Below are 233,029 nucleotides of genomic sequence, written 5' to 3'. Positions count from 1 at the left end.
AAATGTTTGAGCCTTTTCAGATACTTAGGCAGCATGAACAACAACAACCTATCTCGTTCTATTCTAATTATATTTTTAAAGAAGAAGAAATGTGCTGATATATGCCAGGCATGTTGCATACAAAGGCAGTTGTTGTTGTGCCAAGTTGCAGCATAATTGTTCATCCTGAAACTTTAATGAAGACAAAAGTTTGCTTCGGCAATGTGATCCTGTAATTCTAGTAATGATGGTGAGCAGTCCCTCTGCACGTTGTCTTTAAGGATAGATGAAGTTAATCCAAACCAGCAAACTGTTTTACATTTCCAAGAGTCTCCCCGGGATCAGATAGTGCAGGAAGAGGCTTTCATGGATTGCAGAGGATGCTTCTCTCTCGAGGCTGCTGGAGTTCAATTTTGGATAATACCAAATAATACCAGGCAGCGGTGAGATGATCGCTGCAGAAGACTGCTGCCGCAGTTTAAGATGATGTCCTCCCGAGGCCGGCTGCCATGCCTGTCCTCCCCAGGGCAGAGCATGTGGAAGGGTGTTCCTCAGCCCCCGCTGGTGAGTCGGACAGCTCAGTCGAAGTAACCGACTATTTTTTTGGCTTAAGCTAAGCCAGGTGAGAGCATGCTGAAGCCCACGAGGAGCCTTCCCAAGGCCTGTCCCACTCTGCGCAGCGGAGGTGGGATGCAGGAATGTTCAGCCAAAAGTTAGCAACTTCGTTACGTGTCACAGCCATTCCTGCAGTGATTATATGACCGTGGCCTTAGTGATTTAGCAAATTCATTTGGCAGGCAGATTAATGGCAATGCAAGTCATTGTGGTTTAATCTTCCTATCCAGAGAAACAGTAGGGTCTTAGAGGAAGCAGCCCAGTCTGATTTGGACTATTTGGTATAATTTATAATGATGATGTAGCTGGGAGAAATGAAGGGGGGTGGGGGTCAAAATTGGCTGCTCATTTTATGTGAAAAATCCCTGTAATTAAATGGAAAGAGGATTCAAAATCTGTAGTAACTGGGTTTGTGTTAAAAGTAGTGCATTCGGTATGTTTTAGCTTGAGTGGGTATTCCCCCGTTTTACATAAAAGAATAGGTACTGAAGCAAGATTAGCTACACTGAAACAAGCAAGCTGTGACTAGCTCTCGTTGAAATGGTTTTCCTTATTTCATTGAAAAGTTTTCTTTAACTTTAGGTAATCACAAAGTGCATTTAGCCTGCTGGAACCGTTAGTGGGTATTCTGTTAATAGTGCCTGGAAGAGATTTCACGTTTTCAATGGATTCCCACTGTACTATTTAATTTGCCAAGTAAAGTGTTAGTGGAACCTTGATTGTAGACACACAGAAATACGTCCAGATGTAGCAAATTGGAGAATTTTTAACAAACTGCCTTTGGCTGCAAAAGTATCCAAGGTATGCAGAAGTTAAAGACAGGTAGGTGAAAAGTGAAGAGGTACCCTCAGAAATATTGTATGGAATTTATGAACAAAATGTAATGATTCCTCTGTCTGATTATGTTTTTATAACCGTTGCATTCCTACTTTAAGATGTTGCCACACTTAATCTATGAAGTTTTACATGGCTATTTATTAGCCTATTATGCACATACTGTTCGTATACATAAAGAATAGAATTTATGGGCTGAGATATTTTGCACTTCTCTTTGCTCAGAATGAGAGAGAACATTTTCTGCTTCTTGTAATTTGCACTTTGTGTGTTGAATATATTACTGCCAAAAATTATATTGCAACTAATTGATAAACCAGTGACCATGCGGAGAAGCGTGTGCTGTATGTACAGGACCAAGTTAGATAATTAAATTTGCATTACGCTTGTCTGGGTTGAGGTGTTCTGGTTTGTTTAAAACTTTATTTCTGTGCAAGGGAAAAAGCAATTAAACCTCCTGATTGTATGTTTACGTATATCAGTAAAATGAGACATTTTATGACTTCAAAGATTCTAAATAAAGCTCAGTTACATAAGTAGTTGTGCTTTTTTTTTTTTTTTAAGTCACTGTTAAAATCTATTGCCTGAGATGTCTGTTTGCTATTCCAAATAGGGCTTATGGTTGCCCTTCTCAAGGAGCAGGAGCGGTGGTTGCTGTAGGAGTGATGGAAGACTGTGGTGACAGCAGGCTGTGGTGACAGCCAGCCAAGGCTCTGTGCCCAGGTAGCGGGATTGCTCCTGAGTGAGACGGTCACAGGGAGCCATCCCTTGCACATCTGCCCTCCATCAGAAAGCAATAGCTGCCCATCTAGGTGGCTCTAGCCTGGTAAGCAGATTGGAATCAGGGGAACACCAACAAAAATGGCTCAGTTGAGAAACCAAGGATCTGGTGCACAGGCAGCAAAATCAGGGGAGAGAAAAAAGGGAATGACTACAAAGGCACTGAGCGACCAGTATTGTCCCGGGAGTAAAGTCAGCACAAAGCGTGCTTGCAGGAGGAACATCTATGCTGTAAACATCTCGCAACCCTTTGGAGGTGCCACTCACCACCGTTTCAACTCTCATGTACTGGTGGGATGGGCTCTCCTGCCTTGGTTTGAGGACTCAGCTGTCAGAGTCTTTTCTTTTTGAAGGGCCATATGCTGTTCACAGTCCCTCCATCAGCTTCCTCACCTGGAGAGACCTGGAATAACCTGCAGTTTGCAGTGACACCGTCAAGGACATCCTTGACATCACCTGGAGCCATCTTTGGGCTGTTTGCATTTCTTGGCTAACTCTGCAAAGAAAAGGGCCAGTTACACCAATGTTTACACTTCTTCCAAAGGCTGGGATTGAGGTGCTGTAAGTTGTTGTGTCGTTCCCGCCATGTGAGCTCGCCAGGGAACAAAATCTGTCCAGGCATGATCCCCACTGCCAAGCACTGAGCTTCAGAAAGCGCCCGCCAGGTGCAGCCTGAGATGGTGCTCAGGCAGCGACGTGAACTGTGGCGGTGGAGGGTGGGCTGGCGCGGACGGCAGGTCAGCCTGGAGGGATGCGGGGACTCTGTCACATTGCACTGCTGCATCAGGAATCACTGTAATGCCTCTAAATTCCCTGTAATTAATCGAATGGCGATTACCACCCTGGAAATATGACATATATAGAGCCTGTTGAGGTAATATGATTATGCCGAGATGGAGCAGTTAATGTACCTTTGCCTGAAAGAACTGGAATGAATTAATTTAACGTTACATATGTATAAAACATTAGTTTTTACAGTTGTGCTGAGCATTGATATATAATTCCATTATCATCTTTCTCCACGGTTTCACAACTTCTACATCCATAATTTAGCTGTATTTACATTCTGGTTAAACACTGTCACGGTCGTTGTTTTTCCTCTTAGCAGCAACGGACATTTTGTTCTCTAACACACACAATCCTGTGATAGCTGGACCTTTTAGGATGGCAACAAATCAGAGATCCATGTTCTGCAGCATCCCAAATGGAAAAGGAACAGGGATTACCTTGACTTTGCCTCCGGCCTTGTCCAGGCAGGCTCTGAGGTGTCTACTGCTTTCGCAAGTCTGGTGGGATTGAAGCAGAGTTTATTCCCAACTCCTGCACAGAAAGGAAAATATGCAGTGGCAGCATAAAAACTTCTCATTCCTGATAGTGCAGCCCCTGCTGTAGGTGCTGTGCCTCTAACTGCTCGGTTATAATTTAAAATCACATCCTAATCAAAGTAATTGTCCCAATTAAAATTGCATTGGCATGGGGTTATTCTGCTGTGCTTCCCATCTGGGATGCCCCGGGCAGGATGCAGACCTGCTGAGCTCGGCTTTTCCTTTCCATCATGTCCTAGGAAACAGGTTTTCTCTCCAGAAATGACAGGACTCTGCAGTCGCTTTTACAAACACCAGCAAGCTGCCACAAGGAGGAGGTAAACCAAAAAAGAAGATGTCCTCGAAGGCCTCATTCTTCCTGAAGAAAATGTACTTTTTGGGAGGGTTACTTTGCATTTTGAATGGGAACAGTCTCTTCTGTCGCATAAAACCCTTTCTTGGCTTTTTTTTTTTTTTTTCTTTTTTAACGTTTTGATGTGCAGGTATGACAGGACATCTGTTGAAAATAAACATAAGTGTAGAAGATTGGTTTCTCTTGGCATTCCTGGAGCTTGTTTGCTGCAGGTTCTGGTTTATTTGTGTGCAGCAAAAAAGGAGCTGCAAATAAATTCGCCTAAAAAGCAATACACTGTCCTTCTCTCCTTTCCCCTCTCAGCCAGATGGGCTTTTTTTACAGACTTGTTTCCATTCAAGGTAAAAGAAGACTCTGGATACTTGTGTGCAATGGTGCTCCTAAAATGCAAACTCAGCACAGATCTCACTGCGTTTGGGAGACAGCGAGAGCGCAACGCTACACCTGGGAACTCCTAGGAGACAACTGTGAGAACCGACAGCCTGGTGAAGCTGTGTGCAAACCCCCCAGGGCCGAGCTGGGCCCCAGCCGTGCCTCCCTGTCCTCCCATCGCAGCTGGTGGGGCTAAACCCTGCGCAAGAGCCCGATGCCTCCTTGCACAGCCTGTCATGGGGTTTGGGGGGCTCATCCATCCCCCAGCAGTGATGCTGCTCAGCAAAGGCCTACATTAGTGCTCACCTTATGAGACGGGGAGGATTTGTGCACTGGAGATGGTGTTTTGCAGCACGGTCGTGCCAAAAGTCCCTTCTCAACAGGGACATTGTTTGCTCTAAGCTGTGTTTGGGCTTGAAGAAGCCCCCGTTACAGGTGAACCCCTTGCTGGCATTGCCAGCAGTTCCTGTCCCGGTTTCTCTGCAGGATTTCTGCTTGAGGATATACGGGCCTGGGGTCTGCAGCTGCTCACTGGAAAGCAACTTTAGCCAGTGAAAAGTGCATGTGGGATCACGCCCGTCAGAGGCAGGTTTACTTCTTAGTTGGATGTTTTACCGCGCCTGCCAGAGAAGCAGGAATCAGTGTGCAACTCCTGATGTTCACAAAAACCTGTTAACTTGCTGCACTGGGGGGGAGCAGATAAAACTGGACAAATTATTATTATGTGGACAAACATTTAAAAAAATTGCTGGTTTTTTAAATCGGGAAGTGGGGTACCAAACAGTGATGGTTGCTGTCTATGTTGGTGTTACCCTGTGCAGGGTAAAGCATGAGCTGTTGCTGGCTGCATGTTGTTTAATCCCCTCCGTGCCAGATTTTCCCCTTGCAGATCGCACGTGCTGGGGGTACACGGTCCCTGGTCTTTGGGTGACGCCTGGGTCTCGGTGACATGTTGGCAGCTAGTCCTCATCTCCTCGATGGCTTGAGCCCACCCTACTGGAGTTTTGAAATCTGCTTTTACCTTGCAGACCCAGGGCTGAGACCCTTTGCTTCATTTATCATATTTCTCTCATTTTTCTCAAAATGGGACTATAAACTCTTACAGCGAAATATCTGCCCTTGAGAACGTAATATTCCCTATGAGCATTTTCAAATATTAAGAAATCACTTAGTACTTTTGTTACCCTTCTTTTCACCCCACCTAGCAGCATACGCAGGAGGCAGTGTGTTCCTGAGCCCCCTGCGCACAGCTGGCGTTGACTGATGGATGGCACCGGCGCTGATGGATGGCACCGGCGCCGATGGATGGCACCGGCGCTGGACCAGGGCGGGGACCTGGCGCATCCTCACCCAACGCGACAGCCACCAGCCAGGGAAAGCTGCGCAGGCCCCGGCCGCCGCTGCCGCACCGGCTCCTGGTGCTGCGCTCCCGCGGCTTTTTCTGCTGAAATGGCACTAGATGGAGCAATTGACAAAATATTGTATTTCTGCCGCCTTCAGCCCCGGCCTGGTGGCCCTGCTGGAGGGGCTGCCCCGAGGATGCTCCGGGAAAGACAAACTACCAAACCTCCTAGCTGGATTTTTCCTCTGCAAATAGGTACGTGCCGCAAAAAGGAGGAGACACCTGGGTATCACGATGAGAAATTTCTAGGAAATGAAATCGTGGCCCACCTCACCCCTGCCGATAACTGCCCTCCTCCCTGGCGAAAGCAGGGCTGAGTGGCCCCTCCACACCAAGCTGTGGGGATGGGATGGGGTGCAGGGGGGCAGCTTGGCCCCACAGACCCCAAAGTGGAGGTGCTGTCGATGTGCCCGACATGCTGCCCCTGTGGCAGCTAATTCACCTGCAGCGAATATATCTGCCTTTGCTGCCGAGACATTCATCTATTCTAAGAATATTAAATTCTGCTGATAGTCATTGAGCTGACACCATCCAAGCCGCTGATGGGGCAGTTTCTGGGTGATAAACTGAGAGGTGCTGATTTACTCTGCCTCCTGCATGGGCAAGACTGGGGGAGGAAAGAGAAAGCAGACTTCATTGTGTTTCGTACCCTTTGGGACAGACCCGAGAAAGCTGCCAGTCGTCGGTTTTGCCTCTCCCCCAGCGTTAAGCCTCATGAGGTTTGTCCCAGCACCCAGTCGTCACCCCACATGGGGAGGCAGCAGGCAGAAGCTGCAATCCCCACAGATGTCTAAGAAGCTGAGCCAAGGCACGTCCCCACCGCCAGGGAATGGCCTGCTAATTTAATTAACCGCGGAGGTTGCGTTCGCCAGTTGCCTGGGGCTCTGTGTGCACATCGGGCTCGAGGTGGTCTTCTCTCTCCTTGCGCTTTGAATGCAGCCATGGCCCTGTTTCAGAGGCTGATGGAGATTTCTTGCCCTGCTCTCCGTGTACCCACATCGCCCCAGGGCTCCCGGCCCCGTTCCTGTCCTGCTGGAGGTAGCAGGGTCCTGACATTAACAGCACAAGAAATGAGTTAACCTTTAACAAAAGCTAACTGCAACATTTAAAGCAGCCTGGACAACATTAGCAAATTACTGCAATTATTTCATCCCCTTTTCTGCATTATATGGTCTAAAGCCAATGCTGAGGAACCATCTGCATCCCTGCAGCAGGGATGGAGCCCACTTTGCCGATCCTTTCCCCAGCTGGAGGCCCACCACCCCTCACACAAGACCCGTGATGTTTTTACCACCCCACAGATGCAGGCGCTGAGCACAAGGCAGCCTTTTGTCCAGGCCTGCTGGATCATAGGGACCGCACATTTTGCCACAGACCCAGCGTTTTCATTCCTTGCATATCTTTCAGCTGACATCAGGGTGGCACGGGGGTGGCTGCAGGGGCCCTCCTGCTGGGGGGGGCACAGCATGGCCCTGTCTCCATGTGTCCCGCCCCCCTCAAATTTCTGCGTATTGCCTTCCAACCCTGGTGCCCCCAGGGAGGCATCGCTCCTGCGCCTTGGCAGCTTGCAAGCGGTGGGAGGAACAATTTAAGATCATCTGGTTTTCGGCAAGGAGTAGGGAAGCAGCCGGCTGTTTCTTTTGTGTGTTGTCTCTGGCGTGGGTATCGACACCAAACCACGCACAGAAGGTGGCTGGCTGGGGTGAGAGGGTCTCACATGGCTTTGACCAGGTCCGGTGCCAGCGGGGTCAGCCAGGGCACAGAGGAGAGCTGGGAGCGAAGCAGGGACAGACACAGCCGCAGGGGGGCCGGGGACTCGGCTCCCCCAGGGCTCCATGCCCCAGCGCAGCCCCTGCATGATCACACGCCTTGTGGTTGTACAGTTGCTTCAAAACCAGCGTTTGCTGCAGAGCTGGAGCCTGCCGGCCGTGGATGAGGCCTCCAGGCATGGGGCATAGAATCATAGAATGGTTTGGGATGGAAGGGACCTTTAAAGGTCATCTAGTCCAACACCCCTACAATGGGCAGGGACATCTTCAACTAGATCAGGTTGCTCAGAGCTGCATCTAACCTGATCTTGAATGTTTTCAGGCACTCAGGGTCCCTTTCTCCCCAGGATGGACCTTGGGTGGAGCTGGCTGTTGTTCCTCTGGCACCTCCGCTTTGGCACCACCATTCCACCTTCCCATCCTTGTTCTGCCACCAAAGTACTCGGTGTCCAGCATCACGCCTAGGCAATCCCGGCATGTGCAATCCTGGCATCCCCAGGGACACCCGATGGGCTCATGTTCACGTGGGTCAGGGGATGACGTCTGGGTGGCAGAGAGGTTTCTCTAAAGGTTATCAGTAAATTAGAGGGAAAAACAGAGAATCACTGGAAGTCATCCCATTTTCAGTCCCAGTATGGATGCTAAGGGCTACGCAAAGTGACATGGTTCTCCATGACCATGGAGGTGCTTCAGATGAGACTGTCGAGTCCCTGCTCCCCTCCTTGCAGCAAAAGAAAGGGACACACTAGAAATGGCCATAAGGAGAGTGGAAAAATCATGTTCAGCTGAGTTTCTCGTCATTCTTTCCCTTCATAGCTAATCAGTGCCTAGATGGTGAGCCTGTAACAATCATTAGATTAATTTATTTCCTTGCTGTGACTTAATTGCCTCCATTTGTATTGTACAGCACTCGCATTGGGGGAGGCATTTTTGCTTGCCTATATTTAGTTTGATCTCTACCATGATATCGAAATATATAAATTAAGGCTGGCTTTTGGGCACTTCGTGGCACTGAGATCCTGCAGATGATTTTCTGTTGGTTTTGTGCCATCCGGTGCTTCGACAGCGTGATGCTGGGCACTGGGAGATGCCAAGGGCAGCGTCGAACCATCCACAGTCCCTCGGGGTCCGCATGAGCGGAGGAGCTGCTCCAGGGGGTCACACCGTGGGAGCCGCTCCTCCTGGGGAGACGGTTTGAGGGGAAAAGAGGAAATATGAGGCAAAGGAAAGAAAAATAAACATTCTGGGGTTGTACACGTTAACCAGCCTGGGCTGCAGGGACGGGAATGTAAGGGAAAGGAGGACGCAGAGGGAGGCAAGGGGAAGGCAGCGAAGTCCATGCTTTCTTGCTGCAGAGCTGCAACACACCCCCAAAAATCACGTGCCCTGTCCCTGAATCGCTCTATGGTGAGCTTGATATCCCAAGGGATCCCACAGGCAGAAGGAGGCAGGCACTTCCCAAAGCCACCCTGATCCTTAGCAGAAAATCTCCCACATTTATTATGTTGAAGTCAGAAAGTTCCCCTCCCTCTGGGAAGCAGCGAGAGTCAGAGTGAAATTCCTCTCCACAAGCGCAGCTTCAGAGCTGGTGGGAAAAAAAAAAAAACCTCAGTGAAAATCGTCACAAAATGGTATTATGGCTCTTCTTGTTTGCAGCTGGGGCCTGGCGGCGATGCAATGGGTGCTCACGCTGGCACTGAGTGCTCGCTGCTCAGCACCCAGGAACGCAAATCGGGGCAATTTCTGCAAAAAAAAACCCCACCCTGCCATGTCTGTGTTGCAAGCTGGGGCCTGGAACCTCCCAGGGGGTCACTGATCTGAAGAAACACCTCAAATATGACTGATTTAATGATGTGCACGTATGTGCAGTCACCACGGGCTGAGGGCTTTCCTTCCCCGCCCCTTTGTTTTCAGGGGGTCTGTCTGTCTGTCTGTCAGAGCATCCCTGCTGCCTCACGCCAGGAGAGCACCGCGGCGATGGGGACGGGCACAGGAGCAAACACAGGTAAAGGTTTAACTCGAGTTTATTTATACATAAAGGAGGTAACTGAATTTTGAGTTAAAAAAAAAAAAGGCAAATAGACATTTGAGATGATTGATGAATACTTCTGACTGAAAACACGAAGAAAGAAAAGAAACAGAGGAGATGATGGCAAATTTCAGTGGAAAACGGAGGGCAGAGTCTGTCCTCCCCTCCGTGCAAGGCAGTGGGAGCGTTACCGGCATGAGGACAGGGACTCAGCAATGGCTTTGCCACATATTGCAAATACGTGGGAAAAAGCAGCTCAAGAGAGACTTCACCATGATGTGAATTGACTTACAAGCAACCAAAGTAGTCCAAGACTAACTTCTGCTTAGTGACAAAAAAAAGAGAAGTAATTAGCTAACTATGGAGATTTGGTTTTAGTGATGGCAAGTAGATCTGGGTTTACGGTGGTGTACTATGCACCAGCTCAACTGGTGATGGCATCCAGGTCCACCAAAGCCTACATGCAGCACAGCCTCATGAAATGGCATTTCCCGGCACGTAGTGACTTAATGACAGTGTAAAGGTGTTTGGAAAAGTAGGGCCTGCGCCCTCCCCTCTCTCTTTGTCAGCGGCAGAGGGATTTAAGAAAAAAACCCTGCCCTATGTATGATTTGAGGTGATGCTGGACCAACGCTGTGGGTGCTCCGTGGCAGGGGAGCCCCTGGCACTGGCTGACACCGGCAGCTAAATCACGGACAGCATGGCTTTACATGGGAGTAGTTTGGGCATCTGAATGTTGAGCACGAGGGAAAGCAGAGAGCAGACTTTTGCCCAAAAGGCATCTGTCAACAAAGTCCCTCCACGAAACTCCTGGACAACATTAACGCATCCTGGGACGGGAATCTGTTGTGATCTTCTCGTGCTGTGCTCAGGATAACCTGATCCGCCCCGCAGTGCCTGAGCATCGCATGTGCTGATGCACGGTGCATGTCAATGGGCTACGCTTCCCCGTTAGCTCAAACATAATTAGAAAAAATAAGAGCCATATGGTAATTTTGAATACAGGCAAAACAATGTCTGTGTGTTTGGGTCTGGTATACTCAAATATTTTGCTAGAGCATTAATTTTTAATTCTTACATCAGACCCACATAGGCAAACATAAATAGGATTTCATACTTTACATAATCCATCCAGCTTGTGTTTGTTGTTACATATACTGAATAATCACTGCCTGCCACTACATACAGAAGAGCTAATAATAAATATTAGGACACAAACTTACAAGTTAAATGAGATACAGTTAAGTAGTCGATTAAAAGGACAACCATAATGTAAGGTTACAAAAGGCTAAGTATTGCTTTTCTAATGTGCTTTTCTCCTTCGTTTCGGTTGCTCACCTGCCAAATCTATACCAGGAGGAGCATATAGGAGAGCCTGGAGTCCTTTGTGGCAATGTGCATAGATTAGGGGGGTGTAAGCAGGCTTAATGAGGAGAATTAGACACGGCGAACGTATGCAGATAACTGACAGGGTTCATCCCCCTGTACGTCTGGAAACCCACGATATTGGCCCTGTCTGCCAAGGCGAGCAGCGAGGCTGTCACAAGAAGGAGCTGTTTGTTCCCTGCTCCTTGTCCTGGTTCCTTCTTCCCACTCAGTCACGCAGAGAGGGACGGGCTCTGCTCGGCGTGGGCTCGCAGGAGCGCTGCAATGTCCCCGTGGGCAGCGCTCTGGGCCAGCGATAGGGCTGAGTTACCGCCCTGCGGGGAGGGAGGATGCGAAGACATTACCACCCGAATCCCTGCATCTTGTCCCCGCCACCCCCGTAAACCACCCAGCTCCATCCTCAACCGCGTCCACTTGGCCCCATCACTGCTAAGAGAGGCTGTTTGCAATCTGCCCACTGACGAGTTTTTCTCAGCTTTCCAGCAAGCAGCTGGCCAGGGCAGCTTCGCACCCAGCTATTTACCCCCAAAACCTCCTTCCCTGCAGTTCCCCCCTTGTTTTAAATGAGTCAACGTCCCGCAAACCTCCCGATGGTGTTTTGGGGCTTAACCTCAACCACAAGAAATGCATCCTGGCCATGCCTTCTCCTGTTCCCGGTGCCGTTCCACATGTCTCAGACAAAACTGTAGTTTAATTAGAAAATAGTTGCATAACTATAAATGCAGCCCATCGCTGTGAGCCCGCGTAGGAGGAAGATTTCCACCAGCCAGCTGTGCTGCTCCCAGCCCAGCCCCGTCCCACATGTCCCCGCGGAGAGGCGTCCATTCTCAGGGGAGAGTTAATTGCTGCTAATTTCTTGGAGCTGAAGCTCTGATGATTCCACATGTTGAGGATTTCTCCTTTTTTTTTGTGTTTACACCAGATTGGGCTCTTCCCTGCAGTGCTCCTGCCCAGGCTATGGTGGATGCTGCCACAGCCACCCCACTCACTGCACAACAAGCATCAAAACCAGGGGCACTCTCCTAAATGTGGTCCCCTGATTAGAAAGTGGACTGAAATTGTACTTCTTCACTTAAAAACCACCACTCAGGGATTGCTGCCCATAAAGCATGATCCCGTGTGAGCTTTCCCTGCCTGGTGGATGTGAGGTTGTGTACGGAAAAGAGCACAGTGCCGGAGCCTCACCTTGTCCGTCAGTGCGACCTGACAGTCGGGCTGGGCCAAGAGGAGCCTGACGATGTCGGCATTGCCCTGCCGGCAGGCCACCATCAGGGCCGTCGTCCCGTCCTCATCCTGCAGGTTGATGTCGGCCTGGCAGGAGAGGAGGGCTCGCACCATGTCGTCCCGCTCGTGGCTGACACCCAGCATCAGGGCGGTCTGGCCTCCCTGCAACCGCACAGGGAAAGGCTGAACACCCCTTACCCACTGGCCTCCTATAGTCCTACTCATTCAGATTGTTATATATAATAATAATAATTAATGTTATTATTGCATATATATAATAAGATTGCATATTATTAGTGCATAGTACATATGTCATAATAATTCATATTATTATTGCATATTGCATATTATTGCATATTACTGCATATTATTATTAAAGAACACTGGGGCTCTTCAGCAAGTACTGCAAGAGATACCTGCTCATTTGCACCATGGCCATGTGGAGGGTCTTTGCAGCAGCATGGCCAAACTGCCCGGCTCCCAGCTGCCCCCAAAGGCAGCTGTCCCCCTAACCCTCCTAGGCAGTTTAACTTAGGTCTAGACTAACTTTGACAGATGTTTGGAAGAAAAGCTGAGTGAGGGCACTGCCATCTCTGAGACTGAAATGTGTGACTGATGAAACGACTGCTTGCCAGCAAACCTGGGATCCTGTACCCCAGGGTCCACCCTGCACCGCTCCTCCCTGGTATCACTTCTAATTTTTTAGCTCAGAAAAATTGTTTTGCAAAATTTTCAGCCTTCCTTTTGCCTCTTCATTTTACTCAGCTCTCACGTCCCTTCACAGGGAGCTGTTGGGTGGCCAGGCTGCAATTTAGCTGAGGTTGTTTTTGTAACTTTTGGGAAACAGCAACTCCAATCCGACGTCTACCACTGATTCCCAGCCTGGCACTGCACATGCAGTGTAAGGAACTTGAATTATATCTTCCCCCCAACCCGAGACCTCTATGGGGACATGATGATGCCACAGCCTGAATTGGCATCACACAGCGATGGCCGTAAATAGGAGGCTACGAGCTCAGCAGGAGTCACTTTGCAGATGCCTTTGCCAAATAAATGGGCTGGCCGCCCTCCACCCGTGGCCATGGCACAATCCCACGCGGGGTCACACTCAGTTTTCAAAGAAACAGCAGAACTACAGGGACGCACCTGGGCAGCTTGCAGGTTGACGTCCCCCTCCTTCAGCAGCTTCATCACCACGTCCATGTCCTCACCTGTCTCGGCAGCCGCCAGTGGAGTGAGCATCACTGCCGTGTAGCCGGCGCGGTTCTGCAGGTCCAGGCAGCACACGCCTGGTGGGCGATGCACCGTGCAGGGGAAGGATCCAGCCCCACAGTGAATCAGACAGAGAGAGACAAGCAAACGGGACGTGAAGAGGGAATTATAAAACATGCAGTATCTTCTATTCCCAGAAACAGGGGTTTCCATAACTATACAGGATTGAGATTTATCTGTGTTAAATATCTAGTCTTGTGAGCACAGCATTAAAGGATATTTGGTGCTACATATTGCTACAGTTAATTACAATTGCTGAGATCAACTCAATTAACTTTGAAGACCATAACAAAAAAAAAAAAAAGGTGGGGATAATTAATGCCTTGGTCACACACTAGTTGTGGAGCTGTGGCCTGTTTGCTTCGACTCCTGCAGCAAGGGAGCAGCAGAAAGATGACCATCACCCAACAGGCAGTGTAAATCCGTCCTGGCCCCGTTTCACTCACTTTTCACCTCAAACAGCCTATTTCCAACTCCACCACAAGGAATGAGCTGGGGCTCATTTTGATGGGCTGGGGCTCCAGTCCAGCCTTGCCCCGGGGACCTGGCCACCTCGGGCACTCAGTGGCAGGAGGGGACAAACCGCCGTGGCTCCCTGCACATCTGCGGCAACAATTGGGTTATAGATGTGTATGATAATCTGCCATTTCCCTAACATTTAACAGATTGTCTGGCCCATGAGAAAAGGCCAAAGTGCCTTTATTCTTGCTGAACGCGCATGCATTTTTCCCCCGTACAAGCTCAGCTGAGATTTTTCTTTCTTTGCAACATGAGCTGAAAGTTCAATAGTTTAAAATGGAGTTTTTCTGCAGCACCGTGGGGTTTGTTACACTCTCAGGGGTCTGATCCTCTGCTCCAGGCCACAACATGGCGTTTGCTGCTACAAGAAGCAGGGGGAGCCACCCCATCCCACCTGGACTGGGGCCATGAGAGACATCCCTTGGCCATGGGGACCCTGAGCCTTCTCCAAAGTCAGACTGCAAAGCACTCAAGATGTGTCAGGGCCCTGAGGGCGCTACTGAGCCTTAATGTCCCTGAGAAGCCTCAGCTGGGACCCCTGCCCACATGCATGGGACCAGGGCCAAGCGATGGAGGAGGATGCTGGTCTTCAGATCAACCATGTCTCCTGCGTGGATCTTGGCCCCATGCTTGTATCTTGGATGGACCTTGGCCCTACACTTGTCCCTTGGATGGACCTTGGCTCCACATTTGTTTCCTGGATGGACCTTGGCCCCACGCTTGTCTACTGGATGGCTCCCTCGCATGTAGGTTGTAGTTGGTCCCCAGCCCTACCTCTGTCCCTTCTCCTTTTGCTCCTGACTGAACGCCCTGGGAGGACCCTGGACCTCATTCACTGTTTGCCATGTCTGGGACTGTTGATGGATCCCCATTACCTGGCTCTGCTGGCCATGGTCATCCCCTACGGGACTATGCCCCATCAGCAAAAGCAACAATTAACTTCCTCACCCATACCCAACAAAAGCCATGGCTGAGCAGAGTGGCTGTTCCTACCTGTGTCTAGCAGGAGCTTTGCAATTGGGAAGTTGGAGTGGGAAACACTGTAGTGAAGAGCCGTGTTGCCATTCCTGTCGGCCAGGTTCACCACCATCGCCAGGAGCTGGGGCTGGATGGCCCCCAGTGCCTTAAGATACGCTGCAACCACCTCTGGGCTGGAAGACTTGCGGCTTGACACCCGGAACCACTCCTGGCAGACGGTGCTCAGGACGTGCCGCTAAAAACACCAAGGTCTCACTGTTACTCCTGGGGTAGTCGTCCTGCAAACGGGTCGCTGCCCCGGCTCTTCGCCCCCACGCCACTTTGTCCTGTGCTCTGGCATCGCCCAGCCAGTATTTAGCTTGTGGTTTTGGGATTACTGCTATAACTTAAGGGGGAAAGGAATTTCCTGTGGTAACTTGAATGAGTAAGCAGAGAAAGCCTTCGTTTCCCCCCCCCCCCCCCCCCTTTTCCTTTCTTTTTGGCTATTCTAAAACTGACTCAGAGGTCGTCTCATCCCCCTCTCCTCACAAAGCTGTCCATGGCATGGCAGGGCACAGCCTGCAACACGCCGTCAGGATAATATTATCCATTAAATGTAACAGAGAGCAGGAACTGCGTCTGAAATGGGATTGAATATTATCTGTACCAAATGCGTGTCACTTGTGGTCCTGATTTCTGAGAGGTGCTTGCTGAGTAGCTGGCAGTCGGCAAGGAAATCTTCAGACGGTTTGCATCTAAACGGAAAACACTTTTGTAAATCCATCATGAGACAGAACTTGCAGGAGGTATTGAAGCAGGAAGGAAAACATGCAGTTTATGTCAGAATACGTTCAACACTTATTCAAGTGCTTAACTTCATGGACCCACATTGTCCCATTGACTTAACAGATTTTAGGTTCAAAGTTAAGCACTTAAATAGGTGTTTAAGTCCAGAGTCCCAGATCTGTATGGTCAACTTCATCTGTTAGAAGAAGCCTTAAAGTGGGCATGAGGTGGGAGGGAATCTTATTCCTGAATCTGCAAAGAACTTTTACTTAGAAACTTTACTTGAGAGGGGAGAAATGAGCTAATTCTAACCAAATATGACTCACTCCGCCTTTTCCACAGTCAAGTGTAGGGCCTGAATCAATCCCCATTAGATTCTGTAGTAACTCAAAAAATATTTAGCTCTTTAAAGCCTTCTCCCATGGCTAGAGAGGTCAATGGCTGCATTTCCATGGAGCAGATGATGAAGCATCGACCCCCAGCCCTGTAGGAGTGACTGAATGCAGTGCCATGCATCCTATGGCTGCAGAAACATGATGGAAAGCATGACCACTGTCTGGTTTTCTGGTTACCTGTCAGCCTTGTGCTGAGTGCAAGGCACTGCTTCCACCAATGGCTCCTGCAGGTCATCGTCCTCACGTCTCTCCTGCGAGGAAGTCTCTGACCAAGCCCCCTCGCTTTCACCTCTAGCTTTCTCCTGCACGGGCTGCAAATCATCGGCTCTTCTCCCCGTCTCACTCTCCGCGTCCCCATCCGATGGGCTGTCTTCGCAACTTGTGTCTTCGCTTGAAGTCGTTTCGTAGCTATTTGAGGACACCACATGTTATTCACTCCTTCCCCATCTGCAACCGCAGGCCCTGACCAAGACTCATTGAAGACACCCACTGACTCCAATGGGCCTTGGATGATGCCAGGAGTGATATGCAAGTTAAAAGGTTACAGCCACAGCCAAATTTGGGGTTAGTCTTTTTTTTTTGGCTTCTTAAGCCAGCAGGAGCGTGACAGAAGCAGTTAATTAGCAGCAGGCAAGGTTACTTCAGGGACTACTAAGTTGGTCTGGAGGGATGTCCATTCACAAGCCCCAGTGCAGCCAGGCAAGGGCCGCGTGCTGCTGGGAGCTGCCGGCATGCTGATGGGGAGCCATAAGAAAGCCCTGTGGCAAGGTGGGACAGGCTGTATGTCAGCAACCTTGAGAACCACTAGATAAAAACTGTGTTTTCAGCTCCAGCATGGACCAGAGTCCACCATTTGAGCAGCCCTGCTAGATAGACCTCTCTTCTGGTTGTTCAAATAACAATAACATCTTCCATGAGACAGAACATTTCACTCTAAGGGATCCTAAAACTTTTCTCAAACTAGTCGAGATTCCTCTACTTGCCACAAGTTGTACCCATTTCAGCAACTGTTGGTAGAAGAAGCTCTACACAACAAGAATAACACCAGAACCCAACAGCAGTAGCCATCGAGCTGGGAAGTCAGAGAAGCATATGTCAGCAGAAACCTGCATCCAAACTTGCACACACAGCTCTTTGCACAGCAAAGGGACAGTGAAATGCATCCTGCCCTCTTCATGCCAGCACAGGTACGCCTCGGTAGAAGACGTGCCAGTGCTGGTCTGAGAGATGCTTCTCCAGCACACGTTGCTGTATCTAGTTAGCTCGAAGGCCAAAGAGTGTTAGGTATTGGATACACAAGGAACTGGGTGTTGGAGCACAACCTAAAATACGGGTCTCCTTCACCCCAAGGTAATTCCTTATTTACTGAAATAGTCTTTTCTCAGTCCCTGAACCAACTTTTGTTGGCTGTCGCTGGAGCATGGAGGCAGGTTAGTGGCAGCATGCCCACCCAGGCAATGCTGACCTCCTTCAAAACCCACCAAAGTTAGTGGGAATCTTTCCATGGACCCAGCTGGGTTTTGGATGAAGCCCCAGAAGATGGGTATGCAGGGAGTGTCAGTCCCCAGGGTGTCCCTCGCTGTGCTGAAAACACCAACATCATCTTTTCTACAGGGTTACTTACAGGTTATCAGTGCTGGATTAAACAAGGGAGAAAAGAGGGTCCATTTCAAATGGCCTTTTAATCAAGAGGTTTGGAGGGGAAAAGAGGGAAAAACAAGAATGACTTCTTCAGCGATGCAGAGGACATCACATGTTAAAAGGCAGTTTTATCTTCTGAATGGATGCTTACCCACCATTTACCCCAACAAACTGAAGATTCTTTTTGGTCCCATTGCCTCCTGCATGGAAACCATAACCTTTCTTTTTCATGATAGATTTAAGACTTGTGGTTGGAGAGACTTCTAGCAAAATACAAAATAACAGATTAATTAAGTAGATGTGCCACAATTATCAATGATTATTCCCAACCTCTAGCAACAAACTACAAATCATAACTGTAAGCATCTTAGTTCATCTTAGGAGATGCTTTTTATGTCTTGCAAAACTACTGCTGCACCTGGCCACAATCTGGCCCTGCCCTGCCACCTTCAAAATACGGGTCTCAAACATCTCCAAGTGACTGGGAATATAAAGGAAGTGACTGGGCATTATATACATGTCCTACGAATATAAGTAGGTTTTACTTTTGTAATAATGTTTTCTTTTTTATTTTTTTCAATACTAATGTATTGGAAATCTCCCATATAAATCTCCTATACTACTACATGGATGAATCTTTCCATCGGAGTTTGACTAGTCTCACATGTATTGCTTACAAGTAATAGGTCACCTATCTATTTGCAAGCCCACCCTGACAGTGAACAGGCAGCCTTTGGTTTTGGATTCTTATCTTCATACAAGCTAAAATTATCTTAGATGAACGGCTGTGAGTAGGGACAGGTCTTTTCCCAGCCTAGTTGCTCAGTTAGCTTGAATTGGTTTTGGTTCTGGTGAACTTCATGCTGATTTACCTCAGATGAGCATGAGTCCCATATCCTTGCAAATTGAGACATCCAATCCAATTAAGAAAAATGGTTATTTGATGGAATAGCCACAAGTACGGCCACTTTTGGAAGCTGATCCTGCATATAACTGAGGCACAGCTTTATCAGCTCCTACATGGTTTTCTTTGCTTTTTTTATTTAAGATCACATAGCTTATGATATGCAGAGATTTGCCTTTCTCATACATGTTTAGGAGGGGCTATTTCTGATCTGACTGATAGTAATTATACCACCGAGCTCTACTGCATCACCCCTGCTCAACACTTGAATAAACGAGAAGAGATTTGGCCCGGACATGTTGAAACCTATGCCAATATTATTTACCCAACTGTTGATAGTGTGTGTTTGAATTCTCCTTATCCCCGGGCCCTTGCGTAGAGTAGGCAGACAGCAACGAGTTTAAGGAATTAACTAATTGGTTCTGAATGGAGCTGAGCTTGGAGGCTGGCTGTTTAATAGCACTTGCTAACTCAGGGTAGCCATGCTCCAAACACAGCCACTGCTCCTGCAAAAGCTCCTGGATTTTTTTTACATATTGGCCGATAGGGTCAACAGCAGGGAGATCCTCATGGTCACAGGGACCTTCCTCTTCCAGCCCATCTCGAGGTTTATCTTCGCCGAAGCCTGCCTTGTTTTCTCCTGTGTTTGAGCCAATTCTTGTTCCTCGATAGCTTTCTGCAGTCACCGCATGAGCAGTAAGACTCTGGGTATCGTAGTTATTCCTGTGATTTTGATTGTCATCGCCAAGGTGCTCATCAATCTTTAGTTGGGTGAAGCATGGTGCATGAATGCCAGCCTTGATGTCAGCTTCACCAAAATGTCTGGGTCTCTCTCCACTGACACCAGTGCAAGCATCTGCCAGTCCCTGATCTCTCTGAGCGCCTTGCTCCATTGCCTGCGCATTCATGTTGTCTGCTCTGCAGATGTTGCATCCTATGGATTTGGTGGAGACTGGGATATTGACGTTGATGCCTTTATCATGGGCTTGCTTGGCCCTGGCTACCTGTGAGAGGTCGGTGTTCACCGCAGCATCGTAGCACTGCAAAGCCCTGCTGCTCTGCCTGGATGGTGGCTTGGCCTCTTTGGTGTTTTCCTGGCACAGCTTCTCTTCCAGCTGAGCTTTGGAGCTGGCCAGTAACTTAATGCGTTTCTCCTTCTCCTTGATCTCATTATTCTGCTGCTCCAGCACTGCCCTGATCTGCTTGAGCTCTTCTTTCTTCTTGCTCAGCTGCTCCTCCAGAGCAGCAATCTGCTGCTTCAGTGCAGCAACTCCACCAAGCTCTCCTGTATCACAAGGCTGAAGACCACAGCTCTCCTTGTTCTCTCCAGCCCGGACACTCTCCTCAGCTTTCTTCAGCACATTTGGAGCGATTGCACTTACACTTAACTCCCTCTCCCTAGGGTTCGTGTTTTCCTCTGCGAGCTGGAGGGCACCTGGTGAGGTTGGTTCACTCCCGGCCAAGGCGGAGCAACTGCTGGTGTCGAGGGCATCGCCCTCCTCGCCTCCGCTCTCCATCACCACCTGCAGCTGCGGTGCTGCGGGATGCTGGCTCTGCCACGGGGCCTGCATCTGCACCAGCCCTGGGCTGCCTCCACCCAGATGCTCCTTCTGCCCCAAGGAGACACCTTGCTCCAAGCTCATCTCCCGGGGGAGATTTAACACAATGCCGTCAGAGCCAGGTGAACATGGCACAGGGCGAAATGTGCTTTCGGAGCCGCTCTGGTCGTGGCAGGGCTGGGGAGGTGGCCAGAGGGGTGAGGGAACCCTCCCGTCCGCGGGTGGGGGCTGGCTGGGCAGCAGCGCGGCAGGCATGCTGGAGGCTCGCAGTAGCTGTGGCCGCCCATGGAGCTTGCCCTCCTGCCACCCCAGCTCCGCCTGCCGCCATGTCTCCGCCAAAAGGGCTTTTCTCCGATAACTTGGCTCATCAGCCACAGGAAGGGTCAGCTCGCTGGGCAGGAGGGGACGGGGGGTCTCCTCTGCCCCCAGGGATGCCTTTCGCTGGGGAAAGGAGCAGGTCGCCGTCCAGCTCTTGCTGGGAGCAGACGTGCATCCACGGGAGCCGTTCTCAGGCAGGCTGAAGTTTCGGGGCAGGGTGCTGAATTTTGGCTGCTTGGCTTTCCGGTGGATGTGAACCCTTCTGATGGTGTTCCCTTTCTCGATGTCGTCCACGTACTTCAGGAAGTCCAGGTCCAAGTGAAAGCCGTACGGCGTCTCCACGGAGTAGGGGAGGCTGCGAGGCTGCTCCCTCTCCCCGTCAGGTTTGGGTGGCTGGCCATTTGCTGAAACAACCCAAAAAAAAGAGATGATTGAATTTAGAAGACTACAAAAATATTAACAGAAAATATGTTTAGAGCAGGGGAAAAATGTTACTGCTCTTTTTCATCTCAGTTTCAGGCAGGTGGGGCTGCAGTTCGTCATCGTGGAGGCTCGTGGTGAAGCTGCACAGAGACACAGCAACACGTGCAAAGGTCCAATCCTGTTTTCCAGAAGTGAATCAGGTAACTGTTGGACTGAGGAAGCTGAAAATTTGCTGAAATCATGGCTCTAATTGGCAATTAAACAAACAGCAGGTTTTGCAGGCAGAGCTACATGTCTGTGTCAGTATAAAAAGCTGCCTCATGTATAATAAATCCAGCTCAAAAAACAAAGGTGGAACCAATCCGTGACAATTACATTTTTCAAAGCTTTTGGTTTGGTTTTAACTTTTCAGTGGCATAAGCAGTGCAGTGCACACCAAGCAGGAAAATCGTTGCATCGTTTCATCAGCAAACACCAGCTCACAAATTATTCCTTGAAAATGATGAATACAGCACCAGGCAGAGGCCAGACCCAGACAGCGCCAGCCGGGGCTGCTCTACACAGCCACATCCATGCGAAACACGTGCTTCCCAAGGTGACCAGCTGCACGGCACCGAGTATGGCTTTTAATTGAGGAAAATCACCACAAAATGCGTGACAATGTTTGCCCACCCAGCCGTCACAGGCAAATGGCATGGCTCCAGCAGGGCAGCCCAAGGCTCCTGGTTTAATACAACTTAATACAGTCAGATCCAGCCTGCAAAAATTCACAGCCCCCAGATTTTGGCCTTGAAGGTCTGAATAGTTAAACCCCTGCACCATTGCTCTTTCTTCTTTATGTGGCAAGTCCCTGAAATCACCGTGGTTTGAGCTGCTTTGCACCTCTGAGCAAATAAGCCGTGCTCTATGTGGACGAGGAGGAGCAGCTCAACCAGGAGAAACCAGGTTTCACGGCTGCTCCCTCTGTCTCCGTCCCGGTGCAGCAGCTGTGTGGGGGACCAGCAGAATTTGGCACGGCTTTCGGTGCTGCTCATCACAGAGCATCACTGAGATGCAGCCGCCTTTCTGAGGGGAAGCAGCACGTGAAAGTCAGAGGAACGAGAGGGAAAACATCACGCGGGGTAATATGGCACAAGAGCAAAGCCCGGCTGGTGGGAGCAGAGGAGATCTGTCTTGCCTGCAAGGGACAGGAGGACAAATACATGCTGAACTGAGAGCTGTGACCATGTTTTTGCTGTGGTTTAGGAAGTCTGTATAATACATGAACGATGCATTTTTCAACTCCTGGCCCTAGCGCATATCTATAGAAAACAGGTTATTTACAGTATTTCTGGCAAGGAAATTACTTCAGGGCTTGGTTGGGTTTTTTTTTCAAGAAACAAATGAGCAAACAAACATCCTGTAGCCTCCATACCATCTGTCTTCTCCATGGTGTGGTCTAATCGGGCTGTCAGTTAAACATCCTCTGACAAGCTAGGGCAGATGAGTCTCTTCACCCTTGAAAAAAAGAAACAGATACTTTTAATTTAAAAAAAAAGCTCAATCATCTGAACTTAATCTCTCCTTAAAGCCTTACACCTCTTCACAGGCCACCCCTCCTTTTAGTTCCCATATTCTGCAGCCCGACTGTGTCTGCTAAGCACTTTAAAGCTGCTTAAATCAATACTCGTTTTCCAATGGCCTCAACTCGTGCTTCATAGACACATCCCAGGTAGTTGGTTCTCATAAAACATCCCCTGCATTACAGATGGTTTTGACTGCAAAGGAGGAAAGACAGACATTTAGGGCTTGAGATAGATGGCACAAGGACTCCTCATTGACTCCTGTAAGCTGGATATATCCAACATAATAAAACATCTCTGAAAACAGCAAGGGATATAAACTATACACAGAAATGACTAGTTTGACTTTTTTTTTTAATGCATAACAACCAAAGATTCAAAATTTATGTTAAATCTTGTTCAAGTGAAACCCATTATTTCAGAACACATCCATACTGTTATAAAAAACCTTCACCAAATTGCACTAAAATACAGACAAATCCCTTTCATATCAGGGAAGATCTTCAGGGGGAGATCTACCACAGCCTACATCGTGAACTTCACATCCAGCCTGGCCTGTATTGCCCTCCAGCTCTTTCCCATCATGTGGACATGGGTGAGACCCTCCTGGAGCGTGAGAGGAGATTAAGGTTGGGAACAACCAAGAAAAGTCTTGGGCGAAGCTTCTCTCCTCCATGCCCTTTAGAAAGACACAGGGAGGAGGCTTGCAAGGGCGAAGGAGGTTGAGGCAGTTGGACATCACTATAGGAGGCTTCCTGACTTGCGTGAGAAGGGCAACATTGGTCAGAGTGAGAAGGTCTGTCATTTAATTCCTGCTATGGAGGAAAAAGGGGGCATTTCTTGCAGAGTAGGTTGCTTGTTCAGGATTTTCCTTCAAGTATCTAATTTGGTTCCTGGCCAGAGATGGTCCCACAGCAGCTTATCTGGCAAGATAACTGGGTATGCAGTACCGATTAGGATATATAGAGGTGCTACTGTTATTCTCTTCCAGAAACACTGACATGACATGGTTTAACTACAACAAAGACCAGCCGGAAAACAAAGCCAAATCCTGCTGTATTGTTATCATAGAATAGATACTTTGAAAGATCCAAACCGTTTAAAGAAACAATTAGTTCTGTCATTCAAGTAGACACACTTATTGCCAATGTGTAGCCCTGATAGAAAGTTGGGAGGGTCCCAACTCCCAAAAGCTGCTCCAGGGTTGGTACCTCTCGATGCTCATGTGGCCAGACAGCAACATTGATGCCCGCCCAAAGCCATGTGAGTTTCTGAAACACCTTGACCAGCGGCCTCCTGACGTGCTCTCCAATTAACTGCATTTCTATAAAGGGCAACTTCTTCTGTCTCCTCCTGCCAATAAACAGCATATGCCAAAACAAATGCTAACCTCTTTCTCACATTTTTTTTTTTTAATTTTCCGATTACAGTCAATTACAGAGCAGTTACAGATCCCAGCTACAGTCCAACCAGCTACATTGCACTCTTCTAGGTCATTTATCTGGGGGAGGGACGGGAAGCCAGCAAATAGGATGCTTTTTAATATCTAGATAATTACATCTAATCAGTTCATTTATGAGCTGACTGGGTCCCAACTCTGCAACCCAAATTGATACTATGACTTTTATCTTTTGACCAATGTACTTCAAAATCACCTTGTAAAAGGATGTTTAATGTTCTCCCGTCCCCCCTAGGGCAGCTCAGGTGTGGGGTGGGTGCCTTTGAGCCAAAACCATGGCTCCTTGGACCCCACAGGTGCTCTCCGATGCCCATCCCTAATAAAAATGAGATTAAAAAAATGACATGATCTGCTGGAAGAAGCGTACCCATACGCCAAGGGCCTGTCCCACAGTTTGGGGCAGGGCAGTGCTTTTAGGTGGGTCTCCATCCTGCTAATACCTGTTACGCTGACCCTCTGTCGGGTTTTGTATTTGTTAAGTTTTTCCCTATTGCATAAAATTGAAGACTACTTATTTTCCTCTCCAGGCAGGCGACATCACCACGTGCACAGCATTGCTGATTTTCACCTTGAATGAAATTACATTGCTTTTCTCAAGGCAGGAATAAATATGTACAGAAATGGAAATCGATAAGGCAAATGTATGAGAAGGCAACAGCACAGAGTGAAGTGGCTTCATTCCCTGGAGCAGCCCATTTGCAGGGACAATGTACTGTCTTTTTAAATAGCCCCATCTCAAACACTGGCTCTTTACAGTCACATTTAACCCCTCTTTTACTCTGTCCCACTTGCCAGGCAATGTAAGTGCCTCCCCGCTCCCCCATCCACCCCAGCCAGCAGAAACGAGAGCAGCAATACACCCCAGAAGATTTAAAGAACAAATTAACGGAACCACAAAGACAAATATATATGAATTTCATTCTCTGAGAGCATCTTGCCAGTAATTTTCAATTGGAAACATTTAACCCTGTGCCTATAAATAAGAAGATAATTCATCCCTGCTGAGCAGCACATTAGCACAGTCTCATTAGCTATAACACATTTTTTTGAGCTCTCCCTGTTGTGTTCTCCTGCACTGCAGCAACAGCTTTAGCACTTCATGGTGAAAGGAAAAAATATCATCAGAAAAGCATCTTGTCGTGTTACCTTCTCATGCTCCCACCTACAAACGCATCAGGGAGCAGAAGCTCTCGCCTCCCTCTGAGGCATCTTTTCCCGTGCCAAGAGCCAGCAGTGAAGGGTTCGGAGAAGCGAACATGCTTTTTCCAGTTGTTAAAAAGTTGGTCAGCTGAGCAGTGACCTTGCTCAGAAAGCAAATACAAGTTTAAAACAAGAAGCACAAAAGAGGGATTAATTTTTTAATAAAGCAGCCCATCACTCTTGAATGACCTTTCCGAGGACAGTTCAAGCCTGCTGTATAAAATGAGTTACTTTCCATAGCATAGATAACTTTTCCATAAAACACAAAATGCTAAGTGCTGCTTGGGCTGTCACCGGGCTGCCTCCCTTATCACAAAAGATTATTGAAAAGACAGTCAATTATTAATGATACAGTTCTTATTATACCTGATGCTGCAGGCTGCAGCCGGAGCTCGCCCTCCGCATGCTGCACCCTCCCAGGCTGAACGCATTAGTTATTCTGCTGAGCGCCTCTCCCTAGGAAACGCAAGTGGCTGCTGTGATTAAAAGGCGGCATCTTTAGTAGAAGGCGCAGAAGGTCTCAACGTCCGTAATTAATCCTGCCAAAGCCCTGTTCCCACATGCGGAGCAGAAACAGCCCCTCGGCCCTTTACCCTTCTCCCTGCAGCTCCAGCCCCTCACGTCGTTCCCATCCATCCGCCGTCCCCAGGAGATGCTGAACAGGACAGGGTGATGGCGGGAACGCGGCCGCGCGTAACCACAGCAAAGGCGGAGGATGCCTGACCCGCCGTGCAGTGCTGTGTCCCCAGGCTCCTGTGGGTGCCGGTGGGACTCTCCAAATAAAACGTTCCAGCCTTTTGCAGCGGGGTCATCAATGCAAACTTCAACTTGCAGGCAGGCAAGGCAGGGGGCAGCTTGCAGAGCAGACACGGTGTGATTTTTGGGCAGGGTATTCGTGGCATGCAACTCGGCAATGGGCAGAGTGCTTGTCCCGAGCCCCTGCGCTGCCGTTCCTGTCAGGCATCCTGGATTGCCGCACCCCCAGGCTGGTAACTGGGGAAAAAACCCTCAGTCTCGGCACTGAACTTACAACAACTTCATGCTTGCAAAGGCAGAGAGATTCAGACACTGCCCAGCTCCCCACAGCCGGGCTGTGAAGCTCTTCCAGGGCCGGGAAAGAAAATCCTGAAAAGCAGAGGCATCCCACTGGGACTCGGGGGCTCTGTCGGGGGCTTTCACTGGACTCGCATCACGGAGCAGCGCCAGCATCTTTCCATCACTTAACAAGCAGTGCAACCAAAGTGCTCATGTTAGCAGGAAAAAACACATTTCATTACTCTCTGCCTGCAGAACAGAGCTGCTGGCACTCCTGCAGGCTCACTGCGCTTGTGCAACTACTAAATGTAACTTTATCAGATTAAGTTTGAAGAAAAGCAGAAAAGTTTTGCCTTTGAAGGAAGCGAAACAGCCTGGACATGTACAGAAACGGCAGCAGTTTGTCCTTGCTAGTGCTCCCCAAGGCACGAATGGGTTAATTTCTTACCCAAGGAATGAAAAATATCCCTCCCGTTTCAGCAGCTGGTTAAATGTCGCCTTTCCCAAATGCTGCCTTTCCCACGCGGCTCCAGCATCCCACACCACGCCGGGCCCTGACTCCATGTGGACAGCTTTCTGCTTTCACAGGCAATTACTGTGCTCGGGGTTCAAAACTAACTTAAGAGCATGTTGGCTTATTTTCTGTCAAATTCTTCTGGTTTAGTTACACTTGTGCATCTTTTCTGAGCGTATTCTGTTGCTTATGTTCTCTAGACAAAGCAGCACGATGGAAAAATATACATATTTCTATATGGCACTGCTTTTAAAGTAAGCCTGAAAGAATTGTTTTGTTTTCCCACTGGGAAGACCTAGCAGGAAGCTTTTATATGGAGCATTTCCTTATTGCAATTATACACAAGACCTACAGTTTTTCCCAGATGTAATCCCCATGGGACTGAAGAAGGTCTTCAAGTCTGTGGCCCCCTAAATAAGCTTTTAATCAGGAACTATGTATGGATGGAGTCAAAACATGTAAATTAATTAAATATGGGCTGGTGCTTGACGGAGCTACCACTGGCTTCTGATAGCTTCGCCCAACGGAGCTGGCACAGGGTAGGAAATGGGGAAGGGTTTCACCTGGGCACAGCCCGAGATCGTCCCGCAAGCATGAGGACTGAGATCATGGCCTAAAATTGCTGCTGCTTTACGTTACGCACTACAGCTGTCAGGGGGGATCGTGCTTTGCAGGCTGCTCCCATGAATGATAGGAAACAGGCGGCCACAAAACAGCTCAAAAGCCATCCCGTCGGTCCCTGCCCATCCCCACCACGGCCACCGCTGCCTTCTTGGATGCTCGCAGGGCCGATGGGCAAAGCGGCTGTCTTCCTTCCTCTCCCCAAGCAGAAATGCTGCAGGAGGGCAGGTTTAGGCTTCACCTGCCGCCCCCCACTCCCCTCCACCCCACGGACCCGCACAAACCCACAGACGGAGCTCACCCTCGGTACCCAAAGGGTTACACCCAAACCCGCTCCATCCAGGCGGTCTGCTGGATTGCACAACAAGTCGTCAAGCTATTACTGCGAGTGGACATACCAGGAATAAATATAGCCTCTCGGGGAATATTTGTTGTACAGATTTTTCAATTCTGTTTTCACTGCAAAAGAAGAAAAATAACCCCTTTCCAGTCTGCTGGGGACATCCACATGGGTGGGATCTCCGTTGTGCGGCTGTGGGCTGTGATCGGCTGCCGGCTGGCACAGGCACGGGAAGGAGTTTCCTTCCAGGAGGAAAAAAGAAGTTTGAAAACTTTGTGGGATTAAATAAATAAATAAGTAAATAAAAGCTGTTTAAAGTCCTGGTTTGCATTGCAAGAAGTTGTCACGAGTTTTTCCAAAGTGAGAGCAAACAGGGTTTCCGCCGTAAGAGATCTGCATCCTGGGAGCCCATGAGCCGCCTTCCTGGGTGCATTCGGCATCGTGCAACCATCGCTGCCAGCAGCCCCGTGCCCCACGGCATCCCTCGGAAACAGCAGCTGGGACCAGAGCGGGTGTCGGCACACACTGGGCTGGTCTGGGCTGCCTGTCGAGGGGCAGAAGACAGCTGAGCAGACCCAAAATTAAAGTGGGGAGACCAGATGATGCCTGAGCCCCAGGAAGTCAGCTGCTATAAACCCATCAGCATCCAGAAAGGAGAGCTGGCAAGCTGGATCTGTCCCCGCCCGGCGTGCACCCTGCAGCCATGCACAGCTTGGTGCTGTGCTTGCTGGGCAGGCTTCCCTCTGCACTGGTGTTACCCGACTGCACGTGCCAAAGTGGAGCAGGACTAGACTTGGGATGCAAAACCAGTCGCTGTATGCAAAGAGTAGAGGTGGCAGAGGCGGCAGGTAAAAAGGTATGACAAGAAAAGGGACGTAAATCTTTAAACCCCTCTGAAAGTGAAACACTGCATAGTGCAGATGCCTGCTTAAAATTCACGCTCCGTCCTGGGGCCAGCGGATAGCTTCGGCACATGGCTTATGACAACGGGTACCCTGCAGCACCAGCCCCAGCATTTTATCGCACCCCAGACTGAAGCTCCCTCGGCTACTGCCTGCCCGGGGCTTCTCGAGAGGAGAGCAAGGAGCTGGATACAATTTGTGAGTGCTCCAGAGGGACGTGCAACCCATCAACTCGTGGTTGCACCAACAGGAGAGGTTCAGGCTGGCCTCCCACCCTCCACCAGCCATCACCCTCTCTGCAAAATTATGTACACGAAGCAGAGGAGGGGGCTGGATAGGGCTGGAGCCGGGGGCTGCTCGCATGGAAAACATCCTGGAGGTCTGTGGAGCCTCACTGGTGTTTGAGAGAGCAGCAGGCTCACGAGAAATCTGAATAATTAACCCAGCGCCACTTAATAAAGAGGACTATCACTTTCAGCGTAAGTGTGCAACCCTCAGCGGCCAGCGGTACTTAAACAGCCATTTCAGGCATCTTTTCAAATAGCAGTAATAAAGTCGTGTGGATACTGATTTTATTAAAGCTGCTTATTGCTGTTCAATAAATGTCGTGAGCTTCCTGCCAGCATTTCCATTAGAGACGGGTCAGGACAAGACCTGGAGGTATCAGATATCCAAACTCTCACCCTTTTTTATGGCTCACCGGGAGGGGAAAACGATTACATTCATCCCCTCCTCTGATAACCTCTTTTCCAACTGACCTTCAGCTCATTCCAGCCACGGTCTTATAAAAGCTTTGGTCGACTCTCATGATTTTATCCCGTGCCTTGAAAACTGTGGCATTTTCCCTAAAGTCTCCTTTCCCAGAGCCAAGCAATCAGAAAAAAACAGCTGAAGCCATGAATTGAAAGCGCTTCATAGTCAAAAGGCAGACAAAAATCTGAAGTGCCTCATTTCTAATGTTTACTCTTTTTGCCTCAATCCCACAAGTTTGGGGGGTGGAAAACAATGAAGTCCTCCTTTGGCTTTTGGTCTCTTCCAAGCTGCTGTTTTCCATCTCCTTGACCTTGGGACATGTCAAGCTTTGCTGCCATGATACTGAATAACTTCCATGTGGTCGAAGAAGCCGGTAGCAACTTAAAGACAACAGGGTTGTCCTTGGCTTGGCCAGGGCTTGGTGCATCCTTGGCACTCCTGCGCTCGTCCCACTCAAGAGCCTGAGCTTTGGCCCAAGCTGGGCTGGAAATATCTCTGTTTCCTAAGGAAAAACAGAATCCTTTGGGTGTTTTTGGAAGCTGGGTGTGAAGGGGAACCATCAAACCAAGGTGCTCCTGATTCCTGGGAAAGGCTCTTCCACCTTGCTCTTGCTCAGCTGCTTGCTGAGACACGAGATGGATGACGCAGGGAAGGAAGGGTGTTGTGCCGTGTCCGATCCCCTTGTGCTTACTGAGAGATGAAACAGAGTTTGTGGAACTGGAGAAACCCACCCCGACACACAAACAGGGCTTCCTAAACCCACCAGCCTGAGAAATGTACAAAAAATGCATTTGTGGTTGTGAAAGCCGACTGGAGATCCAGTGTCTGTCCTGTCTCACCCCAGTAAAGGTCCTGTCATCAACACAGGTCGTCTCCCACTGAAAGCAGGACTTTCAGGTGTTTTTAGGAAAGCCCTATTCTCTGCATGCCTATTTTTCTCCTCTTCCCTGTGTGTGGTGGTGCACTCACCCATGACACTGTGCAGCCACTGCAGTCCCCCATGGAGACACAGGGCCATTTTAGATCAATTTCTGGCCTGAGCCAACAAGACTCAAACTGATCACACTCATGACAGGATTAAAAACCTCTTCAAACAGGAATATTTATTTTTCAGGCCACCTGAAACCACTCTCCACATTGATCGGGACCACAGAGGGTATGGACATGCCGCCTTCCTCCCCTGCCAGTGATTTCCACGTGGATGCCGGGAGCACTGCAGCCAGCAGCCACATTTCCCACCCGTGCACCCGGGTTATGGGGAGGGTTTAGGAAATGGGGGCTTTCCTCCAGTTTTTTTGCCCAAGATCAGGCTGCATGTTCCTGGTGTGTTTTCAGCTTTCTCGCTTGCACCAAGACTCGCATTCATCCCTGATGGACAGGGGAACTGGCTGCAATGATGAATTGAAGATAACCACATTTGGAAGATGGGAGCTACTGCCCGCAGGTGGGTTTTTCACCATATTTCATGTTTCTCACTCTACCAAATTGTCCACTTTGGCAGTATATTATCATAATAATGACAATAACTGCTTTTTCATGTGCTATTTAAACCCTGGGATGTGCAGGACTCGAGGCTTCCCGAGGCACAGCGCCGGAAATGTGAATTCCACTGAGGTCTAAAATAAATACAGCTGAAGAAGGAGCTCTCTGCAGCCGGTTCCTCCCCACCGGCTCTCCCCTAGCACCAGCAACATGCAAATGTGCACGGTCGGGGATTTCTGCCCTCACCCACGGGCTCCTTCGCACCCCAGAGCTGGGGTCAGGGCTTTACTGACCGAAATCTGCATGTCGCTGCTCTTGAGCAAGGCAGAGTCGCATAACCCCATCGTACGGGGCACCGAATGGAAAATACAATAACATCCCCGTATTTATTTTTTTCTCTAACAACTGGGGCCACATTCAACCCTGGTGCTACTTCCAAAGCTTCCTTGAAAAGACCCAAGATTTGATGCATAACGGTGATAAAAACGCAACTTTCAGAATATTTGGTGGATGTAAAACCGCAGGGGGAGGGACCCGAATCGGCAATGAGCTTGTGAATGAGCTTGTATTCCTCTAACACCAGCCATCTTGCAGAATCTCAAAACCGCTCCTGATGTGAAGGATGTTTTGAGACCAAACCTCTCCCTCCCGAAACACGCCCACGCCGAAGGACACTGAGGCTGTTTGACGGGAAGTAACGTTGCACTCCTGCTCGGCAGCAAATAAACATGCAGGGGGTTATTTCGCTTAGCTGAGGATGAAGGGAGACTGTGACACCGAATTCGATGGCTCCTGTGGGAACAGGACAGCCCCAGCGCTGCACGGGGGGGATGACTTCTGCACCTGGGAGACCAACCTTCTCCATAACCGGACTTTCCGGAAAGGAGCCAAACGTGGCCCTGGTTTTCCTATTCACAAGTGCTTTGGAAACTGCACCGAGAGACTGACAGCACCCACAGCACCAACAGGCTCCCCCCATCTTATCTTTCAGTTTCAGGATTATTTTAACAAATCCATTAACTGATCCCTCCTCAACCACAGATCTGCTGGCCAGGTTGCTGTTCATCAGGCTGGCTGTCATTTCAGCAGAAATATTTATTTTTGAAATATTACAGTCGAAGCGACAAATAATCAATCATAAACCCGAGGTTATGGGCTCCCTCCTCTCATTTGCTGTATCAAGAATCATTTAAGAGATCAGCTTTTTCCATTAAGTCCATCCCAAATCAAACACAAAACACTGGGAAGATTGCAGAACAGGTATGAAGGCAAATGCTGATTATTTTTTACCCTTCTCTCTGCCCTTTGCTGTGGTTGCTATCCTTACCCTGCATGTGCAATGTTTTCAGGTGCTCACCGCCTTCGAGTGGGCCATGCAGCTGAGATATTTAATTTCTGGTTTAGCTTCTGGACAAAGGAAACCCTTCCCAGTGGTGTCACATCCCACAGCTATGATGAAAATGAGATAACCCTGTACAGTACAGTCCCGCTTCTATCTCTGGAAGGTGAACATCATACACGGAGCATCCAGACCATGACTTCCTCCATCCTGAATTGACTTGGACTTGCAGTTGAGATTATTCAACCCACTTTCTGCCATCGCCTAATGCATCCTCCAGGCACATCAAGGATCTTCTCATGGACTATCCAGCCTCTTCTACACAGATCTCTGGCAATGGTCTACCCTGGTATGGCAGCTCCCTGTTCACACTCACTCTGATTTCTCCCAGAGTCAGAGCCTGGCATGTCTTTGCCTTAGGCTTGCGAGAAATCAGAAGCCAAACACCCAAAGTGCTTGCATGGGGCACACCTGGTCCCGGCAGAGTTGGGCTGCTGAGAAATGCCCTGGCAGCGGCCGCTGCCGAGGAAAGGCGACGCTGCCTGCGAGGGAGAGGCACTGCCCGTCCCTCCGTTTGCTGCCAAGCGCGCTGCTGGAGCGGCCCCTCTCTTGGCCCCTCCGAGGATGCAGAAACCCGGAGCTCAGCCTGGCCCCGCTCTGCTGCCAGACCAGACCTGACCTGCGGCCGAGCCCCACGGGACACGCGGCTCAGGGAACCGGAGCATGAACCTCGCTAGAGACAGAAATGAGTTACGGTGCCAAGAGTTTCTCTGTCCGGATGGCTGGAAAGCCGGCAAGGAAACAGGGAGAGGCTGGAGGCAGGCGCTGGAGGCAGGCGCCGGCGACCGCGCTCGGCCGTGGAGGCTGGGCTGGGGCTTGTCTGAACCACATCTTCACAGCTGGGGAGGGTTTTACTGTCGGGCTTTGAGGCTAAATGCAACTCTGGCTGCCCTGGGATCCTGGTGACTTCCGCCACATTGCCCGGGGCCGGGGGCCTTCCCAGCCCCCCCGGGGGTCCCGTCAGGGCTCGGAGCCTCCCTGCCCTCTCCCCGCTGCCCAGCCACGCTCCGTGCCTCCGTCCCACAGCCAGCGGTGCGCTGGAACCGCTCCCGTCCCGGGCGGCCCAGGGCTGCTGCTGCCCCAGGCAGCCTCTCGAGGGGCCAGGCACCCCCCAGCCCGCTCTGCGGCATCCCTCAGCACTTTTAAAGCATCCCCCTGAGCATCCGCCAGCAAAACCCCGCAGCACCCTTTGAGGCACCCCCAGAGCATCCTCCAGCGCACCCCCGGAGCACCCGCAAGCACCTCCGAGCACTTCTGAAGCACCCCCAAGCACCCACCGGCGCCCCCCCCCCCCAAGTACCCCCGCAGCATCCCCCGAGCACCTCCCGGGAGCGCCCCTCCGGAGCAACCCCCGAGGCGGGGGACGGCGGTGCCCCGCCCCCCCCAGTTGCTGGGATCCGCTGCCCGCTGCCCCCGGCCCCCTCCCGGCCCCGGCCCCGGCCCCGGCCCCGGCGCCCCCCTGCGCGGCGCGGCCGTACCTGGGAGCGGCGGAGCGCGGCGGGCGCTGCCGGCGGCCCCGCTGCCTCCTGCGGGCGGTGCCCGGGGCCGGGGCGGGGCGGGGGCGGGGCACGGCGCCCTCCCGGGCAGCGGGGACGGGCTGCGGGAGGGCCCGCGGGAGCCAAAAGGCGCGGCTGCCGTGGGAGGCCAGAAATCCACTTTTTTGGGGTGGTTTTTTTTTCCTTATGACTGCGGTATTGTGCTCGGGTCCTTCTTTTTAATGCTTTATTTATACTTTTCTAGCTCATCCTGTTTGCACAGATGCAGATCAAGAGCGGCGGGAAGGGGAAATCTGCGGGGACGGGCCGTGGCTGCAGAACTCGTACTGTATTTGCGCCAGCGGTTCTCCGGCTCAGCCTTTCAGCGCGTTCGGTTTACATCGGCCCCTCGTACCTTAATGCGATCGTGTGGAAAACGTAAAGAAAATGCAATCTGAGTTTTAGGTTTTGAGCCGCCTCGTGTGCCTTACCCCATGTGATTTACGTGCTCGTCACCTACCCAGCTGCAGCAAGTCGCTGTAATGACAGTTCCTTTTCTAGACTCTGGGGACAGGCAGAAATCAGCAGTTGAGTGACTTGCAATAATACCGTCAACTTTAGGTGAAGCTTTTGATTTCGCTTGTCCGGAGACACAGAGGCAAGCCCCAGCCCTGCTCCCTGCTGTTCTGGAGCGTGGGAGAGCAGCGGCTCCAGCAATGCTGGGGGCAGCTGTGTGGCCTCCATCTGGGCTATGAACTCAGCATCCACCGGGGACGAACGAGGCCCACTGTGATTCCCCCTCCCTTCGAGAGGAGCCCAAATACCTTCCAACTCCGAGTGGGAAATGCTGTAAATCAGAGCAGAGTCTTCAGGCTCCCATGGTCCCACTGACACTGCAATTTGCACCTCTTGCGTTTTCATCTCCCAAGGTGAAAAATGGGGGGGAGGCTGTGAGCGGAGCAGCCAGAGCCCGTCTCGGATGGGTCTGTGGGTGGCCGGGGCGAGGGGGCTCCGACCGCGGGAGTGTGCGGGTCTGGAGTGGGTGCCCCGAGGCACAGCTCGGTGCGGGGTCACGCCTGGGCTCAGCCCCGGGGGATCCCACATCATCGGCAGGTATCTGAGGGTTGGGGTCTGGCTGCTGCCCGAACACCAGGGGAGACCAGAGCCCTCCTTACAGTGCCCAGGCTCCTGGTAAAACAGGGAGGGATAAAATCTCCCGTTACCCAGCTCGGGAGGGACTGGGGCTCTGCACAGACAAGGTCGGTGCCCAGCTCGGCCTGCCCTCGCTCCCACGTGAGGGGCTCAGGTGCTGAATAAGAGGAAGACGTTTCGTGACGATTCTAAAAATGGATCAAAGAATCAAGGGAAAAGTGTGTCTTAGGGGAGCCTTCGGGCTTCACGCCATTGAGGACAACCCCTGCCCCTGCTGCTCAGGTTATTTTGGCAGGGCCCGAAAGAGAGGGACCATGATATCAGAAAGCTTTTTGTTTTCTGGCATCGCTGGCTGGTGGAGGCGGGAGATGACTCCTACATTACTTTCTTCTCCTGTTCCTGAACAACAAACCTACTTTGATGTGCAGCCATGGCCTTGGAGGCACAGCACGTCTCCTGCTGCTCCGGGTATGGTGCAACTTATCCCTTCCCTGTCCCTTAGGCTTGTTCCCAAAGCCATGACGATCCCTGAGCCCTAATGACAACGACCAGGCTTTTGCAACAGAAACTTTGGGCACCTACAGGAAGCTCTTGCGGTTGCAGACATTCAGCTGAACTTGTGTTTTGTTCTGTTTTCCCTGGGGTGAGATTAAAACGCTAAGAAGTGTGCGTGGGGGGCAAGAAGTAAAGCGGTGGCAGGTCACAGCACACACTTCTGCAAGCGTGCCCCAGAAAAGCAAGCAACAACTACCAAAAAACCCACTTTTGAGCAAACAGAATCAAAATCAGTTCCCCTTTTCAGTCAGTGAGGTTTTATTTGCTCGATAACTTGAAGACAAAGAATCTCTCTCCTATGAAATGTTAGGCACTCAGAAGTGTAACGTGTATATGCATAAAACTTCTGTGACCCTTCTTTAATCCAAGAGAATAATGGGCCTTTCAAACAAACAGGATAAACGAGGAGTACTTTGCTGTGTGTATAAATGAAATGTGATAAATTGTTCAAAAGTGGATTAGGTGAATTTGTGGAGGAGAGCTCCGAGGTGGCCATTGCACACGATGGCTGAAGAAGCCTCCGAGATGCGGCTTGCCAGGAGCCGGGAGGGAACGGCAGGAATGCAGCCATGGTGCAGCCACAGCCTCTCCCTCCCCTTCTCCCACCGCGTCCTTCAGCTCCACGCTCGGGCAGTGTCGGAGGCCGTATTCTCCGCTATGTATCTCGGTCTTGCAAAGTTCAGCTATTCTTAGGCGAGGTTGTGAGTCATTAAGCGCTTTCAGAATGTTTATTTGTCAAGCCACAGGCACTTAAATTTACTTCTGAAGCCAGACAACCCGCTCAGAGGATTTCTTTCTGCCGCAGAAATTACTAGGTGAAATTCCACGGCAAGAGGTCAGCCCTGCTGCCTGGAACACTGCAAGTCATATCCCACCCAAGGACTGCCACCAGTTCAGGTTTAAAGTGGTCTCATTTTCAAAGGTGAATACAAGAGGGGAAAAGAGCAAGAAGAAGAAGAATGTGATTTCCTACAGTCTTTCACCACCTGATGTAGCTTTTCCTAGTTGGCTGTAATCCGTCTGAGGGTGGATGGCAGTTTGGATGGTGAAGGGACTCCCCAGGGAAGCAGGTTTCCTTCCGGTGGTGGGATTAATTCCTCCTCTCGGAGACACTGCCCTCGCCTGCTCTGCAGTGGGGCTTCTCCCTGCAGCTCCCCAGAGCAGACAGACAGGAGTGGGGTGGGGCTCCTGCCCCGTGCTGGGAGAAAGACAAAGTTGATGTAGTGTTCAGAGCCTGCAGTGACGGGGCCAGGGACTGATGTGAACGAGTCCTTTTGGAAACGCAGTACAAAATCACTATTGTTCTATATGATGTTACACTTGTGCCAACATCCATTTTTGTAGGCTCTCTGCAAACTGCTCCCCCTTTGCTGTGCTCACAGGAGCTGCCTTGTATGGTCTACCAATGCTAAAATCCTGCCCCATCCACCCACGCCTGGCTGGCATGGCTATGGCCTGCCACAGTCACTTTTTGGTCAGTAGCGTGAATGGGGCAAAACAATTCTGCAAGTATCTGGGTGCTACAGGAATACAAATATCAACCTAATGAAGCAGCTCAATTTGGGAAGATTTTATGGACTATAAAAACACCTGAGATGTTTCCCTAACTATGCACCCCCTTTCACATGCCAAACCAATCATTTGTGCCCGGATGCACAGCAGAAAAAAACGTGGAGGGTAGATGTGACCTCTGTGTCCGGGAGGAGAAGATGTAGCCTCCAGGAACCAACCTCGTGCTCATTCAGAAGCCACCAGCCCCGTGCTGTTCTGGGCTGCGCACATCCAGTGATCCCCAAATAGGTATGGAAAATGTTTCATTTGCTTATGACACATGGATCGTTCTTGCAATGTTCACATCAAACCATGTGCGCTTGCCTGTCAAATCAATTTGCTACAGTTGTATTGCCTAAAAGAAATTGCTATGTCTTTGTGAGCATAAACAAGAAATGCTGTTGCTTATAGTGCCGCTAGCAGTGGTGCAGCCATACCTGGAATTCAGACATCTGTTTATAGACCCCAAGTCTACTTAAAGAAAGGGAAATTCTTATTTCAGTTAAACATGTATCTTGTAAAGTACAATTATAATTTTTCCATAAATCTACTTTCATTGCTGTATTTTCTGTTCCTATTTTCTATCAGTCATCCCAGTCTCCGACTACTGCTGATCTACTAGGGTGTGACTGCATTTCATATGTTTCTGTACTAAAAAGAGGGTAGAAGAAATATGCTACACAGAACATGGATTTAGCTAGCACGGGGCTTGTGCAGGAGCTGTGTCACAACAAAGGGTAAGTCTGCAGGGCAGCTTGGTGAGAGACAGAGTAAACTGGCCTGCACGGAGCTCCATGCCTATGTACCAACAGGTCGCCCAAACAAGAGGGTTACTCAGAGAGGATGAAGGCTCTGTTTGGCACTGCTCTGCAACACACACGGGGCCTATATCCCTACGTGCTGTACGTATTGCCAACTGGCTGCTCTTTATGTATCTCTTAGAGAGCAGCTGTTTTCTTGCCATACCTACTGAAAGCAACCCAAGGTCACAATAAAGACAAGCGCCTTCGTTCAGCACCTGTGTCTAGGTGTGTTCAGCACCTCTGTGTCTAGGGTGCTGGCTTTTACTGCATGCCAGGAACACAGAATATTTTGATTTTAGAGGAAAGCAATAAAGGACTGAAGAGTGATAGGCTGCAGCTCTGATTTCTGGGCAAAGGAGGTGGGGGGCACTCCGGCACCATGGTGCAGGCCAGGCCCGCTCTGCCTGCACATCCTCACCCAGCTTGGCAGGCTGGTGTGCCCATGTCGGTGACGGCAGCTGAGCGTGACAGCTACCCAGGGAGCGGGTGCGTGTGTGTTCATGACCCTGGGCTTACTGTAGTGAAGCTCTTCATAGGAGAGAGAACACATATACAAGTAACAGAGAGATGCTCAGCTGTTCTCTGCCTTAGCTCTGGTTTTCCGGATTTTTAGTCATATGGGATTTGTCACTGTGGTCCAGCTGATGGTCTGACTAATTCACACTGACCCACCATGCTGGGAATTTCTGTGCTTTAATAGCGGTTTAGTGCCTGATGGCTCAGGGAACAACTTATCTACAGTACTCCCAATGAGCCCCACCTAGAGAAGACCGTTTCCCCAGACTCCTGCGGTTCCCTCCTCCAGGCTGAAGGGTGAAATGTGACCCCTGGGCTTTGCAGGCTCCCATGGACAAAGATGTTACTTGTTATAAAACTGCTAACCCTCTTTAAAAGCCAAGCAAGGGCATTTAATGTTGTCTCTTCTTGGAGCTGTGAACTCAGCAGACTGACTGCAGCCTGCATGGGGGGGCATTCGTTTTCTTTGACACCACCCTCCTGTGACCCACTTATAGCCCCTTCTTGTACTAAGGGATGGGGCAGAAGGGAGGAAGCGATCTATTCCTACACACCTTAACATCATAAAAGCTTTAATAAAGTTTCGCTTTTACTGGAGTGATTCATTCACTTCACTCGTATTACGATGTCTTTGACAGTAGCAAAAAGCTGTGTTTAATATATATTAAGTCTCTGGGATGGGCAAAGAACCTGATAGACATCACTGGATCCCATTCTTCAGCTGAGAGTTTCCAGCAGGGAGTTCAGCAGTTTCGGAGGGAATGGCTCTGTGACGAGAACAAGACCTGGCACAGCGCTGCTACGGGGCCGGCACAGCCCGATCCGCACCAATGGCTTTGCCCGGAGGGCGATGAGATGCTTGACCACAACCAGCAGCAGTCAGCAAGCTATGGGGCCGGAGAGGCTAGACATCTTCTTTGGGTGCTCTGGCTCCTGCTGACTGCAACAGCAGCTGGTGGAAGCTGGTCTGTCCTGCCCTGCAGGGACACAAAAGGTTCTGCAGTTCCCTTTTTGATGTGGCTATGCTGGGGGTCATGGAGGCCTTGCTATGTAATGCCTGAAAAACCTTGCAGAAATGGCTCTGCTACAGAGAACCGACTGTGGTTTGATTTTTTTTTTTTTTTAAACAAATCCTCACCTGAATCTTGAATCTTTATAACAGTGGTCTCATGTCTCTAAATGTGTACGTATCCATCCAGGTTTGAGAGGAGTTATAAAATCTGTTCTAGGTGTGTCTGTCGACGGAGATGCTACCAGCAGATGGTGCAAGAACGTGCAGGTTGTGTTTCCTCCCGTTTCTGCTTCCAGAAGTGAGTTATAGCTCTGTGAGATGTTATTCCAACCTAAGAACAGAGATAGGGAGAGATTTTATTTTTATTTTATTTTAATTATGGCTTGCAATATAGCACCTGGCTTGTCATTTGAATTCCAGCCCATAACGCAGAACTGCACTGCCTCTGCTACCAGAGAAGCTGGGGATCCATATGTTATATTAAACTGAGCAGCAGGCTCAGCTGTGAAAGAAAATATGCACAGACAGACAAAATATGGGGAAAACACCCCTAACGATGCAATGAGACCACTTAGACAACATCACTTTTTTCTGCACTACAGACCTTAGCTTTCAAAGAGATTTGAGGAGAAATGTTCTGTTTTGGGCCTGGTCACAGAACCATCTTGCCTTTGGCAGAATTTGAGTGTACAGAACCGCATGTTTATATTGTTATGAACTAATCTCCTTTATCTCTACATTATGGGTGTAATTTGCTATTTTCTTAGGTATAATAGATGCATGTGTTGCTCTAGAAGTTCATAGATCACAGCCAACTGTGTTTTCTCCTAAGTTAAGAGAGAGATAAATGAGAGCTAAGGCTGCATACTGCCTGCAGTATTAGGAGCTATACATCTCGATCTCCAAACCGATAAACTCTCCAGCACGGAAGAGCACATCGTGGTTTGTGCATTGACAAGCTTATGGTTTGTGGCTCAGACCTCCGAGCTGACGTTTGCCTTTTGGAAGCTGAAACGAAAAGGAGCTCGTTGCAGGCTTTACCATGGAGTTTACAGAACCGTAGCAATTTCTAATTTATTATTTCCTGCCTTTCCTGAAGTCTGCATCTTTAAGGATGCCTAATCTAAAGCTTTTTAGACAAAAACCGGCCACACAGGTCAAGCTTTTGGGCTAGGTTTTTCATGGGAGAGACTGGAGGTGGAGTAACTCCCTGACTCCCTCCTGGATGCCCTTCTCCTCTGGGTCGTTCCATGAAGATGCTCTGCAATCCGTGTTAGCATGATCCGATGAAGAAAATCCCATCCCCGATATGAGACAGTAGCTCTGCTGCTGCCTCACCCCCTCGGTCTGATGTCAAATTGCACAAACTCGTCCTCTTAAGTTGCTAGAAACCAGGCAAAGCCCTGGAGAGGTAACTCCCTCAAAGGGACCATGTTGCTACAGTGGTCAAACTGTTCCCATGTGCACCGACATAACAGTATCAAAGTTGAATAATGGGTTATGAAATGATTTGAGATCCTCTGAAAGCAGATGTAGCTCGTCAAGTAGGAATCATTTCGGGTTTGTGAAGGTCCCAGGCTGTTTGCTGTGGGAAGAGTCAAATTCCTTTTCCAGTGTAGTAAAGTGAGTCAGACAATTTGTTCCTGTGTTTCTGGTTGTGAAAGGGGGCAGAGCTTGCACAAACTGTGGAACACCAAAAAATAACAGCCCTAAATATTCATTTCTATTCCTTCTACCTGAAGCCAGTCCTCTTTTGACATTTTATAGTCAGTATTCTCATTTTCGTGAATGATTTCTTACCTTTCCTGCCGCAGGGCGTTTGACAGAGAATTGTATTCCTCAAGGACGAAAGAGGTTTTGCTAATGTGAACCGTGGAGAGCCCAGCGTAGGGTACAGACCTTTCCCAGGTGATCCCTGCGACTGGAGTGGGAAGGCTGCTGAAAGAGCACGTTGTGTGCATAGAGTTTGCACAATGTTCACAAAATTCACAGAATAATTCTGACAATATGGGAACCCTGACAGATTTATAGGCCTATCGCTGATATGGCTACAGGGTTTTGAAGTTGCTATAATTTATGTAATTCAGCAACAGCTAGAGGTTGTGGAGGTTTTTTCCTGCAGGGGATAGTGCTCTGTACTGGAGACTTCCTCCAAGAGTCCAGAAATCCCACCTCTAGGGAATCTGCTCTTTCCAGGCATTTCATATGGTTATTTTTGGCTATGTCTGTGGAGATTTCTAGTTTCCCAGTGCAGCTATTTTCATAACATATGGCTGTGAAGTCTATAGTATTAGACATAATTTAATCTTGCATGTTTGAGTGTCTCAGGACTGTATGTATGCAATTACTGCCTCTTGCACCTGCTCCCTCTTTGGCCTGTATTTGAAACACTTCTTCACTGTAAGAAGCCGAAGCTTCGGAGGTTTCTAGACAACAGTTCCTTTATTGAGCATGCTAAGCTGCCATAAATATTTAATTAGGTGTTGCTCTATTTTTGGAGAGATACAGAAAAAAAAAAATCCCCATTTCCTTACATTTAAACAGAACATTTTCCTGCTGGAAAAATTTCCCTGCATTAACTAGTGACAGGGAGCTGTATTTTAAGAGGGTGCATAAAAATTTGAGAGGGTGAAAGGCTGGTAAAGAGGAGATTTCACTAAGCTGAGGGTTCTCTCCTGTAGTTCTGTAGGTGGGAAGGGAGGCTGTCGGATGGCTGGTTTTGAGATGGAGCTGTGCGGGTGCCTTTCAGACAGCATGGCACCATGTCGGGCTGCTGGGTGCAGCCAGTTCCCAATGAGGGGAGCTTCTGCTTCTCCTATATTTGCTGTCTAAAAATAAATCATGACTTCACTGGTATTTTTTAATCCTGAGTCATGAATCGACTAACCAAGCTGTCCTGGGTATGCCGAGTGGTGATATTGCCTGGAGAGCTTCGTGTGCCATAAACCTTCAGATACAATGATCACCTGGACTGTAATTACAGTTGATGTATGCCTGTATATCTGCGTAAGAAAGCAAAGGCAGGGGTGTGATTGTACTGCCAAATTTAAAAAAAAACAATCAGTTGATGGACTTGCAGCCAAGATTTCACCCCACCCATTAACAAAAAAGGTCTCCTAGGAAGATTTGTTAAAATTAGCTAATTATAATGCCTCATTTCATGCTCCAAACATTACCTCGTGTCATTTGACTTGAAATCGCCTCCAGGAATGCACAATAAATACTGAGAATTAATCCCGACTTCTACTGTAGTTCTTACACTTCAAAGGCAGTTCGAGTCTTGCTGCCACCTGTATTAGAAAATCAGTCTGATTATTTGGTATGGGCAGCCTGTCTCTGCCATGTCCTCTATTTCTTGTCCTGTGACTTCCCACCCAAACAACCTCATCTCCTTGACCTCACCTGTCTTCATCTTGCTGATTTCTACTCAAGAACCATCTGAAAATTCCCCTGTCCTTTTCAATGGTTAAAAAAAAAAATAGGACAAGATTAAAGGACCAAATTCTAAAATGCTGTAACTGCACTGACCTCAAAATCACCATTTGATGGCACAGAATTAAGTACACTAAAATCAACAGCAACTAATACTTTAACGAATATACAATTTAGTTTGAAAAATATCATGCTCTGTATATTGTGAACAGTCTTCCATACAGATGACAGAGGGCAAACCTAAAACCCACTCAACCAGAATCTCTCTTATAATTATATTGACTTTGTCTTTAGAAGCCAGAGAGAACTAATTTAAACAAGTAAAGATAAAAAATGAAGTATGTATGGTTTGGTCAAAATAATGATGATGGGGAATTAAGAAGCAATTTGTGAGTATGTTAAGGGAGAGAAATTATTTAGAGCAGGATAAGAGTTATACGTAATCAGATGAAATTACCAGTAGAAAAAGTAAAACACATCCAGGAAGAAGACCTGACACTGAGATCTACTGGGCTGCACGACAGACTCATCACAGGATGACACAGAAGCCTCTTTGAACGGGAGCATTTGGAAACAGACCCCCACACTGTGGAAAAAAGGGCAGGTAAAGTTTGTTCCAAACATGTGCTGACTAAGTATTCTGAGAGGTACTTTACTGTCATGTACTTACTTGATGTATTGGTTGTGTGGCAGATGCATTTGTTGATTAAAATAATCATCATACCTATTAAAACTGAGTTGACTACTTCATTAGCCAAATAAAATGTAATACACAGAACAAAGCCCCGTAACTACCATGTGAAAAGCTGTGTACGCTTCCAGTGTCTGCAAAAATACTCTCTGCTGATGTCTCCCTTCCCTCTTTCACTCAGTTACTGCACCTGAAAGTCAAACCATGAGCCTGTAAATGTTCACAAGCCTAACTTTAAACCCAAAGCTAGGCCTTCCAAAGTCACTGATGGTGTTCCTAGGCACAGGTTTACCTGAAGCTTATTTAACACTTGTACATGTGGAATTAGATTCTCAGATTGTAAAATCCTTGGACATAAATAGTCTTTTATCATGTTTGTTAAAGCAGATTGCAAATCACATGCTTGACAGGGTCGACTTTTCTTAAAATGCAATACCAATAAGTAATAAACGGCCTTCATCATGCCATTTGACTTGAGATCTGTCAGGATGTGCTGCCATATCGAACACAAGCCTACCTGGAGCAACTGGACTCCTGTCCTTGGAGTTTATTCCAGTCCGTTATTAATTCAAAGTCCAAACACTTAGAGATTTCATCCTTCTCGTTACACCACTCTGTTGCTACCATGGTCTTGATCGCCCAGCACCTTCCAGCTCTCGGTGAAGCGACTCCTCAGCTGGCCACTCAAACTAGCAGCATAAAGCAGATTTAATGAAACACGTATGATTAAGCAACCAAGCAGTTACATGACTTCTAAGCACCACCCACCTGGATAAGACTTCCTTACACACGCCTGTTGTCTCAGACAAAAGAACCTCTGTAGTCCTGAGTGTCTATTAACTCCAGCAAACATAAGGCAACGTTTGCAAAGTGGAACTAAATGTCATACTGCAGAACTCAGGTCAGGAAATCCAGCGACTTTCAAGGGGAGCTCAGTATCTAGCCAACTTCAGAGATTTGTAAGTTCCGCTAGCCAAGTAAATAAATCTTTAGGTCAATATATAACCTCGGCTCCCTGGGTCATGGGCGTGTCTGTGTGCAGGCATACAAGGACATTTTACCCTGTTAGAGAAAGCAAAATATGTGTAGTAAGCATGTATGTGACTGCTGGAGTATATATAATTTCTGCCATAATTCAAATTTATATTTAGGGATATTGATCTACAGTAATAATTCATGTAGCAATGTAAATAGCATCCAAAAAGATTGCAAAGACCTTTTCAAACGAAAATTGCTTTAAAAACGCTATTTAGACTAAGCGCTAGGCTTCTGATTTTGTACTAGCAGTAACATATTTTACTCAGCAAATTGCAAAGTTATACATCGCTGTACAGGAAATATGAAAAAAAAAGCGCACATGAGTCATGAGGGAACTGCCTGAAGGCAGGGGAGTAAACCACCCGCGAATGTGGATAGGACGCTATCAGTGCCAATACCTTTTGAAAAATGGTGTGGATCTGTGGCAACCGTGTGTGATTTGGTGGCCATCTAGTTTGCTTTAGTGTTTAGCAGACAGCACAGTGCCATGCTCAGGGAAGGCAGCAGGACTTTGTCCTCGGGCTCTTCAGCTCTGTACTAAGAGTGCTCAGATTTGGGGTAACTCCACCCAAGGCAAAGGGATGCTAAGGCCTAGGTCTGGGCATGGCTTAAAGTCAGTTATGAAACTAATCCTATAAAATACCTCACTGAATAACTCAGAAAACTTTTACAAAAGTTTTCCAGTGGAGTCACGGATGTAATTGCAATGAACAACTGTGTTTTGGCTTAACAGGTTTTTCTTTTAATATAACTGTTAACGTCAGTGCCTAAAAATTGTGATTGCCACATAGAGTTCCTTAGTTCTCAAGATAAAAGATGAATCTTTAAAAGATTTCTGACATTTTGGGGCAATATTAAATTACATAGCATCACAGTATATAGACTTTATGTAGCTGATCCATGTTTCATAAAAAATGTTTACTACAGCAACGCCTCCATTATGTTTCTCCCATCTCACACCATCCAAGTCCTTCCAGAGGAGAGCTGTGAAAAATATAAGACCTTATATGGAGTAAATAAAGAGCGATTTTCAGAGCCAGATGAATTTGTGAAATATGGAAGCCATTGTATATGTAAAGGCAAGACCTCGTAATTCACAGCAAGTGAAGACACAAATGAATTATTGAGGCCTTTCATCATCAACAAAACGAGTCTGTGTTCCGCAGATGTTTGCTTTGTTGCAAGACTGACATTAGATTTAAAATATTTCATTCTTTTTATTAAAAAAATGAAAGTGCACTTCTCTTTAGGTTAAGCGGAACTGTTTCTGTTCATAGAGAGCATCTACTGATGGAGTCACAGGGGGCTAAAATTTATTTTGCTACATTTCCAGAGGTAACAAGATGTATTTCACAATCTCTCATTACTTTGATTGTCAAAGATTTTTCTTTAGGACAAAAACGTACCGTTAGCGGGGGGGGGGGAAGTCTTTTCTGTAGAAAGGGGTCTTTGTAAACAGTGTGATGAATTTATAGCTCCCACATACATGCCACATATTTACTCTCAACCATCATCAGACGTAGCCACTCCGACATTGTTCATACATAAAGGTTTCCACAGACCTTCTGGTGCAGCTATGTCAGGAGGCCTTCTCTGTAGGGGCCAGTTTAAAGAACAGAATGGAGTAACCTACAGCATTTTCCCAAATACCATCTTTTGTGAGTATACCGATCACTGTACCAGGGTTTTTTGCAGCCTTGACAACCTCAACGAAAACTTAGGATTTATTGCATTCTTCCTGGCTGTGCTGGTAAAGCTTTTTAGCACAGACCTCGTATGAGTTACGGAGTGTGGAAAAAAGGGCAGAAAGCTTGTGGTACAGCTGTGTTGTGTACTTAGAGAACGGGGCCGAACCCTGGAACGTATCATCCCCGGTGCATCTTGAGGCAACGCCGTGTCGGCCGGGCACGCTCAGGACGGGCCCGCAGCCGCCTGCCCCTGGCGCCGCGCACAGCCGGCGGCGGGGGGACGCCCCGGCGGCCGGAACGGCAGAGCTCCCCGCTTTCCCCTCCGAGCCAGGGCCAGCGACGTCCCTTCCGCAGCGGCACACGCCGCCAGGCGGGCTCAGGAGCGCCAAAACCAAGCGGCCTTTGGAGGGACGGCCAGAAAGGCGGCCGCACCCCCCGCCCACGGGCCCCGGTCGCGAACGGGCGGCGCCGAGGCCGGCGAGGGCCGCGGGGCGGGAGAAGGGGCTGCGGCCTGAGGGAGGGCGCGGCTCCGCCTCCGGCCCCGCAGCGCGCACCAGCCTTGTTGCCGCTCGCTTTTCGCCGTCAGGCGCCCGGCTCCGGGCGGCTGTGTCGGCCCGCCGGTGCGGGAGCGGCGGGACCGGGCGCCGGCGCCGGCGGGAGGGGGCGGGGGGGCGAGCCCCCGCCCCGGCCGTTACCCCAGGCCCGCTCGAACGGCGCCGCCGTGGGCCGCGCGCCTCTCGCTGTGATTGGTGGAGGCGGGAGGGGCGGGGCTAGGGCGGGACCAATCCAGCGCCGCTGGAGGGGGGTGTCTCGACGGAATGGTTCAGCCCAGCCGCTTCCCCTCCCCCCCGCGAGCCCGAGCCCTTTGGCCAGGCCGTTACCAGCGCCCGCGCGCGCCCAGGCAGGACCCCGCGGGCTGCCCGCCGCATTGCCTGACGGCGGGCAGCGGGGGCGCGGCGCCGGCGCTGCCGCCGGGCCCGTGCGGAGGTGTCGCTCGGTCGCCACAAGCCGGTGGGAGACGGGCCGCCGGCCTTCACCATGGCCCTTCGGTCCTGGCGGGCGCCGGCGGCGGCTTCCGCTCCGGCGTTTGAGCGGGGCGGCCGCGAGCGCCTGGGCGCGAGGAGGGGTGAGGGCGCGGGTCCTGGCGGCGCGGAAAACGCGCCAAGTTTCCCGTGGTGGGGCGAGCGGCGCCGGGGCGCCCCGCGGTCTCCATGGCAACCGGCGGGCGGCGGCGGCGGCCCGCGCCGTGCCAACATGTAGCGGTGAGGAGGGGCGGCCCCGCCGCGGCCGAGATCCGCTCCCGCGGGCCCCGGGCCCGCTCCCGCTCCCGGGGGCCGGGCCGGGCCCGCCGCGCCGTCTCTGCCGGCGGGCGAGCGGCCTCCCAGGCGGGCGGGACCGTGAGGGCGGGCGGCGCGGGGCAGCGTCCCGCGGGCCGGGCGGGAGGCGGGAGGCGCGGGCGGTGCCGCCGGGGCGGTGGGCGGCCGCTGGGGGGGGGGGAGGCGGCTGTCAGAGCCCGGGGCGGGGGGCTCCGGGGCCGCGCTCCGCTCCAGCGCCCGTTGCCGCTGCCCGCGGTGCGAGTAACCGGCGACGCGTGTGTGTGTGTGTGTGTGCGGCAGGTGTGAGCGGCGAGCGCAGCTTCCCGGCCGGGCTGGCCGCCTGCCCCGCTCACCTGCCCGCCAGGAAAGATGCCCGGGGTCTTGCCGAGTGACAGCACCGGGCCTGCGAGAGGGAGCCCCTCCAAGAAGAACCGGCTTTCGCTGAAGCTCTTCCAGAAAAAGGAGGCGAAAAGAGCACTGGATTTTACAGAGTCCCAGGAAAATGAACAAAAGAGTTCAGAATTCAGAGGCTCTGAGATGTATGTAAGAGTTTTGGTCCGCATAAGCGTTTCTGGTTGCATTGTGAAAGGAGTCCAGTAGCTAAACAAGAGTTATGTTTGATGTAATGGATAAACAACGCTGCTCCATCCACTCATTTAAGTTGTATATTCTTGCATAAGTATGCACTCCAACGTGTACTAAATAAAGCCTTAAGCCAAGTTAATCAAACTGAACTAACTGTTCACTATAATGAATTGCTAGAACTATTTACTTTTAAGAAAACGAGTTTGCCATACTATGGATGTTTAGCTGGCTGGCATAAACTTTTTAATAACTTGAAGTTAGCTTATTTGAAGTTAATCTAAGGTAGTTATACTGATGCTGAATTATTTAAGGCATATTAAAATGTAGGGTTTTGCAAAATGAGTTCTAATAAAAAAAATATTGGCTTTTAAAGGTTATTTCTGCTGCAAGTAAAAGAATCGATTGCGCTGGTTGTTTGCTCATTAGGGTGTTTCAAGCCCTGAGCAAATCTGTCAGCTTGTTTCATTGCAGCTAGTGAGGAAATTTAAATGGGAAAAATTGCTTAATCATGGTCAATTACAAATCTGGTGGAGACTTTAATATTTGGTTCTGTTGTGCCAGTATGGTGCATTATCACTGTATATAATGTGCCAGGTTCATTGGTTCCTTCCCCCCCCCCCCCCCCCCCGTTTTTATCCTTTTGGTTTGTGTCCAGAAATGAAGTGATGTGAGTCTGGAACAGGGGATAGTAATGGAAAATATCTGCTAGATGTGTTTTTCTTAGCGCTGCCTTAGGAATGAAGATACAAAAGTATTTTAAAGAAAACTTTTTTGCTTCCTTAAATTGGTCTCCTGATATTTTTTGAAAAAAATGTATTGGAACTAACAGCAGGCTTGCCTGCTTCTTCTAAACCTGCCTGGTTTTGTGTAGGTTGCTGAAAAGCAGTGTTACAGTTGAGCAGCCTGTGTTTGAGTGCCCAGAGTAGCTATATGGACACTCAGAAACACTTTGACATGAGTTTGATCTGTATATATTATTCATAATTTTATAAGCTAGTTCTGAGATGGTGGATGGCCAGGAGAGAGATGTGCATGCATACCAGAAGGAGTGATTTTCAAAAATTGTCTCTTACACACCATTTTCTCTATTTAATAGTGATCAGGTTGTTCCTGCAGCACAGCCTCCCTCGCTTGTTAGCTGTGAGAAAAAAGACAGCATGTTGCCTTTTGTGGGCTTGAACAATCTGGGTAACACCTGTTACCTTAACAGCGTACTTCAGGTAAGACCGTGGTCGGGGGCCTCAGAAAGATTATTTTCTTCTGGTTAAGCACAAGTGGATGAGATTCGCAGTTTGATATTACATAGAAGGTGTCTGCACGTAGTATGAAGGGAATCTAATTACAGTGGGGGAAAAAAGATGATACTGCGGGAAATGTGTGCGCTGTGGCTTGCCTTGATTGGGTAATTTTTCTGTTTACATACTCTGGGCACCTCCCTGCTATGAATAATCCTGCACCTTTGCGTGCCGTGCAGCAGCCTTGGGAGATGCAAAGCTAGTTTCATCGTAAATGTGATTAGGTACATTGAGTAACTTCTTACTTTACCAATTATTCTCTTGTTTTAAACTGTTGCTTTCAGGTATTATATTTTTGTCCTGGTTTTAAAACTGGAGTAAAACATTTATATAATATCATTTCAAAGAAGAAAGAATCTTTGAGGGATGAAGGAGAGCAAAAAGCAGAAAAGGTAATGTATCTCACTACGCATTCCTTTACTTGTAATTTTGCAAGTGAGGCTGCATGCCAGGAGTATAATGAAAATTTAACTGTGATTTTTTTCTGTTTGTAAGAAGTTTTGCAGTATTGTTTTCTACAGTGCTATTTCAGGTGGAGATACATTTGAGTTGTTTTGAATTTGTGTTCAAACTTGAGGGTTCAGAGTGTCTGTAAACTTGTAAGCACAAGTCTTAGGTTTAACAGAAGAAATTTGAGAAGATATCTCACCATGTTTCTGACATTAAGATAATTATGGTAGAGTACTTTGAGTGGATGGAAATTGGAGTTTGGGCAAAGATGGTTTGGGTTTTTAAAATAATGTATAGTCTGGCTTCATATTTATTTTCTACTGGCAAAAGAGCAATATATTATCTGAAACTCACCTGTTTCCCATAACAGGCAAAAAAAAAAAAAAATCTGTCAAATGTCTGTTAGAATACTAAGTGAGGGCAGGAGAAAAAAGTTTAACTTGTTGTTACAGACAAAATTGCAAGTATTTTTATTCTTTTTATATTGTTATTGCAGGGAAATTGTAAAGAAGATCCACTGGCAAGTTATGAACTAATCTGCAGTTTGCACTCATTGATTCTTTCAGTTGAGCAGCTTCAAGCCAGCTTTCTCTTAAATCCAGAAAAATACACAGATGAACTTGCTACTCAGCCACGAAGGCTACTAAATACCCTTAGGTACAAATTGTCTTAAACACATTGTCAGAATTTTCACCTGAAGTTTTGAGGTCATTGTACAGTACAGCATTAGAGACTTGCGGGAGGCAGATGGTCTTAAATTTGGGGCATCATCATAGGAAGTTTTTCGTGTTTATTGTTACCCCTATGATTTCATACATTTGAAAGTAAACTTTCATTTTGTAAGAATATAATTTAAATCCAGTAGCAGATTTAAAACAGTACTTAGCCTTAAGTATGTTAAGTATTCTCATTAACCCGAGAAGGACCACTACTGGGTTGCAGCTGAATGCGTGTTTAAATGCATAAGGCTGTGGCTACCTTCTCATGGCTATCTGTGACAGAGAGGACTTCTCTCTAGGCCTGGAGAGGATCCTCCCCTGCTTTTACATCTAAGCTCCCTAATCAACATCTCAAATCATGTTAGCTAGTCAGTAAAGAATAACTAGTCTTCATTGCCTTGCTCATTTACTTTTACTTTTAATAGAGAGCTCAACCCTATGTATGAAGGCTACTTGCAGCACGATGCCCAGGAAGTTCTGCAGTGTATCCTGGGTAACATTCAAGAAACATGTCAGCTACTGAAGAAGGAAGAATTGAACAAACTGCCCGTGGAAGAGCCTACAGCTAAATTGGAGGAAAAACTTAATCAAAATCCTGAGAGCAATGGAACTGGCAACCCTGGGGAGGAGGAGGATAATGTACCAAGTAACCACGTTGGAGAGATAGCTGAAGACAAGCTACTCAAAGGAAATGGGAAAAGAAAAAGTGATGCTGAGGGTGGCAATGCGAAGAAAAAATCCAAAGTATCAAAAGAGCAAATTGCAGCAGAAGAAAATCAAAGACAAACCAGGTCAAAGAGGAAAGCAACAGGAGAAAAGCTAGAAAATCAAACTGATGCGATTGCCAAGTGTTCCAGTGAAAATGAGAGTGCGAAGCCAACACAGAAGAAGTCACGGCTTAGATTAAACTGGTTAAAATCTTCATGCAAACAGCCTAGTATTCTGTCTAAATTTTATAGTCTAGGAAAGTTAACTACAAACTTGGGATCCAAAGAGGCAGGGAAAGAATACGATGACTGTGAGCTCGAAGACTCATCTGTAAAGTGCGAAAATGGTAACAATATTAAAGAAGAATATCGTGAACCAGCATCTCCTGTGGAAAGCCATAATGAAAAAGGAACTGAAAAAGAACCAAAAAAGGAAGGTTGGTGAACAAGTGTATGGGCTTAAAATTAGTATGATTAAGAAATTATTATGCGTGGGATGTCAGCCTTCAGACTGCATAGCCAGCAGAGCTCTCGAAATACAAAATTTTATTTTCAGGAGTTGAAAAGGATTTTTATGAAAGAGAACTTATTTTTATACATGTTTGTGATTTTTTTTTTTTTTTTTTAAATTAACTTGACCTGTTTAGCTTAGATCTTAAGAGGTATTTCTCTAACATTATGTAATCGTCGTACAATATAAAAAAAAGTCAGAATATTACCAGGTTTATATTATCACTAATTTTTGTCATCTATAAAAATAGCAAGTGGATTTGAGATGTAAAGGAGGATAACTGTCAGGAACAAACAGAATCAAACCCCATTGGCTATGAATTTGTGTCCCAAGTCTTTACAAATAATATCCTCTCCTTTCCTCCCTGTTCTTCAGTCCTTCCATATTTTCAGCCTTCTCAGGAACTAGGAAAGACACTGGCTGTATTATATATGCTAATTGTCTGGCAGGTATGGATTTTGTTTGTGTCAATGAAACGAGATACGTCTGAGGGAAGGGCCTTGATGTGAATTCAGTAGTTACTAATTTGTAACTTACTTTCTGATCCAACCACCAATTTTAATAAAAATTTGAAGGAATGCTGAATCTTTTGAGATCTCGATTTCTTCAGCAGATTTGACTAAAATTGGCCAACAAGTTCAGAAAATATTGGAGGAGAGGACTGAGAATAAATAGAGGCCAGGCAAAAATACAAGTGAGATGTTCCCAGAGAAGACTAAAAGTCCATAGTAAGAAGGCAGTGCATTGATGACAAACACAAATTTTCCAGAATGTGACACCGTCACACTTCACGTGTAAAACAAGAACCTAGTCTTAAAACACAAATTAAGGTTTGAGGGCCAAGAGAAAGGGACTCCCTGTTCAGTAATAAGTAGATGATATTGTAAAAATTGTATGTGATAAGTAGCTCTTTTTTTTTTTTTTTTTTTTTTTTTTTTTTGTTATTTCCTATCTGGAAACCCTAAAAGGCCATGTCTGTAACACAGTGATTTTCCAAGAAGGATAGCCAGGTTCTGAATTGTCTTTTGAATAAAATGCATCTTGGTAAGTGATCTGGCCTATACTTCCTCTAGGTACAGAGCTGGCTGTTTTTGAACTGGTGGAGAAACTGTTCCAGGGCCAGTTAGTACTGAGAACAAGATGCCTGGAGTGCGAGTGCTTTACTGAAAGAAGAGAAGATTTTCAGGACATCAGTGTTCCAGTGCAAGAAGATGAACTTTCCAAAACTGAAGAGAGTTCTGAAAGTAAGTAATTATCTACAAGGGTTGTGATACATGTTTCTGCTTCAGCAAGCCATTGAGGACGGACAGTGCCATATTTATTGAGGAACACTGCTCCTGTTTGTGCTGTTCTGTTATCTCTTGTCCTGATTAACTTTAGACTTTGGAAACACAGCGCTGATAATGTAGACAGGTCCAGACAGTATTGAAATTGTTTCAGGTCTTAACACATAACACAGACTGCTTACAGTGTTTCGCTTATGTACATGTTTTCCTGCTTATTTATAAATAGGTATTTTCTTTGATTTGCGTCTTCCCTTTCTTCCTGGATAAGAAATTATTCTGCTTTTTCTTCTTTTCATAAAAAAAATCTGCCTTTTTTCTCAAAAATAAAAGAAATGAGAAACCAGCTTTTTTTTTTTGTTGTTAATTTACTGTAAAAAAATATTTTTTCAGTATTTTAGACTGTCATTACTTTAATATAATTTGTTTTACATTTGTAAATGTTAGTCCTCTGGTATCTTTCACAAATTTTAGTGATCTATACTTAGTTTTTCACTATGTTCAAAAGTAAGCATGGCAACAATACATTTTTAAGTTCTGAATTTTAAAGAAATTAATTTTAGTTCTCGTGGACTTAATTTGGAGCAGCTTTTACAATTTTTGCCCTCCCTGTTTTGCTGAAGGACTTCAGAGTAAAGTGTCTGTGGTGGTGTTCGTATGTAAAATGCTACCAACAGTGTAGGTGATCTCATCAGCAGTGTGAAGCTGTCAGGGGAGGCAAAATGTAAAAAGTGAAAGAGAACTTTCTGGTTACTTTGGAAGATTGCCTTAATGAGCGAAATTCTGGTCTCAAATACATGCACCCCGTTTCCAGACATGGCAACAGAATTAGTACGTGCAATCTGAAGACAAGCTTTTGGAAAACCGTAGATTTTAAGTAATAACATCCATTAAGTGATATTTTCATCACTTCCTGAAATGACTCAAAGATTTGAATACATCTTCTATTTCATACACATTGAGTGTTTTTTTCAGTGTTGATAGTAGTTTTTGAACTGTCTTATCTTGACATATTTTGTTTTGTTGTTATTCTGGTGGGATGCCTTGGAAATGTAAATAATAGCATACCTGTGAATGTAATGTTTCTCTTTTATAGTTTCTCCAGAGCCAAAAACAGAAATGAAGACTCTTAAATGGGCAATTTCACAGTTTGCGTCAGTGGAAAGGATTGTGGGAGAGGATAAATATTTCTGCGAAAACTGCCATCATTACACAGAAGCAGAACGCAGCCTTTTATTCGATAAAATGCCTGAAGTTATAACAATTCATTTGAAGTGCTTTGCTGCTAGTGGCTTAGAGTGAGTATGCAGATTGACTATATTATGAAACAGTGTGCTGTTGGAAGGGAAATCTTATCAGAGGAAATGAAAACGTTTCGTAACTTTTCCAAAAGCAAAAGCAGATTTCTAGATAGAAATTAACTTAAATCAGTGGGACACAGCCCCTAGTTTCATAAAGGCTTTCTGTTGTTACAGGTAGTGGCAGAAATTACCTCCAGGAAAATACACTTCAGGAGACTTCTTAACAAAAATTGTTTTATCTGTAGTCTTAGAACAGCCTGATATGCTGATGTTTCTTAAAACATTGTTTAATATCACATGTCTGTGTGGATTTAGAGGCAGGTTTAAGTACTTTAGCAGAAAAAATAATGAGAACAAATCTGAATTTTATGGTTGCAGCTAGTAGTACTTTGGTCTCTAACTGAATGTAAGTACTGAAATTCAGGAGGAAAAAAAAAAAAAGGAGATAAACATTTTAAAGAGCTAACACACATTGCAGAAAAATTGATCAATTCCTTTAAAAATACAGTAATATCAGTGTCATTGATGTTCAACTGCTGAGCAATCAGTTTGATGTTATGTACTGTAGAAATCCTTATTTTTTGAAAGAGATTATTTTTATGAGAGTGTTCTTTACCTTTTTTCCAAACTTAAGAATTTAGGGATTTTCTTTGAGAGGGGAGGAAAAAAAAAAAGAAAAACCTGTCCCTACAGTACTGTACAAAAATGAAACAATGCCATGACACTTTATGCACAGCACTTTGCAGTAAACTCTGTTTCTCCATTGAGATTCAAATAACGAAAAATGACAGAATGCTTCATCAAGAGAAAATTCTTAAAACTCTAAAATATTTCTCCAGATCCTTTAGAAAATAGTTAAACCATTAATTGCATTTTTTAGAGTGACTACACAATTTTAGTAACATTTGCAGACTTGATTTGTATTTTCAGCTTCTCCTGGTATTCACTAAAACATAACTTTTGCTATCTGCATTACCTTTGCTGGATGCAGCAAAAGAAGATAAACTTGTGTTGGTTTCAGCATCCCCCTAGCTGGCATCTGTTCCAGAGAGCCAAGCACACTTCTCTGCTGCAGCCTGTGTTTTATAATCTGATGGCTTGGTGTAGTTCTGAGACTTTAACACTGAGCTGCTTTGTGATGTGCAGCAAGTTATTTAGGCACAAATTAGTTTGGCCTTTTATCCACCCAGTTCTCTGTGCTTTGCATTTCCCCGTTGGTTGGCTTTAGACCTTCAGAGCCACCTTGCCAGCAGGAAGTCTAATGCATGAACTCTTCTGTGGAATTCAGTTTATAATATTTGTGTCACTAATATATTTTAGAACTTGAAGTGTATAGGACCTTTGGCACTACACAGATACAAAATATAAGTTGACAGATGATTTGTCCAAGAGGATGCTCTATAAACAAGTGCTGATAACTGTGGTCAGTATAAATCAGATCTGTAAAATAACTACTGTTAAGGATTATATTAAGATGCTTTTACAGGTAGTTTGCTGGGATTGTTAAAACTAGAATTCTCACTCTGCCTGTTTTCAGTATTTGTTTGTAGGAGTATCTAGGTTTCTGCCAAAGGAGAAAGGAAACTTCCTCTGTCTCTCTAATGTCTGCTAACTTCTTTTCATACAAGTCTAGGATCGTAACATACAAAATTGTCTTTTCATTGTTCTACATAATATTTGACTGTCACAACAAGGCAGAGAAAAAGTTGCACATTTTTTAAAAATAGCAATGCTAGTGTTGAGTAGCCCTTGATGTGAGATGGTGTCCTGGTAGGATTATAGGCTATTCAAAAAAATATAACCTGAGACGTCCACCTGAAGGGAAACCTGAATATTATCTTCAGTTTGCTCCTATATTTGCTACTTTTTTGTTTCTGTGAGGAAATACTTGCAGCTTGCAGGTTAACCAGCCATCTCCTGAATCACTTACCTCTTCTTCTGTCCTGGCACTCTTCAGGTCCTTGCTCCAAAATGCTCAGACCTATATCCGGGTCAGACTGAATCCAATCTATTGTGCTGTTCCTCATGTGTCCTCTGAATCATGCCATACATTTTCTGCCAAGTGCTAGCAGCCAGAGATTAAGGAAGTAAGAGTGGAAAAAATCAGATGTAGAACTGAAGTCAGTGATGAAGGTGAAACTGCTTAGAAGATTTGTTTCCCAGTTTCTGGCTTGGGTGTTTTGTCTTGGACAAAACCATGTCATTTCTAAATGTCTTGATTTAGCATAATAAAGCACAGCTGCAAATCAAATGGGGAAGAGCCAAGGCTGGTAAACCAGAGCACTGGCTTACTCCGTAGTATCCAGAGTCACTCTTAGAGTAATTTTTGAACAATGAGCTTTGATGGAGCTTCCCCCAATTGACTTACGTAAACTTGTAATATTTGTTGTAAAACTACTACTCTCTTCATAGATGAGACAGCAATGGTTTGCCTTAAAAGTAATAACAGACTGTTTGGCTAGCCTTAAACTAAGATTTTTAAACTCAGAATCTTCATACAACTTCTCTTAGCTCCCATAAAAATTTTGAAATCTTGTTTGCTTCTCAGTTGTGCTCTACTGAGTTTTCTGATGACTGAGTTCTAAATATTTAAATAAATGAGAAATGAAGCAGAAGGTTATGGTAATGTAAATATTTGCAGTTAGTAGGGATTTGCTTCATCTTTTCTAGATGCTGGCTTGCAAAGTGTTTATTTTTTTTAAAATAAAGCAGCCAGTGTGAAAACCTACTTGCATGGGGATGAGTAATTCTTTGGCAAGTGTGTGTGTGGGGAAAAAAAAATGCTAGGCCATGTGTGCTCAGACTGGGACGCTATTAAGAAGGAATGTGTAACTGGTAGCATCTAATAAAGCACTCCCACTATATAAACTTAACAATTGGTGAGAAAATGAGATTTTTTTGTCTTGTGAAATGGTATCAGGTAAGAGCAGGTGATTTTTTTTTCTTTTTTTTTTTCAAGGCTTGCTTAGGTTTTGTTACAGTCACATTTGGTAATTAGTGACAGCAGTGCTTATGCCACTGAAAATCTTTATTTGGAGTATTTCACATCCTTATGTGTTTAAAAATGTTGCAGTAAAATAGCTTAAATCTTTAAGGGTCTATAATAATTTGAGGTATTAATTCAGTACAGTGGGTAAAGTTCCACTAATTTATGGCCTCAAAAGATGTAGTTGCAGAAATCGAGTTTGTTGTGTATGAACTACTGTGCATCAGTCAGAGGAGGCAGAGTACTTGGCATGCAATTTTTCTGTCTTCAGATTCTTATCATTAAGAAGAACAAAAAGCTAATAGGAAAAGATTTCCTCTCTTATTTCCTCCTCTCCAAATCTTTCTGATGCTGGATCTCATTCAGAAGAAAGGTAGAGCCTGTTTTTTAATGTTTTATGTTAATATGATTGTTATAGTGTGCTTGAGTGGAACTGGATTTCTCATCTAGAGTATCAGCAAGCAGTTTCTGTTTCTTGACTCTCTTCTGAATATCTCTATTTCTGGCTGCTAATAATAGGGATTTTCAGAAGATTGAAGTTTTATTATTTCTGATTATATGCTCTTTTGTGTTTCTTTTGGTGTAGTCAAATGTTTATGGTAAGCCTAGGTCTAAAATGATATTTCAATTAATTAGACTTGAGTGACTGAGGACATCTGTGTGTGTGTAAATGTATTTATGTTTCTAAGGGTTTATGGCTGTGAACATTAGCAAAATGTTTAGAATTGCAGCAGAATCAAAACCCAGTAAAACAAAAGTAATATTCTGTTACTGCAATTATGCTTATACTGTTATGCTATATCTACAATTTCCCTGGGTTAAAGATAGTTATTCTTTCTTATGATAAAATGCAAGTTGAATAATAGTAGTTAGCTCTTTGGAACCTAAGTTTTACAGGGTTTGTCTATATTCCCCTATATTTTTTTCCCTACAACACCCTAACAGTTGAGCAAGACTGAATCATCACTGAAGTCTATTGGGACATCATAACATGTCGTTAAATAAAGGGTTTAATTAAATTGGCCTGATGCAATATGTAAATCATGTAAGATCAGAATCATTCAAGGAGGCTAATGCACAAAAATGTAAAAGTCCCAACGCTTCTTTTCTTTTCAAACTCTTTAGAAGATCCTTATAGTAATGAAAGGACTTAAACTTTTCTTATTGTAAATTTGTGCCCTATGAACAAAATGCTAAATATTTATGGAGTACTAAATGAATTTCCAAAGTAAATCAGTTGGATAATTGCTTAAAAAACCTGAATAACATAGGACAGTTAATGAAGAATCTCTAGTAATAAAGTGTTAGTAACTTATTCATCCTTAGATAACCATTGCATTACCATTGGCAATATACTACAGTGCACTAAGATGATCTGAGAAAAATTACTTAGTTTTTCTGAGTGACATTAAAGCTACTTGAAAGTAAAATAGATTTGTATTTCTATGTTTAGTAAATGACTCTTTCAAAGGTTTGGAAAAAAAAAATCCCAACCCTGCTTACTTCAGCCTCGGGTGTAGAAGAGGTTGGGTTTTTTTGTTTGCTTGTTTTAAATCTGGAAAGCAGGATGGTGCCTGGGAAGAAGTGCAAGTATTCCTGCATAGAAGCACAAATGATAACTGAAGGATTAAGTTAACTCCTTTTATCGTCACTATTTAAAAATTAACATTAGCTGATACTTCAGAGAAAGGGAATCTCTTAAATAGTTAAAATACATAGTTACTAGGCTGTAAGATTTAACATTATACATACTCTTAAAAATGTCTTTACTGAACAGGGGTGCCTGGGACAGATGCTCATGATAAGAAAAGCGAGCAACTTCTCACATTCAGATCACCCGAGTCTTTTTAATAGAAGGAAAAGAATATGGATACAACGTATGGGCCACTTAAAGCAGTATTTATTGTGCGCTGTTGTGGCAAGAGGTCTTAACTTTGTCTTTCTTCTAAAGGTTTGATTGCTATGGTGGGCTATCCAAGATAAACACTCCCTTACTGACGCCTCTCAAACTGTCACTAGAAGAATGGAGCACAAAGCCGACCAATGACACCTATGGATTATTTGCAGTGGTAATGCACAGCGGCATTACAATTAGCAGTGGACACTACACAGCTTCTGTTAAAATTACAGATCTTAATAGCCTAGAGTTAGATAAGGGAAATTTCATCACTGACCAAATGTACGAAATGATTAAACCAGAACCACTGAATGAGGAAGAGGCAAGAACTGTTGCTGAAGACTACGATGATGGTGAAGTCTCTTTTAGAGTCAACGGAAACACACAGCCGGGTAAAGTTCTGAACAAAAAGAATATGGAAGCTGTCGGACTTCTTGGGGGGCAGAAGAGCAAGTCTGACTGTGACCTGTACAACAACAAACCAGCTAACCCTGAGAAGTTTCTTAATGTAGTTACTGAAAACAGGAATCCCGAGTCTAGCAGTAGTAACGGAAGCGTGGAGTGCAGCACAGAACACAGTGTGCAAAATGGCGTTGCTTCCAGTGGACTAGAAAACAAAGCTCTGTATGTACTGCAGAGCCTGAAAGAGTATGAAGGAAAGTGGTTGCTTTTTGATGATTCTGAAGTGAAGGTTACAGAAGAAAAGGACTTTCTGAATTCTCTTTCTCCGACATCGTCATCTACATCAACTCCTTACCTACTGTTTTATAAGAAAATTGTAGAGTGATACTGTATTTTGACTGTAAATATTAGGGATTTGCATACACCTATTGGTCTGATTTGCATCAAAACTACCTGGAAGAAACAGCTGTTTGTTTTTGAAGCTACTGGATCATAATGTTTCTGGTCTTTTTGTTCAGTGTAAGTGGCTCAACTTGAATTAACAAACCATGACATAGAACTTAACTCACATAACAACTTTTATGCTGGAGAATAGTGATATTACCTTTTAGAAATACCAATTTGTATAGTTCCTAAATGATGCCTACAGTACACGGTAGTGGTTTTAACACAACTCTAGGTTTCAGAGATGCCTATTGTATTATTAGTTGTTTTTTTTTTTTTTTTTAATAAAAGTTATTTGTATTCATATTCTGGAGTAAATGTATATTAACTAGCAAATTTCATCAGAAGTTGTGTATTTTTGTAACTTGGGAAGTAATACTTCATATTTAGTCTTTGGGTAATCGACGTGGTTTATTCTCTCCTTATCCAGTTCTATACCACTCGGTGCAACTTGAAGCACAAGAAAAGGGTCTTGTAACCTTGTTTAGTGTATTGGAAGGACCTGAACTTAATAGAAATGTTTGAATGGTCTAATTTGCATCTTCTTGCATAGGTGTTAAATGGGCAAAGTGTAAAATAGGTGTGATTAATACTTCAAAACAGGGGGAGCGTGTAGTGTAATTAAAATAATTTTGTACTTTTAAGAGTAAAGCCCTCTAATATGCATATCTGTTTGGGTGGATTTGGAACTTAGTGGTGATCTTATAACAGTTAATTTGTACTTGGAGCTCACTGAAATGTGGGAAAAACGAAAGCATTTGGCTTTGATGCTCTGTTAAGAATGTATATATGAAATAAAAAATTTATTATATGCATCTGAGATGACTAGATCAGACTTTTGTGTTTGGAGAGGGAAAAGTAGAAAGTGAAAGTGGTTGGGCACTGTTACAAAAAGGCTGGGAAACTATCTTAAAGAAATGGAAGATTCAAAGTGCTTTAAAAAATAACATTTTCTGTTTTTTAGCTGATTTTTGTACAGCATATCCTAATTTGAAGGCACTTGATGACTAGAGGTAAGGTTCAGAGGCAAGGGGAAAGGCAAACAGATTATTGTGAAAACAAGTGTAATGTTTGGCACTAAATACTAGAGACTAAAACTCCAAATCACCTATTAGATCCTAAAATGTTAGGGTGAATCCTATAAACTGCAGATACTTGAAATCTTAAAAATATGACACGAAACAGGGTGAGTGTTTACTTCTCCCGTCATAGGATGGATGGAATGACATGAAGTGCTGCTGCAGAGACAGACAAGGAAACATACACAAGATGTGAGTATGCCCTAGTTTTCTGGATATATTTAAAGTTTTTCAAATACAAATTAAGTTATTTACAGGAAAAGCCCTAGAAACCTCTACCTAGTTTATTCTGCAATACTTAGGTTTTTTTCACAATCTTTTATTATAATGTAGTAGAAACACTGAGGTAACTCATGAAAAATACCTTAGTGTATTTTCCATGTTACAGTGGAGCTCTGATTTTTGCAGAGGCCTTGATTTTGCAGTCTATCCTAGATGGTGATGTATTACTAAAATATGTTTCGGTCTAGAAAGCTTGTACTGTCAATAGAAAACAGTGTAAGAAAGGCTGGACTACATTTAGAATTGCTTATAAACTCATGCTGAATAGATGTCTGTAGTAATTAGCTTCTCAGAGGAGAAAAATATGGAATTACAAATACACTAAGACCTTTCCCTTTTCCAAAGTGTTGTCACCATAATAAATAATTTCATAGTCTAAACCAAGAAATAGCTACATTAAAAAAAAAAAAAAACAACCACTGTAATCTTACCTTGCAGGGATAGCCAAATCACATTACAGAATGCTATTTTTTTACTGCCTGCAGTGTGGGGTTTGCTGAATTTCAGCCTGCAAATGAAAGTTCACTTTCCCACATTTGACCCAAGACTTATCTTTTTCAGTCAACTGCAGGAACAGGAAATGTTCCAAGGAAACAAACCACTGTTATATTCAACAAAATATTGGCTACCACGTAACCGAAGGAAGACACCCCCCCCACCCCAGCTGTCTTCCATCGTACTATACAGCTTGAGAAAAACATTCTTTGCAGGCAGCTGAACAGAAAACAATCAGCTGGAATATGCTCCGTGAAAAAACACTCCTGGGCATATGGATAAATAGTATAGGGTGAGGGATTTTTTGAGACTTACTCAGGTAAAGCAGTTGCCACCCTTCCTGAGCTGGTCACTTGCCACAGTAACTGAATGTCCTGTACTGCCCCTGGCCTGTAGCTTGCTGCAGCGGAAAACAAAACCTGGCTGCCCAATCTTAGCTTTCCATGCTACTACACTTGAGTTCTGCACAATTCTCAAGCTATATGAACCGATAAGCCAGTCAGATTTACGCTGACATGGGGCCATCCAGTAAAATCAAAGGATATTTATATAAGATTTGGATTATAATAGATGCTTTCCTAACTGAAGAAACAGTATACAAGGACTACTATAAATTAAGGTTTCATTATTTCATGGCTATTGGGATTTGTTTCCCCTTTTTCTCTTTGTAAGTATTTTTGCCTCTTCATATAGATCTCTTGCACAGCGACCCCCTCCTTCCTTAATATTTTCCAATAATGGAAAGTCCCTGACTCCCATACAGCTTCCAAAGCCTTGTCAGCATCCCTGGGTTTTGCAATAGGCCTTTGTCTTGGGGTGTGGGGGGAAAGGCTTCGGCTAGAGGAGTGGTTTTTCTTTGTGCAAGAAACTCCATGCAGGCTCTCCTGTGTTATAACCTGTAACACAGAACTCGTTCAGGATTACTTGTGTTCAAGGGAAACAGGCAGAGACGGGCACACCGAGAGCACCACACTGACACTACCAAAAAGCACCACCGCTATGAAGCTGTTGGAACAAAAGAGCATGGGAGAAGGAGCAAAAATTGGCAGTACCGCTCTCCCTTCCCCAACACAGCCCTTGGCTACAGCGCCTTGCCCTGCGCCGTCCCGCTGGGTACCATCCCACTGGGGCAGGCTGTGCACCTACAGCCCGTGGTGGCTCGGAGACACGGTACCTTTCCAGGCCTGCTCAGCAGTAAGAGTACAATCATGCTGCTACAAGCACACTGACAGGCAGCCACTATTACCTTGAAATAGTATCATGAATAAAAAAGACCTCAAACCCTCCCTGCTGATGCAGAAGGGTGGGCATTTGCTGCAGCTACAGGTGCTAAACCAGAAGGGGGTGAATCCCAAAGAAACACCCCCCAGCACCTTCTATCGTACAGGAATGTGTATGTTAGAAGTCAAGTTAAAAACTGTTTAGGTTTCAAAAGTCAAATGCTCACAAATTGGAAGTGATGGCATATAGTTGTTCACTACCTTAAAAACTCACATATAAAACCAATTTCTTCTTATATTTTTATATATATAAAAAACTACGTTTATCAAATTTGTTTTTTTTAATATATATACACATGTATATATGCATATGTATGCATATTTAGGTATTTATGGAGAGAGAATAAGCTTGTGTTTAATCACATACCACCTCTTCCAAGGGACCTTGTTCAACACAGAGAGGAAAAATATAGAGGACTAGATTTAGGAGTTGTGTACTCAGCTCCAATTCTGATGTTTCCCTGAAGTGCTGTGCTAGCCATCAAAATAACTGCTGTAAAACAGATGTTTTTCTTTACATAAATAACAATGCAAAGAATGCTTTCTATGTAAGCTTTTACCTTGAACTGTGATATCATTTTTTGTTCTTCTTCCCCATGAAATTAGTTCTTAAATTGAAAAAGAGACACAAAAAAGCAGCCTAGTTGCATGTACGATGCTAAGGTGAATTGTACATTTAAAGTCATGCTGAGATTACTGTGTTGTTTGGACTTCCTAGCTGGTGGAAATGACCACGTACAGACAGCAGTCATGCTGAAACTCCCCTTCACTGCTACTGAAGGAGGTAAAGTGGTAACAAGAGGTGCTTCGATTCTTCTGATGGCTACAGATGGAATTATTTTTCTTTGCAGCAATTCGTATCCAGAGTTACAAAGAAAAAAGGATAGGGACACTAAAAAAATCACCACTTGGTTAAGGAGTGTTACTGTAAGACTTACCTTACTCTGAACCTTTTTCCCAAGGACGGCGAGCTCTGAAGTCCAATGCACAGGGAATTAAAGTGTAAACATTCACATATTTAATAGTACCATCAAAATAACCATCATCACTACATTAAAAACTTCAAAAATGCATTTGCGTATGGTCCTAATATAAATTAAATATATGAACTAAAAGTAAATAAATTTAACATTAGGTAATGCTATAAATAAAGGTAAATGCGTTTAGTGTACCTTTGAGTCATAAAAATGCCTTAAAAAACAGGTAAGTTTACAGCTTATCACCAATACTCTGGATACCACTGTCATGATTTTTTTCAAACATTGATAAGTCTACATTTGACAATTCAGAATGATTTTTGGCCACTGAACACTTTGATGGAGGAAGAGGTGTGTGGGATGTCCAGGATGAAGTCCAAGTTTTATTTCACAATAAAACTTCTTTGATTCCCAGCGCTGATAACAAGGCTCTTTCTTTTCAAAACCTTAATTTTAAGTGCTTTTTTATTTTGGTTTTTAACTTGTTTAGATATCCATTTTGCGAAGGCTCATCCTGCTGAAGGAGTCTCTGAGGGAGAGAAAATACAATGATGAGGTCATATTTTCCATGATGAAATAAGCCGCCTTGTCAGATGAATGATTCTGTACTTGATTTCCAGTATTTTCTATAGTTGGTTACTAAAAAAATTAAGTCCACTGACATTAACTCATTGCTTTTCAAATGAATTGGTTTTGAGTCTGTATCTGGGATCATTTAACTGCCCAAGGTTTACTGACATGAAAGCTGACAAAGTTTAATTCGTGTGTACGCAGAGAAGCAGCACAAACCACCTGCACTACTGAAATCTTACTTGTGTCTTTCAAATCAGTCTCTAAGTGGAATTTGCCTGGAATACCTGTATTAGACTCTCTGCACAGGCTGAATTTCACAAGATGATTGGAAAATAATTACCATGACATAAGTGCTTGTGAGGTTCCCACCTGGGTGGGGAGGGAAGTGCTGTTCCTCCCACCCATCCCCAGCCAGTGAAAACTGACTCCAGCAGAGAACAGCTAGGACATGGTATGTGATCTGGGGAGAGCTTGAAAAGTCATGAACCTGGGTAATGAGGAACGGCCACCTTTCTGCAGTATTCAGCAGACAGAAAAATACATCAAATTCAGCTACAGAAACATCGCTAAGCACTGCTGGGTGAGCTACGAACACTCATTTCCTTCTTTATCCAGCACTAAGTCTTGCTCTTTATAATGTAATTTTGATGAGTTTCTCTTTTCACATTTTTTATGTCCCCCCATTGCTCTTTACCACTGAACAACATTTATATGAGAAGAGGTTCAAAACTAGGGCTGTATTCTCCTAAACCAATGGCATGGACATGAGCAGAAGTCCACATTCACACAAATCTCCCAAAGGGTCTGTTGTTAAAAGCACTGTTACTGTCCTGCTCAGTGCTAACGATGCTCCTTCCAAAAAATAACCCCCACCCCACTCACTGCTGTGAGACCACGATGCCAGGGCAGTCTTGCTGGATTGCGTTAGCCTACCTGGCTGACAGAGGACACAACAGGGGTTGTCAAGCCAAAGATTACTTGGAGGGTACCTGCTGGGAAACGCTTCTGCCCCTATTCTGGGAGCCAGAGCCTTGTTAGAAACTTCATGCACCCAAAGTCCTGCTGCTCAGCCGCAGCTGGTGCCAGCAGACTACAGTGCTACGGGCTCTGACCTGCTTCATACACTCCCAGTGGGGCTTTTATGTTCAGTGTCATTGCAGACAAACAAAAAGCCCAGACTCCAGTTGACCGGTCTTCCAGCATGGAAGACACCAACTGTTTTTCCACCCTGCCTGCCCCTGGAGCTCCTCATCCCAGTTCCACTGGGAACAAACAAGTGTCAAAATCCTGCCACACCGAGGGTGGTTTTGAATCTAAGAAGAATGGGATGCAGGATGAAAAAAAAAAATTCTTATTCATCAGGAACAAAAGCAACCACTGCAACCACCACCTACCATAACTGCTGGGGGGGGATGTGCTCTGAAGTCAGGACAGAAGGCAAAAGGGGACTCAGCCAAAAGAGCCATCATTGAAAACAAATAGATGTCACAGGATCACCAGGAAGATCAGACACCCCAGTTTTACACCCTCCTTATCTCTGCTGAAAGAGTAAAATCAAATATCCACCTGTGGCAAGCGACCGGCAGCACTGCCTTATACAACTGTGGGATCTTTCTATTAATCAAAGGTTGGAGAGCTTCCTTTAACCGGTGATAATTCCTTTCAAGTTCTCGCTGATACTCCTTTTGGTCTGGACCGATCAGGCTCTTGTTCTTGCGCAGAGCATCTTCACATCTAGAAAACAAAAGCCTGTGAAACTTGGGCACGTGAAAAAGGACATGCTTGCTAGAGACTTGTTAATCTAATAGCACAATCTAATCTTGTTAATCTAATAGCACAAAAAAATCATTCTGTTCCTCTGGGGTGACACATAATATCCTTCTCTATCTTGTCTTTTAGGTAATAAAGACTCAGCTAAACCAGTTGATGTCCATGGGGAAAGGAGAGGGTGTTATATTTCCAATTTTCATTTCAGTTCCAGATTGGCAACTCCTTTTTAATTTTAATTTACTCTCTAGTTATGTTTATCCTCCCAGAAGAAAAATTAAAAGCTGATCTCCACATAGCCACTTCCAGTCCAAGAGGATTTGAAGATGGATATATCTCCTGCTCTCCCCAGGAAAGATTAATAAATAGCAGACTGAGATGTTCATCAGGAACTCTTCTACTTGGAAAGATGTGATTTTAACAAAGGGTACGAAAAGAACTATCATCATCAATGCCACTTACTACATATGGGAAAATTACATTGCCACTGGATCTATTTGCACAGAACATTTTTATTTCTTTCTTTTTTTTTTTTTAAATTCCTTGGTGCTTGCAAACGATGCTGGACCAAGACTGCAGTTTGAATTACTCAAGAGGAAAGCAGAGCACCCAGCACATTTCTTGAGAGAATTCTGCCAGCATGCTTCCGCTCTGTTTGGAAGAAATTCACTTCAGAAGGAAATTAAATCTCCTGGCTAATTCAGCAGTTTCTCCTGACACTGCCAAGCTGTGAGTTCATTTGTGCCAGCGTGGCTAGTTGTATTTTCTGAAACAGGAACACTTGTTCACAACTGATCTGTGATCACTGACTCATTCCTGATAAACAGCAAAGCCAAATGACTTCAGCCACTTGATCTGACTTAAGTCATGGACCTGCAACACCAGAGAAACAGGGAACCAGCTGGGCAGCTGAGGAATGCAGCTGCGTATGGGAACTGGACAGATGGAGTTACAACATGAATATTCCTCGCTCCCGATACCCCGTGTTACTGTACATGTTCCTGTCTGGTGTGGCAGTAATAACTGCACCTGCCAGGCAGTTTGAAGACAATACTCCATACCTTTTCGTGAAGTCTTTGAAACAGAGCCGTAGTTTGTTATGATGTCTGAAGAGCTTTGGATCATTGGGTATTTCAGACAAGAAAACTTGTGCAACTTCTAATGGCCCCTTTAGAAGCAGAAGAGAAAAAGTAAGTTTCTTGGAACCATCTGTCATATCCAATTGCTGGAGAAACTTCTTGCACACAGAAATGTTCGTAAAATGCAACATTTCCTTACAGAATACATCTTGAAGAATTGCAGCTGGCAAATCTGGCATAAATCACCAAACATCATGACAACTGAATCTCTTTTAGGTTTTGTTTTTTTTTAAATAAAACTCTGCTTTTGTAAAACAGCGTGAGAAAATGTACAGATTCTACATTTGTTTTCTCTTATAAAGACTCTTGACACTGTTTGCTCAACTCACAACTAAGACGAAGTTTAAACAATGCAGATGGAACCAAGGAAGTGTTTGCCAGCACTGCAAACTCAACCCAGAACTTGAAACTCCAGCTGATTTTTTTCCAGCTTGTGTATTAGTACAGCTTTACTCAAACTCACTCAGTTTTTCCTCAACTTTTCTCCATTCACTAGTTTTGCTTTCCATTTTGTTCAAAAACCACTGCAGGACACAATCCTACTTCCACCCACCAAAGCCTGGCTAACCAAAGGGAAAGTAATAAAACTTTTTTTTTCCTTTTTTTTCTTTTTTTTTTTAAGGGAGAAGGAGAAGCAGGCAGAAATAACTGCGAATGCCAGGAAGAAGCAGGTAACTGGAGGAGCAGGGCTGTCTCAGCCAATTTCCAGATCTAAGCGCATTTTCAGGACTCTTACACAAATGGCGAAGTGACTAAGAGCAGCTGGTCTAGACCCACCAGTGACCTTAAACACATCCCACTGACTGAGCGGGGAAAAAAATCCAACGTAATTTAGAAATAAGGCCCAATGCTGAGCATCCACTGCACTGAATGACAGGCACTACCCCAGTGTCTCCAAGTTGGACAGCAGTCCTCACCTGATTTACTGTGGTACCTACTGATCCTTGTAGCACCATCTGCAGCATCTTTGGGTCCGCAGGGTCTTGGTGGGTTGCAAAAGCTAATTCCTGTGTTTTCTTCTGCATGTCCTCTATGGCAACTTCAATGGGCGTCAAAATGATCTAAGCAAGTAGCCAGAATAGGGGACACTTGTTATGGCTGAGACTGTCAACCAGACACATACTTTCAGAAACACCAAGGTCACTTTGGGGTGGCATACTGAAGCGGTGGAGGACACTAACAGGACTGACAGTCTGGGCAGAAGCACTTTAGAAATGCATCCTCTTAGTCTTGGTTTAGAAACATCAAGAAGTTTGATTTTTAAATGCATTTTTACATCTGGGTACTCAAGAGCTTTCTGAGATTGCTTCTGAGGAGGCAGACTCATGTCACTTTGTGGTCACTGTAATCAGCCGCCCACCGTTACAGCACTATGTCAGTGCCTAAACACCCATAGGTTCCCTGCCTTGCATGAAAATGCATTTTTGTGTCCCAGGCATCACATCAGTTCCTACCTACCCTTGAAAAATTAGCACAGCTTTGGGATAAGCCTCTCTATAAGGCCTCAGGATCCCATTGGCCTGGGTCCATTGAGGCCATGCAAGTGAGCTGTAACACAAAGCAACAGGACACATTCAAGCAGAATGGAAGGGAGCAACCTGCATTACTACAAAGCTCACCAAGGGCCCTTGCGTATACCAGCTGCTGTGAGCTGGATACACTGGTAAAAGAGGTGGCAGGACACACCACATTTCTAAATTGGTCTGGTTTTAGTTTAGGTTGAATAGGAACAGGGAAAAGTTCAATAGAAACAAGGCATTCTTAAAATAAAGGGGTCTCACACACAGTCCCTGCACTGAACAGCCAGAGCAGCTCACAACAGCACTGTCTGCTCTTGCTCTCTGCTGAATTTCTGCATCTTTAGCAGAGTGGGGAAAGGTAGACTAGTGATGGCCAGGAGGGTGCATCTGTGTTAATGTAATGGTGTGAAGGGATGTGGCTGTGCTATCAAACTACACATACAACAGTACATTACGCATGAGTTTTGGCACCAACCACTTCCCTTAGTCTTATATAGTATTTCCCTTCAAACACAGGAAGCCCCTGAGAGTGCAGACCTCACCTCCTCTTTGTGGATGACGTTTATCCTGGTTTTAATGTAAGGGAAAGCGTGGGATGTCGTCAGGATTGTTTTGCGCTTGAACTGCTCATGCAGCTCCCCATGAGCTCGGCCGTCCAGCGTGAAGGGCGTGCAGTACATGAAACGCCTCAAGTTGTAGTTTTTGTCGAAGTAAGTTATCCTGTCCTTCATCTCGTACGTGTCAAAGTACGGCTCCACGTAGGTTATCTGAATGTAGGCCTGCCAGAAGGAACCCAGGTGTGCACAGTGAGGTACAGTGCCAGAAGAGAAGAGCTGACTCCTATGCCCTGCATTTTTGCAGTGCAATAACCCAGCTTGCTTTCTTTCCTCTTGAAGCCAGCTCTGGAAGAACTAGGACTGTTTTTCGCCTTTACTCAGAAAAATCACACTCGCATTCACAGGCACTAGGGGTGCGGGTAGCTGCTCAGCAGTTTCTGGATTGGATAAAATACAGTTCACTGCCCCTCTCCTCTCATGCTATTCATGTGAAGTCTTTCCGTCCTTTCCTTGCAGATGATGCCCTGCCCTAAGCTGCAGTCTTGTCTCCTCGGCATGCTCCTGTTATTTCTGCTACGCTTAAAGGATGTGGCACAAGAATGACAAAATTTGCTGCAGCTGCAAAAAAGCCAGAGAATGGCAAACTCCCTTCCTTGCACTCAGCAGAGACTACAGAGAAAGGCAAATGCAGCCTGGGCCTCTGCTGTCCTTTCGTCTCCTCCCTTCCCACCAACCACTACAAGGGCAGGGCCTGGGGCAGGGAACAAAATGGCTAATTCTGCATTCCTTTGCAGGGATGATTTTCCCCAGCTCTCATCCCAAGCAGTCACAAGATGCTCTGTACGTGGATTTCATTGCCTACTTGGTGAAATTCCAGGCAGGATTTGCTCCATTGTGTTTGCATACATTCAGGACCAGTTAGTTCTACTTCTAAACCTGTACTTGTGTTCTTACCTTGTTAGGATCTAGTTTACATTTGTCCACAGGGTTTGAGTCCTTAATAACTTCAAGCACATCTTCACCAAACCGTTCCCCGTAAAATCCCTACAATCAAGAGCAAATGTATTGAAAGCAACCATCAAATGCAGCCATCAGAGATGGGGGTTGGAGACACAAAGGCATATTCAGGGGAGGTGAAGCTCCACATGCCTTCAACAGTAGCTGTGCCGGGGCTGAATGTGATCTGCTGAACCTAGGAGAATTAAATCAGTTGCATTCCAGGGGCAACAGGAAAAAACAAGCCTAATGCCCTGGAAGGCAGGAGAACTCGGGAGCCTTCCAACTGCACGCACACATGCCATGTGGTTCTGAACAAGCTATTTGAGCTTGCTGTGTGTCTGTGAGCTCAACTGAAAACTGGGGTCAATACGGGATCTGCCTGGAAATCAGGTGCCGCATCAGAGCGCGGCTTTGCTGGGCTGGGTGAATGGGTGAACTCAGTTTCATGTGCTTAAACCTCAAACAACGTTGCTGCTTTCAGTGCAATGTGACAGCAGCTGAATTCTTGTGAGCAGCAACGTGACATCAGATCTATTCTAGCAAATAAAACAGGACCATGTCTGCCCTCTGGCCCTATGAACAAGTAGCATGGCACGGCCCAGAGCCATGCTGCTAAATGTTCCTCCCCTCCCACTGGGGATGGCCTCATCTGTCCACAGTGCTTACTGGGAACAGTCTCTGACCCATGTTCCTCCCCGAAGCGTGCTCAGACATTATCTGGGCACAGGTTAGTTGGCACAAAACCAGGCCAGACTAACCATTACATGATACAGATGATCACTGCGTGGTACCTGGAGCTGCACACAAGCCCCAGTTAGATTAACCAGAGTTGCCTTTGCTTGTTCACAGCTGAAACAAACTTCAGACCTGTGATGTCCCACTTGAGGGGCTCTGAAATTCAGCCACCTTAAAAGGGTTCAGTCTCTAGGAGAGAGGAACATGATGTGAAGGCAACAAAATGACAGCAAAACGCAATACTTTCTGAAAGCCAGATCCTGAAAGGCATCTCAACCTTTTTTCAAGCCCAGGTCATCCCATTTACACCAGGCAGCTGAAGAGAAATGCCAACACAGTATGATGTGCCACAAACTTTCGAATGGTCATAGCAGGCCTGCAGTTCTCGCTGCAAGATTAGGGAAAACCTGTGGGACTCCTCTCCCTTCATTCCTCCTGCCTCCTGCAGAGGTGGCACAAGCAAGAGGACAGAAGACATCAGGCCCAGCTCTGGGTCACTGCATGGGGCTCTGCAAACTGTTTTGCCAACTGACCGTCTAAGCTCAGCCTTGCATCAGGCTCCAAGAGGCACAGCGCTTGTTTTGCCCAATGATTTTAATTTCTGCCGCTTCCTGTAATTTGGCAACGCAGCTCTTAAATAACTGATGCAAAATAGTTAAACTGCAACTCACAAACAGAATTTGAGGTCAGCCACAATCATCTCACCTCGAGTCTATGGGAAATTTCAGCTAACTTTGTTATCGCGGGTTCCTTGTAAACAAACTCTTGCTCGTCCAGGTCTCCAAATTTAGTTCCATAAAAACCAACCCGGAAGTAGGTGCCAAACATCCTCTTTCCATCCTAGGTTTGGAGAAACAAAAGGTTATTTCAGTGTGGAGACATGCATACCCCCAAGCATGGCTGCAGGCAGGCTCCTGAATTTATGCAAAATACAAAAGAAATTAAAAAACAAGGAAAAAAAATAGAAAGAAAGAAGGGAAAGTAAAACACACCTGGAACTCAGCATGAATGCATTTAGCAGCAAACACCACAATGAAATTATAAACTAACATGAAATTATATGGATCAGTTACGACCATTAGCCCAACCCTGCAATGACTTTTTCCACCCCAGGAGGAGTCTGGAGGTGTTAGATGTCTCTGAGGAACAGTCAAAGGCAAGTCCCTTCGTTTGGGTAATTATTTCAGGCTCTCCAAATCCTATGCAGACACCCCTTAGCCTAGTCCGTAGCCTGCATGCACAGGCGTGGGGCAGTCCAGCTGCTGACAGCCTGCAGCACGCAGATGGGATATTGCACACAGACACCCCCGAAAATAACCCGCGCCAGAGCCCCCATAATCCACTCTCAAGTAATTGCAGGATTGGGCCGAAGTCAATGTCCAGTTCACTCACACACACACGCAAGTGCTTTTTAAATAGCATGTCGACTGGAAGGTGTTACGTTCTCTTCTAGTAACTAATGTCTAGTACAGAGGGCCAAAGTCACTCCTGGTGAAAGCAGATGCAATCCACTGTATCATGTACCTGCTTCCATTTGAGCCAGTGGTGAATTTGGCCCAGAAATGCAATAAAAGTAGAGAAACAAGAAAGATTTTTGCTGGAAAAAGTAATGAAGAAAATCTGATTAAGAAAGACGGAAGAAAAACGCTTTAAAAATAAATCACACCTTTGGTTTTGTTAAAAAAAACTGACGCTGCATGCACAAACCAGAAATGCCTTTCAGCAAGAAACTCTAAAATGTTCACCTTTACTCTCGTGAGAAAGTGTGATGTAGTATATAATGCTCAATGTTTCTGAATCTGGGCTAGTGTTTGGTTTCCAACAGCACTTAACAGACGTCCTGGCTGTCGTGTATGATTTTTTTTTTTTAGTATTTTGCTATGGCAAAACTGATCTCTTGTGGTGATGGTGAACATGATCTATGGAAGGCAAAGAGGATAAGTAAGCCAAACTAAAATAAAAAAAACCCTCAGGCAAACTCCAGAGACTGGAAAAAGCACTGTCACGGCAAGCCACCACCTTCTCCTGGCCTGGAGGAAACTCTGGGGCATCATGCTGGAGCTGCCCAGGCACGGCTCGGCTCCTCTCGCCCAAGGCACAGCCAGGAGGACGCGGTGTTGCCTTTCTGGGGTGAGGGCTGCTGCCTGCCCCAGTGCCTTCAGGAAGGCAAAGCTCACCGATGCCCAGCTCTGAAGTGAAGTGAAGCCTGAAGTGACCAGAGCCAGCAGTAGCTTTGCTTCATACATGCAGGCCACATCTTGGCTTTACTATGGGACATCGACAGATACAAATTCATCAGCTCTGCTCTGGCAAGAGCATAGATGCATGTTGCAATTAAGAAAACAAGGAGTCGAACTGAGAGTCGCTCATATGCTTAATGTGGCAGGGGTGGCTCCTTGGACCCCTGCCCTAGCCTGTCCCTCTGAGCACCACTCCTCCAGAGAGGGGCTTTTACCCAGCTCCACCTGCCAGTGCAGACTACAGGGTTTTGCCACACCTCAGCCATCCCCAGAAGCACCTCCCAGGGTGCGACCCCCAGCTGCAAAGTCATTACTGTTTTATTGGAAGTACCATCTGGCAACATCTGGGAGCTATTTCCCTGGACTCTCTGTCTTTCTCCAGTGCCCGTTCCTCTGGACCCATACAGGAATGAGTAGCCTACTGAACCCTTAATTTACTCATCATTACCTTTTCAAAGCCACAGTTTTGGACAATATTACCCATGCTAAAATCCCTCAACACCCAGCATTTCTAGCTTCCTGTGCTATTTCTTTTCAATTCAATCTCAACGTTATAGGCAGAAGACTCCAGGGCTCCTTTCTCAAAGCACTTCCCAAGGTAGTACCACGTCTGCCCAGGGGGAACTGCCATACGAAACATCTCCCCAAACCTTACACAGGGCCTGGGCATGCTCCACGTGGAAGTTGGTGGGATCCTGCCCCAACCATGGGCACAGGGCAGGCCCCAGCAATAGAGGACACACTGCTGCTCTTCTAACTCGTGTTTTTTCCTACCTACTTGATGACTGACTTGCAAGCTATGAAGTGTTTGCAGAACCTGGTTCTCACAAGGTTCTCACATCTGCCACGTGGACATCTGCTCAGACAGCTATTTGTTACAGGCAGCGTACATTTATGTTGCTGTAAAAGTAACAACGAGTGAGGAAGAAAATGCTGTCTGTTGATCAGCATCAATTAATAAGGAGTTCTGGTAGCATTTACTAAATGCATAAAATAAGAGTAATGGGGCATTGGGAAGTCCCAGGAGTGGTAGCAGCAGGGAAGCCCAGTGTGAAGGCAGCTCCCAACTTATGTACTTGTTTCATCGTCTTGAAGACCAGCTGCACTGGCTTTTCCTGATAAGTCCTGTTGCTGAAACTCAGTTATCATAAGGATCCCAAGGAGAAAAGCGGGCAGTGAGGAGCACTGGTTAGCCCCTAATACGATAGAAGCATCTCCCCCACAAAGCCCTGGATCCATCAGCCATGAAGTGTATGTGACTCGTGTTGGGGGATCTGTACCTGGAAGCAAGGGGCTGGAAACACACTTCTCCAGAGAGCCAACACCTACAGGCTATGCCTTACCTCACATACACATTCAGTAGCTACCAGCCCCCTGAGATTAGGAGAGCTCAATTTCTTGCCTGGTGTTAAGCATACGGGATGGCTCTGCACTAGGATATTTTAATTGAAATTTAGCCAATACCAAACTCTATCTAATCACAGTATTGAAAACAAAACAAATAACTTAAAAATACTCCATGGTCTTGTTTCTGAAAAGAGCTAAAAATGCAGATATGAGGGAGAAATTATTAAAAGCATTTTATCTCCTATTATTTTATGAAAAATAATAGGTCCTTGGGAGGAGAAGAGAATGAAGGTGAACACTGAATAGCCATTACAGAACTGGCAGAGCAGATAACAGCCATCATGATTTATGAAGGTTCATGATTTGTTATTATGCATGGTAAATACCTTTCAAAATTGCTGGGAATAAAGTTTTAGAGTTCTCTTGCACGCACGCAAAAAGCTTTGCCAACAATATTTGAAAAATCAAACGCAAGTCTGACGCTTTCTTCACCAAGACTAACACAGCAGCAGCTGCCTGAAGGCAGAGTCAGCCCGAAGTATGTAAGAATAAAAGTAACTCCTTCATACACACTGTGCAGAATGCAAAATCCAACCACCCTTACCAAACTGAGCATTGTTATTTTCTTGCTCAATTTTAACCCAAGGTACTTTGCAGTGTTGCCAACTATTACAAGTCTTCCAATATTGATTTTTTGAAAGTACCATCTCCTGGAGTCCTGTTATTTGATGGCAACCTCACCCTGCATACTTTAAAAAGCATTTTTGAATTCTCATGGCATAGCATGAAAAGATTTTTCTGAACAACTCAATGAACAAACACACAAGCAGAAAAACCCACCACTTGGTATGTTTAAGCAGGCCTCAGAAATGCATTGGTGTCAGACTCAGGATACTTCAGTGCTTGTAGTTGGCAATACTACTTTCTTTGTGACATGAGGGGGGGTCCTGCTGTTGGCATAGCTCTTTGGTAAAATGAAATTGGGGTTTCCACAGTGTAAAACAAAAAACAAAAAGGGGAAAAAAAAGAGAAGGGGCGGGGGGGGAAATCCACAAGTAAGAACTTACCACAACAGACAATAGTAAGAGTGGGGAGGAGGGTCAGCAACCAGGGCGATAGAGGAGAAAACAGAAAGTATTTAATTAGGGAAATTCCAAAAACCAAACAAGCAGCAAATTGGCAGCAAATAAACTTTAAAATAAAAAAGGGTGAGCATCAATTAAAGTATTTAAAATAAGGAAAAAGGGCAAAACATGCAACAAATCTGAAAGCTACAAAGCACAAAGATCAGAAAAAGTGTGGCAACGAAGGAGCACGATGACAGACGAGAACAGAAACCATGGGTGTCTTTTACCATGCAGTAAAACATGACTGAGTGATGTTAGAATCATAACCAATGACAGGATTTTCTTCAGGGGTCGATTTAGGGGCAGTCTAATCAAAATAGATGCTCACAGGCCTTCATGTTTGTTGGTTATTGGACACAGATCATTTACACTCCTACGACATGTACTCTGGATTGCTGTGCTGCCTCATCTGCTGGGACTTTTTACAGGAACGAGCAAACGATTTACAGGGCCAGCCCTTAAGTGTCAAGGGTTACTTTTAAGCTACTGAATTTAATTTCCTGCTAGGCTGGAATTAAAACTAGCGTTCAGACATCATCAGCTCAAATTACTTGCACCACACAATGCAAAAGAACTTAATTCTTGGCCTCAATTCAGGAAATGTGGGCTTAAACGCTCTCCTGTGGTGGAAACATGGAGTGAGATGGCCCATACTGAGTTGCCTGATTCACAGAAAAGCAGAGATTAACTGGACAGCTGAAGACTAAGCAAATAATGTAACATCATATTCACAAAACATTTAAAATGTCTTCTGAGACTCCTCAATGCTCATGTACCCACTGTGTTGACTGGACTAGGGCCCTGTGCTGTGTGTGACTGTGGATGAAGCCGACTGCTTTGTCTATTTTTAATCCGAATGTGTGGTTCTCATGGTGTATGTTGTAGAAATGCAAGCAAACAGCCTCTCCAAAAATGAAAGCAGCAAAACTGACTCCAGTTAACACATTCGAGCTATTTTACTGCCAGATAAACAGCTACATACAAATTGATTGTTCTTAAATGAACAGAATGAAGCCGCCTATTCTCTGAGATATGGTCTGCACATGCAGTAAACCAGTTTTGTGTTTCAGTACCTCTGAGCATTATTGCTTAAATCGACCCCTGTGGGTGGGGTGAAAATATGGTATGAAGGGATGATATTCTGTGTCAATGCTGATGAAAAGAAATATAAACAAATTATAAAAATGAACTAGTGATGATACAGTGGCTCATTCACCAAAGAACCTCATTAGTGGAACACATCAGCATCCATGCACTACCTACGGCTTCTTATGAAGAACTTCCTACTACAACCACAATCGGTTTATTGGTATTTCTTTGGTTAATGAATTGTTTTAACAGCAGACAGCAACAGAAATACCCACAACTAGCACATGTGGGCAAGCATTGGCGTGAGTCATCTGAAAAATCTATTAGTGTTCTTTACTAACTAAAATGGAGTTACCTACCTCCCAGCCAGTACTCTGTGTAATAAAAAGTAAAAAGCGCATGTCACAGAAACCAAAAAAAAGTTTCAAAGGCCAAAACATGACCATCAATGTAAGGTATCATAAACCTGAAATGGTTTCAATGATTATAAGTCATCATGCATCTGAAACAGCCTTCTTTGGCCTAGAACGACATTCAATGATTGTCCTCTATTGGTACACTTAACCTCAGGAATCTGACAACGCCAGAACATGGAGAAAACCACCAGACTCTCAGCTGGATCCTATGAAATCGATGCACTAATCAACATCTACTGACCAGCTGATGGCAGCATAAGGGTAACTACACCAATGGACAAACAATGTACCCAGCAGCCCATGACCAGAAAGCTGGTTGGGGTGGGGGGCTCAGAGTAGCACTGGCATGTACTGGAGGAGGGCCTGCCGAGTGCTTGCCTGCCCTGACAGAAAGGCATGCACCCAACGGGCCTCTCCTAGAAGATAACACGTGCTTCTTGAGAGTTGCCAAGTGCTCTTGTCTCCTGCTTAGCTGAGGTCGGTTGGGCTTTGTGATGGCTGATAACTTCTGATGTCTCTCCTCAAATGCTCAGCACGTAAGCTGATGGGTTTTGCACCATCTAAGTTTAGAAAGGTTCCTTCAATTATTTATCCACCATATGAATAGACAAATAAAACCCCAACATTTCTGAACGTTACCTACCAGGCTAATGACAAGATACAGTATTTTTCCCAGAAATACAGCATGCAAAACACAGGTTAAAATAACATCTGAAAGGATACACTGACAGATGTTTGGAATTTTTAACTCTTGGATATTTCTAAAGTTACAATGAAATTTGGTACGTGATGTCTCACTTGGTACGTGATGTTTCTCACGTTAAATGTCCAGAGAGAAAAAATTCTACTAGCAATCCTTGCATTTACTGTGGATCACCGTTTGACAATTCTCGTGTAATCTGATTAAAATGTTTTATCCTTAACAGGTAGTTTTTATTTGCACTGAGCACTTGAAGTTTCTTCACCATTCCCATTGCAGCTGAAAATTCAAATCATTACCTGGTGAACAATCTTGCTGAATGCTTCTTGGAGTTTACCATGAATAGCAGATAGTTTCTTGGCATCTCTATTAGCTTCATGAATAGGAATAAGGACTTTGTAAACCTCATTAACTGCTTCATACATGCCAGCCTACAAAAATAAGGTCCATCAGGTTGCTCCGTCAATTCAACAGCAAGAATGATACATACTACCAGCATTTAAATTATAAAACTGCAAAATGAAAAGGCGGCACTGGGATGTAATCAGCACCTTTTCTTAAAATATACCCATACATGAATGGAACAAAATCCCCAGTCACCTTTGGAATCAAGAGCCTACTGCATTACACATTGCTACTAGTAAATGAGATTATTAAACAGAATCAAAACTGGGATATTTTGGATGGATATATGCACAAGAACACAACAAGCTAAACAGGATCCTAACCAAATCTATGGGAATGAAATATGGAAGCTTAAGGGCACAGTACAGCTTGTTCTATTTAGTGCATCTTCAACGTAAGTGACTTCTACATCCAACTTTTGGCACTCCATGAGACAGGCTTTGTGAAGTTTCCTTAGGATGTCTCTAATGGAGGGGATCCAGCCCATCGCAGGCAGAGACACTGCATCGCATGGCTTAGCCAGCCCGCAGCAGGGGTTCTAGGGCTTTGCTCTAGAGTTGCTGCTGCTTGTACTTCAACCCACTGAATGATGTTTCGTATTGCGTTGTGGGAAATAATTCACTTGCTTTCCTTGGTTTCTGATGGACACACTACTACCAACTCATTAACACGGCTCACATAGAGCTGTCGGCCCACTCTTTTTGAAGAGGAGGAAAAACACTACGGCCTTTCTTTACTGTTGTGAACTCCCAAATGTGCAGGGTTGAAGTGAAAGACACCAAAACCACACAAAGGCCTCTTGGTCCCAGGTCCTGTTCTTTGCACAGTTTACTCCAGAGGGCAAACCGAGCTGTCTTGAACAAGCAAAACTCCCAAGGCTCCATGCAAATTAAGTGGTTACAATAGAGTTATACATAGAGAAAACATTTTCCTTCATATTGCCCAGCAGCATAAGATTGCTGAAGAAGATAGGTAAAGAAATTAAAATCTTCTACCATGGAGAAAGATGCTGCAGCCTGTTCCAGCAATCCCACCAGACCAGGTTCTGTGAAATACTTTCCAGAACAGATACCTTCTTCATCTGGTGATACAACATCATCAGAAACTGCTGACTCTTCCAAAACATTAGAAGATATGTTCTAAGGAGATATAATGTAGATAAAATATTTTTACTGAATTTAAACAACATCCAAAACTCTCAATACTTTGAAAGCCAGCTGATTTTCAATCAAATCCTAAAATTTTTAGAGGCAACTTTCACATGCATTTCGTTTAATTTCCTTCTGAATCAGCATGGTATTTCAGCACACGCTTAAACTAAATGGACTGGACCACCTACACATTCAAAGCTAAGTATGTGCTTGTTTGCTCTACTCAGTATTGCCCTGCTTAACATTACTAGTCACAGGAACTACTTTCATCAACTGCACCCTCTACAAAATGGTTAGATCAAAGAAGGTAAAAACGCATGACTTAAATGGAGAAATAAAAAGAACTGGATTCACTCAGTACTACGGATGTAAAGACTTAGGCGAATCAAGACAGTCTTCAAGCATAATAAAGATTTCCAGAAGTTGCTGTAATGCATTCTCCCTAAAACAAAGTAAGTGCAGTGTGAATTTGTAGGCACAGTAATACCTGGCACATGGAGATACTCAGATGACAAAACCCAAAAATACATTATGGAGGATAATTCCTACCTGAAATGTAACACACCCTACAGGGAGGTATTTTCGGTCTTCCAGCATGCTTAGATATTCGGCCACCAAGGCTGCAGAGTGGACCAGGCACTGGGCTGACTCGGCATGATTGCTCCTCTCGGAATGCTTTCCAGCCATGTTCTGCAGCCACGTCAGGCGCAGGTCAGGGGAATTCTGATAGCCCTTTGCAATCCTAATTGAAAAGAAAACCTCTGTGATTAGTATTTAGTTACTTCTGCTTCAATAACAACCACCCTCAGTGCTAAGCTATCTAGAAATACATGAGATAAGAAGCTACATAGATGTAAAGTTACCCTAAATTACTTTATAGATTTCTGAGCCAGTTAGTGGCCGGCAAACAACTGCAGCTACCCCCTGATCGCAGAACGTTTTTATGAGTGACTCCTGAAGCTCCTGACCAAAGCTTATATTTCACTTGGAGACTGGCAGTAAGCCAAAGATGTGGGACAATCAGAGCAGACCTGCCTGGTTGCTTATGACAAAATCTCTGCCGCCTTCTAAGAATCCTTCAGGACCACTTGTGCAGAAAACACCATGCAATTTGGTACTTGGGATCTTAACATAGGTCTGGAATATCTTTTGCATATGGAGACCATCATATGTACCAGCACCAAAAAGCCTTTTGTGCAAGCAGGTCCTGGGAGATCCTTAAGTTTTCCCTGATGCAGGCAGGGAGAGTTGTCTTTACTCGGGTGGAGGATGAGATTGTCAGAGACTGCTGGGGAATGGAAAGTACTTTTATCCAAGATAAGCTACATAAATGCCAAACAAAACCTATCAACACCATATTCAAACACAACAGACAGGTACATATTAGTCCATGAGCACTAAGACCTGGAACTGCTCCAAAAACAAGCTCTATAAGGGCTCAGATGTGCAACATCTGAGTCCAAAACCAAACAGCAAGTAGCTGTATTGGTTTCAGGTGAAATGTGAATCATGGCAAGCAGTGTAAAACAGGTTTAAGTGTAAAGTAAAGTAATTGCTAATAAAAAACAAGTAATCAAAGTTCACAGAAATACAATACTGCACACTCTAAATACAAGTGCAGTAGGTACAAAGCTTTGTTCAAACATCATGTGGAGCACTGACATCTACTGTCCCTACAGTGCAATGGTTATAAACTCTACCTGTACATCAGGTCAATCAGCATTTCTGGATCTTCCTGGTGTTCCTTCATTTTAACTGTGTCAGAGAGGATCATATGGAGGTTGAACACTAGATCCTGGACCTGTGAAAAATATACTGCTGTAATGAACTGGCAAGGGGATTTGAGCTACATACTGCTATGTTTGGACCACAGTTGCTCTGAAGCTTTGTGTGTTTTGCACCTCAGTGCCAGAATTAATCAAGAACCTGAGTTTTATGTACTTTGGTGTTAAAAAAAAATATGTACCCCCTCCAGGGAATACATGCAAATTCCAGCTATAGATGGAGGTTTAAGAACAGCCTGATAATGAACTACAGATTACTTCTCTTGTGGTATTTCTTTTACCTGATCAGGAAATGTTGTCTCCCTAAGTTCCAGATCTTCTTCAGCATACGTCAAAATAGTCTTCAGGGAACGTCGCAAAAATTCCTCATTGAAGTTCTGGGATGTCCCCACCAGGGATGAGAGAGACATGGTCACCTGCATTTTCACTCTGGCAAAGTTCTGCAACAGAGAAATTGTTATTGTATTTCAACAACCTGGAGATACTGCAACAGTCTGCTGCCACATCAGTGCTCTGGTCATTGCACCCTCCTCCTGACAGACACCTGATACAAAAAAGAAAACACAAGTTTTGTGAAAAGGACTGTCACAGAGCAGTGGTTTCAATAAACTTCTGATGCTGCTGACTTCATAATCTGATGACAGCATTATTTACTTCCAGGTGAAGGTTATCACGCAAAAGTTTTAGTTTTCTCTCCTTCTCCCTGCTCTCCTCTCAAGCACCCTGAACAGGATGATGCTCACCTCCCCCTTGTGAATACAGCCTTCATCCTAGACACTTGCTTTTGGTTTGGTCTACCCTAAAGACTGGAGTCACTGTTAACTCGCTGCTATCAATCCACTAACAGTCCCTGGGCTGTTCCCTCCAGTTCTGCTACTCACTGTGGGGGACTGTACCCACAGCAGTGTAAACAAAGTTGTCTGGGGAAGCACTTTGTGATACATAGCTACATGGGTGCCTGAAAAATATCAACTGGAAGAGTTAAGGCTGGGAATTTTCTTGACAAGTGCACATGGGTGCGTCAAACTGCATGGCTGTTTCTGTTCTCACCTAGAGGTGTGTGAAGGCAAGGCAGAGGGGAGTTCCTCCAAACAGCCCTCGAGTGCAAACTGTCCAATCCGAACTGACAGGTTTGGAAAGTCTGGCAGTGGATGTCCCAGGCAGGGCTCTGCATCTCTCTATAAACCGACATGACAGGCAGCTTGCCTGCAAAGAGATTCTGGGCATGCAGCTTGGGCTCTGACACCAGAGACTGGACACTCCTGCTATGCATTGACCAGCAGTGTGAGGCACTGCAAGATCAGGAGCTGGGAAAGTCATGTCACTGCCGCATACCTCTCTTCCCTTTGCACGTCATGATTGTTTTGATGTAAGCCCTCTGACAGCCTTTCTTTCACAGGAATACACAGAGCTCCATCCAGCAGTCCCCACCAGTTTACATGTAATAACCTAAAGAAGTGCAGCAGATACTCACGTTCCCAATCTCAAAGTTTTGCCTCATCAGAAGGTAAAGAGAGGCACTCGCATGCGACCGTATCGTGCTGATACTGCTGCTACAGTGTCTCAGGAGCCTCAGGCACAGATCTGCACACTGCTCGGTCTCTTCTTCAAACAGCAGCTCAGGGAACTGGAAAAACAGCACATGAGAAAATTAGTGCTTGGACAGACAGGAACAAGCACTCGGACAAAAAGGCCAGGGCAATCCTCAGCAATGAGCATATACTGGCATTAGAGGAAGTCCAATCCCCTCTGTTTTGAAGGGAACGATGCTAATTTTAATCACTTTGCTTTTACAGTACGGCAAAAGCAGACTCACTGGCAGCACTGAAAGGCAACTCATTTTACCTGCTCCCGCAACTTGTTCCTACATCTACACCCTTAGACTGATTTACATCAGTTCCAAAAACTCAGGCTTAAAACTTCGAGCTATTCCCCATACACCTACAGAAACTGGGAAATTGTTTAAATTATGGGCCCAGTAAAACAAACCCACTTTAAGTGAGATTCATGTAGAATCATAGAATCGTTAAGGTTGGAAAAGACCCTTAAGATCATCGAGTCCAACCGTTGCTTTGTGTTTTCTACTGTCTAGGTGCCTCTGCCCGCTTACCGCCAGCCAGCAGGAACCCACACCATGCTTGGGCTGGTGAACCGTACCTTTGCGTGCAGCTGTCAAACCCAAAATGCATAAATACAGGTACCGATTATAAAAAACAGTCAGCATTTATCAACCCCCAGACCACACTTCCTGAAAATCAATATTGCACAAAATAATAAATGCTTGGTGAAGTGACCCCAATGCAAAGGAAGAAAACAGCCCCATCCTCCATCAGTGCTGCTCAGAATATATTATAGCATCTGCAGAGAATTCACCTTTGAAACCAAAGCCCTCTGTGTGGCGAAGCAGTGTTGGAGATAAAGTGCACTTTGGTTGCAGGCCATGCTGTGCAGAAGCACTTTCAGCACCCCGCCGAGGATACTCTCTTTGGACTCCGTCACAGAAACAGTCTGCAGTCAAAAGTAAACCAAGAGTTGCATGAGCAAAAACGAACCTTGTCTGTGTGTGTGGTGGGAGAACAACTCTGCTGAAAAGCCCTTTGGCATGGACAAATTACCCACTTAGCTGGGTCTGTGTAACAGTCACATCTCTGAATCAACCCCCAGGTAACGAAAACCTGACCCATGTGCTAAAGCCAGTGGATGGTGCTTTCCACCCGATGAGGCTCTGACCTTTTGGGACCTTGTTCTACTAGAGGGAAAGTCTGCAGTTGGCCTCTAGGTGGATTATTCAGGTGCAAGGTGCAACCCTTGGGATTCCTGGGTCTCCCTGCAGCTCAGAGGCGGATCTGGTAAGCCTGCTACTACCTGCTTCTAGCCTGTGCCCAGGTTTCATTTGTACAGAAAGCAGAGGACAAAACTGCCATGTGTCCATGCTCACCTGCAGGCAGTGAGGAAATAGCTGGGTTGTGCACACAGACCAAGGAGGCTGGAAGTTTTCCTGCACCGTGCAAATTAAGTATGGATATAGGAGGCTGACCTGGAACCCAATGACTTGAGGCAGATTTGGGAAGACACTAGAGGAACTGGTTAGAATAGGGCAGAATTTGGAAATTTTTACAGTTCATTATTGAGTTTTATGAACAACTGCTTCTTATCCTACAATAGTGAACAACTTTCAGAAAGACTGAAGGAAGGTATTGACATTTTAAAGCAGATAGTTATGGGCTGAGGACAGGAGAAGCATTACCACCCTTCCCACTGCAGCAGGGGAGTTGAACAGTTCCGACAGCATTCAGGCAGTTAAGAGCAGCAGGAAGATTTTGTTTAACAAACTGCTGCCTGGCCAGGTGATCATAATGCTATTACATCTCTATTTTCTTATCATCCTTACCTGTACAACTATCTCTAGTGTATCCAAAATAATCAGATTTGCTTCCGTTGCAAGATTTCCATCGATAAGTGCCTCATGTTCTATCTCTGCCCTTGATCTAATCGGAGAAAAGAAAGCAATAAAATTACTTTCTGTTTAAGAAGTAGACCTACATATTTTCCAGTCAAAAACATTTTCACATTAGCAGAAAAACCCTGTTCACAATGCATATATTTATTACTGGACAACACTACAAGGGTATTTCAATGCATCCATTAAGAGGGACAGGAAGAAAGACTTGTTCTTTTTACATATACAAACTTACACAGGATTTACGTTCATCATGCTCAGGAGAGATCACACTACTTTCTGACACTTTGTTACTCTCCCAGGAACAGGACAACAGTTTAGAATCAAAGTCCAACTCAAAACTGGTTTAGTAGCATTGTTAACGCATGCAACAGCACAACCAGGAACAGAACATATGGTTTTATGTTGTAGGCTATGGACACAAGGTGGTGCTACACGAGCTAGTATATCTGCACTGTTGATCCTGGCAGCTAGACTGGTTGTAGCGCAGAGTGCATACCGGTGGCCCCAGGAATTCAGCAGCAACCACCTAATTTCAGTGGCATGAGCTGCATTTGGCAAAGATCCAGTAGTATATTTAAAGAGCCCAACTATGGCCTGCCCTACCACAGGTGCCATCTCCAACAGACTCATGCCAGGCCAAATCACAGCAGGAGTGTGACCCGTAGGAACTGACAAAATCCAAGCAAAATACACACCAAAGAGGATAGCAGGTGACTCGGCTCTGGGACCTGTATTGCAGCAACCCTCCCCTGCCACACTCTGCTTCCTCTGGGAGCTGGGTCATACACTCATTATCTACTCTTCAGGCTCCAGAATATGAAGGCTTGGGGCCTGGCCCTATATAAAATAATACCATCTGCATAAAATAATACCACCTGCAATTAGGTGTGCACAATTCTCAGTGTGAAAAGTCTTGCTTATTAGGTTTCAAAGGGCCAGACCACCTACACATGCAGGACACACTTGTAGTGCCATAGGAGTGGAGTGCGATGGACCCAGGTCACAGTGAGCAAGTACGGGTTAAAAAGCATGTTTGTAGAGTTATCTAAGCAGATTATTTTGTGGGGTGAGATACCATCAGTTGACCATCAAGGTATTCCACAGCTGTTTAACATGTACATGAGGTTCTCCTGAGGACAGGGTTCAGACCCAGTGCCGGCAGTGAACTGATGAGCTCTTCAGGCCAAATTTTAATCTGGTGTAACTTTGTCCACAGCTCTGGAGTTGTGCCAAGGTGAAATTTATACCTACATCACTTCATTAGCAGGTTGAAACACAATGGTTATTTGGCTTTTCCAATGCCTCAACAGGACTGGAGTCTTGGACAAAAAGCCACTACTTGACATAACAAGAGATGACATTCTTGTGTTGGACAAAGCAATTAGAAACTGTGAAGATGTACTTTCAACTCCAGGAAGCGTCAATGTCTTCAAGGGTAAAATTTGGCCTGCCCTCTATCCAGGCTCTGAGGACTCCATTCCCCAGTTTCTTCAGAGCTTCACTTGGGCTGAGATTGCTTTCCTAGGATTAGGAACAATTCTTTTGCTGGGAGGATGGAGACCGCAGGTTGCAATTTGAGGAAACAGAAAACGTGCACAGCGAAGCTCAAACACAGCTCCTGAGCCTTCCAGATTAAACCACACCAAGAAAGGGAATTTTAAAGGAAATGGGTGTAATAAGCAAAAAGATCTCATTCCAATCAGTTGCGCACACACACTGAAAACTTCTGCCAAGCATCACAAACAATGCTGTGATGATTGAGTCTGCAGATGTACAAAATGGCAATTTATAAGAACTGCACATCAATGCTACAGTACCTGGCTGGTTTGTGGCTTCTAAAAGCACAGCACATGTGGAAAAACAATCAAAGTGATGGATTAGGACAGGAAAGGAAAGCGAGCTTTGACAACTCCAGAATGCTCTTATGGAATAAAGGAAATATGACATGAGATATATATGCTATCTGTGAATGCTGTTAATGGATCTTCTCTCTAAATTACAGCTTACTACAAGGTTTTAAGAAGGTACTGGATTGTATCAGTCTCTTTAAATCTCATTTTAAAATCTAAGCAAGCAAGGGACAGTGGAAAAAACAAAGAGTTAGATAGGGCAGTGTTGAACTAAAAGCTATTTGCACACTGCCAGCCCTGTTCCAACTGAATGCCCAAACCTGCTCACAGAGAGCCAAGTGGATGGCTGCCATTGACCTATGGGGAGAGAGACCCTGCGTTCTCACAGGCACTGTCACATTGTTAATGTAGAAGGATAAGGCAGAGTTACTTGTCAAGCTTTTCTGTGTTTTGACGCCAGTGAGTCATATCCTTTCTCCATCTCAAATTCTCTTGACTTCCAAATGCGCTCCCAGAAGGACTTCTCTCTGCAGGATAATATTAAAACAATAGCAGTCACCTAATGCTATTTTTTTTGCATGGGTAGCAACTCTAGATTTGTTCATAAGTGACAGGTGACACCAAACTATGACTTCTTAGAGCCCAGGGCTGTGGCACTCACCCAAGATGTTTACATGGCCCCTAATTCTGTCACTGCAGAGTGGCAGGAGAGGCAACTTCACCTGCACAGTTTTGTATGCAAGAGAGCAGTGAGCAATGCAGACCACTGTGCACTGCCACACGCCAGCTCACTACAGAGCTACCGGAGAGAGGCAGCTGAGATACTCAATACAGGGAGGTAGCTATCAGGGCTGCTAAGAGAAGCACCTTCCTTGGACTACATAAGGAGCCTGGGTGTGGCAATGCTCAGCAGTCTGATATTGCTGTCCTCAACTGGCACACAGTAATGTTCTCAGGATGGTGCTGAGACCCCCCTTTCCCACCTCACAGTCTTTCATGTCTTTATTCTCACTGCTGGGAGGGCAGGGGAATTTCAAGTAATAACAGCAATCAGGTCAGATTAAGGAAAAAAAAAATAGAAAGGTTCCCATCTCTCTGAAATAATTAATTAATTATGCCTCTGAAATATTTATTCAGCTTAGCCCACAATAACTGGCTCACATCTACCAGGATGCCTGTGGCAGAGTAGAAGACAAAACAACAGTTCTGATTCTTGTCCTAACCCCTGGGCCATCCTTCCTCCCAAACAACATAAACAGCAAAAATCGTCCAAAGGTGCTTGTTACCCAAACTACTGGCTATTTCAAGCCTCATTAAGTTCGCAGAAATATCCAGGCATTTTCAGAGCTATCAATGCAAGCTCAGGCAGTTTGTTTTCCACTCTGATCCTTGCACAGGACATACTAGAAGGTGGCTCTGAAAGATGCTACACTGGAGGAAGTTGAGGCAAGAACATCCCATAAATGATGCATGATCGCATGTACACAAAGGCAATCAAGTAACAGATAGACTGCCTGTAGATGGAACTTAGGAAAAGTGTAGAGATTTTGCAGACCCAGTGAAGAATGCTGCAAACTGCAAACAGCTTTTTCTAGGAGCCTCTTTGTCTGGAGATCTTGATGGGTAGTATCCCATACCACAGATGGGTGCAAGTAATCGCTGGGCATGGGAGTAGCAGTTTTTGGAAAAAGGGGACAGCACAGAAGAGATCTTTACTTACCTAGCTGTCCTCTGCTTCTTCGGACCATTTCCTGCCTTGCCCCTATGCTTCCCAAAATAGCTTCTTCAAGTTTGGCTCTCATATCTTTCGACTTCTTGAATGTCAGACTGTTCATTCGTTCAAATACTTTCTTGCCCTGCAAGTTTCAAATGAGATCATGAGGGAAGGTTCTTGCAATCTGGGATATTTTCTAAGCATTAACAACTCAAAATAGCTTTCCTGTCCAAAGATACACAGCAAGAAAGGAATACAAGTTTAGTTGCTAGCTAGATAATCTACCCAGACTCCAGCACCGCTACAGAAAACTCTCTTCTTGTTGATAGTAAGCAAAACAGCCAAAAGCCCTTTCCCTGAAGCAGTTCCCAGATGAGTGGCAAGCAGCACAAACTGTGTAACAAGTGAAACAAGACAGAGACACTTGCATGGCTGAAAAGTAAACATGGAAAAAGGCTAGAGGTTGCACAGAGAAGTGCTTAGCCTTGGGATTTTGAATACAGGAAATACTTAGGAGAGAGCAGGAAATGCCTTTCTGGAGTCGTGTAAAGGGCGGGAGTGTAAAGTTCCTTGGCAAGCCCTAGAAGGAACTTCAGGAGGTTTAAACAATATAGCAGTACCTTGTATTCAAAGCAGGATACGCAAAGATAAAGCAAATCCAGCAGGCGATTGAGCTGCAACACTGACAGGTCTGTGAACCATTTCTGCAAGACACTTTCATCTGCGTTCTTGAGCACCCACAAGAGACAGATCAGAAGGCTGCGGCTGGACTCTGTTGAGAAGGTGGAGTGCTGCCTGCCACTCTAAAATAGACAGGTCAAGACGTTTGCCACACTGTATTTCAGAACCAAACACTTCAGTCACCACTAAAAGGATCTGCACCAGTTACCACCCCAGCCTAACTAATTACTAAATAGGAACAGAAGGTGAATAGACATTTTTTACTAACAACCAGGAGATACACATTTCTCTTTCTCAACCCAGCAGCTCAGTGGAGCTCACAGATAGTCAAACCACAAGAGTGAAGCAGCAGTTTGAACCAAAATAATCACATTATATGAATGAGTTTCTGTTCAGGCAGCAAATACCCACTTCCCTGAAGGTGCCTTTAATAACCTTCAGCAGCTTAACAGTTAAGCAGAGGGGGTCCCTTCATTATCTCATGTATGTATCAGTGTCTCACTTTGAGTGCAGCAAAATGAGGTCCTGATGCGGGAGTAAAGGGAGGAAGAGGGAGAAATGGAAGGGCCTGCCTGCTACTGGAATCAGGAGGATTGCCTGCCTATGCAGAGAACAGGGGAAATGGCCCATTTATGTCTTCAGCTACGTGGGATTTAGATGTGGTAAGAATTTTTACTTAGGGCTTAGAGCTCATAATGACCATTGCACTTCACAGAGCTTTTACCAGATTGTTTCAGAAAAAGAGAATCTTTATCAGAAAAGAGAATTCTTTGATTTCCTGACATTTGTTGTTTTTTATCCCTGCTTGGCATTTTATTATACCCTCTCTGAGACAGGCACAACAACATGCAAACGTGATTTGTTCTCCCTTGTCTTTCACCCTCTGCCTCCCTGTGTAACACCCACTCTGCAAAATGATATGAGTCCCTACCACTCACTGATCAGCCCCACAGGACCTGCATGCGTAAACATTTGCTTGTTGACACAGATTGAGGATCAAGGAATAGGGAGAGATGGCTTTGTACCGATGAGGTGAGTAGACAACTGCTGGGCCGAGTAAGCTGAGGGACCGATGTTCCTGCAATGGCCATGGCAACTGTCTGGCTTATCATGCTTCCACCCTCGCTTTCATAATCATCAACAGCAACGCAGCTTGGCCTCCCTCGCTGATTGTGACTCTCTGCCGAGAAACACATGCATCTCGTTAATACCCAAATTCAAAGTTTCTTTCCCCAGCCTCCTTCCACAGGACTGGTTTCACTGAAGTGTCTGGGAACGCAAATTGAAAATCATCATGCTTGTGGGGTCCTGAAAGTAAACAGGACTATTATTTGAGGTCATGCAAAGCAAAGCAAACAACAATTTTCAAATGCAACCTACACAACCTCAGTATCTAGAGCCCTTCTGAAAACAGACCAGGTCCCTTTGAATACTTCACTCCAAATCCCTACTTGCAGCTTTATTGTGTCATTAAACTCAAAGGATGGTGAAGAAGATTCCAAACTATTCCAGATCGGACTCCTTACCCTAATCTGAAATAACCCACCTCTGCTGCTCTTCAGGACACTGTGCAAAGCACACCTGAAATGAACTGACACAGCACATACTAAAAGGAAGAAGAGGAACTCTACTTATCCTTTGGAATTGTTATGAGAATTGTACAGTACCTGCGGTGACTTTTTAAGCAAGTAGGAGACATAGAGGTAGGCTGGCTATACATATACAGTCACCAGCCACATATAAACCAAAATGCATCACTAGTTTTTCACTTCATGCCAACAAGTAGGCAAATGCAGCTTTTGAGTGTTAAGAGTCATTGAGGATATATTTTGCAAGTGCAGCTTAGGAAATGGATGTGAAAACATGTCAAAGTTATAATTCAGAAATAGAAACAATCTCATCCAACCAGAAAGGGTTTTGTTGTTCGATTTTAGAACAAAAACACTCAAATCTTGTGAGCAGATGGACATATACTCAAAGCACAGAATATAAAATACCTGTAAAGTCATAAAGCTGAGGCACGGTTTCCATGATCACGCCAATCAGAGGTAGATACAGCATTGCCACCCGGGCCTTTACCTGCGGGTCAGCGTACCGCGGATCTGAGTCGTGACTGGACAGTAAATTGTGTACCATATTGATGACCTTCTTATGCAATCCAAATAAACTGTTAAAAGAGAGTTGGGTCATGCAGATTAGTTAATATCTTCAAAGCAAACTATATTTTGTAACTAAGTGGCTTAAAAAAAAAAAACCTGGTTTTTATTTTTAACTTCACATAAACTGCCATTACACGTATTTTTTGGTCTCCCACGGATTTTACAAATGGCTGGCTTTTCATTATGCCATATAAAATGTACAAAAATATTTTGCGGAGGCGCACACCCAATATAATGTGAATGCTCTCATATTTTCCAAACAAAACCAAAGCCCCAGCTACTGCTATGCTGAAGTATCAAGTCTACTAAAGACAGTTAGGAGAATTTGGGGAATATGGAAAACAGGGAGAGAAACTTGAGAGGACAGTGGGTTTAGTGAAACTATTTGTTGTGTTCTTTTTTGTTTCCATTTAACACCATTTACAGAGAGAAAAGCCCTCCTAAGACAGAACATTGCTTTTATCAAATCATCGGGAAGTTTCTGCTTCAGTTCCCTGACCCCCCATGCAATTATTCAACCAAAACAGTAGACTACAGATCCATAATTCTGAATACAATGTGTCAAAGAAATGGAGGGGTAGAAGGAAAAACAGCAAAAAACGGCCTTCCTCATTATTAAGATGCAAACGATGGCAGGGCCCAAGCACCATCCCCTTTTGCAGGGCACCCTGCATGAGCCTACTCAGTGCTCGTGCCTTGAAAACACAAACTCCCCTGAATCTCTCAAGAACTCGCTCTGCTCCTTTCAATTCCCTCAGCCACCACACAGAGGCAAAACTCTCTCAGAGCAAATAGCAGGTATCTCTGTAACTATTTGCTTCTGTAGGCAAACCAGGCCAAGAAGACAACTTTACTCCATGCACGAAGCAGCCAAGGAAGCTCATACATTATGCATTAGCAAAACATAAGCTTCAATGTTCAGACCTGAGGTATTAAAACAAGTGCTGAATTTCAGGCAGTATCCACTTTACCTGAAAAGCAGAGTTGAATTCTGGTTAAAAAAGACAAGAGGCTTTGACTGGATTGCTGGGGGTTTTAAATGATTTAAAAGACACCAGTACAGGTTAGGAGGACACTAGCTAGTTGTAGCTACACTTCTTTCCTGTGTTTTTTAATCAAGCCATAATGAGATCCTACAATTGCTTGGTTGTGTAATTAGTGAGACTCTTAACAACTAGGAAGGAAATGCTTAAGTGACTGGTTCCTTCAGATTAAAGAAAAGTCTTTGTATTATTTTGAAGGAGTGGCACTTAAGTTGTGTTTCTAACAGTTCAAGGGAAACTATCCTGCAGGCCATAGAACTGCATATAAGAAAAACACATCCAAACAAAGCAGCATAATTCAAACCCAGGGCTACATGGATTTCTTTTTCACTTTTCTGGAACAGAGCAGGTACCATGCTGGATTGATCCATAGCAAAGAGGAGGAAATATGACCCACTAATCTTTCTGGCTGACAATGCAATGAATTGATCTTGCCGCCCTCCGACAGTCCCCTCTGTTATCTCAGCCCTGGTCTGAATTTGTGTCAACACGGCACACTTTTGGAAAACTGACTTTTGTCACTGAATACTGGGGGCCAAATTCCAAATTTCTCACTTCTGGCCTGTAACATCAGTCAATATAGGCAACATGGGCATTATGAAATGAGCAACAATAATTATTCCGAGTTAATAACCAAAGCACCACAGCATTGTTTGCAGAGACAATCTGTTCAGGGTCTAGCTGCTTGGACCACTCTCTGTTCTCCACTTCTGTAACCATCACATTCAGCTGGCTTGTTTCATCTGCATGTTGTCTCGTCTTTTAGATTGCAAGTGCTCTGGAGGAAGACTGCAATTGTACCATGTTACTGTACAGCACCTAGTACAGAGGGACCTACCTAACACACCACCTTCAGGCACCAGGGTACTGCAGTCCAACTCAATCCAAAGAGCTCTTATAACATGGGTGAGCTAAAATTCAACATATTTTCCTAATGGAGCAAAAAGAGCAAGGACAGAACACATTTAAGGCTCTGTATCACCTATCAAGACCTAAGGCAAAGCTCTAACACAATAAGCAAGTAGATGGACATCCCTCTCCACTCCTGCTGCAGGATAATGCAACTGGGAACAATTCTGATCTTCTTCCAATGGTGGCCAAAACATTTTAATGGCAGCCATGTCTGAACCCTCTAATAACCTGCTGGTGATACTATATGACTGTTACTAAGACTATACTGAAGTCTTCATAGGCAAGCGAAGAGCAGATCTGAGCAGACTGGTTTACTGTTCAGATACGGTGGATCTACCAGGGCAAATGCAGAAGGCTGAAGCCTGAGAAAAACTAATAAGCTGCAAACTACATGTCATTCTGGGAAACGATAAAAACCAAATGCATTACTGGTATACATCTCCACCAAAATTCAGGAGCTTTGATCAAAATGCATCTCCAGAGCTGAACTGGTATCAGGGGGCTGCTTCTGTCTAGGTAAGGTTTGAGAGAGGAGCTGTCTCCCAAGTGGACACCAGCAACATCATGCTGATAGCTCCTTTGTGCAGCTGGGCAGAGATTACCATCCTGGTCCAAGCTTAAGTGCTGAGAATAGCAACATGGGAGAGCTTAAGGGGCAGGTAGGTGAGAACACAAAGCTTGTGAAGAACAAGGGCAAATATGGTCAGAGACAGGACCTGATTTCTAACCAGTGAGCAGGATGTTCCTATGCTACAAAAAGGATTTCTGCACACAGTGTATATGGGTAAAGATTTGCTGCTTTTCCCATTTCAGGCCAAACAAATGGGACTGCAGTGTACTATGTACATACACAAGAAAATATTCTAATTTATGGCATCACTTTCTTCTCCGACAAGAAACAGAATGAATGTTTAACTCCTGACACCTCTTGGTAATGGGTCAGAATTAACCATGAATCACCAGCATTTGTTGACTCGGCTGATATTTCTGAGTCCACCTTGAGAAAAATGCCTGCAAGAGAACTTAGGACTGTGGAAGCAATCAATAATTTCCATTGAAACCCATTTTAAAAAGGCAATGCAAAATACAGCCCTAAATAACACAAGTAACAGACTGGATGTCAGGACTACAGGCTACACTCCTACTTCAGAAAATTACTCGCTGCACAAGCCAGGCAAGTCACCGACAAACTCTGCATGCTTGACTCTATCTGTCTATTTATGTAACCCGCAGGGGCCTCATTAATGCAGAATTTATGTTTAAAAATAGCTGGGAGGACCACAGGCGAAATACATTGTAACGTTTAAAACCACCAGCAACAGAAACTCCCTACATGTTCAAAATTATTTTCTTGTTACACTTGAGAAAAGCTATTTTCCTCTTAGAGCTCCAGCAGGAACCTCCTTCCCTTCTTCTCAGCTGGAAAAATGTGACTGAAATCATGTTTACAGAGTCAGGGCCAAGGAATTAAGAAATATAAGGGATAGGGAGAAAGAAGAGGATTCTTAAAGAACTGGTTTCTTATCTTCTCAGCTCACAAATTTAAATCAATTCTGGCCATGCCAGAACTTGCTTTGCATCCACCATTTGCTTGGAAATACAGAAAACTCTTGGGAAAAAAATTGAAAAGATTTACCCTTCTGCATCAGGATCTAAAATGACAGCCAGTTCTGTTAACACAAGCCCGGCCAAGTAATGCTGTTGGCGGAAAGGCACAGATAATTCAAACATATTTGCAATCTTCTGGTCTTGGACATTTGTGGAGAACCCAGAACTCTGTGAAAAAATCAAGTTTCAGAAGTTGCATAATGAGGCCCCTTGGAACACAGAGTCAAAGCTTATGAAATACATTAGAAGCAGTTTTCAGAATTAAAGACAATCTCACATAAACTACCGTCTCCCTTTTTTGTTTGGATCTAGGCACATCTACTTACATTACATGCAAGCTCACTAACTCCTCTATTAATTCTGTTTGTTGTTATTGCCTTCCCACCTACAGGGCAGGCCTTAGGGAAGTTAAACCAAATAACCTTTAAAAGTGGATTAGTTAAACTTTTAACTCAGGTATGGATGCTCTTATTCAGGCTTAAGAAAGCTTTAATTTGATTTAGTTTATGTAATTTTGCAACTAATTAATCCACTTGAATGACACATTTGCTAATTCAAATTACTTTTTCTAAGCAGGCTAGGACTAAGCTACAGTGCACTAGAAAGACCCTTGTTTCGTAAGAAAAGGCTAACATTGGACAAAGCTTTTTCTTTAATGGCTCATTTATGTTCATGTGTTTGTCCAATATAGGAGGGGACTAGGTCCCTAAGGACAGAAATATGTGTGGTCACTATGAGGACAGGGATACAGGCATTCTTTTTTCAATAATAAAAAGATCAAAAGAAGTCAAAACGTATGGGGCAGAAAAAACTAATTTCTAAATAAACACTTCCAAAAAATATTAGCAAGCCGAGACTGAAAACACAGGTGATGCAACTGCCTCATATGATTTAAGCCTCAGAACAAAGCTCAGCTTGCATTTCCACAAAGGATCCTCATCACAGCGTACCTGAGAAGTTGCTGAAGACACAGATGGTGATGGAGATGCAGGTGGTGTGAGCAAGCTGCAGGGTAAATTCAAGGTGACGTAGTGTTCATGGCTGCAAATGATGCGAAGGAAGTCCAGCCTCAAAGATACCAGGTTACTTGGATTTGTTAAGGAATACAGCTTTGAAGACACCTGGCAAGTTTAGCCCATAAGATTGCAGTTAGCACCAAAAGAGAGTATAAAAGCAGCACCAGCCCACTCTGTCCCACCACTGCTCCCCAAAAACACTTCCCGAGCAAGAACTGAAGAGCTTGATACCATTAAATGGTCACATCCACATCACTTCTTTGTGCTACAGATTAAACTTCTGATGTGCAGGAGCCATACGCATCCCAGCCAATGGCACATGTAACAATACAAGATGTATATAACAGCCGTATTTATATAAGCAAATGACGAACTATGTGCTTCACATATGATAGCCACATCCTATTGATTTCAGTAGGGAGTTGTGAGAAGCAGGGCCACACAGTGTGATGCATCAACAGGCCAACAATGCACATTGGCTAATGTACAGAAGGGAACAAAGTTCAAATGCTATTGCTGTTCTTGCCCCCTGTATAAAATGTTTTAGACTCTGTAGCAAAAATGAGTCTAAGCCTACGCTTCTGATAACTCATCATCTCCTTTGTACACAGTGTCAGCACAGATGTTTGTAGTCAAATGAAACTTTGTGGTGCGAGGTGATTTCCCTGCCACAACATTGCAAATAAGCTTCCCAAGGCATAACGCAGGAACCCTCCTTATGGGGGAGGAGACCTTGCATCCTCAGAAGGATGGAAGGGGAGCTTGGTGATTGATATGATCATACAGGGTCAATGTGTCCTTGAGAGACTCGGTGACAAAACATGATAGTCTGAGCTCCCTCACAAAACCTCCTACTAATTTTTCGTTCAATTACTCTGAACGCGGTGAGCAGAGAGGGAATAATTCCTCCTTCCTGCTGCATGTCCATTCACTCAAGGGAATTACTTCCAATTCACATTTAAGAGCGTAAGCAGAAGGGTGTAAACTCTAAATCACCACTGAGAATGGCTTGCTTGCTCTAAAAAGACCTGAACAGCAGAATTCTGTGTCCATACTTTACTGTCTGTCTAAAGAAAATTAGAGTAATAGGCTATGCTATGGTTCACAGTTAAGTCATAATATTTATCTGCATTCACCTGTTTGTAGCAGCTCTTAATAAGAGCAAAAACAAATCCTCTGTCCATGATAGACAACAGGTCATTGAGGAAAAATGCAAGACTGGTGTTGAGCCTTTCAACCATTTCTGTATCCTACAGAGAAGGAAGAGAAAAACAGGAAAGGAAATGGAGAAGAGAACACTGTATGTTTTCAAACAACAATTCCTGGTCTAGGTATCAGCAAACATGCAGGAGGTCTGGTGCCTGAGCTCTGACCGGGGTTCAGTTTAATTGTTTGCCATTACCTTCTGAAACCGAGAGACTATATCACCAGCAATTGTGCTGACCAAAGCAGTTACATCATCCATGAAACGCTCAGGAAAACGATTCTTTCTTGGCGCATCCAGTTTGTCAGCAAAATACAAATGGTGCACCATGCTCTTCACCTATAGGAATATAAATTACAACAAAGTCACTTGCAGTTGTTGCCATTTGTGTTTCAAACTATGAACTGTAAGACAACAAGAAAGGTGTTTCCAGTTTGCTCACCATCAGCTCGAAGAAGAACCAGGCCTGCTGTAGGGCTGCCTCCCGCACACTCCCGCTGCACACAACCCACTGTAAGGCCAGCTCTTCATGAAAAAGCTACACAGATTCAAATCCAGAGTTAGTCTGAGCCTCAAGATCAGCTCACAAAACAGTCCGCATGAGAAATGGTAGCACGGTCCACGGAAAGTATGGCAAACAATGAGGTTAAGCAAAATAAATAACTGGGAACATGACAGCAGTGGTGACATCCCTTAAAGAAAAACCCCAATTAACAATGAAGGATGATGTTATGATATGTGAGGTGAGAAACGTTTCACAGCATCTTGCTCCAAAATTGAATTTCAAGTGTCAAAAGGATTTTCCACCCACCCAAAAAAAAAAGGTTTGGTGCTCAAATTAGTTTAGTTTAAAAGTCTACCTTTCTGCCTGGTCTGATTTTTGCAGGAAAAAGGAGTAAAAAGTGGACATATAAAGCGATTTGTACAAAGATGTATATTTACTGTGAGAAAGGACTTAAAACAGTAAGAAAGAAATGTGGGGCTAAGAAACAGCTTTTAGATTTCTCTTCTCAGGAGGACCAACCCACAGACTGGATGATGTCAGTGATCACATTTTCATTACACAAAAAGTCAGGCATTTTGCCTTTCTGATATCAATTAGTAGGATCTTCTCCCTTCTAAGGGAATGCACTTCAAAAGTAACTCACACTCACTTTCTGGAGTCACTTTGGATTAACATAACACCTATATAACTGAGTTCAGCACACATCCGTAATGCTAGCCATCCAACACATTATAATTTTGCACACAAGAATGTATCATTTACATGTCTAGACAGTGTTATTCATATTTTTTGGAAGGCAGTAATAAACTGGCTCCAAACAGTAGAGATATTAAGTCAGACAAGCTACTCCTAATCATTTTATTCTTCCCAATTCAAGTCTGTCAGAATACTTCATATTCACTAGAGCCTGGATATTCAGAGGTGTTAAGCAACAGCAGTTCCTAATGACCTCAGAAAAAATCAGGCTATAAATAAAAGAATAGATTGCATCATGTTTTCAGAATGACTTGACCTCCCTGCCCCACAATATTAATTGTCTTCACTGAAATCTACCTTTTTAGTTGGTAATCGTCCTGTTAATGTTTGTAAGAAACTTGACGTCTCAGTGTGCGAAGACATACGATTACAACTTCGATCCGTAGCCTACGGAGTGGAGATGAATGAATGATGACAGGACATTAAAGTTTGCTGTGGATGGGTTTTGCAGCTCAAGGACAATGTACGTTTACAAAAATACTGTTCCAACTGTAGGCTTTTACTGTCTTTACACTTTTTTATGCATTCTCAAACTCTTATTCATTTACAGATTTGGTTTCAACAAAATTACAGTACTTTTTATTGTTTTAAGACATACAGACTATTTAAATAACTGCATATTCTTATGCACAGACACTTAATGCTGCAAAGCATGAAACTTTTTCATCACTGTATTTTATCAACATGCATATGTCAAGGAGGTAATACTTGTAATTTCAGTCCATACCTCTCAATCTACCAGAGACCAAGCACGTGGGGATGTACCCCACAGCAACGCTGCTACTGGCACAGGCAACGAGAGAATTACTGAAGTTCTGTTCTGGATGGAAATAATTTGCCGTGAGTGCAAGTTGAACTCAGACTAAATATTTCTGGAAGACCGATAAACTTGAAAGGAGGTACAGTTGAGAGGTACGTTCAAGGCAACCATGCAGTGGAAAGCAGCAGGCAATAGGGGCTAAATAAGTTAAGTCTTTCTGACTGAAGCTGCTATAAAGTTTTCATACTTTGCAACACAGAACAGATACAATCGGCCCTAGCAAGTCACTGGCTCCAGCACTCAAATTTACATGTTTTCTGAGAGAATTTTACATGTGTACCAATTTTGTTTAACAATATTCCACTCAAACAGTCATGAAGGATTATTTGAGATGAATACTAAATGCTTGATGAAAATGGCAAAATGGTTCACAACATCAAAAAAAATGGCAAACATGGACAAAACTATGAAGCTGTGATTAATGTTCCCACTTAGAAATGTGCTCCACTTGAAGCTGAAACTAGTGTTAGAGAGAGAAAAAGAAAAGAAAAGCAGTCACAGCATTTACATTTCACAGACCAGCAACCACTGAAATGAAAGAAGGGGACACGTTCACGCATTTTGAGGTTTTTCATGCAGCGTAGTGAGGTGGTAGGGGAGAAGATGCTAATTTATAAAATAAAACTCACAAAGTTTTCAAGGAATAAATAAATAATAAAAAAAAAACCCAAACCACCAAAATTGGAGTATACACTGAAAGGAAGATATTCTACAGGAAAACATCAGGGAAAACAAAGCCAGAAAAACCTCTACCGAAGACACCACCTGTGTTGACTCTGCACTTGGGCTGGGGTTGGATCCCCATGGGGCTGCTTTTGGACCACCAGTGTTTACCCAGGAATTGGAGCGGTCTAAACCCTGGGCATGTAATAGAAAGCAGTTGGGAAAGGAAAGAAATATTACATGTTGCATGCCATACAGTAGTCAAAGTTTAGTCCTTAAATGCAATCAAACCAGGTTCACTGCAAACACATCACCAGTTAGCACTGTTTAGGCAGCCTGAATTCTCAGGTGTCTGTTGAAACATTTTAGTCCAGAGGATTATTTTATATCTCATCACACACCACATGAATACTGTCAACAGCTCTGGTCCGACCTGTCGTATCTGTAATGCTTGACATTCAAAAACTATTCTCCTCCTGAAAAATCCCACTCTTACTTTGATCAGTTTAAACCCGTTCACTTCAGTAGATGGAGCCAGCCCAGATCTACACTGTGACAGAGGAAAATTGGTGCACAGATGTGAAAACCACAAAGGATGCTCTTGGAGGTTTCCAGCACTTTTAGGGTAGACTGCTTGTTAGCCCACAGTTTATAAGCTCTACAAATCTTAACAGAAATGCTGAGAAATTTTGAAAAGACGCACTGTCAGCTCTCAGAGTGTTTCCTACTCATAGAACAAAAATCCAGCACCGCTGGTAGAGTAACCCTGTGAACAGGATTTCACATGGACATTTGGATATTTTCTCTGGGCAGTGTGGCAAAAAGAGGAAAGAGCACATACCTTTTCTGGAACCAACCTGCTTTGCCAAGCTAAATATAAAAAAAGCTCAATCTAGTTTGTACTCCAAATTCTACTCCTGCAACGGATCATATGGGCAAAATTACTGTGGATCCCTCCTCTCTCTCCACTCCCTTCTCCTCTCAAGACACTCAGAAAGAAGAAAAGGAAAAATTTAAACTTGTGTTTGTCCTTCAGGCTGCTCCCAAGTCAGGAACATTCAGTGGGATGCAATGGACTGGGTTCCCAGGAACCACGTCTAACGGAGGCAGTTTTGCAATGCCACAACCCAATAGCAGTTCCTTATAAATTCCATTCATGGGTTTCGATCCTCACCTGAGCGAGAGCTTTCATCCTAGTTTCTGTGCCAACTTAGGGCTTTTTCCCAATACATGAAGCAAAGGTGCAGCCCATTTCATCACAGTGATTATCATCAGCTGCAAAGTCCACCAAGCCTAACAATCTATTTCTCTCAGCAAAGAAAAATCCACCTCAAGATTGAACCCAGTGCGAGAGCTGTAACCTGGGATTCAAACCATTAATCCACTCAGCTATCCTCTATGCAGAGTACAGCAATGCTGTAATTTTGCTTAAGATGTCCAATAAAAAAAATACTGAACACACATAAGGAGAGTGTTTTAATCTCAATTACTTTTTGGAAGAAATAAATCAAAGCTCTCTGCCCGGCTCAGACCCATAAACATGCTTTATTTTGCTCACAGTGAATTAAAGTCGAAAGGACTTTGCAGAATGCTGAACTAAGCTCATGTTTTGTAAAATCGGGTCTAATTTTGAAAATGCCTTTATCACACTCACATTTCTGCTCACAGGCTTTTTAATCATGTCACTCTGGTTCTGAGGATAAAGTTAAACACACACTGTGTTTGCAGAAGCAGAAGTCATTTTGTAAAAATCTGAAAAGAGAAAGATTGTTCCCTCTTTGGAAAATAAAAGAGTACAAGAGCTTCTTATTGCTTGGCACAATCACTCAAAGTTCACAAAACTGCTATTAATTCTGTTCTATCTCTGGGGTTCAACCTGCAGCTGAAGCTGTGCAGGAACATAACATGTATTTGTGAAAATCCACTGTTGGAGCAATGAAACTCCACAATCTTTTCTGTTTTTTCCCAGCACATCTCAACATTTCAGGAATACTTAAAGCATAAAATCTCATCATAGGTCTTTTTGGACACTTAATAAATTTGCTTTAGTGGGGAATAAAATTTACATGGCCTCAATTCACAAATGAAGGCAAAATAAGTGACAGACCCAAAACCTCCTCTGTTATGATAATAAACAGAAATCTTCCAAATCCTGTAAAGGGGATGACTATTTGAATTTTCAAAATTAAGTAAGAAGTTGATAAAGGGGAGACTTAAAGCGTATTTACCAAACCTATAAATATCTTACATTACAACAAAAAACAATACAGGACTGGACTCTGAAGATTTCCACAAAACAACAAAACACTATTTGGTTTCTTTAAAAGCAGAAAGCCTCCCATGATAGATTCTAATTTGAAGTGTAGGTTCCCTATTTGGGTATACATGCTTAAGCCATTACTTGGAGAAATAGAATAGCAATTTTTGCACCCTTTTACTCATTTCAACATCTCAAGAAGTGTCTTATTTTTGTCTATTAACAAGCAGAAATAATTATATTCAACCAAAAGTCTGTATAGTCAGACTGAGCTTAATTTCTGATGCTCAGACTACCCTAAAAGAAACTTTTCCCTCAACAATTATTCACAGAATAGGTTTTTCTTTAAAGCCTGGAGTACATCTCTATATGAAAATCTCTCTTCGTTTTGTATTGTGACATTATTCCCTAAGCCAGCACACATTAAACTTCTGATAGCCTGTGTAAATTCCATATGCACATTAGTGTCTATGGCATTTCACAAAAGGTCAGGGTTGTTTAATTAGCAAGATACTGAAGTGGTCTTCAAAATACTTTAAGATTTCTAAGTCCAAACTTCAATGTAAGAAATAATGATTGGCCTGCCCACACTTCTTCAGCCTCTTATTTTTTTGGCAAATCATGTTATTCATTTTAAATTGGTAACCTCTTTCTGAAACTATGTTTTTCTTGCTCTTATAAAACCGAGGACCAACCAGCGTCAAGCCCATCTGGTCAGGCTGATGGCTTTATTAAAAAACTTGCTCACTGATCTTCCAAAGAATCGAACACAACAGCTCTCTGAAAGGGCTCAGGAATTCATCTGTGCTGGAAGAGTGAAGGGTCACAGGTGGGAAAGAGTCTCATCTTGGTGTAAGTTATCACAGTTCGAAGATTAAAAAAGACAACCCCAAGCAAGCTAAGCCACACCTCTCAGGGAAGGGAATTACCAACACAGCAGATTTGCCCTGGCTCATCCCACCTATTTTAGGCATGAAACTGAAGTGCTCAAACGGGGACTGTAGCAGTCCTATGTACATGGAAGTCACCAGAGAGGGACAGGCCTTTCTGCAGGAGATGCATATACTGAGCTGTTAAGAGCCAAAGTAAGACCATGCCAGATGCTCTGCAGTAATGTGCCCACACTAGAAAGTCACTTTCAGGTCTGGGGGGTCAGTGTGGGTGCAGAGTTAGCACACCATAAATTCATACTGCAGCTCAGCTGGCTGGACTATGGCTCACTCACTAACCGTCTGAAATCCTCTCTGGCCCATGCAGGGACTAGGAATATTCCTGCAGTGTGCAAGATACCTGCTCTGGACGTTAGTAGAGAAAGCATCTGAGCAGCCATTAGTGCTGAATGCAGAGGAGAAGACAAAGTTTTGGGTTCGGAGGTAACAGTGGGATCACAGGCTGGCAAGGTAGGGGATGCAAAGTTTGGGGAGACATAAAAGAGCTGGTCAGAGGATATGGCTGCTGGCCATGTGAAAAGTGAGGTAGTAAAACTATTCTTGTCCTATTAGTCTTGGGGAGACAAGTCCAGAAGGACTCTTGGCCCTAGCCACCACATTTGTGGAAGTAACACCGCCAGGATGGTCTCCAACAATTCAGAGAGATCAGCAACTATTTTCAAGGAGTGGAGTTTCAGTAGTATTATCAGCAACTGCCAGAAAAAGTCTGAGAAAAGGCCATTAGTAAGGACATCTTTTCACAGGAAAAAAATCACAAAAACTTCCCTGTTATTTCTTTAAAGATTAAATAAAAGAGGCTGAAGTTCCTGTAAGACCCTCAGCAGTGCCTGCGTACCTTACTGCCAATGATCGAGCGAACTTCATCGTCCGGCGAGGTGGGCGTCCCGGATATATCTGGGTTGCTGTTGCTGAGGCTCCGTGAGCGGTTCAAGTTAAGGCTTGCTGGTCGGACAGCAGATCGAGCCATGGTGGCATAATGCACTGATCCTCCTAAGCCACCAGGACCTACGGCGGTGTATGAAAGAACATCCTGTTAGACCGTCAGTCAGAGCCTTGATCTCATGCTGCTTTACACCAGCCTGATGCAGCAAACCCTCTGTATAATCAGTAGGTCTGGCCCATAATGAAATCTTCCCTGTGCCTTCCCCTTGCCTGGTTCTCCAAGGCAAGCAGCAGGGAGAAAGGGATGGGATTAAAAAGCTATTTTATCCACTGACCTGTGGGAAGCAGGAAGCTCCCTGGGGATTTAGGCAGCCAGTGTGAGGTATGTCTTTAGCTAAAGGGATACTTTCCAGACCTCAGAGTTGAAAACCACTGAAGAACTGGGCACAGTTTTAAGTACACAACCTTCCCAACCCCTCTCAGAGGCTTTCCACTTCATGCAAAAAGCAAGTGCTGTGCACAACAGTCCTTCCAAAGCCTAGTTTTCTGTGGCTGTCATTCACACTGACTCTTCCCCCATGCAGATATATCCCTTGTTCTCAGTAGGGGTGGAATTAATTTGTCTCCCTCCTGTACCCAGACATGTTTTTTCAGGTATTTCACACTCCTTTGCCAGTGTTTCAACTTTTGTTGTAACTGGATAAAAGTACAAAAGTACCAGTGAAGGAGACTGGGAAACATGACAGGCCAAGAGCGTACCACGTCTGTCTAACTTGCTACAGAAAACAAAACTAAAAAACCAGTATTTTGCCATAATTTAGCCTCGTGGTCTTTCAGCGGTGACACTGTTATTTAAGATCATCAAATAGTTAAATCTCTGACATTGCTAACTGTAATTAAACTCATCTTGTAAATGGCTACGCTGGATCATAGAGAAAGTTAATAACCGAGCTTGGCAGGGAACAAGCCATGCACTTGGAGCTCAAGACTCAAGAACACCTGCCAGCAAGCAATTTCTGCTTGCTTTTAACAAACTGTGACTTGAAATAAAATGAAAAAAAGAGCTACCTGGTGATGGTGAGTTGGGATAGGTATTTGGTAGGCGAAAAACATAATAAATATAGGAAGCAAGAAGGCTGTTTCTGCCATGCTGGTCCTGGTTTCCATCCAAGTTCTTGTGAAGTCTGTTTATGATTGATGCCATCGCTTCAAAAGATGCTTGGCCCAGGTTAACTGAAAGTAATAAGTGAGGAGTTTGTTTTAGACTGCAGAAGTACCCATGAGCAAATCCTAAATGTGCATTTTGTCCACCTTCTAAAGGATAAATGGTGAAGCTTGTTAAAGAGTATAGCAAGCATTTCTCATGAAAAAACGAACCTGGTATTTGAACTAGGTCTAATAAACAGCTTGACAGGAAGACAGGTGTTGCAGTGATAAGCTTCCACTTTTATTAATAACTAAGTTAATGAATTTAGGCCTGATTTCTGGAATCAGACCAACTTTGGTCATCAACTGCAATGGTAACAAGATCAAGTCCTTGTTTAATTGATGGATAATATCCTTTGGATATTTATCATACTTTTCTCAGTTAATTATTTCCTCCATATAAGCCTTAGCCAAAATATAAACTGTATCAAAAAGAACAATTCCATTCTGTTTTGGAAAAAAAATCTAAAAATAAGCACAGAAATCTACACATGGCTCAAGGTAGATATTCTAAACAAATTAGGGATGAAGCAGACAGCAGCTGGAGACTGTAAATCTTAGTTTTTTAAAACCTATACACTAATGTCCTCAATGCTCCATACAGACAAACTAAACCAATACAGAACACTTACAGAGCGAAAGAGCTTTAAAATATAAAATAAAAATTCAAGCAAAATTCTTCCCCAGAAAGATAACTTTTCTAAAATAAATGATTGCTATTTTTAAAGCAGTCTTAGATACCTATATTCCATCATGTCCAAACTCAAGTTTCCTACAAAAAATCCCAACTGCTATTTTAAATACTAAGGAGCTAATCTTGACTTCCACTTGAGATTTTTTTTGTACTGCCAGAGCATAGCCCATAACAGGGAGCAAAAGGAAGGATTATTCATGCTGACAGTATCAGATCCACAATAGCTAGAGGAACATACATGTATCTTACCTACTCCAAGATTTTCTAAGGTGACTAGTAAGGTTGAAATTCTTAGTTTCTGAATGTTGGTACGGAGACACCTTGACAGGCTCCAGTGCTAAGAAAATGCTGAGCATCCAACTCATGAAAGTCAGGCCCCTTTCTGGTGTCTCAACTTGGACACCAAATTACTAGTCATTCTTGGAAACCTTTGTATTAAATATTGCTCCTGTGTATACCACCACTGATCTGGATGCCAGCATGTTTTATTTTGAAGATACATTGTATATTAGTGGCACTGAAATAAAGCATAAAAATGGACTTTTTTATTTCTACATAAATATGATAAAATTGGAAGTGTCAAACTTTCAGCTATGTAATTCTCTATAAAACTTAAATAGAATACCTATTTGGCCTGCAATGACAGGAGGTCTTACTACCAGAAGAATCAGTTTGTCAAGCAGGAGATGAAGAAATCGCACTACCGGCTCCAGTTGAGAGGAATTTAAAGCTGAAATGCTGCTTTTCAGTTCATTTTCCAAGTTGTTTTCCATAATTCTCATGTCTCCTATTCGCACAGGGAACATGTGCTCATCCAGAGCATGGACAAGTGCAAAGAACTTGTCAAGATAAGGGTCCTACACACAAGCAAAAAAACCAATAATCAGCAAGAAGCTCCAAAAGCAACTCCACTTTTTATGGATTTGTACCTCATGGATGGATTCTATCCCTCATTCTTCTATCTGACCATTTAATCTCACAAAATTAGCCGTAACTCAACATCTTTGAGAGCTCTGCCTGTATGTCTAATTCAACTGAAATCAGCCAATGTTCAGAAGCTGTCAGGGCAAAACTAGATGACCCACAGACTGTGTATTCTTAGAAAAACAGACAAAAATAAGATCATGTTACTATTTACAGCACAAATAAAATACACAAAAAACATCAAATGACATACTGGGAATTAATAAAACAAAAGTTGAAATGATTAGTCAAAACAATTGTTGTCTTTCTTTTCAGATCAAAGAAAGACAGATGAAAAATACATGGAGAAACAAAAGAGGCAAAGGGGAAAAGGAAAAACAAGAAAACATCATATGCCTGGACTGTATGTTAGACCTGTTGTATTAAACACAACAGTCTGAGGTCTGAAAACACTGTTGGCCATTCACTCCCTGTGAATAAAGGCCAAACTGCTCATATTTTTAAGCAGGACTTCTCAAATATACTCACAGTAGAATGTGGAATAACAGGTCTGCTGGCTCAGAACTGAAAATGAGATTGTAATTTCACTACAAGTAATTATTATACTCTTCACAGTATCAACTTTGACAGCATTTCAACTGTCAAAAGACTATGAAGCTCTTTTTATTGCAATGACTGCTCTTAACATTTACCTGAGTGTGGAGGGATGATACAGCAACAACTTCTACGTTGAAAACGCCTTTGTGGTTATCCACCCACTTCATTCCAGGGAGTGGAACCTGCAAGTTACCAGAGAGATGAGTGAGGATGTGATAGAAAGCAGAGCTAAGGCACTTCTAATTACAATTGCCATTTCTTTTCATTTTATTGTCAGATCACACAGGTGCCCACACACACAGACACACACCTGTCTGAACTGAACAGCATTTAAGAAATAAATAACCTAAGACTTAAAAATACACATGCGTGCGCACGTGCACACACACACACACGTACACATACGTTCTTTCACTTTTTAACAGAAGCATTCTGCTGATTTTCAGCATGAAGAAAAACTCACCTCTGGAGAAAGCACTGAATAAGCCTGTGGTGGTTTTTCCAATGAAACAGGTAGGCAGAACTGACCAGTCTTTAACCGTCCATTTTGAAGCATCGGTATCCACTTTAAGGAGAAGAAATTAACAAAGGAAAAAACAAAACCACACACAGCTTAAGGCTTTCTTGAACTTTGCAGGCTTGACTGTCAAGTTCTCAAATTCTACAATGGCATAGGAGTTGACAGTGATGCTAAACAAACTGCAAACAAATGCATTACGAATATATCTTGTGCCGAAAAACATAAAGACTGAAAGACACTCACAGTGTATCCGACTGGAGTCTCCAGGGGAGTGTTTTGTTTTTGCTGGCAACTGACATGGTAGAAAGTAAAAAGCAGGTGGTGGTGATCGGTTAAAGTGGCTGGAAGCTTAATCTTGATTTCCTCATGAAAATCAGGCGATCTGTGCAGAGACCAGACCCTCAACTGAGTCATCAATACAAACAGTATGGTTTGCTATCTTATGCTTCAGACCAAATCCTTTGAGTTAAAGTATCTGGAGGGAAGGAAGTATATGGACTATCCCAAGGGATTAAAGCTTCACTTTCTGATCACCGAGGACTGGAAAAACTTCACATATGCATTTACAGTCCACAAAAAATGAAAGTGGCAGCCCCCTCCTCACACAGGCACTCTGAACTGTGCTGCTCCCCATGAGCAATAAACTCTTGTCTCAAGGTGGAGACTGCCACAACCCCCAACCTGCAGGACAGGATTCTCTCCCCAGTACATCTCTCCCTGGTACAGCTACAAAGACTATCAACATGTTAAGGCCAGACTAAGCACTCCTTGCCCCAGCTGCAATGAAATTATTTTCAAGACCAAGTACTTCCAATTTGTTACTGAAGTCTAAAAGGCTCCAGCAAAATCACAAAGCACATGCTAACATGAGTTTATAATGTAAATCTTCATGCCTACTAACTCGAAGCTTGTACTTACAGCATTTGCTGAGTTGGGCTACGTGCTCAGGATCACAGCCCCTGACACAATGCTCTTGATTTGTACCAGAGCAAACAAAGACTCCGGCTCCTAGTCATCACAAAACTCTAATGACAGTACCAACTGACACTGCAGCTGTTGTGAGTGCTATGCAGATAGTCATTGTTAAATAATTAACACTGAGACGGAGTCACTGGTGAGTTACTCCACTTTCACAATGGTAAAACTTCCTTTGGCTGGAATCATACTATCCGTATGGGGCCATGTCCTTCCACAAGCCATCATGTGTTTTACCTGTTGTGATATACTACAGCTGTGTATGCTTCTTTGGAAAATTCAGGACAGCTAGATTTGCCAAAGATGACCTGCAAAAAAACAAAACAAAAAAACCCCTATAAAATTGTGTCAAGAATTTGTTCCATAATCCCGCAGAGACATTTACAGCGCCATTCACAAGTCTGTGCAGCTGTGTACAGTCACATCTCCTTGTTACATGCTCCTTCACTTATATGCAATATTGTACTTAGTTGCTGAAGAGTTCACAATAACCCCAGTTACACATGCTCACAGATATGGCTGAAGAACTGATTAAAGTAACCACCCCTATGCAGATCTTCACCAAGTGCTGATCACTTCTGGCCCTGAACACAAATATAATGATCACCTTTAATTTTTTTGGCATGGAAGCAAAGATGCTATTCCAAACACAAGGGTGTCCACTGCAAACATCTCAGGTTAAAATACTAGCTACTACATTGCTACTTTGCAAACTCTATACAAATGTACTCTTTGTTCTGAAATACTGTAATTTTATATTCTCCTGAACTTGTTATTTTGAAATGTATTTCAGCGAGTTTTTCTTTAACACAAGGGATTTTACGACTGCAACGTGTACTCTGCCTTATCGGCATGCAGAATTTACATGGAGCACAAAGCACTTCCCTCACCGGCATAGCATTGCTTGGGTCCTCTCCATACATGAACTGGACTTTTACAGTGATATTCCTGGCAGATCCTTGGCGGTTGGCAAAGTTAAGGCTTTGAGGATAGACATAAAGAAGATTCCTGCAAGAGACAAAGGCATCAAATGAGCATCTCCGTGTAAGAATAGGAGGGTTCACACCTTAATTAATGCTATTATTTAAACCTCTATGGAAACACTCAGAGAGTCAAAGTGAAGGGTTTGACATTTTCCATTAGCCAGGTGGTCTTCTCTTCAACATAAGTGCACACCCATACAAATGATTTGATAATGGCTCCTTATTTTAGACATCAAAAGTCACAATTTTTTAAACTGCTATCATACTGTGAAATAGTTCCTGTTTATAAGGGCGCTTGAAAAATACATCTAAAAAATTTACCAGTGATTCTACAATCTAAGAAGTTCAAGTGGAAAGAAAACATGAATAGAAAAGCACTGAGAAATGTTTGTTCAACACAGAGTGGCTGGTTCCTGTTAAATACCTTCCTTGTTGTGACCTGTCCTTTTTTTTTTTCTTTCTTTTTTTTTAAATCTCCTTACATCATGATGACTTCAGGTTACACCTCTCCTCTGAAAATGGATTAAACTAAATGGATACCTGTAGCTTCAGCAGAAAAGCAGTCTTCACAATGACTGAGATAGAATGGTGTCTCCAATTCCACACCTGAATACCACACTTTGGGGAGGATGGGGATCAACTAAAACTCACAGCTGAGAAGCAAGTTAGGAGCTCTGGAAAACAGGGGGGATGGCCAGACTGAACTAGGAGTGTTTAGGGAATGGCTGGGGCCACAGGTAACGACAACAATCCCAGGTATCTAAAGAACCGCTGCAAAGACCAAAGTAATAAAGTGATCATTACATCCACGGGGAATATGACAGGATGCAACAGGCTGAAATTGCAGCACAGGAGAGTTAGGTTAGATGCAAGGGAAAATGTTCTGACCGTAAGGCTCGCTAAGCAGTAGAACAAATTGCCTGGGGTGGGTGTGAAATCTCCATTTTCTGGTAGCTTTTGAGGACAGGTGAGGCAGACACCTGTCCAGATCGGCTTATAGACAACCTCAGCCTTCACGGGGGAGGGCCACATTTTGGAGGCCTCTTCCAGGTCCATTTCTCCAAGTCTATGATTACTTTAAACACGACAATGACAAGATGAAAATTCTGCATTATTTTCCATCCTCTTAGCCCTGCTGAGTCCCTGCCAACAAAGTGCAAGTTGGATTCACACAATGTTAGCAAAACTGTGCACTACGAGCCCTCGTCTGCCCTATGAGCAAGTCCCTTCCATGTTCCTATAAAGACAAAAAAGACAACAGCCCCTGAACGATTCCACTCAACATACTCATTTAGTCAAAGGAAATATACCTTCTTTTGCCCCCAAACAAGCGAAAGCATATGAATTATTATACATCTTCAAAAAGTCAGCCTGGAAATCCCCTATCCATCACCCCAACAGCCCTGCCCACCAGACCAGTATCATTCCCCCTCAGACACCCTTGTTCCTATGGCTCCAACAAGAGGGACCAAGAAGGATGCTCACCACAGGCTACTCGGCAGCCCAATGGTTAGGTGAGAGGTTGATGTTGCTGCCTTGCATCTGCTAGGGATAAAAGATTGGCATGTTGCATTTTGGCCACTGAAGCAACCAATTCTGTAACAAGCTCTGGCTTGTAAGGCAGGAGGTAAAAGAGGTTCCCTTCCCTTCTGTCCCCCTCCGGGAACTATTCAGTGAATCTGAACACAATTTATAAGTAGTTTCCAACTGTTCCTTGTCCCAGAGAGACAAGAGACAACAGATGGGCACAGAAAACTGCAGTGAGGAGCACAGCCAGACAACATTTTAAGTGTAATAAAGCAGCCACTACAGAGTGCTGGAAACAGTAGACTGAAAACAAAAAGACCCTTTTTTTGATTGTCAGGAGGGCAGTGATTTAGTTGCTCAGCGAAGGCACCCTGTGCCTTTTTAGATGCCACAGGTAGCCTAAGCACCGGGCTAGTGGTGGGTCACTCTCCTGAAGGAGCAGCTGGAAAGGTGGGCTGCCCTAGGCTGTCTGAAATTGCACTAGATGTCAATGTTTCAGCAAATGAATCCCACCCAAGGACTAGGTTCTGATGGCAACTCCATTTGCTCCCCGATACCCATGGGTACTCCCATCTGTTCAGACACGGGCTAATGCTAGTCCTAAGGAATTCTCTGAGAGCCTCTGAAGAACAAGGTACCTCCTCAAGGTGAGCACCTATATAGAGCAGTCCAGCTGTATAGCTCCAGAAGGCTATACAGGGCAGCATTATGAAGCCAGGCTCTTTTTCACCCCTCCAGGCAGAGGAGTATGTTTAGCTGGCACGTGGGAATTTCTTCCCTTTCAAGTCCTTCATGGTGAATTAAGTTTTTGAATCCCATCCCCATTGGTCGCTTTGCCTAATCAAGGCTCTCCTACTATTTCAGAGGGGGCCTATGCCGTTTTTGTGACTCCACTAAATTACTTTGTTCCGGCATGAATACATTTGCTCCTTGATGTTCTTTTTAAAATGAAAATGGATATGAAAATTTACTCTAAAATGTACATTGCTCATAAAACTTCTATTAAGTATTATTAGTGCTTAAGAGAAGGATTTAATGTATTTGTGAAGCCAGGCTACAGGATCCCTATATTAAAGGCTTATGCTTAGGACTGATTTATGCTGAATAGCAGAGATGAGCCTAAACCAAGCTTGCAGTTCTCCTGCCACCTCTTCTGCTAGGGCTTGGCCTCCTGGGAGCAATGGAGACATTTCACCAATTTGATGTGACTCTAGAAAGAGGGTGCTAGAGACCTACAAGCAGACATTACAGCTGACGTTACATGTCAGGTAGGGCTTTAGCTGCATTCACAACAACAAGCACTGGAGGAAATGTACGGGTTGTTCCCCCCTCTTCGTTGCTTTTCAAGCCCTCGTCATATGAAAGGATCAGAGGGCAATTATCCTGCATTTCATTAGGAAGAAGCTCATGCTGCTTAGGGGAGTTCAGATGCACAGATCCCACTGTAAGACAGGGGAGAGTTGGATGCTTGCTTCTGTTCAGGCAGCTTCTCTCCAGAGGGCTTCCTATTACAGGCATCATCCTTTTGATGAGAATTTACATATAGAGAGGGGAAAAGAATTCCCCCGCTCACACATGAGAATATGACCTCAAATGAAAAATCCTATTTTACCTTACTCTACATAGGTAAAAGCCGCAGATCTTCCCATCTGCCATAAGCACAGTTACAGGAGACATGGAAAGAGACTCACGGCTGAAAAACCAATAGGAATATTATAAATCTCTTGAAGGAACCCATGCCCCTGTCTGGCAGCCACCCTGGGAGGCTGACTTCTCTGTTTCTCCTCTTTCCTTTGATTCATTCATCTCAAGTTCTCATCTTATTATTTGTGTACACAAATACCTGGGCTCAGTAGACTTTGTAGGACACCAGAGGTGTAGCCACTATACTCTGAAAAAAGTGAAACAACTTCAGTGCAAAGTGATGGTAGAAGCTGCCTCACTGTGTGGGTGAGATGATAGGCATCGAAGTTGCTGGGCTTTTAAAGGCAAAGTAAGTGGCATGGCACTGAATGTAGTCTTCAGAAATCAAGAGAGGACAGCCCCAGCCCTGTATTATACACAAGCAGTGGGAAGCAAGAAGAGAGCGCAACTTTCTGGTGGGCCAGACATCGTGGGGAGGTCTCATATCACAGTGTTCAATTCTCTATAGAAGGAATAAAGGGAGGAGAAGGAATTGACCATGAAAATAACACTGCAACACCAACAACCATGCTAAGCATTCACTGATTAAACAAAAGGACTGCTAGTCCTTATGCTTCCAGGTAACAGTTACTTCTTGATGATACTGTTCACAGATTTCTATCAATAAAAGTTTCAGCCAGAAGCTTTAAACCCAAGGACTTGTGTTTGAAGCTTTTATTAAAATGCTATGCAAAATGTATGCAAAGCTTATACTATTATCTCAAACAGATCTCAAAAGTACTTTTACCTCCATAAAATGAACTGCGAAAGTACAAAGGCTTCCCAAGCCATGGAAATAATGGCACCAGGCACTCCTCTAAATATTTATATAATGTGATTGCAGCCATTTTGCAAAATCCTTCATAAAAGTATTAAAACATTAAGAGCTGATCCTAACTCTTAGAGGGAATGTCTAACTATTATGAAAATTTCCCTTTCCAGTAAAACCCAGAGACCTTTTTATTTGCTTTATTCCTCCTATAAAAATCATTTAAAGCCCATTTAATAAGGGTCACCCAGGTGCATGAAAGATCTTCAGGATCATGTTTGTTACATACATCTTTTCTTGACTGGGCTAACAGCTCTCAGAGGCAGGATTCCCCCTTAGGGTTTCAACAGCCCCTGAATCTTACAGTTTAATCATACCAGGTTTTCTCTCCTCTGCTCTTCTGTGTCCTGCTTTTCTTATGGACTCTGTGACTGTTGTGACATCTAAGGGTGCTATTTTGTAGTGAGCTTATCACTGCTTGACTTTATTGGCACTGGCATTAATATGGAAATGTGCTTGGCAGCCACTCATGCTTTTTTAATATTTGACATCAGAGCATTTTTACTGCCTTTCCATTTGGAAAAAAACCTTTCTAAAAGGTAGTGTCATGTCTGAGCAATGCCCCGGCACAAGAAAGCTGCCGTAGCTTGCTGAGTTACCGTGCGTCAGCTGAGCCGTGACAACTGTGGCGCAGGAACAGGCAGTGCACGGCGACACGCAGGAACTTCTCAAGCTGCAGAAACCTGGTAAAATGTCTGATCTCCAGTTGTTTCGTTATTGCTATTTCTTGAGTAACTTCCTATGTTTTTCTGAAGACTGAGCCAAGAATAAAGATTTTGGGGGGTGACGGGGTTAGAAAGAATTCAAAACTATATAAAACAAAACTGAGAAAGACTTCTTGTAAGAAATAGCTAAAACAACAGAAAATGATTCATTTGAAACCCTGTAAAAGCAAAGCCACTCAAGCACTTTGAAGTGGATTGTAGAAAGTCTATACTTTTTTTTTTTTTTTTAAATTTTGCAACCAGTTCTTAAAGTTTTGCAGCCCCAAATCCCTGTGTCAGATGCCAGAGGCTGGACTTTGTTCCCTATTACAGAGCAGCGTCAGGCCCAGATAAAAACCATACCTAAACTTCATCTACACAAGTGAAACTCCAATGAGTTATCTTACTTTTTTTAAACATTGCAAGTGTTTAATAGGGTTATCAGGTATGATGTATCTTGGTCTACCATTCAAAGCAAAACCTATCAAACCTTTCAGAATTAAAGTGTTAAGAACCCTAACAACTTCCCACAAAGGTACAATACAAGTGCCATCCAGATCCTGCACGTTTTGGTTTTTTTTCCCCCCACTCATTTGAACAGCTCTTCATACATTTCCATTGATATTAACAAATGAGAAAATGCTGCAGGAATGATGACTCAATGAAAACCCTCCAGGCTGATCATTGTCCCATGAATAACCCTAATTGTTCTAACACTTTTTCTAACAGATTTTTAGTAGGGTTGAGTAAATACTGATTTGGTGAGTTTCCTTAGAAACTAATCTGAAAAAAATACAGATTTCAATAGGGCATGATAGACTTCAACTGAACAGATTCTCATAGACTAGAACCTCATTTGCATCCCTTGTGAAAGCAATCAACTTTGTCAAAACTAGATCTCTGGAATAAAGCCCTATGCCATGCAGATCAGAGAATTCATCACGATAAACACTCATCACAATAAAATTAAGAATTAATATAATGATTAGCATTTGAGCCCTACTTACCAGACTTTTACATGTGGAGTTAAAATAAAGTGCCGATAAAAAGGCAGAAGCAGAAAGATTAAACGGTGTTTCATTTTAGCAAAAGACCCTGTTCAATTCTTTGTCTCTATATAGACTGAGCTTCCCAACTGCATCACTAAAATATTTTTACTTTGATGACACACGTACCCAGCCCAAGTGCAATTCTGCTGAGAAGCACCTGATTTAGGAATACAGCAGACTCCCCGCTGGCCAAAGCCAATGTAATACTTATCCATTGAATAAGCAGCATCAACCATAATAAACCTGACTCTAAACTCCCAACACAGAATAACACATATGTTTATAACTTTCAAGCTGTGAGATGCTCCAGTGCAGTCACTGGTGGTCTTGGGTTGTGGACTGCTGTACCTCTAAGCATCAGAGAAGAAACAAACGCACAGTCCTAACTCCCTCTCATTTCTCTGCACAAAACAACTTTGCTCCCACTGCTCACCTGGAGATCTGACAGTGGCACGAGCTCTGTGACACAGCAAGAAGTCTTAGCACTTTGCTCACCTCTTGGCTGCTTGTTTACATCCTGAATGTGTTCAACCAGTCTGTCTCCAATGAGTGACTTCTGTTACGTTAGAAATGAAGAGGCCATCATGTTTTCATCAATGTACCAAATATTCAGTGCAAAAGAAATGATCGGCAAGTGAATGGACATACAGGAGCAATAATGAACAGCCCATAACCAAATTCCTCACTTGCCTATAGCCTCCCAGGCTCAAATGAGTAATTAAGCAAATAACTCTTCTCCACCGTGTGTTACATCTGCCAACAGTGAGCAGATACAGCCCAGTCTCAGCTGGCCAGGCTCAGCTAACTGTGGCTTTACAAGAGGTGTCAACAGAGAACCAGACAGGCATTTAGCTGGTAAGAGCCATTCTTTCTGCATCTTACATGTATGCATTTCTGACTTGATTTAACACAAGCTGCAGAGAACTGAACAGAACCAGGTGGTTCCATTCTGGTATCTGCATGGGCCTGCACATATCTCAGGCCTCTTCAGTCTATGCTAAAAGGCAAAAGGACTGTCCAGCTAAAGTATCTGAAGAGCCGGTTAACAACAAGCTGCAATTCAAATGAAGCAAAGGCTGCTCTGATCCTTGGCAGCACTACATGCCAGAGCACAGAGTTGTCCTTGCCCTCCCGTTCCCCGACTCTTTGCATGGTGAAGCCAGAGCTGAGACTTGAGGTCAGAATCCTCAAAACTCTCAGTGTTCAGGGATTTTTAAATCATTACTTTGCTGCTTTGCTCAAGTGTTTTAAAATTATGCTTAATAGACAATTCCTGATTGGTCACAGCCTGTGAATTCATAAATACCTGAAATAGAGCAGAAAAAGGAAAATCTTACTTATCCCTTTGCCTTCACAGGTTTGTTCCCTAAGAGACAATTCTCAGTACTTGGTCTCAGCAGTGTACAAGGATGGGGACCTTCAAGACTGTCTGCTGCAGTGGGACACCTTGCAAGATGAGAAATTACTGGGTTGGTTTTTTATGGGACAGAACTGCACCTGTGGGTTGTGAAAATGCAGTGCTGCTTCCTGGTACAGAATACTGATTATTGCTTGTATTTAAGGATAATTCCTACATTTGCTTCCACTCTATGCCAGCAGATTCTCTTTGCGTGAATCCTCATTCTTCCCAGTGCTAGGCCTGATGATCCACATGCTCCTGCTGTTCCTCTATACTTCGTGCAGATACTCCAGTCAGTCTGATCCAAATCATACTGGTACAAAACACTCTCCACCAATTAACTGGAGATCTAAAATACTTTCACATTCTTTAATTATGGGTGGGAAGGTTACCTGCGTATTATCAACCCTTCATCACATAAGAAGTTCAACGTATGAGATAACAACATCATTTTTAAAATATTTTTTCTGTTGATGCTTCATATCATACCCACATGGGTACATGAACAACAACAAAAAGTCCAGAGGAAGAATTACTAAACATACAGGAATCTAGCAAAAACCTGAAAACTCTTCAAAGTACAGACTATATTATGCATGGATTTTGGCTTCTTGGATTGCTATGAGTGACACCAGAAAGTAAAATACCTTCATTCATACTGCAATACTACTCAAAAAACATACATGCTTCCATGCAGAGACCCACTGCAGAACAGGACATTTATTTCAGAGTACTTGTAGACTTGCTTTATGTAGTGTGAATCTTAAACAGTAAGAAGAATGGTAAGGTGAGAAATGTAAGTGAGGTATTATTTATCTCACCCACCTCTGGAAAGCAGCTCTTAAAAAATGAGTTTTATATGGTGTAAATTACTGCACAAACCTTAACATAGTAGAATCACATCAGGGCAATCTCTGGACCTAATTCCCTCTTTCTCACTTAATCTGCACTAGATGACAAGTAAATCCACTGCAGCACAATGAGTTACATCAGAAAATGGTACAAGATGAGAATCAAGTTGTGTGAATCATATGGGAATATTTTGCCCTTCCACAGCTTATCAAGGAGCTGCACAACCTGAAATACAGCGTCCAGTGCTCTTAAGTGTGGTAAACCCTTTTATACTCCTGAGGCAATAGAAGGAATCATACAACACAAACAAGAAGCAATTTAGGCCTCTATCAAGATTATGACCCAAAATTAATCTATTAGAAAGCGTTGCGTGAAAAACACTATGTCATCAATAACATTTTATAACAGAAGGTCTGGCAGATTAAAAAGTTCAGAACCAGTTTATTCAGCAACGTGCCCGTCTCTCAGTTTTATCTTCCCAGGTGTCAAACTACATTCGAGAGGGGTTACATTTGTTCAAATACACACAGTTTAATGATCAACTCGTTGGTCTGCCTCTTCTGAAATGAAGAGGAGTATAAATAGATCAAATTCTTCAATCCAGAACAGTTACACAGCAAAAACTGTTAGTAGGAAAAGTCTGTGCATCCTGAACAACCAAAGAGTATTAGGAGAAGAAAACATGAAAATCTTTCTAGTCTTTCTATTCATTGCCCCACTTGCTCTTTCAGCTAGAGCTGAGAAGGATTATTCCTCCTTTGATTCTGCTACATCTCCTGAGACGAAGTCAAGATTTGCCATGTTAGATGATGTACGAATCTTAGCCAATGGACTCCTCCAGCTTGGGCACGGTCTTAAAGACTTTGTCCATAAGACGAAGGGGCAGATGAATGACATCTTTCAAAAACTTTACATTTTTGATAGGTCCTTTTATGAGCTCTCACTGCAAACTAGTGAAATAAAAGAAGAAGAAGAACAGCTCAGACAAACTACGGCCAGACTGCAAATCAACAATGAAGAGATGAAGAATCTCTCACAGGAGATGAATTCGAAGATTGAAGACCTCATACAAAACAAAATCCAGCTGCAAGAGAAAGTATGGGGACTGGAAGACAAAGTCACTAAACTGGCCATTATCCAGCCTTCAATGCAAGAGACAAAAGAAATTTCTTCACTCAAAGTAAGTAGACTTGTGAAAGACCCTGACACACAAAGCCAAAGTAAACTGTAATGCTATTATCAGTAGTTGTGCAATAGAAGCTCATATTTCCCCTTCCTCTTCACTGTAGTACTACTGTGTATTTTAAGAAATCACTGTGATAATCTTAAAAGAATCAGTGTCTTAATCTGACACATTGTTTATATTGTAGTAAAATTCCCCAGTGAAATCAGTGAGAAAATTGTGAAATTATAAGGCTCTATATTTTTTTCAGTATTTTTCTGCAAATCAGTTTTAAGAAATTCTGCAATAATAATGATAAAAAATTTTTGCAATCAGGAAAATGACATGATTACCAAGCCCATAGGTTTGTATGTCATCATCTCATTACAAATCAATGCACTAGGAACGGAACTGCCTGCTCAGTATAAAAACAGGAAGTTTAAACCTTTAAAGAGGGACATATATAGTACCTATATGACCTCCAGGACAAAGAACCTTGCAAGTGTTAATAGACTTAATACATGCAAGTACTGAGGTGGGTATAAGTTCTCCTATGGAAAAGGAAGTAGTAGCTGTATTTTGTAAGAGCATAGAAAGGCTAAGCAACTTGTGTGAGAAAATACTGGATGTTTCTGTCAAAGCAGAAAGACAAATCCAGATCTCCCAAATCCCAAGCTAATACCCTAAATGCTGGGAATTGTTCCCTTTTTTGATCAATGGCATACATCTAGTTTGAATCAAGGGACAACTTCACACAACATAATTGTTCTGGACGCGAAAATGGAAGGAAAATAGCAACAACAAAAAAGGTCTACAAAGCTGCCAGCAGTTTGTCTCAAAAAAAACAGGTGTTCACTTCAGAGGCATAGAAATTCACCCCTTCAGAGGCAAAGCAGGCAACTCATTGGAAAAGGAAAGGCAACGTTAAATGGTTTGTGCCCCTCAGAACTCACCCCATGACAAGAGTTATGGAGGCAGTGCCACTGTAAAGGTCTTCTGCTGCTTCTAACCACAACCCTCCTCGCTCCCTTCCTGTCTTCAGGCTTTCGTGGAGCAGCAGGACAACCACATCAAGCAACTTCTCAAAATCGTAGAGGACCAGCATGTGCAACTCGACAGACAGCACAATCAAATAATGGAGCTCGAGGACAAGGTACAGGAACCATCTCTATTCCTCTTTTCAGAATTTGTCATCTCTCATAACACTGAAGGAGTCAATGGCCCAACCATTCATTTCGGTCAGCCATCCCTCTTGTTCACAGTTGGGGGTGTAGAGGAGGGTACAAGCAGTTTTGACCACAAACAGGTACCTCTTTTGGTGAGAGACTGCTGTGCTGCCAGGTAGGGGGCAATGGCCAGGGCACACAATGACCAAGAACACAGCTTTGAAATGCTGCCTATCAACACCAGGCTGCTGGATTTTCTGACTACTAATTTTCTTTTTTTTCTCTTATTATCTATCACATTATTGTTCTTCCCTTGGTCTTCTAAGTATCATTACTTTCTATCTCTTTCTTCTTTTCCAGTATTCAGCCCAATAGAGTCATGTTCTGCAGTTCAACATGTGTCACCGTAATGCTGGGTATAACTGACATGCTCATATTTAATTTATTCCTAAGAGAAGGCTATGAAAGGAAAATGCATTTCAGCCTAAGGAACTGCAGGTTCTGTGCTCTTTAGTTGTTGGTATATTTGTCTAACTGATGTCACCTGAGGAAATAAGTTAAATCTGTTTGCCCATTAAGGTGCACCTCGTGAGAACAGGTCATTTACTCGCCTCATGAATCCTGCCTTGTTTGAGCAGTGGCACAGCTGACATTCATGCAACTGAAATCCACCAGTGCAGTTCTAAAGTTATTTTTATGTTGTAAATTGGGTATTCTAAAGGATTACGTTCACAAGAAAAATTATTCTCTGCATGACATTGTTTGGCTTGATACATGAATCTCATCATTTCAGAGCCTTGGGAAATTAACAGTCTGCAATTACGGTTCTTTCAGCTAAACCACATCGAGCTCCAGGAACTCGCAGAGAACTCCTTCACGGGGGACCAAACAGAACCAGAGGCCACCAGCTTTCCCATGCGCAACGCCACAGCTGTAACATACAAATCTGATGGTGAGACCTTATCTCTTAGACATGACTACACAATACATTGCATTCGCAGCACTCTCTGTGAAAGTTTTGCATTGGTTTTTAACAGTCAAAGACTAAAAGCAAAAGACACATGTTATATACAGCGCTGTGGGAAGGAGCTGAATTTCGTGCTTTGGAAAAAATGCCATCATCTATTTAGCCCCACTATCCATGTACTTGTCTCTGGGGTGACATATAGGCACAACATCCTATAATGCAGTAATCCTGTCCTCAACCTTCAGCCTTCATTCACCCCTTGTAAACATGTGCTGTGACCATCCTTTTACTGACACGTCTGACGTTGCCGATGCCTGTCTTGGAGAGTATGAACAGAGAATTAATTTACTTCACACTGGCTAATTCTAAGATTTGGAAGAGCTTTCTTTGAAGTTGAGAGGCATTTTCGAACTGCAGCAATGGGAATGGTATTTATTGGTAATTTTACAAGAGGTAGGAAAATCCATTTGCCAGATTCTAGTCTTAGGCCTTACAAACTTTCCAAAATTATCTAAACTGAAACCTTGCCTACCTTAAAAAAGATAGGTGGTCCAACCTACGTACAACTTGGCAGCTGTACTACCAAGCCCAAAGCAGTTTGTCGATTTCCTGACATTTATTGTAAAGTAAAATTACCAAAAAGATTGTTCCAGTTTTTGTTTTGGCTCTATCCCATACAGAAATTAAAGTTACAAAGCTGGATTAAAACTTACCACATCCAAAGCAGTATTTGTAATTGCCTGCTATTTGCTTTCCTAGGTGCCGCTCCTGACTGCACTGCTCTTTATAACAGCGGCATGCGGTCCAGTGGTGTTTACACTATTAAGCCCAACGGCTCAGGAGCCTTCGATGTCTACTGTGAAATGAAATTTGGTAAGACAGCTGTGCTAGCAACAGTCTAATTTTCACATAAGTAGCTTCTTATAAGCCAAAAAACCATGTCTCATCCCAAAGCACACAAAAACTTATCATGATTTATGTATCCTTTTGACTTCTATTACTGGCTTATCTGTGCTCTGAACTCAGGTTTCCCATATCCTGAAGTCTCCTTGACACTGTTTTCATTCTTTATTCGCCTCTTGTTTATACTGAGGAAAGGACTTTCAATCATGTGACATAAATTAATTATATTAAAAAACCCAAGCCCCTTTAGCTATAGATAATGAAAATGGCAATTATAAATACCATTATATTGCAACCATGAATAGCTTTTCCAAATAAAAGCAAACAGTAGATAGTAAATACCTTAGTAAAATTTTGTTTCATTAACAAGGGTTACTGCTTGACACTTAAATATACCAAACTAACCCAAAGAGTTAGTTATATAGATATAACTATAGTTAGTTATATAGTTATACAGATATACCAAACTAACCCAAACTAACCCTGTCCTGGAGACAGGATTCCTATATCATGTTTGGGTGAGTCCTATGTATCATATAGGTCCAGAATTGTCAGGGACCAGAAAGCACAGCACCTCCCCAAGCTCTGTCTTTGTAAGAAACCCCTTTGTCTGTTCCTTTTGCCACTACCCAGAGATCACACATCGTTTGGCCAGTTCACTGTTCCCTGTTTTTTTCACCCTGCAATGCATCATCCTGCAGCGCTGCTCTGTGCGTGCTCTGCCCAGCTTCCCCGCGTGGTCCCTTTGCCACTGCTACCTGGAGAACCTGGGAACACACTGATGCCAACATGGCAGGGTCATGGGATTTGTTTGGATGTGTAAACAGAGCGGCACGGCGTTGCCCTGTGCAAAAAGCTCCTTTGCTTACATTTGTTGAAACTGGTGAAATGAGGGTGTCATGACCTGGTCAGGATAAAGACCCCACTGCAGCCCTAGCGTAGACACGGCCTTCAACACTTCATACCTTCTGTGGAGTTGCGTTCCCAGCAATCAAGCACTATCAATAAAGGGAGTCTGGCAATCTGACCAAATGTCTGGAACATTTCATATCTCCTTTTTTATCATTTTCTCTATGTTTGTGTTTCTCAGCCCTCATAAACAAATGAAACCCAGTTAAGTCAGCTTAACAAAACAAGTCCAGTGAGCTGAGTCACTGCAAGTGTGGCAGAGGACACTCGAACGGCCCTGTGTTCTGTTCAGCTGTGCTCACTTGAATTTCTTTCATGAAGATTTAGGTAACTCATTCTACCTCAAAACTGCAGCACCCAAGAGCACACTCATAGACAGTTAATAAGGCCAAGGCCAAGATGAGTCGAGCATCTGCTCTCTGTACAGCTGAGAGGCTTTATAGCTCAGTACGCATGCACTCAGGTCTGCTGCAAAACGAAGAGGAAGTGGGATTCATATGGAGCCACCTTCAATGCAAACCTATTTTCTTCTCCACTGCAGTGGAGAGCGAGCTCGCATGAGGGCAGGCACAGCAGTGCAGTCTGGGGGTCAGCACCTGGCGGTCTCAGTTACTTTCCATCTTCTCTCTAGTGCTTTAAACACTTAAGCCAGGCTTGTGACTTATTTCCTCTTCGCATTGACAGGCAGTTCCTGGACTGTAATCCAGAACAGAGTGGATGGATCACTAGATTTCAACCAAACCTGGGATGCCTATGCAAACGGTTTTGGTGAACTCAATGGTAAAAATGCTTTTTTTGTGTCTTTTCTTTGTATCAGTTGCTTTTAGAAGCTGAATCTTCTTTATTAAAGGTGTTCACATGAGAGCAGACAAAACCTGCAATCAAATCTGAACAGCTTACCTAATTAGTGGAACACCAGAAAGTGCTTAACAGAAAACGTAACTCAGCAAAATTCTCAAAGACACATATTCAAATGTGTGTTTAGAAATTTTTGCTGAATCAAGGCCAAAATGCTTTAAATGCTTTTTGAATTATCGAGATTTTACTATTCATAAAAGCACCCCCCCAAAAGCCTTTAAAGTATACACATAAATGTAAAACCTCACCAGGTTGCTGTCACTACTTTCTCTCAAACTTTCTGCAATCATGTTTCCCTTAAAACCACCACCCCATTTTTTCCAACCTCAAGAGAGCCCGAGGCTGCGTGTTCTCCCCTGCACAAACACCTCCGGCTTCCCCGTGCTGTGGCCAATCCCCTCTATGGCTGGATAGGGTGAGGAAACACCCACATTCCCCTGTTAATCATCAACTCCAAAGAATTTGTAGCACCAAGTGCTGCCCAACAGCCTCCCCATCCAGAAGATTTTCCCTATTTTTCTCATAGAATGAGATGACTCTTACTTTTGTTTAGAAAATATTTTGACTTTCTAGGCACAGCACAGACCAAAACCTCACCAATGTGGGCAGCAATATTGACTTACTTCCACCTCTTCTACAATAAAAAGCTGCTATATGTCAACCTTTCCTGCATTTTGGGACAGTAGCTCACAACTGAGGTAGACTTTTACCTGTATAGTTTGTCGATCATGTTAAATGCTACAGTTGCTCCTCAATTGGTCCCCAATTCTCATATAGTAAACTAACATGAAGCCACATCTTTTCAGTGTCAGAAAGATTTTGCAGAGGATCACACAACTCTCAGCTATGTCCTACTCAGTTCTGTGCTGCATATTCTAAGGTGATAAAATATAACAGGCTACTGCTCCTTACCTGTAAATTGTGGGAGTATTTTACTCAACCATCTTGTTTTCTATTGCTTAAAATGCCACCTGCATGTATGGCACTCACATTCAGCTACACTATTTCTACATGTGGCAATTACCTATTGAGCACTGATACCAGCGGCACTGATAATAAGCTACTTAATGAATATAATTTATGAAACTAATTAAACTAATTATCAAGAATTCTACCAAAAGAAAAATGCTCAAGTTAAATTCATTTTGTACACAAGGGTATCAAAACCTCAGTTTAGTTCTGCAGCTCTTTCCTTAAAAAATACAACAATTGCAATTAGGTTTTATGTATGTCATTTGCTTCATTTGTCACACAGTTCCAATTATGCATGTTTTAAATGTCTTGAGCTCCCTCTCAGAGTTTCACAAGAGGTGGGAAAGTTAAGAGAGAAGCTCCAGCTCATTTATATCTCTTGCTTTTATTGATCACCAGTGTGCAATTAAAAAGAGGTAAACAAAAAGAATGTAGCAGGAGACCTCTGAAAAGATCAACAGTCCCCAAGACTCATATTATTGATTTAATTAAAGCAATGAATAAATCCTTTTAAATACTATATTTTCACACATACTACCCGCAGGTTATCTGTAAAAACAAACTGAATAGCAGTGTGAGCAACACAGAGTTTTAGGGAAAGTTTATCACATAACCCCTTCCCCATTAACTCCCTGCCCGGTGACTTCTGTCCCCTAATCCTCACCTCTGACATCTCTTGATTCTGACATTGTACAGCTTATTTGAACACGTACTTTCAAATACTGATATTTTAAAGGTGAATGAGCTATCTGAGGTATGGGTTAGAGATCTGAAAAACATGCTAAGTGTTTTCATGCCTAGTTCCATATTAACAGCATCTATTTACTACGACTTTGCAGAGGAATTCTGGCTAGGCCTGAATAAGACTTACTCCATTACTAAACAAGGGGACTACATCTTACGGATTGAGCTGCAGGACTGGAAAGATAACAAGCGTTACATCGAGTATGCCTTCAGCTTGGGAGGCCCCGAAACAGACTACACTCTCCAGCTTTCACGGATCTCCGGGAGCATCCCCAATGCACTGCCGGAGCAGACAGAACTGCGGTTCTCAACTGCAGACCGTGACATGGACATAATAAATGACTTCAACTGTCCAGAAAACTACCTAGGTATCAATATGCTGGGTATATTATCATGGCAGTTTCTTTGTTACATGAAGGATGGTAGTATGCTTTAGTGGGTAGTTACTGATATTAGTCTGGCTTTAGATACAGAAAAGAGAGGGCAGCAGCATCTTTCTGCTTGCAGGAAAGGACAGATGTTTTTCGCTGGCAGACAGCAGGGTCCTACAATGAGGCATCACCTGTGTATTTTATAGACAGGTAAAACTAAAGCATAGTGAGGCTGTGCAAATGACCAACATCAGAAACAGAACTAGCAGCACAGGTTGAAACAAAACCCCAGGATGATATTCTGAGCTATGAAGTCAAGGGCAGTTCTTCCTCTGATGCCTGCTTTGGTGTGGCAGCCCTAGGTCGGATTGTTTAATCCCTCCTTGCAAAAAAAGAGAAGACAAACTGTCTCTTAACTCCATTTTGACTACAAACCACAAGTTAAGAATGACGGTGAGTTTCCATTCAAAGGGAGATTTTAGCTGTTTGTCAAGTATACATGCTATACTCACTCTCAAAAGAGCAAGAGAGATGCGAGGCTGAAGACATATTTCTCCTTGAAGATAATTTGGTTAAAGGATTCCCAATTCTTTGATTTTATGAAGCTTTTATGTTTTTCCAGTTTATAGCAAAAAGCAAATAATTGAAAAAACAATTAATGATTAAAGCACAGGATACAGAATTGCCCTCCAGACACCTGCTTCACGCAACAAACATTTTGTACATCATTCTAGGCTTGAAAATTGTTAATGTCTGAAACAATGCTGAGAGTGTTACTCGGCTCTAGTGACCATAAAGCAGATGGCCAATGACTTCCAAAGTGCTAAACTTTCATTTTTAGCACAGACTCACTGCCAGTCCTTTGCCAGCAGAACTGGGCTTACAATTTAAGCTCGTGGTTAAGGACATCAGCCAATAAAAAAAGAGAATTTTTTTACTAAAGGCTCTTCAGCCTCCTGTAGATGCAGAGATTTAACTATCTGTACCTGAGAAAAACATCAGCAAATCAGAAAGTCAGTTGTAGAGGGTCATGGGAAACATGAAAGTGTGAAGCTAACTTCATAAGTGTTCCAATTCAGTGGCAGCACTTGTGTGTGCAGTTTTCTACGCACCACTTCTTTTATGTGAAGCAGACAATAACAGGGAGCACAACTTCTTTGTATTGGCCCTCAACTTGCAAGTGTAAGTGAGTATATGTACAAGCACCATTTCATTTGGGTATACGGGGTAATTTTCATTTTTGCTGAAACTGGTCTAAGGACGATTTATGTTGCAAACAGCAGCTGTCTACTCGGAAACTGAGCACAGTATGTTAGGGTACAACTGACAGTAACTGACATTACAATATTTTTCCTTAGGAGGCTGGTGGCACAGTGAATGTGAGGAAACCAATCTTAACGGGAAATACGTTGCACCAAGGTCAAGAGGAAGACTAGACAGAAGAAAAGGCTTATACTGGAAGCCTAAGAAAGGAAGATACTACTTGCTCAAGTCAACCAAAATAATGATACACCCAACAGATTTAAAAAGTTTTGACTGAATGCTCAACCTGATGCATTTTAATTCAGAACATATACACTGAACATTACTACATCAAAGAAGTTCATGTTATGTTTAATAACAGATGCATGTCTAATTCCGTACACTGTATGGCGTATTCTCCAATACATAAACTCTGCGGCATTTGCGATGGTCTTAGAGTATGTTTGGTGAGTATTCTCATTCGCCCCAGCCCCAATGTCAATGTGCTGTAACTTACGTGGAGCTTTTACTTCCCTAGGATGAAACTCTAATGCCTAGGAATCAGCTGCCTATTCATGTGTTGGACAGTATTGCCTGGAGGAATGGGTTTTCAGGCTGTTGCATTCATTTCTGGGTTGTGTAGCAGGGAACATGAAAAGTGTTTCAGTTAAGAAAGGGCTGGTGAAATGCTACGGAAGACATTTAGGTATTAATCTATAGGGAAAGAAGAAATTTTGTTTCATAAAGTAACTAATTTGATGTTTGGTTCATGTTATTGCTGTGGAATGTTTCTATGAGCAAATGAGAGCTGGGTAACTCCCCATTTTAGGGTTCTGTGTATTTCCAGACAAATTTTCAGCAGTGTAGCTCAGGCCAGTCTTCACTGAAGCACTGTACTCATGCAGCTATAGATGGGTACACTCACATCAAGTAAGCCACAGCACAAACCTAATCTTTTAGATACTACACTTTGAAGAATAACTTAAGAATTATGCTTTCTTACTGAAAGTTAAGAGCTAAGCTTCAAAGCTTACTGAAATAAATAAGAGATCTTTTCTTCTCATTTGAAACGGATTCAGAGCCATCCCTTTGTGACCTTTTAGTACACCTAAGAAATCAAACGGAAGACCACATGAGCACATGGCAAAACACCTTTCAAATAGAGAACAGTTGCCTGTAGGGGGGGCGACTCCAATTGAGTCAGTGGTACCAACCAAAAAACCCTATAGGCACAACCTATGTGACAGTATTGGTCCTGCTCCTGAGAACAGATTCACATTTGTTTAACTTCAGCTGTAGAATATATAAGGCAGAAGGACTATTGACATGCTTGTGGATGGCCAGCTGTGGAACTGTTGACTGACCAGGACGCTAATTCTGCAGTTACATTGACTGAGTCACATTAATTGAGTCATATTGACTTGCATATGTTACCTAACCCTTGTACAGCATGGATTTTGTATCTCAACGTTTGCAACCATACAGAAAATGGTTTTAAACTGTAATTTGTCAGAGTGAAGCAACTGTGAACAGAATGCACTAATTACAGAGAAACTGCAAAAATACTTTTATTCCTCACAGATTTATTACAAACCAGAGATCACATAGTGCTGCTTAATTGTACTGGTGTATTGTAATGTTTAATTACCTGTCCAACCTCCAAAAATAAATAAATAAATAAATAAATAAATAAATCTTTTGAAAAGACAGGAGATATGGAACTTGACTGAACTCTTTCTTGTAAGCTTTGGTTTATAAAAATCTGGTTTGTATTTATCTAACTTTTACAAGAAGTAACTGATTTGGTGAGTAAGTTGGTGAAATTACTCAACAGAAGAAGACAATACCACTCACAGGTGTAATGTCTTCAAAGATACTGCGAAAAAGCTTTAAATGAACATGGTACATAATGAAAAGAAATCTGCTCCCTGCCTGGGCTTAGTTATTGAAAGGTTATTGTTTTCCAAGATAATTGAGAAAAATTTCTTACCTTCCAGATCTTCAGAAGATTTGTTTTTCAAGCATTGTAAACAAAGAAATTGCTTTTAAATCAAAATGGAAATATGAATGAAGGGATTATGCATTTTCTTCATTTTTATCCCCCACTTGAAAGAAAAAAAGTAAGTCACTGAAAGTGTCAGAAAGTAATAGAAACAGTAAGAGAATGATGACTTTAGCACACAAATGAAGAAAAAAACCTACATAAAACTGAAAAGAATTCAACTGAATTTCACTGTAAGTTTTGGGAAATGGAGAAACTTCTCTCATGTCCTGTTCACAGCCAAGTTTTATGCAAATATGTTTGTCCCTTCATGTCTGTGTATTTTCTGCTGTGTCAGTCTGGACCCTTTTTGTGCCTCTGGCACAGCAGATCTACTGATACAGCCAGTTTCGCAATGAACCAGATGATAAGGCAGGAATTTCTAGATTTGCTAGTCTCAGGTCTCAAAATGTGAAGCACATTTCAAAACTCTAACCTGTATGTGGTATTTGGAACGTAGACATCCCTGGCAGGAAACTCCAGGATTTCTCTTGTAGGTCTAACTCTGCTGTCTGGGTAAAGTTTGACTTGCAGCAGCTCTGGAGTTAGACAGTAATGAGGATTCTCTGGAGCTGGAGATATGTCTATCTTTAATTGAGCTGTAAGAAGAAAATGGTTTTATTACAATAAATAGAAGTTAAAGATAAAGCATGTTCATGCTTTGTTTCTTGAGGTTAATATCCTATATATTAATTTCGTAAATAAAGAAATTATAAATTACGGCCAATGTGGAATTGTTAAAAACAAGTAGCAGTGAATCAAACTGATATCTAGGGCAACTGAGGTACCAGATAATAAGAACCAACAGAAAAGATATATCTTAACAAGTCCCAAATGCTGTGCTCATAGGCAAGTTGGGGAAATAACATAATAATGCTACTATGAGGCCCAACTACTGTTAAAAACAATATTCAAAGCCTCATCAGCAATCTTGCCTATTAAACCAGAAGGATACATCAGGAGTTGCTGAAAGCTAATCTGCACCAAGATTATTGAACAATTTCCTAAGCAAGTCAGCTGACAGTACTGACAGTACACTTCTTGTTGGTGGATGGCACTGAGGCTGGAATAATTGTAAAAATTCGGAAGAGAGGAGACTTGGAGAAATGGCATCAAATGACTAAGGTGAAACAGAAGAAAGAGCAAAGGACTTGCATTAAGAAGGAGAAGTCAAACATAAAAAAAAAAAAATGGCATAGATCAATTCCATAGAAAAGGGCTGGGTGACAGCACTGACAATAAGCCAATGTCCAGAAGAAAGCTACAACCATTCTAAGATGTGCAGTGCATGTGTAAGACACTGGAAACAAATTTGCCTGCTTTGCTTGGCATGAGGTCTTAGGAGGAGCAGCACACCCAGTTTAGAGCACCTTGCTTAAAGAAAAGCATGGACAGATTAAAGAAACTCTAGCAGAGAGTAACAGGCAATTTTAAAATCACAACCTTTGAGGAAGGGTTGAAAAAAACCTGAGATCAGTTAGGCTACAAAACGGAGGTGAATAAGAGTGAACTAATAACGGTATTCAAGTACTTGAAAGGTTGTGATAACTGCCCTGAGGGCATGACAGACCATAATCAGATTAATTTGCAGTAAGATAATTTTGCGAAGTTTTCTTAATACCTAACCTCACTACACGGACAGCTGAGTGCTGGGAGAGATGATCTAAGGAAGCCGTAAGACTGCTGTTGCTGGAGATTTTTAAGAACAGGTTAAGTAAATATTGTCAGGAATACCACAGGTCAGGGACCAGTGATGTTTCACTGCTGATGTGCCAGCATTTTTATTTCCCTTTCTCAAACAGAGGTGGAGTCTGTTCCTATTAACCAAGTGGGAGCCAGGAGAAAGATCTCCTCTCAGCCAGAGAGAGGTATTTTACTCAGGAAAACAGAGGTTCCTCAGCCCCTGCTGGGTTTAGGGCTTTGGGGTTTGCACCCTTTTCTCACAGATGCTACTCTCAGTGTGACAGGAGCTGCATGTGCACACATGCCAGTAAAAAAACTGCCAAAATGCCATCTTTACTGCTCATGGTCTACCAGGGAATGGCAACTAGGTGGCAATTGGGAAGGACTAACCAAATACCTTAACAGATGTGAGCCGAAAAGATCTCATTCAATACCTGTGATAGGTCTCAGTCTCCGTAACACTGATGATGGCCGTCTCATGTCAGCAAGAAACTTGTACAAATCTTCATCGCTCAGGCGATCACCCTCCTGTTGGATGTTGGGAAGAAAATGGTTACCTACACAACCCTTCAGAATTGCAAGAGAATGAATAAACCACCTAATACTATAGTCTCTTTCCTCTGATATCAAAATGTACCTTCCCAGAACAAGGTGTTAAGATTAACGTGTTAAATTACAGTTCATTTCTCCATCCTTTTTCCTTACTTTTTTCCTTATTAATCATCATGACAGCTGCAGGAACTTCTCACTGAAAACCTTTTCTCTCCCCATCAATATTATCTTTTTCAAAACTGAGAATGACTGTTAAAAGATGTCCCCAAAATATCCAATTTTTAGCAAGTATAATAGTTTGAAAAAGTATCTGTCATTCAGGTAGTGATCCTCGTTCCTTCTCCTCTGCCTTTTCTCTGGTATGAGTCGAAAAGAGTCTTACTTTTCAGGAGAAGTGTTAAGAAAAAGTGGGAAGTGGAAGGAGTCTGTTGTCAGTCTTCCTTGCGCCACATTCTAGGAGCTCAGAATTTCATTAATTTTGGAAACATTATAAAAAATGTGACTCTGCCACCCTCTAACTATCCAAAAGCAGAAGATATCTGATAATAAAGGTAATAAATCACAATATGAAAAAAGAAGCAAATGGAAGGAGAAAAATGCTGGGTGGTATTCAATTAATTGTACTCAAGGGGAGAAAAGGAAGGGAAGATAACAATTAAAAGATACAGAAGAATTAGAAACTTAAAATCTTAAATCAATGTTCAGCAATTTTTAAAGGATAAATTAATAAAACAAGCTGTTTCAAAGTTGTCAAGTGAAAACAACCTCAACAAAGTAAATAAATATATGCTTTTGTAAATCATTACTAACTTAGTGAACTGGTGTATATTACAAAGAGGGCTGCAGAACGTGATCAGTGGAATGGCTGCATTAGCAGTGCTATAATAGATTTTTTTTCTTACTTTCTACATCTTGGGTGAATATGTTACAGAACTGGATTTTATTAACACCCCAAGTAAAAGGAACTCCCTGCGCTGCTCTGTGTCACTGAGACCCCAGAGATACCATTCCCAGAGCCCAACTACAGTCATACTGAGTTTCATGAAAGCACAGAGCACGAGAGGCATGAGTTACCCTCCACTTACGCATGGTTTGCACCATTCATGCCCTTGATGACATTTCTCCTTATTTACCCTACTGCATTTAAAAGCACTTTGGATGGCTACCTACAGTGAAAGTGGCACACAACCAAAACAATCAGGGGAAAAAAAAAAGAGTGTAACCAACTTTCAATATATAGTATCTAAATCTTTGTATTCCCAATAATCGAGGAATCAGTCCAAAAAATATCTGGTTGCTCACTATTAAATCCCTTTTTATACACAAAGGTGACATTCAAATAACAATTTTCCTGAACCAGATGTGGCATTAAGCAAATCTTAGCAAAAATTAATGAACTGAAACCATTTTCTAAGCTTAACTAAAAATTTTATTCTGTTTAATCATGTTTTCTACTGCTTCTCAGGAAAATCCCAAGCTCTGGCTAAGAAGAGCTGCCACTCAGTAAAGCAGCATCCAGAGTGAAATGCTTTGTTTTCTCAGGCATCCCTGGATGTGTCCAGGGAACTAACGCCAACCTCAAATCACATTGATGAACCTGGTTCTGAGCCTGCTGATGTTTCAACAGAATTCTCTATCACCCCATGAAACCAAAGGAGTCAACTGACCATTATGATAAAGGCTACACAACTCCTAGACTAGGACAAACATCTAGAATACTTTTTGGCACACATTAACTCAAAGAAGTTATCCTCAGTTTTTGTGAACTTGCTTCTATGAGCATTTTCCTAAATATGTTGACCAGTGATTTTTCCAATGCATGTTAGAAAAATCTGGAGCAAAATAAACTGATATTCTCTTGGGGAGACCCAGTTCTATTAGTTAAAGTAGTTAAGTCACTGTGCCATAATGCCACTTTATCATTCAAGTCAAAACTAGCTAATAATTTCAAATTCCATAATGTAATTATTCACAGTAAACTGATTGAAAGAATCCACCAAACGACTGTGGACCCACTGCTGGCAGAATTAAGCACATGATATAATAAACCCACTGCATGCTGTTCAAAGATATCCTGTGATCAGGGAACAGACATTACCTGCATTGAAAGCATCACAAATTAATCATTCGGGTCTAAACTGACTTCATGTGATCAAATCACTCTGTCCAATGAGCAACTCCTTAATTAGATAGCTTCATACAATACCTGTTTAAAGAAGTTTGTCACTGTCAGAGTAGCTGGTCTAAAACTGGTCAAATTGCAAGCCTCATCCCCACTTGTGGTTCTCTCTAATGAACGCCTCCCGACAATACTGGAATTCCGCCTCTCCGACCATGATCCTTTACGTTCTTCAAAAAATAAAAAGAGGGAGGAATTTAAAAAAAAAAAGAAGAAAAACAATTGTCCAAGAGCCTACTTTTGTTCCAACCAGGATTTTCTATACAAGAAGAAGCTGCTGCTTTTGGAAATTATACAGTAAGTGTGACAGAAGAGGTGGTTATGCTAAGACAATCACACTCCTGAGGCATCAGGAGGCTATGAAGCACAGCTGACTACTACTGCTCCTCTGACAGCAACCTCACCCCAGTGCCTTACTGCTATTATAAAAGTCTTTATTGTGTGGAGATTTATGTATTTCTCTTGCTCTGAAAGATGATGAAGTTGGCAGTTTTGGGGATGCTGAAGAGCAGTTTCAGATGAGCTGTGTGGTTCACAAAGATTAATCCACTCCTTTGTAAAATGTTCATCAGCCTGTAATGCTCTCTTAGTCTTTGAAGCCTGGTTTTAAATAATATAACAGATGGTTTGCTTGTAAAATCCTTGAAAGATAAATCCATTTGTTATCATGGACTTTTCTGTTTTATTTCAACCATGACCCAAGACTATCAGAAAGCCTAGGGCAGGGGGACAAAAGCGATAAAAGGAGCAATGGCAGATACAGGGCATGAATCAAGACTTCAGTAAACTCTGGATTTGTCCACATTCCCTCATGCAGATGCCAGATACTGTACCTCCTGTGCCAACTTCTACTTCTGTGGAATCTCTTTCCAAACTTCCAGCGCTGCTCACGATGTTCATTAAATGAATGGCTGTCCAGGCAAAAGGCATTCGATACTTGCCTAGTCTTTGGCAAAACTGCTCTGCCTGGCATTTCAGTTTTTCCAACTTTTCCTTGTTCTGTGAAGATATTCAATCCAAGAGATTAAAAGGAGAGGAATAGGAACAAAGGTTCATTTAGCAAAATCAGCAAGTAGCAATGGTATCTTTTCTAACTTGCATGATTTTGTGCTTCAATAGCACCTTCTAGAGGAGGCTCACTAAATGCTAGGCAATCAGACTTCTGCTTCACAAAACTACCATCAGGCCAACAGTACCAGACAGAGGACAGCCTGATAGTCAAAGCAGCTGGCTTCATGCTCTTAAGCCTCCCAAACAGCCTGTCAAAACCCAGTGAGCTCATCTGCACACTGCCCTTTCAAGAAAAGCTGAATTTTACTCTGTGAAGTCTGAAATGGCCTTTCTTAATGTGATCACATGCAGCAGGTGCTCAGATCATCTGGAGTTGCATAGGAAACTGAAAACATTCCTCAAATAAACAATATCATACTCATTTTATTGACCAAAAAAAGGAATAAGGGAGGACTTTTCCATAATTCTGCGTATTAAAGAGTAATGTTTTGCTTTAGAATGGTTGTTACCTGCAGGCCTTTAAGAAGTCCCCAGACAGGGGGCTGGATAACAACAGAGAGCACTCTGTTGCTCACACCCTTCTAGTTCAGGACATGCTTATGCACCTTGCTGGGAAGGAAACCTTGAAAAATCACCTTTTCACCTACATTCCCAAGCATCCTGCAAATCCAATTCCAAAATTTCACTTACGCACATGTCAACTTACTGATCACAGGAAATGCAGTTTTTTACTTTTGTTATCTATATACCTGAGGTGAAAGATATCCATTTTTCATATTGTGGTGCAGTGATATAAAGACAGAGATAGACAAAAAATGTGAACTTCTTCCACCAAAAATATATTAGAACTTTAGGAAGGCAAAACTTTGTTAGTTTGATCAAAACTAACAAATCAACATCCCAGCTCCTTTGAAAAAAGCATAATGGAAAGCCTCTTAATCACAGGATTAAGGGCTGGCATCTCTTGAGTTTTTTCCTTCATTCAGTCCTCACTATTACCTTTTAATGTTCACTTGGCTCAACCCAACTGTACGTTAAATTAGGAACCATTTCTGAGGCTCAAAAGCACTGTTTCACATGCCATGTACACAAGGTTTCCTTTTCAAGCTCTCTTGTACGTCTTACAAACCAGAGTTGTAAAATAACATACTTAGCTTAAGTAACAATAAAATCAGTGACTGGCTATTCTATAGCCACTTTGTGTTGGAGAAAAACAAATGGCAGCCTGTGGGGGAAAAGACTGAGGAAAGGTCGTAGTCCAGGTGCCACCAAATTCTGCAGGTGCTTCCAGCATTCCCGTTTGTTCCTCAACCTACCAAACCTGCAGTTCCCACCCAGACTCTGATACACTTCAATGAGCAACCAGCTGCCAACGGCAGGGAATAAGATGGCATTCTTCTCTGTGGGGAAACCTCTGCTTTTCATCCTCAGCAAAGGGCTTCTACAGCAAGGAGACAGGATGCGTTTAAACATGTGTGGGAAAGACAAAGAATCAGTCAAACTGGGGCAGGTCCATGCCATCCACTACACTTTCGAGGACAATGCCCAAACTGCTGAAGGCAGGAATTAAAAGGGACATTGTTAATGGAAAAAACAAACACTAAAGTATAAAATTTTAAATCTACCCTTACTATATGTAAAAAGGACAGCTTTATCCTGCTGTTGAGTGTGGGCCTTCTTTACAATATTAGGAAAAAGAAAAATCAGCAGAAAATAGCAGAAAAAAAGAACCAGAAATGCACTGCAATTCAAAACCAGGCCTGACGGAGAATCTCCTGTTAACGTATTTCATCCACTTTCTAACCCTTCTGGAGGAAGGCAGAGGTACTGTGATGGGGTTAAGCTGCAGAAGCAATGGAAAAGTTGAAATTTTACTGCAAATTCACATCAAAGGCTGCCTTTACTTGACCCAGCTATAAGCACAGAGCTGATCCTTTGGGACAGGGAATCACAGACGACTGAGCTTGATGGTAACCACACGTCTCCCATGTCAGCTACAAAAACTGATGACCTTTAACTACTCTACCCCAATAAGGCATCAAGATTCAAGGGTCTTTGACTCTTCTTTGGCCTTTAGAATTTGACTAGATTCTTAATTAAAAAATGGATCCTTTTAACAACAGGAACAGTATCAATAGCTGTTAAGTCCAAGGTAAAAGAAAATAATGTACGTTTCATTTGTTAATATCAAAATGCCTTAAAGCACTTGTAGACAAATTTAATCAGAATATCAAAAAAATTCTTACCTTTGCTGCATCAGATTCTTTAAAAATCATATACGGCTCTGCACACTCCCCAATATCTCCCTGCTGTAATACTTTTTCCAGCTGAGAAGGGAAAATGAACCATTATAAGGACATGTATCCAGCAAGGATCGTTAAATTAAACAAACACTAGGAAGCAAACACATTCTTTCGAAAGACTTAAAGCTTGATTTCCCTTTGTGAGTCAGGGAACAAGCACTGCACTCAAGTTGTTAGAGTCATTAAGTTCCCAGATCTCCAGCTATAACTGAATCACAGATGTAAAATATAGGTTCAAAGGGAACATATACCACTTCATTTTGGTTTGATCTGTTCTAGAGCCACTTTCAGCTCATTTTTAAGGTCTTAAAGACAGCTTACACTGTCTTCAGCATCACCGTTTTCAGAATTCCGTTCTTATTTCTGTTCTCCATATGAAGGACCTATTGTAGCAGCAGAAAAAGGTAACTCGGATGCACTCAGCTAAAACTAGCACTATTTTAAATCAATGTATTTTCAAATCAAATAATGAAATAATCAAAATAATTAAAATTAGCCAAAGAGTAGATGTTTGCTTCTGAAGTCTCCAAGTAAGTCAACACCTCTTGAACACAAAACTGCTTAACACTCAGTTTCTAATAGAAATATCTTCCCTACCACATGCATGAAGACTGTTTCTTTCAGAAGCATCCTGGCCCTCCCTCCCACACCCGCTACTGTGCACACGCTGTTACTAGATTAGAATATCTTTAAACTTCTCCCATGCTTATAAAGTGCCATTCGTACTTGTCTATAAGTAGAACTCCAAGAGGCTACGACAATATAAAGAACAAAACTGCTTCCCATCAAATCTTGCACTCCCTGCCGAGTTTATGCTAGCAATACTAGCTGTCCGAAAAGTGGTTTCCCAGTGAGTAAGACCCATGTGAAAATTCACCCAGTAAGGCATGCTATGCATCTGTCTTATTTATCCCTGACTATATCCTTTTCATCATCAAATCAAAAAATCACCTAAGTCACCAGCTCCTCCTGGATCACTGGTTTTACAAGCACTAGCATGCAGTCCCAAGCTCTTTTGGACAGATCCCCATCTCATAAATATGGGGTTCTCTCTTCCTCATATCTTGTAAAAATCAGAAGATTGAATATGTCTACACAGGCAAAACATGATTTTTAGAAGGAATTCAGAAAATCATACCAAAAATTGGAGATCAGAATATGCTTCAACACTACTGAAAGCCTTATTCTCACCTGGAACTGTTTTGTCATGCCACAAAGCCTTAATTAATTTTCAAAAGCTTATTCCTCATGTAAGAAGCAGTTAATGAAGAACTTGCACAAACCTCAATCAACAGGGTTCTCAAAATACAGCACTTAGCTAGCAGGCAATGTAACCATTGCCTGTGAACTGAAAGCATGTATTGAACTCCCCTTTTCACAACAGGATGATTTTTATGCAGAGACCAGCCAAAAAAACCCAATTCAAATGTCAGTCTGAACTAGTAATATTTGTGCTCTCACTGAATCAAATGAAAGAAGAGAAAATAACTTTTATCTTTGCATACTTTATTCCAGGAGTGACCAACGTGGCATTTTGTTTCAGTTATGCATCTCGCTCTCAGCAACTTCAATTCGTAAAGGCATTTGAAAATCTGGCTTAAGGGCATGTATCATTTTTGAAATGAGAGTCCGATCAATATATATTTTTAAATCACTCACTTATCTATCACCTTAAGGAGTCAGCACATTGTTTCATATGAAAACCAAGGTCAAGGCCCAGAAAGCTGCTCTATATCAAGCAAACCTTTGCGTTCTTTTCAGTTTTTCAATAATAGAACAATGCATATTTCCACTGTTTCTTTTACAAAGGAACTTAACATACTAAGTGAGAATATCAGAAATGAAACAGAATTCTGTGGTGCTGGTGTTTACACTTTTGAGAATAGAATTCTGCCCTCCAAATGTAAACAAGAAGTCAACTAGTTAGCCAGACTTGTTTTGTATTTTATTTCAAATAGAAAACAAGAGATAATAATAATTTAAATTTCTCTGGCATTTCTTACCTTTATTACCAGAAAGACATCTTGAGAGGGATAAGTGATAGAAAAGATAGCAGATCTGGCCAGCGTGGATATAGCAGCAGGGGGGACATGTGGACGAAGCATTCCCTTCATTTGTTCAGAGTTTAAATCAAAGTAGAAATTTTCTGAAATCTAAGGAAAAAGTTGGGTAGCTTCAAGCATTAGTTATACTTTTTAATTTTGGTAAACTCTTCATAAACACAACACACAATTTCAAAACACGAGTAAAAAAACTACCAACAATGCCTCCTTTCAAACCATGTATAAAAAGAAAAACAAAAAGGCCTTTTCATTAAGAAATCAAGGCAGGACAGTGGGAAAGGAGAAAGGAAATGGAGCAAACAATACACACTACCTATAAAATTTCCTCCAGCTCCTGTAAGGTATGTAGTTCCATCACAGGACTAGGAATTACAATTGCTATCTGAATTGAAAATATCAAAGTATCAAAATAGAAAATGATCTTTAAGATCACTCACAGAAAAAGAAAAAACAACATATCTTGAAAGACAGACACTGAGCTTTCTATGCTGAAACACCAAATCCTCGACCGTATCAAGGCTTCAAAGCCAAAATGAATGTGAGCTGGTTATCAACACCAGAGGTCACTAAAGAACTTACTACGTTAGAGGAAAAAAAATGGAGTAATGAGATGATAAAATTGGCTTATGAAATGTGATTTAAATATTAACAAAGTTCACATAATATTCTACATACTCTCATCTACATAACTTAAAACTCAATGCATTAAATTCAAGTCTTAAAGAGATAAATGTCAAAATGCATATTTTTAACATTTTTCTCTCTACTACTGCTAATATCTTGAATTAGAAAAACTAAGAGACTCTTCAAATATTAAATACAGAACATAAATAGGGGAATACATGTATTTTGCATTTCCTGTAACTTAGATCTTGAAAAGACTCCTCAGTTTTGTTTTGATTTTAGCAATTCTAGCATGTATGACTTTCTTGTGCATTATTAAAATATTACTTGGACACATACCATGTTGAATCACGAAAAAGAGATTAAGAAAGTCATAAAAACTTAATCTAAATAAAAGGTTTCAGTTACGTAAGTTCTCTCTGGGGAAGAGACTTTTGAAAGCCAAGATTGGACAATATATAAATTCTGATTTCAGGCACTCACATATTAGATAATATTTTTAGAAAAGCGGTTATACTTCAACTGTTTTACTAAGCAGAAGAGGAACACACAAGATGGTTCGTGAAATGCCTTCATCGTTCTTTCAACCACTTGTATGTCACTGTCTTCATAAAGGTTTGTTTCCAGAATTAATTCCTCCCCTTTTTTTAAAAAATACAGGTTTGTACTGCCTCAGTGGAAATGTCATCACTCGAGTGATTAAAAACCTACCTTCTTCTTTTCTTTAACATCATACAAAGCCAAACTTGCAAAAATGGGCTCAATTTCGATTTCAAATCTGGAAAGAAACACACACATAAAATCAGTTGACTTGCATTTTGTAAGAAAGACTAACCTACCCCCTCCCCAAATCCTTCCTGAGTAAGGTGACGGCCGACCACTGTGAAGCTGAGATGTCAGGTACAGCTGAGCCAATCTATGGGCTTGCTCCTGCTGAAAAGGGAGGTCTCGCTCCCCAATTTTCTACCCACTCCTTTCCTGTCCTGCTTCCTCTGCATCGCCCCTGCTCCCTTCCATGAGGACAAACATTGGTGCTCCCTGGACCTTCTAAAACCCATTTCAACTCATTGACCTGTACTGGGCTTGTGTGGCAAGGTTTTTGTAGCAGGGGGGCTACAGGAGTGGCTTCTGTGAGAAGCTGCTAGAAGCTTCCCCTATGTCTGATAGCGTCAATGCCAGCCAGCTCTGAGACGGACCCGCCGCTGGCCAAGGCTGAGACAATCAGTGATGGTGGTAATGCCTCTGTGATAACATATTTAAGAAGGGGAAAAAGTTTCTGTGCAACAGCAACTGCAACCAGAGAGAGGAGTGAGAATATGTGACAGGAACAACTCTGCAGACACCAAGGTCAATGAAGAAGGAGGGGGAGGAGGTGCTCCAGGCGCCGGAGCAGAGATTCCCCTGCAGCCCGTGGTGAAGACCATGGTGAGGCAGGCTGCCCCGTGCAGCCCACGGAGGTTAACAGTGGAGCAGATAACCACCTGCAGTCCATGGAGGATCTCACGCCGGAACAGGTGGATGCCCAAAGGAGGCTGTGACCCTGTGGGAAGCCTGTGCTGGAGCAGGCTCCTGGCAGGACCTGCGGACCCGTGGAGAGAGGAGCCCACCCTGGAGCAGGTTTGCTGGAAGGACTTGTGACCCTGTGGAAGGGACCCACACTGAAGCAGTTCGTGAAGAACTGTAGCCCATGGGAAGGACTCACGTTGGAGAAGTTCATGGAGAACTGTCTCCTGTGGGAGGGACCCCATGCTGGAGCAGGGGAAGAGTGTGAGGAGTCCTCCTCCTGAGGAGGAAGGAGCAGCAGAGACAACGTGTGATGAACTGACCGCAACCCCCATTCCCCGTCCCCCTGCGCCGCTGGGCGGGAGGAGGGAGAGAACTCAGGAGTGAAGTTAAGCCTGGGAAGAAGGGAGGGGTGGAGGGAAGGTGGTTTAAGATTTAGTTTTTGTATCTCATTAGCCTACTCTGATTTGATTGGTAATAAATTAAAACTAATTTCCCCCAGTTGAGTCTGTTTTGCCCGTGACGTTAATTGGTGAATGTTCTCTCCCTGTCCTGATCTCGACCCACAAGCTTTTCGTTATATTTTCTCTCCCCTGTCCAGCTGAGGAGGTGGAGCAGCTTTGGTGGGCAGCTGGTGTCCAGCCAGGGTCAACCGACCACATGACCCAACAGAAAGGTTGGGATTAGGGTCACAGGACATAAAGCATACTTCTATAAATGCTTTTAGCTTCTTCAAGTGTCATTTGAAAACTAATCAAAGCAACCTAATAGCTTCTCTGATTACCTTGAGAAGCTGTCCTATGTGCTAATTTACTATCCTGACCTGTTGATACAGCTAAATGGCCAACTGCTCCTCTCAGCATTACTGACCAGAAAGCTCCTTCCTCTGGAGAGTCGGGAACAGCTATTTTGGTAATTTTCAACATTCAACTTTTGTCAGAAAATACCAATGTCTTAAAAACTCTCTCAGAAAGGCGTCAGTTTTTCAGAGTAACTGTTATCAAGTATTTATGCTAATTGAAACACTTCCAATGAAAACAATGACCTACCAAATAGAGCTAAACTTATTGTTAAGTCACCTGGGAAGTTAAAGAAATTAAAAAACATTCAAAACCTGTCCCTACACCAAAGTGAGCAGGGGCTGAAATGCCATTCTCCTGCCTGCACGGCCTCCCCATGCAATTAATGCCCAATCCACAGTGGGATATCCCCATGCACCCGGTCCTTGCACAGAGCTCTCAGCTTTTCAGCCTGGAACTCTTTCTGCCAACAGGGAGAACAACATACAGGACTGCATCACCAAACAGGTATTTTGTCTAGTTTTGCAACAAAGGCGAGATTAACCTGAAAATGACGCTGCTTAGGTCATTTTAGCCTTCTCCCTGGGGAAGAGACTACATACTTCTTTTTGTGCCACTAAGATAGCACGATCTTGGATGCTCGCTATTACAACTTTAAGTACAGTTTCAGAGATTACTTTGGTACACAAACAAGCATGTAATTGGGCAGATTTGCTACAAATTTACAGTCAGTAAGAGATGCTTAAATAGCAGAAATCATTAATTTCCAGCAGCTAACTTATTTATGCTAAAGACACCATCCTTTGGAGAGGAAGCTCCACTGCTACAGCATATTATGTTGTTCCAGTTCATAAAAGGCTGCAAAATCAGTTCATCTCTATGGCTGTATTAGGTCCTGGAGTACTCTACGGCAGGAGATATGTCCCCCACATATATCTCAGTTATGAGCCTCAATGTAGTCTAACTGGAGCGCTCTAATAAGAAGGGTTGACCTAACTGAGGACACAGAAGATGAATACAGCAGTGTGGAAAATCAGTTTTGTACTTTATTTCTCCAAGGGAATAACAGTAAAATTTTACCTTGTGTTATTAGAGAAGAGTTATAGGCAATGAACCAGCTGCAGGTAACCCTATATTCAGGAGCTCCACTTCATTAAACTTGTTTAACAGGTTTCTATTCCTCCAGTTAATGCTTGCTAAGTATATAAAGTCTTCACTCTTAAAGGGACACAGTCAAGGTTGTTGAGCCTAAACTTCGGCAAATCTTTGGTTATCTTATGTTTTAAGGCTTAAGCATTTTTAATCTTTTTTTTTTCCCCCACTTAAACATCCTTGTTGCAGAGCTGAACAGCAACGACTGGCCAACTTCAGAGCCCTGAACAAGCGCAGTGAAGCATGCATGCTAGTAACATGGAACAGGTATAGCTACAGACTGCCTGAAAAGCAATGCAGAGAAAAAACAAGGAAGGTGAATACTTTCTATATCACACCACTAAAGAAAGTCTTGAAGATAAAACTGTCTGATGCACAGTACTGTGTAACTTATCCTTTATAGAACTAACCTTTAAGCCTATGACCAACCAAACAATGTTACATCCCTCCAAGGGTAATAAACAAGGCAGCAGAGTTATTCCAGATGCACGTGGATACAACAGCAGATTTAAATTCTCAATTTCTGTAATGCAGCTGTCTGTTGGAGTGATACTTACTTAAGGGACAAACACTTCACCAGGAGTCTTTGGCCAAAGTGTTCTTTGGGTACTTCAGGGACACTAAGTCGTTCGATAGGCTCCTCCTGAAATTTGTCACAGGAACAGCAATGTAGAGACACGACACTTGTACAAACCACTAATACCATTATGGAGCAAACACATGTATCACATTTTTCTCTAAGGCACTAGCACCAATTTAATCCAAGGCTTACCAGCACGCTGCATTCAGCAGCAGCTATAAATATGCTAAATTAAATCCCTTTAATGTTGCTACATTATAGGGGATTGCATAACCATAAAGGAAAACCAACCTTCAGCAAGTAATATCTATGGAAAGAAAACATTCTAAAAAACATGCAACCCGCAAAATAGCTAAGGTTCTCATGGATATTAAACATAAGTGACCTTAACTCCTTTAAATCTGTGGCAGACTGACAATTTTCACATTCCCTGTATCCTTCACTTTTTTAGTCTCACCCACACGTATATAAAAATACCTCATCTGGTGCTGGATGTAGTGCAAAAAGCTCCTTATGCCTACTGGACTTCCTCTGATCTTCATTGTGGTGGTCAATCTCTTCATTTGGGGTTCGGTCCAGAAGGTTTGGGAGAAGGGCATCTGGAAGGGAGTTCTTCAGATCAAAAATACTGCATGCCCAGCTGCCCCGGGGAGTATCATCAATCGACATTGAACGTCGTTTAAGGTCATCCTGAGATTCAACAAATTAAAAGCAACTTACAATGGGAAAGGGACTGCACTTTTAAAATGCGACTATAAATTAGGTTTTATGTAGCAAGGTTTTAAAGGTACATTACTTGTTCATCCTGGTAACTGTTGCCATCTGGAGCTTCATCAGACTCAAAGATCTGTTTGGGGAGCCCCTTTTGCCTCTCCTTCTGTTTGTCTGAGGTGTTGGGATTAAATCCAGTTCCCAGCTTGTGATATCTGAAAACAAAGTATTTCAAATGCCCCCTTAGCATCCTTTTTGACCCCAAACCCAGAAGCAGAATTACAGAACAAACCTAGTATTATCAGTGTGGGTCCTCTCAAAGCATAAACTGCTCTCTGCAAACAGTATTTCCAGTCACCCTCCACTGTAGCTGGGTAATAATCCAACAACCAGTATTCCAGTACTACAATGTGACTCTGTTCATCTATAAAGCAACCCTGGGTGATGTCAAAAGAAGTATTATCAATGGCCAATTAAGGTCATCATAAAATGTGCAATTGTGATGTCAAGCTTAAAACAGGCCAAGAACATGAGGATGGAAGGCCAGTGGTTCTGCCACAGCAAGAACTGACTTGGAGCAGACAATATTAATACCTTTAAAACCAAAACACCAGCTTCAGGTAGGACTGCATGAAGCGAAGAAGCCCTCAGCACCTCTGGAAAACATATGACTTTCCGACCCCAGCTAAAATGAGCATCTTCCCATAGCATCTTTATAAACAGAACTGGGTCCTTTAGAGCTTTCCAGGGTGTAAGAGAGCTTGCTAGTAAACAGTCTGTCTACTGTTGCTGACAAGATCAGACCGCTTTGACTAACAAATTTTTGGATACCAAATGGCACTACATCTATATTTACACACACATACGGCCAGAGCCATAGTCTCCTTATAATACGCACTCTAAGTCAGTTCCCGAAGTAGTGCTGGGGTCACGTCTATAATTAATTGTTCTTATCCTGCCCTGTTACTAAAGTTACCACAAAAGGATGTACAGACATGTGAAAACCGTGGATGTGCTAGCAGTGAATAATGAAAGGGAGGAGAAAAAGGAGGAAAGCACTTTCCTCACTAGGTTATAATTCCTGAGAGCTGAACTATCCGTATAATCCTCACCTGGATGTCTGCATTTCAATCACAGCCCCACGAACAAGCACAAATTCATTCTAAATCAGACCTGACTTCAGAGATGTCTGTGATCATTGCCACCATCAGTCTAGCATACATAAATTATGCCATAAGGTTGAAATAAGAATATGTAATTGTTTTTTTCAGGCCAGTGAAGAGAACTTATCTACCTTTTCCAATACCGTTAAAGTAATCACTGAATGGATGGATTTGTCTGCCCCCAAAAACATTTTGGTTACAAAGAACTGTAGACAGAGGTTGAAATAAAGATTATTTCCCCTGGGACGGGGGAGAGAGAAGGATGGCACATCAGACGTCATGTTCTTCTAAAGCTAGAAGAGCTGGATTTTTTGCCCCCAGAGCTAGCCAAAGCACTTGTAACCATCCAGTAGGATGGATTAAGAGAAACTTGTTACTATCCTTACTTGAAAAACAGTTCAATCCTTCCCAGCCAGGCTTTAGGGCCCTTCCTCTGCTCCAGCAGTAACCCTTCTGTTTCTACCCAGTTCACCGCCATGATTTTATCCAAGTAAAAACTGCTACGAATTTATGGTAGTGCCTCTCCTTCTCTGAAGGGGCAGGAAAACCTTTGACTGTAGTTCAACAATCACTCAGCACACCCTCAACCCACTCATGCAACTTTGATAGCTTCATGCGTTCCCCGACACAGAACGCAACCTGCAGCTGATCTGCACAGGACAGAAAGCTCTACCGTCTCCAACTTAACCTCCTCAGTGCAGGAATCACAGCCAGGTATTCCAGATACCAGTGAAAGTCACTGAGAAACCAAGAGATGTGCTGGCTGGGTGGGACACACTGCGCCTTCTAGACTTTGCCCACAAAAGCTGGGAGTTAATAAAGCATGTTTCTCTCTCTCTCGGTTTTCTTTCTAGTTTTTTTTTTTTTAGAATGAGATTACAAACCACATTTTTATTAGGTCATCTAAGCACTGCAAAGCATACCTTCAGCATCCCCTGAAGTGGTTCTCAGGACAACATTAAACCAGTGAATTGTAGCAACTGCCACAAGGGCAGAGCTTTAGCTGTAGTCAAGTCATTTGTAGGGGATGCACATCACATGGATCACTACTTCTTGACAGTAGTTCTTGAAGTCATCAGACTTTCAATCATGCGAGAGAGTGTATGTTCCAAGTAAAGCTACTCAGAAACCTTCCTGCCAATTTGCATAAATTAATCAATGCATGCACATTCTCTAAACTGTTCACTCATTAGATAAATGTTGTGATAGTTCAAATATTAACTATTATTTGTTTAAATTACGTACTTTCTCAAAGTCTCTTTGGGAACAAATGAATGTTGCAGAGGGCACATTACCTATTAGGTGGTTGTGCCTGCACATAAATCTTTCACTGTTACAAAATTAATGCAACTTCTCTCTAAAAAGAGCTAAAAACATATGGAACAAAGAAAGAAACAAAGGCTGAAAGTAATTTTACTTGTTCACATTCCCTAATTTCTCTACCATTCTAAAGGAGCAACTATTGACTAAAGTGTCCTAGATTTTCAAAAATGCCCCAAGGGGTTTTGACGTCCGAGATCTAATTTTCAAAACACAAAGAATCATTTCAGCTAAACACAAAGCATCAGTTCAGCTGAGCTGGGCAACTAAAAGCCAGGGCACATGGAATCAGTAGCCAGGACAACAATTTTTGAGCCTCCTCATACCAGCTAGCCATCCTGCAAAAATTTAAATATGAAATCAAGCTGACAAATACCACAGGGGAACTCACTTTCTGTTCACAATTGCCCAGTCTTCCGTGTAACTTCTTACACAGTCCCTCACATGAGGGTCCATCTCACTGTTAAAAGAATAAAAACAAACACCTTCAAAATCACAGACATGATAATGACTTCTTAAATATACATACTTTCACTTCGGTTTATATTTACTCTTTCAGGCATTTACAGACAAAAATTCCAGGCTTCAGCCTTGCAGATCCCCAAATCCAGCACAATTAATTCCCTCGAGTGAGGAGTCACCCTGTCACCTCCTACCTCTCTTCAGGCACAGCCGACACAAGCGTTCGACATTCTCGGGGGGTGTACACAACCTCGATGTCATCAGGAGGAAACTCAAGCAAGTCTCTCAGGGGTCCGGACTCCAGTGCAATCGGATGTGTCATAAGGTAGTCCTCCAGCTCAACCGGGTCCACTGCTTCTGTAAGCGGTACCTGGGAAAAGACAAGCAATGGAAGGGTCTTAGATGGGGGGGGGGGGGGGGGGGAGGAAAAAAAAAAAAAATTCACATGTACATATTCTACTTTGGTTTTTAAACCAGCTCTTCTGCCTTGTTGAGAAAACTTGATCTAACATCAGATGATAATTAGCCCTGGTGTTAGCCTCAGCTAACACACATCATAAAGCAATTTTTCATGTCTTATCTTTTATCTGGTGTTTCTCTGGATATTTCTATGATGCATACCAAGATCATCTCAAAAAAAAAAAAATGTATTTTCAAGAAATTGATCAGTTTGCATCAAAAGAAACTATTACACTTTATTTCCCATGTGTATGACTTCGGATTTCTTTTTACCATGCTGCTGCTCTGATCACAAAGGGAACCTTCACCCTGATGCAAGACGCAAAGAACCCTTTCACCCTCAGGCACGGCCCCCAAACAGGAATCCAGAGCATGGGCAGATTTACCAGGAACTCACAAACCCACAGAACTCTAAAGACTAACATTATTTCGAACTAAATCACTTCTCTGGCGAACACAAAACACAATGTTCCTCCAGCACAGGTACAAGTTTAACCACCTCTTCGCCCTGATATCAGAACCTTCAGTGCCACGATGACTCTGCCCACGCCAGGAAAGGACACTGCTCTAAATAAAATGGATGCTTAAAAAGCATCTTTACTGGACAAAAAGCTTGCACCCAAAGCACAAGGAATGACTGAACAAACACACATGCAGGAAAACAGTAGATTTCACTGGCAGTACTGATCTCACCATCCTGAAAAAAGTGAGCTTTTTTTAGATACATGAAAAAAAAAATTGCATAAACTGGATACATACTCACATTGCATAACTGTGTATTTTTACATATGTATATTATACAAATACATATATATATATATATATTCTGATATGATATCATTATCCTATGAGGCTCTACATAAACATAAAGAAAATGAAACACTAAAAACAAGTTTTGAGGAGCCTGTTTCTACAGCAATTGACAGTTCTCCTAGAATTCCCTGGCACATCCCATTGAGGCTGAGTGGTTTAATATGAGTCACAAAAACACATCAAAATTCAGCAATTTTTCCTCTACTACTTCCTCTTTCCTGTCATCCAGACAATTTCTGTGGGACAGGGAACTATCCTGTAGCTTGTATTCTGTTGGAGATGACTTTAAAAAGAACACCTAGAACTTAAGTTTTAAACGTGCTTCTCAAAAAAATTGCTATACCAATCTCAAATTCCAGTTTTTAAACATCTATTACCAAAAAGTTCTGAAATGAATCAACTTTTTATTCAAGGAAAAAGACTTGGCTAACACAGAGGGTACTGAAAGAATCTCTCCTACCGCAGCAAACTTCAATGAATATGGCAATTTTTTTAAAATACAGAAGGCAAATCATTCAGCAGAAAAATGGCGTGACTCCAATGAAGTCAGGTGAGTTGGACCAGATGAATTTATGCCAGATAAGGATCTGGCCCACAAAAAAATATGATGTCTAGAAACTCAGTATTAAGTTCTGCAATTTAGGTAAAAGACACAGATTAATTTCTGTTTAAAGACATGCACCATCATCATAATCTATTTATCTCTGACCCCACGACCTTTTTTTCCCCTTCTAATCCTGAACTCTGGAAATGAACTTCAAGCATGTGATTTGGAGAACTTTTGAAAATACAAACCAGATACTTTTAACTGTTTTCCTCACTGCAAAACTCACAATGAGCAGAACTCGTCATTGCTCTTTCCCACATTACGGTTAACACGTCATCACCTCGCACTACATACAGATAGACCAGCTCCATTTGGCACTAGATAACCGACAAAACATACAGCAGTGAAGTGTGACAGTTTATTATTGAGGAATTGCTAAAAGTGCATGTTTGTTCAGAAGAGCTGCTGCATAATACTACTGCTACTTTGTGTGCATATAATCCTTTCCACCGATAAACCTCAAAGCCAAAGCAGAGTAAGAACGCAGAAATGGAGACTCCTTACAAATGAAGACAGAAATAACAAAATCACTGGGCAAAAGCCACAGAGGCATTGCATAGCAGAGGTGCTGGGAAAAGGCCCTCCCTCAAGTCCTCTGGAGCCCCATCCACGCAGCGATGAACACTGAAAGAGCACTCACTGGAAGAAGGCCATAGGGTTATGGCAGCCTCAGAGGGTGACTTAAAGCTGCTTCACTAACCCTATTTTTAAGCCCTAACATTGTAAGACTTACTTTTACTCCTCCTGCTGACCTCCCTTCCACACTGGCAGCTTCAAAGCTAAGGCACCTTCCACTGCACTTGCTCAGCAAAACTGAGCTGACCAAGCAAGCATTGTGTTTCAATCTGCACAAAGTCATTTATTTACCCGTGCATCTCCCCAGGCTAACAAAGAGGAACCTTTTCCTCATTCCCTCTGGTCTTTCTAATCCACTTATCCTGATAAAAAGAAGAAAATCACAAACAGACGAGGAAAAAACTCTGTATTAACACAGAGTTGATGGGGACGTGCAGGACCCAGCAGACACAGGGCAGAGACTGCCACTGCCCCAAACGCACCATGTTTCCCCATTCCTGGCATTTTACATCTCAAATTTCACTTGTCCAACAAGAGCATTGTAATGTATTGGACAAACGATGAATGAACTGGCTACGTTAGTTAAAAAACACCTAATCTGGAAAGGCAGACAGTGCTTATGGGGCTACTCAACACCAGGTCCCAGGTCTGCGCTCCAGGGGTTTCCAAGCCCTTTGTACATCTCAGGATTAGGCTCAAGGTTGCACTTCACAATTTTCCAGTTTGTCTCTTTGGATAACTATTGTACCATGAAGATGTAAACAAACATAAAAGTCAAACCCAGAAGCCTGTATTAGACTCACCATCTGTGCAGCCAGAAATACTGTCTAGCACCTGAGTAAACAGGCCAAGCATAAATTCATGGTTATGAAGAGGAACTACTTCGTGTCAGACTATTGGCAGATAAAAGGCAAGCACATTATTTTAAGCTTTAGATATTTGTGGGGGAAGAAGTGATGAAAGAGGAGGAGGAAATAAGGATGAACAAATGCACCGAAAGGAAAGTGAACCCAAATGGTGTCCCAGTGTCTGTACTGAACCATGACAGCTCCTCTCACGGCTCTCACTGCTGATGCTGTAATCTTTCCTCCGTCCTGCATCCCCCTGAAGTTGTGGATGAGACCAAGAACAGACACAGTATACAAGGGGCTATTCCTGTGCTATCTGCGACCTGGCCAAAGTCACCTGAAATCGTCATACAAACCCATCAGATCGAACGCGCACAGTGGAAGAGTCAGACAAGTTCAGATAAAGACCAGGTTATCCAACCTCACCATCCCAGCCTCACTGCTGACTGAGGAGCAGAGCCTGCTCTATCATCTCACCTCCAAGTCTCCAGGCCCATCTTACCTCCCTGTGGCACCAGGAAAAATAACAAGGCACCAAACAGCCGACTCCCTTGGCCCATTAGGATTGTGATACCTTCTTAAGTTTACAAAAGTTTCATTATCCTTGTGCACCACTCTGACACACAGCTGATCTCCAGATTATCACAAGAATAGCAAGTCCCGCTTTCAGCTGCATATTAAAACGTTTTGAAATCTGCTGCAGCAGAAATGGGGGAACAGCTGAGGAGCTATAAAGCTGTCCTCTCCCACAACCCTGCTTGCTGGCAAGCTTGCAGACAGCAATCTTCAATGCAATCTTCGCCTCACTTCCAGGAAAAGCCTTTTTGATTCCTCCTGACAGCTCCTAGGAAGCAACAGCAGGTGCCTCCTCCACGAAACGCAGCCAGTTTTTCCTTCATCAGACTTCCAAAGGCAAAGGGACAATTTCAGTCAAGTATTTGCAAACGTGCAGTCCACCTACCAACTGGCTAATAAACCTAACAGGGGAATACTGGAGCGTTACTGCAAGAAATCATTGACAGGGTGTCCGTTTCTTCCAAGAAGAGTTTATTAAGGCCCTCCAGAAACTGAAGCTGTACAGGAGCTCTGACCATCTTCCCAAACAGGACTATGGAATAGTCTAAATTAATAGCAAATAGACACTAAAAATATGCAAAGGAAAGCCTGCTCCCAGAATCACAATTGATGCTCTTTTAAAAAATACTCTTTGACTTTGTGCGAGCTGTAATTACAGATCAAATTTTGGACAACCTTTCAGACAATTCCTTAACACAGTTTTCACTCAGTCTTTATCCCAGGATCAGACACTGCCACCTCACTCAGGGCAAGCGCTATTCTGGTGCTATTAAAATGAATAGGACTACACAGGGAGAAAGGGGTTGCTCGCTCTAAGTAAAAGGGGCGTAACCTGCTCCCTGCCAATGTAAACACCAAATACAACATACTGATAGACTGAAAGTACAGAAGAAATCAAATGAGACTCTCTCTTTGTCAGACTTACACAGCCCAATTACCCCGAATCACACACATCACTTGCAAATATATATGTCCTTAACCTGACCGTAGACACACACTCTGTCAGCTTAACTAAGACACCAGCCTGATTAATTTGGCTTATATAAACTATTTAACACACACGTTCCATAGGTGCATCTGTGTTGTTGCAGTTATGGCTCTCAGCAGTTGCATTACGAAACCCTATTTCAAAGGTTTACAACTTTCCTGCACCAGGGACAGTCAAGCTTTCTTCTTTAAGGCTGTGTTATTCTTCACAGTTATATCCCCTTAAAAGCTTGAAAATAAAATTTCGTTTCCTATCGACTTTGTCCTTCTCTAGACAGCAAACATTGTATTTTGCTGCAGTTTTAGTGCACCGCTAGCTGAAACATGTCTCTCTCCTATTTATTTCCTTCTTTTGAACACCTACCTGTATCATCATCATCAGTTACAAAAGAAGCATCTGCACAAATCTGGCAACAGGGGCAGAAGCCTCTGCTAGGGGACGTGGCATAACTCCATGGAGGGTAACGCAAACCCCCATTTACTTTAGCCGAGCATCTCACCCAAGGACTACAGGAACAAAGGGCTAAACGGAGGGAAAGCTACACCTGCGGCACCACGCTGCAAAGCTCATGGCTTATTCCACACCACCAAGGAAGCAAAAAATAAAATGCAAAGGGCAGGTTTGTATTAGACCTGCTCTGTTGCAGCATTCCTGAGAGCAGACGACCACAATCAGCTGTCTCACGCACAGAGCAAACCCCTCCGACAAGCAGGACTTCCCACGTGCCCCAGCAACCGAGGGTTTGCCAGGCGGTGGTGTTGGCCATGGGCAGCTGACAGGGAAGGCAGCTGCAGCCATGCTCCGAGGGAGCTCAGCAAGCAGAAGTGTGTAGGGCAAGGTGATTCAAAAGGCAGCAGGGATGCCCCTCTAACAAAGGCCATGAGGATACTTGCCACAGATGCACTTTTCCATCATGCTCAAGAAATGACCAAAGGGTAAGTATTTAATTAGCATGCCATTTAATTAGACACCATTACGTGCCCTTGCCTGAACAGCCTCCCCCTCCAGTTTTCTGCCTTACTGAACAAATTACACCTACGCTGGTACCTAAAGACTAAAGGTCTGCTCTCCTGGGCACTGTACAGAAGGTCAGCAAAGGATCGCAGTAGCAACTAAGGCAGAAAAAGGGACAATGATTATCTCCATCTCACAGATACTGAATGAAGCACAGAAGTCCTGTGTAGATCATTGCTGTGTGCTCTGATGTCCACAGAGCATTCAGATTTTTGCCTGAAGGACTTTAACCTATCCCTTCCCTACACAAACAGCTGGGCAGAGGGGATATTTCTAGATCCTATTCCAGAATTTTGTTGCCTAACTCACACGTGTTGTCTGGAGCATCATGAGTAGTCTCGTGGGACGCGCCCTAAGCAACACACTGATCCCAGCTATGATTTTCCAGACTCTTCCAGCTAGCGTATGTCAGCACAGCCATGACAAGCACCGTGTTCCTCGCACTTCCTTCTCCCTCCCTCACCTCTGCCCTCGCAAGATGCTTACTCTCATGGCGGGCAGGGAGGACACACAACGGCATTTTAAATGGTTATGATGTGATGGTTTGGCAAGATGCATCTGGCAGAACAGGGATTTGAACCCAAGCTGCTCGTGGCCCAACCCAAGACCAATTTTCCTTTTATCTAAAATGAGATGCATAATTCCCAAGGGCAGAGACCCAGTCTCTGTGAGGATCGCAGTACAATTTGGGGCCCTGTAAAAATGATAATGGCAAAGACTGGAAGGTTACACCTCCTGCCTCCTGTGTGGGAGTAAAATTCCCTGCAAGGATATGATAAGGGACCTTGAAAAATTAACCTTGCAGAGCTCCTCATCACAGGGAGGATCCTGACTACTATTTTTACTTGGCGGCTAGGCACTTCTTCAAAACCAGGGTGATATTTCTTGCCAATTTTGAAAGTAGGACAAAGTTCCATCTTAACTTCAATACTTCCTTAAATATTAAACAATTTATAATGTGCTAAAACTGTAACAGATTGCACCAAAGCTTCAAATTCTAAATTAATACCAACTTCCCACCCACTGCCTCCCTGGGCAAAATCTTGGAAGGACAGAAGCAGCAGATTAACATTTCAAAGCTGAGCTCCAGCCTTCTCTTAGCTATCTAGGTCTCCAGGGCAAACAGTCACTTCCCCTGTTGAGCATTCAGGAATGCAGATGGCCTGTTCTTGTTGTGGCAAAATCTCGTCACCCTTAAAGGGATATTGATATCTCAGGGAACCGCAACAGGGGTCAAATCTGATGTACAGTAGGAAGGATTTAGTATAAATCTGAGAATACAGGAAATGTAACACGCTAAAAAAAAAAAAACTGGCAGGCAAGTTAAAGAAGATAACGGTTTAAAGAAATATATTTGCTGAACAGAGGCATCAGATTTATTTTTAAGTGTGAACTACAAGCCATAGTCACTCTAAGAGGTTTTCAAACATGAGCAGTGCAATATTAACCACTGCTCAAGTATTACAAAATATGTTTTACTTGCATAAATTACATTTTCTTTCACTTAAACGCTTACTCCAAAAATGGTCATCACTGGATCCAAATTCTAAGAATCACATATTCATCTACTACTATTACTGCATTTCAGAAAACCAGCACCCCTCATTTCATATGCCTAATGACTGGTGAGCACAGAGAACTCCTGCGTTTTATTTTCTGGCTGCATTTATAATACATGGAAATATTCAAATGAACCAAGGAGATTCCTAGGCAATCTCTGCTCTTCATCAACCACAGACAGATACCAGCCCTCAACAAGGATGACACCTCCTCAGCCATAAAGTGCAGTCATTATCTCCACATACATACATACTGCCTCTGGAATGTAGTTCCATATCTCCTGCTTTGCTCTAGCTCTTTTTTCTTATGCAGGGAGTTTTGAAAGATATAATTACTATAGCGAAAAGCTGATAAAAGTCCCTTCATTTCAAATTGTAAATGTGCCTCAAAAGTTTCTGTAAGCATTCTCTGTTAAAACAAAAGATGTTTTAGAAATAGTCCGAAGCCTCCATTTTTAAGATCTGAGAATATTTAGTATTAAGATCCGAATTCTTTTTACAGACAAGCCCAATGATCTGTCCTGTGTGTCAAATTCACGTAATATCACAATGCTTGAAATGGAAAAAGCCTCTAATGAAAGGAAATATTTGTAAATATACCTACCTAAAGAGGGATCCTACATGTAACAAGTAGCAGCCAGTCACAAAACCAGTGAGATGTTTTATGTACAAATATTGCTAGGTTATTTGCTATTATAACTGGTTGCTAATGTAAGAATCCATTTGGGTATAGAAATATTAATCAGAGATTAATTAGTTATCTGGGAATACTAAAGCAATTTCTTACCAAACCCAGAAAGACATGAGTTATGCCTCCAAGGATGGGTAAGAAGAATGACAGTATCTTCTTTAATGACTAAGAATCATGTAACTTCACCAAGAGAGTATTTCAAGAACACAAAGACTTTGATACAGAAAACGCAAGTGCTGATAGACTGGTCTGAAAGAGCTACCCTCTGATAAACCGCGCCAAAACTGAGAGCACAGAGACTGAGAAAAAGAAAGCATCAAAGCTCCATTATTAAAGAAATGAAAAAGTTAAAACAGTTTGACCAGAGACTCTAGAAAAATCACAGACTTCCCACTTTTGGCAGAAACACTACATCAGATCAGCGGAGATGGATCCCTCCAGACCCTTTGGGTTCACACAGGCAAACCATGGTGGCTCTGAACTGTGCAAGCTGAGCCATGGTAACCACGAATGTGCATGCTCTTCTGAGTGGAAAATACTTGGCGCAGTCACGTCTCAATTATCAGTGGGCAATTTATCCAGGGTATGGATTAACCAGGAGACACACAAAGACGCCAGAGCTGCCGTCATGTGGAGCTGCCTATGCTATTAGCTCAGGAGCAGCACTAGAGGACCGCTGAAGCAGTTTATATACGTGCCCAGGCGAAGAAATTACTGTCTGGCACATTCATGGGGAGCAAAGCTTCACCTAACAAACCATGCAAGTCCGAGCCAGCTTCAGGCACAGACAGTCCCAATGTCTCAGCTCTGCGCACCTGAGCAGCCCTGCCTGTAGGCACCAGCAACGAGCCCCAGCACCCAGCTAACCCTGCAGCGGCACAGCCATCACGGAGTAAGGCTCAGCCCATCCACCAAAGCTCTGGGGACCACAGGGGACCTCCAGCCTTGAGTCTCCTTGCCTGCTGTTCAGAGCTGGCTCTGCAGAGCTACCCGAGTGCCCCTGCACAATGACAACATTGGCCAGGCCAGTGCAAAACCTAGGTGCATCCACCCAACCCTGCTAGCCCAGGTAATAGCGATGTGGGTCTCATTCAAATTAGCTTAGCACTAAAAAGGCTAACAACGCATTTAAGCTGCCTTATGACTGCAAAAGACTGCAAGTGCAAATATACGCTGTTGCAGCAGTGTATCTACACCTTACATGCTCAGGTCTCCTCTGACAGACTTACTCCTTCACGCACTCTCACAGCCAGTATTAAAGCATGCTCCGCCGGCTCTCCTGAGCCTTCACAGGCAAGCGGCAGCGAGACAGCCGAGAAGGAGAAAGCAGTTGTAATTTAGCATCGTGAAGCAGTGGCCTTCCAGTCCACTGCTGATTGCTGGGACCACGGCAGCATTAGCATGAAAGACTGCAAGCAAACCAACAGGGACTTAGACTGAAAATTTTTACATCGCAATTTGAACCCAGAATTACGAACATTTTGCCGTTTAGGGTATTAGCAGCATTTCCACTAAACATCCGTTTGTTTATGCATTTTATTCCTGAAAAAGATGTGTCACAACTAACTTTAATAAACAAAGAGTAGGATTTAATGGCATTTTTAGATTTCGAGTATTTATTAACAGGCCTGTCATGAATGCTTCATTTAAGTAACTGAATTTACTTGGTATAATAACATTTAGTTGAGATTAGTTATCTCTGCTAATGTATAAACTGTTTAAGTTATTGCAGATAAATGAGACTCCGCAACCTTTCAATGGATACCAGACTCACCAACTTAACATATAAAATGTTCGTGACCTCTGCAACAGGACTCGCTACTGATTTTAGAAATAGTATGTAGCAGTTTTAATTTACTAAAGAAAGCGCCTGCACCAGAGCAGAGTCAACTGTGAGTAATCCCTAATGGGAGGAGGCAGGGAAGAGGATGTGGATGCCTCTCCCATCCTCCCCTGTCTGATGAGGATAGACCATTCAGCAAGGCAGGGCAAAACCTCCAGGAAATACATATAATGGGAGTCACTATTAAGCCTTAATCAGCTTTGAGAAAGCATTTAGACTTGACTCATTTTCCTTTTCATTTTAGTGATTTTGGTGATAAAATTACTTGGCTCTGAACACTTCAAAACACCCTTTTCTATGCCACATAGGATACTGTCATGTTTTCCCTTGCAGTGTTTTCCATTCATTTGCAAAAATTAGCTTTTCTTCTTCTTTTAAATGATGCTAAAATAAACAATGAAAATATACAAAGGAACCTATATTCTCTTACTGAATAATTAGATACTATCTTTGAATACACAACCAAAGTCTGACATCCAATAAATCCAAAACAAAGATTCAATTAGCCCAGATAATGCCCATAAACCCGGCAGTGCTTTACAAAGACATGTAAATGTCAGCACCTTTATTTTACACGGAGAAAATGGAGCGCCGAGAGCAGACATGGTCAGATCACATCATGTCCAAGAATCCAGACCTCTTTATTCCCAGACTAATTAGCATCTCTTGTAACAGTGTTCCTCCTCATACTAACATTCAGCTATGCCGTAACATACACCAACAGACAGGAAATACTACCCCTAATCCTTTGGAAACAGCTGTGATTTTTCTGTAAAACAACTGAGTATACATTCATTCTGCTTATTTGCAAGTGCAGTGAAATGCTGCTCTTCTAATTAAAATATATCTCTAAAGATTAAAAAAAAATTAAGAAAATTATCTTTCCTTAGGAAAAAAAAAAAAAATCAAGTTTTGGACTACAACCAAAAACATTTCAATGACTATCTTTGGCACTCTAAAGTGAAGTATTCAGAAATCCAAGACTTTATAAGTGTTTATCTAACTTGAAAAATATAAATATAATTAAGTAACAAAAGTTGCTGGATGTAGAACAAGACACAGAAACAGCTGGGCTACAATTGAAGAGAGGTCCAGATGCCTCGTGATTTTCTGTCCTTTGATAACATCATCCGCCCTCATAAAAGGACAGCACACACAGGGAAAAAAAGTCTGCAAGTCCATTTGCAGACACAAACCAAAACCCTGCTCTTCCTGCACCAAAGCAGCATAACAAGCAGCCATTAAACACCAAACCAAGGCATGCACACCAAGATCCAGAGAAAGCTTTGGGCTGCTTCAACAGTAACTCATGCTGATCTCTGACAACCCACAATCCAGCTTCATCCAGGTGAAACTACTGCAGAAATCCAGAGAGAGGATTCAGGCCTCGGCCACACTGCAGCATGCAGCAATGAGCAGAAATGACCGGTGCAACAGAGGGTGAGCAGACAAAGTTAACTAGCACCATAGCACAAGGAGTTGCTCAACATAAAAAATAAACTTGGAAAGAAAAGAAAGTGGTTAGTCACGACGGATTATAATAGCCCATAGTAAACAGTACGGTTCATCAAATAAACAAAGCAAATACCCCATCCTGCAAGATGCTGGGGAATTCTCTGAAAGGAAGAGCAAGCTCTCTGCTTTCAGTGCATTCAATCAGTGAGTTTGGTGGTGAGAAGCCCCAGCTCCCCCAAGGGAATACTGAACTTCTCGATGCACCAAAGGTGATCACAGCACGTGGCTTACAACCCAGAATGCAAACAGCAAGGTGCAAACGTACACTCAATTTACCAGTGGATTTAGAGAGACTTGCAAAAGTAACTTCGAAAAATAAAATCTTCATCTAACTCTAAGACCTTACCAGCTCCTATTTCTCAGTAACAAACTGTCAGTGCCTTCTGTTCTGGATTTCAAAAATAAAAGCTCAGTGCTGCAAGAACTGCATCCTGTGAGGAGTCCCAATTCAGCACATTAGGTTATACAGGAAAAGCCTCTGAAGGCTTTGGACCTGTATCTGTGGTCTGAGGAATGTGCAATTAAAATCAGCCGCTCCTGAAGTGGCAGAAGGGTGGAGACTGACAATAATAAACCGCAAGCTCCTCTACACTCATTTGAAAGCAGTGTCTTCTCCCCAGCTCTACCAGATACTAAATTAGAAACAGTTCTGGCAGCATTTTGTCTGCTGCTCGTGAAGCAAAAGGGAAAAGACTTGCTAAAATCCAGTTGACAGGTTTTTGCATTTATCCTAGGTTCAACCACATGCAAGTCTGTTGAGTGTGAAAAGTCCCTGCACTGGCTTCAGTCAACAAGAAACAAAAGGCCCAACCAAGCACAGTGCTGAGGGCCCTTCATTCACAAAAGCATACATTTCTCCATAAAAATGTCTCCATTGGACTGCATGTGATAAGACTCTCAGACGAATTACCATAAGCAGCTACCGCTGGCAACTGTCAACAGAGAATCAGTGCTGACCTTATCTGGATCACAACTATCGATGGAAGTGCTCAACACAATGAGCAAAATGCACTGGATAGGAGAGATCACATCTGCATTATCAGTAAAAGTCCTCCAGTTCCATGCTGCACACCCGACAGTGCAGCTTGCTGCCATTGTGGAGATACTCACATGAAACTCAATCACACAGCATTATTAAAATATCCATACATTTTAGCATAAATTTCCTATTTAAACCCACACTATGCGCTCTACTCTAGGCTTTCAAACCAGTATGGCTACACAAAACTGCCATGCAGATTTAGGGCCTTCTATTTCTTCTCTGTAAAAGTGTAATGACACACAAACTTCTGAGCTTTTCCAGAGCAAATAGCTATTTCAGCTTCACAGCGGTAGTGCTTTCTCTCTGAATAATGCTTGTTATCAAACCAGGACAGGCAGGCACAGCAGATTCTGATGGATGCCTAAGGGAGAGAAATTAACGCAAAATTCAGTACAAGCGAACCTCTGTCATATTATGCAGCCTTGGGATATAGACTCAAGACTTAACTAAATATACTGTTCCTACAAACTAACTCCTACAAACTATCGCTCCATGTTAATCATGCTTCTGAAGAGCATCTCTGCTCAGCACAGAATTTAATATGACAAACTAGGAGCTTATCACATCAACCATCATGCAATGCAGTTTGATAGGAAAGGCTCAGAGCCTGCTTCCAGTTAGCATGACCTTTTCCAGGATTTTTATAGACTCTTACATATATTTACTAGAAAACACAAGAGCAACAGGGTAATGACAGATACCAGAACTGAAGACAGGGCTGACAATACTGTGTCCAACAAATCTGATGCTGCATTAAGAATTACATGTGAAGATCAACAGGACTGAAGCTTTGAGCATGCACACTTTGATGATGGCAGAATGGAAAAACCTTAGAAATAGGAAGAAAAAGTGGAAGAGACAATTCAGAGCGAAAGGAGGTGATACAAGGAAAAACAGTTATCAAAAATATGGCTGGCTGAGGAACAGCTTGGAGAGGTACACAGAAGAGATCTTGCTTTATGAAAGCAATGGGGAGTAGGAAGGCAATTCAGCCAACTTGTTCCGGGATGAAACCACATGTGAGACAAGTGAGGCACAGAAGCTTGTGGGATGGACATCCAGTGGGTCCTTCAAAAGTAGGCATCTATTCCTCAGCTATCCAGTGCTGCAGGGAAGTGGATTCAATGACTCTGAGTGCTCCATCCAGTGTATGCCGCTAATAGCAGGGGTCCCTCTCTATTGCCTAATACTGGATTATGCAAAAGACCATACAGAACTGCCAAGTCAGGGCTTTGCATTATCATTCCACACCCCTACAGAGATTGCTGTGATAAAGCATTAGCCCTGAACACACCGCTCTCATTAACCCCTCCTCCTTCGTGCTCACTCACCATTAAGGCTGGGCACACAGCTGACAAAGCCAGCCTTCTGGTCTCCTTGTACTCACACAGCTGATGCAGAGAGAAATGACAGGAATTCCAGCCCTCTTCAATCCCCAGTGACTCTGGCACAGCCGGATCTCCTTAAAGATGAACTTTCAGCCTGCAGCGAAGTCATTCTTCTAAGGTAGGGGTCAACTTAGTCTTGGAGATCCCTTCTGAGATGAAACTAGCTCCAAGGAGGCATTTGTGCTCTGTACGAGACAGCTTTAACCCATTATGTTGGACTCAGAGCAGTACATGAACTGAGGAAACTCTACAGGACCCTACTCCAAAACAAGAGAACTCTTGCAAACTCAGAACACTTGTACAGACTATCAAATTCAGGGCACATTTCCAGTACTGCCTGACCTAATCAACCCTCTTGGAAGAAAACAAGATGCTGTAATATTTGTTTCCTAAGTTGACTGCTGCAAAAGAAACTGATACGACCCGAAGCAACAACCCAAATCAAAGGAACACTTCCAAAAATACAGTTCCAGCCTGAAAAAGTTTGCTGAACTCTTCCAATTTTTACCACCATGCTGAATAAATTTGGAAGGTTACTGGTAGGCCGTGCAAGAAAATCTGACTTCAGAAAGGGTGATTCTGACATCGTGGCCTACATGTCAGCCGCTCTTGAAAATGGACTGTAAACTTGTAAGTAAATACACATTCCTGAGGAATAACCACATTCAATTTGCACAATAACATTTAAAATACCTCTGAAGAGTAGAGGAGCCACTGTGGTCCCACTCTCAAGAGCGACAAGAAACACAAGAAAACAGCTACCTGAAGTGCATAAGCTTGCAGAGAGCTCTTCATAGAGAGAACCACACATGCACGTGGAATTTAATGCCCAGTCCAGGCTGTTCTGGCATAAAAAAACTAACATCTGGTCAAAGGAGCCCCTTGTCCTACAAAGATTCTGCAGAAACATGAATTCCCAGCCACGCCAACTGATTTGCAAGATAGAGACCTCCAAAATTAGCAGGTTTTGCATGGAATTATTTTCCTCAGTGTTATCAGGGTCAGTTAGGTCAACAACCTGTCAGCACTGCAATTTCTTTACAAATGGTAATCAAAATAACTATGCACACCTTCTTCAGTCTTCCATGTTCCAAGCATTACTTACAGTTGTATGATGAGAGACGCTGCCTCCAATATTGAGGTTTTTGAGAAGCTGGGGAGACCCTCCATACTGCCCTGAGATCTGCTTCCTGACTTCAGCAGCTACAGTTCTGAAACGAGACAGGGACAACATTATCTCTGTAAAAGAATTACAATGAAGATGATATATCAAATACGTTTTACACTGCTGTTGGAATGAAACCAAATACTTAGTGCGCTGGTTGGAATAAGAGTGTCACCGGCTGGTGAGAACAGACCTTGTACATTAAATTCCCAGAGAACCACAAAATTCTCGCAAGGCTGCATATACACATTCTTAACAGCAATTACATTTTTTTTCCATTTCTGAACTGCTCTTTTGTGCACATCTGGGGCAATAAAATGCATGTGACACTGAGCACAAATAAACTTGTTCACAGCAGACTCTTTCCAGTTCCTACCAAGGAAAGCTCTCCTCCAGTGCTCTCCGCACCCCTCAGCAGTTCCAAGCCTGGTCACACATCTGCTCTTCTGCACTGCTATCTCATTTTCATCCCTTGCCTATTTTTGGTTTTTGCAGTCACAGAGATGAGGACTGGCAGTCACTTTCCACTCAATAGCCAACCCCTTCAACGCCCAGCTCAGGGGCAGAAAAGCAATCCCGTGCAGGGCGGGCTGAAATGTCTAGTTGAAATGTCAGGAAACAACCAACCAGGTCAGAACAAAAAACTCCTTCCCCTTTCACGTAGGAAAGGTAGCAGTGGGACTATGGTGACTAGCAGAGGGGGGACACAATGCACTGGCTAGCAGGGCACAACGCCTTATGGTCTCTGCCAGAGAGAAATCCCACCACTGGGCAGCTTTTGTCACCAGGAAGGAAAAACACAGATCAATCCTTCTATGCCTGGAGGGTAAAACCCACACTGTGCCCCTCTGGGGTTTTCTATTTTCCCCAGTAAGCCGCATTGTCACTGGTAAGCCTGAAAACACAACAGTTAGGTAAACCACCCAAGGGAACACCTCAGCGAAGGAAGAGCACATCAGAGAGGGAAATGCCCGTAGTCAAAGACTGTCCTAACAAACAGCTGTGGGTCAAGCCCTGACACAACCATCCACAGGGCTCCATCTTGTAACCTGGCAGTACACTGCAGCTCACCTCAGCAGTAGAACTGAGATAGCCAAGTTTTTGAGTATGGTGGAAATGGTTTTGTTTCAAAAGCAAGCCAAAAGCCCAGATTGTTTCCACAAAAAAACTTTGCTGAAAAGCTGCTGACTACCCCTGGTCTACAGGACCTCACCAACACGAGAGTGCTCTTCTCCAGGAGTCAATGACTGTATTTATCAGCGACAAACCTACTCCCAACTGTCCTTCACTGCATCGCAGTGCTGCAGTCCGCTCTGTCTCCCAGAACAAAGCCCCAGCTCCAAAGAGACACTAACCAGTGCACAAGACAGATGAAGAGGCTGCAAGGACACCGGTGATTTTTTTTCTGCTGTATCAGCAATCTTCGTGGGAATACTGTCATTGCTAACAGACTCGCTCCTGATCTCACTCAGAGGAACGTGCCATGTATTAGCATGGTGCACGAGCTGCTAAAATCCTGTCAAGCAAAGATGGTTAAACCTCCCCTGAGCAAAACCTTGACATCAGGGTGGGCTCCTAGCTTCGGGACTGCTGTGGCAGTGCACGCTGGTAGGCAGGAATGGGGGCAGGTGGAGGCAACTGATGTCAATGGAAGAGAAGGGAACTCTAAAAGGGAACTAGCTTGGACAACCGAGCCTACCATGGAGAGCAGATGTTTCCTCAGGCCAGAGGATGGGAGTAAGATTAGCTAGAGGAAGCATTATTTTGTCTTTTAAAAAAGTGGACTGCAGAAGAGGAAAAAAAAGTTTTATGTATTCTGGCTGCAAGAAGTCATTTGCTTCATGTTTGCCTTTATCCACAGGAGACTATGTTTTCACTTCTGGAGGGTGGCTTCTGAAAGCAGACCAAACAGCTCCTGCTGGGGACGGACAACATTCAAGCTGTCTGACCGCCCTCAGAAGAACCATCTTCCCTGCTCCCACCATGCGCACACATACACTCACAGACACACACACATGAGAACAAATCACGCATGCTGCTAGCATTTATAGGAAAATTTGGAATATATTAAAATGGCTGCTTGGCACAGAAAACACCACACATCTGTGGCTGATGCAATTTAAAAGCTTGCCCCTGGATTGCAGACTATCTCTGCTTTAAACTCGATCTCTTACTTGGTGTGCGTTTTGCCTAATTCCTGATGATACGCAGAAAATACGCATGGCTGGCAGGAAAAATCAGACCCCACATTTCGCCATGCAGCACAACACAGGAAAAACTAAAAATCTTTCCCCATTTTCAAGAGACATACATTTTTTCCAGATGGAAAGTATAGCCAGAGGAGGAAATCCATCCTCAGCTGTGAAACCACAGCTGATGCCTAACCACGTTACTCAGCGCTGCTCCTCCTGCGTGCGGTGGCTGCTTATGAACCTGAGACATGCTTTGTGATAGGACTCCAGAGGGGTTCTCAGTCCTTTCTTCTGCGTGTCGGCCTCAGCTGGGCAGCTCTGCAGCGGCTGGGAGCTGTGCTGTATTTGGAGCACAGCCTGTCAATACACCCTTAACTGCACCTATGATTGTGCTTTACCCCAACTTGAAGCAGAAGCAAGCTCTGCTGCAATTATAGCATTGCTTAGGGGCACTATGAGTTTGGATGGATGCTATCACACTGCCCGACATCATTCCCGCTGAAAAGGTCATTTGATGCAATAGGGGAAGAAACATGGTAAAACAAAAGGGTGGCAATGATCAGCACAGCTTGTGACCACGTGCTGTACATCGATGGCTGCTCCATGAATAACCTCACTGGATATTAAAAATTCCCCTGAAGCATGATTACAGAAAGTCAGAACTGAACAACCTCCAGTCAGTTTGACCAAGACACCATCATTACTTTCAAGTCTTAAGTGGTCCTACCTCTCTAGCTTTCACAACTACCAATTAAACCTCTCCCCACATGAAGTAACTGGCTACCATCTAGACCTCAAAATTCCTGAGTGGAGTCTGCAGGACTTACTACTACTTAGTCCAAGCCTGCAGTCTAATCCATAGCTCTTGATGGCTACTTTTCTGTATCACTGCTTTCACAAAGGCATCGAACACAGTTTCCCCTACTGGAAAGCATCATGCTTCGGACATTTAGAAACCATCTTCTACTGTAATCTGTTCACCAGTGTATTTATGGGTAATCTATACCCATTTGGTTTTGTGCCAACATCATCGGTTAGGTTCAGTAGCCCTCCTCCCACTCCTTCCTACTTGCAAGGTATTCACAAAAATTAGTCCTATCCCCTCCCAGCCTTCCTTCTGCAAGGCTAAGCAAGGTCAGATCCTGCAACAGGCTTTCTGCTTCCTTGAGCACCCTGATGGCTCCAGATAAGGCCTGACCAGGGCTTTGTAGAACCAAATGAGTGTTTTCCTATTGAGAAAACAACTCAGCTGACTACTTTTAGGTCTGCTTTCTCACTGCTTCATCACAGAGGTTCACAGTTTCCCTAAAACTGATAATACACACTTGCCTTCTCCTCCTCCATTTCCAAAAGCTGTCCATGACAAATGCCATCTATTCATTACTAGTAAGTTCATGTTATATTATAACCCTGAACACTATTTCTAAGGGGAAGCTATGCTTCCTAAACCGACTTAGGTTAAAAGGGGTATTATACCAAACCCAACCAGAGAAGAGAAATAAATCTCAAAATAGTCTCCAAATGAAAAAAAACAAATTTGGCAGAACAGAAGAGCCATTAAAGCTCTTGATAATTAAAAGGACAAATAAAAAACTGCCTCTTTAATAACTATCTTTTATTCAACATGTAACCTGGGATCCTCAGACAAACATTCCAGTTAATTACAGCCCATGGCCTCATGAATGTCTATGTTTAAAGTACATCTTCCCTAGTCACTTCCTTTCTGACCTTCTTCACTGGTTAATTATTGTGTGTGTATGTGGTTCACACAGGGGAAAAAAAAAAAAAAAAAGACAAAGGAGAGGAAAAAAAATCCCCTTGGAACTGGCTTCTAAAGCAAAACAAGACCTGTCATTCTCAAAGTACTCTGAGCTGTAAATAACAAAATGAAACCATTTGTTTGCACTTCTATGTTTCTTTACTACGCACAAAATTTTTTTCTGGTTCTATGCAGCCTACCATGTCAAAACCAAAAATTGTTCCTTTTTTTTTTTTTTTGGCTTAAGAAGCATACTGGAAATATCAGTTCTTCTTTTTGCCAGAAGAAGGCTCACCAAGAGCTGTTCAGTTATGCCAAGCAAGGATACGGACTCTTCCCTTTCACAGAAAAGGTGGGTCAGGGTACAGTCATCTAGATCATCTGCTGCAGTGATTTGAGGAAGTCTCTCTTTTCCATAGCCCCTCCCGTTTTGAAAGAGCAATGCAAATTGTTTGTTTCTCCCCATCCCACTAATTACAAAACAGTTACTCCTGCCTGTTCTTCATCATCTGTGTCACGTGCGGTGACTCTACATTCAGTGAGCCTTTGCCTCTTGAGAAAGACAGCCTGGTACAGTGAGGCATCTGCGCCAATCCATAGCAAAGCTGCTTGTTCTCTCTCTGCAGCAGAGAAAATCGTATTTACATAGTTTACTATTTAAAGTGAAAGTATCCTTCTTTGTTCAGCAGGCTCGCTTGCGTATAACTCTGCACATGGCTGGAGGCAACTATCCTACTTTAGTCACTATGCTTGGGTTTGAATTCCCAAAGCTGAATGGCACTGGCCGGTTGCATCCGTCTTGTCGCTGCAGTTGAGATGGACTGTCCCTCTGTCCCTACGTGCTCTGCCGCGTCGGCTCTCCTGCCTGCTGAACAGGCGGCTCCATCCAGGCTTGAACCACAGTGTGAGTCACCAGGTATGCGTTGGGGTGGATGAGGGAACCTGCTGGAGGGGGAGCTCTGGCCTTGAGCTACCCTGCCAGTTCAGCCGTGCCCTGGATGCAGCCTTCCTCCTAAACCCGAGCTCCTGTTTCCTTCGGAGTGAACTCCTTCCCCTTTGAGTGAAATGGGTTTGTTTGATTTACAACCCAACGCTGCGGAAATACCGAGCCTGATCCTGACTGCTGCTGGTTAGTGTGGATTCTTAAATTAACACAGAAGATTAGCAACAATATGTCCCCCTTTTCCTTACCATTGATTAAAACAGAAAACATCATACAACACTACCTGTGGTGCTCTTCTGACAACATTTGATTATTAAGGCTGAAAGCGTCACCCCTAGGCTACAGCGAAGGGAATGAGCTCCCAAGGTACCTTACTGTGAAAATCACCACAGGACTGCATTCTTCAGGGAAGATCAAAGTCACATCTCGCATTAAAAAAACCCAAGCAAACAAGGAAGCCTTGTACAAAGAAGCAGCTTTGCAGCGGAGCCCTAGAGACGAACTGTTCTCCCTGCCTTCTCACTTGCTTTAAGCAGTCAGAGATTTTCTTAGGCTTCCCAGAGCACTGCCGACTCCCGCATGAGACATCCACAACGGCTGAACAGGGGCAGACAACGTGGCTTTTGGAGAACAGAAAAAAGCTGCTCTGAAGCTTCTGTTAAAAGTACTTTCAATTATCTGTGATAGTGTTTTGACAATGCAAATGGCATCTGGATGGGGGAAGAGAATAAACTGCAATGAATACCCTGCTGTGACCACTACATTTCTGGCCTGATTCGGTGCTCGTGGAAGACAGTGACAGCTTTGCTGTCGGTTTCAGTGGGTGCAGGTTTCACAACATTCCTGTTTACCCTGAGGCAGGGCAAAGGCAGCTGTCAGTCTCCCTGACACAACGTTCAGGCAATGTAAAAGGGCTCTAAATGAACACAAATGTAAATTTAGTCTTCCCAAGTCACCTTTTATGGTACTCCATCAGTATAAAGGGAGCTTCAGCAGAAATAAGATGCTAGCTCTGAATGTAGTGAACAGAAGCGTTTTCTCCTCAATTCAAAACCATAAAGACAACAAGCTGTGATTACTCCAGAAAGCTGTCCATATACAACGTAAGAGCCCTGGATGATGGGGAATTTCCAAATCACTGAATTTCTGAGAGCAGGGTCACCCCCTTTCAGTCAGGGCTCTCCTGAAGACGTCCCAGCCCCAGACAGCAGTGCCTCATGGCACCGTGAGGTTCCCGTTCACACGGAAGCACCTCGGAAGAAGGGGCTGGACCCATGAGGGTGAAAATTTTCCGCAGACTCCATCAAGAGCTGGGGAGCGGAAAACTGAAAATTCTCAGCATGAGAGTAAAGACCAATGGTAAAAATCACACTCTGGACTTTGTGTGAGGCTGAAATGTGTAGCAAAACGGAGGGTAAGGCAGGTATATGATCCTTCCAAGTCAGAAGGATCCTCTTTAACTGTGGGAGCAGTAAAGGAAGAGCAAAACTATATCCAAGGAAAGACACTTTCAAAATGGTGATGGTCTGACCAAAGAAGCAGTTCTGGATTCCCTAGATAACCCAATCTCAGGATTGTCCAAGAGCAATGACAAGGCACTGCGACACGGGCTCACGTGGAAGGCTACCTGTGTATGTTGCGTGATGTTTAAAGGGTGATTTTTTCCTTTTTCTGTATTTGAACTCTAAAAAACCTGCACGCTTTTTCTTCTGCCTACCCCTGGAAGGACTGGAGTGCTGGGATACAACACACTTTAATTACTGTGACATTCAGGAACTCAGAACTGACCTTTTTGGTGGTGGGCCTTCCACATCCCATTTCTCTGCCAAGCGGCCCCATACCCAGAAAATGTCCTGGGATAATGCAACTGGGAATCTGAAGCGCACACAGGTGAAAGGGTGAGTGCTCGGTGGGGACGGCGCAGCACAACCCCAGAGGGGCCAGATGCAGCACTCAGCTTGGTCGGTACTGAACACCCAGCCCTGCTGAGTGACCAGGCAGCTTAGCTGGTTCCTCCATCCAGAATAACATATTGACTGTTTTTTATTGAGACATCTTAATGCCTCAACTTTATCTCTGCTGATGTGGATCCTGCCTTCCGCTAACTTTCCTCTAGTCCCCCAGACACTATATGAGCTGAACAGGGGTACTAAATAGAAGTACATCTGTTCTTACACTGAGATGGAAACAACAGCGTACAAGCAGCTACAGAAGTATTATGACGCTGCAGAAGGACATGTTCCAATACAGTTTAATAAAAAATTTATTAGCGATATATTTCCAATTAAAAATTAACAATTTCAGGCAAGATTTCAGGTATTATTAACCCACTATAGTAAGTTTAACTCGGGAATTTCTTCTGATGGAGTCAAGAAGAATTACTAAGTACATGTGATGGCCAAAGTTCAGGCTAAAAATCCGTTCTAGTCTGAAGCCTTCCAACAAAAACGCAGCATGACCTAGTCAGAAAGATACCTTGTAGCAGACAGTCTTAAAAAGATATTTTGAAACTGCTGTAGCAGTCACTGATAGCTGCTATCCCCAATATTTAAAGATTCCAGTAGTAATAAACAGACACCACAAGGTGTTCTGTGGGTACCCTTGAGGTGCACTGCACTGGTTGAAGAAAGCACAGGCAGTAAATCAGGGCTGCAAAGACCACATCTGTGGTCTTTCTAAGAAACAGAACAGCCGATCTCACGTTTCGTTTTCTACCACTACGGTAATAGCCAGCTTAGAAGCTTGCATCTGTTTGGTAGGTAGGCCTTAAAATAATTTACCTTGGTGGATCTGAATTACATCCCATTTGAATTACACGCTATCAGGCAAACCAAGAGCAGCATGGCTATTTCCTGTGAATAAGACAAATGCTAGTCTACCTCAATGAGTAAGCCAAACCGGAGGGCAGAGTGTGAAAATGTGATGGATCTATTCTTCTTTAAACAATGGAACCGGGGAGGGCTTCCAGCAACCACCAACACAGCTCTCAGGACTTCCATATGCTGCTTGCTTGAATCTCTCATCCTCCGAAAGAGTAACATTCACAGCAGCATATTCTGTGTCAGCACGAGAAGGGCTACAGCTCAGTCTGGGCATCTCTGGGTACATCGGTTTTTGCTTTCACATGCACTGGATGTGCAGTCCATGAACCAGGAACTTCAGATTTCTCAGAAGACAACACTATATATATATACGGGAAATACATATTACATACATATATATATGGGAAATATCATATATATACATGGGAAATCCCAGCGAGAAATGCAGCAGTCTTACAAATAAGCGTAAAGAAAAGAGTTAGAGATGCAACAGCCCTGCTCCAGGAGGAGCTAACCTCATTGCAGACCACCTGGGTCCTTCTGCAGGGACAGCCTCCATGAATAGTAAACTCCGCAAAGCAACCTGACGTGTCAAAAAGACCACTTCTGCCTGCACACACACGCACTGCTGCCATTTGGTTGGTTTGAAAACGCATTGAGTGGGTTAGATTAAAAGGTACACAAAGGTGGCACATCTGTGCTACTGCCTGATGAACTTAACTGCACTGAGCTAACGCCCGACACAGGCAGAAACACGAGCACCCACAGTGGTCACCCCAGGGCCGTTTTATTTAGCCTCCTGCCAGGGCTGCAGAATCCTTGCACTCCTACTTGTAGTACTTGTCTCACACGTGACTATTTCTATGACTACAATCAAGAACCAGGAAAAATGGTCTGGCAGCAGATCCAGCTCTCTCCATTCCTGAAACCTTGATCTGTCACATTAACCCCTGGCTGGTGCACATCAAAGTCTGCAGAGACCCATGAGAGAGGAGCAATGTTTTCACCCTGTCTTCATATCCTGAGTGGGGTGGGATTGATGCCACTCCTCTACCTCCTACCTAGCCTTTTCCTTTGACCTTTTTCTTCGCCCATGACCCCTCTCAGTCACAGCTTCCATAACAGCAACTATTTGTACCTACAGTTTTCTCATTCAATGGCATGAAAATGACACTACTTTCCACAGACTCCTGAATAGCACCCAGCGAAACCAATGGTTCCCATTTCACTCTGCTGCTGGTTACAGCTAGGAGAGGTACCACGGACACCAAAGGCTATCTGGTCAGACCTGCAAACAAAAAACTGTGGTTCCCTTCTGGAACCGCATGCCTAACTTGGAACATAGATCTGCAGAAACTTGGTATTAGCAGATAATTTCCTATAAATATTCCTCTTTAAGAAGAACAAAAAAAAAAAGAAACAAAAACTTTGTAAAATACAGGGATGTTTAACTCTTCAAGTACCACATAGCTTTGCATGCCCAAGGAGCCGTGCTAACATGAACCAGCTGCTTATCACACACAAAAGGAAGGGAAATATTTTCTCCATTTTGCAGGCAGCAAGGAGGCGAGCAGGCAGGCTTGCTGCTCCCAGGGACGGGGTGCAGCGCCCGGGGAGGGCTCCGGCCCCCGTCCCCGGCGCCCCCCGCGCAGGCAGCGGAGGGAAGGCGGGCTCGGCGCACGGCAGCCGGGGCCGCCGCGGGCCGGGGCAGGGCCGGGGCAGGCTCCGGCACCCCCGCGCCGGCAGGAAAACGCCGGCCGCGCTGCCGGGAGCGCCGGGCCGCCCATTGTGCGGCGAGAGGGGACTGCACAATGCGCCCGGCCGGCCTTTGTTCGCAGCCAGCGGAATCAAACAGCGCTTTTCCTCCTTTTTTTTTCCTCCCCCCTTCCCCAGGGAAGCGGCACCGCGCGAGGCGGGCACGGCGCACGCACACGGCCGCATCCCCCACCCCTTTGTTGCAGGCGGGGGGAACCGCAGCCCCGCGGCGCCGGCCTGGGCGGACCCTGCCCGGCGGCCCGGCCGGGGCTGCCCACGGCAGGCCCAGCGCGACAGCCCGGCCCGGCCCGGCCCGGCCCGGCCCGCCGCCGCGCGGGCGCCCTGTCAGCAGCCCGAGGGCCGGCAGGGCGGCGGGTGCCCGCGGGCCGCGCCGGGCCCGTTCGCCCCCCAGGGGCGCGGCGGCGGCGGGCCCCCCTCTCCGCGGCCGCCGGGCCCGGCAGCCCGCCCCTCCCCGCGCCCGGCGCCGGGGGCCGGGGCCGGGACCGGGCGCGCCCCCCCCCCGCGCCGCCGCGCTCGGCGGCCGCGCTACCTGCTGATCTTCTGGGCGAAGGCGCGGCGCTCGGCCATGGCCGCGCTGGGCTCCGCACGGCCGCTCCTCAGCGCTGGCGGAGCCGGGGAGCCGGGAATGGGCGCCGTAATGCTCCGCGGAGGCGCGCACCCGCGCGGCGCAGCCGGCCCAGCTCCCACCCTCGGCGCTCGCCGCGCCCGCCCGCCTCCGCCCCCTTCCCGCACAGGGGCCGCTCCTCGCAGACATACGGCGGGGCGGGCGGCCGCGGCGAGGAGTGGCCGTCGCCCTTCGCCTGCCCGTCGCCGGTGCCCGGCCCTCGGCCCCCGGGGCGGGCTGGGGCAGCGGCCCGGGACCCGCACCAGCAGCGGCCCGGCCTCCCTCCCGCAGGGCTCGGGCAGACTCCACCGAGCGCCTCCCCTCATTGCCGTGGTGCAGGCTGAACGCGCCTTGGGTTCAGCTCGCCCTCGCTGCCGCCGTGCCGCTTTATTCCCATTTAAAACCGGAGTGGGTCGGGGTTATTACTTGCAAAAATGAAGATCCACTCGTGGTTAGGAAAAAAGGCTCTTCAGCCGGCTCGCAGCACCCAGCATCTCCCCCCGGTGTCAAGCGAGACCTGCAGAGTTCAACTGGGGGCTGTGGGCAGCGGAGGCCTCAGCTCAAAGCCGCTGCCGGGGTCCGGTACGTGGTGACCCCTGGCAGAGCCTCGCTGGGGCTGCTCCGCTGCTGCCGGCTGCCGCGGCTCTGCGCGGGGTGCCCGGGTCCCTCGGCCACCCACCCCCCCAGCATGGCGCTGAGGGGCGCCGTTGGTAGCCGTGCTCCCCGCGCTGTACGTGCCTGCAGGGGCGAGGCTGGGCGCTCCTCTATCGCACCCTGTATGGTACCAACTTCTCCTTCAGAAAGGCTAAAAATCCTTACTGGTGATTTGGACGATGGCTGGAATAGTGTAACAACCATCTTTCCATCCCAACAGGTCATTACTACCAGTCCCTCCATAAATGTGTTGCATTTGAGGTGGTCATCCTAATGGGAGGAGGAGGTAGAGGGTGGGGAGTTAAAAAAAAAAACCCTATTTTGGGACTTCAAAAACAGATCGAGCCTAGGACACATTCTAGCAGATAACTCAAAGTCAATGTTACATGACATATGCTGTGCATTAATCTAAACCAGAGAACTATTAATAGTAATCCAGGAAGTGTCCAAAAGTAGCGAGTGTTAATTCATCCGATTCCATCTGCTTGCATTGTGTGAATGTTTCTAGCACATTGCGATTGCAATCTGAGTATACCAATTTTTCCACTAGCAGAAGCCACTGATTTCCAGCTGCATATAATTATTCTGCTTTTCTGTTTGTATGTGTTTACACAGGGAATGTCAGGCCCCGAAATCTGCAAATATATACATATGTGAGTAATCCCCCTGGAGTTAATCAGACTCTGTGCATACATAAAGCAAATCCCGTGTGGGTAAGATTGTGGCCCGCTACAGAAATGTGCCGTCATGCGTTACACAGATGCAGGCACACACATGCACACAGATGGAGATCCTGCAAAGCAAAGACCTATTGTACGCCACTGAGAAAGGGCTGCTCTTCTCCAAGGGGAGGAGAGAAAATATCCCACAAATGTCTGCCAAGACAGAGACTTTTGCTCTTGAATTACTGCCTGCACGTAGAATTGCACACAGGATAAGTCCCTCACACAGAGTGGACAGGATAAGCCAATGAACTATTTACCTTCCTACATCCTCGTGAGCTGTGGATGCCCCATCCCTGGCAGTGTTCAAGGTCAGGCTGGATGGGACTTTGAGCAACTCGGTCTAGTGAAAGGTGTCACTGCCCCTGGCAGGGGGGTTGGACTGGGTAATCTTTAAAAGGTCCCTTCCAGCCCAAACCATTCTACCATTCTATGATCTGAATAAATTCTTGTACACAGTGTGTGTGCTTAAAAGAACAGACCTAAGCATGAGGGACCGCCAGCAATGTTTCCTCTTTCCCATCCCCCACCCCCTATGGAATTTCCTTTCCAAAATGGCATCGGTTTGAGATGCAGGAGGGCTAATTTAGTCCCATCTTAAGGGAAAATGTCACTGCCTAATTCTTTTATATCAAAACTGGGAATCCTGCGTTTCTGAAAAGGGAAATTCTTGTTGCTGCCAGAAGGTGCGAAGAGCAGTCTGGCCCCAGAAGCCCTGATATACAGAGCACAGAGTATCCCAGGTCGATCAAGAGACCTCTTGGATTTTAAGTTTCATTTTCCCCTCCTGTAAGTTACTATAACTGACAGAAGAACTGGATTAATTTGTGGGACACATAAAGTCGGCTCAGTATGATCCCCAAGAGCTACATATAGCTTATTTTAAAGCCTTCTGCAACAGGTTTGTTAGCATGGGCTGTTTAAAGACCAAGGGTACACTTCAAAATGCCATAATGACACAGGCGACTTTAGGTCTCTGTCTGATGAGCAGGAATGGCTTAGCTTGAAACAGCCGCCCACCAGCCATACTGCCTGCCTCACCCTGCACAGGCGTCCGAGCTGGATGTCAGCTGCTTCCTACATGTCTAAAGTCTATAGCACAAGGGCCTGAGGTAACTAGTTGCTGAGTTTTGATGTCGCCTTTGCTCATCTGTCAGTGCCCTGCTCTTCATTCACTTTTTCTGCAGCTTAGGGCACGGCCAGATGAGCTCTGGCAGACTTGATTCCAGTCATCCACCCACCTCTGTGCTGGAGGCGACCGACGGAAGGGCAGTTGGATGAGACGTGCCTGCACCTCAGCCGCGCCTGACAGATGTGCTCTGACATCTGAAACTGTGAGGAAGGAAAGCCTGTGCGCGGATACCAGAGTTTTTGAAACTGCTAGCTGAGGTGGGGACGCATATCCTGCTCTGCCACCCTTGCCAGAGAGGCCACAGCCTCGCTGGAAGAGCAGGACAATAACTGGGAGCAATCAAGCTCTAAACTAATGCAATAGTCTCTCCTTGACAGTAAAGGGCCTTTCCACTAATTGCAGATCATCACTGCGGTAGGCTACAAAGTTAAAATGGAGCAGGGGACAGGAGCCCTCCTCTTTATGAATGATTTGTTATTCATCTTGTTGAAGCATATAAATGTACAGAAGTATTAACAGATGAAAAAAAACCCTAACTCCACCCTATCTAATGTGGAACATCTATGTACAAAAAATATATGTATTTGCAATTCAAAGATACAAAATGGATATCAATTAGATCTCTGTCAACTACAGTATATATTATGTGCTCTCAATGGCAAGGTATTGTTTGCAGATAAATAGGCTTTCTCCATATAGTTGGTCTAAATATGAACAAAATCCCTCAATGCATTTAAGAGTCAACATCAACAAGTGAATTTCAGAAAAATAACAGAAAGATTCCTCACTACTTTTCAGGTAGTAACAGCCCAGCGAAAGTCGACAAAGTCGGTGCCGATGACCTTAACTAGTAAGAGATCACTGAGGGTGGTAGAAATGTACACGTGACCTTGTAAAGAGAAGCTTCTGTAGAGTGACTAAATTTTGCAGTGCGTGAAGCATTAACCAAAAGAAGTCAAAGTGATGAAATGTGAGGGAAAAAAATGCAGTCTTTTACCATTATAAATCCAATAACACCAAACACTAAAATTCATGGTATCAACAAATCCTGCGTCCATATCGCTGGCAAGTCAGTATGATTCATGTTGCGGCGTCGCTGTATTATTTCGAGTACTAAGGTCAGTGCTGCCACTGACAGGCACTGTGAGTCACATAACCTTTCTGCCTCTGGTTTTCTCACCTTAAAAGTGAAGAAAATTAATTGAAGGAATCGTTTTGTCTGAAGAAACAAACTCATGCTTTGCAAAGAGGAGAATGTGACCAATTGGACACAGCGACCTGTTACATGGAATTTCAGTCTGCAAAAAAAATTTCTCCAGGCATCTCTTTAGGAGCTAGCAGCTTACTCTGAGTGAAAAACCACTGTTGTGTGGCAAATTTTACCTGCAGTCGAAAACTGAACTATTTTCTTTTCAATTGGGGTGAAATTGTATGCAATTGATGATACATTTGGAGTGTTAGGCTGCTTATTTTTCATAAAGTTGGTTGTGCATACGTATTGTCCTCAAGGGTGACCGGTATCTCATAATGAGGGTGAAGACAAATCAAGACTAACTTCAGTGGAGGGACTGTATACACTGCAATTAATAACTCCATATACAGCCCAACTTCATTTAAGTCAATGTTTGGTGGAGGTTACGTATTTCTAGTAACCAATTTAAAACCTGGAACTTTATCAGCGTTATGAGGATACTGAATAGTTACTCTGCCTTAACACATTGTAATTCTTCATCGTGTTTCAGAAAGCAAAGAAGGAACCTATGCTGTTGTGCACCAGATTCCAACAGCAGAATGCATCAGCCTTTGAAAGACATCACTGCCTCCAAAAAGGAGTTAGCCCATGTATGCAGCCACCATCAATAAGCATCTGCTGCTCCAGGGAAGTGGTCTCTGAGAAGCTGGGGGGTGATCCTCACTTGTCCTGGGTGCATTAGTACTCCACCAGGACAAAGGCTGAGCGTATGCTAAATTGGGAGTTGAGGGACACTGTGGAAGGTGATGGCTCTCCACCACAGCTGTTGCATTTCCCTTCTAGTTACCTTGCTGATTTGGGGGCTGAGGGAAAAGCCCAGCAATTTATCAAAACATGGACTGTCATATTGAAAGTCACCTTTTGGTCTTCTCTGATAAACCATGTAACAAAAAGGTGAGGAATGAACAGCTGAGTCTACATCTGTGAGCTGTATTTGGGCTAAGCACCCATCTAAAGTTCATGGCCTAGACACAGTGCTCTATTAACACACATGTATCCGTGAAACATCTCTCACACTGAAGGGGTGTGAAGGAAGAAGCATTTCAGTCAATTCACTAGGGTGCCTGTCCATAAACCACATGCATCCTTTAAAATACATGACTAAAATGCTTTTTTATTGAGAATTAATTTTACTCAGTTATAATCAAATCTGGTAAATGCAACTGGCAAACACAGATGTAACTCGTTGAGCTCGTCAGGTCCTGCACAAGAAAAATCTTTTGGATTGTAGCCATAAAACATTTTGCAAAAATTGAACCAATCCTGTGTCTTGTTTGTTAGCAGTCTATTTACTCAGTCCATTGCTTCCTTGTTCCTCTTACGTAAACTTCCTCAAAGCAAACACACTGAAAACATTTTCCACTGAAAATGTGTCCAACATAATTCAATAAACAATGTAGTAAATAAGGGACTGCAAATTCAGAGAGCCATCTGCTGGCAGCTAAGTGAAACGAATTAAATTCATTAAGGGCCAAATCCTCTCTGCCTCTCTTTGCAAATAATTTCTTTAAAGATAAGGAACTACACATGGGTAATGTAAACTGCATAACCACAATTATCTTCTCAAGACATGTATGGCAAGAGTGAAGATGCTGGTGTTCTCAGAGCAAGAGGGAGCAGCCTCGTTTGCCCAGTGCCCAGATTCTGCAGGGTGAATGAGAAACTAGGAGAGCAAAGAAGGAGCAAGGACTCTCCAAGTGCCTGCAGCCTTCACTACATCCCTCATGTCCATGTTATTTCTTTTATAGATGACTCAAGCCAGGCATAGCAAAAGCTAATGCCAGCTGAGCTGCAAGTAGAGCCAAGGTGCCCCGAGTACAGCGCTTCAAAGACCATTTTTATAGGGAATGGTGTTCTTCATCCCAGGCATCAGAAGATCACAAGGGATCCTCAAAGCAAGGAAGGGAGATACTTTGTAGTTCTGGATACCAAATAAAATCATATCAATTACTCCATGAAGCAAAACAGCTGTGTGTAAAACATTCTGCCCAGAGCAAAATTTCCCAGCCTGCGAGCCTGACCCACAGGAGGATCATGCTTCCTCTCTCAGGGAGAAGCGCAGCAGTGGTGTCTGGTTCCTCCCTTTTTCTTGGACTCACCTCCACTATTTGAGGTGGAGCAGCTGGGTAGACCAGCAGATGCTGTGGCAGGAACGGTGGTCAGACTCATACTTCTACATCAGGAAAAGTTCCTTTTGAGGGAGAAAGGTAAATTTGAATCCTCAACTGCACTAGCTTTTCTGCAGCCTTCTTCATATGGCAGTATTTGATGCCTGCTTCATTTTTGCCTTTATTCTTTGTCTCCTGGCATTATTACTTTCAGATTTCTTCATTTTAACAGATGGGTTCATGAACTTAAATCTCCTCAGAAAAAGACTTGCAGTCTTCCCAACTGAGCTTCCATTAATTTCTGCTCATGTTTATCATTTTCAGGTAGTTTGTTTCTACCCTGAACACAGCTTTCAACCTCTCCCGGCTTAATACTCTGTAAATGCCACTAATGTGCTCTTTATTTCCTCTTCCAGATATTTAACTAAGATCTTAAATTAAGGGTAGCCTTGGCACAGATTCTTACAGGTATCCTACTGGAGCCTCCTCTTCCCTAGCCTAATCCTGGGATAGAATAAGAAAATCTGGGTTTGGACGGAGTGAGTGGTACGAGCAGAAGCCTGCTGGCTAAGTCAGTGGAGATAAACACCTCAAAAGTAACCAGCAATCTAGTGAGGGGCTATGCTCACACTGTCCCTTTCATCCTGCATTACTGCTTGAAAGGATGGTGCACAAATTACTGCCGCAATGGCTTCCACAGGCAGACTGACGTACCAGGCACGTGTGAGCAGATTCATACTTGGGTAGGTAGGTAAGTTTAGTCTGGAGAAGGACCTCGGGGCCACCCTCAGCACACAGCGTAGTCAGAGTCTGTGCATGCAGGTGGGAACATCTCAAGAAGCGACTTGGGAGAATCCTTTGTTCCCTGGAAGAATCCCTCAAGCGTACATGCTCCTTTGTTGCTTTACAGTGCACAAACATTGACTATTAACCTTGAAGATCCCGACTTCTTTGCGAAACCCATGACGTTCTGGAGTAATGGCTTTGCTTCAGAGACAAAATAGTTGTCATAGCTTTTAGTTTTTAATCAAGAATACTTCTTATCTTTAGAAAGCTCTGTATCATTTATCTAACCATTCTATTTCCAGTATTGTTGCTGAGTGCAAGCAACCCTTCCACAAGCACGTCTGAGGTTTTCTGTTCTTGAAATGAGTGGGAGCAACCTTGTTGTAACCTATTTTAACAAGTAGTTCTGTGAGCAGCAGAATTAACAGCGTTCTCCCTTTACCTTATTCCAGGGTCTCTTTTTACCTGAGCAGCTATTTCCACAAAAACTGGAGGTATTTAGTAGCTCTGAGGCTCTGCAAACTTGATTAAATTGCAGAGCAGTTTCAAAACTTTCCAGACGGAAACAGATCACAGATGGCTTACTTCCCTAGGAAATGAAACTAAAAATAAATGAGGAAAAATTCCCTTCTCTATAGCTCCTTGACCCAAGGTCTGCTCTGTTTAGACAACAGACAAACGGGTGTTTCGGAAAGCACATACTGTCGGCCAAATGTTTAATGGGCTTTTCTAAATATATTGCAGATTATTGATGAATGCTTAGATGACTTCCCAGCGGCAACCTAGTAGGCTAGTGGCAGATACGGGTGTAGAAGCTTCATCTCCCTGACTGCCCAGCAATTCGGTGTTATCTTACCATTCTGCAGTATTTGATGGGTGTTTTGTAACCATGGTATCTCTAAGATCCATACAGCAGAGAGAATATTTTCTAATTTTTAGTCTTCTTGACATTGCCTCTTGGTGTTACCCGCTTGGTTTACCTATTAAAAAAAAGCAAAGACAAATTATATTTTCCATGAACATAAATTTAAAATATTTCCTTACTAGTACTATATTAATTTAGCACAAATAGAGCTCAAAGATGGTTTGCATGGCCTTTACACCATTAAAATGTTGGAAGTGTAAACTCTGTGACATTTCTTAGAAGTTTGTTAAATGCAGTATGTTCTCTCCCACTCCCTCTGCAATCTTTTCGACAGAAATAGGAATTAGTGAAGAAAACTCGCTCTTTACAGATAGTTATTTATGGTTGCCTGAGTAATTATTTTGCAATCAAAGCTTTGTTTTGCATGATCTGACTGACGCAAAAAGCAAAAAATAAATATCTTCATTCTCATAACCTGATTGCCTGAGGGATTTGCAATGTATATCCAGATGGCATATTGTGTGGCCTATCAAATCAGTGCATGGTTATTAAATTTCAGAGCAGGAAGGTGCAGGCAACTAATTTCAGGCAAGGGAATAGCCATTTCATTTGACCAACTGAATAATTCTTTGTTCAACATTTAGCCAAATCCAAGCCACATTACCTACTCAGCTCTCGATATTCGAGACCATACGCAAACAGACAAGCACATTCGTCTTTGTCTTTGAGAATAAAAGCAAAGATGAAACTTTAAAGAACTGTTATTCCTAGAACAGGTCATAAAATTCTGAAGGCAGGAGGCCTGTTTCCTTCTGCACTGACAGATTACCCACTACTGTGGGGCCACAGTCTTTCATGAGTTTAGTACAAACAGCAACATGGTTTTTATTTTTAGATCTTTATCTTTGCTTGGAATATAAAGACATATATGGTGTGTGTGTCACTTTCTGTGTATTACTTCTCCTTTCCAGTTTTGAAAAGGAACAGTAACTACCTGTGATCATTCTTCAGGATTTTTTAAATTTTATCATGGTAGTGCTATTACTATAACTCTGCTATAGAGAGATGCTTGCTGCTAGAGTCTGAAGGATTCCTAAAAGAGATGAGGACTGTGATCACCAATTTATAGGTTAACACAGAAATGAAGTGCTGTTAGCAAGGGCAAGCAGTGAGCTAAAAAGGCTGGGGAAGGATTAGAAAGGTGATCTCCTACATCCCCACTTCAAGTCAATAGCTAGACCTTTGAAATAAGATGTTGCCTGCTTTGCACATAAATACCTAAGATTCTCTTTACTGATCAACCCTATTACGTGAGATATATTATATCCATGAGATTACATAACAAAAAACAACATGAAATACAGGAAACATCTATTGTTGGTATTTGTACTGAAGCTTAATTTTAGATCATGTGCTATAATCATGTGTTGATTATAAAAAAATCAAACTCAGCCTGATCATCTTTGACCAGCAGAAGGCAGTAAAATCACGAAATGGAAAAAAACACCTAACTTTCTTCATGAACCGAATCTTGTGCTGTTGAGTCCAGAGTACACGGAGAATGCAGGGACATCATCTTTCTATAGGATGTTAAACAGTAATGCCAATTCCAGACATTCAACAAATTCAAGTCACATCCTTCCCAAATCCTGCACTTCTTTTTTTTAAACCCTTGGCTCCCGATACAGCTAATGATTGTTTTTAAGCAGCTTAAGACAAACAGATTAATGAAGAACCAACTTTGCAAAAGACTAAAAAAATCCACGAAAAACCCTCAGCGTGTCTAGCCTAGGAGTGTCCGGAGATGCAGTTACTCTGACGTACTTTGAGAAAAGAACTAAAGCATCAAGTTGAACTGGAAAACACTGTTGACATGTGAACAAACGTGTATGTTCACGCTGGAGATTTAAATATTACCGGTCTCCAGAGAATTTGGAGATTTTGGAACCATTTTGCTGTAGTGGAGTCAGAAGACACAAATTAAAAAAAAAAAAACAAAACCACAAAAAAACCCAAAACCCAAAACAAAACAAACAAACAAAAAAAACCAACAAAAAAAAAATAAAACAACCCCCCACACACCTTCAAACGACAGCTGGAGACTCCGTGAGGGGCAGCGCGCTGCGGCCGCCGCCGATGGCGGGGCCGAGCCGAGGCCGGGGCCTAACGGCGGGGCTGGACTTTCCCCGCAAAGCCTCCCGCCTTTCCGGGGGCTCGCCGCCAGCCGCAGCCCGTCTCGGCCCGGCCCCCCTTCCTCCTCCTCCGCCCGCCCCACCGCCTCCCGCGGCGCCCCTTTCTCCCTCCTCCACAGGCGATGGCTGACAACCGCCCTCCCGCCGGACTACAGCTCCCAGCATGCCCCGCGCGGGCTCACCGCCGGGCCCGGGACGCTCCCGCAGCAGCGCCCGCCGGGAGCTGTAGTCCCGCGCGGTTCCCCCACGGCTGAAGCCCGGGGAGGCCGCTCCCCGGCCGGCTGCGCCACGGAGCTCACCGGGCGGGTAAGCGGCGGCCCCACCGCCTTCCGGCTGCGAGCGGCGGGCTCGCAGCTTGTCGCCGTGCGAGCGGCTCCTCCGCCCCCTTTACGGCGGCCGCGGAGGGCCGCGGCGATGGCGCGAGCGGGGAAGCGTTAACCGCCCGCTGCCCCGCACCGGCGGCGGCGGCTCCGTGAGGGGTGAGCGGCTCGCGCCGGTGGCGGCCGGCGGAGGGACGCGGGGCGGGGGAGCGGGCGGGGGAAGCGCGGCCCACGGCGCCGGGCGGGTGGCGGGGCGGAATGAAACGCCTCAACGGTGGCCGCGAAGAGGCGGCCGCTGCCGGGCGTGCCCGCAGGCGGCGTCCCGGGCCCGGGGCTGCGCTCCCGGCCAGCCCGTCTGTGCGTGTCCTGTAGGGGTAGGAGCGCGCTTGGGGCTCTCCCGCTTTCCCCGAGCCCCTTCCCGCTGTGTGTGTGTGTGTGCGGGCGGGCGGGCGGGCGTGTGCCCGCCGTCCTCGTACCGCCGCGGGCGGCTGTGGTAACCGCGCTGCGGCCGGCGGCTCGGTGGCGGGTTAGGAAATAAGCGGGGCCGCCGGGCGGCTGGTGCCGCTTTCGCTTCCCGCCGGGAGGCGGTTCGGGGCCCCCCCGCCGGCCGTCTGCTGACTGAGCCCGCAGGAGTCATGGCGAGGGTACAAAGACCTGCCTCCCCGGCTGTGGAGAGCCGGCGTAGTAACGAGCCGGTGGAGAGGCGCCTTCTCTGCGAACAGCTCTTGCGTGGCTTTAAATCTTGGATTGGGTAAAATGTTCGGTCTTTGCTACAGTTTAAAAAAAAAAAAAAAAGGCTGTTTTTCTTCACCTGCCCTTTACAAAGTATTATTTCTAACTGTTTGTTTACAGCTGGGAAGGGGTAACTCCGTAAAAATGACTTCCTGGTATTATTCTCTGTCAAGGACTTCTGTGTGGGTTTTGCTGACTGTCATTGCTGCTAGTTCAGTTTCTTTCCAGGTAGAAAAAAAGCGAAGGGGGTCTTCATTCTTCAATTAATTAATAAAGATGGTCACCTTTAGCCTTCATTCATCCCTTTCGCTGCGGGTTGGCAGCTTAGGTTGCTTTTCTGTTGTTAATGAAAACAAACAAATTCTGTTGTTGGGGAGGTTTTTTTTTTCCATCACTATTAAGAAATAGCCACCTCGCTGCAATCAGCCCCCCTCAAATGCTGGGAAATGGGGGCTTTGAGAAGACGGGACTTCATTTTTCATTCAGAGGTGTGTCCTGCTGCTCTGTGAGGTAACATGGTCCTAGTAATGTATGTTCTAGATAACTTCTTAAATGAGACAACTTCAGTATAAAACCATTAGCTTTAGATTTAATAATGGGGGTTGCATTGTGCCCGTTGGGCTTGAATCTGTATTCCTTGTGACCTTCTCCTGATTCTGTTCCATTAATTTCAGTGGAACTATTACTGACGCCTTCCTACATTGATGGGAAGAGCCTGCGTTTTTCCAGTGGAATAAATGTGCCTGTTTTGTGTTAGCATTCTTCTTAGAAGTCCGTTTCACATCTTTAGCATAATGCAAGGGAAGAAATGTAACTGGATGAAAGAAAAATGTGCTGCAATGACCATTGTCTTTTAAAGGAAAACGAGCTTCTGTCTCATTTCAATAATTTTTCCTTCAGGCCCTTTTGGAACAGTAGAGTTTGTTTCATTTATAATTTTAGCCAGAGGGAGATTTTATAGGTATTGGCTTTTAAGGGAATCAGTGGCCTCTGCATGAATGACTGTCGCTGATTGATCATGTGAGGACAGGCTGGACCAAACACACCTCCTTAAGAAGTTCATCTTACCAGCTTTGCCAGCTAGAGTCAGTGATACATGTCTATACGAAGTCTTTCCTTTTTTTCTCCTAAAGAAAAAAAAAAGGGGGAGGGGGGGAAGGGCAAGAAATTAAAAGCCAACCTTAAATTGTCTTTTTCTTCCTTCCCCTACAAAACCCCAGCTTAACACAAGGCTAATCAAAGTAGAGTTGTAGCCATTTGTTATTTTCACTAGCAAAACAATGTCAGTCTTCCCCTATGTTTGTGAGCTTGCATTGCCTCTTGTCCTGTCCAAAAGTTGTTGATAGACTTTTATGAAATACAATGGAACAGCAGAAAAACATGCTAGGGTTGGCTTGGGCAGTAGACTGCTATTTTCCTTGCCCTACCTACAGATCCCAGAAACAGTGCATCTGTGTGAGTACCCTCAGGCTCTGAAGACATTGGCACCCCGACATTTTCACTCTCTCTTCAATTATACTATCAGTGGTTAGGTTTTACTTACTTAAAATATGCTCCCAGTGGAGAGAAGTAACATGGTTTAGTCTTTGTTCTGCTTTTGATCCCAATTCAGTGGAGAATAACACATGGAAAGGTAAATACAGTTCTAGATTCTCCTTTTAAAGTAAGAAGGCTATGTATAGCATCACTGATGGTGTATCCTCCTGGTCCAAGTTTATTAGTTAAAGGAGACAGTTCACTTCTGTTCACATCAGCAGCTGATGTTATCAGAACTTAACTAAAAATTTCCTGAAGGTTGCAGTGATGTACCACTATTGATCAACTTTTGATGTCCCACAAGAGCTCCTGTTGAAGCAGGAGCTCTTAATTTTTCAGCTATCTATGCAAGGGTTTGGGCTACCAAATATCATCAAGAAAACCTCCTGTATCAACTATTTTAAAGTGAACCATTGACAGAGTACATGCAGTGAAGGAAGCTCTATTAATTAATCGCGAACTTCCTATTGCAAACAGTGCAGGTGGACTGCAAAGGGAGTTCTGTCTGATTTTCTCAGATTTCTTAGAAACAGGGGTAAAGGTAGTACAGCTTCTTTCTGTATTATTACCATTTTAGGTTGCTTTTAAGGTGAAGTCCATCTTGTCTTGCAGTTCAGAGTCAGTAAAAGTGCGCACACACACCCCTTGGAAAATTTATAAGCAGTTTTTACAAAATTAATCTTCACTGTAGTGGTTTTTACCACCATTTGACCACTGTCATTCTTGTAATACACCTGGACTACTGTAGACAACATGGTCAAATTAGAAGAGAGCCTTTTTTGCACTGCAAGTGATAATTAGAAGAGATGTAAAGTAAACACGGATTTTATGACAGTATTCTAATCATCTTTTGATGTTACCTCTGTAGAAGGTTAATTCTGTACAAAATTATGTCACTGTTACTAGACACGTTTTCAGTACTACACGTTTTCTGCCTTGTATGTGTACAGCAAAACATCTTGCACTTTGTCTTTCAGTTCCTCCAATGCATGTAAACTTTGGCTTAGAAAATTCTTGATTAGAAATCTGAAACTAATGCTGTTTTTAAAACCAAGATTTGCTTATTGGTGCTCAGAACCCCTGATATGGAAAAAAAAAGTGCTTATTGTATTCTATTCAGCAGAAAAGAATAGCATCTATTCTATTTAGTGAAATGCATCGTAGCTCTTCATTTCACTGCCAATTAGAATGAGTGTACTCGTATGCCAGCACAGGTTATATGCTCTACATCAGTTTGTTGTGCAATAGAGAGCTGTTGGAGAACATTATATTTTATTTAGTTTTGTGTAGTAATTTTATTGGTGTATATTTGGAATTAAATGTTTTTATTACTTATTCATGGAACATGTGATTGCTTCCCAGTCCCTGGTAGTGGAGGATTCTGCAAGTTTATTACTGTTTCTGGTCATGTTAGGCTTAAGTACCTAAGTGGGCTGGTGGTGATACTATACCCTGTGTTCTCAGTGCCCATCGATATGTTTATATTTTTGGTTTTACAGTAGCAGAATTGAACGTCTTACAAGACAGCGATGGCTTTTTCTCTAGAATTTGAATATGGAGGCCACAGGGACAGATGAAGTAGAAAAGATAAAATCAAAGTTTATGTCTGCATGGCACAACATGAAATACAGTAAGTTAAACAGTGTATGGTAAAATCCTGTCGCCATTGAAATGAAGGGAATGTTTCTTGTTGACATGAATGAGATCATGATTCAGAAACTTAACTAATATGAACAATAAAAATGCAATATGGCCCTTGAAACCATTTTTACTTTGATACTGTAAACAGCCCGAGTAAAAAACTTGTTTAGCTTTTCATTTTTCAAATAAATTTGCATAATTTATTTTTAAATGACTTATCTTGAAAACAGTAAATACATTATGTAAATTACACTAGATTTGCATAGACTTTTAAACAGGGATAATATGGAATCATCTGCGCAAAGATTTTTTATTTTTATATGTACTTTTCTGGAAAAAATAGGATGGTGTGTGAAACAAACTCCCCTGAAGAATCTACTTCACACAGTTGGGTAACATACTTTTCCACAGCCGAACATCAGTAATTTGTTTATAAGCAACCAGATTTTCAAGTGTGTCCTTCACTAATCTGTCCATAACCTTAATTTTTCTACTTTCCCTCTAGGTCTGAGGTTGCTCAGATTTACCACCAGGTTTCTGATAAATTTTGTTAATTCTTATAACTGAGCCTTGGAGATGTCTGGCGAGATGAAAAGATAGTTTTCTCCTACTTTCTTTAAAGCTACCACGTGGCTGACGGGGAATAGTAGTTGTTACACCTTGTATGTGATAGGAAAAGTTCAAGAAACTCTATGGACTTAGGATATAAAACACCATAGGATTTAGACTTAAGTGAAAAAGCTGCTGTCTGGGGACACTGTCAAAACCTAAAAACTGAATTCTGTCTCTTTGAATTTCGTACAGCGTATTATACTACCCTTTTTGTGTCTGAAATCTGCAATTTAATTTTGTGATGAGGTATGTTTAATTAATCCTATGGGAAAAGCAGTACTCTTCATGCATTTTCACCAGTCACATGTGAAGCTTTTTGTATGTTATTATAGGAGTTGGAAACCTCACAGAACCAAACTATGCAGTAATGAATTCACAATAGAGACAAAGCAACTTAAGCTCAGCTTTAGCATTTCTGTATCCTAACAATTTCTGTGCATTCATACCATTGTATTGACGTTCAAACATTCATATATGGGTAACATCGTTACTTTTAAACCAGAGATCTAAGCCGTGTTTTGTAGAACTATTAAACTTTTTGTTATTTATGAAAGGAAAACCCAATTTCAGTACATTTTCTCTATATTCCCCTTTCATGGGTTACCTTTGGCTTAATCAGATACTACTAGAAATTGCTTTTTGGAATACTTTAGTCACAAATTTGTATTTTTTTTTGCGTCTGTTTTAGGTTGGGTGTTGAAAACAAAAACTTACTTCAGTAGAAACTCTCCAGTCTTTCTGCTGGGAAAATGTTACCACTTCAAAACTGATGGTATGTACATAGCACTTAATGCATTCCAATCTCATTCAGCAGGAGCTCTGTGGATATATTTTTAATCTTCTAGAAGGACCCTCGTTAACAATTACTGAATTCGAAATGTAAATACGAAAAACTTAGAAAGTACTCATTTAAATGTCCAACACTACCACTAATGCAACCCATCCTAACCTGCTTTATTCAGTTTTTACACTGAAGTCTTATTCTTTTTGTAAATATTAGTGCTGTAATTTGCACTTTACTTCATTTACCTATCAATTTGAGATTTTCTTTCTAAAAACTCTTGAATGAAATAGTGACAATACCTGTACAAACAGTCACTACACCAACACCTTTGTTATCATTTTCCAGTATGCAGTTTTCTAAGAATCTCTCTCTATTTGACCATTTACATTTTGGTGAATTAAGCAGTTGCTTACTTGAAAGTCAACGATTCCATTGGCACAGTAATGTTGGCTGCGTTGCTTTTTCCACCCCACCCCCCCTCCAGCTGGCACATTTCTATTATGTTGCCTTCTAATTTGCCTTCCTTGTATTTGAAGCGATTGTTACTTTTTGCAAGTTTGCCCGGTCTTTCTAAAAGAATAGTTGTATGTTTTTGATTTCCTTCTAATAGCAGAAGTGCCATACCAAGTTAGAATTTAAATTTGTGCTTTGCCTTACAGAATCTGGTGAACTCTCTACAGACAGGTCCAATTTTGATAAAATCAACACGGAGATTTCAGGAAATGTTGAGGAGTTTCGTAAAGATTTTATTTCTAGAATATGGCTGACTTACAGAGAGGAATTTCCTCAGATAAAGGGGTCTGCATTAACAACAGACTGTGGTTGGGGTTGCACACTGAGAACTGGTCAAATGCTGCTGGCTCAAGGTCTTATGCTTCATTTTCTTGGTAGAGGTAAGTTACAAGAGAAGATCTCTATATTCGGCATGATAAGCATGGGTGTTCTGTAGGGAGTGTGATGGTCTTTATGTAGCCAGAATCGAAAGTGCATGCTGGTTTTGGTTCTGAACTTCCTCTCATTAATATTGGAGTTGTTACCTGGCATCAGAGCAGTGATCTAGCTGACCTACTTTCCATTTCTGAAAAAGGGAATACCAAGGTATGTCAAAGGAAGATACTGGAAACCCCACAGAAGCTAACTGTGAAGTAAAATACCACAAAACTTTGTGGTCCCATACCTTGGTATTGTTATTATCCATGCAACTGTCCAATTCTCTTCAATCTTGCTCATTTCTCGAACTCAAGGTGCAGAACTGAGTTCCACATCCCATAGCTGTGGGCTATGGCAAAAGCGATGTTCCTTTATCAGTTTTAAAGTTGCACATTAGTCAATTCTTCTAGTATTGATATATTGAGTTAATAGAAAGATTCTAATCTAACTTCAGTACATCATTCTTTGTGTTGAAATTTGCACCATTTCATTTCCTTCCTTTCCCCCCCTGGACTTACAGAGGAACTTCCCTTTTTTCTTATCATTGTCTATCTCAAAATACTCCCTCAATCACAGCGGTTTGAAAGAAGTAGCTTTAGGAGACTTGGAACACTTTCCGCTTTCAAAGGCTAAGTGTGCGTGCCCTCCCCATTCTTCCAAGCCGAGCCGTGTCCTGCATAGAGGTCTTTTTGGTTCTCATTGTTAACCACCTTTTCTTTTCACCCTCTTCTCAATCCCTTTCATAATCTACCACATTGCCCCTTTCAAACAATCGGTCACGTCCTCCGTCACCACTGCTTGTTGTCAAAATGATCCAAGACAGGGGCCTGAAGCCACCCAGGCATGGTAGTCAGAGAGAATACAGTGTATTGTTTACTCAGCCATTTGTTGGATCCCAGGAATACTTTAGTAGAAGATAGTTCTGAAAGCCTGTTTTGATAATACTTTGTACTTACTGTGCAAATATGATGTAAGCTGTGAATATAGTCCCAAACAAGCTGTATCACAAAGTCGTCTTTCTTGGCAGTGTCATGACCGAACTGCCAGATTGGCTTACTGAATGTTCCTTTTGCTGTAGAAATTTAAGTCATAAAACATTCGTTATTCTTTTCAACTGACTGAAAATATCGAAATCTATGAAAATACTTCTGCTGAAAACACAAATCCCTTAAATATAACTTTTGTTAGACGTACATTTAAAGAAATAAAAAAAATCTGATCAGAAGACTACCTGTGAGTAGGAATGCATAATGGCTCATTCTGAAGTAACCCAAAACAAAAAAGCCCCAGGTTTATATCTTTTAAAATCCATGGTTACAAAGAATTCCTTGCACTGTCCCCCATGCATCCCAATTTGGAAAGTGATTTGGTGATTCCAAAGTGCTAGTGTTTCTGTGGCAATCCAAATGTGTAGAAAAACAGAATATGTATGGTCTTTCTGGAATACTTTTCTCATCACCTAGGCTTCTGACAGCTGGTGAATTATCTTTTGAAAAGCTTTTAATGAGGTCTGGGTAGCTTTTGAAACATATTTAAGTGTTTACATGAAGTTTTTCATCGCTGTTTACTCTTTTCCCAGAGATGTTTTCATTATAGTTTAATGGTATTGTTTCTGTTACAAAGCAAAACTTGACTGCCGTTACTAGCTGGAATACTTACACTTCCACTGCTATGTGGAATGTTCCAGATATTGCTGAATGATGTTGTAAATGAGTTTTTATTTTAAATATTAAAGTACTGGTAAGTTTTACTTTGAATGCCTGTGCTTAAGACACTGACTTAAAGTTGAAGCTCACAGTACAGGAATAGCAAGGCCTGTGATGTTGTTACATCGAGCTTATGCATGCATCTGCCTGGGTCTGCAGGGAAAAATTAACATGAGGTTTCACAGAGGGGTGCCACTTGTGGTAAGAAGCATTGACGTGGGATGGTTGTCCCACTGTAGTAAGAGTGGGTGACGTGGATTATGGCCATTACCAGCAGTACTTGTGACATTACTGGAGCCCTAAGTTAGATTTTAGAATTAAAATATAGTCGCCTCTGTGCTTCCTCTTTGTTTCCCAAAGACTTTTACATGGATACTTCAGTAAGAATTACAAGGAAGGCTGCAGTTCTTGCTCTCTGTCAGTATGAGTTTGAAAAGGTTCCTCTTGCTGCTGTAATGGCAGCTTTCTGAACCTCCAGGAGCTTACCCCAAATCATCTGGCTCACGGAGCAAAAGCACCCCATCCGTAGGGTTTGTAGGGTGTGTTCCTTACTTGCATGTGGCAGCCTTCCCCATTGCCTTCTGGGATGTTCATTGTGGACCTTCAGGGTACGTTCTGATCTGACAGTACGTTCGCTGTGTTTCAGAGGTTTCCTCACATGCTCTGTGTTGCAAGCAGTTGTTTGAACTTGTGGGAGAGACTTTCAGTCATCTGACAAGGGAAGCGTTACTGTTCTCTGGATATGCTGAACCACCATTATGCTATGAGGAACGCTGTGTGTAGGATGCATTGTTAGAGAAACCTTTAGCTAGAAATGCAGACTGTAGATACTGCGCTGAATAATATTTAAACAAGTTTGTCTTGTAATCTAGGTAAAGAATTCACAAATTTAGTGAATAAAGAAATCTTGTCTATTTTTTCTGCTGATCTCCTTTGACAGTTTGCCAGGAAGAAGTGCTTGTTTTTACATGAATAATTCCTCAGGTTTGCCTATTTTTTTAATAACTGACAAACCAGAAGAGTTAAAAACAGCTTTTGTAACTTCTTGTTTGACATGGATAAAACTTTTTAGATGGCACTGAATATCTAACTTTCATATTTTTAATATGTATGATAGTTCTAATCTGTGCCTTGTAATCGGGTATATCTTGTGTATCTTAACTGACTGGGATCATGGAGTCTGACCTATCTCAGCATAAATTGCTAACAAATGTACAGTTAGTATTTCGTTTCACCCATCATTCAGCAGAAAATAAAAGCAAATCATATTCCCCTCGAATTCTTTGTTTACAATTTAACACTGACATTTGCATCTCAGTATGTAAAGTACATACTATTGGTCTGAGGAACATGGGGGAGAAAGGTATGTACTTTGCTAATTATACCAAAAGGTTAATACTAAGCTTAATATGCATCTTAACATTTCTTGCTGCAGCCTGGGTCTGGCCAGATGCTTTGGACATGGACAATTCAGATTCTGAATCATGGACAGCCCATACAGTGAAAAAGCTGACAGCATCATTCGAAGCATCACTTACAGCAGAAAGAGAACCCAAGATCCTGTCAAATCATCATCAGGGAACATTAAAGAGAAACTGTGATGACAGTGAAATGAGAAATGAAGTTTATCATAGAAAAATAATTTCTTGGTTTGGTGACTCTCCGCTGGCAGCTTTTGGCTTACATCAGCTAATAGAATACGGAAAGAAGTCTGGAAAAATTGCTGGAGATTGGTATGGGCCTGCAGTCGTTGCACACATTTTAAGGTAAAAATACCTTTATTCTTTGTTGTTACCGTGCCTTACACATTACAGGAGAAGTACTTCAAAGTGTCATGAGATTACTTCAGCTTAATTGAGCATCTAACTGTTCATTACTGGCTTTGTAAAATGTCCATATTAGTAGCAATTCTAGAGATTTTTCAGAGGCAGGAAGGGAAATAGCAGTAGGTGCAGGAACTGAACTCTGAGCCTTTGTTCAATCTTATTTCAGAAAAACCACAGCATTCCCATTTTCCTGTTCTTTGGGCAGTAGAAGTCCCAAGTATCTCTCCCAAACCTGGGCTTTTAAGAAGAGCTGCATTTAATGAAATGTTCTAAAAACTAACCACTCTTTCAACCTTGGAACATGCATAACATTATAGATTTTTTTTTTTTTTATACTGTAACCTGGGGGCTGTAATGTACTGATAGTGTAATGAAATGTCAGAGCTAAAATTGATGTTTTCAGCATTTCTTTGCACACATCAAATTCTTGTGAAACTGTAAATGTATGGGACTATTAATATTATAATTATATCACAGTAAAAGTAAAGGGTCTGTGACATTCAATGTGGCTAAAAAAAAAAGTCGAAAGTCAAATTTCTCCATACTATGTGCCTTTATATGCCATTTCTTTGAATATTACTGATTTTTTTTGTTCTGTTTTGGTTTTTTTTTTATAGCCTTGTATGCTCATGCTCTTAGTGGATTCCAGTTTACCTGTAAACTGAATCACTAATAAGTCATTTAAGCATCAGAAGCCAAAGTTCATACGTTTATCTATAAATACGTGAATAGAAGAATTTGATACTTAGTATAAAAGTACATTAATCTTAAATGAACCTGTACTGAAGTAACCAGGTATATATGTGTGCATACATGCAAATACATACAGTGATGTGAGAGGTTAGCATTATTTATGTGTTTTCTTCTATTTTTTTCTGATGATAGAAACTGTCAGAATTCTTTTTGCTTGCTTTACATTGCAGTAGCCTGTTTACCTAATGGGGGGGGTGGGGTGATCCAGAATTACATTCAACACAAACCCACCAGTGATTTCCAACACTACAAAGGTTCCCTTTCCTAGATCTCCTTTCCCTCTTATAGCAGTACTAACAATGTATAGCTCTCTCATAACTTGAGAACGACTGTATTAAATGATTCCTCAAAATATATTGTGAAATAAAGGGATAGTGACCATTTAATGCAAGCGTGTATTGAAGTCAAAGGCTAATCTTCTATTTTGAACAGTTTAATTTCTTTACAAATGCTGTCCTTGATTGATGATCATGCTTCAGACTATCGACATTTACTTTCTTTTTAGTTTTTAGGTCCATTACTCTTACTCTTTTGAGGATAGCCCAATATTGCAATTATCTTTTTGAAAGTTTTGGTGAAACCTTACAGCTTTTTATGTGCTAGCCTTTATTTCCATAGACATGAGGTGCTAATGTGTGGCTAGTTATATGCACTGAGGTCAACTAAAGACATTTATTGAGTTGAAAATAATATTTTTGTCAGCAAATTTAGCCTTTATTATCCCAATACACATGATAGAAAATTGTTATAAACAGAAACTAATTAGGTAGTGAATATGAATTTCATTGTAAGTTAATGTGTTTCTTTGGGCTTTTTTTGTGGTTCTCATTGTTTCTCCGAAATAGCCAGACATTGTCATCTTTGCTTGGGAAAAACATGTTGCCATATGCACTGGATCTTGGTATCAAACAAACAAAACCCCACTCCCCCATCTGTATTTATCAGGAATGGAAGGTATCTTGAATTAAAAAAAAAAACAAAAAAAAAGAAAAAAACAAAAAAACAAAACAACAAAAAACAAACCCCAAACCAACAACAAACAATTAAAACCAACATTTTCTAAAAATCGAATAATTTATGTATATTTACTGTTAATTTCTTTAAAATCAGAGATGAGTTAAATAGTTTTGTGTTTGTACTTAGAAAAGCTGTTGAAGAAGCAAGAGACCCTGAGCTACAAGGAGTAACAGTCTATGTTGCTCAGGATTGTACAGGTAAATGTTGTGATTATGTAGATTTTTGCAAACATCTTAGATGCTTTTTATGCCTTTCAGTAAGCACTTAACAATAGAGCTCTACAGGAAAAAAATAAACTCAAAAGTGGATCCACAAAATTGAAATTATGTAGACAAAGGGGTTCTTGATATATGCAGATGTTTGTTCTCTTTGAGAATCAGGCATCACAACTTGAAAGCTTCCTACATTACTTATGTGTTATCTTATAGTGGAAGATAGTGGAATTCCAAATCCAGCGAGATAACTTTTCCTTACAGGCTGCCTGTTGTAACTTTTTATTTTGGATTTAAATCAGTTAATAATGTGTTTTATACTCGCGTCAATGTTGTTTTAGCAATAAGCTAGTAAGAACTTCCATATCTTACTAAAACTAACCCCAAAAAAACCAACCAAACAACTGAAAAATACTACAGTTAGATTTGTTTGTTATATTTTATTTGTCTTCTGCATCACAGGATTATTTTTTGCCCGTTTTTCTAGTGGAAAAAAAAACACTGCACCAGTCTCATAGAATAGTAGGAAGTCATTTTTGCTTGGAGTTCAAAGATGTGAGCAGGATAGTGAACCCGAGTCAGTGGTAACCTTTCTCCTGCTCCAACATGGCATTTTAAATAATCAGTAACGGGCAGAGGAGCTTAGAGCTCTCAATGTTCAGGAGCAGAAAATGATGACAAGATAAACTAAACGTGTGGTGAAACTTTACACTAATGACTATAGTCTTTCAAATCTAAGCACAATGTATTACTCCAGTAGCCATGGTTAGCTGCCAGAAATTTTAGTTACGTCTTAACTGATTTTGGGGTAGGACAGACAAGACCAACATCCCTGAGTAATCAATCAAACTGGTTTTAAAGAGGTGCTGTTTAGTCATATGCTACAAACCAGTTTCACCTGACTTACAATGACAGTGGAAACTTTTAAAATTCTATTAATTGTTCACTTCTTTGTTCTGGTGATGATTTTTCACATCTCTCTCAGTTTGGAGGGAATAAGCAATAATTCTACATTAAGTTTTTTCACTCATTTTCAGTGACTGTGTTGTGTTAACTTTAGACAGTGAACTTGAGTATTTATTAAAATCAATTATTGTCTTTTTTTTCCTTTAACATGTAGATGTTTCTGTTAGTTGTAGGCTTTCAAGTTTTAAATTACTCCTTTTAGAAGAAGTTTGTATCAAGTGAATAAATATTTATTGGTTTTCTCCTAACCTACCCCTTCTGCATTTTCCTGACAATGTATCTTATCTCAGCAGCAGCACATTACCATTCTACAAAATATGGCTGAAAATAAGGAGGCATAACACTGTTTTTCATCAGTCGCTCAAGAGTTGTATTTCAGGAGGACAGTAATATTTTGAAGGACTGTAGTTTTAGTGTGTCAGACTAAGTGATGCCATGTTGTAGGTGTGTCTTTGTAAAAGCTAGCAGTTATATTTTAAATATGAATATTTCCATGTGTCTCCTTTCAGTCTACAGTTCAGATGTTATTGACAGACAGTGTTCTTTTATGGATTCTGGAAAAGCAGACACAAAAGCTGTAATTATATTAGTTCCTGTGAGACTCGGTGGAGAGAGAACAAACATGGACTACTTAGAGTTTGTAAAGGTATGAAATGAGGGTTCAATCATTTTTCAAATAGTAGCACTAGGTGATACGAAAAGCGACTTCATGATGGTAATCTTCTACCTATTAAATGTGTGGTGGTGATTTTACAGTTGAAGGTTGTAAAGTTTGACTTTACAGATTTTAAATTTCCCTATTACAAGATCAGACATAATTGCAGAGCACATGATGTCCCTTGGTAAAGCAGTGATAACTGTCCTACTCCTAAAGTAGCTACCTGAACAGACATTAATGCAGTGGCTCAAATTACAAATGGTAATTTAGTTACATATGCTATTAGAGTTGTGCTATATTAAGTATCAGTCAGCATTTTAAAATACAAATATACCAAATTCCTTATTCTGTTCTTTGTTTTCTTAAATGTCAAATGGTTTAAGGTTGTTGCTTGTCTGTTTTTCCCATTTTTCTTTTGTCTTTTTCTTCCCCTTAAGAGAGGGGTTAGAATTTTTTTATATCTTTAGTTACTAGTTCAAGTGTTTTTTCACTATCTGGACATTAGGATGAATGTTTCTAAGGACAGTGATGCAGGACTAGCAAGCAGTTACTACAAATAAAAACAAACTGGAAAAAAGTAAAACCCAAGGAGAAAGCGGAGGGGAGGAAAGTCTATGCTGTCCTCTTTTTTTTTTTTTTTTTTTTTTTCCCCAGCAGAGGTTCTGCTTATGGTGCTAACACCTGAAGATGTTCTGTAATCCTACCTCTTGAGCGCAAGAATACTGTTCCTAGGGAAGAGATTGTTCTCTCAGCCCTGCTGCTTTATCGTTTTCCATGCTGCTGTTTAAATTCTTGTTTTAATTTTTAAAATACCACAATTTAGTAGCATGTACAAAATCTGAGAGTCTGTTACATCTTTTTTTTATTTTTTTTTTTTTTTGTGACTGTGTCTTCTCTGTAAAATTTTAGGAAACACGTTTGGTTTTTAACGGCATGGGGAGACAGAGTGATGAAGCCTTTTATTTAAGTGAGGAACTAATAAATTGTTTTTCTTTCCTGATTCTTTTCCTTGTATTTTCAGACAGGTTTGGAAAGTTTTAGTTCTTTCCTGATTAATTCTGACAGCTAAGATAAGCCTGGGGTCGCAGACATGTTCTACAGCAACCTTACTTTACTTTCAATGATGTTAACTGCAAAAAAGCCTTTGAATCAGTCATGTCCAGGAAAACAGACGGTGCCTTCGTTTGTAAGCTAACGAACAGTTGCTTCTGCAACTTTCATAAGGCTTTCTCAGCAAAAGAAAAGTGACTCCAGTTGTTTAATACTGGCTCTTATTATTGACAGGTATCTATGGCTAGTTTTACCCTGCAGAGGCTTTCCCAATTTAGCTCTCAAAAACACTCTTTTGCCAGAGTAGAATATGTTTGTGTGGCACTGGGTTTCATAGCACAGTCACGTTATCTAAGCTTGCCTTGTACAACTGGCTTTACTGGGGTGATTTTTGCTGCTCATTTACCAAGCCTGGCACTGCCTTTTGCAGTCCGTTATAATGGAGACTGTGATAAGAGGGCTTTCAATTGCATATATTAGTCACTCCAGTCTCTATCTTGACTGTTCACCAGAAGCGACTAAATTTCTTGGGGTCTGGATTTAAGTTAAAAATGCAGATTTTAGAATGTAGTACAAGAAGTAATTTTTACAAAGGATTTTATATTTATGGATGAAAATTGATAAATTTTTTATAATTCACTTTTACAAGAAAATTCCCATAGATTAAACAGTTATTCATTACTCTAAGTAGCTTTGCTCCCTTTCTCTTTCACTGGCAGAGGATGTGTCCTCCTTAGCTGTTTCAGCCTTTGCCTCTGATCTGCCTAAATGTTCTGTAATGCTCAGCTATCGAGGAGCATTTTCTAAAAAAGCCTTCTCATTCATGTTTTAAATAAGCAGCACTTTCTCTTAACCCGTATAAACAATGCTGAAGTTGACTTTGTTAGCATCTCAGGTGAGGAGTAAGCAGGCTTTTGTTAGGTTACATTACTTCATCATTGTCTAAGCAAAGAAAATTTTATCTCGGGAAGCTTTGGTCTTATTAGTACATGAAATAGCAATCATTTTGTTGGGAGAAATTTTCCCTACTTATACAATGATGATGTAATGGTTATACTTTTACTGGTTGATCTCTTAGAGGAGAGGATATAGATATGACTGCCAGCTAATGGAGATTTCACCTTAGCTCAACTGATAGTCTTCTGGATTGCTGTCCCAGTTTGGGCCAGCATCCAAGTTTTTGGACCCAACACTTTTCTAGTGCCAGTAGAAAACCGCTGTGATTTATGGACATTTAAAGGCTGTTCAGTTTTCAGAGTATTTAATGGTCTTGGGCTTCAGTTGCATTAGAACCGTTGGGCTCAGCTTTCCGAAGTGCTCAATGTTGGCAAAATTCAACTCCCACTGGAGTCGGTGGGATAACTAATGGAGAACTGTGTTAAGCCAAGACTGAATATTCACAAAAATCCTAATGAGGCCTGGTAAGAAACAGAACCTCATGAAAGCGAGAAGAGTAGAAATATGTTGAAGCGAGAGGGAGGAAAATCCTCTGTGCCTTCTTCCATTCCTTTGCTAAGTGCTTCTAATAGAGAAGTGATCACGTGTGTTTTCTTTGGTGTCCATTGTCCGTGACTGCATCCAGAGCTGGTGGGTGATAGAGGAGTTTCAGTCAGTTAAATTACTGAAATGTTCTTCAATGAAATTACTGAAATGTTCTTCAATGGCAAAATTGCGTGTATACAGGTAAATCTTTCTCCCCAGCACTAGAAGGTATATCCATAAAATCAACATTTTATTATGTAATGATAAGCCTGCTAGCTTTGTGTGCTAGCACAGACACATGGATTACAGAACCCATCTCTTTTCCACCTAAACGAACAGAAATATGCTGACATCATTGGTGTGACTGTAGCCCATGGCTGATGTCTCAACTGTTTCTGTCCTTGGTGGCTCCTGGCTTTGCCATGGGTGGAGGAGTGTCTGTCTTTCTGTATGTACACCTCCAGACTGAAATGATTCCTGTATTTCACCCTGTGTCTCCCTTTAAATCCCATTAAGTGTATTTGTAATGTCTCTTTCTCAAAGTTGCTACATACTGATGGTTCTGATTACCCCCACAGTCAACATCCACTAAGATTTATGGGGCTTGTCTATTGTCTGTCTCTCCTCCGGTATTTTGGGCTGTTGATTTTAGAGCTGTATCTTGTAATTACTCTTGATTCAACTGGCATTTCTTCCTATGATGTACAAGTTCGTACTCTAGCCAGGCTTTTACACTTGAATGCAAAAAGAAGGGAACCCCTAGGGCCACAGAATGTAAATGTATATGAACTCTGTAAATCTGAATACGTTGATACCTTTTGACTAAGCAACCTGTGCTCAACTTCTGTGACATCATGTTTTGTCTCCTCCCTGAAAATGATACTGCCAATCGTCTCAACGTATGAGCATCTCATGAAAAGGGAGGAGTTTCTCTGGAATATCTGGTGCTATGTGTTCACTGTGGTCAGTTGTAAGTGTCTAAAAATTGAGTCAAGCCCCAGAAAATCATTCAGTTAGTCTTCAAAAAAAAGAAAAAAAGTTATTTGCCTGAAAACAGTGAAGAAAGAGCAAAGATTTTAATTCAGCTTGATACTTATTCTGTTTAACACTGTCCTAATTATTTGATGTTCTGCTTATAGGGAATTTTAAGCCTTGAGTATTGTGTTGGTATTATTGGTGGCAAACCCAAGCAGTCATATTACTTTGCTGGATTTCAAGGTTAGTGTTTTAATATGTTATGTCTCTTCAATATTTTTCTTTAAGAGTTAGGAAGTTAATATCGAACCAGTGGGAAATAGCATGATTAAAATAGCAAAATGAGTACCTTATTAATTCATCATATCTACCCAAGTCCAGTCATTTGTCATTTACCCCATATAGTAATTGGATTCTGTAAAATGTACATTTAATTTCCCTTGTTGCATAAACAAGGCATAATTTTTCTGTTTCACCAAACTTCAGGAGCGTTTGCTGTTACTATCTGGCAGTTCTTATTTATGTATTTACTTTTTACTAGTTTAAGTGGTGTTAGTTGATGCTTAAATGACAAGCAATATATTCTTCCTGTCAGGATGAAGTAGCACAATACATTTTTCATATGCAAACTCCAGAATATAATTGTATGTTTGTAAAAGTAATTTTATCACCAAAAATTAAATGACAGTCTCATCACTTTATAAAAATTCTGCTTATACAAGCATATTTGATTATGCAAAAGTTAATCTGTCCTGCAAAAACCTATGCTTCAGTCAATGAATGTCAGCCTGGCAAGCAGTTACTTGCTGGCTTTTTTTTTTCAGCTGTTCTGCATAGAAATTGGATTGTAAGCAGTGTAATAATAAGGTGTTTTTTGAATTACTTGTCTTCTGTTTTGTCCTTGTAGATGACAGTTTGATTTACATGGATCCTCATTACTGCCAATCTTTTGTAGATGTCAGCATAAAGGATTTCCCTCTTGAGGTAGTATGGATATAGACCTGGCACTGTTTTCTTCCCATATGAATCACACACTAATTATTTAGAGATGTTCTAGCTAGCTGCATCTTTATGGGTTTACAGTTACATGTTATTTATCAAAGTTCTGCCCTTCTTTATAGGCCTATAATCAACAAAAATGACCAGAGGTTAAAAACTCAATATGGGGTGTTAATTTTTACTTCATTAATCTTCGTCTGTTTCTTTTTAATGATCAGAAAACCTCAAAAATAGATGATCGCTTCATTTAAGTAATATTCCATCAAAGAAAATAGACAATATTTGGAGTACTTCAACCTGAATTATTTGGATTTGGTTTCGTTAGTTTGTCTTTTTGGTCAATTTTATTTTATTTTAAATTCAAGTTGCAATCAACATCATTGAGAGAATTACTGTAGCATTCAATAGTAGGAGCCTGTTGTCAGGTTGGAACCAGAGTTCCTATAGGTTTGCCTGCTGCTTCTTTGTCCAGGAATTCGTAATATTTCTATACTGGAGTAGTTACATCATTTTAAATGTAACTTTTGCACCTAACAGGTTTGGAGGTGACTTTTTTAGCTTCGTACAAGTGGAAATTTTTGAGGCTTATCAGTGAGGTTTGTGGTTGACGAGATTAATTTTACTCAAGTCTTCTGAACTGTTTCTTTTAACAAGTTGTATTCTTGTTTTTAATCAAGCTATTTTTATGGAATAGTAGTTTCCAAGAATCTCACAGGTCTGAAAGCATAGGTGCTGCATTTGTTCTTTCTTTCCCCCCGACCCCTTTCTAGGTCACAACTTTCTGGGTGCATCTAGATGTAGTGAATACATCTTTCCAGGCTATGCCTAGGTCTTAAAAATCATGCTTGCTTTTTTTACAGTAGTGTTTTCCCTTTTCTTTAACCTCTTGCCAAATAACTTGCATTGAAAATAGATAGAGCTAAAGGAGGTTATTAAAGAACTCAATTTACAAGTACCATGGGAAAACATTATCAGTTGCAGAAGTAAGCGTTCGATAGCCACAGTACTCACAGTAGAAGTACTCGGTGCCATCCACACACACTCTCCGTCTTGATCTTGTGTCCAACTTCCACGTGAACTTCCAGCCTCCTCAGAGCAGCTCTTCATTCAGTGTAGAAACGTTCTCTGGGTGCATCCAGTGCTTACGATGGCATCAACTGCTCTAGAACAGAGTTGGTTATTAGTAGTGGTTCCTCATGCCTCTCTGTTCTGTGAAAATAAGTACTCCTAAATGTGGAAACACAGCTTCAGGAACAACATCTTGCATTTAAATAAGGAAGAGGAATATGTATTTATTTCCACCACCTCTAAAATACTAGCTACTTAGTGCAGAATTCTTAAAAGGTTTGCAGCGAAGTCCTGTAAACAGTGGAAGTGAGTCGTACGCAACTCTTAAACTCACACCGGAGGAAGTGAGTAGGTGATCTTGATTGTGTACACTTAGAATGTAAGTCAGATGGTGTGTAATGAAGTTATATATCTTCATGGCTTCTGTTTTGGGTAGCAGCTAAGAGTGAACTTAAACTGAGAACAGTGGAGTGAACTGCAATGGTCCTGTCTGTTGTTACCACGAAAAGAAAGATCTGTTAACATACGTTGAAGTTGATTGGGATACCTTAATCAAAATACCATCAAATAGTATTTAGGAAAAGTACTTACATATATCAAAGGACTTACACATGGCAAATGTCAAATCCTAGGGCCAACTTAAAGCAAACACTACATATTTTTCAGTATTTATGCTTAACAAGATGCTTTAATTAGCATGACATATAATATAGAAGTATAAGATTCTCTAGAAAACGAGAAGGTTCTGAATTAAAAAAGGAACATAGCAGCAAAATGTATCAGAAAATATCCTAGGCGGAAACTTCCATTATTTTTCGAGATGCCTTTAGATTTACCCTATTGAGATATTTGGAAGAAGAGTTGGTGAATCCCAACTCTACCTATATGTATTGTGGCAGCAGCCAGAGATTTTAACCAAGATCCTTGCCCCTTTGTGCTAATAACTGTAGTAAAATACAGTGCCTCCTCTGAAGATTTTAGTTTAATTGGGTAAGCCAGACAAAAGATGGGAAGAGCACAAAGAAGCAGAGCTGAAGTGACTTCCTTAAGGTCACACCATAGCTCAGTGGCCAAGCTACAGAAAACCCACATCTCTTTGGTTTCTGTTCCCATGACTAATCCTCCAGATTGTGCTGCAGACTGGCATTAATACGAATTTCCAAATAATAATAAGGTTTTAAAATGTATTTTGAAGGTACGCAAGCTGCCAGCTTGGCTTGATCGCATCCTAATGCTTTTCTGCAGACGGAAAATATATTGCAATTTAATGCTTAGTGCATTTAATAGTATTATATCTTTGTCCAGAAATGTCAAAAGTAAACAGAAATTGCTTTCTTAGTGTGGATAGTTGCTTGTTAGATTTATCTGTAGGGAGTATTTTCAAAATTGACAAATTGTCCAGAATAAGTTGGAAATCAATCCACTCTGTATTGGCTTCCAGAATCCATTTGTTTGGAGGAGTGAAAAAAGAAAAAGCCTACCCACTTCTCTTTGTTGTACAGTGATTTGTGTAGCATTACGACTCCAGCCCTGAACAGTACAGCACAACGGTAGTTACAATGTTGTTCCTGAAATGTGATACGTAAGGCAGGGTTCGATTTATATATGGGATGACTCAGGAATGAATATTCAAAATACAACTTCTGCAGATAAAATTTGAACAGAATTAGGAGAAAAAACAGTGACTAAAACCAGTCTTGTAGAAATAGTACTTCTCATCTTTGTTTATATTTTTTAGCAGAGGTTTAATAGAAATACCTCTCAGGTTTGTAATCACAAGGAAAGAACAATATAGTTCAATATGTAAAACTATTACACTGCCAGGTACACTCAGATTAGGTAACTAATGCTGTCGTTTTCTGTAGATTGACTTTTCTGTCTGGCAAAAAAAAAAAAAAGATAAAATGGGTTTCTAGCGTACAGACTGCTTGATGTTAGCTGTCAGGGGTTGCTGTTGCTATAGTCAAATTAGATTGTAACAGTTGTTAGTTATCCTTTGTAGAGGGAACACGGGGGTGCTGGTAAGAAATCTCCTGCGTTGCTCTGTCCTGGTGTTACTGTTGTGTTAGTGAGCCGTCCTGGTCCTGCGCTGACCAGCGCTGTGCCAGAAGAGCTGTGAGCTGCGCGCAGCTTACATGTCAGTGGGAAGGGAAATAGCACAGACTATTCACTGGAGAATATTGATCGCTGGGGGAAGTTCATGAAAAACAAAATCTGCGTTTTAGTACAGTGGTATCTCTGTTGCAGTGCGGTGCAGGCACAGCGTGTTAGCATTTGTTACTGAGCAGCTGTAGCAGGATTGCTAGTGATTTAATAGAGGTAGGATGACAGGGTAGTCCTGCATGTTAGAGGCAGAGTAGAGAGGACTGCCTTTGAGAGACAGTCAGTGGTGACCAATTCATTTCAGTTATTAACACAATGACCTTCACCAAAACTACAGTTTCTGTAATAAACAAACACCTAATCAGGGTAGATAGCATGTACTTGCCTTTTCTCTCATAAACTCTGAATGAGGAGTGTGGGGAAGGGTTTTGTATATTTGTTTTTCTTTTCTTATCGTATGGCTGCTGATAGTTCACAGCACTGTCAAAGCATCATCTGTCAGAAAGAGAGGTTTCACATTAGGAAAAAAACATTTATAAAGCAGGGCATATTGTTTGTGGTTTTCTGACTTGTGGATTACTGTAATATGGTTTTTTTATTGTGGGTTTTCTAACCAATTTCATTTAGTAAAGGAAAATGCATGGGGTTGGTTTATCCCATTATGTCTCTGTTAGAAAGGCTGAGGGAGGGAAAGGGGCAATGGGCGGCGGTAGTAAAGCAGTAATTGTAAGATAGTGCAAAAGCTGTTACAAATTCAATTTGCAGAAGAGCATTCACCTCCTCTGCCTTGGGAATATTCATAAAGTACTGCTCAGAGCGGCAGACCTTTGACAGATTTCAAACTAACATGATGTGTACAAGTTTGGTGAATGCAGTGTAAACAGCAGGAGGCTTTATACATGTGGAGAAGAGTGGAATTACTCGGATGTTTAGAGGGGGCGGAAGAGATTACTTCAAAAGTATGTGCTGGTTTTTAATTCAAGTGATACAGGGGATTGTATGTTAAAGCTGTTGGTGGAAAAAAAGTAAATGCATAGGTCGATACCATTCTCAAGCTTAACCATGTATTTCATGTTTTTTAATCTTGAAACTTGCAGTCATTCCACTGTCCTTCTCCCAAAAAGATGTCATTCAAAAAAATGGATCCGAGCTGCACAATAGGATTTTACTGTAGAACTGTGCAGGACTTTGAGAAGGCTTCTGAAGAAATAACAAAGGTAGGTGTCGACGTTACCAAATCGATTCCTCAGCCAGAACGGCGTGCGCGTGCCGCGTATGGATAAGGGGAGAGAATCAGCTTCGCTCTTCTAAATAGACATCGTTCTTTTCTTGATATTTATCGCTGCTTTTCTAATCATGAGAAATCTAGGCTGTTTTTCAACTCATCCGATTTTACCTGTACGTAAAACCTGGGGAGAGCCGGGGTCGCGCCGCCAGAGCCGCTCTCCGGCGGAGGCGGTGTCGGGCGGAGGCGGCCGGTGGCACCGCGGCGGGGCGGCCCCGCCAGGTGGCGCTCTTGAAATGGGAATCGCCCCGCCGCCGGCCCCGGCCCGGCCCGGCCCCGGGGGGGATCCTGCGGCGGCGATCGATCCCGCGGAAGTGTTTGATCGAGCCGAAATTGTGGATTAGTTCTTGTTAGCGTAAGCGCGCTTTCTGATGGCGTTTAAATGTAACGCAGCCTGGTTAGGATTTGGTAACAACGTTTTGAAGCCTGCGGAGCGGGTATCACCCGGCGAATCTGCCTGGTCTTGTCCTTCCTCTTGAAAAACGCTGGTATGGGTTCATTTAGGTCCAAATGTAATCGACGGGTTTTTTCCCTTGATTATTACAGTATGTGAGTGAATGAAATACAGCCTTATTTATATGTTCTATTAGCTACGGTAGCAAACAACTGTGTTCTGTGATTTTAAAAAAAAAGTCTGTGAAAGGATGCAGCGGCAGCAGAAGATGGTCACAATATTAATATTCTAACCACGGTGGTTATCACAACAGCGCAAAGAATTAATGTTTGTACAGCATTTTGAATGTCCTGTTAAGTGGTATTAGTATTACAGCCAAAAAAGCATTTTTAAACTTAATACTGTATATAATCTTTAGTAGATATTGATTGATGCTGAAATTGTTTCTTTGATTCTTACAGAGACAGGTAGAAAATAGATTTAAAGAAGTAGAAGTTCCTAAGCAACAGATACATGGAAAGTTTAAATAGTGAAGTTTCTATTCTTCCATGCTTTCTTGTTCTATCAGGTATAAGAAAGAATGCCATAACGTGGTAAAACAAAAAACTTCTTAGAAAATCAGTTGCATTGGAAGTTCTCTTTCTCTTTTTCCCTTCTTTGTTTTCTTTCAAGTTTGGGATTAAGTACATTTCTTTTTCTGAACATATGTTGTGAAAATACTCATGGCTGATCTGAGTCTTGGAGCTATTATGCTGGTATTCTAGATAGAAGTTCTTTAATATTAGTGACGTTATTTTATATAAATGTATTTCAGGCACAGTCAGTTTGAAAATAGAGGAAAGTTTGGATACAAATACAACATGAGAAACATTCTATGATATCTCAATCCTTCCTTCACATCCTTTGTTTTTTCCTGCTCTTCCATTATTTTTCCCTTTGTTTGCAATTTGAGTGCCATAAGTTTTGAACTATAAAGCACAGTATACTCCCAGTGTGCCCTATGTAGGCTAGACTAGAAAGTTCAGGTTCTTGCTGCATTTGTGGGCAATAAGAGGTAGGAGAAAAGATTTAGCTTTTATTACTTGAGGATAAACCTTATGAGCTGTATATTCAGCGACAGAGAAATTAGGGCATTAGAATCAAGGGCCCAAACGGAGTGACTGGTGAAACTCCATCCAAGTCACATTCAAGTTACCCTTTGTTTCTGTACTTGCTTGTTAGGCAGCGCTTGTTAAGTAGTTTAATAATACCTGGAATTAAATAGCTGATAGATTAAGGAGACCTAGAAACACATCCAGTCTTAAGAAGGATGGATTTACCAACTGGCTGTAGTCTTACTTCTGTCTTGCACTTCCAGCACAAATACCGAGCAGGCACAGCAGTTTCTGTCTGACTTCTCAACACCATGCGGCAGATGCAAGAGGTCAGCAAGAAGCTCTGGCCTCTGCACAGCACCTGGGATGGCTCTGCCTTTTCCCAGCCGCAGCCTCTGCTGCTACTCTATGTTGTTACTTAACTGGTACCAAGCTTGTCTTTCTGCTAATGCAGTGAATTGTTTCCCTATCAAAACTCATGACATCAAATAGGTAATCCACTTGGGCCACAACTGCATTTGCCTGTTTGTAGCCCAGGTTCTTAGCAGAAATGAAAAGTTCTCTGAAGAACTGGACTGATTGAGTGTTGAATTTGGATGCAGTTCAGCACAAAGAATTAATAATCGCAGTGACAACAGTGGCAGATTGAGTCTAACACTGAAATACTAAAAAATTTTGATGTTTACCAATAAACGCTGTAGAAATCATCACAGTGGTATCTAAAGAACTTGCAAGTTCTTTGGAGTTCCAACTTATCTGTGATCACTGAGTGAGATGTAGCTTGATAATAATTGCAGTAATCTTAACCAAGTTCCACTGGACTCTTGTTTAGGCGTTTGCCTGTCTGTCCAGTTTATGTTCCGTATTTAGTGTTTCATCACCTCCCTTAGTACACAGAGAGAGGTACTACGTGTACCTGGAGAGGAGGAAGTTTCAGGGAGAGTTGAACACAGACAACGGCAGTGGAACTGCAGGTGTATTTCTGTCCTGATTTGGAGGGACCATCTTTAAAGGTGTGATGGTTGTTCGGTCACCATGCATTCCCTGAGATGCAGTATTCGGATGAGTGTTCTGTTGCAAACTTGCAGTTAGGAGCTGGCCTAAGTCCACCTGTCCACTTTGCAGACCAGCAAACAGCCTTCATGTGGCTATCAATTTCTGTTGCTACTAAGCCAGCTTGTATTCAGCCCTTAGAGATGAAAGGGTTTGCATCCAGTTGTCTAGTCTTCTCGAGGAACAAAGCATTTGTACGTCTTACAAATGTTTTTTCTTTCTAATGCTCGTTACTCTTCTTTTGCTTATTACTGTGTGCGTATCTCTCCCATAGCTCCTTGCTCTTTTACAATAGCCAAATGCAATTAAAATAGACAAGAATAAAGTGGAATATTTCAGACCACAGTAAAAATCAAGGATTTTACTGAGTATAATTTTTTTTTTTAAGAACACCCCCTTAAGCCCCTGACTGTCTTTTTTTAAATAGTCCTTACTGTTTAAAGACCTATTTAGGGTTTTTTACTGTTTTATATTAATTGTTCTCATGAAATTATGTTTAGTGATTTTAGTTCCACACAGTGTATACCTCTAAGCTAATGTAATTCTGCATGTCACTGTACCAGTGTGCTGTTTATTCAAAGAAATGAAGAAATTAAAATAATAATTAAAAAAAAATCAGTGAACAATTAAGTGTCCAAAAGAGGCTGAAATGTCTCTCAGTATTTGGCAGATTTTTATCTGCTATTAAAGGTATTTTGCTGATCTGTTGTAGTATTTATCATTCCTCACCACCCGCTTTCTACATGCTCAGTTTTCGTATTTATAAATGTAGATTTTTGGCACCCTAGTTACCACAGCTTGTTACTGTTGTCAGTCTGTTTTTAGCCATGTTCTCTTGATTGGCTTATTTACACAGGTGTATGTGTTTAAAGTTTTATTAAAAAACATTGATTATTGTACATGCTGATTCTACAATAAAAATCTCTCCCTGAGATGCTTAGTTGCTGCAGAATTCATTCCTGTGCTTGAGGAGAGCGTTATGGCCGTTAACTATTTTGTAGAGTTTTTTTATCTTCCTACAAGAGCTCCAGCTGCACTGAAACAAACAGCACGTAGAGGTGGTCTATATGGAAGAAGATGCAGGGTTAGGCATAAAATTAGCAGCTACCTGAAGAAGAAATGGAAGTAAACGTTTGTTTAACGTGAAGAGGGGATGTTTAGCTCGTGCAATGCTTTTGTTTTAATATGATGATAATAAAAAATGGTTTTTTTACTTTGCAGTCATCATCAGATAAATATCACTACTTACTATATTTCTTCATTTCCAATTAACGTTTTATCTGGTATGTGTTTTACATTGTAGATGCTGAAATCTTCATCTAAGGAAAAATATCCCTTGTTTACTTTTGTAAAGGGTCATTCTAGAGACTATGACTTTGCTTCCAGTCCACTCCGGGAAGAAAATGACCTTTTCTCTGAGGATGAAAAGAAAAGATTAAAAAGATTTAGTACAGAGGAGTTTGTCTTGCTTTAAGGACATTTTACACAAGATTATTGGCAGCTGTCCAGGAGAACACTTGCCTTTTAAAAAACAAAAAATGTATGTGTCCTCCTCCCGCAAAAAGGCAAGCTTGTGCTGAAATTGGTCTATTTTCATAAAGATGATAATGTTTTATATGTTAATAGTCTTTAAAATGTCATTTATAAATGTACTTACTAATTATTTTTGTTCACTGCTAGTTGGATGAGTTTAATGTCCCGTTATGCTAGTGAAGATAGAAGGCATTGTTTAGAGCCAGGTGTGCTGACATGTGCCTATGTCCTGGTCTTGCCCTCTTCAAAAGCTTGGCCAGTCCCTAAAGCCTAACTTGTGACCCTGATGTCGTGTCAGTCCAGGACAAACCCTGAGCAGAGGCTGCCAGATACGTGTGGGTTTTATGTCATGGACGCATATCCATAGGTTTTGAGACCATGTTATTTCTGTTTGTAAGTAAAATTTGCGTTCTGTATTCATGTGGTAAGGGTAGAACTCTAATCTGTCTTGCTACATAAGCCCAAATAATAGTTAATGCTGTAATCGTGACACACATACCGAGCAGCACAGTGTAAGAAAGGTAAGTTTGATATATCAGTAGTAATTGTCAGTTGCAATACTGATACAATTATATAGGCCGAATTGTGAGTTAAGATACTATTTAGCAGTATGATTTTATAATGGTTTCTCATTAAGCTTGCTTTGGAGCCTTAATATGAGGAGCGAAGATAAAGTATTACCTTTCCCCACAATTTTTAAAGGTTATACTATTAATATTAACTGCAACCAATCAAAGCAGCTAAAGACAATTATTAGAAGAGAGTGATGTTTGTTTCCTGTTTCAACTACTATAACGTTGAGGCTTCTCTCCTATTAGTGCAGCTTTTAAATCAAAGCAAATGGGGGAGTGAATGTCAAAAATTCTGGGCTGTGATTTTTTTTTTTTTTTTTTTTTTTTGGATACATGTTATTACTGTACAAATGATTACTTGATGGTGTGTGTTCTCAGATTGCAAACAAATGTACATAAATAGTTTCACGTTTTAACAAAGTAAATGCAATATTTAAAATATGTATTAACACTGCTCGGAAAATAAAAGAGGTGTGAAAACATTAAATGCATGTGCCTTTTATATTAATATTAGATCCTCTAAGAGTGAATATAATCCTGCATCTAAAACAATATTGCAAGGTGTGAATACTCTGTTTATTTGCAATAAAGGCAAATTTTATTGTTGTGTTGTAAACCAAATGTTAACCTATTCTAAGTGCCGTTCAGGCACAGAAGGCACAAATGTTGCCGATCCAAATAATAAGCATCATGTGTATTCATTAAAGCACCTTTTTTCCTTTTATGAGAAAGAAGTGACTAATAGATAGATTTCAGGCAGAACTAGATCAAGTATGTGTATGTGTCGGGGCTGGAGTGTGCATTTGCATGTGTTAATTGAGTTAATATTCCAAAAAAGCCAGAATGAGATTGTGTTCACTTGCTTTCAGGAAAAAAAAAAAAAACCCACACATCATTTGTCTAAATTAGTAACCTCTGCACTGTTGAATCCTACTAATAATTGGCATAATATTACTTTTAGATGCTGCACGTATGTGAGGATGTTTGGCTTGATCTTACTTAATATTTTTCATTAATAGCCCAGAAGAGGGAGTAAACAACATATTTATGGAATTTAGATGTCAAAATGAGGAGAATTGTGAATGTCAGTGAGAGCTAGAAAATAGAAGATTCCTGTTTATCGAAGCACAAGTTAATGTAGGCACAGCAAAAATAATGCAAAACCGTTGAGTGGTTCCGTTGGGTAACAGTGGACAGGAAATTAGACATGAAGTTGTACTTTGCTTTCGCATTTAAAAAAAAAAAAAAGCAATCCTATGCTGCATCATTAAAAGCTTCTGTCGCAGAGCGGGGGGATATAATCAGTATAATCTGGTTTCACTGACGCTCTGCTTTCTGCTTACCTTTCCACGAGGAAGGCATTAAAGTGCACAGAAGAACAGGAAAAATGATCAGGAGCCTGCAGGGATGGATTTAAGGAAGATTAACTTGTAGCTAAGTGGCTTTGTTACTCTGTAGCTGAAGCACGAGGTTAGGGAAGGAGGGAAGCACTACAGTTTACAGATCTGTAGTGTATGGGCACTGGTGAGAGGGAGAGGAGTTGCAGGGAATGGTAAAAGGACAGACATCTTTGGGAAAGGGGAAGGTGCTCAAGGAAAAGCTTCCTGCAGGGCAGTACGAGGCTGTGTAATATTCTCACCCAGAAGCGTTGAAAGCCTTACTGTCTAAGGCTGTTACAAACCAGACTGGCCCAAAGGCGAACAAATGCACGGTTAAGAACAATCTGCATTCAGCAGATGAGTTGAATCAATAACGTCTTTTCCATTTACAGCTTCTGTTGTTGTAGTAATAATAATAAAATGTAATAAGCTTCAGAGGCTTTCATGCACAGGAGTCTGCAGTATTTGTAATGAAGTTGAAAGTGGTGCTGAGCTATGTGAAACTAACAAAAAGACACAGCTGTACAGTGGACTTTTTTCCCAATTATGTGGTATTTTTATCTTTTTAAATGAAAGTTACTGTACAACATTGTCTATATGACTTGAGACATATAGACAAAGACCCACATCTCTTTTGAAGGACTTTATCCATCCTACCCCACTGCAGACTTCAGCCTTCATAACATTACTGGGATCAAGCCTGGCCATCGGGAAGATGTCAAAGGAACGACTCTTCCCATACCACTCACCGAGTGCGCTTACGTTGTGAAACAGGCAAGGTGAAAACAGAGATGTTTCTGGACGTGCACATGATAAAAACGGTAATGGCACTACTTGGTGACTGCGTTTTGTCATCAGACTAAACCAAAACTGCTCACACCTGGTAATTCTGCGAGTTTTTCATGTCCAGGCCTTTGTACCTCTTGGTCTGCTGCACAGACATATATCATGGGCCGCTCCGTCCCACTGCGGTACAGGTAGCTTTAGCTGAGACAAAAGCTAAAGGATGAATTTTCCTTTTTCCTGAACTCTGCTGGCTGAAGTTAGGTACTTTAGAAAATCCCGTGTGCACGTACCCACCTAGGCTAGCTGTGTCTCCAGAAATGAGCTGCTATTCAAAAGACCTTTGGTTTGGTATTCTTGTAACAGAAGTGGTCTAATGGAAATAAAAGAGCTATAGTACGTAAGTGTTAAAAAGAAAAATGTAGTTCTGCCATCCCAACAGCAAACTTCTCTGGAAGGGCAAAATAGTTTCATTTGTCTCAGTCTTTTTGCAACTTGTCGATGAAGAAATGTAATGGCTGAAACACCTTTGCTGAGTTTATTTAAATAGTAGATTTTTTTTTTTTTTCCCTTTTTGACTAAGGGCAAGAAAGACTTCAGTGCTAGGACAGCAGCTGGTTTTTGGTCCTTTAATCTGCTAGCAAATCCTTTAGTTTACCAACGTGGTGTTTTATTTGAAGCCTGCTACAAAGAGTTGTTAAAAACTAATGGCTATTTTCAGATTTTTTTTCATGTTTCCCATGCAAGCATAGACAAACCCACACGTTGCCCTGGTGCACTTGTGTACAGTGGTGACACAAGTTAAATTACCAAGTTACTAGGAATTAATGTTTTTCGGTAACTACAGGGGACTTTAATTGGAAACTATGTTAATCGCATAGTAATTCTCTTTACCTCGTCTGCATTATCTCCTGAAAACCGTGCAATTAATTTGTGTCATCACTGTTGCTGCTGCTGCCTTCAAACACAAACCAAATGAGCATTAGTTACTCACACACCCAGCAGTGGCCTATTTTCTTAAAGGACTTCCACAAATCACTGGCTGATTACTCGCTTGCCTGACGGAACCAGACTGCACGTACCACAGAAGGTGGGCGAATAGTTGCTCTTTTCAATGTCCGAGCTTTTAATTGCCTAATAACCTTTTCTTTTTTTCTTTTCTGCCATTTCCTTTTTCATTAGAAGGAACATTTCTTTGTGTGTTTATAATATCTAATATTAGCTTGACACAACCTCAGGACTCTAAATGATTAGCTGGGACTCTGCCTTCCCCTTCTAGCTAAGATATTGCCCTCATTTTTCAAACTAATATGAGACCTCAGGGTCCTCTTTGACTTGCCTCTACCTGACCAGTGACCAAAACCCCATCACGCTCAGAACTGATGGCAACGGTGTTGGTGTTTGTCCCTCCCCATGCAGCGCTGTAGCCGGGACTGGGCGCTGGGGTAGCCCATGCGGTGCAAGGTAAAGGACCTCTCCACAGGACCTGACTGTGCGGTTCCCCCATGGGAAAAACCCACCAGGCACCACATCCCTTTCCCGTTGGCTCTGTGGCCACTGGCATCTCAAGCCAAACTCAAAACCTTTAAAAACGCCTTTGGCCAGCACCCACCTTCCCTGCAGGTAATCATGAAAGGCAGCGGCTGATTTCTGACAGCTTCCCAACCTGAAGTCTTAGACCGGGCTGGAGACTGGTGGAGAAAGCCGGTGTGCTGGTTTAACTCCATGGGGAACAAGCCAGCAGACTCTCAGGGATGGCTCTCGGGAAAGATGAGGCTGGAAGGCTGGTTTTGCCCCATAATGACTCATGAAATGGCAATTTCTAAAGTGGCTGTTTAGGAGAGGGATTTATTTACTAATGTTAGTAGAGACAACTGACCTCAGAGAGAAACAGGGTCTGGAGAGTTGTACACCAACTTCCAGAAGGCCTAGAAACAGAAAGATACTCAAGACCATTACTAAGTTAGTGCCCATCTGTGGCTACCAGCAGAATTGCTTGTTTCTGCTGCCTTTCTCTAAAGACTTGTTTTCCCTCTCGTCAGGCCCCTGTGCTTCAGCAGAGCTGTAAAACTGAGGCCGCCCTAATTTGTTATTGAAGGTCTCCAAGCAGGCCCATTCCTGTAAGAACAGCTAGGTGGGAGTCCCCCAAGCACGCCTCCCTTGCCGGTTACATTTTTCCCACAGTATTAATGAGACGGCCCTAAACGACAAGAACATGAGTAGGTAACTGTAAGAACTACGTAAAGGCAGCTGCTTTATTTCCTTACAGGTGCAGTGGCAACTGGTGTTGAGGTGATGCCACGCATCCCCTCGCCTGATTTTCAAAGCCAACACTGGCTTCATGTTCTGAACAAAACCTGCTCTTCCCTGGTTCCTGTACAAGGCAAGATCATGGGAGTCTGGATCTGTTCGTGGTGAGTTGACTGGCTCCTCCCAGAGGAGTCTACACGACCTTGCACTTTTAAAATGATGCAGTAAATACACCTGATTGACATTTAGCATGGTGACATGCTCCTTAGTTAAAGCAGTAACAGCAAACAAGTGGTTGCTCTATGTGCGTTAACTGGCACTTAAACATCAGGTTCATTTATCTGCAATCGGTATGAAAATGGAGTCGGAAAACAAGGAGTGTGGATGTGAAAGAAGGGATCCCTCTCCTCCCCTGAGTGCTGCCTGGCTATGAAGTGGCCGCAGGCAGAGTCTGCCGCTGCCTGGCTGTGCTAGAGAGGCAATAACAGACCCTGGTCTGGGCTTTTGCCCTTGTCCTTGGCTGACAAATTTTTTGGTGTAAGGAAAGTCTTTTGTGTTTTTTTTTTTCTTCAACTTACCTCTCCAAATCTAGAAGCATTGGTAATGAGAAGCAGGCGAGCAGTTCAGTTACGCACAATGCAGCCAGAAGGACACAACAGGGTATTTGGGGAGGCAGGGAAGGGATCTCCTGTTTGACATTAATTACAGTAAGAAAATGGACTCACTCTGGAGACCTGATTTATTTCCAGAGTTATTGACAATCTCTTAACTGGAATGATGGAATCAAAAGCAACTGTCAGTGAGTTATGAAAGGTCAATAATGCCACAAATGAATACAAACAGCATATTTGAAATCCAGCCCGCCCCACATTCTGTTTATGCAACAATTTCATCCAAGGTGATATGGCTTTTTGGGGAGGCACCAGCTCTTCTTGTGCTACCAGGAGCCTCCAAGGGAGCAGAATATGCCAGATTACTTTCTGGTCCTTTACCACCCTGCAGTTGATTACTATGGGAGTATGGCTGCATTTCTTCTTCCCAGTGCGTGGAGTGCATTTCCCTAGCCCCGCGTGGAAGGCTGTGGAGCAGAGTCAGCTATAACCCACAGCAGTATTTCAGTCTAACACTCCTTGAGCCTCTGTTGGACTATAGCTGCTTTCTGGCAGCACAAAGGTGATACAGCCTCCCACCGTCTTGGTTAGGCTGTGCTGACATTATGGAAAGGGGTCTTGAAATGCCGGTAACTTGTTTGCACTGCCAAAAAGATGTAAAGAGGTGTTCAAGGGAGTCAGGATTGAGCCCTGTGTAATCATCATTTGACCCTGTCATTGGGTACCTTCATGAGATGGCTTCTGTTGCCTAATTGGATGAACTGAGCTTTATAAACAGTTCCCTTCCCTGTTTGTAAGCAGTTCACGGGCAGCTGTAATTGTTTGAATCCACAGTGTGAATAGTAAAAAGAGCTTTACTTAATGACTGCAGAAGCCCTTCTCGTGTGAGAGCTCTTTGGTATTTATTCACACCAGAATTCACGACGCTTTTGTTTTCTGTGAACGCTCCTGCAAATAAAAACTTGCTCACTCTAATGTTTATGAATAAATGTGGTCGTAAATGCCACCAAAGCAAATCAGCAGGGTTTTATTTATGCAAGAAGATGTGCAAATAAATGTTTGCTGTTTTCGCCTAGCTCTAGTAGGTGTGTAGGCATGTGTTAAAACCAAGGCTTTGTGGGCTCTCTGCTCAGCATTCACATATTATTCTTACTTTCCATCTCCTCCTTCCCTACACTCTGATCCTGCCAGTGAATCCCTGTGCCCCAGGGGAACATTATTAAAGTCAATGGTTTAGGTATTTATCCACATCCAGCAGTTTGCTGATCAGTGAATAAGGTCATGCAGGGTAGTAGGATCACTTGTAGGATGCCCAGGATTGGGGCCCTGTACTTAGATGGACAAGAGGCAAGGGGGACTGTAATTGCAGCCTCGTGCTGTTTTCTGCATGGCACACAGCAAGAACCCACAACTGCTTTATCGGCACGTGCTGACTCGTGAAGCAAGGTGGTGTGGATTTTGTCTTACACAGAAGAAGTGTGGGAGGTTATTGCCATCCTGTCTCAATCAGTGCCCTAATTAAATATAGGAGAGGATTTTCTTTTTAAAATGCAAATGTCAAGCCTTGTTAAAGAAAATCAAAATGCACTGAAATTAATGTAGTAGGAACTGTGGAGGTGCTTAGGCTAGAGTATCTATATTTATTAGAAAAGGAACTAAAAAGGGAAGTATTTTCTGATCAGAGTTCAATCCTTAAACTGAGCCATTTGCAAGTTACTTACAGAATATAAAGATGTTTTGCAAGTTTACAAATTTCCCTTCAAAATCTGCAGTTAGGGACTGGTTCCAGGGGCGGATTCTATGTCCCAGCCTCTAAAAACTATAAAGGAATATAATCTGACACTCACCTCTTTCTGGGATTTATCTGTAAATTCCTCTTCTCTTATCAGGATCATTTGGGATTTTATGCTGGCCACACTTTCAGGGGGTTGGACTTGAAGACTCAGATCGTTCCCTTCCATTCCCTTGTTCCCCTGAGTTCAGCAGAGCACAATAGTACAGAATTTAAAAAATGTACATTCAGCAATATGATAATCCCCATTTACAAATAACCCTATATAAAGGCATCTGACTACTTCAACCCACCGAGAGCCTTAATCAGAAGTATAAATAAGAACTTGCAACAGTCAAAACCAAAGTCCTAGATATGAATGCATTAGGATGAGGAGTTCAAACAGAAAACTGTAGTTTTTCAAAGGCTTATAGAGAAGAGCTTCAGCTGATCACAGAGAGATGCTTCAGCTCTGAACCGTGATCTCAACCTGACCAAGCTCAAAACTTCACTTCAGACATGTTTGTGCCTCCCCTGGAGCAGGTGAGAAGACATGCCGTTTTATGGCAGTGTGGAAACACAAAATACAGTATTTGTTAAATACAACAAGCTCACATCTTTGCAAATATATGAAGTTCTTTGGCCTTCACAGTTCAACCAGTGGTTTGTTGTTTTCATGCTAATACAAATTCTTGTATTAATAGGAGCATGGCCTTGGGTTTCTCCATCCGTATGGGAAAAAGTTACTTGTCTGATGGTAAACAAAGAACAGAAGAATTGATTCACTGTCTTCACTTTTAAAAAGATGGTATGAAGCAATAGTGAAGCAATTTTAATTGTGACTGTGTAACACTTGCAATCAGTAAGATCATTTGTGTTCTGTTTTTAGGAATTGGGGTACTACAGAGTACATACAGCATTAGAAATGCAAAACATGACCGCATGTTCTCAGGATTTTGTCAGTGTTACATGAAAGAGCACTTGTGCTGGGATGCTCAACTCTGAGGGTATTCTCTGTTCAGTGTGTATTTACAGAGATGTATGAATATTTGATTAATGAGTCATGGTCTCTGGAGAAATTTAATAACTGTACTGCTGTACAAAGCCAGCTCCTTAACTGTTAACACAGCTGCCAATAGTGTCACTGACACTGAAGCCCTTTCTGCATCTAATATATTCTGTGGAGTAAATTCCTTCGTTACAAGAGAATCCATGGGACACATTATTCAGTTATCTGTTTTGAACTGTTGCAGGCTCAATTTACAGACCCTGATTTGTAAAGATTTTTCCAATGGAAACAAGCAGTGACACATGAGCCATAAAGCAGCAGTTTCATGAGGCTATGTTGCTAGAAAAGTTAGTTGGAAGGTCAGTTCTAAAGAAGAGTTGCTTTAAAAATTCTTGCATGATTGATAATAAAATAGGTGTTACTATTGTCCAAATTGCTATTTTCATCAAATATTTTCATAATATACTGTAACAGCATATTCAATACGCAAGTGAAATAAAAACTGTCAAAGCTATTGGTTGTGCATGTTCCTTATATTTGTATAATCTGTTTATAAAATGTAAAATGAACAATGGATGAAAATATTGATATGTTACTGCCTTAAAAACTCTATTCAGTGGGACTACTCAAGGGAGGAAAGGTTGTTCAGGGGTATATGATTTGCAGGATGGGGCAGAAGTTTTCTCCCCCCCATGATGCCAGACCAGAAGTGTTCTTCATTTTTGCTGAGCAGTTTCCCAAGAATAATTCACTGCTAATTTTCTTTTTTCTCCATTTTTATTCCTAATACCTGTGAAGAGATCAATTTTCACTTATGAAGTTAGGTGTATATTTTAGTGGTGTTACTCCAGTTCAAGTGCTTTAAATAATAGGGGAAAAAATGTCAAAAAAAGATAAATTTAGTGCAGAGGCTTTCACTAGAAGCTTTAACTGCAGGTTAGAATTATACATGCTATGCAGAATTTCCTGCAACACTTCTCCTTTGGGCCACAATGCATTACAGCAGACGTATAATGAAGCTGCTATAAAATCCGTGGTAATTAAGGGGGATTTGACAGTAATTGCAACAGTGAATCAACTTAATTATTACCTGCTTCAAAGAGAGCTAACCTGATGTTATAATCTAACCTTTCCTACTTCTAAAATGAGAGATTAAACAAGTATATGTAGCATTTAAGAATTAAATCTGTTGAGATAGAGTTATATTAATATACTTTTCATAGACATTTTATATATATGTGTGTGTATAGGTACAAAGCAGCTAAACGAACAGCACCATAAGCTGATAAGCTGCAGATACCCTGACTGTATGCATTCATAAAATAAACAGAACCTAGCCTGCATCTGAGGCAAGTCAGCTTCTCTGTTATTTGCTGAAAGCATGGGGACCTATAGAAAGACCATTGCTGTAAAACGCTATGACACACACAAGCCTAGTTCCTTGAACAGCCTTGTAAAGGGGTTGTGATGAATGTATTGTCTTTCTGTGCTTAATTTTAAGCAAACTATTCTGAAATACATTTAAGGTAGGCTGTAAAGCTGCAGAAGTGAGAAGTTGCTCGAGGACTTCACAGCCGTGCTGCATACCACCCTGGTGTGGCTACCATCGTGATCCCTTAACAATTAATATGCAGTATTGGAGATTCCAGTGTTACACAGCATAGAGGAGATTCTCCTTTGTCCAAAACTGGTCTGCTGTTTTCCAATGGCATGTGACTTGCCCTTGAACGAAAAAGAAGCTTCTTACAATGTCTTCCAATTGCTTTCAATCTGGGACCTGGGCTAGAGAGCTCCATGGATTACAGAGCAGCGATGTCTAAACCTCCAGGTGCTTTCTTACCCTGCCTTCGGATAGTCATCATAAACACCAGGGAGAAAGCAGCCTAATGTAACGTTGGTCTAATCAATTCCAACACAATCAATCCAGCTCTTTCACCCACTGCATCAGGTATACTGAACCCCATGCCACTTACTCAGGGTCTATTGGCTGAGCCCATTTGCCTGACTTTTCACATGTGTTACCTGAGAGCAGGGCGTTGTCAGAGGGTCGCTGATCCAAACTCTTCTCAAAACTCTTCCCCAGTGTTGTACCTGGCTGGTACATGCAGCACCGTGTCTATAGCAGGTGCATGTCAGCAGTAGTATTCTGGAAGATAAGAGGTGCAATAATAAAGCACTAGCTCCGAAAAAAGAGAGAAGTGGGCATTATCATTGTCATCATCATGAAAACTTGCCACAGCAACTTTCACGTGAAGTTCATCTGCAAAATTGACAAAATTAGCTTCAACTCTGCTCTGAGGAGGGGCCTGACCGTCCAAGAGAGGCGCTGAGGGACTGACTCATGCATGCCCTTAAAATAAATTTGCCAATGTTTACTTCTTCTTGTTATGTTGTGAAACAATAAATTAGAAAGACTTCTTGTTTGTGTTTTCATGTTCTGGCCCATAACATGCTACTATTAATAACTAATTTTTATTACTATAGGCCTCAGTTTTCAGGCATTTATCAAGCTGACAATGTTGAATAGACAAATAGCTTAAAGATGTCACCTGCCATGGATATGTAATCTAGCTGTATGGCAAGAACAAAGTCTGACATTGCATTTAGCCAAAAACATCCCATCTTTCGGACACAGACTCTTAGAAGGTTACAGCTGTTGAATCTGCCTTAAAGTAAACTTGAAAGTCTGCCAGGCTTTGAATAGTGTTGTACAGTAAAAATGGTAGAAAAAGCCAATTCAGCTTGGCAGTAGTAAAAAAAATCTTATTCTATTGTTGGCCTTGTGATTGTAAATTAAGAATAAACATCTAACTTGCAGGGGAAAGCAGGCTGTGATTTCTCCTTAAGTATAGACAACATGGTCTCTCCATCAGTAATTACACTGGTAAACTGTGGAAGCCTCAAAATATCTGGCAACTCATCCTGGGACATGTGCCCTAAGTGCATCACATCTGTATCTGGTACTGAGGCTTTTGTTTAAGATGCCCCTTCCTGAAGCCATAGAGAGATCCTTTTCTACATCTATTATTCAGTAAAGCATAAGAGACTTAAGGCTCAGCTTCTTTCATAGGATACACAAGCCAAACACTTCTGACCTGCCCTCATTCATATGTGCGTTTCTCTTATTCTTAGTGAGCTGGCCCTTTTCAAAGTCAGGAACAATATACTCCTGGGAGGAGAATGCCCGTGAACCTGCTGCTTATGATCATTAACTGCCTTCAGCTGCCGTAGACAATTGGCATTTAAATATCCAGCTAAAGAATTGGACATTCCCTTCAGAGCAATCCCTGAACAAGGGGATCCTGCTGAGAACAGCCTGCTGTGGGGACCCACGAAGCTTTCTCCTGGGAATTGACACCAATGTTGCTCCAGTCTCTGTTAAGTGGCTGTGGAGAAAATCATGATCCCTCCTGCAGTGAAGTCCCACATTGAGAAAAGACCGAGATGCCCGAGAACTCTTGACAAACAGCTCCTCTCCGGACAGTTGCAACTTGAAGCTCCGTAACTCCCACAACACTCACTCCCATTTGGTATGTGCCTAATGTGGGGGAGACTACAGTAAATCCAGGACTGTGCATGCACCCGGTGTGGTGTGATGTGCTCACAGCCCTATGCGCTGCATCCCCCTTCCTGGAAGCTGCTTGAACGCAATGCGAGCCAAGCACATATTATGAGGTACCAGGGGCTGCCTTTCTGGTGGCAACAGTGGCTCTCTGCTCATATGTAAGTAGAGGAAATGGCAGACTTTAAGTAACAAATTTTCACTGATGCCTTTTGCTATTTTTACAACGCATTTTAAAATAAATGAGAGATTAACACAGAAAAAAGTACCTAAGGTGCATGCTCAGTAACTATTTTTTCATAACGTTTTAATGGATTCAGGGTTGAGCTCCACTAAAATCTGGATTTATTAGAAACGCTCCATGCATTTCAATGGCGTTTTTCTCATGAATCTAGATATTTTACATTATTTCAATAGAGCTGACCCTCTGATTCATTAGAAATGCTCCAATATAACCAATGGAGCATTTCTAATGATTCTGGTTTTACAGCAAATCCAAGGGTCAGCTGTACTGAAAACAATAGTGCTAACCTCTAGGTTTATTAGAAAAATGCTTTATGTCTCAATGGAGCATTTCTAATAAATCAGATAAATAGGGATCTCCCACAAAAATGCTCTACTGGTGAAACAGACAAATGGATTTGTTGTTATTGAGATCTTTTGAAAACAAAGATTGTTTTTGTTGTTCATTCGAGTGTAATCCCCTCCTGTCTAGAGTTTAGGTCTACACCATTAAAGACTTAGTAAATATTCCTCATAATGCCATCAGGCTGAGAAACAAGCACTGCTGTCTCAAACTGCCAAGCATTTTTCACTTCGCTGAAGAAGACACTATGGCATGGCCGACGTGCATGATGTAGGAGTTGCAGTTGCCAGGTTGGGGTTCAGGGGTTTGGTGCTATGCTGCTGGCTGGGATGAGTCCTTTCACACTCTGCTCCCTGCCTCTGCTTTTGCTACAGAAATGGGGAGAAAGGGTGAGTGTTAAAACAGCCGAGCAGTGGCTGTCTCCATTGATCCGCTATGGGTGCACATGAAATTTAACTGCAGCAGATGGGACTGAGATTTTTTTAGACCTTTAAGCTAGCTTTTTTTCCAAAGTTCTTCTAATTTCACCAGAAAAAATTATCATGAAATGCATGGGCCATCAAGCCAGGCCACAAAGGCTAAAAAAGTAACTCACACATACCATCTCGACAGGTCTCTCGCCACTCACCAGAGTGTCATGTCATGCAGAAGTTACAACTTCTGGGCCGAAGCTGCGGAGACCCATCACCATCTCTCTTTGGATCATCCTCCACTGGAACTGCTCTCTCCTTATGTGCGTGCCTGCGTACAAGTGTTTGTACATTCATATGCACAGGCTCTTTGGAGGGTGTTGGGAGTGTAGCCACGTCAGGAGAGCCTGTCTGTCCACAGGTAGGCTGGGTGGCACATCGCAGGAGCTGCAGGGAGAGCCTGGCTGTGAGACCTCTGTAGCAGCGCTCCTTCTTGACAGGAGGAGATTCTGCAGCGCGGTGCTGACAGGAACAGGAATCGCAGGCATGCACTGATGAACTCATGTGTTGATCCAGTCCAGGAGGAGTAAATGCCTATGCTGTGAAATGCAAAAAAAGCCTTGGTAAGCTGAGACAAAGCTTTCTGTTTAAGAGGAAAGGCCAATGAGATAATTTCAATGACTCAAGATTTGGTTAGAATGTTCCATATTTATTGAGTATATTCTGTACTGTCCAGATATTTCCCTGTGGTTCAAATACCATACATAAACCACAGTTACTGTATTTGGATTCCCTGTTCTCTCTGTGTGAATTGCAAATCCTCGGCTAAAAGCCAGTTAGTCTCAGTTTGAACAGTATTCCAGTCCTCTTCCCTGCACTCCCCAACAACTTCAAGAAATCTGCTGACCAGTTTCTCTGAAAACCTGAAAATAAAACATGCTGTAGTGGTAACAAATCCACAAAACCAGAAACTCCACTTTAAAAATGATTGGTGTGTCTCTTTTTTTCCTGAGTGTGTCTCTCTGATCCCCCCCGCCCCCCCGCCCCCCATCAAGTTAGATGATTTTACCTAACAGTGAAAACTGAGAAATTCACGATGGAGTCAAACAGAAGGAATTTTACATATGCGATGCTGGATCTCTGCCCACCTGCCTGGTGCTTGAATATAGGATTGTTTCGTTGCCTGAGTGTGGGAAGATGCTGAACCTGTCTGCTCAAGTTACTGAGAGTCCTTCATAAGGATTAGATGTGCGTGACCACCACTGATTTCCCTGTTCCATGGTTTCTCCCGTACACAAGTTCATGCTGCCAGCACGGTTGTCCTCTAAATGATAAGTAAGTTCTTTAGCAAAAATTGCAGGTCAGGGTGGGAGCCTGCTTGGTCAGGAGGATTACAGCAAAACCAGCAATGGGATTTCAAGGCTTTTCCTACCCCAGAGGCACTGGCAATATCACCACCAGGCAACCTCCTCCCCCTACCCACTCAAATGAGATACGGCAGTTTATCATGTCAAGCCTTGCTGCTGAGTGCTGTGCCTAGGGCCTCTGGCTGTCAGAGGCAGGATTTCATCTTGGGGTCCCTAAGGCCATACAGAAAGCCTAAAATGTTCATTTGTGTTTCTTATTGTCTGGCCAAATCTGTGTGTGCTTAAAAAATATCCAGAAGTTTAAAGGCTAATCTCCAATTATTGTGGTTTAGAAATGTACTTGGTGTTTTAAAAAGTTAAATACATTTGTTATTATAAACAGCAGTGCCTTTGTCAACTCTTAGTTATTCTACATAAACTGTTTATGTAAGAAATGTTTCCTTCTGTGACATTACTTCCTGAGATCAAGCTCTCTCATTACATTTTTGCAAAGCAACTCCATTAAAGATAAATATCACTATACAGGTCTAATTCATAGAGATATCTGCAAAGATGTATGTGTAGTGCGCAAGTACTTACGCATATGGGAATTTGTACCTTGGTTTATCAGAATGTACACATGTTTGTGTGCATATATGCCATAAACAGTATTCCTATAGCAAGCAGTGTGGGCATACGTGTTTATAACATGTGTAGATTTATGTGCTTTATATATATGCAATGTGTCTGTGTAGCCATAACTTAATCTGCTGTTCAGAATTTATTTCAGCTTTCCACATGAGCTCTTCTAAACAATGTTAATTGTTTCAGAACCAAAATCATTGATGATAACTCTTTTTGGAATTGTCATGTTGTCTATAAATATTTAGCGTCTGGATTGTATTTCCCAATGTATTCCTGTATTACAGATGAAAAGGTAGCATCTGCTGAAATTAAAAGTGGCCACATTTTCGCTGTAGCTTAATTAAATGCCAAAATTTATCTACATTAACAACAAAGTGGTGAAATTTATTGATCAATTCACATGATATAAGTTGACAAATGGCCTGAGCAATTTCCATAATTTTTACACGTGTTAAAATTTGTAATGAAAAAAGAATACTATATTAACATTAAATGTGAAATGAAAGGGGGATTTTGTAATGGGAGTGGGTGCCCTGGGGCAGTAAGCTGTGTTTTCCGTGCCCTGTCCAGGCGGAGGCTGTTTGAGCTGTGTACAGATGGGCCTTTGACAGTCCTACAGCTGTTCTCCTAATTGTCCATTAAGTGTTCTATTGATTCTCTGATTCAAAGTACATGTCTTTCAGCTCAAGCTATCGTGTGAAGTGGCAGACACATTCCTCCTAGAATGACAGAGCTGCTTGAAACCTAAAAATGTGGGCTGCCAGTTTCAATTGAGGATCCCGCTTTCAAAGGAGAAGGCTTGGTTAAAGGAGCTTTGTAATAGCTGGTTAGATTTTAGTTTCTAAACTTTTAGCATCAATCAATTAAAGCAGCAGCAGCATGAAAAGTTTTAATTCCTTGTTAAGCATTACGGATTGCACCTGGCTGATAAAGTGCTGCCTGAGGATATCGGGTCACGATAACAAGGATTAGATCTTGTTTAGCTGTATGCAGATTTTTTTTCTCAGACCCCTCTGACATATGTAATGATATTCTCATTTGACTTGCAAGTTCACTTTTAGCATTTTTTTAAAGGAAGATCATCTGCAATTCCAGGTTATGCCAGTCAGAAACCTGTTTAAAATCATCTTCCTTTAATCTGAAGAGTGAAAGATAAGATGCATATCTGTTGCAAGGACCATAAATCTTCAAAGAAACAAATAGCCATAGATAAAACTGTAAAAGTTATTTAGTTCTCTTCCGAAAGAGGTTTATTAATCTAAAATTTCCAGTCCATTGTGTCATGATTTGGTTATCGCACTGTATCTCATTTCTTGCACTTGCATAAGCCTTGTGTATCAAGCAAAAAGATGAGAGCCTCATAGCTTAAACTTGATCAGTTGTATTCAGATACATCACTAGAGCTCGGAATAAAAAAAAAAAAAAAATTGAAACATAAAAAATAGCCAGCTGAAGAGAGATTTGGACTGTGCACGAATTTTTATTCAGAATGTTTCCTCTTATTTTACTGAGATGTGTATGAAGTGATTTTATTATTAAACTGAGTTTTAAATTCTTGTTTGTCATCTTAAAGCATAATTCCTGGTAGAAAGAACACAAACAAACTGTTTATAGACTTACTACTTGGGAACCATCCGCAGTAGTTGTGCACAAAAATGAGCTTTTTCCATATACCACCAGTTCTATCTGCCTTTATATTTTTCTTTTTAAAAATCCCCATCATTTAAATGAGACATGAAACTGTTTCCGATAAAGCTTAAAATAAGGAGAATTATTTCTCTTCAAGAAGATTTTTATCCTTTATAGTTAATGAAAAACCACTCTCCTGTGAACATTTAAGATCTGCTTATTCTTTAATCATCTCTCCTTATATCATTGCCCATGTTAGTTTTTGCACCACAGCTACCTTTGTATGGTTGTATTTCTGATAACCTTTACCTCCAGGTCCCTATTGGTGGTGATTCAGTAGTCAGATTCGCCAGGCTAACAGATGACTTGGACCCATCAATCAAATTAGTTACACCCTTTTAATTTAAACAAGAAGCTTACTGATTTGAACAGTATTAGATTTTTTTTTTTTTTAACCTTAACCTATTTGTGTTTGGGACATCAAATTTTCAAGCATCAGCAATGTTTAATCCTAAGAAGTAAGTAAGTAAGTGCACTAACTAGCTAATTCCAAAAATACAAATGAAATTTCTACTCATGCATCAAAGGTAAACAAAGAAAAGGAGAAAAAAAAAGGAAAGGAAAGGGAAAAAAAGAAAAGAAATGGTATGTAAGGGGATGCATTTGACATTTTATAACCAGAGTTTCTCTCCCTATTCCATAAAAAGGAATATGTGTCAAATTAAAGAAGTAGTGTAGGAAGCTGTAGACTATGTTACAAGGCACCTTTTCTCATTTTAGGAATGTAAGTTTTGGGTTTGAGGCATGGGGCCAAACACTAAAAGCCCCTTGCATCAAGGGGACAGTAAACCACCATGTGTTTTCACCATCAAAAGAGAGAACCGAAGAGTCTCTTTAATATAATAAACCATATATTGATACCTGCAAAGTATTTTGTAAATCTACTTTGATTCCAGCGTTTTCAATTACACCATTAGACAGTTTTTTAAAAAGATTTTTAGAAGCTTTCCACTGTAGACTTTTGTCTTGTTGAATGAACTTCAGCTACACTAAATTTTAAGTAAATTTGTGATGACTGAGCAATATACATTGGCTGAGCTAGAATCCAATAACCCACAGGACAAATTAATTTTCAACAAAAAGGGCAGAAACCTCAAGTGCCATGAGTATATGGAATCTCAGTCTATCTCTCTGGAGCCATTTTTGCAAATCACTACAGCTATTCATAATCTAAATCAGTCTCCTTTAGCAGCAGAAAGATCTTTTTTCATGACAAAACAGAAGATGACATTCATTAGTGCCTAACTTGCATAAGCTACCTTAAATTTATTGGTGCTCTTATACTTATCTGGGTAAGAATTCCTTTGTCTACAGCTATAGGAAAATTCCGGATGTACTACTTAAAAATATAAATTGTCACTTTTATCAGAACTTTTGGCAGTTTACTTTATTTTAGAAGTAAAACTGGTGGTTAAGGTTTTAAGACTTCCAATGGGCGTTGTTTCAATCATGGTTAATATGCACCCAGGATAGCAATACCAATATAAGTGTGCAGTTGTATAAAAATCTAGAGAACTGTCGCTGTCTAGAGCACCGGGTGCTAACTTTTCCCTGTATTTAAGTACAACTTATGGCATTACAGAAGAATCCTATGATCTATGTGTGGATTCAGGACGGAAAGCCAAACCCTTGGCTGGTGCAGTTGGTGTTCGCTACAGAATTGTCCGGACAGTGTCTCCCTCTTCTTGTCTGATGGACCATTTCTTACATGGAAGGTCTACCAGACCATACCAATCTACCTGCAAATATCACATATCCTACAGAAACTGCGGAGTCTGATTGTTGTAAAAATGCACGTTCAAGTCAGTACATAGGAAATAAAATATAAACGGATTTGCTTTAATGTGATGCAAGTGAATACTGGTCTTCATCCACCTGTTTTATAAACTCCATTTCCTGTCTTGGGTACAGGCTGTTAATTCTTAAATGCCTTCAGCTTGATGTCTGCTACTTGGGATACAACTGCAGGAAGTATTGTGACCTAAAGATTGACATACATATCATTTGTACAAGTGCTCTTTATTTCTTCATGCAGAAAAAGTGCAATAAGCATCTGTGGCAGCAGCGTTTGTTAAAGCCTAGATAAAGCTAAATGATCACAGAGTCACTCTAGCCTCAAAACATACGAACGGACGCTTGCTTTCAATTACACTTTCTTTTATATAGTGAGAGTGGACAGGGATGTTTGAATGACAAACAAAAGATATAAAATAATGAGAATGTTAGTGGCTATGCCTGCTCTTTCCTTCTGGGTGGAATGACTTCTTGTGGTAGGTCTCCCACTGTCAACAGAAGATGGTAAATCTACCTGAATGCAAGCAGCAGGTATCTAGGCTTCAGAAGGTGAAGACGTGATCTCAGTCACAACTGCTGTCATGGAGCTCTAACGAATAAGTTTCAAATGGCCAAAGATCTGCTATGTTGCTCAAAATGTTTTCTGGATTCTGTTTCTAGTTCTCAGTTTCCATTGCTAAGAACATCCCTGAAAAGTAACTGCTGAACTACTTCCAGCCCAAGTTCCCACAGTGTTGCAGAGACTGCTCCGATTCTTATTTCTACCAAGGAGTTTTGATCCTAGCAGCTGGTTGGATGCAAATATAGCTATATCTTTATAACTTCTAGGGTATGGGTCAACACTGTTTGGGTCCTAAAAGGACTTGCAACATAATACATTTCAAAAGTCCTTCTCTTAATTTATCCTCAATTGTAGCCATAATCCTTTGTGGTTGACTTAGTTTTCTTTAACCAGAAAATTCCTAGGAATATTGTAGATTCATAATTTTGGATCTATTGCAGGCTGTTGTAATAGGTAAATGAGACTAATATACTTAGCTACAGAAAACATATTAGAATTAACATTACCTTCATGTATCCATATGCTTAGGAAATCAGGCTAAAAGAAAAAAATGGAACATAATATCTGCTGTATTCATTCATCAAGCACAGACCCTATATCAGATGGAGTGAAAGCGTTCAGATTTAGGGCTGGAAAATGTAAAAGAGATTTCATGGTGTAGATGTGAAAACTCTCAATTGTTTTGCACATTTTTTCCCCAAAATTTGAGTGAAAGTTCAGGTGAGCTCTTATTTTGGGCCGTCTTTCTTTGGAGAAAAGGCAGCTGTGTAATTCTTGTTTTATTGCCTACATGCTATTCCTGGCTCTGCCTCAGTGGATGACCTTGGCTAGTCATTTCCTTTCTATAAAGTGGCAACTGGGCTATTTACTCCCTTCCCATAGGTGCTAGGAAGCTTAATTAATATCTGCTTTGAGATTCTCAAAAGGTGCTAAAGTGTTACTATATACTAAAAACAATCTTTGTAGCTCTAAACATAGAAGAGAAAAGGGACTATTAACTAGCTGTCAGTTTAGAAGGTGCTGTATGAAGCATACAGGGTGAGTGTATAATGTACTGCCTCTATTCCTGAAAGCAGAGACCTTTCTGCAATGACCCTTCTGTATGACTCTCATCTCTGTAGAACAGTTTTGCCATCCAAGCTCCAAACACTACCAAATCACTCTCCTCCAGCCTATTTTCTTCAGGAAACAGGGGAGCACACTCGCAATGGAAGACGAACATCACTTTATGGGAAGGAACCCAACTTGCCTCATGAGATCTGAACATGGAATGGAAATCCTGTTGCAGGAGCTTCCCTGGTGCTCCCGTACACCTTGAATGTGCAATCTGCAGCTTTTTATCAAACCATATGATTTATGAAATATGGATGGCTACACACTGATGCCTCAGCACAGCTTGGGCTATGCTCTGTGGTTCTCTCACCTGAAGAATGTGCATGACACTCATGGTTAGTCAAGAGAAGCTGCCAAGTATCCTCTGATATATAGTACAGAGATTGCAGCGCACAGAACTTGTAAGAACAAAATCAAGTTCTTGGCCTCCAGGCATTACCATGTATCTCAAACCAACCTTCAAAAAAAGTTATTACACTGGAGTGAGAGCAGATCAAATCAGAATGTAATGTTTGCTTATTATCGTCAGTTTTCAAACTGCAACCTATGCTATCTCTGAGCAATTTGTCCTTCGATTTGAAGCTGATTGAGAGCAGAACAAAATGGCTCAATTATAAAGTTACCATAGCTGGATCTCTTTAAAAGTGAGCCTAACTTAATTTCAGCTCTGCCTCGTTCTGAGGAAATCTCTGCTGTAATTTGGCAATCTTCTCAGGATGGTCCTGAGGGGGTAGCATAAAATAAGAAGGCAATTCACTTCCATCAGGCTTCTGGGTTTGCAGCTTAAGCTGATGGTATTGAAATGAAGGTGAGATTTGTTTAAACCTCTTCTGGAGTGAAGCAGCCATTTCCAGCTGCTGCCATATCTCAGCATGGAGTGGGAGTAGGGAGGGAGGATGGAGTTTAGGTGCAGGCGGGATGAGATGATCCATACAAAAATTCAGCATGTTCTCCTGGAGAATGGTGAGGTTCTTGAAAACTGAAATTAGAGTGACTCAAACTGTCCTCTTCGGAGCATATAAAAATCATAGGCTTTAAGAAAAAGAGGGGAAAAAAAAAGCTCTAAGAATGGAGGTGAGGCTCTGCAAACTCTGTTGTACCCACAAAGCTACTGAGGCTACTAAGCACAGCCCCAGCTAGACGGTTCAGGATTGTTGCCCCTTTCCCGAGTGTAATAAGAAGGGAGCTGCCACTGACTACTGGTCCTTTGGGCATTCAGCAGTGTTGCTTCTAGTAACCAAGATGCCCAGCGAGATTCCTGATAGGAAAGCTAACAGACATACAGCTTACAGAGGTGCAAGTAGGAAGCATGTAATTGTTAGAGAGCAACTACTGCAATGAATGCCTGAGAAGCCTGGCTTTTAGCCACTTCATGTGCTTGCCATATAATTGTTACAGCCTTTAGACAACTGAGGTGGCCCACACTGCCCACTCACTCTCTTTTTACAAAAGATTTGGGAAGTGACTCAAAACATTAGTTAAAAATTTAATAAAAGCATTAATAAAAACATTAAAAATTAATCAAAGCATTAATAAAAGAAAGTTGTTTCATCTCCAACATTTATGTTAATCTGCAACAGAGCTCAAGTATTTCCCAAACACGAAATACTTCAAATACTGCAGTAGGAAAAGAAGGATTTAGCTTAAGAGGGTGCTTGGTAGATAGACATAGTCTAGGAAAGCACTGAGGTAACTCTGTCCTGGGTGTTACCAACTCAAGACTACTGAGCTTGGAGACTTTTTTGATACTTGGTCAAAAAAGCTTGGAGTGGCTTTTTTGACCACCAAAGTAGTCCCTTTTGGTTAAAGAGCATAGGGTTAAAATGCTGGGCTGCCTAGCTAATATAATGGCACGTTGTGGGCTGCACGTGCTGCTGCAGGAGTGGGGGATACACACTTTGGGGTCTGTGGTGCCAGTCAACCTTTCCAAGGGAAGCAATTCTTTCCCTTTGAATCATCATGTTTTCAGGGCTTACCTTGCTTCCACCACACTTTGAAGTGGTTATTCTGTTGTCTTCTGGCACAATGGCAGTATCAGAGTGAACTGATTGCTCTGCCAGGCTGCTCTGTTGTCTGCCGGCAGCATGCTGCTGGGTCGTCTATAGGAGTGTTGCTGGGCTTCTGCCCTCTCTGCACTGTTAAGGCCTTTCCCTCCCAAACCTTTCTTTCTCTCTCTCTCTGCTACAGCTGCTCACTTTCTCTCCCACGTTTTCCTAAGACTTTTCAAAGCCTTCAGAATCAAGGGACTGAGTATTATGAATGAATTCAAACAAACCAACCACCACACACCCCAAAATCAAGCCATGAAAATTCAGTGCCTAGGTTCCTTCGTGCTGCATCTCACGCAATTACATACGAGCAACTGCAGCTTAGTTCTGGGCTTGGCTGAATCTCGCCAGCTTAAAATAAAAATAAAGCCATTATAATAACAAATTTCCACTGGGTCATTTTCCTAAGTAACATGGAGAGAAAAATACAAAGCCTGGAGTAAACACACACAAAAACATCAGACAATACCCACCTACACATACAGAGAAAGATTTTGGCAAGAATTACGTGTGACCCAGTCTGTGTGTTACCTATGCAGACATTTACTTTATTTTTTTTTTTTACACTGCCATGTCAGAGCATCTAGAACTTGACATTAGACGTAAAACAAACCTTTGCAGAGAGGTGAGCTTTTGCGAAAAAGGTAAATAATCCTTTTAACTTGTGACCAGGGTTAACATGCACATTTCCTTACACTTCACAAGTGGTGAATGAGAGGTCTGATTAAACATGATACAAAAAGAGCTTGCAAGTAGCACTGTTTACTAACATTTCAATTTCTATGCCTCATTTATTAGACTTAGAATAAAAAGGTTAGAGGGGTGTTTGGGATTGTCTTTAACCTTGATGATATTTCCACTGAAGCAGCATAATGGCTCTTAATTGCTTAAGTGAAGAGAACATGTTGACATGTCCTTCTTTGTGCTTAAAGCTCTGTGCCTAAACCATTATGCTAATTCAAGCATTATATACACCAAAGTATTTATGGGACTGACACAAGTGATGTTGCAGGTAAAGGGCTGTGAAATGGTCTGTAAACAGAGAGAATTGATTCCAGGCCCAAAGCAATGCTGTTAAAGTCACAGACATTGAACAGCCAGCCCTACAATTTCCATCCAGATTGTCAAACTGGGTCAGACAGTGTCAGCAGGGCTGCCATTATAGATCAGATGGGTGGCTTTAATAATATGTAAACCAACCACATAGACGCAAATTAACATGGAAGCAATACGGACTTGACTGTGCCTTTTTTTTCCTGTACGCAGCAGTTTTGGTCACAGAATACTCAGTTGTAACATTTTCTAAAACATTTAGGTGTTCAAAACAAAAAAAAAAAAAGAGAGAGAAGAATATCAGCAGTGCGACTTACTACTGCGTTTTTCCCAGTCAAGAAAGCAGCACTGCAATTTGAAGGGATCACAAAGAATATGTACATCATGTGAATTTCTGTACAAGAATAAATAGTCCAGTTAGGGTTTTTTTTTTGCTTATCCAACATATGAAGCTGGATAGATTATTTGTATTTTCCTCCTTGGGTCTAAGGCTAACAGTGCGGTTTTACGTTACGCTGAAATAATTTATTATCTTGCTTGTTTTATTACTAATAACCCATAGTTTTTGGCACTGAATAGAATTTTGAAAATACAGTTTCCTTTAAACTCTGCATGTAATTTATTGTTTGCATTTCACTAATTTTAGACAGCTAAATGAGACTGATCAGCTCTGCTTTTATTTCTGCTTATTTTTATTTTTGGTTCTGGAGTCCTAGGACGGACACTTTTCTGTTTAGTTTTAAAACGATGCAGAGTACTGTCTTAGTCTCTGTATCTTTCT

The 233,029-nt window shown here is 42.9% G+C and overlaps 5 protein-coding genes across 10 annotated transcripts; 3 read left to right on the top strand and 2 right to left on the bottom strand.

The window, feature by feature from the left end:
• Positions 1–9,436: 9,436 nt before the first annotated feature.
• Positions 9,437–33,644, bottom strand: KANK4 (KN motif and ankyrin repeat domains 4). The gene is made up of 10 exons (XM_082312064.1): positions 33,587–33,644; positions 22,256–22,338; positions 18,867–20,822; positions 17,789–17,900; positions 16,174–16,404; positions 15,483–15,570; positions 14,852–15,071; positions 13,214–13,356; positions 12,029–12,229; positions 9,437–11,157 (listed from the first exon to the last, which is right to left on the bottom strand). Exons 2-10 carry the CDS (start codon positions 22,269–22,271, stop codon positions 11,056–11,058), a joined length of 3,069 nt encoding a protein of 1,022 aa, XP_082168190.1. The 5' UTR covers positions 22,272–22,338; positions 33,587–33,644; the 3' UTR covers positions 9,437–11,055.
• Positions 33,645–47,159: 13,515 nt separating this feature from the next.
• Positions 47,160–60,678, top strand: USP1 (ubiquitin specific peptidase 1). Its single transcript, XM_082312420.1, has 9 exons — positions 47,160–47,283; positions 47,638–47,876; positions 49,019–49,142; positions 49,502–49,609; positions 50,164–50,324; positions 50,812–51,530; positions 52,678–52,848; positions 53,984–54,185; positions 59,126–60,678. The coding sequence occupies exons 2-9, from the start codon at positions 47,707–47,709 to the stop codon at positions 59,856–59,858; spliced, it is 2,388 nt and encodes a 795-aa protein (XP_082168546.1). The 5' UTR covers positions 47,160–47,283; positions 47,638–47,706; the 3' UTR covers positions 59,859–60,678.
• Positions 60,679–63,471: 2,793 nt separating this feature from the next.
• DOCK7 (dedicator of cytokinesis 7) lies at positions 63,472–172,634 on the bottom strand. The gene is made up of 49 exons (XM_082313433.1): positions 172,551–172,634; positions 162,470–162,575; positions 147,640–147,815; positions 147,375–147,443; positions 144,586–144,715; positions 144,267–144,479; positions 143,767–143,852; positions 140,466–140,532; positions 139,071–139,220; positions 137,011–137,091; positions 134,587–134,752; positions 133,781–133,923; positions 131,457–131,550; positions 129,776–129,938; positions 109,869–109,986; positions 109,216–109,286; positions 108,247–108,385; positions 107,947–108,048; positions 107,579–107,665; positions 106,588–106,819; positions 105,131–105,295; positions 104,016–104,185; positions 98,788–98,877; positions 97,672–97,767; positions 97,428–97,568; positions 97,162–97,275; positions 95,960–96,130; positions 95,038–95,177; positions 91,285–91,454; positions 90,313–90,467; positions 89,227–89,409; positions 88,613–88,748; positions 87,323–87,419; positions 84,971–85,067; positions 83,953–84,087; positions 83,054–83,206; positions 81,861–82,019; positions 81,496–81,596; positions 80,345–80,537; positions 79,640–79,783; positions 78,539–78,670; positions 77,483–77,497; positions 72,026–72,151; positions 70,541–70,630; positions 69,572–69,808; positions 68,427–68,570; positions 67,432–67,538; positions 66,170–66,337; positions 63,472–64,559 (listed from the first exon to the last, which is right to left on the bottom strand). Exons 1-49 carry the CDS (start codon positions 172,586–172,588, stop codon positions 64,517–64,519), a joined length of 6,303 nt encoding a protein of 2,100 aa, XP_082169559.1. The 5' UTR covers positions 172,589–172,634; the 3' UTR covers positions 63,472–64,516.
• ANGPTL3 (angiopoietin like 3) lies at positions 118,687–127,596 on the top strand (the record flags this gene model as incomplete). The annotated part of the gene is made up of 7 exons (XM_082313434.1): positions 118,687–119,184; positions 120,209–120,319; positions 121,167–121,284; positions 122,059–122,172; positions 123,796–123,891; positions 125,781–126,053; positions 127,415–127,596. 7 exons carry the CDS (start codon positions 118,687–118,689, stop codon positions 127,594–127,596), a joined length of 1,392 nt encoding a protein of 463 aa, XP_082169560.1.
• Positions 172,635–182,568: 9,934 nt separating the features above from the next.
• Positions 182,569–222,303, top strand: ATG4C (autophagy related 4C cysteine peptidase). 6 transcript variants are annotated; one of them, XR_014228157.1, is made up of 14 exons: positions 182,729–182,815; positions 186,424–186,554; positions 187,866–187,949; positions 188,621–188,854; positions 192,033–192,363; positions 194,320–194,390; positions 195,881–196,017; positions 199,701–199,779; positions 200,444–200,520; positions 204,804–204,923; positions 211,657–211,837; positions 214,069–214,213; positions 220,573–220,970; positions 222,201–222,303. XR_014228157.1 is itself a non-coding variant. In XM_082311677.1 (11 exons), exons 2-11 carry the CDS (start codon positions 186,479–186,481, stop codon positions 209,004–209,006), a joined length of 1,380 nt encoding a protein of 459 aa, XP_082167803.1. In that variant the 5' UTR covers positions 182,569–182,642; positions 186,424–186,478; the 3' UTR covers positions 209,007–210,102. The 6 variants fall into 6 exon arrangements, 4 of the variants coding, with proteins under 4 accessions (XP_082167803.1, XP_082167802.1, XP_082167804.1 ...); XR_014228158.1 differs by lacking the exons at positions 220,573–220,970; positions 222,201–222,303 and adding an exon at positions 217,136–217,604; XM_082311677.1 differs by lacking the exons at positions 182,729–182,815; positions 211,657–211,837; positions 214,069–214,213; positions 220,573–220,970; positions 222,201–222,303 and adding exons at positions 182,569–182,642; positions 208,836–210,102.
• Positions 222,304–233,029: the final 10,726 nt, after the last annotated feature.

Source organism: Platalea leucorodia (genome assembly GCF_965183815.1).
Source record: "Platalea leucorodia genome assembly, chromosome: 5".
NCBI lineage: Eukaryota > Metazoa > Chordata > Aves > Pelecaniformes > Threskiornithidae > Platalea > Platalea leucorodia.
This window is presented reverse-complemented; position numbering and strand designations above follow the sequence as displayed.

Coding starts and splice junctions, on each gene's coding strand:
- KANK4 (XM_082312064.1), bottom strand. Junction 15,072..15,482: donor CCACAAGTGACACGCATTTG/GTACAGATAATA, acceptor TGGTGTTTTTAG/CGGCACGTCCTGAGCACCGT. Junction 12,230..13,213: donor TCAACCTGCAAGCTGCCCAG/GTGCGTCCCTGT, acceptor GTGCGGTTGCAG/GGAGGCCAGACCGCCCTGAT.
- USP1 (XM_082312420.1), top strand. CDS start 47,707: ATGCCCGGGGTCTTGCCGAGTGACAGCACCGGGCCTGCGAGAGGGAGC. Junction 51,531..52,677: donor AAAAGAACCAAAAAAGGAAG/GTTGGTGAACAA, acceptor TACTTCCTCTAG/GTACAGAGCTGGCTGTTTTT. Junction 54,186..59,125: donor TTTGCTGCTAGTGGCTTAGA/GTGAGTATGCAG, acceptor TTTCTTCTAAAG/GTTTGATTGCTATGGTGGGC.
- DOCK7 (XM_082313433.1), bottom strand. CDS start 172,588: ATGGCCGAGCGCCGCGCCTTCGCCCAGAAGATCAGCAG. Junction 131,551..133,780: donor TGACAAACTTCTTTAAACAG/GTATTGTATGAA, acceptor AACATCCAACAG/GAGGGTGATCGCCTGAGCGA. Junction 70,631..72,025: donor AAATTTCCCATAGACTCGAG/GTGAGATGATTG, acceptor TCTTGATTGTAG/GGATTTTACGGGGAACGGTT.
- ATG4C (XM_082311677.1), top strand. CDS start 186,479: ATGGAGGCCACAGGGACAGATGAAGTAGAAAAGATAAAATCAAAGTTT. Junction 196,018..199,700: donor ACTACTTAGAGTTTGTAAAG/GTATGAAATGAG, acceptor TTCTGCTTATAG/GGAATTTTAAGCCTTGAGTA. Junction 199,780..200,443: donor TTACTTTGCTGGATTTCAAG/GTTAGTGTTTTA, acceptor TTGTCCTTGTAG/ATGACAGTTTGATTTACATG.